Below are 288,358 nucleotides of genomic sequence, written 5' to 3'. Positions count from 1 at the left end.
GTGGCTGGAATACTGCTGAGTGCGGCGTTAAACCAAAAAAAACAACATTGCAAACAAAATACAAAAACAAGTAAGTAATTTAAAAAAAATAACAACAAAAAGAAAAAAAAAAATGAAGAAAAAGAAAAAAAAGAAACAAAGAAATGTTTTCTGCTAAATGTTCACCGTTAAAAATGTCTGCTAATGTTCACCTTCCAAACGTTTTCTGCTAATGTTCACCCTCCAAATGTCTGTTCATGTTCACCTTCCAATATTTGTCTACAAATGTCCATTTATCCTCCATCATTTCTGAATCGATTTTAATCGTTGGTAGTGTCACGCAGAAAATTCTTTGTGACTCTTTTCTACACGTAAAGAAAATAAATATAACAAATATCATTTCACGTGCATATCGAGTGGACATTAGTTCAGCCCGCTTTCTGAATGAGACTTCATTTAGTGTAGGTAGCCACTAGCGACTATTTTGGGACCTCTATAGTTTTGAAAGACTCAGTTAGCAGGAAATCTGTCGATTAGTTTCGCTCGTGAGGTTCGTTCGAGGCCGTTAGTCAGAGAACCAGCTTCACGAGCGAAACTAATCGACGGACTAGGGGCTTTCTCGAACTTAAAACGAAGTATATTTTGTCACGTACGGGAATATGTAGGTGAGGCGTAACATGTTCCATTAGATGTAATCGACTCTTATTGTAAACTATCCCACTAACTGAGTCTTTCAAAACTTGTTTAATTTAAAACAATCTCAAGTGGCTGTGTAACCTTGTTTTAAAAGTTTGGACCTAAAAGTCGACAATGTTTGCTCGTGGGGTTCGTTCTCGTCATAACGGCCTCGATCAAGCCCCACATACCGAATTATTCGCGTTTTTATAACATATGCTACATGTAGAAAAACACTATGAAAAAAGTCTGATTTTGGCCCCAAATCGACACAAAGCTATCTATATGTCCATTTGTCGACACGTACCACAGTAAACGCTGTATAATATACCCGCTAATAACGAACGGACTGTACATCGCACTGTTCTTTCGGTATACGTAGACCAAACCACTGTTATAACGAACCAACATTATTGGTCCCTTTGTGTTCGTTATACCCATAGTTTACTACATAAATAGTGACGCTTTCCTGAATGGAGGGGCGGTGGGGTAGCCTCGTCATGCCGAAGACCCGGGTTCAATTCCCCACATGGGTACATTGTGTGAATCCCATTTCTGGTGTCCCCCAATGATATTGCTGGAATATTGCTCAAAGTGGCGTAAAACTAAACTCACTCACTCACTCACTCACTCACTCACTCACTCACTCACTCCCTCACTCACTCACTCACTCACTCACTCACTCACTCACTCACTCACTCACTCACTCACTCACTCACTCACTCACTCACTCACTCACTCACTCACTCACTCACTCTTCTTCATCATCATTGTATAATATTTGTTAAAGTTTGTGAAGATCAGGAAATCCTACACGGAGGATGTTCATTGTATTCATTACCACTCTCATGCATCGAAGTCGGCCGGAAAAAGAGTTGTAGTCAGATCTTCCAACCATGTCTTGCTTTAAGATCGCAAATGCCCTAACAAAGTATCATATCATTGACTAATTAAAGTACTTTCGGTCCTTTCGGGAAGTACCCACAAGCAGGATTCTCTGGAAATCACTGAAATCACCACTTCGCCAGCTGCTGGAACAGATTTTGACTTCATATGAGGAGACGTGTTTCAACTGACCTAGAGGCATTAATACCATACTGCTGCGTAACCATGCATAGCTCATTAGTCAGACCGTTATCAACTCTCTCATTAGAGATGCCTACTCAATTTGTGATGTGATGTGGTAAGTAGTCTGTTGTCCACAATCAGGTCATGTATTTCATCAACATATACCTTAGAGGTGGCAGTTGAAAGATTTCATGGACTCTTCTTCGCGAATCCCCTCCTCTCTTAAGCTTCATTAACAAGAGGATATCTGAGCTATTTGATGGCTGCAGACCCTTATTGCTCTTTCTCCCTCTCTCTCTCTCTCTCTCTCTCTCTCTCTCTCTCTCTCTCTCTCTCTCTCTCTCTCTCTCTCTCTCTCTCTCTCTCTCTCTCTCTCTCTCTCTCTCTCTCTCTCTCTCTTTCTCTCTCTCTCTCTCTCTCTCTCTTTCTCTCTCTCTCATCTTACTCTAACTCATTCTCTCTCTGGTGAATCTCTCCTTAGCAAAACCCTCTCTCTCTGCACACTCATATCTCTCCCTTCTCTTTCTTACTCTCTCTATGTTTTCTTATCCTCTCTTAATCTCTCTCTCTCTCTCTCTCTCTCTGGCGCTCTCTCTCTCTCTCTTTCTCTTACTCTCTCTCATTCTCTCTCTCTGTCTCTCTCATCTTTCTCTAACTCTTTCTTATTCTTGCTGAATAGGTTGGAACAGCAACACCCCTCCCTCAAACAAAGATCTCACTCTTTCTCTCTCTCTTTCACTCTCTCTCTTTTCTTTTTTCTCTGTCTGTCTCCCTCCTTTTTCTCTTTCCCGTACTCTTTCTTTCTTTTAATTTATCACTTTCTTTCTCTCTCTCTCTGACTCTCCCTTACTCTCTCTCCTCTTCCCTTCTCTTAATCTTTCTCTTACCCTCTCTTTCTCTCTGTGTCTCTCTCATTTTCTCTAACTCTGTCTTATTCTGGCTGAAAAGGTTGGAATAGCAACACCCCAACCCCACCCCCATACATCTCTCTCTCTTTCTCTCCCCTCTGTCTTTCTTTCTTTCTTTGCCTGTCTCCCTCTCTTTTCTCTCTACCCAACTCTTTCTCTTCTTTCTCTTACTCTCTCCTTCTCTCTATCTCTCTAATCTTTCTCTTACTCTTTCATGATCTTTACTCAGTCTCTCTTTCTCTGTGTATCTCTCTTTCTCTCCGTTTTTTTCTCTTTCTCTCCCACACATATAAATCCATGAAGTCGTTCATCAGGTCTATCATTAACCCTAACATGTGTTTGTACATTACCATAACTTTTCAAGAAACGTCACTATATAAACTTGCCGTCCATAAAAAGTTTTCATGTTAACAACATGTTCCCCAATTTGTGAATGTCAACCAAAGACATCGTTATAATTGAAAACGGTCAAAATGTGCTTCATATTTTCTCTTCGATTCCTTTTTGATGCGTTTGCGCATTCCTGTCAGAAATAACCTTTATTGTTCACGAGCGTAGATGTGACATTTACACTGACAGACAACGGGTAATCAGTGTGTTAATGTTAAGGAAGAGACTTTTATGGATGTCAGCTTGTTTATTACCTGCGAAACGTTGTATGTCTCATGATAAAGAAGTTGACATCTATAAAGAAATCTCTTCCTTATGTCCATCACTTCTACATTCTATTCAAAACCCGCGTTAATGTTGTTTTTCATACATTCTCTCAAACTATCAAGTCTTTAAAAAGTACTGAGGGTGATGTATGATACTGCGTCTAGGATGTGTGAATCTGCGTCACCGATGTGTCATACCGTGTCACTGATCTGTGATGTTGCGTCACCGATGTGTGATACTGCGTCACTGATCTGTGATGCTGCGTCACGGATTGGTGATACTGCGTCACTGATCTGTGATGTTGCGTCACCGATGTGTGATACTGCGTCACGGATGTGTGATACTGCGTCACCGATGTGTGATACTGCGTCACCGATGTGTGATACTGCGTCACCGATGTGTGATACGGCATCACGGATGTGTGATACTGCATCACCGATGTGTGATACTTCGTCACCAATGTGTGATACTGCGTCATACTGCGTCACCGATGTGTGATACCGCGTCACCAATGTGTCATCACGGATGTGTGATACTTAGTCACCAATGTGATACTGCGTCTCCGATATGTGATACTGCGTCACCGATGTGTGATACCGCGTCACCAATGTGTGATGCTGCATCACGGATGTGTGATACTGCGTCACCGATGTGTGAATCTGCGTCACCAATGTCTGATACCACGTCACCAATGTGTGATACTGCGTCACCGATGTGTGATACCACGTCACCAATGTGTGATGCTGCACGGGGTAGGTGGGTCGTGATCCAAAGGTGTTTTACAGGTAGTTTTCATATGTACAGCATCATATTGACATTACACTGACTCTCAATCGCGCGCAGGGCGACATCAAGTTATATCTAGTGTGAGCGAGTTTGCCGGTTTTAGCAATATTCCAGCAATAACACGGCGGGGACTACCAGAAATGGGCTTTACACAGTGTACCCATGTTGGGAATCGAACCCGGGTCTTCGGCGTGACGACCGAACGCGTTAACCACTAGGCTACCTCCACAACCACTACAAGTACTATCTAAATCCATAGCCAATCAAATCACTGTCTCCCGCAGGCAGTTGAAGGTCGCCAAAACATCCAGTGATAGCCAATTCTTATCCCGCATGGTACTGCTGCCATCCCAACCAGGAAGTAGGCTGGACAGCCTTGTGTAACTGTCTTACTTTCTGAACAGTAAAGCTGCGACGTCTATCGTTGTTAATGTCGCTACGAATTCCAAAGACCAGAAAGAAAATAGGCTGCGAACATTATATGTGTAGTGGGCACCAATGGTGCAGTTGTTTGAAACGCCGCAGTTTGATGTGCTGAGTTGCCTCCCTTTGGTACCCAAGGAAACTTTGATAGTGGGTTCGAATCCCGATCACGTTACGTTTTTGGCTTGTTAGCAACACATCTGTGACTTTAACATTGTCGTATACCTGTGAAGATCCGGGGTAGAATAGGTCTTCAGCAATCCATGCTTGCCACAAAAGGCGACTATGCTTGTCGTTAGAGGCGACTAACGGGATCGGGTGGTCAGGCTCGCTGACTTGGTTGACACATGTCATCGTGTCCCAGTTGCGTAGATTGATGTTCATGCTGTTGATGACTGGATTGTCTGGTCCAGACTCGATTAGTTACAGACCGCCGCCATATAGCTGGAATATTACGGAGTGCGGCGTAAAACAACAAACAAACGAACGTCGAACTGTCCTGCCTCATCAGCTGACAACTGAAACACTGTTCAAAATGACCTCAAACTCACTCACTAACCCACCCAATCACTCACTCACTCACCTTAGGAGTGACTGTTACGTCTAATCGCTATTCAACGATTCATCAACGTAACATTGATTTAGTGTAATCTGTAATCTGTTACTTGTTGGATAATGGCTGGATGATGGATAAGGATGATGGATAAGGATGATGGACGATTTTATATCACACCCAGCAACATTGCATCTTCGTAACGGCTGGCTATAAACAATCTAGTCCTTACAAACCCGTAATGAAATACACTGACATGGCGCCGTCACGACATATTGACACGAAGGCCACAAAGTATGACTCTCCGATCCTTCCGGTCGGTGTTTACTCTTCTGTGTGGATTGGGGCCTGGAATGGTGGAATGAAGGAACAAACCGGATACAGCGGTTGGTGAAATGGTTGATGGCATGTCGTTGTAGCGGGGGCTCATAATGTTGATCACTGGGTGGGCGTGTGTTGTTGAATACGTTCTCTGTATCACATGACCATAATCAATGGTACATACATGAGAACATTGCAGTCTGTAAATAATCGAGTCTGGACCAGACAACCCAGTGATCAACTGCATGAGCATTGAACTACGCAGGAAGAGATGAAGAGATATAGGGAGAGAAAGTCAGAAAACAAAATCCCAAGATGAGTTTTGTTACCTTACATGTAAATTAAATGCATGTTGACATAGATACTGAATGAATGGATGACGTATGGATGATGTCTGGAGGATAATGGCTAAAAGATAACCGGATGATGTCCAAATGATGGATGACAGATGCTAATGCTGGTTGGATAGCTTCAAGTACTCATATAGATTAACCGGAAGGATGCGTACAAACTGGAAGATACATGAAACTTTATCGCATGTTGACATCACTGACGCATCTCCACCACTGCCGCTGTCGTCCTGTTTTCGCGCCGGTTGGCAGGTAGATGAATGTGTTGTAATTATCCTTGCCATAATGTGACGTTTGCCCCTCGGCTACAAGTATTCTTTCAGCTCGGTTTCTTCTGGTACCTTCTTTGATTTGCAAATGGACTGTTTCTTATTGTGCTTTATTTTGGGTCGTGACATTACGAAAGGGTATTGATTTGTGTGTTTTCTTGTGTCGTGTCATTGTTTTGCGACATTTGTACATGTCAGAAAACGTTTCAATGTGAAAGGACGTTTTACTCCATGCATGCGAAGAATCGATGTGCAGATATGCCAAAAACGTAGATGCATCACTAAAACGGGAAGCTAATGTTGTACACGCAATGAACTTTGAATATTCATACCGGAGAGAGAATGACGGACGATATTGAGAGGGGAGACGAGAGAGAGGACAGAGGAAAGAGATAAGCGAGGATACAAACGATAGAAAGAGATATCAAAGAGATAAAAGGGACAGGTTTGGTTTGGTTGTCGTTTTATGCAATTTTCCAGCTATATGGCGGCGGTCTGTGAATAATCAAATCTGGACTAGACAATCCTGGGATCAACATCATGAGCATCGATCTACTCAATTGGCATACAATGACATGTGTCAATCAGGTCAGCGTGCCTGACCACCCGATCCCGTTATTCGCCTCTTACGACAAGCATGGGTTATTGAAGACCAATGCTAACCCGGATCTTCACGGATAAAGGAGACGGGAGAGAGTGAACGAAGAGATAAGAGAGAGAGAGAAAGAGAGAGAGAGAGAGACAGGGAGAGAGAGAGAGAGAGAGAGAGAGAGATAGAAAAGGGAGACAGCTAAAGGGGAGAGTAGAGACAGAGGAAGAAAAGGAGATCACCCAATGAGAGACGAAGAGAGAATGGATACAAAGGCACAATAGAGAGGGAGAGAGCACACAGAAGCATTGAGATATATTCAATGTAAAAATACAAACTACCTCAGCTGCCCTGTACTAAGAAATATACGAGAAATGTACGAGCTATACACTGACATTCAGTGGGCGAAAGGCGAAAGGCGAAAACAATATTTACACATCCAAATAATCCGGACCAATTCTAAGAATAGGAAGAAGATCTTAACCTTAGCAAAGTATTGATTTCATTCGGTCACAGTTTCAGTTTGTTCTTTTGTAGAAAGCGTGTCTTATTCCGAGAGCTATCGTCTTAATTAGCACAGGAAGTACAAAGGCACAACTGAGTCATCCCCTTTGATCTTGCAGACAAGGTCTTGCTTTGTCAAGGAGGTTGTTGTTGTGGAAATATTTCACATCCGTCGTATTCTGAAATGTATCATTAATTAATAAAAGGACATTTCTTTCCAAAATCTTTGAAGATAATTCAGCGGGTGTGACAGCTGGATTGAGATCTCCTTGCAACTGCAATAAATGTTTGTGATGTATGACGGGGATTGGTATTAAAACACAAGCTATTGCTCATAGTTGCCATGGAATATTACGATTCCAGAGATGTTAGAGCTGATGGTTGAAGCGTTAACGATTGAGTGAAGAATGATGGTTATCTCGTGGAAGGATGAAGTGTTAAGTGGTGAAGAATGTCTTGTTGAAGGTTGAGGCTGTGTTTGGGTGAAGGGTGTCTTGTTGAAGGTTGAAGCTATGTTTGGGTGAAGGATGTGTTGTGGAAAGTTGAAGCATTGGATGGTGCATGATAAATGTCAGGTGGAAGATTGAGGCATTGGGTGATGATGGATGTGTAATTGTGGGTTGAAGCATTGGGTGTAATGTTGAATGATGGATCTCTGGTGGAAGGTTGATGTATTGAGTGATGAAGAATGTCTTGTTGAAGGTTGGAGCTATGTTTGGGTGAAGGATGTCTGGTGGAAGGTTGAAGCTATGTTTGGGTGGACGGTGTCTTGTGGGAGGGGGAAGCACCGGGTGGTGAATGATGGATGGTTGAAGATTTAAGCATTGGGTAATGATGGATGTGAAATGGAAGGTTGAAGTATTGGGTGATGATGGGTGTATAATGAAGGGTTGAAGCATTGGGTGATGATGGGTGTATAATGGAAGGTTGAAGCATTGGGTGATGATGGGTGTATAATGAAGGGTTGAAGCATTGGGTGGTGATGGGTGTATAATGAAGAGTTGAAGCATTGGGTGATGATGGGTGTATAATGAAGAGTTGAAGCATTGGGTGGTGATGGGTGTATAATAAAGAGTTGAAGCATTGGGTGATGATGGGTGTATAATGGAGAGTTGAAGTATTGGGTGATGATGGGTGTATAATGAAGGGTTGAAGCATTGGGTGATGATGGGTGTATAATGAAGAGTTGAAGCATTGGGTGATGATGGGTGTATAATGAAGAGTTGATGCATTGGGTGATGATGGGTGTATAATGAAAGGTTGAAGCATTGGGTGATGATGGGTGTATAATGGAGAGTTGAGCCAATGGGTGATGATGGGTGTATAATGAAGAGTTGAAGCATTGGGTGATGATGGGTGTATAATGAAGAGTTGAAGCATTGGGTGACGATGGGTGTATAATGAAGGGTTGAAGCATTGGGTGATGATGGGTGTATAATGAAGGGTTGAGGCATTGGGTGATGATGGGTGTATAATGAAGGGTTGAAGCATTGGGTGATGATGGGTGTATAATAAAGGATTGAAGCATTGGGTGATGATGGGTGTATAATGAAGGGTTGAAGCATTGGGTGATGATGGGTGTATAATGGAGAGTTGAGCCAATGGGTGATGATGGGTGTATAATGAAGAGTTGAAGCATTGGGTGATGATGGGTGTATAATGAAGGGTTGAAGCATTGGGTGATGATGGGTGTATAATGAAGGGTTGAAGCATTGGGTGATGATGGGTGTATAATAAAGGATTGAAGCATTGGGTGATGATGGGTGTATAATGAAGGGTTGAAGCATTGGGTGATGATGGGTTGTATAATGGAGAGTTGAGCCAGTGGGTGATGATGGGTGTATAATGAAGAGTTGAATCATTGGGTGATGATGGGTGTATAATGAAGAGTTGAAGCATTGGGTGATGATGGGTGTATAATGAAGAGTTGAAGCATTGGGTGATGATGGGTGTGTAATATGAAGGGTTGAAGCATTGGGTGATGATGGGTGTATAATGGAGAGTTGAGCCAATGGGTGACGATGGGTGTATAATGAAGAGTTGAAGCATTGGGTGATGATGGGTGTATAATGAAGAGTTAAAGCATTGGGTGATGATGGGTGTGTAATATGAAGGGTTGAAGCATTGGGTGATGATGGGTGTATAATGGAGAGTTGAGCCAATGGGTGACGATGGGTGTATAATGAAGAGTTGAAGCATTGGGTGATGATGGGTGTGTAATATGAAGGGTTGAATCATTGGGTGATGATGGGTGTATAATGAAGGGTTGAAGCATTGGGTGATGATGGGTGTATAATTGAGAGTTGAAGCATTGGGTGGTGACAGATATTCTAAGTTTGTCTCCTTATGTCATGCACTGTGGAAAAAAGATAAGCATAATCACACAATATTCACAAGCCTCCAACACGTTTCAGCTTTATATTCAGTGAGACAAGTAGGTGTCTGGGAGCGGATATATAGAGAATCTCACACAAGTGTCTTTTGATATCAGATATATCACCACGAGTTGATAAAGTTAAAAATAGCCGAGGTTTGCAGTGGAAAGTTTTACCTTTATCAACGAGTGTTGATATATTTGATATCAGAAGACACGAGGATGAGATTTTATTGACATGTATCATCAAAAATCACTCGTCATTAGTTTTCAGTGACAAATGTACATCACTGAACACGGTACTGCCATTAGACAGTGCAGGGATGTCATAACATTGTGACGTCATCATGTTCATGACGTCATTGCATTGTCAGGGCATTGTACAAATCCTACTGTCAAAAGGATATCTCCTAGGAGCTATCGTTTGATGTCACACAAGCAATATATCCTGTGGAACACAGTTTTGGATGATAAATATAAGTATATATATGCCAAGATTCAAAGTTCTGCTTTAGACTAATTTATGTTATGCCTAGCACAAAACAGATGGGCAGGCCGGTAACTCAAGCAATCATACAAATATTTATACAAGCCTTGAGTTTCCCGGAACGTCCATCCTCGTTAAGACAGTGTTCACTCAACCTGTTTACTGACTAACATCCCTGATGGTATCGTGCTACATCTGCAGGTCAGAACGTGTAGCTTGCATGGGCAATAAGACATCACCTGTTATCGCTGATTAGATCTGAAGCTTTGTTCAGATTTCTTTGTGAGACTTGAGGTTAGTTGAAGTGGTGTGTAACATCTAGCGTTCACGATTATTGCGCTATTGCAGCGACATGTGTGTCTATGTATGTTCGTGAGAGTTTTTGACTATGAAGGTATGTGTGTGTTCGTGTGTATGCGTGTATGTGTGTATGTGCATGAGTCTTTGTGTGTGAATATGTGTCTGTGGGTGTGTGCAAGAAAGCGCGCGAGAGAGAGACAGAGACAGAGAGAGAGAGACAGAGACAGGCATGAGTGTGTGTGCGTGTGTGCGTGTGTGTGTGCGCGTGTAGTAGTGTGTATGCGCATGCCGTTGGCTGGCTGCATGTACTAATCTAAACTAATGACAGATTAACAGATTATGGCTCCTGATACACCATACCCCTCAACCACCGAGGCAACCTGCCCTTCTTGTAATGACCTCCCCTTAATGTCGTGCACCAGGCAGGTGAACAACAAGTACCATGGCCTAGGCCCCTTAATCTACATCAAGAAATAAACATTAGGTGAAGCTCGAGATGCGAGTTAGAGAGGCAGAGACGTCAAATGGACGTACCCAGGGTAAGTGAGTGATAGAGTTTAGTTTTACGCCGCACACAATATTCCAGCTATATGGCGGCGGTCTGTAAATAATCGAGTCTGGACCCGACAATCCAGTGATCAACAGCATGAGCATCGATCTGCGCAATTGGGAACCGATGACATGTGTCAACCAAGTCAGCGAGCCTGACCACCCGATCCCATTAGTCACCTCTTACGACAAGCATAGTCGACTTTTGAGGCAAGCATGGGTTGCTGAAGACCTGTCCTACTCCGGATCTTCACGGGTCCCCAGGTAAGAAAAGAATTAATATTCACTCGATACACGAAGATGTCATCACCCACTCACCAACTCACACGTCTCACTGACTAAAGATGAGAGAGGCAAAACAGTGAACATATTTTGGCCTCCACACAGTGTTACAATTACTGTTTCTCCTGCAAAGAAGCATAACTGGAAATACGTTTTGAAAATATAGAGTTCAACAATAAACTACTTTCAAAACATTAAATGAAGAAGTGTCTATTTGTGTGTACATAAATTCGGGATTTGCTCAGTTTTCGAGTAGATAATCATTGAATGACTTATCAGGCTTTGTGTTGAACGAATCAGGAACAGATGGAATGCATGCCAAAAAGTGAAGACGTTTTAGTGTTTGATGAGACCTCGGGGTTTTGCTTAACAGTTGATAAATAGAGGTGATTATAGCGGTTGTTCATGTGAACTGAATATATACGTGACTAACTTCGAATAGATTTGTGTTTTTATAAGAAAACCACGTCACAAAAATGTTATTTAAAAAAAATCATACAGCCAACAAAAATGATTGGAAACAATTTATCAAACTCTTATATCAAATTTATAATCGACTTTGTCAAAGTGTTTTCCAGTTTAACAAAAATATCATTCCAAATTTGTTTCATGTTTTGAAATGAAATACCCAAGTTTCACTGATGGATTCTGTTAAAGATGGTGCATTGGATTGTGACTGACATAAACTAAGCTAACCAATCAGAAATGATATTTGCCCTCCAGACCTGGCATTGAGTCATAAACTGAAACAGTCCATGGCAGGCTATTGTGAAAGAATCCGGTAACGCAAGAAACGTGAAATTAAATTGAGACACTGCACCTTAGGATCTGCTCCCGTGCCAGCCTAATGGGACATTAACTTTTACACAATTTGGGATTGGCGTCACAGGCCGCCAACAGCCTGATGGCCGCTGTGTCTCCGCCGCTGAGTTTCCTACATCAGATGGACGGAATCGCCCAATCGAATGAGACTGCTGTCATCCTTTGGGTTTCATTCGGTTAGGTGAACTGGTAAATGGTATATTAACTGCAACAGCAAGTCTGACGATTGTTTTAAAGTCGATTACGTGAAATGTCAGAGACTATATATATATAATATATAAACTCCTTTTAGTTGACGAGTCTGGCTGAGAGACAGTCTGATGGTTAACGTGTTCGGTCGTTATTCTTAATGATAATAATAATTACAATAATGTATTTCTATAGCGCCTAAAACCCATCAGTAAGATGCTCATTAAAAACATAAAAACACCTAGTGGTTAAATAAAGCGTTCATTCACCACACCGAAGACCCGATTTCGATTCCGAACGTGGGTACAATGTGTGAAGGCCATTTCTTGTGTCCCCTGTCGTGGTACCGTTGGGATATTGCTAATAGCTGCGTACAAATTCACACAAGTAGACTATTATTGCAAATGGCCGTAATTCAGTGGGAAGAGTTACCTCCCTTTCGAATATCAGGATTCGCAAATTCGTCCTGAAGATGATTCTTGCTATTATAGCAACATACAATATATCGTGGGATTTGTGGTCATAGACAGTCTTGCTGCAGTTACTTCTGCCTTTCATCCCATTTAAAACAGGCATTACCATATAACAGAAGAACCTTTTCAAACATAAAACCTATACTCACTCATTTAATTAGAATTCCATTTATCTCCATCCAGGACGTGGTGTCCACTTAACAAATAATGTTTCCCCAAGAATCCATGATACTGGTTATGGGTGCGAACTCAGAATCATCATTATCATACATACCAATATAGGAAATAAATCTCTCATACATACCAATATCAGCAATATATCCGCGATAGATCTTTCTCTTATACACATCCGTCAATCCTGCATGACAGCTGTCACAGCAGGTTTAGTTGACTTGTCGTGAGACAGCTGGTCCTTGTTGAAATTCCGTGGAGATAAAACTTTTAGTTCGAATTCTTAAAGCTTAAATTAAATTAATTTCGAGCCACGCTATTCTGAGATCAGCCGTGCACTCCAGGGAGATTTCTTGTCAATTTTCAATTCGATGTTAAAATGTACTGACATTTGAAGAAAATGATAAATAGATAGGAATGATTCAATTTGCCACATAAAACAACATCAGTAGATCGACGTTTATTAGAACAAGGTGTTTGCTGTGTGCACGGTGACAAGACTAAAATATCACATTTCCAAAATCGTTACTTTAACGTTACTTCTTGATAAAGCAGGGCGTTTCATAAGGTCCCTTTCCGGCCAATGCGATATTCTAAATTATAACGATTAGTGAAACTTAGACATTTTTGTTGTTGTCACTTTTGGTTTGATTTGTAGAGAAACACTTACAGGAGTCAGCCCTCGACCTAAACCAATTGAGGTATCATTGGTCTGTCTGACCTTGTGAGTGGGTCAGACATTTGCTCTTGTTCAGTTTTCAGATAAACGTTTTCTGAAAATGTCCAAAATCTCAAGCAGATCCTCTATTGTCCCAGCGAAATAGTTCCCCGTTTTTCTGATTCTGTTGAGTGAGTGAGTTTAATTTTACACCTCACTCAGCAATATTCCAGCTATATGGCGGCGGTCTGTAAATAATCGAGTCTAGACCAGACAATCTAGTGATCAACAGCATGAGCATCGATCTGAGAACCGATGACATGTGTCAACCAAGTCAGCGAGCCTGACCACCCGATCCCGTTAGTCGCCTCTTACGACAAGCATGGGTTACTGAAGATCAATATTCTAACCTGGACCTTCACGGGTCCTGATTCTCTTGAACCCATAGGCCCTAAATGATTATATATGTGTCTTCGTTGGCTGGATGTTTAACGTGGCGGTCGCACTCAGCATTTGTCCAGCTACATGGCGGTCGTCCCTGAATAATCAAGTCTAGACCAGACAATCCAGTGATCAACATCATCTTCGCAATTGTGCGTATGATGACATGTTGTCAACCAAGTCTGCGCGCATCACCATCCCATTTGCCTCCTCTTCTGACAAGCATGGGCTGCAGATCACAATTTCTAACCCGGATCCTCATAGGTCCAAATTGACGGTGATAATACACTTATACACATATTATAACTGAAATCAAATTGTCCAAACTGGTGTCGTGATTAAAGCGTCAGTTTGGTCTTATACGCTAAATGGAAACCGGTCTTACCTGATAACAAGCTGTTAAGGATTAGTCATCTGATACAGAAAGCTGACATGGGATGACTCACGTCTAGTTTCTTTACATTCAGCCCTGCTGTGATAACTCCTCAATTATTCTATGAAGTATTTATGGATGCGAAGATATTCGCGACAACCCTTAATTGTAATTCCATTGAAGTTAGAGATGGGATTTAGTTGCAAGGTCTTCAGACCCGTGAAGATCCGGGGTAGAATAGGTCTTCAGCAACCCATTCTTGTCATAAAAGGCGACTATGCTTGTCGTAAAAGGCGACTAACGGGATCGGGTGGTTAGGCTTGCTGACTTGGTTGACACATGTCATCGGTTCCCAATTGCGCAGATCGATGCTCATGATGTTGATCACTGGATTGTCTGGTCCAGACTCGAGTATTTACAGACCGCCTCCATATAGCTGGAATATTGCTGAGTGCGGCGTAAAACTAAACTCACTCACTCACTCACTGCAAGGTCTTCAAGTACACGTTTATGGAAAGAACAGGGTATACAACAGCTCTGTCATGACGGTAATACAATATGACACATCTAGCAATACTGCTATTCTGAATTATTTCTTTTCCAAAATTGCGACTCGTGCTTTAATTACCTTCGTTGAACTCAAGATGTTAACGTATTATGGTCGCTCAGAAAGCCACGGAATTGACGTCAAACAAGAAACATAAGAATACCTTGAAATGATGATGGAATTAAGGTACATTTGAGTCTGAAGGCAGATTAAGTTTTAAATGTGATCCAGACAAATATACTAAGCATTTTTAGAATATCATTCTTTGCTATACGGCATGCTGCCCCTTATTGCATTTGACGTGCCTCATAGTGAGTGTGTGGGTATGGTTTTACGCCCTTTTAGCAAAAACACATTCGAGCAATATTACGACGTTGACTGCCAGAATATGTCATCACACACTAGTGATGAAATATTGTGTTACACACGTTCCTTTGAACTTTTCCGCGTACGACTGACTGACTGACTGAGTTGAGTTTTACGCCACTTTTAGCAATATTCCAGCAATATCACGGTGGGGGACACCAGAAATGGGCTTCACACATTGTGCACATGTGGGGAATCGAACTCGGGTCTTCGGCGTGACGAGCCAACGCTTTAACCACTAGGCTACCCCACCGCCCCTTTCCGTGTACGATGATAAAGATGATTGTAATAATTGTCGAGATGGCTATGATAAGGAAACTGAGGCCAGATTCAGTTTTAAATACGATCCAGATAACGACAGGGTGAAGAACATTTTTAGAATATCATTCCTTGCTGCATGACGTGCTGCTTCTGACTGCATTTGACGTGGCTCATAGTGAGTGAGCGAGTGATGATGGTCTTACGCCGCTTTTTGCCAAAACATGAATACCAGAATATGTCTTCACATTGTAGTCATGTTGGGAATCAAACCCGGGTCTTTGGCGTGACCACCATATACGTTAACATGACGGCTGCTCCATCTCTACTTGTCTTATAGAGAACACTGGAATTTGTATGTAGTTATGTTTCAAGGTCATTTAGTTTCTGGAGGTAAATATATGTGGAGATCTTGCAGAATCTGACTGTGGAAGTATCATCTTGGAACGAAATTCTAGGGGAAAATGTCAACTAGGATATTGCTTCCTGTGAGCGAATATCCAGGAAGATAGACATTTGCTGTAATATCCTGAAAGGCAAAGAAACGTCGTAATATGTTGCAATCTATAAGTCTGAATTGTATGCAGTAACGTGTCCGGAGAAGTTGAATGGATGATAAAGATACTTGCAGATGAGGATGATAATGTTGATGATATCGATGATGATGATGATGATGATGATGATGATGATGATGATGAAGGCGGATGCAATAATGATGGTAATGTTGTTGAAGATGATGAAGATGAAGGCAATGATTGTGTGACGACGACGAAATCGACAACGAAGACGACGACGATGGTGATGACGATGATGATAATGACACCTTACATGGATCAATGCAGGCTTGCGTCCAGTTCCTTTGATGGGCTGTCAATTTCAGGATCTGTACAATCCTGTCAATCAGTGTGTTATATTATCACCAGGAAACCAGAACCCCGTTGTGGCAAGGGCATTAAACCGGGAGGTCTCCACGAGAAACTGCTGATTATCCTGGCCGAGTTACCTTTCACATAATTATCCTTTTGTTGACAACCGTTATACACGTTTCAAAAATATCAGATGTAATTAACGTCTTTACTCGACACGTTAAAAATATGTGTATCGGACACAAGCTCATCAGTTTTATAGTTGTTCCGTTACTTAATGTGTTGAGAATAATGGCGCATGTTCACGATCACCAGGAATACATGAGGAGGTTACATGATAGCGCGACTAATCTCTTTAGTGATGTGTGACGTTGTTGATGTTGCTACAGGTTGATGGAGTCCACTGTTTTGCATTGAAAGAAAATCACATCAGCAGTTGATGAGGTTTCCCCTGTTGAGTTGATGTTTTCTCAACAGAACATAAAACGGACGTTGATGTAAAGGTTCAGGCAAGACTTGTTTTAGAATGTCATCAGATTTAACGAGCAATTGTGAATGCGTTGCATATTTTGTTCTATTGATACGATACTTTAATGTCTTCGTTATTAATGCTTGCGACTTCATGTAACTGAGATTGCTCTTTGAATATTTATATGTTCATTTTACAATGTCGAAAATACTGTATGCAGTCAATGTGAAAATGATTATCAGCATTTTAAAGAAAATGTGTCCATCTATTTAAAAATGTTTCGTCATTATTTATTTGTTTGTTTAAAGCTGTTCTCATAAATACTTAGCAATATTCTGCTATATGACTGCGGTATGTAATTTATAAATATCGAGTCCAGACCAGATAATCCAGTGATTATCATCAGGAGCAGTGATCTGCGTAATTGGGATACGAAGAGGTTTCAATCATGTTGTCTAACGCTACATTCAGCAATATCTCAGCTATATGGTGAGTGAGTGAGTGAGTGAGTTGAGTTTTACGCCGCACTCAGCAATTTTCAAGCTGTTTGGCGATGGTCTGTAAATAATCGAGTCTGGACCAGACAATCCAGTGATCAACGAGCCTGACCACCCGATCCCGTTAGTCGCCTCTTACGACAAGCATGGGTTACTGAAGGCCCATATTCTAACCTGGGGCTTCACGGGTATCCAGCTATATGGTGACAGGTTGTAAATTTTCCTGTCTGGATCACACAATCCAGTGACTCACATCGCATGCATAGATCAACTGGGATACTATGGCATGTGTCAACCAGGTCAGAGAATCAGTTAGCCACGTTTATGGCAAGCATGGATTGCATAAGATCAATACTATCCGGATCTCCACGGGTAGTATTCTTAAAAACACAAATGCATATGTGCTTTTTTTTGCTTTTTTTTTAAGAGTTGATTATTTAGTCACATTACACATGACGGTGACACGAAAATGATTGAGACTGCATCAGACAATCCAGTGATTAACAACAGAGTTGTCTTCAGTATTAACCCCTTCATCGACTTCCCCAAATCGTTCCCCGCTACACAGACACTCGCTTCAAAAGCCACTCCGACACATCCGAGCATTCTATCATTAGTATAGCGTGAAACTATACTCTAACTTGCGTACATTTCACGAGCAGATGCAGTTGTGTGAAATTTAAAGTAACTCGATTGACACCTGATAAAAACATCACTTTTCTCACTGGGATTTGATTTCTGTGTACATTTCAGAAACCCTCAGAGTAGAATCAACGCCTAATCATGCTTCCGATATCCCATTATCAGAAACCAAATACAGAACACTCTCAGCACGGTTATTACACGCTGATGGCTTCACTTACTTTTTGTTTCCACGTTGATGAAATATAATAGGTCTGTTGTGAATAATATTATAATTATGAAACATGCTGGTCGTTTTTGTGTGCACAATTACCATTATTATCGCATGACAGAATATGGAAATTTGCAAGTGATCCGTATGCTGTGAGTTGTGGAGCCTTAATTAAGTACAACACTCGTTGCACAGGTGGAATAAATGCAATAACTATCAATTCTGTGACGCGGAATTATCCTTCGCTCTAGTAGTTTTTGTTTGTCTTGTACGTTAAAAAGCTCTAGTATTTGCAGTGTTTACATCAGAGCCCCGAATGAATGTCTGTTGCAAGTTTATCATTTCGTTATATGTATTTTAAATATGGAACACTCGTGTATAATTATACATATACATTGTAACGGCCAAAACCACGCCTTTAACTCAACAGCTGCTTTGTTTTCTTTAGCGGTATGCATTTAACCTTTGAGTTTGGCGTAACCTGCCTTGAGCACGGACTTTTCGTTCAAACCTGGCAGCGCACATAACATTAACGAGACAAGTTTGAATATACCACCGCAAACGAACGGTAACGATTATTTATCACTAATTTTAATGTACGTATTTTCTTTGTTAAGACATCGTGGTTTAGAAATCACTGCTCTTCATCTGTAATTAAAACAAACTTTGTCATTGTGCAATCATTGGCTGAAATGTGAGCGTGCTTCCTCATCAAGTCATGGGACCAGATTCACGATGTTCACGTGATTCAATTGGAACAATAGCAGACAATGACAGAATGTGATGGTCAAGATGGTGCTAAGATAAAACTGTTAGCTCACCACCTGTTATACTAACGAATCCTGGGTGTAATATCCCATTTCGATTGGTACCATGTATTCCCATGTTTGCTTTTGAATAATTGTCTTGACGTTGCATGTGTTTCTGACAAATCTGGGTGCTGTAGGCTTTCCACAAACACCTGAAATCACCACTGTTTGGTAAGTTAGCATGGGTTTACTCCACTTTCAGCAATATTCCAGGTACATCACCAGACATTGGCCTTACACATTGTACCTTTGTGGCGAATCAAATCTGGATCTTCGGCATGATAATGAACCGCTTCAACCAGGGTGCTAACCCACCGCCCTAGTCAGTGTAAATAGTAATTATGATTAAGAAACATTTGCTTGCAGTAGGATCGGAATCGTGTAATGGATTCAATAAAGTTCCTGTCATTATGCAAATGATTTTTGTCAAACCCTGTGAAATATGAATGCACCTGATAAACGATAGTCATAGAGTAGCGTATGCATTAATTCTGTTGGCTTTCACAAATCGAACACGATTTGTCAATCACCCCACGGCTGCATCATTAGACGAACATTTCTTATACAAACCAGGTTAAGCGCTTACATGGAGTAATGCAGGCTTGCGTCCAGTTCCTTTGATGTGCTGTCAATTTCAGGATCTGTACATTCCTGTCAATCAGTGTGTTATATTATCACCAGAACCCCATTGTGGCAAGGGCATTAAACCGCACAAGAAATTGCTGATTATCCTAGCCGAGTTACCTTGCACATAATTACCCTTTTGTTAACAACCGTTATGCACGTTTCAAACTTGTCAGATGTAATTTACGTCTTTACTCTACACGTTAAAAATATGTGAATCGGACACAAGCTCATTAGTTTTATGGTTGTTCCGTTTCTTAATGTGTTGAGAATAATGGCGCATGTTCACGATAACCAGCGATATATGAGGAGGTTACATGATAGTGCGAGTAATCTCTTTAGTGAGGTTTCACTTTGTTGATGTTGCTTACAGGTTGATGGAGTCCACTGTTTTGTATTGAAAGAAAATCACATCAGCAGTTGATGAGGTTTTCCCCGTTCAGTTGATGTTACTTAAACAGAATATGAAACGAGTGTTGATGTAAAGGTCCCAGCAAGACATGTTTTAGACTGTCATCAGATTTAACGAGCTTTGCAGATATCGTTCTCCTTTTGTCTTCGTTACTGACGCATGAGACTTCAAGTAACTGAGATTGCTCTTAGAATATTCATCAGTTCATTATACAAAGGCGAACATTTTGTAGCTAGTCAGCATATTTTACAGCATTTTAAATTTTTTTTCGATCTATTGTTAGCTTGGTCACGGTAACATACTGTCTCCCCAATTTGTTTTGTTTTGTTTTGTGTTTAATGCTGCACGCAGCAATATTCCAACTATATGACTGCAACCACAAGATAAATGCATAAACTAGACACGCCAGTGATCACCAGCATGAGCATCGATTTGGTATACGAAGACGTACAACGTGGTCAGTGTGCCTGTACCACGCGATCCAGTTAGTCAACTCTTATGTCAAGCATGGGTTTCTAAAAACTAATACTAACCCGGATCCTCACGGCTAGAATTCCTAAGTAAGCATATGTGTTTTTGTTTGTTTTCTTTGTTATTTCTTTGCGTGTAACACAATGACATGGGAACTACATGACGGCGACCTGAAAATATTCGAGACGGCACGAGAGAATTCAGTGAATAAGAACACATCTTTTTTCAGTCAAGACCCTTTCCTTCACTCCCCTCCCCAAACCCGCCAACCCCCCACCCTCACACACAATGCCTTCACACACAGATATTAAAATCTATCTTGTGTACATTAGGCTTCGGATATCCCATTATCAGAAACCAAACACAGAACACTCTCAGCACGGTTATTACACGCTGATGGCTTCATTTACTTCTTATTTTGACGTTAATGAAATCTAATAAGTCTGCTGTGAACAATATTATAATTATGAAACATGCCGGTTGGCTTTTTGTGTGTGCATATTTATCATTAATATTGCAAGACAAAATATGGAAATTTGCAACTGGACCATCTGTTGTGTGTTGTGGCGCTTTAATCAAGTACAGTATTCGTTGCACATGTGGAGTAAATGCTAAATTAATAAATGTTATAACTTTCAATTATGTGAGGAGGAATAGTTTGAATTATTCTTGGCTTACGTTTTGTTTTAGTTTTGTAAGTTAAAAGGCTCTAACATGTTCAGTGTTGACATCAAAGCCCCGAATGGGAGTCAACTGCAATTTCATCATTTGGTTGTATGTGTTCTTAAAATTGAGGGGCGGTGGGGTAGCCTTGTGGTTAAAGCGTTCACTCATCACGCTGAAGTCCTGGGTTCTCCACGTGGGTGATATTGCTGGACTATTTCTAAAAGCGGCGTAAACCCAACTCACGCACTCACTGTAACGAAAACACGTGCAATGAACTGACGGATATATGGATCTCTACTTTTGATACAGGCAAATTGATGTATATCCAAATCGAAATGACCTAGGTTATATCAAACTGGACTTTGTGGTCCTTTGAGTTCTTTTCAAGAGTGGTTTGCTGACCATTCCAACTCTGATACCATGAAGCAGTTTAACAAGGCCCCACTCAAACCTAATTCCAGACAGATTAAAGTATTTAGACGACCAGGGTCTCGAGCCAGGCACGCAACACTGCGGATATTGTAACGTGAATTTCAGCTGATCATAGAGTTCACGTCCAAAACCCAACCTGAAGGTCCCCATTCAGAATATTCTGTCCGGAAATATATATTGACAATAACCAATTGAAACTCATTAATACGGACAATCCATTCCCCATGAGATCGTATGAATTATTGCGTGTCCGAATTGATAATCATGGGTTCGGATTAATGTAAGAGTGAAACCATGTGAGTCCGGACGGTTGTATTTACTGAAACATTCCAGATGAATGTACATTTTCGGTTTTTAAGGACTATGTCCTCTTCAGTTTTACGAGGTTTGGACTGAAATGTCCGATGAAAAGTTTTCAATAATCTTATTCAGGACATGTATACCTTGCAATAAAAACAAAAAGCCATATAATTCCCGAATCTAAACTTCGATTACCTTGTAACATTTGGAAATCCATGCAGATCCCGATGAGAATAGAACGTCATGATCAGCAAACAATTCTTGTCCTAAGAGGCAACTAACGGGATCGGCGGTCCCGATCACAGGCTTTGATTATGCAGATAATTACATTCCTTTTCGTTATAATACCGTTGTACTACTGTAAACATACACTCATGTGCCATATCAATGGCCGTCATGTAATTTTCTCTAACTGTAATGACAAGTAAATAAAGTTTGATTTCAAAATAATGCCTGAAGCCACTTACCTGATATTTACCGTATTTAGTAATACAGCCATTTACTGCAAGAACAGCCCTCAGTCGCTTAGGTAGCGTAGAATACAGTGATTTTATGTACTCTGGAGTAAGTGATGTCCAGATACCTTGAACGTGATCTATCAGATCCTGCTTGGTTTTTATTTCATGTAACTGTCTTTGTAGCCCGATTTTCAGAATTCTCCACACATTTTCAATGATATTACAGTCTAGGACCTGAGGAGGCCAATTCATTGTCTGAATGTCATTGTCACGTTTCCACAGAATTGTCTGTCTAGAAACATGGACAGGACAATTGTCCTCTTGAAATATATAGCCCCGATATGCTGGAACTTTGACTATTACTGGCCAAAGGTTGCTCTCCAGTGTATCTATATACTTTGTAGAGTTGATACGACCATCTACATCGACAAGGGTTCCAACACCTTCAAAACAAATGCATCGCCAGAACATAACACTGAGACGTGGGGCATTTTTATCCCTATACACACAACCGGGGTTTCCACTTTTCTTCATATATCCTCCTCCAACATAAACTTTCTGATCTTTTCCTACAACAACTTGATTTTCTAAAACATGTTTTGCTTGGACCAGAACATAAACACCCTATAACTATTGCTAAGATGAAATAAACTTTCATTTAAAATAACCAGCTACTGCTGGCAAGAATCACAGTGGCCATTTTGTGAACTTGAATATGGCACATGAGTGTATGTTGCAAATCACTGGATCTTTGGTGCAGCCATCATATATCAACATAGATATTCTACCTGTGAAGATCCAAGCTGGTATTGGTCTTCAGAAACCCATGTTTGTCGTAGGAGGCGATAGGTTGACCAGGCTGACTTGATTGATATATCTGTGTATCCCACAGGTCGATGCTCACGATGCCAATCACTTGATTATCTGGTCCATTATTTAGAGATTGCAGTCATTCAGATGGACTATTGCTGCGCACAGCGTTAGACAAGCAAAGAAACTTAGGAATAAAATATGTTCCCATGAGTGAGACACATTTTTCAAAATGCTGAAACGTATTTTCACATTAACTGCCTACGATATGTTCGGCTTTGTGTAATGAACCAATGAATATTCAAAGACCAATCTAAGTTAAATGAAGTATCATACATTAGTAACGAAGACATTCAAATACAGTACGACGACGAAACATGCAAAGCTTGTCACAATAACTCGTTAAATCTGATGACAGTCTAAAACATGTCTTGCTGGGACCTTTACATCAACACCCGTTTCATATTCTGTTTAAGAAACATCAACTGAACGGGGAAAACCTCATCAACTGCTGATGTGATTTTCTTTCAATACAAAACAGTGGACTCCATCAACCTGTAGCAACATCAACAACGTGAAACCTCACTAAAGAGATTACTCGCGCTATCATGTAACCTCCCCATATATCGCTGGTTATCGTGAACATGCGCCATTATTCTCAACACATTAAGTAATGGAACAACCATAAAACTAATGAGCTTGTGTCCGATTCACATATTTTTAACGTGTAGAGTAAAGACGTAAATTACATCTGACAAGTTTGAAACGTGCATAACGGTTGTTAACAAAAGGGTAATTATGTGCAAGGTAACCTGGCTAGGATAATCATTAGTTTCACGTGGAGACTTCCCGGTTTAATGTCCTTGCCACAACGGGGTTCTGGTTTCCTGGTGATAATATAACACACTGATTGACAGAAATATATAGATCCCGAAATTGACAGCACATCAAAGGAACTGGATGCAAGCCTGCATTGCTCCATGTGAGCTCTTTACCTGGTTTATATAAGAAATGTTCGTCTAATGATACAGCCGTGGGATGATTGACAAATCACTTCGTGTTCGATTAGTCAATGCCAAAAGAATAAATGCATACTCTACTCTACGACCGGTTTATGAGGTACATTCACATTCATAGGGTTCAACAAAATCATTTGCATAATAATTGGAATTTATTGAATCGGTCTAATATATCCGACTCTATCATAAGCATGTGTTTATTAATCACCATCACTATTACCAATAATGAGAACAATGGGGATCGTGATTGAAATGGTCGCTCATCACGCCAAAGACCCGGATTCGATATCCCACATGGGTACATTGTGTGAAGCCGATTCCTAGTGTCACCCGGTTAGACCTAGCTAGAATATTGCCAAAAGCGGAGTAAAACTATACTCACTCACTCACCAACCAAGAACCATATTAGGTGTTCCTGAAAAGATTAGCGCACCGTACCCACATGTGTCATCATCATCGTCGTCATCATCATCATAGTCGTCGTTGTCTTCTTGATATATTCTTCATCATCACACAAATATTGTCATCATGATCACCATCTTAAACAACATAATCATAGTCGTTACATTCACCTTCATCATTGTCATTAAAATCGTCATTAACATTCACATCTCTGTTGTCTTCGCCATCGATGCGCAATTGTCACTAGTATCAGCAGCAACAGCAGCACGACCACCACCACCAGCAGCAGCACTAACACTGTTTTTGTCGTCATTGTGAGTTTCCAGTCCACTGAAATCGTTGCATTTACATAAGTCTTTATCATCAATACAATGATTATTGCCAACTTCTTCGGACACGTTAGAGCATACATATCAGATTTATATATTACAGAATAGTTCTATCGCCCTGGATTTTCTCTCACAGGAAGTAATCTCGTAGTTGACATTTTCCCATGAAATCCTTTTCGAAGGGTAATCCTTCCACAGTCAGATTCTGGCAGATCTCCACATATTCCATTCCATTCCACATTCAAATTGATTCACAACTTGCCTACAGTGTGTGAAGACATATTCTTCTGTACCCAGTCATGATGTTCTATAAGCGGCGTAAAACTATAATCACACACGCACTATGAAGCACGTCAAATGTAATGAGGGGCGTCACGCCATGCAACAAAAATAGATGTTCTAAATATTCTCGCTATATTATCGATATCTGGATCGCATTAGAAGCTTAACCTGGCCTCAGTCTCATATGTCCCTTGAATTCCATCATCATTTCAAGTTATTTTCTTTTTCTTGTTTGACGTCAATTGCCAGCTACTGACAAAGCTAAATTAAAGACGAAGGCCGCATGCATGCCAATATCACGTTGTGGCCTTCTGTAGCGACCAAAATACTTTCACATCTTGATTTCAGCACATGTAATTCAAGCATGAGTCGCAGATTTGGAGACAACATATTTCGACAACAAGGTACATTTTCAAGCGGAATTGCAAAAATCGCCATATTGTATTACCGCCATAACAGAGATGTTGTATACTTCGTTCTTTCCATAAACGTGTACTTGAAGACCTTGCAACTAAATCCCATCACTAACTTCAATGGAATTACAATTAAGGGTTGTCGCGAATATCTTCGCATCCATTAGTACTGCATGAAATAATGGAGGAATTATCACAGAAGAGCCGAATGTACAGAAAATTGACATATGTCATCCTATATAAGCTTACTGTATTTGTTGACTAATCGTTAACAGCGTATTATCCGGGTACTCATTTTCTATTTAGGGTATTGAGCGTGGAGCATGGGGCCAGAGTGATCACTTTAATCACTGCATTGACACCAATGTGATTTGGAGTTGATAGCCACAATTCAAATTGTCCTCAAGGGATTTTTTTTTTAGTTTTAGGCCGAGTTCGAACGCAGGCTATGAGAGGTTTCATGAGGAGAATGAAGCTAAAGTGCAAAGCAGAATAACATTATCTATGCAAGCTGAACGAGCCCTACATGTCAAAACGAAATTCATATGTAAATATAAAGAATTACCGATCCATTCATCATTTAAACTGTTTGATGGAAAAATTCAACCAATTTTGTAGTACGGCTCTGAAATATGGGGCATTAACATAAACAAGCATTTTAAAAGGTACATTCAAAGTCCTGAAAGTTTTTGTTGCGTGTTGGCTACAGAAGTGCGAACAAGGTTATTTTAGCTGAATGTGGACGTTTTCCACTGTTTATTAACGCCCGTTGTCGGGTTATTTCATATTGGCTAAGATTGATGAGACAACCAATTTCACGATATTCAAAATGTAGTTATGAAATGCTTAAACACTAGATGATACCAGAGATACTAATTGAGTTTCCTTCGTTAGAACTATTCTTTTTAGTCATGGCTTTGGAAATGTATGGCTCGCTCAAAATGTATGTAATACACAATATTTCATCGAAGTATTCAAGCAGAGATGCAAAGACATTATCAACAAGACTGGTATAATAAAATAACGTCATCAAGCTGTGTCAACTTTTATTCAGAATATAAATATTGTATTAATACAGAAATTTACCTTTCAAAGTTTAAATCACCACAACTTAAGCGTACGCTTACTAAATTTAGATGTAACGCTCACAACTTCAAAGTCCAAGCGGCACGATTTGCCAAAAAATCAAATGTAATAGATATCCAATGTCCATTCTGCAATTTATTGCAAGAAGATGAGTACCATGTATTACTTATATGCCCGACATATTTAGAAATAAGAGAAACATATTTGCCTTATTTTTTCTACAACCAACCGTCGAGACATAAATTCTGTATGCTACTTCGCACTGAGAATATTGACTTGTTGTTTAAGGTAGCCCTTGTGTTGTACCACATACTTAGGTTGAGAGACCTAATTGTAAATGGGTGTTTATGGATTTATTGATGTTCCTATAACTCGCGTATTTACAGTCTGCGCATAAATGCACTGTTATTATTTTACACATGTACTATTGGCCTCAGGGCCACTTATACAAATAAATCTGTCTGTCTGTCTGTCTTATTTTTAGGATTCTCTAATAAGGCCAGGTAGACCATTGGTACTGAAAGCATGTCATGTCAACGATTGACGCAGTGTAAGTTGTTCTCTACATGTTAAATCCAAAGTGAAAAAAAAATGTTGAATGCCGTTTGAAAATGTTTGATCATACTCAAACACCAAACGTTATATTTTAGAAGTTCGCCTTGGCCCAAACGAGATCCTTATCATAGACTGTGATTTATTAACAAGCAAAGTTAAAGTGACGATATTGGAAAGATGATTTTCAGTTTGTAACTCTGTTGCGATAAACGTCGACCCACTGAAGTTGTGTTATGTGTCAAAATGAAACCATCCCTGTCAATTCAGGATTTTCGTCAAACGTCAGTCCATCGCAACACCGAATTGAAAATTTACAAGAAATCTGCCTTAGATTTCACTGCTGATCTCAAAATAGCGTGGCTCGAAATGAATTTGATTCATGCTTGAAAATTTCGAGCTAAACAGTTTGTTGGTTAATGCCAGTTTTTTTTAGCAAGGAACAGTTATATAACGACAAGTCAACATAACATAGTCTTATGGTGGCTGACGGATGTTTATGGGTAGAACCTCTATCGCTGATATATCGCTGGTTTATACGATAGTGACGATTTTGAGTTCGACCCCGTAGTCAGTTTCTTGAGTTCTTGGGGAAACATTATTTGGTGAGTACACCACGTCCTGGTTGGAAATAAAGGAAACTGGAATTAACGGGAGTGAGTTATGTTTCATGTTTGGAATGGTACTACTGTTATATGGAAATGCTTTTTTAATTGGGATAAGAGGTTGAGGTTACTTCAGCAAGACAGAGTATGACCACAAAACCCAGGAAAGAGTTTACGTTGCTAAATTAAAGCAGCATTATTTTTAGGACAAATTTGCGAATCCTGACCTTAAAGGGAGGAAACTTTTCAGTTTGAATCACGACCCCTTAGACTACTAGTCTACTTGTGTGAGTTGTTCCGCCGCTTTTAGTAATATTCCAATCATGCCATGACGGAGGACACTAACATGGGCTTCACACGCTGCATGTACCCATGATGGGAATCGGTCTTCGGTGTGATGAGTGAACGCTATATTTGACCACTAGATGTGTTACATCTTTTTAACTTTGTACACCGCTACTAAACACCTTACTGTTTGGTTTTAGGTGCTGTAGAAATACATCATTGGTTTTGTTATCATCGTTAAGAATAACGACTGAACGCATTAACCATTAGACTGTGTCTCAGCCAGACTCACCTACTAAAAGGAGCTTATATATTATATATATTTAGTCTCTGACATTTCAAGTAATCGACTTTGAAACAATAGTCAAACTTGCTGTTGCAGTTAAATTACCATTTGCCAGTTTACATAACCTAATGACACAAAAAGAAGAACACCATTCTCGTTCGATTGGGCGATTCCGTCCATCTGATGAAGGAAACTCAGCGCTGGAGACACAGCGGCCATCAGGCGGTTGGCGGCCTGTGACGCCAATCCCAAATTGTGTAAAAGTTAATGTCCCATTAGGCTGGCACGGGAGCAGATCCTATGGTGCAGTGTCCCAATTTAATTTCACGTTTCTCGCCTTACCGGATTCTTTCACAATAGCCTGCCATGGACTGTTCCCATTTATGAGTCAATGCCAGGTCTGGAGGGCAAATATCATTTCTGATTGGTTAGCTTAGTTTATGTCAGTCACAATCCAATGCACCATCTTTAACAGAATCCATCAGTGAAACTTGGGTGTTTCATTTCAGAAACATTAAACAAGTTTTAAATCATGCTGTTGTTAAATCTGGAAAACACATTGACAATTTCGATAATAAATCCGATAGAAAATCAGAAATTGTTTTCACTGTATTTTCGTTGTATGATTTTTAAATAACATGTTGCTTGTTTCCAAAACACAAATCTACTCTAAGGTAGCCGCGTGTATATTCAATTCACAGTGAGAACAATGGCTATAGTCAGTTCCCTTTACCAGCTGTCAAACAACGCCCCGAGGTTTCATCAAACACTGAAACGTCTAAACTTTTTGTTCCTTCCATCTCTTTCCAACTTGTTCAATACATCAATCATTCAATGATGATCTACTTGAAAACAGAGCAAAACCACATTGTATGCACAAACAAATAACCACTTGTTCATATAATGGTTTTAAAACGTATTATCAGTTGTGCACGTTTGCGCAAAAAACAGTAACTTGAGGCACAAAATGGTCACTGTTGACGCCAAAATATAGTCCCTCTTTAGAGGCCAAAATATAGTCCCTCTGTTGAGGCCAAAATATAGTCACTGTGGTGTGCTTTCTTTTATCTTGAGGCAAAACATAAAATGACGACGCGTCATTTTCTGTTCTTTATCGACAACATAATCCACTAACTCACTAATGATTTAGAAGTAAGTGAGCTGAGTGAGGCTGTTGGGTATGTGTGAGATGGCTAATTAAGTGGGCCATGTGAGTGGGTGGAATGATTGCATCGAGTGTAGGTTATTTCTCTTCTTTCCCAGGATACATCCGATTGTCGTCACTGCCTCTGTAGCTCGTATCTCGCATTTCATTTATTGTTTTTCTCTCGAAGTAGATAAAAGGGGGCCATGTTAAAATTTTAGGATGAATATCGTGGATATTCTACCGTGGTTTAATGATGGACAATATGTCAGTTATATGAAAGCGTGTCAGTTGTAACCTCCGAATTGTGCATGCCTTTCATAAAGCCTACCGTCCCCAGAACGTCTTGAGTGCTGATAACCCATTGACCATAACAATTAGTTGGTTTGTTTGTTGCTTAACGCTCAGCAATATATGGCAGCGGTCTGTAAATAATCGAGAGTGGAACAGACAATCCAGTGATCCAAGGGGAAACAAATCTGACACCAAGACGTTGTGTAAATACAAATGCTTTTTACACCCATGGGTAGATTTTTGTGAAACATCGGAATATTTTAGGGTATTCTGTAGAAAATAACTGCTAGCATAACACTCTTTGAAAACATGGTTTTGATTGAATTGGCATCATTAGTTCCATTTTTATCTTGTAAATTGTTATCACTAAGTCTATGCATGCTTTGAAATCATAACTGAATAATTGAGAATGTGGAGCACTGCAAGGGTCTGTTCAAGGACCAGTTTTGTTTGCCCTTTATACCAAACAGTTTGGGATTATTTTTAAGAAGCGCCTCCTCATCACGCTGATGGTACCATTTTTTACAAAATCGCTGGACTTGAGCGTATTTCAAATTGGACAAGATGGTTGTTTAAATTCACTTCATTACTTAACATGTTGTTTTGATTATCTCGTGGAACTTAAGCAGAAACAAAAGTTATGTCGTGAAATAGTTTAACATCAAATGACAGTAAAACATAAAAACGAATCCACCGAATTTGTGATTCGGCAAGATAATGATTATCAAAATGTGGAGTGTTTCTTTTTTGTCCATGTGAACACTTGACTTGACTTTGCATGCGTTTGTTTGTTTTTGTTATACTTGGAATGTAGGAACTGACAATTCATTTGGACATAAGTAGATGTTGTTGAGCGATGACTATATACATCTTTAAACCGTCTGGTATTAAGCTATCATTATGATGATAAATCAGACAAGCTATCATTATGAAAACCAACATTTTCTAATGATAAGGTCCTTCATATCAAAAGTTCATTTTCATGTTCTTGTGTTTATTCTTTTTTATTCTGATACTTTCATTATGAAAACCAGCACTTTCTTCAGATAAGGTTCTTCTGATACTTTCGACAGTGTATCACAGCATTTGTGTACAATGTCAGTAAGAATTAGGGGACATTGATTGTTCGTTACATTTATTATTTCCGGTTCAGTATTGCAACTGACATATTCTGAAAGATAACGCTTGTTCTGTGAGAATAACCTCCCTATCAAACTCCATAAGTGATATATTTGCGAGCTGTTTAGTTTTGTGGCACTTGGTGATCTTAATTTCCCGGGGTTTTTTCATCATATCCAGTGATTCAGAATCAACAGACACCTATGGGAATGAAAAGTTCCTGCAATGTTAGTACTGTCACGGGTGACAAGTACTTATGAGAATGATGTTAAGCGTATAGATAAAACACATTCAACGTGGAGCTGCACAATGAATTTAGCCTTATATACATTATTTATCTGTTTGTTAAAATGGAAAATTAGTTAGAACTTGTTTACCCAAATGCATTAAAAGGCATCCAAAAATACACTGCCAACCATTGACTTTCCTTTGCATGTCTTTGTGACACCGGTGGAAAAGGATACGCTCATCATCTTGCGAAAACCTGGTATCAATACTTTGTGCAATTGGCTGTCATGTAAATGAGGAAAGTGTGCGTCGTCTGTTTAGAGTAAAATTGATGTTTGAAAGCGGGATGTTCAATTTACAAGAGATATTGAGCGAGGAGAGAGAGAGAGAGAGAGAGAGAGAGAGAGAGAGAGATGGAGGGTAAGAGTATGCATATCTGTATATCTATGTACGTATCAACGTGTGTCCGTGTATGTGGACATGTTATTGGTAAATGTGGTGTGCCTTGTCGACTCTAAATATGGTTCAGTCAGTGTGTCTTGTTTGCACGACTTCTGTTATACACTCTTTCCTGTTATATAATCTCTGTACTTGCTTTGGTTTTTACCTTGCCTGACAGCAAGGTATGACAACATTGTTTCAATAGGGGTTGCAACCACTGATCTTCTGCTTTCTGTTCCACAACAGAGACGGGGTGTTGTCCCGAATATTTGCAACATTAACACAAGCGAATCATATCCATCAACACAATAGCTGGTATGCAGAATATTCACTTTTCTTGGCGATACTCCATTCTATTTATATAATTCAGGGGGCATGGAGTTTGCAACTACTTTGAATGAAAGAGTTTTGCAACGCAAGTCCTAATATGTTTCAACGCAATTCAGAATGTGTTTCAAAGTACAAACACATTATATTTCACGTCTACATTTTGACATATGTATATACTTCGTGCACGCTGGAATGAAAAGAACGTATTTCAAATTAGAGTTGCGAGCGTTGTCGTTTTGGAGTTTTTGTCTTCAAGGCATTTCTTATTTTCACATTCTGGTAAGAGTGAAATTAGATCATGACACACGTGTTTTTTAACACAGTGGAGGTCATTGGTGGACATCTGTACATTTCACTTGAGACGTTTCAAAACTGGATGCATATTTGCTGAGGAGTAATGGCCAAAGAAAGTGAAAGATGTATGCATACAGCAATGTGCAAAGAACAAGTCCCGTCGATCTCTATCGTTGTGCGAAAATATCTCCCATAGATCATGATCACATATGATCCCATCATTCGCGCTTTGTTCGCGCTTCGTACGCACTGTGTTCGCGCTTTGTATTCTCATTGATCGTGTACCGTCAAGATTAAAGGGATTACAGCAGATATGAAATTATACACTACTCTTCCATGTCAAGAAGGAATATAACGAAATGTTAAACTTGCAATATATGGACATACAATAAGGGCTTCGGTGCGAACACTGCGAATGCTAAAACCTTTTAACCTACGAAACAAAAACAAAACGTAAGCGAAGGAAAATTTACAATATTCCTCGCTACAGAATTGATAATTATTGCATTTATTCCACCTGTGCAACAAATGCTGTACTTGACAACACACAACATATGGTCCAGTTGCAAATTTCCATATTTTGTCTTGCAATATTAAAGCCAGCCGGCATGTTTCATAACTATAATATTATTCACAGCAGACATATTTTATTACATTACGGCAAAATAAAAAGTAAGTGAAGCAATCAGCGTGTAATAACCGTGCTGAGAGTGTCTTGCATTTGGTTTCTGATAATGGGATATCGGAAGCATGATCAGGCGTTGATTCTACTCTGAGTGTAGTTTGAAATGTACACAGAAATCAAATCCCAGTAACTTAAACACGACATTTAAGCGTAGCTCACCTCATATCATCCTCAATAATCTCCTATGGCTGAAATATTGCCGATGTGACGTTAAATATTAACTCACTCACTCACTCACTCAATAATCTCCAGGGTATATGTTCCGATAAATATCCACTTGTACTCTGGATACATGTTCGGCTCGGCCCCAACATTGCATCACCTCCCTTTGCTGGCTCCGCCTTCTTACAGTAGCCAATCAGAGAAGCCGTTACAACCTAGCTTGCCAGTGTCAACAAACATGGTGGCCGCAGCCGAGAAGATTTGATTGCTGTGCGACTCAGATTTAGGGAAAAAATCGTACAGATAAATTGAAAGGACTGAAACCTAAAAAAAAATATATGCAAGAACTCCTCCTACTTCTTAACATTACTATTTACCGAAGAAGAGGAAGCCTTGGTATTGGTACGCTCAACTTCCCAACGTAGATCAACGATTGGATAACAAGCCAGCAAAGGGAGGTAACTAGTACAATTATCGGGTACTAGTGGAGATTTATCGGAACGTATTGTTACGGATTAGAAATTACCGTGACAAAAGTCTTGAGTACCGTTTAAACCAGCAAAATAGAACACAGACAAGTCTATGATATTCAATAATATATTGAATAAACAATAAACAAGGTTACAAAGAATGACAGTACAGATTTCCAATACTATACAGTTGGGTCACAAATCTAAAATATTGAGTAACAAATCAAAATGTTAACTCACCAAAGTTCTGTTATTCCCAGTGTAAACAGATGCTCTGATTAAAGGTTGTTGACGAGGTTGTTGGAAGTTCAATGTAGACGAGTGGTAGGTCTCTTGAGTGGTGAAACGCCGATGTTAGCAGACAGATGAGCGTAATTACAAAGCAGTAGTCCCCCGTAGATCTCAACAACCACCGCTTATATACCTATTATACAGTTCTGGGGAACTCTAGCAGTAGCCAAGCCTCACTACGGCCATTTAGACCACACAACAACCTTATAGAAATCACTGGAATGAATCCCACAGTCTTACACCAGAGGCATAACAAAGAGGAGATAACTCTGGACGTAGGTGACCCTGAAGCCACCACTCTTTCGTTACAGATATGTCGGCTTCAGAATTACTAGAACAATACTCTTCGAAAGAACAACAAAAGTTACATTGAACTACGTGTTCGACGACTTTAAGGGAAAACTAAGTTTAGCTCGTTCAAAACGCAGTTCGTTATATTCATTTTCAATTAGGATATACAGCAAATTCCTGAGACCAAAACAGTTCGGTATAAGCCTGTTCGCTGCAAACGCATTTTCCTGTAGTTGATCAAATATCCATTACTCACGACGATGGAAACGTGACAAAATACTTGGACTCTCAACCTACGCAATAATCATGACCAAATATGAAACTATGTCACTGGAGGTTGTTTAGTTTCATAAGAAGAAGAAATTGAAACATTATACGATCTGAAAGGACACTGACACGTCTACGTCATCCCATGTCCATTTGGGGCACATGAGACCTTCCACCTCATCAGTCGACACAGAGAATGTCATTTGAGCAAAACTGCATTGCGAAGGGTTAGTATTTAATACGTCGTGTGTTAGTATGAAAGGAGCCCTGAAGATCTGGGTTAGGATTGATCTTCAGTAACCCATATGCATGCTTGTGATCAGGCTCGCTGACTTCGTTGACACATGTCAGCGTATCCCAGTTGCGAAGATCGATGCTCATGCTGTTGATCCCTGGATGGTCTGGTCGACTCTCGATTGTTCACAGACCGCCGCCATATAGTTGGGATATTGTTGAGTGTGGCATAAAACTAAACTCACTCACTCTCTTGAAAGATCATATTTCAGTTGTTATAATTATTAGTCATTCTTATATTAATGTGCATCAAGTTCAATAGCTCAGTAATATTCCACTTAACGCACGTGACATATTTGTGTTGCTTTTATTTATTTTAAGGTTGTGTTTGTGTCTTCGTCTGTCTGTCAGTTTATTTGCATGTGTGCAGTTTTTTATGTTACTACTACATGTGTCACAAGATCACTTGCAACGATATGAATGCCAAACTGTACTTTTGATCCACGCAAACTGATGTAAACAGAAATGACTTAAGTTAGATGAAACTGGACTTAGTGGTCGCTTTGAGTTCTTTACAAGAATAGTTTGCTGACCTTTCCAACTCAGATACTATGAAGCAGTTTCACAAGGCCCCAGTCAAACCGAATACCAGACAGGGTAATGTATTTAGACGACCACGGGTTCAAACCAGTGACGCACCATTCTGCGGATATTGTAACGTAACTTTCAGCTGATCATAGAAGTCACGTCCAAAACGCAACCTGAAGGTCCCCAGTCAGTATATTCTGTCCGTAAATATATATCAGCAATTAAAACTCATTAATACGGACAATCACTTCCCGATGAGATTGTCCAGATCAACACATGTCCGTATTAACGATCATGGGTTCAGATTCTTGTTAAGGTGAAACAATGTTAATCCTGACGGTTGTGTTTTTACTGAAAATTTCAAGATTAATACAAGTGTAGATTAATGACTACTGTTTGTGAAGCATTGTCTTCAGGTAGGGACCAAGAGTTCAGATGAAGAGGTTTCGCTAAGCTTATTCAAGACATGTCTAGCAATGTAAACAAAAAAAGTTATAAATCACTGGATTTGTGGATGTAGTCTGAATTATGTTCAGATCTCCGTCAGGTAATTGTAATGTAGATAATAAAGACAGCAACAGTCTAGCACTATCACTATTGGGCACTCCAGAAATTGTCTTCACACATTGTACCCGGGTGGGGAATCGAACACGGGTTTTCGGCTTTACAAGCGAACACTTTCATCACTTGGCTACCACACCACCTCTCAATGCAACAAAATGCCATATGTATAGATTTACTTCAGAATTCTACCCGTGAAGATCCAAGTCGCGATTGATCTTTAGCAACCCATGCTTATCGTAAGAGGCGATAGGTCAACCTGTCCGTCTTGATTGACTCTGTATCCCAATGACACATGTACAGATGGATGCTCACGATGCCTATCACTTGATTATCTGGTCCATTATTTACATACTGCAGTCATTCAGCGTGCAGGGTTAGACAAGCAAACAAACTTTGGAATAAAAAATGTTACCATGACGAAGGTAACCTGTAAACAGATTGACACGTTTTTATAACGCTCCAAAGTATTTTCACATTGACTGCCTACAATATGTTCGGCCTTGTTAAATGAACTTATAAATATTCAAAGAGCAATCTAAGTTAAATAAAGTTTCATGCATTAGTAACGAAGACATTCAAATATCGCATCAAGAGGAGGAAACATGCAAAGCTCGTCACAATAACTCGTTAAATCTGATGACTTTCTAAAACATGTCTTGCTTTGTCCAGTCCATAAACACTCATTTCATATTCTGTTTAAGAAACATCAACTCAACAGGGGAAACCTCATCAACTGCTGATGTGATTTTCTTTCAATACAAAACAGTGGACTCCATCAACCTGTAGCAACATACACAACGTCAAACATCACTAAAGAGATTAGTCGCGCTATCATGTAACCTCCTAATGTATTCCTGGTGATCGTGAACATGCGCCATTATTCTCAACACATTAAGTAACGGAACAACCATAAAACTGATGAGGTTGTGTCCGGTAATCATATTTTTAATGTGCCGAGTAAAGACGTAAATTACATCTGACATGTTTGAAATGTATATAACGGTTGTCAACAAAAGGGTAATTATGTGCAAGGTACCTCGGCCAGGATAATCAGCAGTTTCTCGTGGAGACTTCCCGGTTTAATGTCCTTGCCACAACGGGGTTCTGGTTTCCTGGTGATAATATAACACACTGACTGACAGAAATATATAGATCCCAAAATTGACAGCACATCAAAGGAACTGGATGCAAGCCTGCATTGACCCATGTGAGCTCTTTACCTGGTTTATATAAGAAATGTTCGACTAATGATGCAGCCGTGGGGTGATTGACAAATCACTTCTTGTTCGTGATCACTTGTGAAAGCCAAAAGAACTAATGCATACGGTACTCTATGACTGGTTTATCAGGTACATTCACATTTCATACGGTTTAACAAAATCATTTGCAGAATGATTGGAATTTTATTGAATCCGTTATATGTATCCGACTCTGTCATAAGCATGTGCTTATTAATCATCATCGCTATTACCAATGACGAGCACAGTGGGGGTCGTTATTGAAGCAGTCGCCCGTCATGCCAAAGACTCGGATTCGATTCCCCACATTGGTAAAGTTGTGGGGTCACCTTGTCTGACGAAGCTAGAATATTGCTAAAAGCGAAGCAAACCCATACTCACTCACTCACCAACCAAGAACCATATTAGGTGTTCCCGAAAAGATTAGCGCACCGTTCGCACATGTGTTATCATCACCATCATCGTCGTCGTCTTCTTGTCATCTTCGTCGTCATCACACAATTATTGTTATCATGATCATCATCTCAAACAATGTAATCATCGTCATTACATTATCCTTCATCATCGTTCTTAACATCATCATTACCATCCTGATCTTTGTTGTCTCATCACCATCATCTTCGTCGTCATTTTCGGTACATAGTAATCGTAGCAATATTAAGAATCCTTATCGTCAATACAATGATTATTGTCAACTTCTCCAGACACGGTACAGCATACACATCAGATCTTTGTTGTCTTCATCATCGACGCACAAGCATCATTAGTATGATCGTCGTCATCACTAACACTGTCTTCGTCGTCACTATGAGCTTTCGAACATACTCATCGTAGCACGTCAAATGTAACGAGGGGCGGCACGCCATGGAACAAAGAGCGGCATTCTAAATATTCTCGTTATATACTCATGCCAATAATGGTTGGCACCACCCCAACCCCCAACCCCAACCCCCACCCCCACCCACACTCACCCCACACCCCTCTCCAATTAAAACAATTGAAGGGGTGACAACGATTATTGGCATGAGTATGTTATCAATATCTGAATCATATCTCACATGTCCCTTTATTCCATCATCATTTCAAGTTATTCTCTTTTTCTTGTTTGACGTCAAATTGACAGCTACTGACAAAGCAAAAATAAAGAAAGGTGGCAGTTTTTTTTCACACGAGGACGTGCATGCCATTATCACGTTGTGGCCTTCTGTAGCGACCAAAATACTTGAACATTCTTGACATCAACACGATTTGCAAGTTTGGGAAAAAAATTTATTAAAAAACTTAAAAGGAGCATTTTCAAGCTAAATTGCAAGAATCGCCATATTGTATTACCGCAATAACAGAGATGTTGTATACTTCGTTTTTTCCATAAACGTGTACTTGAAGACCTTGCAACTAAATCCCATCTCTAACTTCAATGGAATTACAATTAGGGGTTGTCGCGAATATATTCACATCCATTAATACTGTATGAAATAATTGAGGAATTATCACAGAAGGGCTGAATGTACAGAAAGTTGACATATGTCATCCCATGTATTAGTTGACTAATCGTTAACAGCGTATTACCTGGATACTCATTTTCCTTTTGGGGTATTGAGCGTGGAGCATAGGACCAGATTGATATTAATCACTGCATTGACACGAAGGTGATTTGGAGTTACCACCTTGAAAGTCGCCAACACACATTGTCTTGAATTCGAACACAAACGATAAGAGGTGTCATGGTTTCATGTAAAGAGTGAATATAAAGTTCAAAAAACAGAACTGTTCACAACTTTATTTTAGTTATAGGATTTGTAGGGATATGTGATTTTCACAGTTTTGTAGACCCGTGAAGATCCACAAAGAATTGGTCTCATGTAACCCATGCTCGTCGTAAGAGGTGACTAATGGAATGGTGATGCTCGCTGACTTGGCTGACACATGTTATCGTAAGTGCGAAGATAATATAAGTTGTATGCTTCTCCCGATACGGTCTGTTGTATGCGTCTTTGTAGCAGTGTCACCCGAGTGAGAAGTATACAACGTGTACATCTTACCGCCATGTTAAATGTACAAACTATCATTTTATCTTATTCTGAAGCTGGATAATCTTGCTACCGACTATATATGACATCCAAACAAAATGGCGTGTGCCTCTCCACTAGGTTAGAATATCAGTGAAACATATTCTGACAAGCTTAAAATTGCAGTAAAAAAGGTTAATTATGTTTAATTTGAGTGTGCAAATGATGCAATGTATAAAATAGTTTAAATGAAAGTCGGTAAAATAAATGTGTACATAGTGAACTCAAAAACAACTAATTGAATGGTTTTCGAACTCCACGCACTGCCTGCGTCATATTATGACGTCATACGATTCTTAGCGATACTCTCGGCGGAGAGTTTGACGGTTACCGTGGCAGCGAGTAATATTTTTCCAGTTGTCACCCTACTAGGAGGAGTGACACGGAAATTTGTTAAAGCATCATTGACCAATGAAATTAAAAGATTTTACATATAGGTAAGATAATTAGAGAATAACCAACGACGTACGAGTGATTACGGGAAATATGCCCGAGTTGAAATAATGTTCACAGTGCCGAGCCTTGGCGAGTTAAACACCAGTTAAACAGACACAGTCATTTTGGGCCCATGGGTTCAAGAGAATAAAAAATCGAGCAAAATCTTTCGCGGCAATAAGAGCGGATACTTTTGAGATTTTGACATTTTCAGAAAACGTTTTTCCTTTAATAAGGCCAGACAGACCATTGACACTGAAAGCGGTTTACGTCAAAGATTGAGTTGGTAAGTTTTTCCCTACACGTTAAGCCCAAAATGTCATTTGAAAACCCAAAACTTCAAAGTTTCACCAAGCGTTAGAATAAGAATTTCTCCTTGGCCAAAACGAGATCCTAATCATACACAGGTGACTTATTAACAAGCAAAGTTAAAGTAATCATATTGGAAATATGATTTTCAGTTTTGTAACTGTGTACACAACAAACACCATACTGCGATAAACAACCATCCACTGAAGTTGTGTTATGTGGTAGATTAAACTCATCCCAATAATTTAGTATTTTCTTCAAACGTCAGTCCATCGCAGCATTGAATTGAAACTTTACAAGAAATCTGCCCTAGAGTGCGCGGCTGATCACAGAATAGCGTGGCTCAAAATGAATGTGATTTAAGCTTAAGAAATTCGAACTAAAACGTTTCCTTCTCAAAGGACTTGTTCTTCAACTCCTGGAACAGATAACTCACGACAAGTCAATGTAACCTGCTCTGATGATGATTGACGACTGTTTATGAGTGAAACCTCTATCGCGGCTATATTGCTGATGATAGTGTATGATAGTAACGAGACTGGGTGCGAACCCTTAACCAGTATCCTGGCTTATTGGAATGTGGACACCACGTCCCGGTTGGAAATACAGGAAAACTGGGATTAATTAGAGTGAGTTAGGCTTTATGTTGGGAATGGTAGAACATTTATATGACAATACGTTTTGTATATGGTATAAGAGGTTGAGGTTACTGCAGCAAGATAGATTATGACCACAAAACCGACGAAAGAGTTTATGGTGCTAAAAAACAGCAGCTGCATCTACAGGACAAGTTTGCGGATCCTGACATTCCAAAGGGAGGAAACTTTACATACTGTATCACGACCCCTTAGACTACTAATTGTATTTATATATTTTATGGCGATGTGTAGGCAGCATGACCTTAACTAAGACGTCACAGACTGCTCAAGTTTGATGAGGTCATAAAATGATTCAAAATGCATCTGGCTCACTGGTTACACATGTTATGTGTTTTTTGGGCGCTTATTCAGTGTAGTTCTGTAACGCACAATGTGATATAATATCAAGTCCGTACCAGACCGCCAAACTTTTCTAGCGGCAGAGCCTCGTTTTGAGATTTCCATGGTTTCCAGGTTTCTGTTTGGCAGTGCTCGTGTACGACAGAGCACGCTGCACGACATGTTTGCAAGGAATATAAGGAGCGTAGTGTTGCAATAGGCAAGACTTAGTGCTTAGATGTATCAAATAATACTGATTAATACTTATGTATCCAGTTAAATGAATTGGTCTCAAAATTCTGGACTGGTTATCGTACTAATTTGCCCAATAGGACGGAACCCAGTCAACAGGAAACGAGACTGTTTCTATTATCATCATTAAGAAAGACGACCGAACGTGTTGACCATCAGACTGTCTCTCAGACAGACTCGCCAACTGAAAGGAGCTTATATATATTATATATATATATATACACTAGATGCCCAAAGAAACGTTACCCCCTGCCTTAGTGACGGAGGTACCTATCTTCAGCTGGCGTTTTGATGCGTGGACGTCCACTTCTTGGTCTGTCTACTGTGACCCCAGAATGTCTGAAGCCCTGAATAAGTCTTATAACCGTGATACGATGGCATCCGAGGGCGTTGGCAGCAGCATTGCATGTCGACCCCATCTGCTCCATCCCAATGGCTCTTTCTCTCTCTTCAGCTGTTAATGGTGGCATATTTCTCGTACTTGTGTATCATATCATGCATTCTAGTCTCTCTTTATACCCTATAGAATAATTCCACATGTGAAATGGATGCAAATACTGCTTGAATATTGCTGCGTTTAGGCGATTGCTATTGCTATGTGTAAACAGAAAATGGAAAAATGTTGCTTTGCAAGCAAAAATGTTAACAAAGCTAATTTTAGATGTTCCGAAACACTTTTTCGCAATACCAAAGACACGTTTCACTTATTTTCACTAATGGAAATCAGCAGAAATTGTTTTAAAAGACTGTAATCACAGGAATGAATATTTTCGAATTTTACACACTCTACAACAGTTGTTTCTTCTTTTAACAGTTGAAAAATGATGACTTTAAATGGTTTATCTTTGTCTCAAAGTAGAATTTTATTTGAACGTTTCTTTTGGACGTCTAAATCACTGTTGTTTGTTTATTTCGACATGGACGAAAATATGAATTTAATTTTTCTGAAAAGGATGCATTTCACCTGAATATGAATGCATTTGAGAATTTCTTTTCGTGATTTGCATAAAGCCGTGTTCTTAAGCTTTCTTGTAAACTAATACCTTCTAACATATCTTTGATAGTTTTTCAGTAATTCATAAAGGTAGGAGGGTAACGTTTCTTTTGGCGTGTGTTGTATTCTCTCACATTTCACGTAATCGACTTTAAAACAGGTGTCAAACTAACTGTTGCAGTTAATATACCATTTATGAGTTCACCTAACCGAATTAGACCCAAAGAATGACTGAAGTCTCGTTCGATTGGACGATTCCGTCCATCTGACGAAGGAAACTCAGCGGCGGAGACACAGCGGCCATCAAACTGTTGGCGGCCTGTGACGCCAATCCCAAATTGTGTAAAAGTTAATGTCCCATTAGTCTGGCACTGGAGCAGATCCCAAGGTGCAGTGTCTCAATTTAATTTCACGTTTCTTCCGTTACCGGATTATTTCACAATAGCCTGCCATGGAGTGTTCCAGTTTATGAGTCAATGCTGGGTCTGGATCGCAAACATCATTTCTGAGTGGTTGGCTCAGTTTATGTCAGTCACAATCCAATGCACCATCTTTAACAGAATCCATCAGTGAAGATTGGGTGTTTCAGTTAAAAAACATTAAACAAATTTTAAATTATATTTTTGTTGAATCTGGAAAAGACTTTGACAAATTCGATTATAAATTTGATACAAAAGTCAGAAATTGTTTTCACTGTTATTCGCTGTATGATATTTTAATAACATGTTTGTGACACAAATCTATTCAAAGTTAGCCACGTATATATTCAGTCCACATTGGCTATAATCACCGCCATTCATCAGCTGTCAAACAATACTCCGAGATGTCTTCTTTGCGTCACTTTTGTTCCTTCCATCTGTTCTAAATTCCTTCAACACATGGTCCGATCAGTCATTCAATGATTATCTACTCGAAAACTGAGCAAAACCACATTGTATGTACACACAAATAACCGCTTCTTCATATAATTTTTGTAAAAATGTTTATTGTTGGACATTTTCAAAACGCATTTTCAGTTATGCTTGTTTGCGGGGAAAACAGTAATCTGAGACAAAAAATGGTCACTCTTTTGAGACCAAAACATGGTCACTGTGGTGTCCTTTCTATTACCTTGAGGCCAAATATGACGCAACAATGCGTCTTTTTCTGTTCTTTATTGACAGCATTATTCACTCACTAACTAATGATTATGAGTGAGTTTAGTTTTACGCCGCACTCAGCTATATTCCAGCTATATGGCGGCAGTCTGTAAATAATCGAGTGTGAACCAGACAATCCAGGGATCAACAGCATGAGCATAGATCTGTGGAACCGATGACAAGTGTCAACCAAGTCAGCGAGCCTAACCACCCGATCCCGTTAGTCGCCTCTTACGACAAGCATGGGTTGCTGAAGATCAGTATTTTAACCCGGACCTTCACGGGTCCTGAAACCGTAAGACTTTCATGAGGGAAATAGGTTGCGTAACTAACCTGTATTTTCCGTCTGTTTTAGATATCTCAGTCACATCATCCGATGACTGCCAAAGGTGCCTCATCCAGCTCGTTGTAGCGTAGTTTTGGTGGTACATGTGATTACTGGCTTCGAATCTGATCTTGATTCCATTCTCCAAATGGTGAAAAAATCTGACACCAAGAAGTTAAGTAAATACAAATGCTCTTTACACCCAGGGGTAGATTTTTGTGAAACATCGGAATATTTTAGGGTATACTGTAGAAAATAACTGTTCGCATAACACTCTTTTGAAGACATGGTTTTGGTGGAATTGGCATCACTGGTTCCACTCTTATCTTGTTGATCGTTATCAATATGCGTTTTTTGAAATCATAACTGAATAATTGAGAATGTGGTGGACTTCAAGGGTCTGTTCACGGACCAATTTTGTTTACCGTTCATACCAAAACATTTGGGGTTTATTTTTTAATCCTGTCAAGCGCCTCCTCATCACGCTGATGGTACCGTTTCACATCGCTTGACCTTACTTGAGCATATCTGAAATTGGCCAAGATGGTGGTGGTGGAATTGGGTTTAACGTCGTGCTTGAGAATATTTCGCTCATATGACGGCGTGCATGCGTGTGTATGTGTATGTGCGGCTGCTTGTACTAGCCCAGACTGAAGCTGGTTTTATAGTGCTAGCCCACTGAGATACCATGCCGCGGTGAAGCATGAATACCCCACTCAGACACATTATACTGACTCCGAGCCGACCAGTCCTTGTTGTACCCATTAATGCCGAGCGCCAGGCAGGGACCAACAAGTACCATATTTTAACGTCTTTTGGTATGACGCGGTCGGGGATGGTTGTTTACATTCACTTGATTGCTTGACCTGTTGGTTTCATTCTGATGTACCTTAATATAATCAGAAAGAAAGGTCATGCCGTGAAATATTTGTGTTCAACACCAAATCAAAGTAAAACATACAAACGAATCCACTGACTTTGTGAAACGGCAAGATAGTTGTTATCAAAATGTGGAGTGTGCCATTAGTTCCTTCCCGCAAATGTCCATTTCGTCTTACACCATACGTCCCAATGTTTTGTTCATTTGAACACTTGACTTGACTTTGCATGCGTTTGTTTATTCTTGTTATATTTGGCATGTCAGAACTGACAATTCATTTCGCCATGGACATATTTCAGGAGATGTTTCAGCGATGACCGAATGTAATGTAAAAAAATTAATCCGCCTGGTTTTAATCTATCGCTATGTTGTTAATGAATACGAAAATTGTTTTCATAAGGTTCTATGTATCAAAGGTTTATGTTCATGCTCATGTTTTTATTTGTATGTCTTTATGTACAATGCGATTTGTATTGACTTTATGTACAATGCGATTTGTATGTCTTTATGTACAATGTCTTTATGTACAATTTTGTATGTCTTTATGTACAATGCGATTTGTATTGTCTTTATGTACAATGTGATTTGTATGTCTTTATGTACAATGCGATTTGTATGTCTTTATGTACACTGCGATTTGTATGTCTTTATGTACAATGCAATTTGTATTGTCTTTATGTACAATGTGATTTGTACAATGCAATGTGTATTGTCTTTATGTACAATGCCATGGAGAATTAAAGGACATTGATGATTCGTTACATTTGCGAAATTGTTTTGAAAGCGTATGTTTGGTCATTTTTCATTTCCACTTCAGTATTGCATCTGAAATGTTCTGAAAGAGAACACTTGTCCTGTTACGACAATCTCTTTATCATAAGATATATATTTGCCAACTGTTTGGTTTTGTGACGTTCGATGGTTTTGATATGGTCCCTTCACACGCTTTTGTCATACCTTCCAGTGATTCAGAAACAACGAGCACAGATTGGAATCAACAGTTCCTGCAATATTACCAGAGATAAAAACTTGTTTTCAATATAACTTTCCTGATTTACTACGTATGCAACAGCATTGTAAGTATTTAGATACATGACTATTAATGGTTTTGAAAACCTGATAACCTTTCCAATCATTGAGCCCCAAAACAATCTCCTCATTCAGCGATTTCTCAGACTTAAACGATGTTATAGTTCGTGTCGAATTTCTGTGTAATTGTGCGTAATTAATTATAGCTGTGTCAGGTTTTGTAGTTGATTTGTTTTACATTCCCAAATCACTATTCTGACAGTGGTACAACGTCATTAAACATGTTCATAAATTCGTGTCCCCACACTGGGACTACATGTCTGAGTTAGAATTCTGAATCGTGACCTTTTGAAAGAAGCTCCGCTGTAATATTGAATAGTTTTCTTGCTGACAAAAAAAGATCAAATATTGTAATGATTTTGCATTAGTCGAAATTAGAAACAAGACATAATACAAGTCTCAGGCTACAAGTATTTACGAGATTTATGCTAAGGCTATGATTAAAAGACGTTCAATGTGAAACTGCGCCATGAATTCAATCAGTACAAATCATTCATCTGTTTGTTAAAATTAAATCTAGTATGAGCTTGTTTACCCCTAATTGCATTAAAATGCATCCGAGAATACATTGTCAACAACTAACTTGCCTTTGCATGCATTTGTGACACCGGTGCCACAGAATACGGTCATCTTTTTCTGAACACCTGGTATCATCACGTTTTGATGGGACGATTCCTAGTATGAGCTTGTTTACCCAATTGCATTAAAAGGCATCCCAGAATACATTGTCAACAACTAACTTGCCTTTGCATGCATTTGTGACACCGGAGCCAGAGAATACGGTCATCTTTTTCTGAACACCTTGTATCATCACGTTTTGATGGGACGATTCCTGACACTATATATGGTTTAGATTTCCAGATTACTCATGAATGAGGAACTGAGGGTTATTGTTTGAAATTGGATTAAGCAAATTGAATCGTGACACACGTGTTTGTTAACACAGTGAAGGCCATTAGTTGATATCAATATATGTCACTTGAGACTTTTCAAAATTGGGAGTATTTCTCATGAGGAGCCAAGACCCAAGAAAGCGAAAGATGTATGCATACAGAAATGTGAATAGAACAGGCCCCGCCGATCTCAATCGTTGCACAATAATATCGCGCATAGATCATGAGCAGAGGCATTTCATACTTCAAGCGCTAAGATGATTGTCCCATCATTTGCACTTTGTGTGGATTCTGTTGCGTTTTTCTTAGCGCTTTCTTTGTGCTCTGTTTGGATTGCATGTGTACTTTGTTTGGATTGTATGTTTGGATTGCATGTGTACTTTGTTTGGATTGCATGTGTTCTTTGTTTGGATTGCATGTGTACTTTGTTTGGATTGTATGTTTGGATTGCATGTGTACTTTGTTTGGGTTGCATGTGTACTTTGTTTAGATTGCATGTGTACTTTGTTTGGATTGTATGTTTGGATTGCATGTGTACTTTGTTTGGGTTGCATGTGTACTTTGTTGGGATTGCATGTGTACTTTGTTTGGATTGTATGTGTACTTTGTTTGGATTGTATGTGTACTTTGTTTGGATTGCATGTGTACTTTGTTTGGATTGTACGTGTACTTTGTTTGGATTGTATGTGTACTCTGTTCGGATTGTATCTGTACTTTGTGTGCACTTTGTTCAGTTTTTGGGAGGCTTTGTTACGCTTTCTTTGGGGCATGTTTGGCTTTGTTATGCCGCTTTGTTTGGGCTTTGTTGAGCTTTGTTTGGGCTTTGTTTGGCAATGTTATGCCGCTTTGTTTGGGTTTTGTTTGGCTATGTTATGTCGCTTTGTTTGGGCTTTGCTTGGCAATGTTGTGCCGCTTTGATTTGGCCTTGTTTCGGCAATGTTGTGTCGCTTTGTTTGGCAGTGTTATACTGCTTTTAGGGGCTTTCTTTGGCTATGTTAGGTCGCTTTGTCTGGGCTTTGTTTGGCTATGTTGCGCCGCTTTGTTTGGTGTTTGTTCTCGCTTTGTTCCAGACCTCGATTACCTTGAAACATTTAGAAATCCGCGCAGATCCGCACCAGGATGAGTAGTCGTCATACGCTACCAATGCCTGTCTTCAGACTAACGGGATCAGGCGGACCCGGTAGCAGACATTGGCTGATGCATATCATCTTATTCTATTTGTCTGGACCGATTATGTCGCTTTAATACTTAAAGAATACTGAAATTAAGAAATCACAGGATTGTCTGGTGCAGAGTCAATTATATTCCACTCGCCGTCGTGTAACTGAAACGTAGCTGAGTCAATTGTGAAACACAACAAGTGAGTGAGGGCCGCTATTTAGTAATATTGCAGCAATATCACGGCGGGGGACACCAGAAACGGGCTTTATACATTGACCCATATGTCCATTTTGTTCTGGAGTGTGCCCAGCTGATCACCAGGATTCAGAAAATTTGACGTTTCCAGTGTGGAGGATATCATCCTGAAATATGCTCCACGTGTTTTACCCCTGTTTGTTATCATTGCTGTGTGATGGAAGTCCATAAACACATGCTTATGATATAGTCGGAATGATACAGCAGACTCTGGTGGTAGACATTCCTCATCACCATGGCAACCTGTTCTGTAGCTTTTTCTGTAGATTCGCACTTTGAATTTTTTCAAATAGATACTGAATTCAATCTTCAAGTGGATTCGCCTGCTGGTTGTCTATCACGATCCTGGGCCCCGATCCACAAAGCGTTCGTAACATTACGACCTGTCGTACTTCTATAGTTTATCATAGGCTTACGAATGACGTAGCGCTACGAACGCTTTGTTGATCGGGACCCTGTGCTAGACGTGGACTGACTGACTGACTGACTGGGTTTAGTTTTACGCCGCTTTTAGCAATATTCCAGCAATATCACGGCGGGGGACACCAGAAATGGGCTTCACACATTGTGCCCCTGTGGTGAATCTAACCCGGGTCTTCGGCGTGACGAGCCAAGCTAGACGTGGAAGACAGCCTGTGTGTCCAGGTGTTGTGACTTAGTTGAAGGTGTGTCAGCGTGGTTTGTTTTATGGTTTTGTGCGTAGACCTCAGGTCACAAATCATGTGAAGTTAAGCAAAGCTGGGCGCGGAGAGTCCTTGGATGGGTGACCGTGTTCCTGAGAGTTTCTATGACTTCAGTCCTACCCCACAACGAAACACATGTGATACATGTGGTCTCACCTCAGGCAAGTGAGTATGTTCAAACTTGCCAATGTTCACCCAGCAGAAAATGGGTACCCGGTGGGATAAGTCATGTGACTATTAACCTTCTAATATCTCACATGCAGCTTGGTTTATCCTGGGTAATAATAATAATCATATTGTAGCGCTTTGAGCATGCAACTCCGTGGTGTGTAATTTAACGCATTGCAAATGCCGTTATTATTATTATTAGTAGTATCGTATGCATTTAACTACGTTTATGACGACCACGCTTATAACGAAGTCGGATATAACGACCCTTGTGTTTGTTTTTTCTGTTGGAGGGGTCCGATCATTTGTGTATTTAATCCCATTTTGAACAATTAAATTTATCCGAAAGATTTGGTATCTGTCGGAATATGGTTCTATCCTATTTTTGTTGTTGTTGTTGTTGTTGTTGTTGTTGTTGTTGTTGTTTTATGCAAATGTAATCAAAAGACATAAAGGCACAATGCCTAATACCAGTCACTAGCTTTTATCCTAACATTCTCACCATTAATTTTTTCTGTCATACTTTTGCAAATGTAATAAAAACATAAAGGCGCAGTCCTTAATACGAATCACTAGCTCTTATCCTAACATTCTCACCATTTCTGTCAATTCCTTTTGCAAATGTAATAAAAACATAAAGGCGCAATGCCTAATTCCAGTCACCAGCTCTTATCCTAACATTCTCACCATTTTGAACCCCCCAAAAAGTATTCGAAAGTCGGAAAAGGGTTCTGTCATGGTTTTTTTGGCAAATGTAATCAAAAGACATGACGGCGCAATGCTTACTACGACTCACTAATATCTCAGACATTTCAGACAATGGAATTTATATCACACATGACGGAATTTGCATAAATTAACTGAGATCTTTGGTCCTGTTGTGCTACAACGGTTTCACCTGAAGCCGTTGTTTCAGGAATGATTACAGATACACATATATGGAATGGACGAGTGGACGACACACGTCGATTGATTCCTTACAAGGCTCCAAATGGACGCTGTAACTAATGATGGTATCAGTTTCGTCAAAACTCATTGACGTTCATTTCCTTTTGCAAACCTTATTCGTGAATGGTGGACAGCGTACCGAACGTTGATGGTTCCAGATTAATTTGTGGCACATGTAGGTTTTTACAAGATTAAATGTTTATTTGTTTAACTGCTTGGCAAGATGGCTCATAGGACTGGATAAAAGATAACGTGCTTCTCGGGTACGTTGTTGTTTGTGGGGTTTGTATGTGTGTGTGTATGTGTGTGTGTGTGTGTGTGTGTGTGTGTGTGTTGTTTGTTTGTTTTTAAATTATTAAATTGTATTAATAACGCGTTTTATTTCATAAAGCGAATGTATGCTTTTCTCAAAAGTTAGTGATGTTAGAGGTCTTTGTTTAGAAATTGTCCAAAGGATTCTGTATTCAAATCACATGAGTGATTTGGTTGGTTGGTTGGTGTCTAACGCCGCACTCAACAATATTCCAGCAATATGGCGGCGGTCTGTAAATAATCCAGTCTGGACCAGACAATCCAGTGATCAACATCATGAGCATCGATCTACGCAATTAGGATACGATGACATGCGTCAACTAGTGGTGGTCCGATTAATTGCAATAATCGAAGACTAGGCAGTGACTAAACGACCAAGCAACCGATCATGTTTTCTCATAATCGAACACAAACAATTCTGGAACACTTGTTTGCATTAACAATATTTTTCACAAGGTTCGTTTTGTCTGTTACATTTCATAAACATTACAAGCTCGTTCCAAGTCAGGATTGAATTTATCTCAAAGACTCCAGGAAATTTATGTTCCTAACATACTAGTCATCATTTAAAGATGTTCAATTTGCACCTGCATTTTGTGGAATTTGCAAAAAGACTCATAAGAACTACATGTTTTTTCTTTGTTTTTTGTGCAGTAACAAACATAACCAGAACAATTTGATAAATGATGCTGACCAATTAATTTCGATGATTGATCGGTTGTAATGATCCAATCATCAATTATGAGATTTTATCCAATTCCCAACAATAATAAAATCACCATGTCTTACTTGAAAACGGAAGCATCATCACTCCTACGACAAAGTTTGACTGTATTACGCAAAATTTATCATCATCATCATCATCATCATCACTCCGATTGCAGTCTCTACTAGTAGGATCGGCTCGGAGTCAGTATACTGTGTCTGAGTGGGGTATTCATGCTTCACTGCGGCATGGTATCTCAGTGGGCTAGCACTATAAAACCAGCTTAAGTCTGGGCTAGTACACGCAGTCGCACATACACATACAAACGCATGCACGTCGTCATATGAGCGAAATATTCTCAAGCACGACTTGTTTTTTTTTTGTGCAGTAAGAAACATAACCAGAAAAATTTGATCAATGATGCTGAGCAATTATTTTCGATGATTGGTCGATTGTAATGAACCAATCATCAATTATGAGATTTTATCCAATTCCCAACACTAGTGTCAACCCAGTCAGCGAGTCTGACTACCTTATCCCAATAGTCGCCTCTTACGACAGGCAAGGGTTGCTGAAGACCAATCCTAACCCGGATCTTCACGGGTCACAGCCGTGAGAGAGATTGACGTCACTCTGAGTGGTTATGACGTAACCCTGAACGTAATGACGTGATGTTGTTGTCACGTGAGTCTTTAACCACGTGGGTGCTTTTTTACGATGGGATCAAAGGCAGCCTGTTGAGGAATTCCGGCCTGTGGACCGACTTTCAATTACTGTAGCCTTGACCTGTGCGCGACGACGACGATTAGTTTGACCGTTGGGATAAACAGCTGGCAGAAGTAGGAACTGATACCTTGATAAACCAGTTGTCTTACTATTTTACGTCTATTATATTTTCTGCCTGTTTCGTTTCCAGTTCTGTGTTGTACCAAGATGTGCTTACTGCGACGACCTCTCGAGAATGTTTTGTCGCCACAACGACAGCGGGTGATGAAAGTCCTCCACAAAGCACTATTTTCTTCAAAGTCTGTGTTAAACCCCTCGACTTATTCTTATCTTATTACATGTACTGATTACGGTCTGAAACGAGACACAAATGCTAAATGTTGCAAACTTATTTTCTTGAAGTACGAAATAGTTTTAATCGAATCCGCAAGTTTTTAAAGAAAAAACACAACATGCCGAGATATGGGATTGAAAAAAAGAGTGTTACTTACCTTAGAAACTAGATTATACACTTCGAATGTATTCAAACGATTTTTTTAATCCAATCACATTTTACAACGTTTCTTCCTTAAATGAACTATAAACTATACACATTCTGGAGACTTTAAATACACCATAACAGGCGCTGAACCCAATGAATTTGTCTGTATAAACGAACGTCTGGTATTACGATTCCTGGAACACAGCAATGTAAGTAAGCGAGGTGGGTACTTCAACGCCGCTCAGTTGTTACGTCATTCGGTGTTAAGATGAGGCCCGGAGTTGTGCCAGAGGCGTTTACAACTCACGACCACATGTACAAACCTAAACACATATGCGGGTTGAACCTGGGATCGAACCCGGAATTGTTAAGTTCTAGAGTGCACATGGGAGGTAAATATCCACAGCCAATTATTACGACTTTGCCACCGATAACCGCATATTGTAACGTAACGTATTAATTAAATACACAGTTTTTTATGTTTCTCCCACAAGAAGCCACCTGTATGACGGGTAGTACAGATTAACGAGGTTTCGGTTTATGCAGCATGATCAGAATCGTCCTTCAGCCGAGGAAATATATCTTTTAACGTTTTATCATTTTAACACTTGTCTTCTCGTCGCAGTAATCTGGAAGTTCTTTGTTTTGTGACGTGTATCATCGTGTATCATCGACATTAACAGGAGCTGCTATACGATACACTGAAAGACGAGCCGAACATTCTTTCAAAGAAACAACATCCCAAAATGGACTGTCACGAGTTTCTAAATATTTAATAGTGCAGCACGTTTTCCATGTAAGACACGTGCAGCACGCAGTTGTCCGAAATTGTCTTCATGCTGTCCGTGTACTAATGCACAAAACGCCACGTTTCCAATTTTAATTGGCCAATAGAGTTTAAGCGTGCAGTAAAACGGTGGGGTTAACGTCGTGCTTGAGAATATTTCGCTCATATGACGACGTGCATGCGTTTGTATGTGTATGTGCGACTGCGTGTACTAGCCCAGACTTAAGCTGGTTTTATAGTGCTAGCCCACTGAGATACCATGCCGCAGTGAAGCATGAATACCCCACTCAGACACAGTATACTGACTCCGAGCCGATCCTACTAGTAGAGACTGCAATCGGAGTGATGATGATGATGATGATGATGATGATTTTTGCGTAATACAGTCAAACTTTGTCGTAGGAGTGATGATGCTTCCGTTTTCAAGTAAGACATGGTGATTTTATTATTGTTGGGAATTGGATAAAATCTCATAATTGATGATTGGATCATAACAACCGTTCAATCATCGAAATTAATTGGTCAGCATCATTGATCAAATTGTTCTGATTATGTTTGTTACTGCACAAAAACCAAGAAAAAAACATGTAGTGCTTATGAGTCCTTTTGCAAATTCCACAAAATGCAGGTGCAAATTGAACATCTTTAAATGATGACTAGTATGTTAGGAACATAAATTTCCTGGAGTCTTTGAGATAAATTCAATCCTGACTTGGAACAAGCTTGTAATGTTTATGAAATGTAACAGACAAAACCAACCTTGTGAAAAATATTGTTAATGCAAACAAGTGTTCCAAATTGTTTGTGTTCGATTATGAGAAAACATGATCGATTGCTTGAAAAATATTGTTAATGCGACCAATCTTCGATTATTTCAATTAATCGGACCACCACTAGAATTTATACAGCATACATGGGGGGCAAACAAAAACAATGTATGATAAACAGGATGATTAAGAATGTGTAAAGAAGCATAGATATACACGAGACAAGCCGAGGCAAGATAAAAGCATCATGAATCGGATTACCAGTAAGGGCGGGACATGCAACAGTTCAAACATCATTGTGTCGAGGTTACAGCTGTCTCGAACGTCATTTTTTCGTTGTGTGGAACCTCGGATAACTCGAAGTATTTCCGTATACAGACTACCCATCAAAGTTTAGACTCACTTAAAGCACTCACTATATGTTATGTATACATACGGTTACATCGAAGATGAATTTCTTCACTAACTTTGGGGAACCAACTGCACACCTTATGCAGATGAATTGTACGAGGATCATGCATCAAACATCTGAAAAGCATGTGGAAATAACGTTTATGTGAACAGCTGCCTTTTGGTATTAAGGTTTTTGTAAGAATTCGCCCATTTTCACTAAATTTCATCATTTATTGAACCCATTTTACTAATCTTTTCAACGTTACGTATTTGTTTACAATACATCAGTTCATGTATAAACATTACCTTTAAAGACAATGGAATATTTTGAAAAGTTTAGAACAGTTGACTGAAGTAAGTGGCTCCACTTATACTAGTGAGTCTATACTTTTGATGGGTAGTATATCTTTTCAAATTCGACTTACCAGTGTTTTACTGTAGTTGATTTATCGTCCTTGTTTGACTGTCGTGTAAGAGGCGACTAAGGGTATCGAGTGGTCAGGCTCGCTGACTTGGTTGACACATGTCATCTGTTGCCAATTGCGTAGATCGATGCTCATGCTGTTGATCACTGGATTGTCTGGTCCAGACTCGATTATTTACATACTGTAGGAATATAGCTGGAATATTGCTGAGTGCGGCGTAAAACAAAGCTCACTTACACATTTGATGATCATGACACATTGTCACTATTTTTGCAGGAACGCTACAGCACTAATGTCGGGTTTCCGAAAACATGGAACTTAATAAAAAGTTTAAAACAAGCTCTGCACTACTGGAAGGATCCAGATGTTGATACATAAGAATCAATGTGCGCCATGAAATCGGCTTAGAAACTGCAACTCAGCAGAAAAAAACGAGTGAATTCTTTTCTCTTAATAAAAATACAAGACAGGATGTTTTATTCTGAAATATCTTTTGCACAAATACTATTATGCTTTCCCGAAATGTTATCTGATTTGCTGAGAGACAGATGCATTGTGCGAACGAAACACCACCCCCATCATATTACTCTTACGACTTTACATGTAACAGAAAAACACATTGGAATCAAAGACCAGTCGATTCGAAAAACCCATTAGAGCGTTGCTAGGCAACGTTATTTTAATGAATATCCAAAGTTCAGCTAGAAGGATTTTTCTTGGTTTAACATCCACAATTATTTTATGCAGTGCGTCTCCCCGAATCGTATGACATTTTGAGTTGTGTATCAATACATGGCATTTGAGATTATATGGGACGAATATTGAGAGCAGATATGAATAAGTAACTCAATAAGGAGAACCTATTCTTGTTTTCTGTACCTCAACATGTGTTTGTTTACAGATGAGGCACATGCTGCAATAATTCCGCTACAACACAGGAATGACTTCCATTGTAACCAACCTATCTTCATTGGGCGGTAACCACTTTAACGATTCCTGGTCATCGGTAGGTAACCAACTACCAAACACCCTCTTGACTCTGTAAGCCTTGGAAAAGCTCTTCTTCTTTCATGTGTAAGCACTGGAAACTCTCTTCTTTTGCAGAGGGTAACCACTGTGAACGATCTTCCTCTTTACTGGCTAACCACCGTAAACGATCTTCCTGTTTACTGGGTAACCAATGGAAACGATCTTCCTCTCTACTGGATAACCACTGTAAACGATCTTCCTCTTTATTGAGTAAACACTTGAAAAGCTCTTCCATTTTACGGGGTAAACACTGGAAACACCCATCCTCGTTATAGGCTAACCACCTCTGTTCCCGTACCTGAAACAAAACCCTTGGACCATCTTCCAACAGCACCACGCTCGTCAACCCACAGTGCGACTCATCTTTACTTTCTCAGTGCCAACAGTGTGAACGTTTTGCCATGAAAGCCAGATGCAGTGTAACCCTCAGTTTATTAACTTACCTTTAAACACTTTAGAAGGCTACGACTTCTTGTCAATCTCGTCTCTTTTTCAGTGATCATCATATCATGCTGCTTATACTTTCTTTTGCCTATGAGTGTAGGTGAAATTATCTCCACGACTACGGAGCGATGGGGGTACCCCAGTGGGTAAGGCGTTCACTAGTCACACGGAAGACCCCTCGATTCCTTATGTGGGTACAATGTGGGTATCCTATTTCTTGTGTTCCCCACCGTGATATTGCTGAAATATTGATAAAAGCTACGTAAACCAAACTTACTCACTCACTCATACACTTACTTACTTATCCCATCTATGAAGCCCATTTCTGGTGCCCCCGACGTGAAACGTCTGAAATATTGCTCAGGCAAGCGAGTCGAAATAATTTGGACATAACATGAAAGATGAGTAGCAAATTCAGTAAAAAACAAATGGCGCAATGATGACACTTATCCAATATCGTGATTCCTTATTTGCATTTACCTTCGACTGACTGACTGACTGAGTTTGGGTTTTACGCCGCTTTTAGCAATATTCCAGCAACATCACGGCGGGGGACACCAGAAATGGGCTTCACACATTGTACCCATGTGGGGATTCGAACCCGGGTCTTCGGCGTGACGAGCCAACGCTTTAACCACTAGGCTACCCCACGTGACTGTCTATATATATTTGCGCTTAACAATAACACCAGAAACATAACATCCCACTCTCTGGGATATTTCTTGAAAATAGAAACTAAATTTAAAAACAAATCAAAACTTGTTTTCTTCAGTAAGTAAATCAGAGAAAAATATCTCCTTCACTGTTTAAATCGATTTCAAATTACTTTTTAATATCCTTTTTTTTAGACAACAAAGAAACAGCAACTGTAAACAAGATTAGCTGATCGATAATGTTCAGGTTGTTACCCGACATTATAATTCTTTTTCTCATAAAACGAAAGTTCAGGAGATTTACATGACTATAACAAAAGTATTAAGTTAACTTCTGACAGAACTGAACTTCTATCAGAATAGCAAGCGCTTGTAAATTCCAAGTTGTTTTTGTTATAAGACATGATGTTTTCCATATATAGCCAAAGGCGGGTAAGCTTGTTTTGGCTGATGCAAAGTGCTCTTCCAAAATTGTTTATATTTTTTACTCATCTTTTGTTCCTTTGAACGTAGCTTTGAAACATGTTTTTCACCTGATACAAAAAGGTTTGTACTGCCTCAAGCATTGAATCGATTTGTTTTGAAAAACTGAAAGTTGAACGCGAAATCACTGTGTAAGTTAATTTATTTTCTTTACATCTAAAAAATCCTCCAAAGCAGCGATGTGGTGCCCTCGTTGGCCGTAGTAATGGTATTTTTATCTGACAAGAATGGAACTGCAGATGTGTGCTTTTAAGGATACCGGGTACAAAATATACTCACAGTAATTAAACGCGGAATCAGCCAAATACAAAAGATGTACATATACTTGTTAAAAGCTTATATTATAAAGCCAAATACATGTTCTTTAGTCGAAAATTACATAATATTTGGTCTCCCTAGTGCTTTATTATGACACCTTCATGAACTTAGTCGGAGGCGGTTGGATAGTCTAGTTGTTAAAGCGTCTGCTCGTCGCGCTGAAAACCCGGGTTCGATTCCCCACTTGGGTACAATGTGAAGTCCATTTCTGGTGTCACGCGCCGTGATGGAATATTACTAAATGCGGCATAAATAGAAAGTCACTCACTCACTCATTACCTAGTCAGCCCTCGCGACTTGAAGCATGTCATCTTATCCCAATAGAGGAAATAGATGCTCATGATGTCAATCACAGGTTTGTCATCCGAATTCGATTATTCTCGGACCATTGTCACGTCACGTAGCTCGAATATTGCCTAGAATGGCGTTTACCAAGACGCATCCTGCTGCTGTTGAAGATGAGGATGTTGAGGAGTTCATGGACGATTCCGGTGAAGCAATTGTCGCGCAATATGTCTTGAGACATGTGTAAATAGCGAACACATATGTTTATAGCGAGCACGCTTTTGTCGAACTGACGACATAACCAGCTGTTTTTGTCTTGACCACTTTTTGTATATTTTTAACGTAATGCGTATAAGGAACTACGGTTACAACGAACTAAACTCAGTGTTGCCTATGAGTTCATTTTAACCGTAGCTTACTGTATGTACAATTTGGACGATAATCAGACATACTCTAGTAACTCTAACACGTTCTGGCAAAGGTTGCCACTGTTGACATCAATACTCCCAATAACTGATTTGAAAGCATGACATTGCTTTTTGTTTTCCTGTATCTCTCACCATTTTCTAAAAAAAAAATTCACAAACCTTAAAACGACATCATATAAGATAAAACGTTTTCTGTTAAAATGAAACCATAAGAAAGATAAAATGTTTTTTTGTACAATGAAAGGGACTGTAGAGTTTCACTGTTGTAACAATATTATTCCTTTCAATTGTGTCAGGACGAAAACGATTGTGAACTCTCAACAGAGCTTTGTTATAAAACATAACATGATGAATATAGCCCAAGAAAGTTGATTTGTTATGTCTGACAACAAGCGCTTTTCGCGAAAACCGTTTTATTTTCGTTATGATGCGAAGTTTAAGAGATGTTTTTGAAACCATTTTCACATCTTGCTTTCGACTGCCTCGGGCATTGAATCGACACGTTTGTGTGCATGGTTTGTGTCTCCAGGAAAATATTGAGTGAGTGAGTGTGGGGTTTGGGATTAGGGAGGGACATTTAGCTGGAATATTGCCGAGTGCGTCGTTAAACAACAAACAAAACAAACCTGTTGTCATCCTACCACTGCGACATCTGTAATGCCACCAGAGTGTGCGAAGACTTGAACACGTATCGGACTATTCCTATCTGAAATTATGATAATCCGATACCCATAGTCAGTCTTACTTTTTACAATTCATCATTTCTGACTAAATATAATAATCTGTAGGTGTGTACATTGTATGTCTTGTGGCCTGGAGGCCGGATTGCACAATATACTCTGCATGTCTATCTGTCTCTCAAAGAACGGGGACGGTGGGGTAGCCTAGTGGTTATCGCGTTCTCGTTATGCCAAAGACACGAGTTCGATTACTTACAAGGGTATAATGTGTCCATGATAAAGGGACCTACGTAAATATTTCGAGCCATCCGAAGTCCGATACATCCGCGAGGTGATGTCTCTAAATATGCAGGAAGGAAGCCATTGCTTCGAGACAGTCATAAGTTCGTTTCATCAAAGTGCGACAAAGACAACATTTACAATTGACTTTTTAACCAATAATGGACTCCAGTTAGCTGTAATTAAAATTAATATGAGCAAACTGAGTCCTTCATATCATTCGATTTACTAATCCATCGATCAGTCGATTGTCTGGTTTGTTTGCAAGCCTACATTTCTCGACAACAGTAGTACAGCTGAGCGGCGTCAGGGAGGTTATCTCCCAAAACTTAGACTGCCAAATCTTAGACAGCCATAACTTAGACACTGTTGAAGGGATTAATTAAGACAACACCCATGGCTGAAATGGAACAGTCCTAATTAGTGTTCCCTGCTGCGTAAACGATCTTCCTGTTTACTGGGTAACCAATGGAAACGATCTTCCTCTCTACTGGATAACCACTGTAAACGATCTTCCTCTTTATTGAGTAAACACTTGAAAAGCTCTTCCTCTTTACGGGGTAAACACTGGAAACACCCATCCTCGTTATAGGCTAACCACCTCTGTTCCCGTACCTGGAAACAAAACCCTTGGACCATCTTCCAACAGCACCGCGCTCGTCAACCCACAGTGCGACTCATCGTTACTTTCTCAGTGCCAACAGTGTGAACGTTTTTGCCATGTAAGCCAGATGCAGTGTAACCCTCAGTTTATTATCTTACCTTTAAACGGTTTAGAAGACTACGACTTCTTGTCAATCTCGTCTCTCTTTCAGTGATCATCATATCATGCTGCTTATACTTTCTTTTGCCCATGAGTGTAGGTGAAATTCATCTCCACGACTACGGGCGATGGGGGTACCCCAGTGGGTAAGGCGTTCACTAGTCACACGGAAGACCCCTCGATTCCCCTGTATGTATTTTACAATGTGGGTATCCCATTTCTTGTGTTCCCAACAGTGGTATTGCTGAAATATTGATAAAAGTTACGTAAACCAAACTTACTCACTCACTCATACACTTGCTTACTTATCCATCTATGAAGCCCATTTCTGGTGCCCCGACGTGAGAGCGTTCTGAAATATTGCTCAGGCAAGCGAGAGTCGAAATAATTTGGACATAACATGAAAGATGAGTAGCAAATTCAGTAAAAACAAATGGCGCAATGATGACACTTATCAATATCGTGATTCCTTATTTGCATTTACCTTCGACTGACTGACTGACTGACTGAGTTTGGGTTTTTACGCCGCTTTTTAGCAATATTCCAGCAACTTTATCACGGCGGGGGACACCAGAAATGGGCTTCCCACACATATGTATGAGGGGATTCGAACCCGGGTCTTCGGCGTGACGAGCCAACGCTTTAACCACTAGGCTACCCTACGTGACTGTCTATATATATTTGCGCTTAACAATAACACCAGAAACATAACATCCCACTCTCCTGGGATATTTCTTGAAAATAGAAACTAAATTTAAAACAAATCAAAACTTGTTTTCTTCAGTAAAGTAAATCAGAGAAAAATATCTCCTTCACTGTTTAAATCGATTTCAAATTACTTTTTTAATATCCTTTTTTTTACAACAAAGAAACAGCAACTGTAAAACAAAGATTAGCTGATCGATAATGTTCAGGTTGTTACCCACATTATAATTCTTTTTTTCTCATAAAACGAAAGTTCAGGAGATTTACATGACTATAACAAAAGTATTAAGTTAACTTCAGACAGAACTGAACTTCTATCAGAATAGCAAGCGCTTGTAAATTCCAAGTTGTTTTGTTATAAGACATGATGTTTTCCATATATAGCCAAAGGCGAGGTAAAGCTGTTTTGGCTGATGCAAAGTGCTCTTCCAAAATTGTTTATATTTTTTTACTCATCTTTTTGTTCCTTTGAACGTAGCTTTGAAGCATGTTTTTCACCTGATACAAAAAGGTTTGTACTGCCTCAAGCATTGAATCGATTTGTTTTGAAAAAACTGAAAGTTGAACGCGAAATCACTGTGTAAGTTAATTTATTTTCTTTACATCTAAAAATCCTCCAAAGCAGCGATGTGGTGCCCTCGTTGGCCGTAGTAATGGTATTTTTATCTGACAAGAATGGAACTGCAGATGTGTGCTTTTAAGGATACCGGGTACAAAATATACTCACAGTAATTAAACGCGGAATCAGCCAAATACAAAAGATGTACATATACTTGTTAAAAAGCTTATTATTATAAAGCCAAATACATGTTCTTTAGTCGAAAATTACATAATATTTGGTCTCCCTAGTGCTTTATTATGACACCTTCATGAACTTAGTCGGAGGCGGTTGGATAGTCTAGTTGTTAAAGCGTCTGCTCGTCGCGCTGAAAACCCGGGTTCGATTCCCCACTTGGGTACAATGTGTGAAGTCCATTTCTGGTGTCACGCGCCGTGATGGAATATTACTAAATGCGGCATAAATAGAAAGTCACTCACTCACTCATTACCTAGTCAGCCCTCGCGACTTGAAGCATGTCATCTTATCCCAATAGAGGAAATAGATGCTCATGATGTCAATCACAGGTTTGTCATCCGAATTCGATTATTCTCGGACCATTGTCACGTCACGTAGCTCGAATATTGCCTAGAATGGCGTTTACCAAGACGCATCCTGCTGCTGTTGAAGATGAGGATGTTGAGGAGTTCATGGACGATTCCGGTGAAGCAATTGTCGCGCAATATGTCTTGAGACATGTGTAAATAGCGAACACATATGTTTATAGCGAGCACGCTTTTGTCGAACTGACGACATAACCAGCTGTTTTGTCTTGACCACTTTTTGTATATTTTAACGTAATGCGTATAAGGAACTACGGTTACAACGAGACTAAACTCAGTGTTGCCTATGAGTTCATTTTAACCGTAGCTTACTGTATGTACAATTTGGACGATAATCAGACATACTCTAGTAACTCTAACACGTTCTGGCAAAGGTTGCCACTGTTGACATCAATACTCCCAATAACTGATTTGAAAGCATGACATTGCTTTTTGTTTTCCTGTATCTCTCACCATTTTCTAAAAAAAATCACAAACCTTAAAACGACATCATATAAGATAAAACGTTTTCTGTTAAAATGAAACCATAAGAAAGATAAAATGTTTTTTGTACAATGAAAGGGACTGTAGAGTTTCACTGTTGTAACAATATTATTCCTTTCAATTGTGTCAGGACGAAAACGATTGTGAACTCTCAACAGAGCTTTGTTATAAAACATAACATGATGAATATAGCCCAAGAAAGTTGATTTGTTATGTCTGACAACAAGCGCTTTCGCGAAAACCGTTTTATTTTCGTTATGATGCGAAGTTTAAGAGATGTTTTGAAACCATTTTCACATCTTGCTTTCGACTGCCTCGGGCATTGAATCGACACGTTTGTGTGCATGGTTTGTGTCTCCAGGAAAAATATTGAGTGAGTGAGTGTGGGGTTTGGGATTAGGGAGGGACATTTAGCTGGAATATTGCCGAGTGCGTCGTTAAACAACAAACAAAACAAACCTGTTGTCATCCTACCACTGCGACATCTGTAATGCCACCAGAGTGTGCGAAGACTTGAACACGTATCGGACTATTCCTATCTGAAATTATGATAATCCGATACCCATAGTCAGTCTTACTTTTTACAATTCATCATTTCTGACTAAATATAATAATCTGTAGGTGTGTACATTGTATGTCTTGTGGCCTGGAGGCCGGATTGCACAATATACTCTGCATGTCTATCTGTCTCTCAAAGAACGGGGACGGTGGGGTAGCCTAGTGGTTATCGCGTTCTCGTTATGCCAAAGACACGAGTTCGATTACTTACAAGGGTATAATGTGTCCATGATAAAGGGACCTACGTAAATATTTCGAGCCATCCGAAGTCCGATACATCCGCGAGGTGATGTCTAAATATGCAGGAAGGAAGCCATTGCTTCGAGACAGTCATAAGTTCGTTTCATCAAAGTGCGACAAAGACAACATTTACAATTGACTTTTTAACCAATAATGGACTCAGTTAGCTGTAATTAAAATTAATATGAGCAAACTGAGTCCTTCATATCATTCGATTTACTAATCCATCGATCAGTCGATTGTCTGGTTTGTTTGCAAGCCTACATTTCTCGACAACAGTACAGCTGAGCGGCGTCAGGGAGGTTATCTCCCAAAACTTAGACTGCCAAATCTTAGACAGCCATAACTTAGACACTGTTGAAGGGGATTAATTAAGACAACACCCATGGCTGAAATGGAACAGTCCTAATTAGTGTTCCCTGCTGCGTACACCTAGCTTGTATTCAGAAGTAAATGACATGAACTGTACAAGCGGGATTACGTTTAAAGATGCACGATATGTTTTCATTTGAATATATCCTCACAAGATGAAAGGGGTCAACTCTTCTGATAACGTAAGTGGAGTACCTCTGAACTAAATAGAACAATTAAATCTGTAAAGTATGTGTAAATCTCATTGCATTGATGTCAGATATAAAAAGTGCTGCCCCAGATTAGGACAGTATGGCAATATGGCTAAGCTTCGAAAGGTAGAGTTTGTTACTTCACAGAAGGGTACACCTCAAGTTCTTCCTGACGGGTATCTTTAAAACAGAAACAAAGTGAAGAGGCAATTACATTATATAAAGCCCGTGTGAGGAGAGGCTGCAATCGGTTAGGAACGAGACGCCCATCCTTTTCCTGAACATCTTCTTTCATCACTGTTTTTTATGTTCATTAACATTCATTTCTTCTTTGCATGGTTTCAATTTTAAATATTGATTTGTAATTCAAGCTGGTGCCTTCACATTGAGATTGTTTTTTGTCAGTTGACCTTTGAAAGTCGTTCTTGAAACCTTTTTAGATTCTGAAAACAAAGTCCAGTTTTTCCACAAATGGCATCGATGTGTCTCGACACGCCATGTCCAGTACTGCAAAGTTGTGACGTATACGATATTCATATAGAACTGGCACCATGTTATCGAACGAAATATTCTAAACGGCGTTACTATAAGCTTATACCTACGTCTTTCAAAATGTTCCATGGAGATTAGAGTCTACATGTTGCCAGAAAAAAACAAAATATGGGTCTTTACTTTAACATTCATTTCTTCTTTGTATGTTTTCAATTATAAATATTGATTTGTAATTCCAGCTGGTACCTTCATATTGAGATTCTTTTTTGTCAGTTGACCTTTGAAAGTCGTTCTTGAAACCTTTTTTCAGATTCTGAAAAGAAAGTCCAGCTTCTCCACAAATATCATCGATGTGTCTCAACACGCCACGTCCAGTACTGCAAAGTTGTGACGTGTACGATACTCATATAGACCTGGCACCATGTTATGGAACGAAATATTGTAAACGGCGTTACTAAAAGCATCTACCTACGTCTTTCAAAATGTTCCATGGAGATTAGAGTCTACATGTTGCCAGAAAAGAAATAAAAATATGGGTCTTCACCTTACATCGGTGAAATTTCTAATTTCCAAACCGTCATCTTAAAATACTGTTAAAAAGTCTTGTCAAACTATACTCATTGAGACATTCAATAATTTATTGGGGCGTTTGGTTAGCACAGTTGATAGGGCGTTCGCTCATGAACCAGAATTCGATTCCAACACAACAGTACAATGTGAACTGGTTTAAACCGCAACAGTTTTCAGCAGAATTGTGTTTATTATCGTGTCAGGATCCGATTATTCCCAGTTCGAATCCCCTAGTTGCCTCGATTATGATCTATGTTTCACCTGCACCATCTTGTGTTTCGCCATTGTATTACAAGTTAAAACCTGTTGGAAATAACTATAATACTGTGGCGATATTGGGCATATTTACCAATCTAAATACTCCCTTGGTCTTTAACTCTTTGGATTGGTCAGCTTGGTAACTGAATAAAAGGTTCTGTGTACATCAAACAATTAAGCTATTTGTTTCTTTCCTCCAGCGGAATCATGTGTCACGCGAGCATCAACATCATCGTAAACATTTACGACTTCGCCTAACACGTAACAACAATGATTGGACAGAATGACACGTTTGGCCATGCCTATTTATTGCACGTAAACTCGTCATGTTATTGTCGATAACAGCTTTGGGAAACTGCACACCTGAGTTTCATCATTATAGCTCCCTTTTTACGCTACACTCACCAACCGTTCAAGCGGTTTGCTTTTTAAGTGTCAAGGATATATGTTAACTGTTCCCACTCCCTCGGGATAGGTGGAAAACGTAAGTGATCAAATCACACTTCGGTGACAACTTTGTATCACTATAGAATCACTCTATTGATTGATGCCTGATTTCATGCAGTGTTACAAATATATGCACCAACAGAATGCCATTGTGATGTAGCTTTGTATTCCCAAGTGTTTTGCAAATCAAATAAATGGTTTGGTTACAGGTGGTATTTTTTCAACACTTTTTGAGTTTTAAGTGATCCATTCATATACTTTTCCCTACTGTTAAAGTTTTTGTGCCCAGTGGAATATGTGTCGGCTAATCGATATTGATTAATTGGCATTGGACATTTGTATTTACTGTGTCCGTTATATCACATTTTATGAAAATGCTGAGATGTAGAGCATGGACGTCCGCGAATAGATACTGCCTCTGTCTTTGACTCATTCATACAATGTCCGATATTCTAATGTAATATGTGTAATTATTGCTTAAGTCATCATGAGGATATCGTTCAAGTCTATGTACCGAGCAACTCAAACATATAATTCATCAGCATAAAAAGACCCGTGAAGATCCAGCTTAGAATTGATCTTCAGCAACCCATGCTTGTCCACATGGCGACTAACAGGATCTGTGGTCAGGCCTGCTGACATGGTTGATGCATGTCATGGTATCCCAGTTGCGTAGATCAATGGTCATGACGTCACATTACTTCTGTGAGAATTATACAACTTCATGATAAAGTCGTCATTCTCTGTAAGATCTGAGTGTTTTCGTCAATATAGAACACATCGCGAATTTCTATGAGAATGTTATTACTTTATTATTAAATCTTCATACTTTATGAAATCTGTGTTTTTTCAACAATATAAAACAGACTTCGTAAAATCTACAAGACTTGATCATAAAATATCAATTCTGTGTGTTTTTTCACCAATGTAGAACACACCAATAACGTCTGTGAGATTTGCACAACTAAATTTGAAGTCTCGATTCTTTGTAAGCTGTCGGTGTGCTCTGTTCTGACTATAACATCAGGCCTCTGCGAGAACTGTAGAACGTGATTACAAAGTCGCCTTTGTTTATGAAATATATGTGTTTCACCAATCTAGAACACATCCAGAACCTCTGTGAAATTGTATAAATTGATTTTAAAGTCGCAATTCTTTGTAAGATATGGGTGTGTTCTGTTCTTACTAAGATACCCAACCTCTGTAGGAATTGCATAACTTGCCTTTAAAGTTGCCATTCTATTGAGATCGTTTCTTTTACAGTGTTTATATATCTATCAACCCATAAAGGCAAACCGCTGTTGTTATACAGTTAAGATATTTCTGTAGCAGGTGGCTCCTTTGAAACAAGCAGATCACGGACAATGATTCGTTAGCACTTCAGTGACACTTTACCATCGAGTACAGAGCCAGTGAATTAAGAGAAACCAATGAAGGAGATGTGATACCACACAAAAGATGCAAGGTAAATCAGTTTAACAATACAGACAGGATGGGGTGTCGTTGTGAAGTAGTATACGATCCCAGATGCTTGTCAGTTACAAAAAGGTTTATTTTCGGTTGATATGTTTTCACTGTGGGCGCTTTATAAAGCTTTTTATTTTGCTCTGAGAACCAAAACAACGATTTTAGAATATAGAAACTCTTCACTTATTGAATAGTTCACAATATCCGCAATTCGAAAGCACCCGAACATATGACGTGTATTATTTTCCACGCATAGAAACATGCGTATACAATTAATATTACAGATTGTTAATGGCATACGTGTCTAATAAGATTATGGAGTGTTTTTAAAACCGTGGTATTTGATATGGTCAAACAGAAGCTGTTGATGTTAACGCTTTGAATAGTTCAAAGTTTTTAAGCGATGATAAGCTATGACGCAAAACCAAAATGTCGTTGTCAATATATCTCTCCAAAATATTGTTTCAAGGGACTCAGCAGAGCAGAAAACATTGCAAGAGATGGGAGAGAAAGCGGAGGAAATGGAGTGAGTGAGTGAGGGGTAAAGAAAATGAGGGACGTAAGGAGTGAGAAAAAACCCTGCCTCCAACAGGTTCACGACATCAGTAACTGAACCGTCTGGTCCAGCTTAAAACTCTCTCTCTCTCTCTCTTTCCTTCTCTCTCTCTGTCTCTCTCTGTGTCTCTCTCTGTCTCTCTTTCTCTGTCTCTCTCTGTCTCTCTGTCTCTCTCTCTCTGTCTCTGTCTCTCTCTGTCTCTCTCTCTGTCTCTCTGTCTCTCTCTCTCTGTCTCTCTCTGTCTCTGTCTCTCTCTCTCTGTCTCTGTCTCTCTGTATCTGTCTCTCTCTGTGTCTATCTCTCTCTCTCTCTCTCTCTCTCTCTCTCTCTCTCTCACACACACACACACACACACACGTAAACTCACATATGATCACTTCTGAAAACATTTACAGATGGGTATCAGTCATATCATCAGGTGCTTGTGATGTCACCGGGTGCCAGTCACATCAGCAGAAGCCAGTCATATCATAGGATAACTCGAAGTATTTTTCTACATATCATTTCAAAATAAGGGTACACTGTGTGAAGCCTATTTCTGGTGTGCCCTGCCGTGATAATGCTGAAAGTGGCGTAAAACTAAACTCACTCACTAAGATTGATGGTCATGCCACATTGTCACTATTTTGCACGAACGGTATAGCACTAATGTCGGGATTCCGAAAACATGGAACTTAATAAAAAGTTAATAACAAGCTCTGCAGTACTGGAAGCATCCAGATGTTGATACATAAGAGTCAATGTGCGCCATGAAATTGGCTTAGAAACTGCAACTCAGCGGAAAAATTGTATCTGATTTTCTGAGAGACATATGTATTGTGTGAACAAAACACAACTCTCATAATATTACTCATACGTTTTTACATGAAACAAAAAAGACCCATTGATTCGAAATGCCCATATGAGCGTTGCCAGGCAACGTAATTTTAACGAATGCCCAACGTTCAGCCAGGAGGATTTTCTCGATCTAACATCCACAATTACTTTATATAGTCTGTCTCCTCGATTTGAATATCAATACATGGCATTTGAAATGATATGGGACGAATATTGAGAGCAGGTGTGAATAAGTAACACATTAAGGAGAACCCATTCTTGTTTTCTGTACCTCAACATGTGTTTGTTTACTGCCGAGGCGCACGCTGCAATATTTCCGCTACAATACGGGGATGAGTTCCTGTAGGTGGTTACCACATGCCCTCGGAAAGCATTGGAAAAGCTCTTCCTCTTTACCGGGTAAGCAACAAAAATTCTCTCCTTCTTTAGTAGGTAACCAGTGGAAACGTTCTTCCTCTTTACGGGGTAGTCAATGGGAAAGTTCTTCCTCAAAAAGAGGTAAACACTGGAAACACCCATCCTCGTTATAGGCTAACCACCTCTGTTCCCGTACCTGAAACAAAACCCTTGGACCATCTTGCAACGGCACCACGCTCACCAACCCACAGTGCGACTCACCGTCACTTTTTCACTGCCAACAGTGTGAACGTTTTGCCAGGTAAGCCTGATGCAATGTAACCCTCAGTTTATTAACTTACCTTTGGACACTTTTGAATATTACAATTTCTAGACAGTCAGTCCTATCTTGCTGCTTATACTTTCTTTTGCCCATGAGTGTAGCTGAAATTTTTTCCCACTTTCGGAGCGGTTGGGGTGTCCCAGCCGTTAAGGCATTCGCTCGTTATGCAAAAAACCCGGGTTCCATTCCTTACATTGGTACAATGTGTGAAGCCCATTTCTGCTGTCCCTTGACGTGAAATTTCTGAAATATTGCTTAATCATATTCACTCACTCACTCACTCACACATCTATGTAAACAGCCAAGCGAGGCGAAATGATTTGATCTCAATGTGAAAGATGGGAATCAAATTGAATCAAGCCCAAATGGCTCAATGACAACACTGTACCGATATTGTGATTCCTTATTTGCTTTTACATTCGACAGTGAGTGAGTGAGTGAGTGAGTGAGTTTAGTTTTACGCCGCACTCAGCAATATTCCAGCTATATGGCGGCGGTCTGTAAATAATCGAGTCTGGACCAGACAATCCAGTGATCAACAGCATGAGCATCGATCTGCGCAATTGGGAACCGATGACATGTGTCAACCACGTCAGCGAAACTGACCACCCGATCCCGTTAGTCGCCTCTTACGACAAGATAGTCGCCTTTTTATGGCAAGCACATGGGTTGCTGAAGACCTATTCTACCCCGGATCTTCACAGGTCTTACATTCGACAGACACGTGACTGTATGTATATATATATACACACACACACATATAAACTGAAAGGCAAAAGAAATGTCATAATATTGGAAATGACATTTAAGTATCAATGGAACATTTGAACCTATTTTTTAAAAATAATACGCCACTGAAATGCAGTACCGACTCTCATCAGAGAAGATAACCCCTCTCCATTGTCCCCCACGACAGTTTTGCCGCTGTTGTGTCCACTTGGATACGTTCCCGGCGGTGACGTTGGGTGAATATGGGTCTCCTGGCACGACATCGACAAAACAGGTTCCTGGCATGGAGACGTCGCCGAATGTTAGGTCACTGACTGGTCGCTGGTGGTTTCCTTTGGTCACCCAAGCTGTTTCTCTGGCACTTGCAAATAGGTCTTGCACGTGTTCATGGACGATATGACGGTCCTGGCGACGTGTTGTTACACGGGGTTGACCACTACGTGGGCGGTCATCAGTGCTGCTGGTGGCGTTGTATCGCACTCTAAGACGTTCTATCGTTCGTACGCTGCAACTGGAGTCATTAGCAATGACTCGAGCATGTTGACCAGCGTGCAGACGTCCAATAGCTTGTTGTGGTTGATCTCTCGTTAACCTAGTCATAGCTGCTGTGTTCAGAAAACAAGTGAACGATTGCCATTTAAGCCGGCAATTTATGCCTGAATGCATTTATGATGCACGTGCAACTCGAATTCAATGTTGTGTTTGTGGGAACTTTTCCCTCTCCAAAAAACAAAAACATTTCTAACTTCAATCTCAAACAATACTTTATTGGGCAATGCAGGCTATACGACCACGATTCATGTTTCCTCAAACTTGACTTCTGGTGTATATTTAAAAAAATAGGTTAAAATACTCCATTGATACTCAAATGTCATTTCTAATATTACGACGTTTCTTTTGCCTTTCAGTATATTTGGTCTTAACAATTAAACCAGACACATAAAATTCCCTCTCTTTGGGATTTTTATCAAAATTGACACTTACTTTAAAAACATACCAAACTTGTTTTCTTCAGTAATATATTTCAGAAAGAAATACACCCTTTGCTGTTTAAATCGGTTTCAATTTACTTTTAAATCCCCTTTCTCGGAATACAAAGAAACAGTAACTGTAAACTAGATTAGTTGATCGATAATGTTCAGGTTGTTACTCGACATTGTATTTTTTTTTCTCATAAAGGAAAAGTTCAGGAGATTTGCATGTCTATAACAATAGTATTAAGTTAACTTCTGACAGAACTGAACTCCTATTACAATGGCCAGCGCTTGTAAACTCCAAGCTTGGTTTTGTTATAAGACATAACATGGTGTAGCCACAGGCGAAAACCTTTTTAGGTTGATGCAGAGCGCTCTTCAAAAATTGCATATATATTTTTTCGTCATCGTTTGTTCCTTTAAAAGCAGCTTTGAAACCTTTTTTGTCACATTAGGTATAAAGATGTTTACTCCCTCAAGCACTGAATCGATTTATTTTGAAAAACAAGTGGAACTTAAACGCGAAATCAATGTGTAAGTTAATTAAATTTCTTTACTTCTAAAAATCCTCCAAGGCAGCGATGTGGCCTCTTTGTTGGTCGTAGTAATGGCATTGTTACCTGAAAAGAATAAAATACCAGATACAAAATATACTCAGAACAATTAAGCAGGAAATCAGTCAAATACAAAAGATGTATATATATTCGCTGATAAAAAGTGAAGGGGTATAAATGTGCTTTAATCTAAAATTGCATAATATTGGGTCCTTTTTCTCCTCAATGCTTTAACATGACAAGTTCAGTACCGAGGCAGGCTTCGCGACTCTGTGGATGCATGTCATCTTCCAACTGAGGAAATCGATGCTCATGATGTCAATCACTGGACTGAATATTTCCGGACCTTTCACATAGCTGGAATATTGCTGAGAATGGCGTTTACCAAGAAGTATCCTGCTGCTGTTGAAGATGGGGATGTTGAGGTATTTTCCGATGCAAATGTTGCACCTGGAATTTCTTAAAACAAACTATGTTTATATAAAGAACACACTTTTGTTGGACTGACGATATAATGAGCTGTTTTTGCTTTGAAAACTTGCTGTTGTTATGAGGGTGTGTTTTTGTTAATGATGTCACTTTAATTAACTTTAAGTTATTATGGGTCACAAAAGTTTAAAGCACTGAGAGTGATTTGAACTCGCATCTTTGACTTGGACGATGTAATTTAACCTGAGCAAGCTGAGGAGCTTCGCTCAGAGTTATCTCCTCTTTGTTTGCGGTCTGATTCTCAAAGTGCTGACAAGCTGGTCATAGTGTGATCTAAGTGGCCGTACTGATGCGTGGCTACTGCTTGAAAATTCGAGAACAGTGTAATAGGTGTATTAGGGGTTGCTGAGTTGTTCGACACGACTTTGAGGACTACTTCGGATTTACGCTCATCAGTCTGCTAACATCGACCACTGAAGTTAAACCTCATTTACATACTTTCCAGCAGTCAACCATCTTCAATCAGTACATCGGCAAAATCAAGACTGTAGCAACTATAGACATTCAGTTAATATTATAGATTGGAGACTCAATAGTATTGTATTAGAATTCTGTACTGTCAATATAATAATACACAAGACCAATACATCATTGAATATTATAGATTTGTCTGTGTGTTATTTTGCTGGTTTGAAGGAGACTCACAAACCTTTTGTCACGGCAATTTCGACACCGTAATGCTGTATATTACTTTTAGAACGCAATGCGTATAAGGAACTATGGTTTTATCGAACTAAAATCAGTGTTCCCTATGAGTTCGTTATAACTATAGTTTGCTGTATGTAAAGTTAGGACTTATGATCAGACGTAATCTCGTAACTCTCACAATGTATGGCCAAGGTTGTCACTGTTGACATCAATACTCTAAATAACAGAATTTTTCACATAATTATTTTGCCGATAATGTTCATCCTGAAACGATTTCATTAAAGATAAGACGTTTCCTGTTAAAATGAAATCACAGAAAAAGATAAAATGTTTTATGGTACAATGCAAGGGACTGTAGAGTTTCACTGTTGTAACAATATTATTCCTTTCAATTGTGTCAAGACGAAAACGATTGTTAACTCTCAACAGAACTTTGTTATATAACACAGCATGATGAATATAGCCCAAGAAAGTTGATTTGTTATGTCTGACAACAAGCGCTTTTCGCGAAAACTTTTTTTTCGTCATCATTCAAAGTTGTGTTTTTGAAACCTTTTTCACATTTTGCATTCGACTGCCTCAGGCATTGAATCGACACGTTTTCTCAAAGCATGGTATGGGTCTCCAGGAAACAATATGATAGGGTGTGTGAGTGAGTGAGTGAGTGGGTGAGTGAGTGAGTGGGTGTATTTGGATAACAGGCGTTCGGTTAGCACAGTTGATAAGGTGTTCGCTCATGAGCCAGATTTCGATTCCGACACAACAATACAACATGAGAATGGATTCAAACAAGTATTTGGCAGAGTTGTTCCGCTCATCGTGTCATGATCCGATTATGCCGGTTCGAATCCCCTCCATTATATGTTATGGTTCGCCTGCACCGCAGCCATCATCTCGAGTTTCACCAGTTTTTATTAAAGTTACATCTGTTATAAATAACATATATAATGGAAAGCAGCGACAGTGGGCATATTTATCAATCTAAATACTCCCTTGGTCTTTCACTCTTTGTGTTGGGTGGCGTGGTTACTGAATAAAAGGTTCTGTGTACTTTAAACAGTTAATCAATTTGTTTCTTTCCTCCGGCGGAATCATGTGTCACGCGAGCATCAACATCACCTTAAACATTTACGACTTCGCCTAACACGTAACAACAATGATTGGACTGAATGACACGTTTGGCCATGCCATTTTATTGCACGTAAGCTCGTCATGTTATTGTCGATAACAGCTTTGGGAAACTGCACACCTGAGTTTCATCATTGTAGCTCCCTTTTTCCGCTACACTCACCAACCATTCAAGCGATTTGCTTTTTAAGTGTCAAGGATATATGGTAACTTCTCATTCCCTCGGGGTAGGTGGAAAACGTAAGTGATCAAATCACACTTCGGTGACAACTTTGTATAATTATAAAACCACTCTATTGATTGATGCCTGATTTCATGCGGTGTTACAAAAAGATGCACCAACAGAATGCCATTGTGATGTAGCTCTGTATTCCCAAGTGTTTTGCAAATGACATAAATGGTTTGCTTACAGATGGTATTTTTTCAACACTTTTTGTGTTCACTGAGTTTTAAGTGATCCATTCATATACTTTTCCCTACTGTTTAACTTTTTGTGCCCAGTGGAATATGTGTCGGGTAATCGATATTGATTAATTGGCATTGGACATTTGTATTTTCTGTGTCCGTGATATCACATTTTATGAAAATTATGAGATGTAGAGCGAATAAATACTGCTTCTGTCTTTGACTAATTCATACAATTTCCGATATTCTAATGTAATATGTGTAATTATTGTTTAAGTCATCATGAGGATATCGTTCAAGTCTATGTACCGAGCAACTCAAACATATAATTCATCAGCATAAAAAGACCCGTGAAGATCCAGCTTAGAATTGATCTTCAGCAACCCATGCTTGTCCACATGGCGACTGGCGGGATCTGTGGTCAGGCCTGCTGAAATGGTTGATGCATGTCATTGTATCCCAGTCGCGTAGATCAATGGTCATAACGTCACATTACTTCTGTGAGAAGTATACAACTTCATGATAAAGTCGCCAGTCTCTGTGAGATCTGGGTGTTTTCGTCAATACAGAATACATACCGAACTTCTGTGAGAATTCCATTACTTTATTATAAAGTCGCCATTCTTTATGAAATCTGTGTTTTTCACCAATATAAAACTGACCCAGAGTCTTCGTAAAAATTACACGACTTGATTATAAAGTATCAATTCTTCATGAAAACTGTGTGGTGTTTTTTTACCAATGTAGAACACACCCAGAACGTTTGTGAGATTTAATTTGAAGTCTCCATTCTTTGTAAGCTGTCGGTGTGTTCTGTTCTGATTATTACATCAAGCCTCTGCGAGAACTGTAGAACGTGATTACAAAGTCGCCATTCTTATCAAATATATGTGTTTTCACCAATATAGACCACATGCAGAACCTCTGTGAAATTGTATAACTTGATTTTAAAGTTGCAATTCTTTGTAAGATATGGGTGTGTTCTGTTCTTACTAAGATACCCAACCTCTGTAAATTGCATAACTTTCCTTTAAGGTGCCATTCTATTGAGATCGTTTCTTTCACAGTGTATATATATGCATCAATCCATAAAGGCAAACCGCTGTTGTTATGTGGTGAGGATATTTCTGAAGCACTTGTCAGGATTCCTTTGAAACAAGCAGATCACGGACAATGATTCGTTAGCACTTCAGTGACACTTTACCATCGAGTACGGAGCCAGTGAATTAAGAGAAGCCAACGAAGGAGATGTGATACCACACAAAAGATGCAAGGTACATCAGTTTAACAATACAGACAGGATGGGGTGTCGTTGTGAAGTAGCATACGATCCCAGATGCTTGTCAGTTACAAAAAGGTTTATTTTCAGTTGATATGTTTTCACTGTAGGCGCTTTATAAAGCTTTTATTTTGCTCTGAGAACCAAAACAACGATTTTAGAATATAGAAACTCTTCACTTATTGAATAGTTCACAATGTCCGCAATTCGAAAGCACCCGAACAATTGACGTGTATTATTTTCCACGCATAGAAACATGCGTATACAATTAATATTACAGATTGTTAATGGCATACGTGTCTAATAAGATTATGGAGTGTTTTTAAAACCGTGGTATTTGATACGGTCAAACAGAAGCTGTTGATGTTAACGCTTTGAATTGTTCAAAGTTTTTAAGCAATGATAAGGTATGACGCAAAACCAAAATGTCGTTGTCAATGTATCTCTCCAAAATATTGTTTCAAGGGACTCAGCAGAGCAGAAAACATTGCAAGAGATGGGAGAGAAAGCGGAGGGAAATGGAGTGAGTGAGTGAGGGGTAAAGAAAATGAGGGACGTAAGGAGTGAGAAAAAACCCTGCCTCCAACAGGTTCATGACATCAGTAACTGAACCGTCTGGTCCAGCTTAAAACTCTCTCTCTCTCTCTCTCTCTCTCTCTCTCTCTGTCTCTCTCTCTGTCTCTCTCTCTCTGTCTCTCTCTCTCTCTCTCTCTCTGTCTCTCTCTCTCTCTCTCTCTCTCTCTCTCTGTCTCTCTCTCTCTATCTCTCTCTCTCTCTGTCTCTCTCTCTGTCTGTCTCTCTCTCTCTCTCTCTGTCTCTGTCTCTCTCTCTCTCTCTCTCTCTCTCTCTCACACACACACACACACACACACAGGTAAACTCACATATGATCACTTCTGAAAACATTTACAGATGGGTATCAGTCATATCATCAGGTGCTTGTGATGTCACCGGGTGCCAGTCACAACAGCGGAAGCCAGTCATATCATCGGATAACTCGAAGTATTTTTCTACATATCATTTCAAAATAAGGGTACACTGTGTGAAGCCTATTTCTGGTGTGCCCTGCCGTGATAATGCTGAAAGTGGCGTAAAACTAAACTCACTCACTAAGATTGATGGTCATGCCACATTGTCACTATTTTGCACGAACGGTATAGCACTAATGTCAGGATTCCGAAAACATGGAACTTCATAAAAGTTAATAACAAGCTCTGCACTACTGGAAGCATCCAGATGTTGATACATAAGAGTCAATGTGCGCCATGAAATTGGCTTAGAAACTGCAACTCAGCGGAAAAATTGTATCTGATTTTCTGATAGACACATGTATTGTGTGAACAAAACATAATATTACTCATACGTTTTACATTAAACAAAAAGACCCATTGGTCCAAGTCCAGTCGATTCGAAATGCCCATATGAGCGTTGCCAGGCAACGTAATTTTAACGAATGCCCAACGTTTAGCCATGAGGATTTTCTCGATCTTACATCCACAATTACTTTATATAGTCTGTCTCCTCGATTTGAATGACATTTTGATTTGTGTATCAATACATGGCATTTGAAATGATATGGGACGAATATTGAGAGCAGGTGTGAATAAGTAACTCATTGAGGAGAACCCATTCTTGTTTTCTGTACCTCAACATGTGTTTGTTTACTGCCGAGGCGCACGCCGCAATGTTTCCGCTACAATACGGGGATGAGTTCCACTAGGTGGTTACCACATGCCCTCGGAAAGCATTGGAAAAGCTCTTCTTCTTTCTTCGTAAGCATTGCAAAAGCTCTTCATCTTTACCGGGTAAGCAACGAAAATTCTCTCCTTCTTTAGTAGGTAACCTGTGGAAACGTTCTTCCTCTTTACGGGGTAGCCAATGGGAAAGTTCTTCCTCAAAAAGAGGTAAACACTGGAAACACCTATCCTCGTTATAGGCTAACCACCTCTGTTCCCGTACCTGAAACAAAACCCTTGGACCATCTTCTAACAGCACCACGCTCACCAACCCACAGTGCGACTCACCGTCACTTTTTCACTGCCAACAGTGTGAACGTTTTGCCAGGTAAGCCTGATGCAATGTAACCCTCAGTTTATTAACTTACCTTTGGACACTTTTGAATATTACAATTTCTAGACAGTCAGTCCTATCTTGCTGCTTATACTTTCTTTTGCCCATGAGTGTAGCTGAAATTTTTCCCACTTTCAGGGGCGGTTGGGGTGTCCAAGCCGTTAAGGCATTCGCTCGTTATGCCCCAAAACCCGGGTTCCATTCCTTACATGGGTACAATGTGTGAAGCCCATTTCTGCTGTCCCTTGACGTTAAATTTCTGAAATATTGCTAAATCATATTCACTCACTCACTCACTCACACATCTATGTAAATAGCCAAGCGAGGCGAAATGATTTGATCTCAATGTGAAAGATGGGAATCAAATTGAATCAAGCCCAAATGGCTCAATGACAACACTGTACCGATATTGTGATTCCTTATTTGCTTTTACATTCGACAGACACGTGACTGTATGTATATATATATATATATATATATATATATACACATGTATTTGGTCTTAACAATTAAACCAGACACATAAAATCCCTCTCTCTGGGATTTTAATCAAAATTGGCACTTACTTTAAAAACATACCAAACTTGTTTTCTTCAGTAAGATATTTCAGAAAGAAATACATCCTTTGCTGTTTAAATAGGTTTCAATTTACTTTTAATTCCCCTTTCTCAGAATACAAAGAAACAGTAACTGTAAACTAGATTATTTGATCGATAATGTTCAGGTTGTTACTCGACATTGTATTTTTTTTTCTCATAGAGGAAAAGTTCAGGAGATTTGCATGTCTATAACAATAGTATTAAGTTAACTTCTGACAGAACTGAACTCCTATTACAATGGCCAGCGCTTGTAAACTCCAAGCTTGGTTTTGTTATAAGACATAACATGGTGTAGCCACAGGCGAAAACCTATTTTTGGTTGATGCAGAGAGCTCTTCAAAAATTGCATATATATTTTTTCGTCATCGTTTGTTCCTTTAAAAGCAGCTTTGAAACCTTTTTTGTCACATTAGGTATAAAGATTTTTACTCCCTCAAGCACTGAATCGATTTATTTTGAAAAACAAATGGAACTTAAACGCGAAATGAATGTGTAAGTTAATTAAATTTCTTTACTTCTAAAAATCCTCCAAGGCAGCGATGTGGCCTCTTTGTTGGTCGTAGTAATGGCATTGCTACCTGAAAAGAATAAAATACCAGATACAAAATATACTCAGAACAATTAAGCAGGAAATCAGTCAAATACAAAAGATGTATATATATTCGCTGATAAAAGTGAAGGGGTATAACTGTGCTTTAATCTAAAATCGATGCTCATGATGTCAATCACTGGACTGAATATTTCCGGACCTTTCACATAGCTGGAATATTGCTGAGAATGGCGTTTACCAAGAAGTATCCTGCTGCTGTTGAAGATGGGGATGTTGAGGTATTTTCCGATGCAAATGTTGCACCTGGAATTTCTTAAAACAAACTATGTTTATATAAAGAACACACTTTTGTCGAACTGACGATATAATGAGCTGTTTTTGTTTTGAACACTTGCTGTTGTTATGAGGATGTGTTTTTGTTAATGATGTCACTTTAATTAACTTTTAGTTATTATGGGTCACAAAGGTTTATAGCACTGGGAGTGATTTGAACTCACATCTTTGATTTGGACGACGTAATTTAACCTGAGTAAGCTGAGGAGCTTCGCTCAGAGTTATCTCCTCTTTGCTTGCGGTCTGATTCTCAAAGTGCTGAGAAGCTGGTCATAGTGTGATCTAAGTGGTCGTACTGAGGCGTGGCTACTGCTTCAAAATTCGAGAACAGTGTACTAGGTTGCTCAGTTGTTCGACACGACTTTAGGGACTACTTCGGATTTACGCTCATCTGTCCGCTAACATCGACCACTCAAGTTTCACCTCATTTACATACTTTCCAGCAATCATCAATCATCAAGACTGTGGTAACTATAGACATTCAGTTAATATTTTAGATTTGTGACCCAATATTTCAGATTAGAGACTCAATAGTATTGTATTAGAATTCTGTACTGTCAATATATTATTGAATATTATAGATTTGTCACGGCAATTTCTAAACCATAATACTGCATATTAATTTTATAACGCAATGCGTATAACGAACTACAGTTTTATCGAACAAAATCAGTGTTCCCTATGAGTTCGTTATAACTATAGTTTGCTGTATGTAAAGTTTGTTGTACACTGTTGAAACAATATTATTCCTTTCAGTTCTGCCAGGACGAAAACGATTGTGAACTCTCAACAGAGCTTTGTTATAAAACATAGCATGATGCTTATAGCTCAAGAAAGATGATTTATTATGTCTGACAACAAGCGCTTTTCGCGAAAACTTTCATTTTCGTCATCAAGTTGTGTTTTTGAAACCTAGGGTGTGATATGGTATTTGAGTGAGTGAGTGGGTGAGTGGGTGGGTGTATTTGGATAACAGGCGTTCGGTTAGCACAGTTGATAAGGTGTTCGCTCATGAGCCAGATTTCGATTCCGACACAACAGTACAATATGAGAATAGATTAAAACACGAATTTAGCAGTGTTGTATCGCTCTTCAATGCCAGGATCCGATTACGCCCGGTTCGAATCCCCTCCAAGTAACATCTCTTATAAATAACATATATAATGGAAAGCAGCGACAGTGGGCATATTTACCAATCTAAATACTCCCTTGGTCTTTCACTCTTTGTGTTGGGTGGCGTGGTAACTGAATAAAAGGTTCTGTGTACTTTAAACAATTAATCAATTTGTTTCTTTCCTCCGGCGGAATCATGTGTCACGCGAGCATCAACATCACCGTTAACAGTTACGACTTCGCCTAACACGTAACAACAATGATTGGACTGAATGACACGTTTGGCCATGCCATTTTATTGCACGGAAACCCATCATGTTATTGTCGATTACAGCTTTGAGAAACTGCACACCTGAGTTTCATCATTAAAGCTCCCTTTTTCCGCTACACTCACCAACCGTTCAAGCGATTTGCTTTTTAAGTGTCACGGATATATGGTAACTGTTCCCATTCCCTCGGGGTAGGTGGAAAACGTAAGTGATCAAACCACAATTCGGTGACAACTTTGTATAATTATAAAGCCACTCTATTGATTCATGCCTGATTTCATGCGGTGTTACAAGAAGATGCACCAACAGAATGCCATTGTGATGTAGCTCTTTATTCCCAAGTGTTTTGCAAACCAAATAAATGGTTTGGTCATAGGTGTAAATTTTTCAACACTTTTTGTGTTCACTGAGTTTTAAGTGATCCATTCATATGCTTTCCCATACTGTTTAACTTTTTGTGCCCAGTGGAATACGTGTCGGATAATCGATATTGATTAATTGTCATTGGACATTTGTATTTACTGTGTCCGTGATATCACATTTTATGAAAATGCTGAGATGTAGAGCGAATAGATACTGCTTCTGTCTTTGACTAATTCATACAAGTCATCATGAGGATATCGTTCAAGTCTATGTAACAAGTAGCTCAAACATATAATTCATCAGCATAAAAAGACCTGTGAAGATCCAGCTTAGAATTGATCTTCAGCAACCCATGCTTGTCCACCTGGTGACTAACATGATCTGTGGTCAGGCCTGCTGACATGGTTGATGCATGTCATTGTATCCCAGTTGCGTAGATCAATGGTCATGACGTCACATTACTTCTGTGAGAATTATACAACTTTATGGTAAAGTCGTCATTCTCTGCGAGATCTTGGTGTTTTCATCAATATAAACTCATGTCCAAAAGAAACGATACCAAATATTTTTTTCAATATTTTTAAATTAATGATACTTTTTGGAGAAAAAACATATTTCTGTGTATCCCACGTACCTAACCAAACGTATTCAATCGAAAAACACGGTAACATTTATTCACTTAAGAAGCAATCGCACGAATACTCAAAATGATGCTAAGTCGTGTAGCACGAAATGCACGCGCAGATGAACTGTATAAAACCGCTGGTCCGACACGTTGTGTCCACAGCAGTAAAATGCACACAAAAGAAATGGCACATTTGACAACGATCGAGAGAGAATAAGCCGTTGGAATTGTCCGACAGGGAGCATCACACGCCGCTGTAGCGAGAACGTTTGGATGCGCGCGCATAATCGTTACCAGGTTAATGCGACGGTTGCGTCAAACAGGCCGAACAACAGACAGGCCAAGAAGCGGGAGACCCCGGGTGACCACGCCTATTTCAGACAACTACATCCGGTTACTTCACCTACATAACCGCTTCATTCCTGCGACGTTAACGGCGGCGACGAGACTGGGACACCGGATCAGTCGACAAACCGTCTACAGGAGACTGCAGGCACATGGTATCCGTGCACGTCGCCCCTACCGCGGAGTCTACCTGACATGTCAAAACAGAGTCAACCGATTGATATGGGCCAGGCGTGTTCGGCGGTGGCAATGTCGAAACTGGGCACGCGTCTTGTTTTCGGACGAAAGCCGGTTTCGCCTTTACAAGAACGATGGTCGGCAGCGAGTATACCGAAGAGTTCGTGGATGTTTGGCGCCGAACTGCATCCAGCAAGTCCATGCATTTGGAGGCGTAGGTGTAATGATGTTGGGAAGTATCTGTGGTGATGTGAAAACGAGGCTCGTCATTATTCGGGGGAACCTGAATGCACAGCGTTACCAGGATGAGGTTTTACGACCAGTCGTGCAGCCATTCGCCCAACAGCATCCAGGAGGAATCGTGTTCCAGCACGATAACGCTAGGCCTCATACGGCAAGATTGACCCAGAACTTCCTTGCCAACGCCAACATACAGGTTTTGCCATGGCCAGCGTGTTCACCGGATTTGAATCCCATTGAGCACATATGGGATCACCTCAATCGGAAAATCAGAAAACGCCCTGCGCCCCCAGCCAACCTCCAACAATTGGAACATTGTCTCCAGGATGAGTGGCAGCGAATCGCCCCTAACGTCATCCGACGTTTGACGTCATCAGCTCGGAGGCGTGTCATGGCATGTATCGCAGCTGCTGGTGGACATACCCTGTACTAAAGTAGTACCCGGTTTTCAGAGACTACCCTCACTAGCCTCCTCCACTGTGCTAAAATGAAATTTCAATTTTGGGCACCACACTTCGTTTAAAGCCCTGTGTTAATGATTGTATATATTTGGTTGCCATGACTTTTTGTACACATGCCGTAAAATCAATTATCTAATGAAAGATATCAATTTGAAATGTCCATGTTGTTTTGTTTTCATTTAGTGATCTTTGAAAAACGTGGTATCGTTTCTTTTGGACACTAGTTTAGAACACATCCTGAATTTCTATGAGAATTTTATTACTTTATTATAAAATCTCCATTTTTTATGAAATCTGTGTTTTTTCACCAATATGTGAGATTTGCATAACTTAATTTGAAGTCTCCTTTTTTTGTAAGCTGTCGGTGTGTTCTGTTCTGACTATAACATCAAGCCTCTGCGAGAACTGTAGAACGTGATTACAAAGTCGCCATACTTTATGAAATATATGTGTTTCACCAAACTATACCACATCCAGAACCACTGTGAAATTGTATAACTTGATTTTAAAGTCTTGTAAGATATGGGTGTGTTCTGTTCTTACTAAGATACCCAACCTCTGTAGGAATTGCATTACTTGCCTTTAAGGTGCCATTCTATTGAGATCGTTTCTTTCACAATCTTTATATATTCAACAACCCATAAAGGCAAACCGCTACTGTTATGTGGTAAAGATATTTCTGAAGCACTTGTCAGGTGGTTCCTTTGAAACAAGCAGATCACGGACAATGATTCGTTAACACTTCAGTGACACTTTACCATCGAGTGCAGAGCCAGTGAATTAAGAGAAGCCAATGAAGGAGATGTGATACCACACAAAGGATGCAGGGTACATCAGTTTAACAATACAAACAGGATTGGGTGTCGTTGTGAAGTAGCATACGAACCCAGATGCTTGTTAATGACATCCGTGTCTAATAAGATTATTGAGTGTTTTTTTTAAAACTGTGGTATTTGATACGGTCAAACAGAAGCTGTTGATGTCAACTTCTTGAAACGTTTTTAAGCAATGCTAAGGTATGACGCAAAACCAAAATGCCGTTGTCAATATACCTTTTCAAAATATTATTTGAAAGGGATTCAGCAGAGAAGAAAACATTGTAAGAGATGGGAGAGGAAGAAGGGGACATGGAGTGAGTGAGGGGGTGAGGGGGAAAGAGAATTAGGGTGAGAGAAAGGCGACAGCCTCCATCGGGAGGTCACGTTTGTTGACTTTTGATACAAGATATTCTACCATGTTCAGGACATCAATCACTGGAGTGTCTGGTCCAGATTCGATTGTTTCCCGCCGTCGTATAGTAGGAAAATTGCTTAGTGCGGCGCTTTAAACAGAAAAAAAACCCTCACTCACTCACCTATTGTGTGTATTTTTAATGAGACGACGTTACAAATTCTGACAAGAATCAATTAAGTATCTCTAAGAAAATGACAAATCCCGGTGACGGCACCAAATCTGTAATAGGTGTTCTCTAATAGGCAGCCCAGTGACAGGAGTTTCAATGTAGATGTTACCCTGTTCATGGTTTTATTGTGGACTTTGTGTTGTGGAATTTTAATGTGATGGAAAACTTCAAACCAGAGGAACAGTGTTCAATCTTCTTCAGCTCGATGGCATTTGTCACCTCTTTCAAGAAAATGTGACACAGGGCAGAAATGTGAATAATAATAATTTATTCTGTTAAATAGAAAACAAGGAAAAGAAACAAAATGATAACAAAACTGAACAAAATAGCTAAGAAACCTTTTCCTATATTAATTCCTCCATTCTACATGTGTCCTACTTCATTCATTCACTACTTACTCTCCCAACCCACACTACCTACCGGTACATGATAAATACCTTGAAATAATATACTATGTTATGATAACCAACTGCTACATGTTTCCTACCTCTAGTTTACCCCACCCGACTACCGAATAACACCACTACATCAATAGCAAGTCTTAGGGAAACCTACCGAGCCGGAGGGAATATCCCCCGTAAAGGCAGCGAACTTACATGCTCTGATCACCCATGCGCAAGACAATGATATCAGTTGCATCAGGCTTTTATATACGCCGTGAGCTACCCTCCGAAAGGTCACGACGAAGTGTTACTATTAGCTAAAACAACAGTAAACACCCTCACTGCGGCACTACACACCTTCACTGCGGCACTACACACCTTCCGCTTCACTACACACCTTCCGCTTCCGCAGCCACCATGGCGGACAGCCAAGCCATACGATAGATACCCAGCTATCTTACATGACCGGCGAAGGAAATTCCAAAGGAATTTTACTGCCAAACGTGAGTAATAAGCAGAATAAATGACTACAAGATAACGACGCCAGCAAAGTACTTACATAATAGGTGGAAATGTAATTATAAGCCACAGATTATCTAATGACCTATTTGTTTTAAATTAACGCAAAACGTGCATTGAAAACCACCCAACCTCCCGATAGATAAATATAAACGGGCCATAGAATTAACAAATTATTTTACACCACTCAACAACCCATGTATAATGTATAAATGATCCCATTGCCTACACATACATATCCCCAATCATCATACTCCTGTGAAGATTCTGTCCAGCTTAGAATGGATTTTCAACAATTCATTGGTGGGCATGACGATCGAAGGTCGTCAGACAGGATCACTTGGTTGATGCAAGTGATCGCATCCCAAATGTGTTGGGCAATCTCCGGATTAATAACGGTGAGTGAAGTATTAAACATCCAACAAACAAACAAAGCATAAATCAAACCCGGTTGACAAGAATATTGTAATGCGCTCTCTCCGACATGGTATCTCAGTGGGCTAGCACTATAAAACAGCCTTAGTCTGGGCTAGTACAAGCAGCCGCACATACACATACACACGCATGCACGCCGTCATATGAGCGAAATATTCTCAAGCACGACGTTAAACCCAATTTCACCTGACCTCACCTCTCTATCTTGAATTCAAAAGCTGCTGGAGGTAAAACGATAGGAGTTTGGTGTTTTTGAGAACCATTATGTCATTTGCTTCCATCGTAGTTTCCACGTCATTTACTGTGATCCTCACATAAACCACAACTTTCAATGGCCTCTTATCACATGCAGAGAAAAGAAAATATTGCCTGTTGTGGCGTAAAACAACATTGCTTCCGTTCGTGGTTTCGGTATATTCACGACGTTGATCCATCTCAGCTAAATATTCAGCCTTCCAGCGATCTTTCACGTGAAAACCCGAATCCCACAAACAGTGTAAAGAGTTCAATTGTCCTAGCGACGCAAAGCTGGGAGAGTTACATCAAAACTACATCAGCGATCGGCGGAGCAGAAATGCGAGCCCTACAGACAGTGAAAGGAGCCGAAATCTGTCATTTAAAAGCAGCACAAGTATCGACTATTAACCACGACTCGTTGCCCTTTGTAAGGGAGATACTCGCGAGAGTATGAAGCACACGAATCTAGTCATTAACTTGAAGTTATCTATGCTCACTTCATTCAATGGTATCCTTTCAGTGAGGAATGATAGCAAGCTCCGCGCATCGCCAAATTGGTGGAGATCTTCGGCTAAGGAGCCACGTGTCCATTGAGTTTATTCAGTTTGGGCGAGCGACGGTTTCTTGAGACGGTTCAAGAACGGGATATGACGGGAGGCAAAGGAGTAGAGTGGCTAAACTCACGTCTTGACGTTTATAATCGCGATGATATAGGGGATATGGAAGCCTTTATAGATTCGTTGTGTAAAGAAAGAAGTAGTCATTATTTGTCAGGACAAATCTTCAAACGTTGTGTTAGCGATTTGAGTGAGCGAGGTTAATGCCGCTTTGAACTAGATTCCAGATGAGGTGCAGATGCAAGGCTGAAGGGATACGATCTGGGGAGGGATGGTTGTGATAAGGAACTGAATCGGAACAGCATCGTATTTTTCCGCATTTAGATAAATACACGTACAATGAATTGAATTTTGCTTGACACACCACGGCTAAGAATAGCAATATTCCAGTTATATGGCAGCGGTCTGTTCGTAATCGAGTCTGGACCACAGAGTCCAGTGATCAACAGCATGAGCATTGATCTGCGCAACTGGGATACGATAGCATGTGTCAACCAAGTCAGCGAAACGGACCACCCGATCCCGTCAGTCACCTCCTACGACAAGCATGGGTTGCTGAAGACCAATTCTAACCCGGATCTTCACGGGTGTAAGTCATGATGTAAGGCACTATCCTACCCAGAGTTCCATGCGGCAAGCCAGCATAGACCCTCTGCCACAGGCCAGAAAAATGTGACGATTCGTCACATCTTGCAATGTCCATTCAATATTATGTACAGATTGTTTTACTATTTTATTTTTAACGAGTGTACACATCTAACTAATCATCTTTAATAGAATGGTTTAGTTTCACTGAAAAAATATCCAAAAACATGTAACACTATTTCGATTTGCGTAGCGATCCTTTGTTTACATAGGTTGTACGGCTCCACGTGCTGTCATCGTAGCTGATGGAGAGCAAACGATGCAGCCAGTTTGATATCTAAATAGGTTCTGTCATAGACCTTACTGTCGCAGTTGTGGAAGAATATATATGTAACAATGTAAAACGTTATGAAGAGAGCGCCGAAAAGCTTGCGTGAGTCCAGTCTCTTCTATTATGAATATGCGCGTTTGTTTACAAACAAGAGAAAAGTCCGGTCACGTGATATGCAAATTAGCCTGTGGCAGTGATGTTATGTTAGTCATCGCTGTGCCGGAGTGTGGATGTAAGGATTAAATAGTACAGTGTGTCTGTTTGTCTGTCTGTCACGTTTTGGGGACGTTTTTAATTGCTCGGTCAAATTAAATTTGCATGTCGTCGTCTTTCTCTATGGACTTGTTTTCTGATTAAGGTGAAATTTGAGAGGTATGGGTGAAGACAAACTTATCATCAGATATTCTCTAAGAACGAAGGACTTTCTTTTGAATTTTGCACAACGGCTTCTATCTAATGTTAGCCATACTAACATACCTACTCCTATAAACATTCCAGCGTTGTTTACAATAAAACACACAAATATTAATAGGTGTTATTTATGCAACACAATAAAACACACAAATATTAATAGGTGTAATTTATGTAAACGCCTTCCATAATTGATTTTGTAACGGTATTTCAATGTTTTCCGTAGTTTTCAAAATTGGCATTTCCAGTGAGCTGCAGTACCTAGCTCTCCGAAATTGATGGTCTTTTCGTGCGTAAAAACACCGTTTAAAGGCACAATGTCATACATTTCCGACAATATTTTGGCCTATATTATATATATTGGGGCATAAGCACTCACTTTGGCTTCCCAATTGATGCAATAAAAGACTTATTATCCCTTACGACCTGAAATCGATAACTGAAATTTCGAGGCGTACAGCCCCAAAACAGATAAGACTTGCCATATTTGGAATGTAAACTGCTCCGTACATCGAAAACTGTCGCACGCGGTGTTGTTGGTGTTTGTCGAACTGGCTTTCAGTCACAAGTAATGGTAGGATATTCGTAAACAGCGCTGTAAGGGACATAACTCCAAGGGATATGGGGTTCTGTTGAAATAATGATCGGCCGGTAGAGGGCGCGAGAGCAAATCTAATGCAACTTTAGATTAATCCATTCGAATTTTTCAATTTGACACTGTAATCTTGAAGTTAACTTTTCAGTTTTCATGGGTGGTGGTGGTGTGTGTGGGTGTGTGGGGGGCGTTTTGAATAAATTATGTGGTAGCTTCACTGAAGGCTGATAGATAGTATTATTGAGAGAAATGCACTATATATTTTTAGAGAAGTGTGGTGTGACATGGTGCCTTTAAAGTGTAATATACGAGTCCCGCTGCTCCGTGTAGACAAACACAAAGACACTTTACCTCTCTTGGTTTTCTTATGTCAGTATGGCTCCTGAGTCGTCCCTGGAGATGTTTCTAATGGAGTTGATGCTGCTGCAGGGAGAGGCGAGGGTTGAACGACCCTTGACAAGGATGAGATGTGTCAGCGATGTTTGGCTTACACAGACGCAAAAGACAGGCAACCATCTTCCAACGACGTCAGTTATTTCCCACGTGGCAAACAGGTCTTAAACTCTCAGCATTGTCATTCTAAGCGTCCCCGAGAGGGTTCCAGAAATGGTTTCTCTTATTCATTGCTTCCTGGAAGAGCGGATTGAAATGAGGATTGTGTGGTTTTTCACACAAAGAAGTACATATCACATTAATTCTGTAGAAATTTGTGTTCCTTGATCAACACTTACAGTTCTCTCAATGGGAGTAAAAAGTGAGTTAATGATTTTGGTTTTACGTTTATGCAATATTCCAGCAATATCACAGGACATCAGAATTGGGCGTGACACGTTGTACCTACGTGGGGAATTTAACCCGGGTTTTCTACAAGAGCAAACGCTCTAACCAGAAGGCTACATAATCGTCCCTTGGGCATTTGCATATTTTTATTGTTTAACGCCGTACTACAGTTATATGACGTAAAAAAGGCGAGTCTTATAATTCCCATTGCGAGGATCGATCTTCAGGAACCCATGCTTGTCGTAAGAGGCGACTCACGGGATCGGGTGGTCAGACTCGCTGTCTTGGTTGACACATGTAATCGATTCCAAAAGGCGTAGATCGATGCTCATGATGTTAATCACTTGATTGTCTGGTCCAGATTCGATTTTTTACAGACCGCCGCCACATAGCTGGAATATTGCAGAATGCGGCGTAAAACATGACTCACTCACTCACTCACTCAAATCATCGATATTGTGCCAATGTGTTCAAACCTGTGATGTTTGCTTCGTTCAAAGACCTAATATTTAAAATACTTTCAAATAGATTAATTTTATATTAAAAAACTTTACAATTCTTGTTATTTCTCTTGCTTATATACCTTATCGTCGAAAAGTCGAGTTTTAATTTTAGAGGTATTAAAACACATGCCACTGCACTCGGTAATCAATACTCCTAACAGCTCGTGATTCTATTTCAAGCCAATTCAAATATATTTAATTTTACAATATTCTACCGAGCAAGCATGCACAACCGTCATTCTGACAAAGTTGTTTTGATTCAGTTCTTATCTGTGATAGGTTCTGCCACACGGCTAAAATGCATTAATTTTTCAGCGTTACACAAAGATAATAAAATTCGGGTTCGTTGTCACTTGAGCTTCCATCCTCAAAGCGCATTGCATCAGACACACTCTCAGTGTGAATAATATTTAATCTAGTAATATTTATTTCAGCAAATATTATCGCTTTGCGTTTTATCACAATCCGTGACATTTAGCATGGTATACGTACACAACTGACCAAAAATAAGTTGTGCATCATCTGGAAGTTGTTGTCGGTGAGTTGGATATTTCAATACCGGTGCGTAAGTCACAAAACATTCAAAGTACATTAAAACTTTCCACTTTTTAATCGCAGAATATGTGTCTTTTTAATGTATGGCTAGATTTGTCTAAACTGCTAACGGCTGAAGGATGGTGTAAATCCAGCTTGGGTCCATGCAGGAAGCAAATGTACTGTAAGTCCCCATGGTCCCTAGTATGGTGATCTACTTTCATTTGTTGGCAATATACAACCTGTTTTACATTGTATTGCCATTTATAGTTAAAATCTTTTAGGTTTAATTACTAGATTTAAATTTATTTCTGTTATAATCTAGTTGTTTTACTGTCCTTTGCACACAGGTAAGTATAATATTTAACTTTATTTCTATTCATTTATAAATTTACAACTTTCGTAATCACGATATGGTTGAAATACTGCTGATGTGACATACTTAAAATATTAACTCACTCACTCATTTGCAATACCGTAGCGTCATACTACACCTGAAAACATCGAGTCGATTTCACATCACGCATGAACAGCACGTGAGGCACGTGGTCACTGACGCCAAGGCATGTACACCTACCGTCTGTCATGCTCATGCTCCTCGTGCAGGTCACAGATGACTGTTCTCCCGATTGCTGTTACGCCCTCGTTGTTACACTGTTTTTGATACAAACATATACATGGATTGTGAACCAACCTGTTACGACAATCTGTGAAAAGATCAAATTTAATAATTATGTTATTAGTTAATGCGTATTTGTAACTTCTGCAGAGTAATTGTTTGATAATATGTTCATCAATTTCATTAAATTGTCAAAACTTTTAGTCTTCTTTTGTGGCAGCGGATTGTTTACGACAATCACCAATGCAATTGAGCTGAGCGCATGTTTGCTCTCCTCCATCAACAGACAAAACGGCGCATCTTGGGTACAATATGTGTGACGTCAAAATGATTGGGTTGCAAGTGCACCTGGATACTGCAGACAAGAGCCCAAGAAACCGTTAGTGCTCCCCAGCTTTGGGTAGCACTTCCTGTAAAATAGCACTTCCGGTAAAATGGCGGGCAATACCAAAGTAACCAATACGCCATTAATGTCAATGAAATTTAGGAAAGAGTTCCTTCCTTCCTTTAGTTATTTTTGTGAGTTCTCTGGTAATTGTTGTGTTAGGTTTTGTTAATTATTTAAGTATATATTAATTTATAATATTATTTGGGATGGGGGAACGGGAGGAACTCTTACCGAAATGGAATACTACGTTGTCTTAATCTTTCCTGAATATACCTGTTTAAGTAAAATTACATTCCACAATATTTCCACAGACGACGCAGCGGAACGTTCATTGCTCTCATTAATACAAATGATACAAATGTGTTGTTTAAACTGTCATTATTGTTACAAAATTTCTTCCGCACAAAGACCAAACCGTCAGATTCTGCATAATATCGGAACGTTTACGTTCTCCGTATTTTCAAGGCACCTCTTGGTAGAACTGTTGAAAATCGGCCACATGTACGAATAGAATTTTCTCAGTCTGTCGTACGTAAATTAATACTCAGAATATAATTCTTCAAGGCGTGACGCGTGTGTCGCCCAACATGGACACACAAGACATCGGTCCACACGACATTCATCATCAGTTCACATTCGCCGTCATTTCATTAGTTGCTACGCTTTTCTCGAGAGTATGTAGATCTATCGGCTGGGGAAAAAAGAGTAAAATTACCAATTTCTACAGAACTGATTAAATCGTGTTTTTTTCTACACTGGCATGATTAATAAGTACTTTTTACAGAACTTCAGATCAAAACGTAATTTTCCGAAACTACTTGCAAACATGATGTTGTAACGAGTTTCTGGAAAGTAATTTCTTGTGAAACATGACTTTGATAATCTCAGATTTAATCATCTGTTTGAATGTTTTTCACTGAGGCTGATGTTGCAAAAGTAATTTCTCGAACACCTTTCACTTAACATCTTCATGGAGCAACCCGTGTTCAGTAACTTCATAGGTACAAAGGAAATTAATGACACTTCTCTGGAAATTGATGTGATTTGGTGCTGCTATTGTCATTGGCAAGTTGCCTAGTTTGTCCTACAATCAAAGCTGGGTTTGTCACGAGCAGGCACCTGACGAGTTTAATGTCTTCTCTACGTGTAACATTTTTGATTGCACACAATGGCCTCATGAGATAAAAAAAATTCCAGGCACGATTGACATTAATTTTCATGGTAATATTCACTAAGAACAGAGTTCATTGAGTGTCATATTTCCCATGAAAAAAAAGAAAAGAAAAAAATGCATTGTCGGGCAGCAAACAATGTCACAATTTCAGTTCTCACAAATTCAGTAACGAGTATGCCCATCGTAAGCAGAGAGCACAGCAGTGCATCGCCTATTTATAGTCTATCAAACGGGCACGGGTGAATTGTGGAATAGCTAGCAGTATTCCTGCATCTCATGAACGCTATCAAACGATTTGCTACACGGCATAGATTTCGTTTCACTTCATCCTGCATCTATTCTATAGAGGTAGATCCGGTGCGTTTGCAGGATCCGGTGCGTTTGCATGTAAAGGCAGTACTTGAACATTGACAAAAAGCCACTGCAAAACGTGAGAACGGGCATTATCCTGATGGTGACGGAGATGCCATGGTCAGAGGATTTGATCCCTTAACCTCATGCCTGTCAAACTGCCCTGAACAACAGCTAAATAGGTTCCCTGACGTCCACTTGTCCAAATCATCATCATCACGGAAATACGCCAAAAGCAATTTCTCTCCATGACACAGGTTTGCCCATAACGTCCCCAAGACGTCCGTAGACACGTGGACGTCCGTCATTTCAAACATATAGTTCCAGTATTTATTTGGATTTCCGATGTGCATACTTTCTTTATGTGGCGAGTATATAACAACGTGCACATCATACACTATTAATTACTTGTTATTATGACACCGGGTGTTATCGGAAAGAGGAGCTGGTGGGGAGGTTTGTTTTTGCGAACCTGGCGTGTCTCAATTTCCTGTAGGTTTTCATAATTTGTTTAGCTACAAACAGTCGATGAGATGTCGCCTCTACAAACCAACCATTTTGCTGTTTAATATAAGCATATCAAGTGGTTATTTCTCTTCAGTAAAGATCATGTGTAACGTTTAATTACTTCTACCATTCAGCTTTTGAGAAACGTGACGTCCATTCTATCACTGTTAAGATTCTTTAATGAAACACATACGCTTACAAAGGGACAGTGTTTCTTTCGCTCCTGTAACCTGCCGAATGTAATCATGTATCCCAACAACTTATGTTTTCCGAATTCATAAATGCACACAATATGCAAGAAGTGTTGATCTCTAAAAGAGCTTAAATCCACACATTTAGCCGGGGATTTTTTGGCATGGTTGATTTGAGTGGCATGTGTAAAAGCCAGGAATGAAACATCACGAATAACAACACTCTGTAGTCAGAAACAGTAATCCCCTGGTTCGTCATCGAGACACCCTCGTAACCATGTTGCTTTGTAACGGATTTGTTACGAATTCGCAGAAGAGACAGGAAAGTTTGAAAGTCTAACATGTTCAAATAATGGGGACGCAAGGCCTCATACAATGTCGGAACATAATAATTGAAGTGGCCGCGATAATGCTTTCAAGTCATAATGGTAAACGTTGTGATAAATTTGTCTGTTCCAATTGGAACTTGAGACTAAGCGCATCTGGAAATACTACAGGGGAAATCTTTACAACTAATCCTTGCCCATACGACGTGGAGATTGGACAACTTATCTATTTATTCAAAGCAGCACCGGGGTCTTCTTCTGCATGGGTCCGAAAACCATAGACTTATTTGCGTGGAATATGTGTCTCAAGTGATGTGTTTGATGTGCCACTAAATTTAATTGCATCAAATACTTATTGACGTCATTAGCGAACCATTAATGTAAAGGGGTTTTTGAGTACCATTGACCTCTTTTAACCAGACATGTCGTCTAATACGTACTAATGGCACAACATGGATGTCAGAAGCGATACCCTTTGTTAATGATGCCTTACCAAATTTTGGTGCCAAAGGAACTGCTGCTACAGGTGCCTCATGACAGATGCCAGGCAGGAGGAATATGAAAAAGTGCGTATTTTACAAAAACGGAATTTTATATGAATACCTCCATTTTGTAGCCACTGAAATTAAACACTGAGAGTATCCGTTGTTCTTTGTGGTGTAATGACAACTTTGGTCATCCTGTATAATTGCTGCCATTAACTGATGAGATATTAGAAACGCATTACCATTAGAGGTCGTATTTACCCATCAGTTAATGGAGGGTTTTTAACTCAGATACCATACCTCTCTATCTTACGATCTGAGCTTTGGAGGTTGCCGCAGGTGAACTTTCTGATCAACCAGTCAGCGTTGAGGTCTCTAAATGCTAAGCACAAGAGAATAAAATATTCAGAGACGCATATCTGGTTGCTTTATCTCGATAACGAATGTAATCAAGGAAATCCACAAGAGAAAAATGATGTTATCATGTCGTTTCTGAGCGCCATGTCTCTTTCAAACAAAAGGGCCTCTGTGGATGTGTTATTTGTGTTCTGTTGCGGTTGCCTTTGGTTGTTATCAACATTTCTGTATCGAGGAGATGCTGAGATGAAGACGAATGGTATTAGATTATAGCTCACGTCTGACTGGCTCAGAAACCAACACATCCAGTTTTTTATGGGTTGGGGTGTACCCCGTCGTTTTGGTGCCCAAGATGAGATATTACGCCATGTGATGCAAGCTTTAGATCACTGACCCATGCACATGCACGTATGTAAGATCCGACGACGGAGGGATGTGTTAATTGACATTTAACGATAGCATTGAGAATTATGAGTCCTGCCATATGGGGGGTTTATGATAAGAGGGGGTAAACCGAATGTTTGCTGAATGCATTAAACAGACAAAGGAGATAGAATTCCAGTGCACTTTGGTAATATATTGAGACAATAAGGTCGTTTGAGTATATGAACTTTAAAGTAACCTTATTGAAATGGTTTGCACTATGACAAATATGCAAGTGTCTCAAGTGATGGGTTTGATGTTCCACTGAAATTAAACTGCATCAAACATGTATTGACGTCATAAGCATATACCCCTGATGATGGCGCGTATCATATCAAAGTGAAATATCGGACATGCCGTCATGTTTCTGTCATTAGAAGTATTTTCTTCTGAAAACATTGTACTCCTGTAATCTTCATGTATATCTGCGAGGGAGTACTTATATTATTCAAATCAACATTTTGAATCTAACTTTGGGCACACAGAAAACTGTTGAGACTGCACCATGTCATGCGAAAATGTTTATCTTGCAATTCTGACAGTTTTCGCTCTTAAAACCATACCTGCCAACATCATGTTCAGGGCGGCTTTTTCGTTTGACGTTTCACTTGTCATTGGCGCGCTCCAACGCTCCAGATGTATCAAGTAGCATTATACTGTTCACAAGCCTAAAGTTTCCAAATATGTTTTTCACATTTACACTTCTTTAACTTCTGAAAAACAGGTCAGCCACCTCTACGAAGGCAGTATTTCCCCGTATACTTCGAGCTTGTTAGACAACTGATCTCAGCTCATTGTTTTGTTTGTACGAGGATTGTTTAGATAGTCAGCGTGTTGTTTTGTGTGAAAGCGTGTATAACCTCTACGCATTTTTAAAGGCACTATGTCACACCACACTTCTCTAAAAATATATAATGCAGTTCTTTCAATAATACTAGCTATCAGCCCTCAGGGAAGCTGCCTTATAATGTATTCCCCCCTTTTATTCTAAATACGTTTAGATTACAATAGTAATTTAAAAAGTTCGAATGAATTTATGCAACGTTGCATTAAATCGACTCTCGCGCCCTGTACAGGCCGAACATTATTTCAAGCGAATCCCATAGAGTTATGTCCCTTGGAGCACTCTTTACGAATATCCTACGCACAACTGTGATTGAAAAACCAGTTCGGCAAACACCGACAACACCGCGTGCGACAGTTTTCGATGTACGGAGCAAATGTTCACATTCCATATATGGCAAGAGTTTTCAGTTTGGAAGCTGTTTGCCTCGAAGTTTCAATTATCGATTTCAGGCAAGTCGTAAGGGACAATAAGTATTTTATTGCATCAATAGGAAGCTAAAGTGAGTTTCATTTTTACTGGGAAAGGGGTGGGTAGTATGTGGATTGGGTTGGGGAGGGGGTGACAACATTATAGGATATATAGGCCAAACTATTGTCGAAAAATGTGTGAAATTGTGCCTTTACCCTTAAATGCGTATCGAATAGTCTTTCAGTGTACCTTAATACTTATACACTCAGCTTATTGTTTAGTATATGTAGTACTGTTTAGTCTATGTAGTACTGTTTAGTCTATGTAGTACTGTTTAGTCTATGTAGTACAGTTTAGTCTATGTTTAGTCTATGTAGTACTGTTTAGTCTATGTACGTACTGTTTAGTCTATGTAGTACTGTTTAGTCTATGTAGTACTGTTTAGTCTATGTAGTACTGTTTAGTCTATGTACGTACTGTTTAGTCTATGTACGTACTGTTTGTTTAGTCTATGTACTGTACTGTTTAGTCAATGTTTAGTTTATGTATGTACTGTTGTTTGTAGTCTATGTACGTACTGTTTAGTTAATGTACGTACTGTTGAGTCTATGTACGTACTGTTTAGTTTATGTACGTATTGTTTAGTCTATGTACGTTCTGTTTAGTCAATGCATGTACAGTTTAGTCTGTGTACGTGGAGCGGTGGGGTAGTGGATAAAGAGTTCCCTCGTCACCCCGAAGACTCGGACTCGATTCCCCACATGGGTACATTGTGTGAAGCGTATTTCTGGTGTCCCCGCCGTGATACTGATGGAATATTGCTAAAAGCGACGTAAAACTAAACTCACTCACTCACTCTTTGTACCTACTGTTTCGTCTATGCACATATTGCTTAATCTATGTGGGTATTGTACATGTGTAGACTGTGAAGTTAGCGTTCAGCGTAAAAAACATTTGGTGTAACCTCCCCACGTTGTTTAACCTGTAATCCTCCTTTTTAAGCCTGTATGAATATTCTTTAGCTTTTGGGGGACCTGGTTACCCTGTAAACATATAGCTTAGTTTGGGTATTGTTTAGCATGTAAGCGTATTGTTTCGCCTTCACACGTACCGTTAAAATGTATTCATTAGCTTGTTGGCGTCATTATAAGCCATTCATGATCAATGACAAACCTATATATATGCTTTCAAAGATCGACCAATGTGTATCGGGTGGTCAAAATGACTGAAATTATGTTCATCGTACTCTGTCAGCGTGCATCGTTGTCAACTTCTCCAAAACCTTTTTATAAACAGTAATGATGAAAATTGAGTATTTCTGTCTCAAGACATTAATTTACAATCTATAAATTGTTAAGTATTCCCCGGCGATTGATTGGTTAAACAAGCAAGTAACTTTAATGTTTCCTAAATCAGAAATAGGTTAAGGCCACGCCCACTAGCGGACTATTGTTTTCTGATTGGCTGATGATAGAGTGGGCGGGGCTTCAGTTGTAATTTTGCACTGATTGATGACATTAATTTTGTATCGAATACAGTTTCGTTATGTGTCAACGATTAAGTAAGCGAGCCTGGAACCTGTTACTGCTGACTTATACCATTAAGAAAAAGTAGGGTTGCGCAATATAACCGGTTTACCGGTATTAACCGGTTCAGACATGAAAACGATACGTATTGCGATATGCTGATCGAAAACCGTTTTTGACATGCATTCGGAAAACTTCGTAACACTCGGAAACCTTGATGATTGTGGCAATTGCGGTGGTGGTGGGAATGATCGTGGTGAAAATTACATTTAAATATCATGTATATTCTTATTTTGTCATGATTAAAAGTTTTTATTAAAGCTTTAATCAAGCATAGTGATTTTGTTGTGTTTTTGCTTTACAAAAAGCGTTAACTCGATTATAAGTAGTTTAGTGTTAAAAAACCTTCTTGCAATATATTGCAATACATATCGCAATACATGCTTTCGCATCGCAATATATCGCAATATGTAATTTCTCTGCAATACCCACCCCTAAAAAAAGTAGGGGATATTCCATTTTGCGAGCATACCACTAGCCAATGCCAATGCATATGAGAAAAGTAATTTGTATTATTATAAATATCCATACAGACAAAAGATGTCCAAAGGAATGGAATAAATTGTCACATTTTCCCTTAATTTCTCTTCATCGTCCATTTCCTCCTTAGTTTCATCATTTGCATTTTATCAATCTTGTAAATCCGATATCCCCTACTTTTTTAAATGGTATATTATATTTATAAGAACCATATTTGTGAATTCTAGAATTTACATAGTGGGAGCAGTGGTGTATACCTCCATTAACGACCAATTGAGAACAATAATTCCTCACAAAATATACATAGTTTGGCCTAAGATTTTAAAACAAAACATTGCTCTGATGCAGAAAATTGTGTAATATGATGTTTGACAAGTCGCAGAGCCTTGTTGTACAAATCTTCAGACGCTCACAAACTCCAAATTACGTTCTTGTAATACAGACGTCGTTTTTTGTAAGGAGTTGAGAGTAGCCACAGGCAGTTGCCGTGTTTCGACTGACGACAACAATCCACTCAGAGTTCTGTCAGTTCATTCTTCGTCAGTTATAGGTTGGGAGCAGTTTTTACAACCCTTTTTCACGTTCCAAAAAGCATTTTCTGACGGCCTCCAGCGGGGGATCGATACGGTTAAAATACCATGTCAGTGAAATGCCACATTTTGTAAATGACCGCATCAAGCTCTGTGAAAAACAGAGCAAATTAGGGCTCCTAAATGACACAGTGGGGCCCTTGCTGGTTATATTTAACACGGGATCACCGTCGTCAGTGAAAATTACTAGGTTATTTCCTAGCCGCGAAAGAGATAGGGGCAGATATTTTTAGCTTAAATCGACAGTGCACGAGCTAAACGGTTCGAAAATGAACTATTGTTGAGAACTAAACGGTGGATTAGAATTCAAAATATCTAAAATGGGGCTTACCGTGACGGATTTAACTCCATTCTAACCCGAGGCATCACGTCTTCACGTAGTCAGGAGACTGTTCTTGAGCGCGAAAACTCAAGCACAATCTGGGCTGCCTGTAAAGGGGGCAAGGGCCCTAAGGGGATAATGAGTTAGACTCTACCAGGATCATCTATACCCACTTTGATGCATGCATGTAAAACACAATAATATACACCTGGAACTTAATTAAGCACCCCCTGATATATTTCATGATAGTAGAGCAACTGTTAACCATCGTTAAACATGAATGATATCTCTGTATTACAACACATCTCTAGTAGTCTAAAAAGGTGTTTCAGTTCCATTGCACTCGTCACAACGCATCCCTTGTGCACGTGAAGCATACAACCCACACTTTTCCCAAAATTCAGTTTCTCTGACATGCAATTTATGGGCATAAAAGCAGACAAATTTGCAACTGTCTCCATTAATGAATACTGAAATGGCGAGGAGAAGACTTTCTGAAGCACTAAGGTGGCAAATTGTCGGCATGCATGCAACAGGCATGTCCTTCAAAGCTATTGGACGACAGCTGGGCTACAGTCACTCGGTCATCAGCCGACTTGTCCGAAAACATCAGATGACAGATGTGAGAGATCGTCCAAGGCCTGGACAACCCAGGAAGAGAACGGCCTGTGATGATCGCAGCCTGGCACGTCTGGTAAGGCGAGAACCCTTTGCCACAAGTTCGGTTTTGAAGCGCCTGTGGTTGCCCTACAGACAATTATCCACCAAAACCGTCAGAAATCGCCTTAGGGCACTTGGTATGAGGTCCAGAAGAGTCATCAAACGTCCTGCTCTGTCTGATCTCCATAAGAGACGACGTCTGGAGTGGTGTATGGCATGTCGGCAGTGGAACCTGAGGACATGGAGGAGGGTCCACTGGTCAGATGAGAGCAGGTTCCTCCTCCACGTTACAGATGGTCGAATGAGAGTGTGGAGGCATAAAAACACTGCTTACGTGCCCAGGAATATCCACCCTACTGTTTCTTATGGTGGAGGATCGGTTATGATCTGGGGTTGTCTTTCACACGACTGTAAACTTCAAATGGTGACTGTCCGAGGAAAGCTTAATGGTCAGCAGTACATCCGGGATATTCTCCATCCAGTTGTCGTGCCTCACTTTGACAACCACCCGTTGGCTACTCACCATATATTCATGGACGACAACGCCAGGCTGCATCGTTCACGTGCTGTGTCCGCACATCTCCAGAATGAGGCTATCATGACATTACCTTGGCCAGCAATGAGCCCCGATTTGAATCCATTGGAGCACATCTGGGACTTTCTTGGACGCCGTGTGAGGTTGAGAGAACCCCCTCTCCAGCATCTTGCACAGCTGGAAGCTGCATTGCATGAAGAATGGCGGCAATTGCCACTTGATCGTATCAGAAGGTTTACCAGTAGCATGAGGAGGAGGATTCAAGCTGTCATCCAAGCACGTGGGGGATACAACCGATACTGATGCCAGACCCATCAGATGTTAACATGTGACATTCCTTGTGCATCATTTCTTGTAATAGTCAGCCATTGACAATGCTACGACCATACTTGTTCAGTGACTATTTTCATCAAAAAATCAATAGTGACCAAATCACATTGGTTACGCTATTAAAACAACACGTATTGGAATCATTGTCTTGTTTTTCATTTGCCAATAGCTCGTATGTTTCACAGTAGCTAAGGTTCCACTATCTTTGGAATAGTGAGAGAGTTACAGCAAGTTTTGTTTCTCATCATCCAGAAAATAGGGGGGGTGCTTAATTAAGTTCCAGGTGTATATATTAAAATGTGCTCAAAGTGCTACAATATAACACCGGTCCATGGATCAGTGGGTAGAAACTGACATTCTCAGCTCCGTGGGAGTACACATCCTTTGATACCTACGCGGCACAATGTCATGTCACTTGCTATAGGAGATACCCCCTGTAATATGTACCTCAGTTTGGGGTTGGACCTTGGGTAACTTTGGATCCGTGAAGATCCGAGTTAGATTTGAACTTCAGCAAATCTATGTTTGTTGTCAAAAGCGACTGACTTGACTGCCTTTGAAACTATTTTAAAATATTTGTTACTCTAAAGTTGTGCCAATTTTAAAGTATTGGGTGGAGATTTGGTGTCTGTCATATTTTAAGCAAATTGAATCAGTACATGTTCTTGCGTGTAAACGCTTATTGGGTGTTAAGTCCGCTACTTCCAATCACGTTATAACCGTCTATAAAAATTGTATAAACTATTGGTTAAAATTATTTAATATTCCTGGTTATGTTGTTGCAATTGTCAGTTAATGGAAAGTGTAACTGGACTTCAGGAATAAGATCCCTTTTGTATGAATATGGTTTTGGATACATTTGGGAAAGACAAAAAGTAGATTGTGCTGAAGTTTTTCTTTCAGAGTTTGTTTTCCGTCTGAAATGTTCATATGAACAAGAATGGCGTACATGTTTAGTTAATAGCTCTAAGTCTACCTCGTATATGTTGTACAAACAACTTTTTGAAGCAGAATTTTATCTTTCAGTAATTACAGTCCATAAGTTTCGACTGGCACTTGCTTAATTTCGCTGTAGCTCACATTCTTTAGCCATTTAGGAAGGCAGATATCTCAGTGTACCAAGGAATGAAAGAATATGTAACGTCTGTAACTGTGGTTATATTGAGACATAATATCATTTTTTATTGATCTGTACAGTTTTTGATAATCTACGTCAACGATACATTGCCAAGAAATATTTTGAATATCCTACTGTGACAAACTTTAAAATACTCGTGTCTTCTAACCAAACATCTGTTGTCAGAAATTTAGTCTGTTTTATTTACCATGCCTCGCAGCTTAGACATGCTATAGTAAAGTGAACTATTTCATACCTCTTGTACATCTCTCTAACACATATACATGTATTTAGCTATTGACGAGGGCGGTTATCTCAATGTACAAAGGAACGAGAGACTTTGTAAAGTCTGTAACTGTGGTTATATTGAGACAGAATATCATTGTTTATTGATCTGTGCTGTTTTTGATAATCTACGTCAATGATACACTGCCAAAAAATATTACGAATATCCTACTGTGACAAAATTTAATATATGCCTTCTAACCAAACATCTGTTGTAAGAAATTTAGCCAGTTTTATTTATCATGCCTTGCAGCCTGGACAGGTTATAGTAAAGTTAACTACCTTATACCTCTTGTACATCTCTGTAACACATACACATGTATATAGCCATTGATATCTTAAAATAAATGTACCAAGGAATGAAAGAATTTGTAAAGTCTGTAACTGTGGTCATATTGAGACAGAATATCATTTTTATTGATCTGTGCAGTTATTGACAATCTACGTCAACGATATATGGCCAAGAAATACTACGAATATCCTTATGTGACAGAATTTAATATGTCCATGTCTTCTAACCAAACATCTGTTGATAGAAACTTAGCCCGTTATATTTACCATGCCTCGCAACCGAGACACACTATAGTAAAGTAAACTCACAACCTCATACCTTATGTACATTCTCTGGAATACACATGTATGTACATACGTATATGTAATGGACCAATCAATGTTGTACCCTTGGCCGTTGGCGCACATCTCTACTGAAATAAAGAATCAAGACTGCCTGATGCAGACATCCAATGTTTGAAAATCGTAACAGATACTATTTGTGCAAAAGAATCCAGTTTCAATCACGGTATGAGTTATTAAGCTGGAACATAGTTTCTTATCCAAGCCTTCATAAATGTATTTTCACTCAAAACTGTGCAGGAATGACTGATGGTTGCAATCTTAATCAAATGCAACGAGAATCCGCCAGTATTTATTCACGCTAAAATCAAACTCTATACACTTTCTTTTGCTCCTCAGTATATTACAATGTCGTTAAATGACATATTTGACTGTATGTGTTTTCCAAATACACGATCCCTCGGAATGATCGTTCCGGCATATAAAATGGCTAATTACATTCTGCCTCAGAACATGGAGGGATTTACAGTACTCAGTGTTTTTAGTAAACATTACTTAGCAATTTTTAAGACTAAACTGTATTTAATCGACTGCATTGCATGTGAATAGTTTACTGAAACCACGGTAATATATTTTTGGCACGTGTACTCTAAGACTTGTATTTGTGGTATTTTCATACTGTATTCTATCGAAATCTAATGCCAAAATTAAAGGTATCAAAGATCTTTATTATGCATGGAGGCCACCGGCCCATATACATATAACATATTATACAATCAAAATATATCGGAAACATGATGTAAAACCATTAAGAGTTTAACAAAGTCTGTCTCTTTTTATAAGCAGTATATATGAATTTGCATAAATTTAATAATGCTTCATCCTCTATACCGAATTTACAAACAGGACATGTGCGTAGAGATACATCAATATTTAACCATCTTCCTTCGTTTATTTTTAATCGTTATAGGCCTGCTACGAATTTTATAAGAATATTACAATATTTGTTTTCATGTATAACACTTAAATATTTTTCAGGTTTTAGTAAACTCTTACATTCTCTATACAAATTGTAGCGTGAACTGTTGCCAAGAGTACAATGCCAAGATTGGTAAAACATATTTACACATACATCTTTAAAACATGACAAAAATGCCAAAATTAAAGGTATATTATCTTTAATGATTTGTATCTAATGCTTATGACCTCATTGACAGAGCCTAGGTTGGGTTAGCGTTAAGACCACTACAGCGCATACTTTCTTTCATACATTTATATATTTTTCATAAATTTTATGTCATCAAAGCAAATCCTTTGTCTTTGCAAGTCTCTGTGAAGCGTGTATTTTTATTCATAACAACACTTGTCTAACCTTGTCCATTAGCAAAACGCGTTCGCACGAACATTAAATCAAATAATCAAAGATGAAGGCAGTGGACTGCATCGGCATCGGCCTTTCTTATCTTGTAGGAGATCAAATGACATCCTTCCGAAGATGGTAAGATGTATTAAATGTGTGTTTAATGGTTAAGACACCGTGTTCAAGCTATTGCTTTATCTCAGAAACCTTTTATGCAATGCCGGTGTAAGCCAGGGATGTGGTTTAGGTCCGTTTGCCTTTTCCATATTAGCCGCTAAAATTGATTAAATGTTTTCCAGGTGTACACTACTTCCTGAAACGAGGATTCTTACAGTAAGAAAGGTACAAGGAAAACTAATGCTTTACAAGAATATTGTTGTTTGGAATATCAATTACCTGTTAATTTATTAACAAACGTTGTAGTTTTGAGAAATGGGGAAAAAGACATTTTTATGTAATCTTCTGTAATATGTTCCGAGGTGCAAATATCTATAGTATTACCCAGTACATGCCCTGCTTACTAAAATGTGAAAAACTGCATTTGTTCGCACGTTAATACATTTTAAAATGTAGACACTCCGTCTCCTATAAATCACAGTGTTCTGGCGTTGTGGTAGATGTAGTCTGCTTATATTTAGTCATACGCCCAGTTTATAATGTTGGCGTTCGTGTGTCACCGAAGCACCTAATCTCAGGAAAGGAAAACCATTGCTATTATCTTTCATGATAACATTCCAGTGATGTCAGCATGATGTTTGTACATGGTGATGAGTATCTAAGATCAATAAATGTTCTTTTCAAACATGGTAGGGAGTCATAAAACTTCATTTTTACCTCAGTCTTCATTAGGCGAATCTGTGTAATTAATTTCAGGACGAAATCGCTCAGCCACGGATTACATTTTATAATATTACCCTGAATGAGGGATGGTATGGCATCGATTTTTAAGGCACTATATACAATTATACAAACTTTCCTGGACATTTAGTTCAGAAGTTCGTAGATTTGTTAACAGAATTTGAAACGAGAAAATAGATTAGTAATGTCTTGTTAAGGCGATACAGAGAATGGATAGCATTCGTCACTCACGTATCAACTGACTTGTGACCTGAGCTCTTTGCAAAGGATCACTCACCTACTTCAACCGTAAGTTTAATGCATCAAATTTCGGCACAAGAATGTTTCACTGTACATACTTCCATACACAAAATCAAGTTCACTTCTACTGATGCTTTACAATGTTGGGTGAATGAGTGATTTGGGAATATCACGGCGGAGGACACTAGAAATGGGTTTCACGCACGCTGTCCACATGGGGATGAAACCCGTGTCTTCGTCGTGACGGACAAACCCTTTTAACCTCAAGGCTACCAACGGCCCGTTTTCAATATTAACATATTGCTGAAAAAGTCTTCTCTATTTTTTCCCCTTGGGTACACTAGGGTAAACGTTTGAAATTATATATGCCTGCACATGGTTTCTGGTGTATAGGGACTATGGTTATAAATATTGCTGAAAGGATGGTTTAGAATTTGTTTCGTCTCTTGTACAATATGAGTGTACCTGAGTGGCGAAACGATCCCGTGTCTTCGGCGTGGCGAGCAAATTCTTTAACCAGCAGGCTACGTGAGTGAGTGAGTGAGTGAGTGAGGGTCAATATCATACCATCACCACAAGACTATGAAAACTGCCTCTATGCAAACAGTATCGCGAGCGATATGCAACATATAAACTGGATCCAACATGTTGACATTTCCACATGCAGATCTGTCAAATGGTTTATGGAGACTTCTGCAGCACCTGACATAATGACAGTTGCACTGTGCGACTTGACACTTCCTTGCTGGCGAAGACTTCTAATTGTCAGCTCAATTTCCAATTACGACACTCAAGGAATGAGATATCTAGCCGTCATGTACATACGTGACATATCAGCATCGACACAACGGTCATGGATGTTGATCTGATCTTTATGGATGTTTTCGTTTTCATTTTGCTTGGCCATCTGGCTTCTCGGTGGTGTGTTCACGATTTTCAGTACTCATAAAACTAAAATCTGAAACCTACAATTTCTTGTTTATTGCACAGAGCGAAGTTTAGATGTAGATCCATACACCGTTATCAAGCTATGCGTGAAAACTGGAAAACTCTTAAACATATTGTGATGACGTGAACTACTACTACCACTACTACTACTACTACTACCGCTACTACTACTACTACTACCACTACTACTACTACTACTACTACTACTACTACTACCACTACTACTACAACTACTACTACTACTACAACTACTACTACTACTACTACACCACCACTACTCCTACTACTACTACTACTACTACCACCACTACTACTACTACTACTACTACCACAACTACTACTACTACTACTACTACTACCACTACCACTACTACTACTACTACTACCACCACTACTACTACTACTACTACCACTACCACTATTACTACTACCACCACTACTACTACTATTACTACTACCATCACTACTACTACAACTACTACTACTGCTATACTGCCACTACTACTACTACTACTAGCACCACCGCCACCCCGACTACTACTACTACTGCTAGCAGCCTGCTGGCACCTACTACTACTACTACTACTACTACTAGCACCACCACCACTCTGACCACTACTACTACTGCTACTGTTACCACTACTACCACTACTAACACCAACACTCCGACTACTTCTACTACTACTACTAACAGGATCGGGTGGGCAGGCTCGCTGACTTGGTTACCATATTTCATCGTATCCCACTTGCGTAGATCGATGCTCATGCTGTTAATCACTGGATTGTCTGCACCAGACTCGATTATTTACAGACCGCCGCCATATAGATGGAATGTTGCTTAATGCGGCGTAAAACTAACCTCACTCACTGTTACTGCTATAATTACTGCTACTAATTCTATTACTACTACTATTACTGCTACTACTACTGGTACTGCTACTATTCCTATTACGTCTAATGTTACTAGTACTACTATTTTCATTTCATCTACTATTATTCCTGTGCTACTGTTCTACTTTCATGTATGGATTGGAAACGATACGGATGTTCAACTTGATAGACAATACACACAGGGAGTGTCCCTACACAGATAGTCAAAATTAGCTTTTAGGTAAACAGCACAAACTATTCTAAGCTTGATTCAAAGTCACATGAAACACACTGTTAAAGCGACAGGCCCTTTGTTTCAGGAATATTATTTTGCATGCAGGTTCATAAAGTCTGTAAATGATCACCGTATACGTAAGCAATATCAATATCTCATCAATGTCACTTTCAGAACGAGATGTACATTTCATATGTACATTTCAGAAATGAGACGCGCCACCACAGACTGATTGACACCGCGGCACGTACATCCTTTGTACATTTCACAAATTACATAGTCTCCCTACTGTTGGTTTTACGATGTCACAGCATACTGGAGACCGATCAAACTCACATCAATGTCATTTTAGGAAGGAAGGGGATGCATTACATGTGTACATTTCAGTAATGAGACACACATCACTATAGAAATGACTGGCATTTCGGCACGTATTTCGCTTGTACATTTCATAAGTTACACCACCGTCGTGGTACTGATAGAGGCATCCATTTCACCAGGACAATAGCTTCGCGTGACGTTGTCTGTTGGCGTGCAGTTGAAGAGGTGGTGATTGAGAACGAAACGACGGATCTGCTAAACCGGTGTTGATTGCAATTCCGTTTGAAATGAGAAATTGTATTTGTATTTAGTTTTGGTTTTCAGTAAATAGGCCACGTTCACAAGTACAGTTCATAACAAACAATAGATACAAACAACACGATGTGTTTTTAAAGCTGTACATATCAAGGACATACTCTCACAATAATGGGCAACATATTGATAATGCTTCAATGATAGTTTTTGAACAATTAATTAAAGTCTTTGAATTTTCAGAATTGAGTATATACGTAACGTATCTTTTTGTGTCAATCTACATTTTTGGAAACAAATCTGTCGCAAAATCGTAATAGATATATGTCATTTCAACATAAAACGGATAATCCTAATGACATCATTATTACAAAATGTACAAATTCTCAAATTTCTTTGAATACAGTCTCTTCTGCCATTATTTTATTGTCTGTATTCCATCTATTTTAAACAGTTAAACGAGTCCAAGATCCTTTTCACGTAGTTTCAATGGATCTGGTTCAATGGATAAAAAAGACTTCAAAGATCCAAGAAATCGAAATTCGAGCGATCATTAACCATGTAAAACAATGTTTGCATATTGCAGTCTTTAATTTTTTTTATCAGAAAGTTCACAAAACATCATCAGTGAAACGAGTAAAATGACGTTGACAGTCGTTCCTGCAGCAAATATACCGCTCAACGTTTGGTAAAGATAAACGGACATCGATGTCATTCTGTTCAAATATACACTCAAAATGTCATTAGAATCAGTTTTGTGTGTCTTGAGAAAATAGTAGGGTTATCATTAGAGGTGTGACGATACGATACATATCGCGATATCTTGGAACGATACGATTCGATTCGATGAATATCACGATATGGTACCTTTAGTTATTTTCTTTAAAAAGACATATTTGATAGCAAGTAACAGTGTAACGTTTGACATAATCGTCAATTTCTAGTGGACATTAATAATTTTAAGCTCAGCCTTACATATAACGATACGAATAAAGTATCGAAAGTATCGTCAGATAAAGTATTGCGATGATCGATACTACAACATATCTCCACAGCTCTAGTTGTCATACTTGGAGTATTTACAGATGTTTCTGAAATCATTCTTTGGCTCCCTATTATCAAATTTCAGTTTAAAGCAATCAGTACTAAAGCTATATGGTGGCTGTCTGCTAATGATCCTGTGTGGACCAGGTAATCCCGTGATCAACATCGTGAGCATCGATCTACGCGAAGTGGGATTATTATTACATGATATTTATATAGCGCACATATCCAGGCAACTAGTGCTTGCTCAAGGCGCTGGTATTTTTCCCCTCGATCATTAGATGTCAGTCTCAACAGCACATCGTGTTCTCAATCTCAACTCCCTGGGGATCATACAACTCTTGCAGCCTCTAGGCGCACCGAGTTATTGTGGCTTTCCCATCCTTACGAGGTACCCATTCACAGCTGGGTGGACTGGGACACATTGTCACAGTACTTTGTCCAAGTATACTGCACGTTGCTGTACCCGCAACTGGGTGTTTGCACGTATTCATGTGGCCACCATCTGGTCATATACCAACGGATTCGTGGGTTCTTTTAAGTGCACACGGATGTGTACTGTACACTGGGGGTTGTGACAACACTGAAAGAGTCTGCACACAAAGTTGACTCCAAGGTTTTTACACCCGGCCTGGCACCTGCATCAATGAAATCAGTCATCCGGACCACTCGCCCCCTGAGCCGCCACTTAAACTCTGTTTAATGACTGTTTTGTGCATTGCATTGCAGAGTAGCTGGGCATATCTTGTGTTACATGGTTGGGGATATTTTAATTCTTTTTTTCCCTTTTTTGTAGTGATGGTCGTGGTGGGGGATTTCTGTGTGGCCATCATGACCAACAAAATAATCAGAATTGCACGAGTTTTGAGATGCATGAACCATGTGAGTTAACAAGGGCAGGGGGGAATCCTAGAGGTGAAAGCAATCGCTCATCACGCCGAAGTGATCCCCAACATGGCTACAATGTGTGAAGCCCAGGGCCCCGTTTCAAAGAGCTCTCGTAGCGCTACAACTGTTGTAAGTCAGTGTTACAGTGTAGGAGGTACGAATGCTATGAGAAAAGTTACGATATCTTAGGCTTACGAGAGCTTTGTGAAACGGAGCCCAGTTCTGGTGTCCCCCGCCGTGATTTTGCTGGAATATTGCTAAAAGCGGCGTCAGCCTCAGTTAACAGTGATGCTACTTCGGAATCATGGGAATATTTAACGGTGTTCGAACCACTAATGACCAGACACACGTTTGTAATGAAAAAATGACTTTCCCAGTTTGAGTCGTGTTGATTGTTTTTAAAAACAAAAAAACGATTTTTATATCCGACGTTCCGCCACTAACGATCCCCAAAGGATCCGGTGACTATTAAACGTTAACCTTGACCGAAGACATCACTCATAACCAACGTCCAGTAAATCATTCCTACCACGAGGCGCCTTGACCAGTCCAAAGCTTGGGGGTTATGGGATCGCATTGTCCAGAAAACCTAGAAGACTAACTCATCGCCAAGGTCCATTTGGGCATGTCATGTTTACAGGTCAAACAAAGCCGGTTGGTCAAGCGGCAGCCTTTCAAGGTGATCTGGGGCCATTATTAATTTCATCGGTCTCCAAATGTGAGAGCACATGTCAAAGCTTCACCCAACGTTATATCTCACGTGTAGAGAGTTGACCTCAATTGACCCCGGGCAATTAATTGATCGCCCCAGTGTTCAACACACAGACGTATTGCTCCGCGTCAAGAAACGATGTTTCTGAGGCGGTGCGTTTTGGCGAATCGATCTGCCAAGCTGGTTGTTCTGTTTGGGTTCGTGGAACGTTGAAATTTTGCTTTGTCGCAAAACAAACTTGCGTATTCTCTGGCGTGAGGAAACAATGTTTTTAAGACCAGCGAATCGATCGATCTGTCTGGCTGGTTGCAGCTGGTTGGTGGAACGTTGAAATTTGGTCTGTTGCGAAACAAACTTGCTTACTGTGGGCGTTAATAAACAATGTCTCTGAGACCAGCGTTTTGTCGAAGTAGTCCCTGAGGCTGGTTCAACCTGGCGTTTATGGTTCTTCGTTAGTTGCAAGTGTTTCTGTTGTGGAAAATCATATTGTTAAAATATTTTGAAGACATATTTTATTTGAATGGGAAATTTCTTGTAAAAAAGTATTTGTCATGACAGAAATGTCATTTTCACTTTAGTTTGGTTGTAATGTGTGGGGAAGTGGGGAACGTGTTTGCTTATCCCGCCAAAGTGGAAAGTTCTATTCCTGGCAAAGATTCAAGGCATGAAACATTTCTAATGTCCCTGGCCTTGTTATTGCTGGAAAATCTGGCAAAACGTTTTGGAGATTCCTAGAGGAAGGGAACCCGATGTGATATTGCTAAGACGACGTAAAACAATGCCCACTCACTCACACGATAAATCCTGATCAAACTCCTCACATTTGGGAATGTTTATTTCATTTCTGTATCAAAACAATAAAGTTTGTACTTATACTGCCCTAACTTCCAAACACAAGGTGTATACTCAAAACGCTAACAATGTTACCCTGGTCAGTGGATAAATGTACAGTACAACCCAAGCTGTCTGTGTAACCATCTCATCCTACCGGGTACCCATTCACTGCTAAATGAACAGGACAGTCTTAAACAAATTCACATGCCTAAGGTAAGACCACAAGTGCTTTGTTGTGTGACAGGCCTGGAAACTCTCAGGAGTCAAGTTGATAAACATGGTCATCGATTTTAGAACGCCCCGCGATCAAAGCTGCCGAACTTCAACTAATTTGTGACCCGTGCTCTTGCATATGCTTGGGGTGGTGGGGTAACCTAGTGGTTAAAGCGTTCGCTCATCACGCCGAAAGACCCGGGTTCGATTCCCCACATGGACACAATGTGTGAAGCTCATTTCTGGGGTCCCCGCCGTGATATTGCAGGAATACTGAGCGCACCTGTTGTTCCAGACATAGATACAATGTCGACGCCCATCTTTGGCGAGATTGCTGGAGGGGTGTTTCTATCAGTCTGCAAACACATAAACTGTTCAAATTATTTTCCAAAGATGCATTCCCTCTTACTCGAGGGTTAGCCAAGATGTTAAAGCCCAAATTCCGGGCTCGATCCCCTTAAGAGTAAACTGATTAAAGACCATTCCTGATGTTTCGGACTATTGCTAAAATCTTCGCAAAACTACACACAGTCATTTATGTCAACCAAGGACAAAATCTGTAATTTATTTCTAAGAATGTCTATTTTATGGTGATAGGTGGGCGAATTGTCAGCTTGAAGTGGATTTTTATCTAGTGGCATGGAGTCTGTTCATATAAGAAATTAAACGTGTCGGTAGTAGCTTTAATTTCCAATTTCTTTTATTATCCGTTTCACTTCAATAATGCGAGTGGAAATTTATATGACTGCATTGGTCGTTCACCGATTGTACATAGATTGTATTGTCACGTGATACAAAATGACGTCAAATACGGCCTGTCGCAAATAGCAAAAGTAGCACTTTGCAAAATGTTAATTCTTCAAACGTCTTTGTATGATATTTCAACATTTGGAACACGCAGTTTTCTACATATAGCATTAATTCGTGTTTTAACGGACATGTAATTGTAACTCTCATACAATAACATACACATGTTAGGAACGGTGTTCAAGAGAACCTTTTGCGAAAACATTATTAGAAACAGAGCCATGTTACGGATAGCCAAAACGCAGCATCTGTGTTCATCTTCGATTTACGTCGCCTGTTCCGTGTGTGGGTCTTGAATCTCGTATCCATGACCCAGCGCCATTTGCGTTGACAGCGCTTTATATGCAGGATTTCATAACATGCATAGATATCCCTCTCTTTACCGTATTCGCCATAAATGAGATTGACCCAATTCTTTTGGATCACGATTTACGATGTTGTGGCAGCATCTCTACGCATCCTAGGACAACAGTGTGTGCATAGTGTCGTATCTCCTAGCACTGATTGAACTTGATGTGCTGCCTTTAAAAGAAGAACGATAAGGTGTCAGGTGTCAGATGTACTTATAGTATACACGTTCCACTCCTGTGATATTTAGACGGCGTCTCGAAGTGAGTGAGTTGGGTTTTACGCCGCTTTTAGCAATATTCCACCAATATCTCGGCGGGGGACACCAGAAATGGGCTTCACACGTTATACCTATGTGGGGAATCGAACCCGGGTCTTTAACCACTAGGCTACCCCACCGCCCCTCAGTGTTTCAGAACAACTGTGACTTTTATTTGCTCGTGTATATTAATGTCTGATGCGATTCCTTAAATCGAGTGACTTATGGTGAATAAATTGCCTTGCCTCTGCATGTGATGGTAGCGACTGACTGACTGACTGAGTTTGGTTTTTACGCCGCTTTTAGCAATATTCCAGCAACATCACGGCGGGGACACCAGAATGGGCTTCACACATTGTACCCATGTGGGGATTCGAACCCGGGTCTTCGGCGTGACGAGCCAACGCTTTAACCACTAGGCTACCCATCGCCCCCGTGTTGGTAACGATGATGATGATGATGATGATGATGATGATGATGATGATGATGATATCGATGATGAAGATGATAATGAAAATGATGATGAAGATGAAAGCAGAAATTTCTAATGATTTTGAATGGGTTTTTTTCTTATTCATAAAAAAACCCGTTTAATGTAATTTTTACCAAAACATGCAGGCATTATCCAAAGGTAATAGGCTGAAAACAATCACCGAAATACTGAAAAAGTAATGTGTAAAGCACGTCTGCGATACAACAGTATCCAATAAACATGTTTTGTTTGTTTCGTTCATAGCCATCAAACATGGAAGTATACTTGTTTGACCGACAATAGTGCGTGAGAGGAGGTGAAATGGTTTGACGTCTCAATCAAAAAAAGTTCACTTATATAACATCGGCCATGAAGAGGCACGTGCACCTAACTTAGAAAACAAAAAACATATACAACAAAAATATATAGAAATACACAATGCCATTTAAAAAATATATAGGGTCCCTTTGAACTAATACCTTCAGAGATCAAAGTTTGCCTCGTGTCGTGACCACGCATCCTTAGAAGTAGATTTATCTAAGTTTGTTGGAACAAATGAGCCTTTGTTTACAAGTGAAGATCATTCTCAGAAACTTGTATGAACCTTTTACTGTAATAACACGTAACACCAGAGAGATACGAAGTTAAACACACTTGATCAATTTGAACTCTGGTTTATCCAAGAAGCAAGCACTGATTCACCGGCGTTCGGAATCAATGGACACGATTCATCTTTTGTAATGTACCGACAAGTCTATGGAAATAGACGACAAAGGGGAGAACTGGTTCATATTGGTGTGCGGTCTAGTCGGGACAATGAAGCTCTTTGCATACATTAACAATGAATTGCATAATTAGCGAACGTTTATATTGTTCCAGGACACACGACGTCCTAATGAATGTTTCAAGGTCGTTTGAATGTCAGAGTCTTTTAACTGTTCGCTCTTCATGCTCGTCGCTTCGCTATATTTCGTCTCATAATTCACAATTGTTTACTATCGTAAGATTGTGAAATTAAACAAACGAAATGTGTTTTAAAGGGTTTGACTGAGTGAGATTTGTTTTACGCCGCATTTAGGAAAATTCCAGCAATATCACGACGGGGGACACCAGAAATGGGCTTCACACATTGTACCCATGTGGGGAATCGAACCCGAGTCTTCGGCGTGTTGAACGCTTTAATCACTAGGCTACCCCACCGAACCCTTATAGGCTTTTAGAAGGGCCATGTATTGAAACATATGTACTAAAGGTCGCTTTTTGTGTACATATTATGGTCCAAAATCGATGAACTACATTTCTTCCAGTATAATTCTATTATAGGGGTCTTAGCAACCGTGTTAGATAAATAGCTTATGTGCTAGACTTGCTAAAAATGTACCTAAAGGGTTCGTATATCCTACGAGAACTTACAAAGATATTACGAGAAGAACGTACTGATTGAAGCAGGTGTGTGTTTGAGTGTTCCAGAATTGTTTTTAAAAATATTTCGGCTTAACTTTGAAACCTTGAATTAGTTAGGTTATGACGTTATCGGATTATGTGACTGTCAAATATAGAAATCAACTGTTCTTATACAGTTGGAATAGTAAGAGCTGGGGTTAAATAGACAAGAATTTAATCTGTATAAGATATTCACATCACTGACACAACTTGGGGACGCATATTTTGACAAAAATCATATTGATGAGGTTATGTGCGAGTATATTGCTAAACAATGATGTCATTGTATGATATTGTTTGCGTTAACACGTTGACTGCCTATCACGAGTATACCCGTGGTGTCAGTCCTTTGTTACCGCCAGGAGACATTTGTTTATTGTGCCTATTTTGCCAACTTGTGAAATTTGGTTTAAAATACCACTGATGTAACTACGAGATAAGTCGTAGTGGCAAAACTAGAGTATACTCGTGATATGCAGTCGACGTGTTGAGATTCAGTAAACGTTCGTGGTATTATATTTCAACAAATTTTAGTTTTCAGGATTGTATACTAGTGGTGGTCCGATTAATTGAAATAATCGAAGATTGGTCGCAATGACTAAACGACCAAGCAATCGATCATGTTTTCTAATAATCAAACACAAACAATTCTGGAACACTTGTTTGCATTAACAATATTTTTCACAAGGTTGGTTTTGTCTGTTACATTTCATAAACATTACAAGCTCGTTCCAAGTCAGGATTGAATATATCTTAAAGAGTCCAGGAAATGTATGTTCCTAACATACTAGTCATCCTTTAAAGATGTTCAATTTGCACATGCATTTTGTGGAATTTGCAAAAAGACTCATAAGAACTACATGTTTTTTCTTTGTTTTTTTGTGCAGTAACAAACATAACCAGAAAAATTTGATCAATGATGCTGACCAATTAATTTAGATGATTGATCGGTTGTAATGAACCAATCATCAATTATGAGATTTTATCCAATTCCCAAAACCAATGTATAATTTACATAGCGTTCTGACGTAAGCGACGGGATCGGGTTTTGAGGCTCTCTGACTTAGTCGATGCATGTCATCGTACCAACATCGTTTCAATGCTCATGATGTCAATCTCTAGCTTGATTATTTCGTCATAGCTGGAAATGTGAGACACAACTGACCGTAAAACATTCCGTAATAATACAATCACGTTCATAGTGTGATCATTGTTGATATCCAGCAAGCGTGTCTCCTTGTAAACACAATGAGTTTCTCAGAGAGGAACACTGAAATGCTTGCTGGTAATTTTCGGGGTGTTCCAACCAAAACCTGGAATCAGTTGATGTCTGTAAACTAGAAGATTGATGAGTGAGTGAGTGAGTGAGTTTAGTTTTACATCGCTGTTAGCAATATTTCTGCTGCATCACGGCTTCACACATTGTACCCATGTAGGGAAACGAACCCGGGTCTTCGGCGTGACGAGCGAACGCTTTAACAACTAGGCTACCCCACTGCCCCATACGAGTGATGACGAGGGACACCAGTAATGGGCTTGACACATTGTACCCATGTGGGGAATCGAACCCGGATCTTCGGCGTGGCGAGCGAACGCTTTAACCACTTGGCCACCCAACCGCCCCAGACGATTGATTGCGAGGTACACTATTGACCGTCTTTTCGGACATATTGTTGGTATTTGGATATAATTAAAAAGGCATTTGGCATAATACGCTTTTTGTTAGTTGTTTAACGCCGTACTCAGCAATAGAGCCGCTAAATGGCAGCTGTCTGTAAATAATCGAGTCTGGACCAGACAACCTAGTGATTGACATCATGAGCATGGGAAACAATGACATGCATCAAGCAGTGTATGAAATAAGGCCCGTCCGACCGCCCGAGACGGGCTAGATTTCTGAAGGACGGTCTAAATGTACAGCTAGCCAGCCTGATGGTCTGGTAAAACTTTTAGATGTTCCATAAATTCACCATATTTGGTCTGGTTAAATCCATTTTTGGCTGGTAACATTTTGAAGTTACCAGCCCTGATGTCTGGCTGGATTTTTGGCTTATCTCATACACTGCATCAAGCAAGTCAGCGGGCCTGACCACCCGATCCCGTTAGTCGCCCCTTACAGGAGTTGGTTGCTGAAGACCAATTAGAACCCGGATGTTCACGACCCGTAAAGGTCCGAGTTAGAATATTGATCTTCAGTAACCCATTATTGTGGTAAGAGGCGACTAACGGGATCGGGTGGTCAGGCTCGTTGACTGGGTTGACACATGTCATCGGTTCCCAATTGCGCAGATCGATACTCGTGCTGTTGATCACAGGATTGTCTGGTCCAGACTCGATTATTTACAGACCGCCGCCATATAGCTCGAATATTGCAGAGTGCGGCGTAAAACTAAACTCACTCACTCACTCCCGGATCTTCACGGATGCAAGCTACATATATGATGCTACATATATGACAAAGAGACCTGATGCGATGATTGATTTTCCACTGTATTTTAATTATCCGTGTGAACAGAAGCGTGGAACATAAACTCTCATTGATGAAATGACGAGAAATATTAGACGCTGGGGACATGCCCTTACTTTTAACGGGTCTTCGTTGTTAATTGCAATAAGCATTTTCCCTTCGCGGTTTACCGTCCTACAGTGTGTCAGTATACTCGAAACCACACATGCTGATAATCAAAAAAGGTTGTTCTGAACAAATAGCTTCTGTCCGTGCTACAGGCGATGCTCCCATCCCTCCGTTATGCTGTCCTTGAAGTTTGTTGTGTAAGAAGCATAGTTACTCATTGCCTCCTGAACTTGGATTTCGTATTGTGATCCCAACGTCATGTGATCATATTGTTGTGACGACGGGATATTGAATTTTTCACTTTACTTTCGTAAGAGGCGACTAACGGGATCGGGTGGTCAGGCTTGCTGACTTGGTTGACAGATGTCATCAGTTCCCAATTGCTCAGATCGATACTGTTGATCACTGGATTGTCTGGTCCAGACTCGATTATTTACAGACCGCCGCCATATAGCTTGACTATTGCTGAGTGCGGCGTAAAACTAAACTCACTCACTTTCCACTTTACTTATTTACAAATAGGTCAAGCCATATACTACTTTGGTTAAACACCATTGTTCTGATAGTCCCATACAAAAGGAGGTTTCTTTTCATCTTTTATGCATTGTTATGGGTTGAAATACCAGCAGAAACAAGTTAAAAATCCAAAGTTTCAAATATATTCCTTTTTTATGAAATATTTATTTTGATTAATCTTACATTACTGAGCGCTTGTTGTTCAGTTGAAATATACAGTAACACGATCTCATTGTTATCTATTCAATACTTTATTTACATTGTTAAACGAGTCGTTGTTTTGTTCTCTCGAAAGAGCGTCTGTTTCTGACTTCGAAACTGAGAATGGGTTTTGATAGTTTTTGGAAGGGGCCAGGCTGAATAATACATGTGAGTAAAAGAAAATGGGAACGTAGCTGATAATGCCGTCTATATGTTGCAGTTCAGCATTTTAAATTCTCCTCTAGATTAATCACTCGTCGAAGAATCATCACTTCGTAAACTATAGATGAATAGCAAGATGTCACAGTGATTCAGAATATACGGAGCCTCAGTATGCCAAGATTCCAATATCACTGGTTTCAATCATATGCTGATCCTTTGTACGATCCTGTACAGGAAACAAATCTATGCACGTGGGTTTTGTACTACCTAACCTTAACCCTAAACACAAACATAACATAGCATAGCATAGCATAGCATAGCATAGCATAGCATAGCATAGCATAGCATAACACAAAAATAAACTCAACACAAACAACACAAAAATAACACAAACACAAACATACCACAAACACAAATAATATACAAACCACGTTAACATTAGCATTAACTTTACCATTGCCCAACCTTATCCCACATCCTTACCCGAACCCTAGACCTTCCCCAACCTTATCCCACATCCTTACCCGAACCCTAGACATTCCCCAACCTTATCCCACACCCTTACCCGAACCCTAGACCTTCCCCAACCTTATCCCACACCCTTACCCGAACCCTAGACCTTCCCCAAACAATGAACCAAAGACTGTAACCCTAATCCCAAACTCTTAAACTAGTTATTTATTTTTATTATTGGATACTTATATAGCGCACATATCCACGCACTAGTGCATGCTCAAGGCGCTGGTACTTTTCCCCTCGACCATTGGATGTCAGTCTCAACGGCACATCTTAATATCAATCTCAACTCCCTGGGGAGCATACAAGTCTTGCAGCCACTAGGCGCACTAGGCGTACGAGGTACCCATTCACAGCTGGGTGGACTAGTCAACTGTCATCATTTATGTCTTTATTAATATGAATGAGTTGCATTTGGACATTGCTGCTGGGGATGAGAGCTCCGGAGGCCTTTGTTTGGTTTACATTTGGTTTTTGATATCCATATTTGAATCAAGATGTTGACGGCAATAAATCACATTTAGGACAAATATGGAAATTGACAGTTAACCGCGGCTGCACCAAACCCTGGAGCAGATTGTATGAACTTGGATTTAATTTTGAAAATATTTACCAATTATTAATATAACCACAAAATGCCACTGACCAAACTGAGATGCGCAATATGATGGCGGAAGAGAAAGAACCTGTAATCAAAGAAAGGCCGATGTTTATAACTGTATTTAGTTTCAGTGGGATCAGGATATCATTTCGGTAGAAATGTCGATGGTATCAAAGAGGAAAACAGTTTTTGCCTAAATACCTTTTAGTATTCCCACTCATGTTTGTTTCAGCAGTTAATATCGGCAAGAAATATAACATAAGCTCAGTAGGGCAAGTTTTACAGGGAATAAAGAAAGGCTCAAATCTCTTGCTGAATGATGCCACTGTTCAAGAACTTGCCATGTATAATGCAATAGTTGTCTCACGAGACAAGCTGAGGTTTGTGCGGATCTGCATGTTTGTAGACTTCAATGGAATTCCATCAGTATCTGTTTAAAGGCTTCAAGGCAGCCATTATGCTTTTTCACTGATGCAGTTGCATGTATATGAGGCATTTGTGATGTGTACAAAAGCGTTGACACCTTTGGTTGTTGTTGTTGACGTCGCTGTTGTTGTTGTCGTCGTTGGTGACTGAGTTTGGTTTTACGCCGCTTATGGCAATATTAACGCAATATCATCCGTGGGAGACCAGAAATGGGCTTCACATATTGTATCCACGTAGGGAATCGAACCCGGGTCTTCGGCGTGACGAGCCAACGCTTTAACCACTAGGCGACCCACCGCCTCGCAGCAGAGAGGAAATGTAACTCTGGTTTGAATATACCATCAAACCCACACTTACATGCATATACAGTTTATAGTGAGTGAGTAGAGTTTTACGCCGCGTTTAGAAATATTCCAGCAGTATCACAGCGGGGGACACCAGAGATGGGCTTCACACATTTGTACACTGAAGGGAATTGAACCCGGCCTTCGGCGTGACGAGCGAACGCTTTAACCACTAGGCTACACCACTATCTATCTGAGTTGCGTGTCCATGTCGGCAGTTAAGGTATCTCGGTGATGTAGAACTAGAAAACTATAAGAGTGGACGAGTACAGTCTGACTGACTGACTGAGTTCTGTTTTATGCCGCTTTTAGCAATATTTCAGCAATATCACGGCGGGGGACACCAGAAATGGGCTTCACTCATTGTACCCATGTGGGGATTCGAACCCTGGTCTTCGGAGTGACGAGCCAACGCTTTAACCACTACACTACCCCACCGCCCCAGACGCACATGTACACGCACACACGTGCGGGCGTGCTTGTACGGCGTTACTTGTAAAGACCCGGGTTAGAATTGGTCTTCAGTAAGCCATGCTTGTTGTAAGAGACGACTAAAGGGATCAGATGGTCAGGCTCGTTGTTTTGGTTAATGTAATAGTGTCCAAGTCGCGCAGATTGATGCTCATGACGTCGATCACTGGGTTGTCAGGTGGAAACGTAAAATGTGAATATCATTTAATTATTTAAGATACATGCTTGTGGTAAGAGGCGACTAACGGGATCGCTGGAACGCACGCTTACTTGGTGTTACAGGTAATTTTATCCCAAAGGTGTAGATTGATGCTCATGACTTCCATCACTGGATTGAGCAGACATGACTCGATTATTTCCAACTCCGGTCGGGGAGGTGGGGTAGCCTAGTGGTTAAAGCGTTCGCTTGTCACACCGAAAACCCGGGTTCGATTCCCCACATGGGTACAATGTGTGAAGCCCATTTCTGTTGTCCCCGTCGTGATGTTGCTGGAATATTGCTAAAAGCGGTGTTAAACGAAAGTCACTCGCTCACCCACTCCAACTCAGGTAAATATATAATTGATGTGGCGTTAAAAACAAAAACGAACGACATGAAATGAATAATCTTCCACTCACGATTATATTCATATTACGGACTAGGGACTGGGCTTACAATAATTAACGTAATAGTGGGATAATCTTGAACCCCATGTTAAGCCACTCACCTTATCCGATCTATTCAGGTGTTTGGTAGCATGTCATTAGGGATATAAACCTAATGTGTTCGGAGCGCTGATGTAGTCCCATAGAAATCTAAACACCTCATATTTCCGTTAATAAACGAGTGCTCTGAGGAGGGGTTTCCATGTATAAATAATACATATCTCATCTACGATGGGTCTGCATCGAATTCCAAACAAATGTACAATTAGCTGTAGTCTGTCCTAATGAACTGGATCGTTCCAGAACGGTAATCTCTATGAACTTTTACTTTAGCGGGCCGCCATATAGTTGGGATATTGCTGACTGCGGCGTAAAAATAAACTCACTTATAAAGTCACTCACTCATTCACTCTCTCACTCACTCACTTAGTCGGGTTCACATAGGTCAGGAAGTTCGATAAAAGGGGCCAGAGGTTGTGATGTTTGACCTATTTTACTCAGGTTTAAGATAATTATTTTCACTCTTGCCTTCTGAAATATACAGTATAGTTACAAAATGCATTTTGTAAAAGAATTGACGAAATAACTACCCACAGAAATATATTTATTTTCGTTGCAGTCTGTTATTGGCAAATTTGGACTCAACTAACTCATTGTTAGGAAATCATCAGCTCCAGATGGAGAGATAGATTGTAGAAATAGTAAATACTTGGCGAAGAAATGTATTTCTCTCATGAATAACAGCATATAAAACATTTTGGGACGAAGCGATTGGGTAGCTCAGTGGTAAAAGATTCCCTACACTGGCTCCATTCGTGAAAACAATTATTGGTTTCCTTCTCTCAACAACTCCTCACACCACGCCACACACTGAGCAGACATGCGCTACACAACACACCATCACACGCATACACACACACACGCACACAATCACACAGCACAATAACAAACACTACACACAGACACATACACGCCACGCCACGCCACACACAGCATATACACGCACACCACACCAGCACACACAGCATATACACGCTACACCACACACACACAGCATATACACGCTACACCACACACAATACCCACACACACCATCACACAGCATACCACACAAACAGCACATACACGCCACGCCAAGCCCTATACCCCCGACACAATACACACACACGCACATGCACACACAAGCATACACACACACATTACTGCTACTGTTGTTAATAGTATCAATCGAAAAAGGCTTGAATATATTTTCAAATGAACACCATTCCATCAATGTCATGACGTATTTAAAACCAGGGTCCGTATTCGCATTAACCTGGTGACGCATTAATGTCATGATTTGCAGGAGGAAGACTGTTGGTGAATAATGCGTTGAATAAAAACCGCACAAACCCCAAAACAAAACACTTTCTCACACGGATCGAATTGTTTAAACTTCTACAAAACTACAGTCCAGCATGATGGCTGACACGAAAAGCATTAAACGCGAGATGGTAAGCATTCATTACTAGCGTAACACGCGCGAACAATAAGATCTGTCACGTGGCTGAAATGGATCCCAAGTTCTAACAGACCAGAGATATATTCCATCGTGTTCTAAGCTCACTCGCTTTTATGATACGTTGGACTTACTAGCTCTCTCCATAAATCTAACTCGTTGTGGTACATTCTTTCTACCGGCCCAAAGAGAATAGACGGCCATGTGACCTTTCGCAATGCCAAGATGGCGTGCTCGCTGGGACTTCACCAGTGCAATTAGTGAAGGATCTTTGTGTGAGTACTTCACTCCACGGTTTTAACTTTGAAAGGCTTTGACTTACATTAAGATGTTTCGGATCTACTCAACCTTTGTTATGACGTCAGAACGCACTTGAGTGGTATTCGCAAGCGAACCAGTTAGTGTCTTCTGAAACAGTCAGTACGTGCATTGGGAAGATGATTAACATTGCTGTCTGTGAGACACGGTGCATTACAACGGTTAAAATTGATCTTACTCGAGTATACAACGTTGGCTAACAACCATAGGTTTTATCGAAGAATCCTTGAAAGGACATTATTGCTTTGTCGCAATGCTGCGACGTTGGTGAAGGTAAAACATATTATCCAAAAGCGACAATGCAACACGCGGTCTAATTGTCGTATTGCCTCACTGTACTAAAGCGCTTTTACCCGTGAAGGTCCGGGTTAGAATATTGATCTTCAGTAACCCATGCTTGTCGTAAGAGGCCACTAACGTGATCGGGTGGTCAGGCTCGCTGACTGGATTGACACATGTCATCGGTTCTCAATTGCGCAGATCGATGCTCATCACTGGATTGTCTGGTCCAGAATCGATTATTTACAGACCGCCGCCATATAGCCGGAATATTGCTGAGTGCGGCGTAAAACTAAATTCACTCACTCACTCACTCACTAAAGCGCTTTTACATTTGGTTTGTTTTGGTGACATTTTGAAGTTCACAATATCCCTCATATTATTCCGTAGGGCTGGGTTGATTTCGCCGTACATTCGTAGATTCAAAGACTGTTGTATCGGACGTTGATGTGTCGAGTGAGTGAGTGAGTTTAGTTCTACACCGCTTTTAGCAATATTTCAGCAATATCACGGCCGGGACACCTGAAATGGGCTTCACACATTTTATCCATGTGGGGAATCGAACCCGGGTCTTCGGCGTGACGAGCGAACGCTTTAACCACTAGGTTACCCCACCGCCAGTTGATGTGTCGAAGCTACGGCTGGCTCGAAGGATAATGCTGCGTATTCCATACCACATATACCGTTATTTTGAGGAGATGTTGAACCGCGGATAACTCGAAGCATACTTAGGTCCCTTCAACTTCGACCTCATGGAGTTCCTCTGTATCTTATATACTACTCAAAGAATCCAAGGAACACCTAGGTTTTTATTATAAAGAAAACGATACGATGATACGGTGGTTAAGGACAATTCATTGCAGGAACAAAGTCCCCTCGCCGCCTCACGTATGGCAATACCCCCTGGATCCACCCAAAAGCTCTCCCCCTGTCAGCAATGCTTAGACGGAGACGTTGAGGCATGGTTTTCAACATGTGATTGAACTGTGTTCCAGGCGCTGCTTATAAGGGACATTTGTGCATGCTGATCAGGGAGATTTGCACTACCACGTGCATGGGCAGGTTTGGGTGTATTCGGGAGAATAAGACATATGGAAGCCTCACCTTGCAACTCACAAATGCGTGAAAATGTCTAATTTCCAACTTCAAACCCTTCAAAATTCTATCGGTTTATCGTCCTAACATAATGTGACCTTTAAACCATTACCAGTTGTCGATCAAATGACATACTTATTTTGCACCGAATCTCTGTAAATTTTCCAGCATATTAACTAAAAGCTTCTGATCCAACATTACCACTGTTCCTTGGATTCCTTTGAGTAGTATATATTAACAATCATTTATAAATAATAATAATAATAATGATCATACTATACGACTGGTTCGATATAAAATATGGTGAAATCAATATTCAACGCTGTCACGGTTGGCTTCAGCAAGACATGTTGCCTCTATCAGTGTTCAGTATCTGTCTTTTGTCTGTGCGAGGTCAATCTGGACCAGACAATCCGGTGATCAGCACCATGAGCATCGATCTACTCAAGAGGGATCCCTCAGTCTTGCCGAAATGCCGTTTCCAAATTTCACATCCATTTACATTTTTTTCTGAGAAGAAGCCCATCATTTTCATTTATTGTTTTCTCTTTAAACGTGTGATAACATCTGCTTATATATTTTAGGGCAAAGAATCTTTGATAGAAATGTGGACGTAACTACAGTCACTAACTTCATTCATATCTTCCTCATGAATCCGGAGAATGGTTTCTCAAGTGTATTGCGTGGGATATTTGACGTGGCTGAATTCTGTTCTTTTCTGACATACAAAACATACAAGTCAAACATACAAGTCAAACATACAAGTCAAACATACAAGTCATCCCTCGGAGGTTTCCAGGACATTGTTGGCTTCTGTTTAAACAATGATCAAAGATAATGTCTCGGCAACACGATTTCCGTTATCGTACTACCGTCATAGTCTGTCTGTTGACTTTCCAATAACAATAAAACAGTCTGCCTTTCATCTTTAAAATGGATGCATACCGATGCACGTTGACCAATAAAATTATGTTTCGATTCGTTTCAATTGAACGTCTACAAAAGCTTCGTATTAGATTTTTGCTCATTTAACAAATTACGACTACCATAAAAATACGTGAAATGTACGCTCTGTTTACCGCCTTTGTTTCGAGAACATCACAAAGAGTCCCAGAGGTTTTAAGTGGCTCGACGTTCCCGACAACGGCTTTGCACTTGGTACTATCGGAAACCTCTTCATGCGAGACGATCAAAGGTTATTAAACATTGAAAAGACTCACGAAGTCTTTAAGGCCCTGTGACGCATCTGTAAAGAATAAAAAATGACAAAGCATTGTTTATTTTTGCAAAGTGGGACGATGATGCTGGCCATTTGTTGACGGCGAAGCTTGAACCGTCGTCGATTGAGGCCGCCTACAGCGGAATTGGGTTGATGACATGGCTGAGGCGATTGGGTTGATTTGCTGGGATGTCAGATCTTGGGGAGAGAGTTCGCGATTTCTCTATCGGGGATATTTAGACAGATTTAGCAGCAAGGACGATGTCGTGACCCCTTTGCTGAATGGAGTCGTGCCGATCGATCTTGAAAGGTAAGGCTCTATATACTCATGCATTGTAGTGATGAATATGTGGGAACCCTAAACCTAGCCGTTAATGATAACAATGATAGTAATCATATCATAAGCGACATGAAGGAGTGACTGTTCTCCTTTAATAACCTTCGGTTTGTTTGATACTTTGATTCCCAGGTCCATCCATGGTACGACCCAGAGCATTTCCAGGGCGTCATAGAAAATCTTGCTTTAAAACTTCTTAATACAGCCTTAGAAAATTTACTGCCAACAAACCTGATCTTATCCTTTTGATAAAGAATGTATTTAATTTTGACAGCAACGTTATTTTCAAGATTCGGGAAACATGTTAAGTATGCGAACTCGCTTTTGAAATATGTCGCTTGCATCCCATGTACACTGTCGTCAGGCTCCCCATTTTTCTCGGTACTCTTGGTTTGGTACCTCCTGATCTCTTGGCGCAGATCAGGAGAGTGCCCGGGTTCTCCACCGGAAGACGCCCTTCTGAGTCTACATATTCTCCGGAAAGTTCTTGGTGGGTTCGACTAGGCAGCGTTTCCTGGGAGTCGCTGTTTGGGCTGCGTGTAGAAGGGCAAGAGCCTGAACTGACGATGAGTCTTACCAGACTGACAGTGCCAGGTTCACCCGAACCCTCTCTGCTACGTTTTATATTAATCTGTAAAACGTAATAATAACACAAAATTCACACTTTGCTAAGGATCAAATCATTGATTCAACAGAAAACTATGATGTGGGGTCTAATTTGGTTTCAATATCTAAGCTTATTGTAAGCATGGGTCCTAGGTTTCAGTATGTCACTGCTATTCACAGGTATTGTGTACTTGTCAATGACTCGTTCCATGATTTGCAAAATGGTTGATTGGTTCCATAAAAAAACATTTTAATGGTTACTCATGTATCAAGTGCACAAGGTTAGATTAAAGTGGATGTTTGCCTGAAGAGGGGTTACCATGCCATTATTTAGTATATAATCGATATGTTTAAAGAGTCTTCAATATAATTATAATATATTTTAGCAAGACACTCTTCTCAGCAACTAAAACAGATGAATATTTTTAATAGGATGAATGATCAACTTCTTATTGTGCAATAGCGTCGTTTCGGTACAGTTAATTGTACCTTTTCAAGCATGAGGACAATGTACGATATAAGTAGGTACACCGGAACGTCGCTATTGATCATTAAAGAAGTTGATCACCCATAAAGACTTGTCATTCCTATTACTTACAACTTCTAGAATGCCTCTCAAACAGTTCAGGTTTTTAATGACTTATTTTTTGTGAGTATGCGGAGGTTGCACCTAAACACACACATCTCCCACTTCTTCGCGAAACCGTCCATTTGTCAGACATGACCCGCAGTTTGGTCCACATCTGTAATTTAATCTGTGTTATAATGTTTGTGCGCATTTGAGAATTTGAGCATATCTTTGTGAGAGCTGGGTGATAGCATGTGTGTCTGAAATGGTAATTTTTTCGAAAAGAACATTGAATTAAGTACTGATGTATGCGACATTTGAGTTTACAAAACTGACATAAAATGAAAAAATTTAAACATAAAAGAAGATTCATTCAAGGTTAAATTAAGTCAGGGTTTTTATGTGGTTTTGAATTTACTCTGGTAATGTCCAGTCATGATATTTACCATTCATGGACTGTATGTGGGCAGCACGCGGTAATCTGAACTTTATCATCGAGTGAACCTAAATATGGATATTTGCCATAGCATGTAAGCGTTATATCTGATTCGTATGTAGGTGTTTCTGTGTCAGATGATGGACATAAAGGACATGTTTGTCACTATTACACAATGTAAGTACACTCCGGTCAAGGGAGTGTTTGAAACGTAATTTGAAAATGTCGTGTACCAAATATAACGTGTTAGTCATGATGTTATGTATGTGTAAGATGATGAACACGAGCGTTGTCACTTTCAAAACAGCTTCATCTGAAGTGAGAGAGAGAAGGAGAGAGAGGGTAGGGGAAGAAATAGAGTACATGTGTGAGAGAGAGAGAGAACGAAAGAGAAGAGTGTGAGAGAGTATGGGTGTCAGACAGAAGGGGTGAGAGAAGGTAGCTGGGTGTGTGAGAGAGAGAGGTGAGGTGAGGTGAATTTGGGTTTAACGTCGTGCTTGAGAATATCTCCCTCATATGACGACGTGCATGCTTGTGTATGTGTATGTGCGGCTGCTTGTACTAGCCCAGACTGAAGCTGGTTTTATAGTGCTAGCCCCACTCAGACACATTATATTGACTCCGAGTCGACCAGTCCTTGATGTACCCTTTATGCCGAGCGCCAGGCAGGGAACAACAAGTACCATATTTTAACGTCTTTTGGCATGACGCGGTCGGCGACCGAACCGGCGACCTTCCGCTCTCCGGGCGGACGCTGTAACGACTACACCGCGGAAGCGGTCGGGTGAGAGAGACAACAAGAGACGGAGAAAGAGTAAGAGGATGAGAGACAGAAAAGAGCGGGAGGGTTGGGGGAGAGTGAGTGAGTTTAGTTTTACGCCGCACTCAGCAATATTCCAGCTATATGGCGCCGGTCTGTAAATAATCGAGTCTGGACCAGACAATCCTGTGATCAACAGCATGAGCATCGATCTACACAATTGGGAACCGATGACATGTGTCAACCAAGTCAGTTAGTCGCCTCTTACGACAAGCATGGGTGACTGAAGATAATAATAATAATAATAATAATGGATATTTTTAGCGCGCCATTTTCCACCCACTGATACATGCTCAAGGCGCTACATAAAAGCATACATACAATGCATACAGAGGATAAAATAGCAAAATAAATATACATTGAAATTGATGACAGAAAGATTGATTTTAGGGATACGCTTTGGAAAAAAAGAAAGTCTTCAACTTAGTTTTGAAAGTTTCCAATGTGCAAAGGTAAGGCTCTATATACTCATGCATTGTAGTGATGAATATGTGGAACCCTAAACCTAGCCGTTAATGATAACAATGATAGTAATCATATCATAAGCGACATGAAGGACTGACTGTTTCCTTTAATAACCTTCGGTTTGTTTGATACTTTGATTCCCAGGTCCATCCATGGTACGACCCAGAGCATTTCAAGGGCGTCATAGAAAATCTTGCTTTGAAACTTCTTAATACAGCCTTAGAAAATATACTGCCAACAAACCTGATCTTATCCTTTTGATAAAGCCAATGAATGTATTTAATTTTGACAGCAACGTTATTTTCAAGATTCGGGAAACATGTTAAGTATGCGAAGCTCGCTGTTGAAATATGTCGCCTGCATCCCATGTACACTGTCGTCAGGCTCCCCATTTTTCTCGGTACTCTTGGTTTGGTACCTCCTGATCTCTTGGCGCAGATCAGGAGAGTGCCCGGGTTCTCCACCGGAAGACGCCCTTCTGAGTCTACATATTCTCCGGAAAGTTCTTGGTGGGTTCGACTAGGCAGCGTTTCCTGGGAGTCGCTGTTTGGGCTGCGTGTAGAAGGGCAAGAGCCTGAACTGACGATGAGTCTTACCAGACTGACAGTGCCAGGTTCACCTCGAACCCTCTCTGCTACGTTTTATATTAATCTGTAAAACGTAATAATAACACAAAATTCACACTTTGCTAAGGATCAAATCCATTGATTCAACAGAAAACTATGATGTGGGGTCTAATTTGGTTTCAATATCTAAGCTTATTGTAAGCATGGGTCCTAGGTTTCAGTATGTCACTGCATCTTGTGGATTCCATACCCAAGCTATTCACAGGTATTGTGTACTTTGTCAATGACTCGTTCCATGATTTGCAAAATGGTTGATTGGTTCCATAAAAAAACATTTTAATGGTTACTCATGTATCAAGTGCACAAGGTTAGATTAAAGTGGATGTTTGCCTGAAGAGGGGTTACCATGCCATTATTTAGTATATAATCGATATGTTTAAAGAGTCTTCAATATAATTATAATATATTTTAGCAAGACACTCTTCTCAGCAACTAAAACAGATGAATATTTTTAATAGGATGAATGATCAACTTCTTATTGTGCAATAGCGTCGTTTCGGTACAGTTAATTATACCTTTTCAAGCATGAGGACAATGTACGATATAAGTAGGTACACCGGAACGTCGCTATTGATCATTAAAGAAGTTGATCACCCATAAAGACTTGTCATTCCTATTACTTACAACTTCTAGAATGCCTCTCAAACAGTTCAGGTTTTTAATGACTTATTTTTGTGAGTATGCGGAGGTTGCACCTAAACCACACATCTCCCACTTCTTCAAGAAAAACCGTCCATTTGTCAGACATGACACGCAGTTTAGTCCACATCTGTAATTTAATCTGTGTTATAATGTTTGTGCGCATTTGAGAATTTGAGCATATCTTTGTGAGAGCTGGGTGATAGCATGTGTGTCTGAAATGGTAATTTTTTCGAAAAGAACATTGATTTAAGTACTGATGTATGCGACATTTGAGTTTACAAAACTGACATAAAATGAACAAATTTAAACAATAAAGAATATTCATTCAAGGTTAAATTAAGTCAGGGTTTTGATGTGGTTTTGAATTTACTCTTGTAAAGTCCAGTCATGAGATTTACCATTCATGGACTGTATGTGGGCAGCACGCTGTAATCTGAACTGTATCATCGAGTGAACCTAAATATGGATATTTGCCATAGCATGTAAGTGTTATATCTGATTCGTATGTAGGTGTTTCTGTGTCAGATGATGGACATAAAGGACATGTTTGTCACTATTACACAATGTAAGTACACTCCGGTCACGGGAGTGTTTGAAGCGTAATTTGAAAATGTCGTGTACCAAATATAACGTGTTAGTCATGATGTTATGTATGTGTAAGATGATGAACACGAGCGTTGTCACTTTCAAAATAGCGTCATCTGAAGTGAGAGAGAGAAGGAGAGAGAGGGTAGGGAAAGAGATAGAGTACATGTGTGAGAGAGAGAGAGAACGAAAGAGAAGAGTGTGAGAGAGTATGTGTGTCAGACAGAGAAGGGGTGAGAGAAGGTAGCTGTGTGGGTGAGACAGAGAGGTGAGGTGAGGTGAATTTGGGTTTAACGTCGTGCTTGAGAATATCTCCCTCATATCATGATGTGTATGATTGTGTATGTGTATGTGCGGCTGCTTGTACTAGCCCAGACTGAAGCTGGGTTTATAGTGCTAGCCCCACTCAGACACATTATACTGACTCCGAGTCGACCAGTCCTTGATGTACCCTTTATGCCGAGCGCCAGGCAGGGAACAACAAGTACCATATTTTAACGTCTTTTGGCATGACGCGGTCGGCGACCGAACCGGCGACCTTCCGCTCTCCGGGCGGACGCTGTAACGACTACACCACGGAAGCGGTCTGGTGAGAGAGACAACAAGAGAGGGAGAAAGAGTAAGAGGATGAGAGACAGAAAAGAGCGGGAGGGTTGGGGGAGAGGGAGTGAGTTTAGTTTTACGCCGCACTCAGCAATATTCCAGCTATATGGCGCCGGTCTGTAAATAATCGAGTCTGGACCAGACAATCCTGTGATCAACAGCATGAGCATCGATCTACGCAATTGGGAACCGATGACATGTGTCAACCAAGTCAGCGAGCCTGAGAGAGAGATATTGCTATGTGAGATCGGAGAGAAAGGAAGGGAGAGTAGTTGGGAGAGAGAGAGGGAGAGTGTAAGATATATATATAAAGAGAGTGTGTGTGTGTTATGCGGGAAGAGCGAGGACGGAAGAGAGAGCAGATAAATCTATATCTATACGTGTATGTGTTGGTGTGTGGTACGGATGAGGAAGTAGGTTAAGGAAGCTTAATCAGACTCTATCAAGTTGTCCCAGTAACACCAAAGAGCCAGCTGGAATTACATGTAAGATTATCGATCCCCAGCAACCTATGTTTGCCTCCCCAAGGGTATCCCAGATACAGATATAGATCCCCAGCATCCACGTATACTGTGGTGTCCTTCCCTTAACGAACCAATTTCCCCTTTCTTCATAAAAAGTCGAAAAGGATATTCGAACAAGGGGACTAATTCTGCCAATTGCTTGGGCGTTGTACTTCGTGTTTTGAACTGTACCAGCTGTTTACTAATCTGTCAACTGTACTGTGGCCTAGGGCTTCCAATTACGAAACAGTTTTTCATAAAGCGTAAACAAGGCACGAATCAGTTGGATTTTACAAGAATCAGATCAGATTTTACTTTTTTTCTTTCACACGTACAACCTCTAGCGCAACGGTGTAGCCTAGTGGTTAAAGCGTTCGCTCGTCACGTAGAAGACTCAGGTTCGATTTTTGGTGTCCACTGTCGTGATATTGCTGGAATATTGCTAAATGTGGCGTAAAACTAAACTCCATAACTCACTCGCACTAAAGGTACTCAAATTGATAAGAAATATGAACGAGTGTGGAGGATATTAAGGGGTAAACAATTACAGAAATTTTCTTAAACACGAGCTGAAATTGCTGTGGAACGTATTTTATATATTTTCAGAGCTTTTATTTTTCGTCAATTTACCACCTGGTGTTTATTCAGTTTATGAACGGTGGGGTGTCAGCTGTTTCCTTTGGAAATATCCATTGCAATGTTTGTCTAAGTTGTTGTAACTCGCGTTATCGTATTTTGAGACAAGCGTGTTCGGCTGAATTCTGAAAGGAATTTACGAGACATCGATAATTTGTCCAGGAGCGTGTACTCAATATGTTCATATTGGGGTGGTCTAGTGGTTGAAGCGTTTGCTTATGACGGTCCACACGTGGGTTCGATTCCCCACATACATGTCGGTCCACTGTAAGAGACATTTTACATGTGACCAGTGAAGATCCGGGGTAGAATAGGTCTTCAGCAACCCATGCTTGCCACAAAAGGCGACTATGCTTGTCGAAAGGGGCGACTAACGGGATCGGGTGGTCAGGCTCGCTGACTTGGTTGACACATGTCATCGGTTCCCAATTGCGCAGATCGATGCTCATGCTGTTGATCACTGGATTGTCTGGTCCAAATCACGTGCATGTCTTTCACCAGTCAGTCACATACCGTGAGTCACGTGCATGTCTTTCACTAGTCTCTCACATACCATGAATAACGTGCATGTCTTTCACGAGTCACTCACATACCGTGAGTCACGTGCATGTCTTTCACCAGTCTCCCACATACCGTGAAGCACGTGCATCTTACATCAATCCTGGACCATCCGTGAAGCACGTGCATGTCGTCCATTGATATCCAGCGTGGACGTGCATTGGGTGCTCGCCTGACATCAATAGCTCACACCTGCGACCCATCCGACTCATTGCATTTGCAAACTGCATCATGCATTTCGATGTAACAGTAAAAAAAGTGGGGAAAATATATCACCACCTGAAGTGTCCCTGGGGAGGTGGTTATTACACCCAGATGATTGACAGTTCAGACAACATTAAACAACTGGATTTCACAGATGCTATTTAGTCAATAATAAGTAAACATTGCCATTATTAGGCTCCGGTAAACATACACGTGTATGCATATTTATCAGACAAGCATCTCCACTAAAAAAGGTTGCATTTACACACATACCTTGTGATTTACAATAACTCGATATGGGTTTTCTGTCGTTCTCACTACTGATGTTGTTAAGCTATTCCACTTCAAAGACTCGCGAACGCGAAGTGAATAATGTCTTGTGACTTTGGATGGAGATTATCTATAATTTATAGGTAATCGATACTGCTCTTGTTCCCGGCATATCGCCAATCGCGGCTTGCAAATCTGGCTGCGAAATGACAAGTCTGTGTGCTGTATGATACTGACAATATATGGCGCTCAAAGAGGTTAGATTCTATTTCCTTTGAAAAATGTCTTTTCGCAACTCATTACTTAACTCCATTTGGTATCAGATTGTGTTTGTATTAAACCACTTTTGAAAATATGATTCGCGACTTCCAAAAATAATGATAGCATACGTGAGATTCGAAGTTTACATTACTAAAATAATTAAGATTCTATTACGATCACATAATTTGTCCATACCACATTCTTCCAAGCCCTCATTAAAGTTAATAGACTCAAACCATATGCAATATGTTGTCGTTTTATGATCCAACATACAATGGGAAATCCGACTGCAGGTAGAATTGGTTTGATAAAAGGCACTCCATTAGTCATGCTACCCATTGAATAAACACATTCCATGAAAATTGTTCATACATATGAACCATTAGTACCTCTGTATGTAATGGAATGACCAACATGAAACGACGACAAAAAGAACTTTTAACAAGCAGATTTTTTATATATTTATAACAAGTGTAAACATATAAAAGATTTCGTCAGTACTTCTGATTTTATATCAAAGAAACTCTTGATTTTTCTCTTATTTTACAATTTACACCATACAGGCAGTCAGTTTCACAACCCAGATCTCTGGTGGATACAGATATCCAGCAGCAACCAGAAACTCCAGAGACGTTTCCCGTTAGTCCCAGAGTCTGACGAGTGTGTTCTCCTTTTCACGATACACCCGTTGCCTGGGGTGGACACCCGTGAAGGTCCGGGTTAGAATGTGCCTTCAGTAACCCATGCTTGTCGTAAGGGGCGACTAACGGGATCGGGTGGTCAGGCTCCCTGATTTGGTTCACATATTTCATCGGTTCCCAATTGCGCAGATCGATGCTCATTCTGTTGATCATTTGATTGTCTGGTCCAGACCCGATTATTTACAGACCGCCTCCATATAGCTGGAATATTGCTGAGTGTGGCGTAAAACTGAACTTACTCACTCACTCACTTGGGGTGGACAGCAGCTCCAAAACCTAGCTGTGCCATCTTTGCTGACGTCTCGATCCTCTGGATTAGCTCGATGAACCTGAAGATGTTGGGGTGGTTGTGAGGCAGGGTCTTGTTGATTAAGAAATGGAAGCCTTCAGATTGTTGTTTGTTCGAGGTCCTAGATTCTAGTGGGTGAATCCACTACTTCTCCTCTGGTCTGTGGTAGAGCCGGTATCGTATGCCAACGGCCCTTTTCAGGGCCACCCATCCCGCTCGAAAGAAAACCTGAGTGACAAAGCTTGAACCACACACTTCTCCAGGCCTCCATCGTTTCCCACGCACGCCATCGTCCTCACCACTCTCCCTCCCTCCCTCCCCGTCCGCTCACCATCTTGAATTGTGTCTACGCTCGCGAGATCCCGCGAGATCCAACCGGATGGGCCGCCATCTTGAACAGGGTGTCCATCTTGGCCCGGAGGTGACGTCATCGGGGTGCGCACGCATACCGGAACCGGACGTGACGTCATTGCGATGCGCGCGCATGCACCGGAACCGGAACCCAAGTTATCTCCCCTTACCGGAATGGACGCCATCTTGGATCGCACGACCGGAAGTGCCGCCATCTTGGATCGCGTGACTGGAAGTGCCGCCATCTTGAAAATCCCGCCATGGTGACACTGTTGACTACTCTTGACATCTTCTTCAGAATACACGTCCAAACACGTGCATATTGAAATACACAGAGTAGCATGGAAAGATTGAAGATCCGGGCAAGAATTGGTCTTCAGTAGCCCGTGCTTGTAGTACGAGGCAACTGACGGGAACGGTAGTCAGGCTCGCTGACTTGGTTGACACACTTTATCGTATCCCAAATACCTACATCGATGCTCATTCTGTTGATCACTGGATGGTCTGGTCCAGACTCGATTATTTACAGACCGCCGCCATATAACTGGAATATTCCTGAGTGCGACGTTAAACAATAAACAATAATACGCCAAACAGTCCAGTTCTTATCCGGCAAGTTGTAGGATAACAAGTTTTAATCCTTAAAATAGAATGTAGAATTCCCTAAAGTCATCGATCAGTCAAGGAGACGCGTTAATATTTATTGTGAGGTCAAGTGTGTTATACATATACATACAATTATTCAAACAATAAGCTTATATACACATTTCGATGGAGAATTAGCATCTCAAACGGTAGAGCTTCTATGCATAACAATTACAATATGTCTTTTTTCAACCTAACATCATAATTATAACCATTGGGGAACCACACATGTCTCAATTATACCTCAGCTGTCGCCATATAAATCACATATAAATAATATAATGATAACTATCATGATCATGAATTCATAAGCGCCTGTTCCCAAAAGGTATTTGCTCAACGGCGCTGAAGAAGAAAGTATGAAAGACTATCAGAGGGATATTGTGAACAGATTGGTTTTTAGGGCTTTTTTGAAAGAGTCTTTACAGTTGATTTCTCTGATAGCGATTGGGAAGCTGTTCCAGAGTGTGGGGCTGTAGATGAGAAGACTCTTGTCACCCATATGTTGGTGGTTGGCTGGGAGAGAAGGGAGGAGTTGCTGGAACAAAGAGATTTACTGGGAGTATGGAGAGTTACAAGATTTAAGATACTAGTATTTGGGAAAGTCATTATCATAAATGCAGCTGTGTGTCAAAAGGAGAAGCTTGAAATTGATTCTGGATGATAAAGGGAGTGGGTAAAGTTGCTCGAGAATAGGAACGATGCCGTCAAATCGTCGAACACGGGCAATAACTTGAATTCTTTGAAGTTTGGAAAGTAGATTTCCAGGAATCTTAAAGTAGAGAGAGTTGCAGTAGTCGAGTTCGGAGAATACAAGACTTGTCATGAGAAGCTGAGTGGTGTTATAGTCCAAAAGGTGATGGATGTTGCTGATGTTGACTGACTGACTGAGTTTGGTTTTACGCCGCTTTTAGCAATATTCCAGCAATATCACGGCGGGGGACACCAGAAATGGGCTTCACACATAGTACCCATGTAGGGAATCAAACCCGGGTCTTCGGCGTGACGAGCGAACGCTTGAACCACTAGGCTACCACACCGCCCTTTGCTGATGTTGAAGTTATGGAAGTAGCAGGACATGGAAAGGTCACTGATGTATTGCTGAGGTAACATGGTTTCCTCGAAGATGTCGCTTACATTTTTAGCTGACACTGCTGATGTGATAACGTGTGGAGCACAGTGGTGTAGTGGTTAGCATGCTGGCCTCTCACGCCAAAGGCCGGGGTTCGAATCTCGGTGGAGACACCAAAATTTGTGACCTGGGTCTCATGCTGTGTTGTGTCCCTGGGCAAGGCACTTGGTCCACACTGCACTCAGTCCACCCAGCTGTTCAAATGGGTACCTGAGAAGCGGATGTACGAACCTACAGTTTGTTCAGCTTGACCTGATCAAGTGAATACTAATGCATTGCGTGACCGTGTCACAACTGGTTGGGTATATTATTGTGAAGGGGTGCACTTTTGTCAGTTCATTGTCAACAGCCGAGACAAGGTCGCCGTTTGACATCTCAGTGTCGAGAAATCGTCAGCAATGACCTAACTTTCTTTAAAAAGGAAGCTAGAGATGGTTTAATGTTTCCGATTCGGGCTTTTAGGCATTAATAACCTTCTCTGCTCCCCTTTTTTAATGAAGTTAACTTGACCTGCCGTTTGTGCCTTTTGACCTCCCGGGTCATCCATATGTAGATTAGCTCAGGTCAAGCTGTATACGGTCGCGCGAAGCGCTTAGTAGCTGCTTTAACAGTACAATTCCGTCAGGGTAATAATGTAACACCGGAGAACAGCATCGTGCTGGATTCTAGGCGCAGAAATTAGCATTATTATTATTATTATGTTTTACAGATGAAAGATGAAAAATGCAGCAGAGAGGGTTCGGGTGATCCTGGCACAGTCAGGCTGGTAAGGCTCATCATCAGCTCAGGGCCCTTGCCCCCTCTACACGCAGCCCAGACAGCGAATGCGACTTCTCCCAGGAAACACTACCTAGTCGAACCCACCAAGAACTTTCCGGAAAATATGAAGGCTCCCCAACACTGCAGCCTTCTGCATTACCCAGAGTGTCAGAAGGGCTGTGCTCTCGGTGGAGAACCCGGGCATTCTCCTGATCTGCGCCAAGAGATCAGGAGGTACCAAACCAAGGGCACCGAGAACAATGGGGAGTCTGACGACAGTGTACTTGGGATGCAAGCGAGACATTTCAAAGGCGAGGTCCGCATATTCATCATGCTTTTCCAGAACCTTGCCAATCACATTGGTGTCAAAAGGGACAGAAAATTCAATGCTATAAATAAATTCATTGGCTTTATCAAAAAGGACAAGCCCAGGTTTGTTGGCTGGAATTCTTCTGAGGCTGTATATGGGCCTATTCCAGAGAAGTTTGAAAGCATCATTTTCCATGACGCCCTGGACATGTTCAGGGTCGTACCATGGATGGACCTCGGAGTCAAAGCCACAGGCATGTTGGAGATAGTAGTAAAAGCAACGAGCCATGCCATCATGTCGTTTAAGATATGCTTTTGTGCCAAGGAAGGGCATCCACTGAAAAGATGTTGGACAATCTCCGTGAATTCATTATTATTATTATTATTGTAAGGGAAAGAGTCTGTGGCAGTTTCAGGAGTTGCTGTCTTTGCCATTGAACCAAATATTTATTAGTTCCCTATCAGAATATTATTGAAAGTACATCTCATGTGTCCATTTATAAGTGCAGTCTTGGCACAACTAACCATGATAACGTATCTAATTCACTTACATGTTCAATAACGACTGAGATATTATGAGTGAGTGAGTGAATGAGTCAGTTTAGCTTCACGCCGCTTTTAGCAATATTCCAGCAATATCACGGCGGGGGACACCAGAAATGGGCTTTACACATTATACCTACCCATGTGGGGAATCGAACCCAGGTCTTCGGCGTGACGAGCGAACGCTTAAACCACTAGGCTACCCCCCAGATATTGTGCATTGCAATGTTCATCCAAATACACTATATCCATGATATGGCCACTTTCTATTCATAAATAATGGACCGCCTCCGTGGTGTAGTGGTTAGAGCGTCCGCCCGGAGAGCGGAAGGTCGCGGGTTCGATCCCCAACCGCGTCATACCAAAAGACGTTAAAATATGGTACTTGTTGGTCCCTGCCTGGCGCTCGGCATTAATGGGTACAACAAGGACTGGTCGGCTCGGAGTAATGTGTCTGAGTGGGGTATTCATGCTTCACTGCGGCGTGGTGTCTCAGTGGGCTAGCACTATAAAACCAGCTTCAGTCTGGGCTAGTACAAGCAGCCGCACATACACATACACACGCATGCACGTCGTCACATGGGCGACATTTTCTCAAGCACGACGTTAAACCCAATTTCACCTCACCTCACCTCATAAATAATGCATTTCAGTCATTACATTTACTGTCAGAATTCATAGAGTTGTATAAAACAACTTACTTTGAAATGGAGCATTCCCAAAGTCAATGATCGGTCAAGGAGATGTTTCAATATTTATTGTAAGGTCAAGTGTGTTGACAGGAAAACAGTGACCTCTTTTTATAATTGAAACATCTCTGATCAATATCGGAATTATTTTGCTACTGGCCAGGACATATAATCAGTCTTTTAATTACGACTTTGCTTGGTTGACTTAGATCCGGTGTTTTTGCTGATAGTAACTGATTGACAAGCTGAAATGAGTCTTTGGATGGGTAGTCACGTGACCGTGATAGGATAATTAGATCAGCTTCGTTAGGTTTTGTTTTACAGTTATGGTCTGGATGTCTATACAGTAATTGGTTGGCTGGTTGGTTTGTTTGTGGTTTTACGCCGCACTCAGCAATATTCCAGCTGTATGGCGGCGGTCTGTAAATAATGGAGTCTGGTCCAGGCAATCCAATGATCCACAGCATGAGCATCGATCTACGTAATGGCGATGCAATGACACGTGTCAACCAAGTCAGCGAGCCTGACCATCCGATCCCGTTAGTCGCCTCTTACGACAAGCATGGGTTGCAGTAAACCAATCCTAACCCGGGGCTACACGGGTTTCCTGGTGCATGGAACAATAGATTGAGTTTTAAGTGGTCAATTTCAATGACATATGGTTTATGTAAATTATCTTTGCTAAGTGCGTTACATTAGCTTGAGCCATGGCATGAAGGATTACTAAAGTGATATTTCAAGTGTAGAATATATACAAAACATATACTTACTAAATACAAATATAGACCCGTGAAGATCCGGGGTAGAATAGGTCTTCAACAACCCATGCTTGCCACAAAAGCCGACTATGCTTGTCGTAAGAGGCGACTAACGGGATCGGGTGGTCAGGCTCGCTGACTTGGTTGACACATGTCATCGGTTCCCAATTGCGCGGATCGATGCTCATGCTGTTGATCACTGGGTTGTCTGGTCCAGACTCGATTATTTACATACCACCGCCATATAGCTGGAATATTGCTGAGTGCGGCGTAAAACTAAACTCACTCACTCACTCCAAATACAAATATAAGGTATTTAGTCATACATTGTACACTGTCACACAGCTACCAATCGTGGTACCGTCTGAACCCGTTGTGTGAATGAGTGAGTTGAGATTTACGCCGCTTTTAGCATTATTCCAGTATTATCGCGGCGGGGGACACCAGGAATGGGTTTCACACAATATACCCATGTGGGGAATCGAACCAAGGTCTTTGGCGTAACGAGCGAACGCTGTAAACACTAGACTACCCCACCGTCCTTATCCCGTTGTGAATCCGGATTAGTCCAGTTCCCTGGGAACCTGTAAGAGACTTGTTTGATTCACGTCATGGAACCTAAGGCACGAGTACTGCTCCTTATATCGCCCTCCGGGTTGGCTGGCAACCATCAGCTCACAAATGAGCACATAAGGAGTGAGTATGGTTTTACGCCGCATTTACCACCATTCCAGAAAATCACCGCTGGTGCCACCAGAAATCAGGGGCGGCGGGGTAGTCTAGTAGTCAAAGGCATTCGCTCGTCACGCCGAAGACCCGGGTTCGATTCCCCACAATGTAAAGTCTATTTCTGGTTTTCCCCGCCGTGATATTGCTGGAATATTGCTAAAAGCGGCTTAAAACCAAAACTCACTCACTCACCATAAATGATGTTCACACACAGTACCCATTGGGGAATCGAACCCGGACATTCCTCGTGAGAAGCGAAGACTTTAAACCCTTGGTTGTCCCTCCACCCCGCGCCCAGAACAACATTCATTAAAAACTACTTACCATAAAAGAGGTCACTGACCATTATCACATTGAACGTTCACACGAACTAATTGAATCGTGAACAGCAGACACACCCTGATACAGACGGCCATAAATCAGCTCCCATTGTTCATTCTCAATCGCCATATTCCGTTATCATCAATTACCTTCCACAGCTGTAGCGTAGTGATACCGCGTGACCTGCTTCCCGGCAGATCACTCCGCATAAATAGTCCGTCAAACATCATGGCCGATTGCAGGTATAACCTTTTTTATGATTAATAGAAATTAGATATGAAGAGAAAATAAGCGATTTATATCGAGCAACGTTACAACCACTGTTGTTGTGTTTTGTGACATTCAAGGGGCGTAACTAAACAAGTGCATCAAGTTCAAAAATGGATGCCTGTTGATACCAGCCGAGAAGGTGAGCCGTTTGTCCATTTTTGGTCCATTAAAGTGGCTAATAATGTAGATACGGACATTTATAAGAGTGTGTTCTTTACCTTATTTGAGTGGTACATCTATCTGTCTATCTATCTATCTATCTATCTATCTATCTATCTATCTATCTATCTATCTATCTATCTATCTATCTTACTATCTATCTATCTATCTGTCTGTCTGTCTGTCTGTCTGTCTGTCTATCATCTATTCTATAACTACACTAAAACTACAAAATAATCTACATCTATCTATCTGTTCAATCTATCTATCTATCTATCTATCTATCTATCTATCTCATCTATCTATCTATCTATCTATCATATATCTATCTATCTATCTGTCACTATCTATAACTACACTAAACCTACACTATATCTTTTCAATAATCTATCTATCTATCTGTCACTATTCTATAACTACACTAAAACTACACTATATCTTTTCAATAATCTATCTATCTATCTATCTGTCACTATTCTATAACTACACTAAAACTACACTATATCTTTTCAATAATCTATCTATCTATCTATCTATCTATCACTATTCTATAACTACACTAAAACTACACTATATCTTTTCAATAATCTATCTATCTATCTATCTATCAATCTATTCTATAACTACACTAAAACTACACTAAATCTTTTCAGTAACTACCCTACAACCTTTAACTACACAATAACTACATTTTACCTACACTCATACCTACACCATGCGTACACAATAACTACTCTTAAACTAAACTATAACTACGCCTTAAGTGCACTTTAATTACACTTTAACCAAACTATAACTACCCCACAAGTACACTTTAACTACACCTAAACTAAACTATAAGTACATTATAAGTACACTATGGTCAAACTTAAACTAAACTGTAACTTTGGGTACATTGTAAATACATAAAGTATACTATGAGTACCCTTCGACAACACTAGATCTCGAAGTAATGACACCGTCACTACACTGCAGCTGCAATACCACTAAAAAATGAAGTGGAGTCCATAACAGCACATCATTTTCTGACTCTGTTTTAATGGAACACTTATGGCCCCGATTTCTCGAAACAAACTTAAGTCCAAGTTTTCACTTAAGTTAGAGTTTTTTCTCAAATTTGAGAAAACACAGGGAAATGTGTTTTGCAGAAATAAATGAAATTGATATTAACCTAAATTTAGTAGGCAATCAGAGTTTGGTAGATAGGTTACCTGAGTTTGGTAGATAGGTTACCTGAGTTTGGTAGATAGGTTACCTGTGTTACCTGAGTTTGGTAGATAGGTTACCTGTGTTACCTGAGTTTGGTAGATAGGTTACCTGAGTTTGGTAGATAGGTTACCTGTGTTAGCTGAGTTTGGTAGATAGGTTACCTGTGTTACCTGAGTTTGGTAGATAGGTTACCTGAGTTTGGTAGATAGGTTACCTGAGTTTGGCAGACAGGTTTACCTGAGTTTGGTAGATAGGTTACCTGTGTTACCGGAGTTTCGTAGATAGGTTACCTGTGTTACCTGAGTTTGGTAGATAGGTTACCTGAGTTTGGTAGATAGGTTACCTGAGTTTGGTAGATAGGTTACCTGAGTTTGGTAGACAGGTTACCTGAGTTTGGTAGATAGGTTACCTGAGTTTGGTAGATAGGTTACCTGAGTTTGTCTTGCTTTTTGGTCTTAGAAATGCAACTGGGTTAGAAACTCGGCTGTTTCAAATTGTCAAACTCAGTTTGAAATTTGAGTAAAACTTCAGTTTCTTTCGAGTAATAGGATCCAGCCCTGTAACTCAGGGCCTGATCACGACACAGGAGGCCAGAAATGGACGTTCGTTTCGTGGTAATTATAATCATTTTCAGAAACGGATATTTTACTCCAAATTATTTTTTCATTTACGTAAATGAGAAATCCAGTAAAGGCAAACTGACACGAAAATTACGTAATTTCCACTTCTAAAATGAATTAAAAAATATCCTGATTGAGAAACCTTCAATTTAAACCAGTTTAAGATCACAATGAGCAACGATTCCACAGACAATGGGTGGACAGATCATTTACGGTTTCATCAACTTAGATTTACATATATAGTGCTTCAGATTGGCCGGATTGGATTTCATATTACCTCGTGTTCGTACGATCGAAGTGGACATGATCGTAACGTATGTAGGCTGGTCGGATCTTGGCAAAACTGCAGCATTTCTCAGCGCATCTCTCACAGTGACACAATCTTCCAAGGTGATGATACTGAGTACCGTTCGGATTCCTGGGGTATTACAGCGACCAGTCGTGACACAGTAGCGTATTCTTGCAATGTTACAGTGTTACGGCGTGACACAAGAGCGTATTCTTACAATGTTATAGTGTTACGTTAAGACGCAGTAGCATATTCTAGCAATGTTCTAGTGTTACTTCGAGATACAATAGCGTATTCTTGCAATTTCAGTGTTACGTTAAGACACAATAGCGTATTCTTGCTATGTTTAGTGTTACGTCGAGAGACAATAGCGTATTCTTGTAATGGTACAGTGTTACGACGAGGCTCAATAGCGTATTCTTGCAAATTTATAGTGTTACGTCGAGACACAATAGTGTATTCGTGCGATGTTATAGTATTACGTAACGACACATCATCGTATTCTTGTTACGACACAACAGCATATTATTGTGCTCTTATGGTTGTCTCTTATGACACAACATTGCATTCTTGCAATGTTATAGTGTTACGTCGAGACACAATACCTTATTCTTGCAATGTTATAGTATTACGTTGAGACACATCATTGCATTCTTGCCACGACACAACAGCGTATCATTGCGACCTTATGTTTTTCTGTTGCCTCACAACATTGTATTCTTGCGTTGTTGGGGGGCTGTGGGGTAGTGTAGTGGTTAAAGCGTTGGTTCGTCACGCCGAAGACCCGGGTTCGAATCCCCACATGGGTAATGAGTGAAACCCATATCTGGTGTCCACCGCCGTGATATTGCTGGAATATTGCTAAAAGCGACGTAAAACCAAACTCAGTCAGTCAGTCAGTCTTGCGTTGTTATAGCCTTGTGCCGTGACGCAGCATTATATTCTTGCGATCTCATAGTGTTTCGGACAGCCTGTAAATAATGGACTCTTGACCAGACAAACCAGTGGTCAATATTATGAGCATTATCCCTTTACCTGAGTGAGCGAGACAGGTTTAACGCCGGTTGATCAACATTTCAGTACAAGTGTTCGCTTGGTATGAGAGGAAAGGTCAAAGCGTTTCTGGTCAATATCTTTGGTAGTTACAACAAAAAAAGAGCTCTGATGACAAACAGATTCAAAATAACATTTGCATTATTTCATCTTCCTGTTTTACGTCGAAATAGTACCACCGTGTTACAGCAATGTTCATTCGCGATTCACAACATTCCTCTTGCGTTGTATAAGCCATTGGCACTTAATCTCGTCTTACTGGGTATCTTGTGCAACATTCCATATGAACCATTCAATACACCCTGTCTCGTCTGTCTAACAGGATGTTCAAATTGTCGTAAAATATCTTTATGTGCTGGAGAAAAAAATCTATGCGATAAATAAATCATATATTGAATGTAATCCTACCTTTTCAAAATGTGTTGATCGATAAGATATAAAAACGTCGGCGAAGTAAAATCATATTATTTTCCATACAAAACATCGATTAAGTTTTCTTGTGGATATTTTGATGCGAGACTCGTATGGGTTCCTCTTCTGTTTGGACCCAGCGGCGTGGAATGATATCACGTCGCCATGGTAATGCGGGTTTAAAACACAAAATAAAGAACAAACAATACAATATCTGATGTGTAGTATGGCAGCCGCAGGATGTGAAAGAACTAACTGCATTTTGTAATTTCCACGGATTCCAAATGAATGTTTACTGCCTAAGAGAAATATATGCTCAAATAACGAGGGTGAAAAATGACCAGGCGAAATATGAGAAACTGCGAACCCCATTAACTTCTTTTCTTAAAATGTCAGTGCCAAGACAAAATGTCAAGGTAGTAATGTTAATATGTCAACTTATTATCTAAATTTAACATATCAGTTGTGATTTCAGGATAAGGATATTGAAACTTCAAAATACTAGCCAAAAATTTCAACATATATTCTTGAAATTTCTCCGCCATGCAACTGAAATATTGCTGTCTACGGCGTTAAATATAAATAAATAAATAAATAAATAAATAAATAAATAACAGCTTATTTGTTTATATATTTTATAATGTACATGATTTGTTCGATCATTAGATACGGGTTAGAATTGGTCTTCAGCAACCCATGCTTGTCGTAAGAGGCGACTAACGGGATCGTATGGTCAGGTTCGCTGACTTGGTTGACACGCATCATCGTATCCCAGTTGCGTAGATCGATGTTCATTATGTTGATCACTGGATTGTCTGGTCCAGACTCGACCTTACAGACCGCCGCCATATAGATCAAATATCTATATCAATAAATCAATTGTCATAACGTTAACTTGAAATTTCAAGGTTGCATTCGGACATTTGCAGTTGGTAACTTCAATTTTCAACTTAGCACTCAGTATTTGCACATTCTTCTGTAAAATACGTCAGAATGGAGAAATCATACCGCCATATTATCATCTCACAGAAAACAGAGAATGAAAATGAAAAGTTTTTCAAATGTAATTTGAGAGAATCAATTTAGATTTAAACGTGAGATTTTTGTCTTGTTGGGTTTAAACTGCTTTGAACTCGAGTTTTCTCTTGCTTAGTGCGTCTGTTTATTGTGTGTAATAGATGTAAAGAGACATGATATTGGACACGTGAAGATCCGGATTAGAATTGGTCTTCAGCAACCCATGCTTATCGAAAGAGGCGAGTAATGGGATCGGGTGGTCAGGCTCGCTGACTTGGTTGACACATGTCATCATATCCCAATTGCGTAGATCGATGATCATGTTGTTGATCACTGGATTGTCTGGTCCAGACTCGACCAAAATATTGCTTGTAATTCATACATAGAGACATGAGTTGAAATAGTTTTTACATTCACACACAACAACGCGTGTTGCACAGTGTATAGTATATTCCTGTTTTCTGGATGAGAATAGGCAACGCAACAAATCAACCCTTTTGTGAAACCGATTGTATTTGATGTTCATTTATCGGAAATGTCGCTGGTTGTTGAACTCGACACGGTATGGGAGATTCCCGTTGGATCGAATAACTCCGCAATCATTTCAACCAATTTCAGTTATGACACAGACGCGTCTGGGCATAGTTTATATATCATCTTGTCACGTGATATTTACCACTGCCAATTATGTCTATTGTGGTAAACCAGACAACATCGTTGTCACGGTGACCTTGCAAAGGACATAGGGTCAAGGTCAAAATGCTTTACCCTGACGTTACGTCCATCCAAAACGAACTATCTTTACACCAAAGATCAACACGTCATATTTGGGTCTACATTTTAGTAAATTGAGGCGTTTGACAATAAACGATATCAGTGATGAAACGTATTGAAATGCTTTGAGATGCGAGTATTTACAAATTGAGATATTGTACCATCAGTGCGAAGTTGCTTAAAACGTTGGTAAATTATGTACAGAAAACTACGTCGATGTCAAACAGACGTATATCGAACTAACGGATGTAACGATTTTGGCAGAGGGGTACACAAAGTCCGTGATCAAGACTACCAGTTTTCCGACTGCCATTTTTGTGGAAACCTCAGTGGTTGAGAGGGTTAGATTCCTGACTAAGTGTGCTGCCGATGAGGTGACTGTGAAAGTGTGTGTTCGAATCCCTGATGGGACTCACCCGAACAAAAGTTCTAGAATTTGTACTTTACTGAGAAAGTGTAATCCCAAATATTACATGTGTTTATTTTAGTAGAAGTGCTACAACTACCTTCGGTTATATCAACTAAACTAGTGGTCCCTTTGAATTCGTCAAAACCCGTTTTTATTGCATTTCGATGACTGAGGGAGGACCTTTGATGGTTCATTTCTCTGTGCAGAGTTACCCGCCTTTGCAGATATACGATCCGATTGTTTCAAGATTTTTATGCCTACATTTTCCCCATTTGGTATCCTTGCACATTAGATCCGTGTCAAAGGTTACAGTGAAATCGTTGCTTGGTGCATTCTTGTGCGTTCCAGGATCTGGGTTCAATTCCCTACAAGGATCCAATATGTGGAGACCATGTTTGTTGTCTTGTCTTTAAATTGCAAAAATAGTTTAAGGACGGCGTAAAATCATACTCACTCATACACATAACACAGGCTGTGAAAGTGAAAAATGATGCAATAGTTCAAATCTACGTCAAACCAAGCCACATATCACAGAATTCGACCTTCAGTTAACGTACATAACTGCGATATTTACCTTTCTAAATGTCAAATATCACGACAGCCAGTGGAAGAATTCGAAAATTACAAGGGATTACTTTTTAGCGCGGCGGGGTACAATAAGTACGCAATTCCGTCCAACATACTCCGTAATGGCCGCCTAAGACGACAAGGAAAACAATGCCGTGAGTGATCTTCCGCTGTAATGTAGGTGCTCTCTCCATAACACAGCCAAATCACACTCCTACACACAGACGCTTTTGAAAAAAACTAATCATCGCTACATGCAATATTGGCGACAAGAAGCGAGTAATGAAACGACGAAGCACATCTCGCCACCGCCTTTGATGTCACGTGACTAAAGAAAGGGAGATAACTCGAAAACTTTAACTACGATTATTAGCCCTATCGAGTTTGCCTTCGGGCGATACGGATTTGGGTTCAAACATTTAAACATTATAACATCAAACTGGTAGTCTTGTGGTGAAGAGGAAATTGAAAACAACCAGGCTCGTGATGAGTAATATTCTCGTCCACAGTTGATGACTGCAACAGCAACAACGGCAAAGTAGTCGTGAAGCAAAACCCAGGTAACCATTGTCATCCCGTGCTGTAGCTTCAAAGCATCACGTGATACTCTGCATTTTTAATAAAGTACCTACTTTGTGTAAACAGTATTTTAATAGACTTTGATGGAAATTGCACACAGTCTTGGGAGGATAAAGGGATTTCATCAGGGAACGTTAGTCAAACGCAGAGAGACAAAACCTTTTGAATAATTAATATCGCCCCAGTTCGATTGTAATGTTGGGGTTTGAATATATTGGCTCTTTGCTTTTCTCAAGGGTATGTTGTCATTTTTTTTAAATGGACGATTGCCATAACGAAGCCACCGAAGGGCTGAATGAATTCCATCAATTTGCAGAGTCATTTGCCTTTATTATTCTTTTAAATTCTATTAAGGACACATTGACCAAAGTTGAGGTTCACAAGAGGCTTTCACAATGTACAAATGCTTAGGGGATCACCATATGATATTCTGGGAATGGGAGTCGGCAGGAGGAGCGTGGTCTAAGAATGTGTTTCGGATACTTATATGGGAGAAGTTTGTAATAACATATGTTCCGAGATACGTATTTTTACAAATTAACCTTGCAACAATGTATATTATTGTGGTGGATAATTTCCTATTCAGCATAATTGCATAATTATATATTTTTGAACGACAAAGTCTCAAAACATTCACCAACGGGGACTATCCATTAAGTGCGCTGCAGTGAAGAGATGATGATTATGACGATTGTCATGACGACAGCGACGACGCTGAAGATGACCGGAAGTGAAGAGATGATTATTATTACGATGACGATTGTGATGACGACGACGACGATGATGACGACAACGATGACGACGACGAAGATGCCAGGAAATGAAGAGTTGAGGGCGATGATTACGATGACGATTCTGACGACGACAGCTACGGCGAACGGCGATGATGATGTGCTGACGTGGAGGGATGGTGATGATGTTGATGATCATCATCATTTTTATTACAGGATATTTATATAGCGCAAGTATTCAAGGCGCTGGTATGTTTCCCTGGTATTTTTCATTGGACGTCAGTCTCAACGGCAACATCATGTTATCAATCTCAACTCCCTGGGGATGATGCAACTCTTGCAGCCACGAGGCGCGCCGAGTTATTGTGGCTTTGCCGTGATGATGATGATGATGATGATGATGATGATAAAAAATGATGATGACAACGACGATTGTGATGACGACGACGACGATGACGCTGAAAGAACAATCAAAATATCCATAAAAAGCATCCACACCAACTCTCAGCTCCCCGAGAGTTATCCATGCATGACAACAGCTCGTTCCTCCAAGTGCATTGCTCTTTTCCAACAATGCTACATGAATGTGGACCATTTAATTTACTACCGAACCGCCCGTCCGTCCCCAGGGACGCTTCTCTGCCAGTTGTACTATCTAACCGATACATGATAGCACTCGCAATCATAATTCTAACAATCAGTCACGTTGTGTTCCCCTGGAAAATAGGGGGATGTCACTAACAGAGGGAATGAAATATGTATGTCCTGTGGGTTTATCTGTTGTTCGTGTTCTCCGCTCGATATGACACATATCATTTATTTATTACTCAGCCTGAAGACGTCAGGCGAGTTTTTTCGCCTACTTGTTCTTGAGCGTCATATTCGTGGTTCAATCATTCTTTCGTAGCGGTTGGGTAGCCTAGTAGTTAAAGCGTTGGCTCGTCACTCCGAAAACCCGGGTTCGAATCCCCACATGGGTACAATGTGTGAAGCCCATTTCTGGTGTTCCCCGCTGTGATGCTGCTGGAATATTGCTAAAAGCGGCGTAAAACCAAACTCAGTCAGTCAGTCAGTCTTTCGTAGCCTTTAAGACCAGATCATGGGGCGGTGGGGTAGCCTAATGGTTAGAGCGTTCGCTCGTCACGCTGAAGAGCCTGGCTCGATTCCCCACATGGGTACAATGTGTGAAGCCCATTTGTGGTGTCCACCTCCGTGATATTGCTGGAATATTGCTTAAAGCGGCGTAAAATTAAACTCACTCAATCACTCACCTATTCGTGGTTTAATTATTCTTTCGTAGCCTTTAAGGCCAGATCATGGTGCAGTGGGGTAGCCTAGCGGTAAAAGTGTTCGCTCGTAACGCGGAAGACCCGGATCGAATGCGCACAATGTGTTAAGCCTATTTCTGATGTCCCCCGCCATGATATTGCTAGAATATTGCGAAATGCGGCGTTTTTTAAAAAACATACACTTTATTAGCCCTAATTAACTGTGCCGGTTTCCATTTGTCATTTGCCAATCACACGTCAACGCCATTGTTTAGCCTGCATCTTGATAGAATATTGCTAAAAACGGCGTAAAACCGTGTTCACTAAGTCACTCGCTCAAAATTATATATATTCAGAGACCAAGCGTTAGTCTAGTATAGTAGTGTCATGTATTTTCCATTGCTGAAGTGTGATATAAGCGTGGGTTGTAAAAGACAGATGCGCGCAAGTAAATATTTTATGATTGGAGCACCTGGAGATGTAGAAGTGCGCTTAGGGTGCAGCTGAAAGGTGATGATGGTTAATGGTTCATTAAAGACAGACGCCATTATCTAATGAGCAGGAAGATGAGGTGTGAGGCTAAATGGGAATAATTTGATGTACACGATTATTGCACGTCCATAGTGTTGTGCGAGTACTTGTACGTGTCTGTTTGTGTATGTTTGTGAGAGCCTGGGTTTTTTTGGTGCTTGCTTCTCGTTGTTCTTTGTGTGTTTGTGTCTATGTGTGTGTCTAAGCTTCTGTGCGTGGTTGTCTTTGTTGTGTAATTAAATGTGTGCGTGCGCGTTTACGTGTGTGTAAGCGGCGTGTGTGCGTACTTCTTTAGTGTGAGTGTAAGTTCGTCACGCCGAAGACCCGGATTCGATTCCCCCATGGGTACAATATGTGAAGTCCATTTCTTGTGTCCCCGCCGTGATGTTGCTGGAATATTGTTAAAAGCTCCGTAAAACTAAACTCACTCACTCTCAACAAGTAAAAGTCACAAGCAGAAGATTAATGTGGATTATGTATTAACGTCAAGTTAAAATGTTTATACAGCGTTACCATTTTAATGAAAACAAATATTATCCATCGGCCATTTGTTAAATCTTCTCACTGTCAACTGATTCATTCGCCAGCAACTTCAGACGACATTGCGTAACCGCTGTTATATAACTAAAAAACATTGACGTTTCAGAAGAAAACGAGGCTATATTTTCCCAGTATTGAGATCTTCCTCCGCCTACGCTCTACCGTTATGAAACGGAGTGTGCGTGATAACGGTTAAATAATTTAACCATAAAATAGCGATATAAGTAAACGTTAAAAGCAGGAATTGTTCGCGGATACAGTTCAAGGAAGATTATAGGTTGATCAAAATCTTACTTCACTGCCTCCAATGCTGAATGAATGTTGATCCTGTAATTTCATCGATATATCGACAGCATCGAATTGTCTCGTTGCGTTTGACATATATATCGAGCTATGTGTTTTGACCTTTGGCTAAATGAGGCAAGGAGACAAAGCAGGTATTGATCAATACGATCGATTGGACAAAACAACAACAACTGGCTGAACTGAAGGGTTCGGGGAAACGTTACAACAGCTCACAAGAGAGTGGGAGATCGCTCGTTACAGCGGTGGAACATTTGGACTCGGTTCAAAGCTTCATTGAGCATTAAGAGCCTTGCAATGTTTGGTGTTTCAACTTTGAGTACAGTGTAAAGAACGCCTTGATTTCAGAAGCGTTGTTGTTGAACATGCGGTAAATTGGCTTTGATGCAGTGTTTGTATGCACTGACCCCTTTCATTCAAACGGGAACAGACCAGGTGTGAAGAACTGCTGTCTAACGGGATCCACGAAGACACGATTCACGTGAGTACATTGTTCTACGTTCAATTCCTTTATCAACGTGTTTGAAATATATTTCAAAGGATTTGTTTTCCGTGACGCATTAATATTGATAATGTATGGTTTCTTTGTATGTAGACAAATAGTACGGTGTTGAGCTTGAATGTGTTGTGTGTTGAATAGTGGACGTTTATATGACATTAAAATAATTCATAAACATGCTTAAATCTGATGTGTGTTTAACAAATCACAAATCGTTTCAAATGTGCCGGAAATATACATAATAGAGTGTGTTAATCTCGCTTTCAGTCCTCGCAGGTAAATGGTATCGCCAATGAACTACAGTGCCAAGAGACATATTAAATTGTCACTTTGTTGGCTTTCTGTGGTATCCTTAAAGTATTGTTTCTATAAAGTGTTCTAATAAACCGGAACAAAAAATATCATATTCAACACCGTCGACCAGTTTGTAGTGTACCGAATGGATTCATAATTTATCGCTATTTACATTCTACAGTTTACCCAGATAGAAACATTTTTGACATGTTTGTGTCGAACTACGCACAACGCGACATCATATCGCGGCCTGTGACTTTGGAGTTTTACCTCCAGAGATATCTTTTATCCATAGTAGAATATTGAATGTCAATCTGTATTGCCTAGCAGTACCAAATTCCATTAGTCCCTCAGCAACACCTCACAGGCGTTTGTGTGTTTATTTCAGTATTGTTTTACACAACACTGAACTCGTGCTTTAGCCTGAGAATATTCGAAACTGGACCCGACAAATGTGAGGACTTTTAATGGCATTTAGAAGGGATACACATAAGGAAGAGAGATTTCTGATGTCAACTTGTTTATATTGAGGAACGCAACGTTTCGGAATATATCGTTACTTCATCAGCTGAATGAATGGTATGAGACAGATAGCATAAGGGGGCGCGGTGGGCGAGCCGGCAAAGGCAGCAGGCTAGTGATCCAGCGAGGTTGAGGTGTCGGGATCGAGCCGGGTGTAAAAACCCTTGAGTCATCTTTGTGTGCAGACTCTTTCAGTGTTGTCACAACCCCTAGTGTATAGTACACAACCCTGTGCACTTAGAAGAACCCACGAATCCGTTGGTAAATGACCATATGATGGCCACATGAATACGTGCTAACACCTAGTTGCGGGTACAGCAACGTGCAGTCAACTTGGACAAAGTGCGTTGATGTGTGATTGGCAAAGGACAAATATTAATGGGCGCCAACACTTAACAGTAAATTAGCGCCAATCAGCTGTTTAGTGTTGGTATCCATTCAGCGCTAATAACTGGGGACACCAGAAATGGGAATCGAACTCGGGTCTCAGTCATGACCAGCGAACACTTTAACCACTAGGCTAACCCACCGCCCCTTTATTTAAGGAATGAAATGATAGGTGGTTTATCTATTATCCGGCTTTTGGACGTGTCTGGGGTTCGTTTATGTTGGTGTAATGTGGCGGAATGTAAAACGTTCTAAGGGGTTTCATGTAGTTGGTTCTATGACGCGTTTATGAAGGTGGTGAAGTTGCAGACGTCTCTTTGACATGGCTATGTTGGCTGTACTCAAGCGCGTTTCTGAAAACGGCTCTAAGGCGCGTCGATGTTGGCGACTCTAAGGAGCTCCTTTGCAGGGCGGCTGTGAGGCACTTTTCTGTATACAGCTTTAAGGCGCTCGTTTGTAGGCGGCTGTGAGGCACGTTTCTGTATACAGCTCTAAGGCGCTCGAAGGAGCTCGTTTGTAGGCGGCTGTGAGGCACGTTTCTGTATACAGCTCTAAGTTGTTCTTTCTTCACTTTATTTCTTTTTTTGCACTGGTACAGTTACATCACTTATACACAACACTATTCAAATATATAGCACAATGAAAACAATCATAATATGTGAGATCGGATAGGTTATGTAAATACGTTGTGGCATGATGACAAGAAAGTCGTGACCTTGCTGTATTTGCATAAAGGAGTTCAAAATTCAATTCAAATTCAGAATTAGATAGGCACTGTAATCACATCATTACAGAAATGGACATAATAAGCGGATCAAACCCGTTTTTGTGCACAATATCTTGACATATCAATGAATAACTCAGCACAATTTCAAGACATTACGTCAATGTTTGCAATCCATTCAGACCCTTGACTTCAGTATCTAGTGTGACCACCATGAGCGGCATTAACTGCAGCACAGCGTCTATGCATGGAGTGCACCAATCGATTTATGAAGGCCATTGGCACCTGGAACCACACTCTGAGAAAGGCCTGGCGCAATAAATCGGCTGTGTTCGGCCTTGGTATGACATTATTCAGTCTCTCCTGAATTTCATCCCAAGGATGTTCAATTGGGTTTAAATCAGGACTAAGGGCTGGCCAATGCACAATGTTGACACCGTTCTGCTGTAGGAAGTCCCGTGTAGCTCTGGCAGTATGGGCCGGGGGGTTATCCTGCTGGAAAATGTTGTTCCGGTGACGTGCGAAATGTGGTATGACGTGGGGTATGAGAGCTTGGTCGATGTAGCGCACCGCTGTGATGCCGCCTCCTCTCCCTGGACCAAGGTTCTGGAACACCACAGGACCCACTCTCTGGTTCAGGCCTATTCCACCCCATACCATGATGCTTGCACCTCCCCATGAGTTTCTTTCCATAACACATTGGTCTGAGTAACGCTGGCCACGTCGTCGCCATATTCTTGTTCTGCCATCTGCAGCTGATACGCAGTACCGACTCTCATCTGTGAACAGAACAGTTCTCCATTGCCTGTATCGCCAGTTTTGGTGTTGTAGGGCAAACTGTAGACGTTCACGCCGATGACGAGGGGTGAGGATAGGTCCACGGTAAGGTCTACGGTAATGGATGTTCGCGCTGTTAAGACGTCGGTGTACTGTATCAGTACTGATTGATCTTCCCTGTGTTCCCACTGTCTGGCGTGCTGTTTCGGATGCCTGCATGAAGGGATTCTGTACATGCTGTCGCACAACATGGCGGTCTTGTCGTCTTGTGGTGGCCCTTGGTCTGCCAGTACGGGGGCGATCATTTGTGGTGTTGGTGGCCCGGAAACGTTGCTGCAGCCTGTAGATGGTCCGAACGTTGACCTGCACGGTTTTGTGCAGTGTGGCCAGCTTCAAGTCTTCCTAGCACTTGGTTCCTCTGAGCTGTCGTGAGTCGCGGCATCCTGCTGACGTTGTAATGTGAATGTTTCAACCAGGTTTACGGGGTGCATTTTATAGGGCTGGTCCTTGTGAACAGCACGTGCAGCATGAGTTGCATGAAAAACATGGAGAACATCGTACCATCTCCGAGATCAGGTTGCGTTTTTGAGACCATTTCCTGAGTTCAATTCTGAGTTGGGGAAGGAATGTCTTGCTCAGGTAAAGTTGGAGATATTGTCAAAAATATACAATCAAAACATTAAATGAGTTTACAGTTATCCGTTTCTGCGAAGGAAAATTCCAAACTGACGTTTCTCTTGCTGCTTAGTATATATTCCTTTGTTATGATAAATATCAAGTTCAGAACATCATTGCGTTTTTCATGAAAGTCTAGGAGGAATGTTCTCGGATCCAGGTTTATAATAGTGACTGTTTTGTTTTCAATTCAATTTAAAATGTATTGCCACAACCTATTTACATATCTGCATTCAAACATAAAATGAACAATGGTTTCTTTTTCAGTATTGCAAAAAGTACATTGTGGTGATTCTATTATATAATAATTGTATAGATCTATATTAGTTGTGAGAATTCTGTGGACAATACAATATTGAAACCATATTTCCTTAGTGTTATGAAAAGCTCTAAATGGTATAAAATGATAGGCAGTCCATAAGTCAGGTGGAAAATTGCGATGAAGGTCTAGATCTTTTTCCCATTTACATTGATATCCTAAACTTAGAATAGAGTTAGCCTTGTTTACTAGCATTGTGTAGAAAATATTGGGGCCTTTCTTATTTTCATGGAGTATTTTTACATTCGGGGGAAATAAAGGGTAAATTGCTTTGCTCTGTCAATATTGTAGCTTCTTGCTTTGAATATTGTTTTATTGAAAATAATATTCCCGCATATTCTAAGAAAGTTGTCTCTACTCTATACATCTCTTTAAACTCAGTGAAAAACAGAAAGGATTCATCATCTTTTAACACGTCATTTACAAATTTTACATTTGCTTTTAAGTAGTGTTCATATAATATAGTGAGTGAGTGAGTGAGTGAGTTTAGTTTTACGCCGCACTCAGCAATATTCCAGCTATATGGCGGCGGTAAGTAAATATCGAGTCTGGACCAGACAATCCAGTGATCAACAGCATGAGCATCGATCTGCGCAATTGGGAACCGATGACATGTGTCAGCCATGTCAGCGAGCCTGACCACCCGATCCCGTTAGTCGCCTCTTACGACGAGCATGGGTTACTGAAGATCAATATTCTAACCCGGACCTTCACGGGTTTCATATAATATAGATTTGTTTCCAATTCATTGTATATTGTTATTTGCCCAAATATGCTGTTTGCAAAAGTAAGATTTCTTATAAGGGTATCCTTCTTGTAAATCAGCCGAAGCTTCCAGAAAATCTTTCAAGAAAAGGTTTCTAAGTTTTGTGATGACGTGTTGAAACAGATAATTTGAGCCCATTTCTATTGGGTTTATCTTTTAATTGAGACGCTCTTATCAGGGAAGTTGTGAGGAGCATTTCTGTAACTAGTTCTGATGCGTTTTTATGTAGCCCGAATTGAGGTGCTCTTATCGAGGACGTTGTGAAGAGCATTTCTGTAACTAGTTCTGAGGCGTTCTTATGTTGCCCGTATTGAGGCGTTCTGTTCAAGGTAGTTGTGAGGAGCGTTTCTGTAACTAGCTCTAAGGCGCTCTTATGTTGCCCGTATTGAGGCGTTCTGTTCAAGGTAGTTGTGAGGAGCGTTTCTGTAACTAGCTCTAAGCCGCTCTTATGTTGCCCGTATTGAGGCACTCTTTTCGAAGTAGTTGTGAGGCACGTTTCTGTAACTAGCTCTAAGGCCTTCCCTTGTCGGCGGATGTGAGGCGCATTTATGTAACCGGCTCTAAGGCAGATCTTATGTAGCCGGATTTAAGGCACTCTTTTCAGAGTAGTTGTAGTTGTGAGGCTTTTCTGTGTAGGCGACTCCAGGGCGTACCTCGCTAGACCGCCTTACGGCAACTTGTGTCTTTGAAAATAAGTGATACAACCAAATACCCTTTGATGGAGTATGGCTTTCGCATAGTTAACGAATCAACGGAATATTACGTGGATATTACGAGTGAACTGAACCACCATATCTCACCCTGTACACACTATGTTGAGGCTAAAGCGGAAAGTGATGAAAAAGGACTTTGAAGGTCTTTGTGTGTCAATATTAACTTAAAAATACAAACAGATGCCAGAGACTTCGTGCAATAAATGTATCAATACAAAATGGAATCACTGATGAATAGGACAACGGTTCTACATAAACTTATTAATTAAATATCCATTCATATTTTCTGTTTGATAACCCGAGACTTCCAAGTTTGCTTTAAAACAACATTCTTTAACACTTCGGAACTGGAATTCTGGGTAGCTTTGATCTCGTCACTCCCGTTGAAATCGTATAGGAAAAGATCTGTGAGTTGACGATCGGTTTTCATGCGCTCATTATCTGTAAAGGGAAGAACATTGAGGGTTGATTAGTGACCGTTGATACTTGAGGGTCGACAGGCCTGGCCGAAGCTGTTTACCCATGTCATTTCGTTGTCTGGCGTTCGGGAAGTCGACAGTATCACCAACCTTTGCTGTATGTGGTTTGTGATGACGGCCAGCGGCGATGGAGCGAGAGACGTCGTCGTGGTCTGCTCAGCGATCCCCCGATCACGTCGATCGATGGCGGCTGTAAGTACTCCTCATCATCACCATGCTGAATCGCGACCGAGTAAGAAGCTTTGAGCGCGTCTCTCCTTCGCACAGGTGTCAACATGGTAACGGTGTTAAGTGTCTCTCGTCAAGGTAGAGGATTTTCTGCCATCATTTGACCGATTTGATATCATTTATTACCTTATGTTGCATTTTGAAGGCGGGGCCGTGAGGAGGCACGGATGCCTGGATATAAGCGCCATTTATTACTATTATGAAATATTAAATAACTGGGCCTTGTTAAAGTCTGGTCATGGAGTAAATGTTGCTCCCTTGCTGCCTGTGTGTAGGTATCGCGAAGTGACGAAATAGAGAGAGAGAGAGAGAGAGAGAGAGAGAGAGAGAGAGAGAGAGAGAGAGAGAGAGAGAGAGAGAGAGAGAGAGAGAGAGAGAGAGAGAGAGAGATGAAATTGGCTTCACGCCTCGCACCATTGTGGGAACCGAACCCAAATCTTTAGCGGGAGCTTTAACCACTAGGCTACCCTACCGCCCCACTGGCTAAACAGTGCTGGCCCACTAAAATACAACGTTGCCATGTTTACAAAGGATGCCTCACTCAAACAAACAAAGGTACATTGATTCCGCAGGGAACTGACCTTGTTTTGTCAGCTCAATGCCGAGAGTCAGGCAAGGAAACAACAAGTACCGTCTATCAACATCTTTCGGTTTGACTCGGCCGAGAATCAAACCACCAACATTGAATCCGGTCTCCAGACAGATGCTCTGCCCACGACCAAAGACACGGTGTTCATTCAGTAACTGACTTGTTAACGAAAATCTGTTGTGACTCGTCTATGTCATCTAACCCGATGGAGACGGTTGTTGTTCATTTTCTCAATGACGGGTTTGTCTGGTCCAGACTCGAACATTTCTAAGTGGTACTAATAGAGTACATCATTCCACGAAGTCAAAACAGTGAGTGAGTGTGTTTGGTTTTACGCCGCTTTTGGTAATATTTCAGCAATATCACGGCGAGAGACACCAGAAATGGGCTTCACACATTGTACCCACCTGAGGAATTGAACCTAGGTCTTCGGCGTGACGAGCGAACGCTTTAACCACTAAGCTATCCCACAGCCTACACGAAAACAGTGAATGCAGTATTTCTTTATCGTCAAGTCATCGTTTCCAACTGCGTAGATCGATGCTCATGCTGTTGATCACTGATTGTCTGGTCCAGACTCGATTGTTTACAGACTGCCGCCATATAGCTGGAATATTGCTGAGTGTGGCGTAAAACAACAAACAAACAAACAAACTTTATCGTGATCAATATCAAATATCCAACACTACCCAAAGGGCAAACGCTACATTGATGATTGGGTGGCACTCTAGAACGCGTCGCCCGTGTATCGGATGGCCATCCTCGGTGACCTTGCTGGAAGCATGTCATCGTACCGAGCATGGCGCGTGCTCTCATTATCAATCATTAGTTTGTACAGTAAAATATGTATTGACGGTGTCATAAAGCTCGAGTATTATGTAACCCGTGAAGATCCGGGTTAGAATTGATCTTCAGTAACCCATGCTTGTTGGCGACAAGAGGCGACTAACGGGATCGGGTGGTCAGACTCGGTGACGTGGTTGACTTGGTTGACACATGTTATCGCATCCCAAATGCGTAGACCCCGCCTCGATATTACTTGAAACTCACTCACTCACCAAATGCGTAGACCCCGCCTCGATATTACTGGAAACTCACTCACTCACTCACCAAATGCGTAGACCCCGCCGTGATATTACTGGAAACTCACTCACTCACTCACCAAACCAAACCAAACTCACTCACTCACCAAATGCGTAGATGGATGCTCATGCTGTTGATCACTGGATTGTCTGGTCCAGAGTTGATTATTTACAGACCGCCGCCATATCACTGGAATAGTGCGGCATCACGCGAGTATTATGTGGCGTAAAACTACATTCATTTACATTTAATCTCCCCGAAACTAAAAGCCTCTGCGTTTGCTCATTACCTGATTCCGATGTATATAATGGCTTCTGTCTCATAGCGTTTGGACAAACTCATCACTACGCTGTTGGTTGATTTGTGATGCCATCTATTTTCTATTTCCCAACCATTAACTCCGGCAATGAATAAACGCAAGTCGTAAATCCACGACTCAGCCTGGAAGTGACCTTTCGGTATCATTTATTCGATTGTTCATTAACAACGAGCTTTCACTTCAACAAATCACACGATTAACTAACCCCGCCCCTAACATCTTGAACCTTTTAACTCGTATAACTTTTTAAAAGGGCCGGATGACACGAGCTTTAATGAATTTTATTACAGAGCCAACCACTGTAATAACCTTGAAATAAACAAATTAAAGTGTCAATCACTACTGATCCCGGTTCGTTTTTGGTGAAGATTGCACTTTTTTATTTCAGTTAATGAAAGAGAAATTAATCATTTGTTTTATTTAAGCAACATTTTATAATAGCATTGCATACTCCGGAATGACTATTTTCATTTAATAGCTAAACCGTAATTCCTAATCATTACTTTTTCTCAAATTTGAACATCGATCGAGATAAAGAAGGACAAGATTGGAATAGAGAAGCTATTAGCATTACACCATGCCAGATTGAGAGAGCGGATATTACAAAATCTGAACTTCATTTAGTGACGGATTGAGAATAAGGCCTTTACGAGCTGAGCATGTAAATTGCCTTGTCTAACCGTGAGGACACAGAAATGATTAGAAAACACATATCTCATGTCGCGGGTTTAACAAAAAGTTGGCTTCATTTTGACAAATCTGGAACTATTACGAGCGTGGATTGCTCGCGAAGGCTGCTCTGAGGCGCTCAAAAGAGCTCTCGTGAAAACACAACGCATGTAGCGTTCTGGTTGCTATTGGCAACCAACGGTTTGAAAGCGCATGAATATACAGAAGCATAAGGTCTTGCCCAGCACGGGTTTTCACATTCCTGATGATAGATCTCTCCGTGGATACAGGTAGGAAGGAAAACATTTTTTTTTTCGGATTACTTGTTGTTTTTGACGTTCATATGTTACATTACGTTTAGGAGTATTATACATATCTTTGATTTATATTTTCTGCGATTGTTTGTGTGTTTGTTGATTGTGTAATGGTTTTGAACTTCGCCTTGCGTTTGGCATCATGTTTCTTCTGTAGAATGTTACATGGTTTATTCATGTGGGTCATCGTACTTAAGACAGACACAGTACATTTACAAACACAAGGTACCTTATGAGGATCAGTGCTTTCGGAATGACAGCTTTATGTATTTGAATCAATCACCAGACATTCAGTCCAGTTTCCGTTTTATCGGGGAACTAGTTTTTAAGCTATTCTGTGCTGGATGATGATGATGATTATTATTATTTTGTGATGTAGTTGATGATAATGGTGATAATGATGTTGATGATGAGGAGGGTAGGTGATGACGATGATGATGGTTATGATGTTGATGACAATGATGGTTATGATGATGATGACGTTGACGACCACGATGTACTTCATGATAATGGTGACATTGATATTGAGGAGAGTACGGGATGATGATGATAATGATGATAATGATAATAATGATGTAGTTCATGATAATGGTTATAATAATGATGTTGAGGAGGAGATTAGGTAATGATGATGATGATAATGAAGAGGATGACGTTGACGACGATGATGTATAATAATGGTGACAATGATGTTGAGGAGGGTAGATGATGATTATGATGTAGTTCATGATAATGGTTATAATAATGATGTTGAGGAGGAGGGTATGCAATTATAGTGATGATGATAATGATGATGACGTCGACGACGATGATGTACTTAATGATAATGGTGACAATGATTGTGTAGAGAGTATTATTATATGATACTTATATAGCGCACATATCCAGGCAACTAGTGCTTGCTCAAGGCGCTAATATTTTTTTCCCTCGATCATTGGATGTCAATCTCAATGGCACATCGTATTATCAATCTCAACTCCCTGGGGAGTATACAACTCTTGCAGCCACTAGTAGGTGGTGGTAGTGTGCGAAATAGTCTCCAAATTTTGTTAGCCAGTCGGGTCTGAAGGTTACTAGCCCACAAAATAATCCACAAGCCCGAAATCTGAATGTAGACACGGGTTTCATCATAAAGCTGCTGATATGATGAGCATTTGTATCAGGCCATAATCTGGCAGGATTTGAAAGTGTGTTGTAGTCACTCGAAGAGAGAGATATAGTTACAAAATGACCCCATGAAAAGTCACTAGCCAGCCTGGCCAGTGACTGAGGAGATTTACTGGCCCGACTGGATTTTTACTGGCCACGGGCTAGCTGGCCGTCATGGGCGACCAACACGACATGTATATGAAGTTATTAAAAAGCTTAAAACGTGCGCGCGTATGTATGTGCGTCTGCGTCTGTGTGTGCGCGCGTGCGTCTGCATGCGTTAGTAAGATACAGTCGAACCCCAATGTCTCGAACTCGGTTGAGACGAACTCTCGGTTGTGTCGAACGCATCTATCGGTCCCTGCCGCTGTCCTTATATTTATCATTATTTTTACCCTGATGTCTCGATCTAGATGTGTCGAATGTGTTACAAATGATCTTAAGTCCTTAATGTCCCTCCAACAGACGCTAGTTCCAGATAATAACGGTTGTTTAAGAAACAGCGACATCAGTTCTATGACTCCATTTTCTTGTAATCTAACAAGAGACATTTTTTTCACAAAAACTCAATTACCTCGTACACATGTATTTGTTTGAAAAAGCTGGGCGTTGTTTTAACAAGAGGTCGGCTCATTATTGTGGTAATGTAGAACAAATGAGACTGTGATATTTATTTTGCCAGACTCCCGTCCAACCAACACGATCGATGCGTTTGTCCACAGTTTCTGCAGCCTGCGACATGTTTGATCAGCCTATGGCAAAACCAGTGCTACGTTACAAGCACGAATTTTGGATGAATGACACGAATACTTAACGTGATGCTTATAAATCTACATCCTATATTGATCTCTAGACGTGATGGAGGTGTACAGCAACCGCCAGTCGATAGATATTTCCGCCGATTCTGTTTAAAATATCTGATGTACGGAAGCCCGTTCCGAATTCCTTTCTGTGGCATCAATAACGGTTATATTCCTCCGCGGATGTTGGCCGAACGGAGCCAGCGAAGGAAAACAACACCGAATAGAAATGAATTGGATCAATCGTTAATAATTTCAATTGCACCAACCCTGACAATGTCCTATTCATAACAAACATAAAAACACGCCCGTGAAAATATCCGAAATATCTATATTAATATTTATCTGTTTAGGGTCAATTTTTTCATCACTTCATTACTTCACTAACTTGATATTGCTTTCTCGTTTCCAAATTGTGTAGTCTTGACGAGACCTATTTATCGCAGTAAAAGAGTTGCTACTTTAATGAGTGAGTGAGTGAGTTTAGTTTTACGCCGCTTTTAGCAATATTTCAGCAAAATCACACCGGAGGACTTCAGAAATGGGCTTTACACATAGTACCCGTGTGAGGTACAATAATAATTCATGAATTTCTTTAGCGCATCATTACCAACCCTATACTCTGTGCGCTTCAGGAAAAGTCTGGGAGTAGAGAACAGTCTTTAATTGTGACATGAAAGATTCAAGTGAAGAGGCAGATTTAAGGTTTTCGGGTAGAGAGCTCCATTGTTCTGCAGCTACATGTTTGAATGTTCTCTTGCCAAAGGTTGAGGTCTGAATTTTTGGAATGGCGAAAAGTTTTTGCTTTCGTGATCTCAGGTATCATTTGCAATTATAAAATCTAGCCTGTTTACAAATATAATTGACATCACTAACACGACAAACATATTAAAATCACAATATTAATTTCAATTTAATTGATAACACTTTATTAGTTTTATTATTCTTTTCAGACTTATGTCGATGATTTAAATTCATTAACAAGCCATACAACGCTAGAGCGTTTCTATTTAATTCGTTTCTATTCTGATGTTCTGAGCGCTTCAAAAACAAACATGCACTTAATCGGAACAAGATCGGAAGAGGTTTGTGCTACCCTACACGACTAGTTGCTTCCGTGAAACTCTCGTAAAATTGTTAGTTTCTAATTTAAAATTCTACTCCACAGAGAGTTCTATCGCGAGGGGAGCACCATGAAGTTGAAACCAGTCCCAATGAAGGATCTCAACGAGATGTGATTTACAATTTCATATTACTCAAATTGCTTCGTAAACAACCTCTGCTAACAGGGGATTAAAGGGATGTTCCTAATGGCCAGGAATACCAAATGTTAAATCACACAAAAATAATAATAAAAAATAAATTAATTCGACACCAAATATGGCGACCATCTAATGCGAGTGTCGAATATTAGCGCCTTGAGCAAGCACTAGTTGCCTGGATATGTGCGCTATATAAGTATCATATAATAATAATAATAATAATAATAATAATAATAATAATATTCTACAACGTAACCATATTCCATAGAATAGCCTCGTTCCAGGTTGTACGATTCTCAGTATAATTATCCGCCCATCTTGCGACGTACATGTATCTCATAAGTTAATATGCCAATCTGAATATGCATTGTATATTTTTATTAATAGACATATCATGATTTCGCCCACGAGGGAGAGAAAATAAGTCATTACCGCTAAAAATGGGAATTACGGAGCCTAATACCCGTAATTATCCGCATTGAGGGCGTGGTTGGACACAGTAATGATACGGCTGGCCGGAGAATACGGTATTAGTGGGTGGTGATAACTGGGAATGTGTCGCCCCCAAATGTCCTTGTGTTATAATTCCAAACAGATGTATTAATTTTTCATTAAATCATCAGCACAGCAGTGTTTCAAAGAAAATCCTGATCTATGATAATGTGTGTGCTTTGTCAGTTCCTGGCATACATTGATGCAGTCCCATTAGCTCTGAGTCATTATGGACCATTTCGTGATTGACGGAGCAGGGTGTATATTTCATGTAATGTATTTCACAGCTGTAGTGATTGATCTCAGACTTGGTCTGTAAGCGTGTTGTAATTATGTATTAAGGGTGTATATTTCTCTAATTCTAGTTAAGGACTGAGACACTGTAATGAAAATACTTAAGGGTAATGTGAATATTGTTTCCGCACTCATGAGAAGGAGTGAGTGAGTGAGTATGGTTTTACGCCGCTTTTAGCAATATTCCATCAATATCACTGCGTGCGACACCGGAAAATGGGCTTCACACATTGTACCCATGTGGGGAATCGAACCCGGGTCTTCAGCGTGACGAGCAAATGCTTTAACCACTAGGCTACCTCACCGCCCCGAGGAGGGAGACAGAGAGGGAGGAGCGGAGAGAGGTGGGGGAGGGACGGAGAGCGGGGAGGGAGAATTTTAGATTTGTTTGTTTGTTTGTTGTTGAACGCCGCTCTCAGCAATATTACAGCAATACGGCGGCGGTCTGTATATAATCGAGACTAGACCAGACAATCTAGTGATCAACATCATGCAGGACGCCGCTTTTAGCAATATTCAAGCAATAATCACTAGATTACACCACTGCCCTGGTTCCGTTTGTTGTATGAGGATATCAATAATGCTGCCAGATATTCGTGAACATATTACGCATGCCCTGTTTTACTGTTATAAACCTCCGATGACGTCACCCGATAGTTCTTTATCTGTTCATCTCCTTCGAGCAAGTACTTGGATCCAATCAAACTGAAAGCCGAGAGAATCTTTGAATATGCATGGGGAGGTCTTACTTTCCCAGAAGACCTGTGTTAAAGATTTACGTTTAACTACATCAATACCACTGTTGATTTAAAACTGGTTAAAAGACACGATTTCCATGATGAGAATTTACGAAAGCAAAATGATACCACTTTAAATTAAATTATAAATTACGAAATCATTTTTTCAATTAGTTGTTTATTTTTTTCGAGAATGTAAAATCTGTTTTCATTTCGATTAAATTTTCGTGTTAGCATATTGATGACCATTCGACGAGCCCATTCTAAACAGGGTGTATGTATGACACAAGTACTCGATATTTGATTAAAGTGTTAAAAATGTCATTTTATGCGTTGAATAACGATGCCCAATTCGTTCTTGTCCAGGGAAATTACAACCCGTGAAGGTACGGGTTAGAATATTGATCTTCAGTAACCCATGCTTGTCGTGAGAGGTCACTTACGGGATCGGGTGGTCAGGCTCGCTGACTTGGTTGACACATGTCATCGCTTCCCAATTGCGCAGATCGATGCTCATGCTGTTGATCACTGGATTGTCTGGTCCAGACTCGATTATTTACAGACCGCCGCCACATAGCTGGAATATTGCTGAGTGCGGCGAAAACCTAAACTCACTCATTCACTCTCCCAGCGAAATTACAATTTCGTGGGATGCGTCGTAATTTAATTGTTAGGGTCAGTTTGCTTCTGGGTGACAAAATGACATATTCCATGTCAGGTTTTGCTATTGTCAGCGAGACCTTATTGGGGTTTTTCCACCCTCTATAACTTAGACAACTATCATGGATTACAACCCAGGAGCTGCTCGGTTTGAAAATTCCCCTCAAGGTATCCTCCCAATACTTCCACATCGAAAAAGTTGAACAGCTTATAACAACATTTCTGGTTGACTGCACACACACACACACACACACACACACACACACACACACGCACGCACGCGCACACACACACACACACACACACTGTAGAAGAACACAGCTGTGATAGGACCGTTACGGTGGTGACATTATATACCGTGACAGTGCCACTGCCGTAACATGCAGTATTTAACTTTTTTCACATGACAGGGACATCCATAAGTAAATCCTTTGCCTATTCCATATTCTTTAAACATTCTGAAATATCTAACTGACAAATTTCATTAAATTATCTTTTAAAGTAAACATATAAAATGGCTATTATTAAAAAAGTCACTACCGTTATTGTGTCACTACCATAACAATTATTGCCAATGTCCATACCATTACATTATCAATTTCCTTATTTAATTAGAATTGATTTATGTGTTTATGCCTGGATTTGGTTAGGGCAAGTATTATATGACCCCACGTAAAGGTCAGAGCATTGGATTGTATTGAACATCACGTTGACGTATCGTATTATATCAATACCAATGAATGGCTCGGTTGTTTTTGGTGTGCTTGTTGTTTAACAACTCCCTCAGTAATATGACTGCGATCTGTGAATAATCAGGTCATTGAAATGTCTACTATACCATGTTTGGAACGACCTGACCAGAACTTCCATTAAACTCTTCGTATTTTTTCTGTGTTTCCCATCTCCCGTCTGAATTTGCAGCCTGACGCGAATTAATTATAACCTTTCTTATGTCAGTTGTCCCCTCCACTGAGATAATGTCTACCTTGATGTGAAAAAATGTCCTCAAACTTGCACACACTTAAAAAAAACCTCCAGTTCAGCTTAATTTTTCTTCATCTACATTGATTTTAAAAATGTTTCCGAAGCATTACGACTCGATCCATATCATAAATCACTATAAAGATTGTAACCAAGTGATCTAACTTATAAAATTGCATGAAATATGTTACAAAAATAGTGAAAACATTTTTTCATTGTCATGTGTTTTTTACGCCTGTGAGTTTTCTTGCTGGTTGTGGCCGGAGAGGAGACAAGCATCAAACATACGAATGAACTAAAAGAATCTCGTGTCCATACATGATTGAAAAAATGTTTTACGTTATAAAATTTTCACTCACTCACGAATTTCCGAATGTGGTGTACATGCACTCAGCGTCTTATGAGAGTAACAGCGTAGCATCGAGCCACTCACTCACTCACTCACTCAGAACAGAGATTGCATTTCACCACCATCACGTTTAAGAGCGTTCTACGATCGGTGAAAATTAGGGTTACACAAGGAGATTGTTAGGGTCACTCACTCACTCACTGTGTGTGTGAAGAAGAGAGAAAAATGAGAAAAGAGAATGAGAGAGGAGAGTATATAAGAAGAAGATCGAGAGCGGACAGAAAAGAGAGTAGTGTGTGTGAGAGAAAGATAGTGAGAAGGGGAGGGGGGTATTACGCAGAGACAGATTCGTAGATACCAAATGAAGCCTCCAGCATACATTAGGCAACGTTATATTCTGCCCCCCGTAACATCAATCTCACGAATTGCGTCCACGTATCACGTTCTGTTTACGGACCCGGAAACTCCCTTATCCGTGTTCCAGAGAGACAGAATTAGCACTATATGACTCTTAAATCAGAAAGAGGGCGCCATAGCTATTGTTGCATCGCGTGACCAGGTCTGGGAGGTATTATTCAATTTTCTCATGAACCATGCTAGATGCGGTCTTAAAAAACCGAACAAAGAAAGTTCATACCACAACAAAACTGCATCTGAGACAGCTATTACAGGGTGAACTCCATCGGCGGTGTCGTGGTGTAAAGTCCTGCAGCGACGAATGTCTCGAGCAACGTCTAAGTTTGGCATTCATCGGAAGTCTCTGTTAGCATTGTGTGGCTACGTGTTGGAGTTCTGTAAGAATTGTGTAACATAATCAGTCTTTAAGGGCGACAAGGATTCCTGAAACTCCGTTAGACCTTGAGAGTTATGTAAGATCATGGAATACCGTTAGTCCATAAATGTTATGTAAGATCAATGAAATACCTTTAGGGCATAAATGTTATATAAGATACTTGAAATACCTTCAGTCCATAAGAGTTATGTAAGATACTTGAAATATCTTCAGTTCATACGAGTTATATAAGATACTTGAAATACCTTCAGTTCATACGAGTTACGTAAGATTCTTGAAATACCTTCAGTCCATAAGAGTTATATAAGATACTTGGAATACATTAAGAGATATGTAAGATACTTGAAATACCTTCAGTCCATAAGAGAGAAATACCTTCAGTCCATAAGAGTTATGTAAGATACTTGAAATACCTTCAGTCCATAAGAGTTATATAAGATACTTGAAATACCTTCAGTCCATAAGAGTTATATAAGATACTTGAAATACCTTCAGTCCATAAGAGTTATATAAGATACTTGAAATAAATTATTGAAATACCTTCAGTCCATAAAAGTTATATAAGATACTTGAAATACCTTCAGTCCATAAGAGTTATATAAGATACTTGAAATACCTTCAGTCCATAAGAGTTATATAATAAGTTACTTGAAATACCTTCAGTCCATAAGAGTTATATAAGATACTTGAAATACCTTCAGTCCATAAGAGTTATGTAAGATACTTGAAATACCTTCAGTCCATAAGAGTTATGTAAGATACTTGAAATACCTTCAGTCCATAAGAGTTATGTAAGATACTTGTCCAAAAGATACTTGAAATACCTACTTGAAAAGATACTTGAAATACCTTCAGTCCATAAGAGTTATGTAAGATACTTGAAAAACCTTCAGTCCATAAGAGTTATATAAGATACTTGAAATACCTTCAGTCCATAAGAGTTATGTAAGATACTTGAAATACCTTCAGTCCATAAGAGTTATGTAAGAAACTTGAAATACCTTCAGTCCATAAGAGTTATGTAAGATACTTGAAATGCATTCTGTCCCCAGCAGTTCTACTAGATAGTTGAATTACCGCTAGTCTTTAAGTGTTACGTGTGAATATTGAAATATTCAGTTTTGCATACGATTCTTGAAACTTTGTTAGTTCTTAAGAGTTACATAAGATTATCGCTAGCACTTCAGACAGATAGTTTCCGCGCTGTACATCTTAAAAACATAAGATTTAGTACACTAAGAATATCATACAGATTTAGTACACTAGGAATATCATACAGATTTAGTACACTAGGAATATCATACAGCGCCACTTATATTAAGTTATAAAACATATACTAGCAGATTTTTACACATATCATACATATTTTACACATATTTACTTTATCCATATACAGTATGTTTTCTGTGCTGTAGTATTAGAAAGGTATTTGGCAGTAAGATAAGACTCGTCTTTGAAGAGGACGCATAACATTTCGTTGTTTGACAATCTTGAAAAGTTGACATTTCGGCCGTAACATTTGTAAAAAGAGCTGTTCTAAAATCACCTTATAAAGTACACTGCAGTAAAACATGTTCTTCGTCTTCAAACAAGTCATCACAGTTAAAACAAACCCTGCCCTCATATAACTGTTTGTATCTGCCCGTTTCTATTCTTAAGGAGCAATACCACGTCTAAATTTTGCGAAGGCATAACGGTAATTCCATGGCTTAAAGCGCTGACATAATTTTCAAATCTTTCAGATCTGTAAGTACGTAGCTTACTTCTGCTAGTAGTATGTTTAGCTTTAAATTAACTTTCTTGTCATTGTTTAACATATATATGTTGTTCAATAATGTATTTTGCATATTTGTACAGATAAATTTAGTATTTACACGAGTGGTTATATTTAAAATATGCTGCATATTTAGGTGTTAAATTGTTAACGGTAATTTCATTTTTTACGATTTGCAGTTAACCTTTCCGATAGTAAGAACACATGTTTATTCAAATGATCAGACATATTTCTAACCACCACTGTCTAACTAAACATCGCCATTGCCGGACAGCAGGAGGGATCCACCCAGTGCCCCCTTGATAGCAATGCACATTTACCCACTAATAGCTCTGTGATGCACTGTAACTGATTACAGGCCATACGGAGAGCGGAAGGTCGCGGGTTCGATCCTCGGCCGCGTCCTACCAAAAGACGTTAAATAGTGGTACTTGTTGGTCCCTGCCTGGCGCTCGGCATTTATGGTTACAACAAGGACTGGTCGGCTCGGAGTCAGTATAATGTGTCTGAGTGGGGTATTCATGCTTAACTGTGGCATGGTATCTCAGTGAGCTAGCACTATAAAACCCGCTTCAGTCTGGGCTAGTACAAGCACCTGCACATGTATACACTTACACACGCATGCACGTCGTCATATGAGCGAAGTATTCTCAAGTACGACGTTAAACCCCATGTCAGCTCAACTCAACTCAACAGGCCATACCATAGTGTGCTAACTTAGAGTAACTTAGAGTAACTTTACGCAATAATCAATAACTTTTAGCAATAATCCAGCAATATCACGGAGGGGGACACACCAGAAATGGGCTTCACACATTGTACCCATGTAGGAATCGAACCCGGTTTTCGGCGTGACAAGTCCTCAGTAGTTACGTAGGATATTGTAAGTCCTTAGTAGTTACGTGGGACATTGTAAGTCCTTAGTAGTTACGTGGACATTGTAAGTCCTTAGTAGTTACGTAGGACATTGTAAGTCCTTAGTAGTTACGTAGGACATTGTAAGTCCTTAGTAGTTACGTAGGATATTGTAAGTCAGCGAGCCTGACCAGTCGATCCCGTAAGTCCTTAGTACGACAAGGATATTGTAAGTCCTTTTTACGGCAAGCATAGTTACGAAGGACCTATTCTACCCCTTAGTAGTTACGTAGGATAAGTCCTTAGTAGTTACGTAGGACATTGTAAGTCCTTAGTAGTTACGTAGGACATTGTAAGTCCTTAGTACGTTACGTGGGATATTGTAAGTCCTTAGTAGTTACGTAGGATATTGTAAGTCCTTAGTAGTTACGTGGACATTGTAAGTCCTTAGTTTACGTAACGTTGTAAGTCCTTAGTAGTTACGTGGACATTGTAAGTCCTTAGTAGTTACGTGGACATTGTAAGTCCTTAGTAGTTACGTAGGACGTTGTAAGTCCTTAGTAGTTACGTAGGACATTGTAAGTCCTTAGTAGTTACGTTGGACATTGTAAGTCCTTAGTAGTTACGTAGGACATTGTAAGTCCTTAGTAGTTACGTAGGACATTGTAAGTCCTTAGTAGTTACGTAGGACATTGTAAGTCCTTAGTAGTTACGTAGGACATTGTAAGTCCTTAGTAGTTACGTTGACATTGTAAGTCCTTAGTAGTTACGTAGGACATTGTAAGTCCTTAGTAGTTACGTAGGACATTGTAAGTCCTTAGTAGTTACGTTGGACATTGTAAGTCCTTAGTAGTTACGTTGGACATTGTCCTTAGTAGTTCCGTTGGACATTGTAAGTCCTTAGTAGTTACGTTGACATTGTAAGTCCTTAGTAGTTACGTAGGACATTGTAAGTCCTTAGTAGTTACGTAGGACATTGTAAGTCCTTAGTAGTTACGTTGGACATTGTAAGTCCTTAGTAGTTACGTTGGACATTGTAAGTCCTTAGTAGTTACGTTGACATTGTAAGTCCTTAGTAGTTACGTAGGACATTGTAAGTCCTTAGTAGTTACGTAGGACATTGTAAGTCCTTAGTAGTAACGTAGGACATTGTTAGTCCTTAGTGAGTGAGTGAGTTTAGTTTTACGCCGCACTCAGCAATATTCCAGTTATATGGCGGCGGTCTGAAAAGAATCGAGTCTGGACCTGACAATCCAGTGATCAATAGCATGAGCATCGATCTGCGCAATAAGGAACCGATGACATGTGTCAACCAAGTCAGCGAGCCTGACCAGTCGATCCCGTTAGTCGCCTCTTACGACAAGCATAGTCGCCTTTTGCGGCAAGCATGAGTTGCTGAAGACCTATTCTACCCCGGATCTTCACGGGTGTAAGTCCTTAGTAGTTACGTAGACATTGTAAGTCCTTAGTAGTTACGTGGACATTGTAAGTCCTTAGTAGTTACGTGGACATTGTAAGTCCTTAGGAGTTACGTGGACATTGTAAGTTCTTAGTAGTTACGTAGGACATTGTAAGTTCTTAGTAGTTACGTAGGACATTGTAAGTCCTTAGCAGTTACGTTAGACATTGTAAGACCTTAGTAGTTACGTAGGACATTGTAAGTCCTTAGTAGTTACGTTAGACTTTGTAAGTCCTTAGTTACGTTGGACTTACGTAGGACATTGTAAGACCTTAGTAGTTACGTTACACTTTGTATGACCTTAGTTGTTACGTAGGATGTTGTAAGTCGTTAGTAGTTACGCAGGACATTCTAAGTCCTTAGTAGTTACGTAGGACATTATAAGTCCTTAGGAGCTGAAGACAAACGTATCACATATATGGTCGCACGTAAACGAAGATGTCGTAAATGCATAGATGAGTCATCAGTCTCGGACAACCTCATAAGTCTTCGAGTGCCTTATTTTTTTCGGAGTGCCGCCAGCATCTGAAAATCGCTTGAGGCGTCCTTTTTCTCTGTCTAGACCGTGTCAAATGTCAGTTGAATAATCATTAGTCTACGGGAGAAATGTTTGTCATGCAATGGCTGGTGCCACCGATGTGATCAATCAATCCGCAACTTGGTTATCGAGATCCGCAGAGATCCGCAAAATATGGAAATGCAGTCAGAATTCCAACAAGTGCGACCATGTGTCCGACAAATTCGATGATTCACTCAATTTTTGGTCCCGCATGCGGTTTCTTAACGTACTCCATTGAGTGAAATTATGTCTGAACAGTAAATTGCAAAGTATAATACATCGATTATTACCTTTTAGCCGAATCGCAAGTATCATGTTTTGGGTATAACAATGTTTATTTATGTGATGTATCAACGATGCGGAAACAGTCTGTGAGTTTATGGAATCGCATGGAATTCCTGGGAGAATCGTAAGCATTTCTTTGCATTAGCATTACGTGAAATGCAACCTAATCTTTCAAAACGTTTCCCTGTTTATTCTGATGACACTTAACTTGCCCTTGCGTGTGTTTGGGATGTGCTGAATCCGGGATGTTATACTCTCACCTTCATTATGAATAATATTATTATCGATAAGAGAAAGTAAGATACGGTGATATAACTCTTTATTGTCCGTGAGGGAATATGTCTTACGTCTGAGTGAGCATAAATACATGTATATCAAATAAATACATATAAACATCATCATAATAACCCACAAATGTACTGAAGCATGAGTGTGGAGAACATTAACGGTTATTCAACAAATAAATTGATAGTGGTACAAAAGACATTTGATAACGCGTGGATTTGCACGTCGGTACATTATACCAACGACAAGAAGGTAAAACATTCTTTAAAAACATGACAGGAATCAGTAATAACTTGTGTAGCTAAATCTATAGCCTTCCCCATCAAGTGCATCACATCTCTTATAGAAACAGTTAGCAACTTGTTGTGTAACATTATTTAGTTTGTTGTTATTATTGAGAGAAAGAGAGTTTCCTGGGGAAATGAAGGCGAGACTGACACTGTGAATGCGATCGTTATTTTGAGAGAAATTTGATTTATTGTCTATAATAGTTCCAAGAGACTTATAAGTACTAACTACTTCGACGGCATCCTCATTGATAGGATTACCTGCTGGTCTGTTTCTGCGAAAATCAGTGATAAGTTCCTTTGTTTTTGACTCATTAAGTTCCAAAATGTTTTCACTACACCACTTAACAAAAGCATGTATTTCTTCTTTGTATGTGTGACCCGTGAAGGTCCGGGTTCGAATGAATCTTCAGTAACCCATGCTTGTCGTAAGCGGCGACTAACGGGATCGGGTGGTCGGTTCCCAATTGCGCAGATGGATGCTCATGCTGTTGATCACTGGATTGTCTGGTCCAGACTCGATTCTTTACAGGACGCCGCCATATAGCTGGAATATTGCTGAGAGCGGCGTAAAACTAAACTCACTCACTCTTTGTATGTGTACTCATTGTCAAAGAGTAGACTGCTGATGGCTGTATCATCGGCTAACTTGAATCTAGAACAGTGGAGAACTTACACAGTCATTACTATACAAAGTGAAAAGTATTGGAGACAATACACATCCCTGTGGAGCACCGGTATTAGTAGATACAATCTGAGGATGAGTACTTTTCAGTTTGACATATTGGGATCTGTTGGATAGAAATGAGGCTATTCATTTAACTGGAGAGGGACATATGTCTAAATCAGTCAATTTCTTTATCAAAAGATGCGGCTGAATGGTGTTGAAGGCTGAGGAGAAGTCTACAAACAAAACTCTTACAATAGCATCACCCACGCCTCGTCGAGCTCTATACGCGAATTGCAAAGGATCTAAACGAGTATTGAAATGATTTAGGAGCAAACACAGCTCAATACGTTCAAAACACGTCATTGCAATCCAAGTTAAAGCAACTGGTCTAAAGTCATTGTTAACTGTAGGCTTGTTCTTCTTTGGTACAGGTATCATTTTGGATAATTTCCATGATCTAGGTATGATATGGGTGTCCAACGTGAACTGATAAATTTTACAAAAAATCGATGATAATTGTTCTCTACATTCTCTCAACAACACACCACTCAAGCAATTCCCGTGGTTTTCCTTGATTTATTATCGAAAATCTTAACAATACTTCTTCTTCCAATATACGTGGCTTGTAATCATCACCATGCATATTGTTCAAGGGTGATCCTTTAATCCTTTATAGTAATCTGTGTTGTCAAATCTGGTATAGAATCCAGTTAGTTGATTTACAAATCTAACAATTCAATTCAGCAAAAATACCAGTTGAAAGCAGGGAAGAGGCTTCCGGGGATCCTGCCACAACCAGGCTGGCTACGCTCGTCATCAGCTCCGGGACTTTGTTCCCTTTACACGCAGACCAGGGGCGGTGGGGAGCCCTTGTGGTTAAAGCGTTCGCTCGTCACGTTGATGACCTGGGTTCGATTCCCCACATGGGTACAAAGTGTGAAACCCTTTTTGGCGTCCCTCGCCGTGACATTGCTGGAATATTGCTAAAAGCGGCGTAAAACCATACTTACTCACTCACTACACGCAGAGCAAAACAAAACTGCATAGTCGAAGCCTTTAAGACCTTTTCGGAAAATATGTAGACTCCCCAACACTGCATAGCATAGGGTGGCAGAAGGGCTGGTTCCTGGAAACAAGCCCGGTCACTCTCCCAGTGTCAGTCAGTATATTGGGAGGTACCAAATCTAAAGCCTCTAGGTGAGTGAGTGAGTGAGTTTAGTTTTACGCCGCACTCAGTAATAGTCCACCTATATGCCGGCAGTCTGTAAATAATCGAGTCTGTGTGAAGCCCATTGAAATTGCTGGAATTGTACAAAGAAATTCGTATAAACCATACTTACTCACTCACTCACTCCAGGTCACTAACCCAATAATACTCAAGGAATGGCCGGTTGGCTCGAAACTGGATAACTTTTGTTTAGTTCAGGTGAAGTCTGACATTGTGATGATTGGGGTTACACCTGACGAAGTGATGATAGGGTTATGCCTGACAAAGTGATGATAGGGTTTACACCTGACGAAGTGATGATAGGGTTTACACCTGACAAAGTGATGATAGGGTTTCAACCTGACGAAGTGATGATAGGGTTTACACCTGACGAAGTGATGATAGGGGTTTACACCTGACGAAGTGATTATAGGGTGATAGGGTTTACACCTGACGAAGTGATGATAGGGTTTACACCTGACAAAGTGATGATAGGGTTTACACCTGACGAAGTGATGATTGGGGTTTACACCTGACGAAGTGATTATAGGGTGATAGGGTTTACACCTGACGAAGTGATGATAGGGTTTACACCTGACAAAGTGATGATAGGGTTTACACCTGACAAAGTGATGATAGGGTTTAAACCTGACAAAGTGATGATAGGGTTTACACCTGACGAAGTGATGATTGGGGTTTACACCTGACGAAGTGATTATAGGGTGATAGGGTTTACACCTGACGAAGTGATGATAGGGTTTACACCTGACAAAGTGATGATAGGGTTTACGGCTGACGAAGTGATGATTGGGGTTAAGCCTGACAAAGTGATGATAGGGTTTACACCTGACGAAGTCATGATTGTGGTTAAGCCTGACAAAGTGATGATAGGGTTTAAACCTGACAAAGGGATGATAGCGTTTACACCTGACAAAGTGATGATAGGGTTTACACCTGACGAAGTGATGATAGGGTTTACACCTGACAAAGTGATGATTGTGGTTATGCCTGACAAAATGATGATAGGGTTTAAACCTGACAAAGTGATGATAGGGTTTAAACCTGACAAAGTGATGATAGGGTTTACACCTGACGAAGTGATGATAGGGTTTACACCTGACGAAGTGATTATAGGGTATAGGTTTACACCTGACGAAGTGATGATAGGGTTTTACACCTGACAAAGTGATGATAGGGTTTAAACCTGACAAAGTGATGATAGGGTTTAAACCTGACGTGAATAGGGTTTACACCTGACGATGATTGGGGTTTACACCTGACGAAGTGATTATAGGGTGATAGGGTTTACACCTGACAAGTGATGAGTGATGATGATAGGGTTTACGGCTGACGAAGTGATGATTGGGGTTAAATACTGACAAAGTGATGATAGGGTTTACACCTGACGAAGTCATGATAGGGTTTAAACCTGACAAAGTGATGATAGGGTTTACACCTGACAAAGTGATGATAGGGTTTAAACCTGACAAAGTGATGATAGGGTTTACACCTGACGAAGTCATGATAGGGTTTACACCTGACGAAGTGATGATAGGGTTTACACCTGACAAAGTGATGATAGGGTTTAAACCTGACGAAGTGATGATAGGGTTTAAACCTGATACAGTAATGATAGCGATGAAGAATGACAAAGGGATGAATGGAAGAAAGTGATGATTGGGTGATGTCTAGCACAGTGATGATGTGGATGAAGCTAAGGAATGGGGCCCGTAACAACAACTTGATATAAACAGTCGCGTATCTGTGTTTGACTCTAGCTGATGAGATCTTTAGAGGCTTGTGGGGAGCAGTTCGCCTTCGTTGATAGTTTGATTCTTAAGACGGAAAACGACTTCTGTAAGCTACTATATAGTGGTGTTTGAGGTTTCTCAGCGCTAAATACTGGTTCTTCAATATATGTTCTATCAATAGTATTAATGTATTGATATTAACTACAGTACGGTTCAATAAAACTTTAAATCATTCAAATTCTGTTGTCTCTGATATTCTTACCCGGTGCCGAGAAAGCCCCAATTAAAATCACTGAAACAAATATATGGCTGGTAAAGCCCCACTGTATTCTACTTAGATAAGAAATGTCGCTTTCCCGGTCCATGAGAGCTGGCAGAAACACCGAACCACGGAAATTGTGTGACAACATATCTTCTGAATTTGGGCAATGTGTTATAACATTCACTGTGGGTACCAGAACAATGATATCTCGTCACTTACATTGCCTCCAAACAGGGTGAAGTAAACAATCGTCCTGACATTTGCGAGGAAGGAGCGGCGCCAATCTCTTTAAATGGTTGCTCAATATATATACATTGAGCATCGGGATTACCGACTCGACTCCAACCGAACCCCAACTCTGAGGAAATCGGGCAACTGAGATTCATCGGAGCAAATGGTAATTTTGAATGTCAAAGGTCGATCTATACCACTGCTTTATAGAAACACATGCATAATTTTCCTTTTACACTATTGAAATAGATTACCAGTCGATGGAAATGTCGATTTCTTTCAACTTGATTCATTCTGTGTACATTGTAATCGCAGCCGGGAAGACATGTTGCGGCCTCCGTTGTTCATAATACATGTTCGGGGCTGGTGCACGGTTAAGCATCTCCCGCAGAGATATTACTTGACTAATTTTCTGTGTTAGCTAATGGCGGTCGATAATTATCGCTGATACCATGCATACATGCTTTGAACTGCTCTTTCTGTAAAAGATATGGTGTCCCCCGAGATCAGGCGAGTTTCTCCGCCTTCAGCCAATGCTCCAGACGTCAACAAGGCGAATAGACTCGACTGCAGCTCTTTAGACCGTATGTTTGGGAATTGCCATAAAGGGAATTAGTTAATGTACACACGGTTTGAACTAAGCGGAGTATTTGTTCTGTGCGTTTCAAGGACAGCTAAAAGAGCATACTCGACTGCGGATTGCGCTTTCTCTAAGGGAACAAAAAGCGGTGAAAATTTTGGGAAGCGATCTTTGTGTCGAATGACGTTGATTAAAGATATAAGGGATATGGCCGTCTTAATGGAGATTGTTCCAAGCCCATCGTACTTTCTGTTGTTTGAATAAGATTTTTTTTTTACTTTACAAATTGATGTCATGAGATATCAACTCAGGTCTCTGTCAATGATGAGTGATGAGGGAAAGAGTTTAAGGAGGCGGGTTGTGGATATTTATTTTAGTACTTCGGTCAGTCATCTGTGTGTTGCAATATTTTGTTGTGTAGGATTAAGTGCAGAAAGATCAAAATGAGTTCACGTTTCATGCGAATGTGACGTTGGGGATGGTCTGGTCCGTCATCAAAGTCAGGTTAGTGCTGTGGTTTGTTGGTTTGTTGAAAAATCTACCTCCTGCTCGATGTGGTGAATATCGAAGTGGTGCAGATCTCAGACGTGTACGGCTTTGGTGAAACGCTAAAGTGAGTGGGTGAATTTAGGTTTACGCCCCACTCAACAATATTCCAGCTATAAGGTGGCGGTCGGTAAATAATCGAGTCTGTATCACACAATCCAGTGATCAACATCATGAGCATCGATCCATGTAATTGGATACGATGACATGTCAACCATGTCAGTAAGCCTGACCAACCGATCCTGTTCGTCGCCTCTTACGATCAAGATTCTAACCCGGACCTTAACGGGTTTCATATAATATAGATTTGTTTCCAATTTATTGTATATTGTTATTTGCCCAAATATGTTGTTTGCAAAAGTCAGATTTCTTATAAGGGTATCGTTCTTGTAAGTCAGCCCAAGCTGAACATCTTTACAGAAAAGGTCAAATGCACACGAACAGACGTAGGAGTAGACACAGGTGCACACGTACAGACACACATACACACGAATATAAACACGCCAACAAACACAGATGCATGCATTTACATGTACTACACACAAACTACACACACGCTGTTTACACACATTCACAAACATATGCGCGCACACTTACACACTCTCTCACAAACACACACAATATAACCCCCCTGTGAATTCACAATGCCATTTAGAAAGTGGTCAAATGTAACATATATTATATTTGGGATAACACTTTCTCAGCAAACTACAGATTCTAATACTTGTGTTAGGTTGAGTCCTATCCAGGATTCGAACCCACAATCTCAGGGTGAAGCACCTAAACTGGTTTCGTCCGTATTAAAGGGCGTGACAATTTTGTTGCCATTACGTCATTGGCTATGCTGGAGAATATTGATTGTCAAATAAATTACTTCTAGGCACACATCACATATCACATATCATATTAATATTATTATGAGAATGTGTTTTATGGGTTGTTATTTTACAAATGTCGTTGCTCGAAATAAACTTAATGCACTTAGTGGAATAAGCCTGAAGAAAATTGTCGGTATTAATACACGCATGCTGTCAAGCCAAATTAGCGTTTCTTTATTGCCCTTCTAATCATTGTTCAAGGGCAAAATTCATCCGCTTCTTTGACACGTTATTGTCGTTAGTCTGTGGGAGGCTGGTTGAGTCTCGACAAATTTGAAACGATGGCTTCATATATTGTAGCCATGTGATACCTTCACACATTGTAGCCATGTGATACCTTCATATATTGGAGCCATGTGATACCTTCATATATTGTAGCCATGTGATACCTTCACATATTGTAGACATGTGATACCTTCATATATTGTAGACATGTGATACCTTCACACATTGTAGCCATGTGATGCCTTCACATACTGTAGCCATGTGATACCTTCATATACTGTAGCCATGTGATACCTTCACATACTGTAACCATGTGATACCTTCATATACTGTAGCCGTGTGATACCTTCACATACTGTAACCATGTGATACCTTCACATACTGTAGCCATGTGATACCTTCACACATTGTAGCCATGTGATGCCTTCACGTACTGTAGCCATGTGATACCTTCACACATTGTAGCCATGTGATACCTTCACATACTGTAGCCATGTGATACCTTCATATATTGTAGCCATGTGATACCTTCACATACTGTAACCATGTGATACCTTCACACATTGTAGCCATGTGATACCTTCACATACTGTAGCCATGTGATACCTTCACACATTGTAGCCATGTGATACCTTCATATACTGTAGCCATGTGATACCTTCACATACTGTAACCATGTGATACCTTCACATACTGTAGCCATGTGATACCTTCACACATTGTAGCCATGTGATACCTTCACATACTGTAGCCATGTGATACCTTCATATACTGTAGCCATGTGATACCTTCACATACTGTAGCCATGTGATACCTTCACACATTGTATCCATGTGATACCTTCACATACTGTAACCATGTGATACCTTCACATACTGTAGCCATGTGATACCTTCACACATTGTAGCCATGTGATACCTTCACATACTGTAGCCATGTGATACCTTCATATACTGTAGCCATGTGATACCTTCACATACTGTAGCCATGTGATACCTTCACACATTGTATCCATGTGATACCTTCACATACTGTAGCCATGTGATACCTTCACACATTGTATCCATGTGATACCTTCACATACTGTAGCCATGTGATACCTTCATATATTGTAGCCATGTGATACCTTCACATACTGTAACCATGTGATACCTTCACATACTGTAGCCATGTGATACCTTCACATATTGTAGCCATGTGATACCTTCACATATTGTAGCCATGTGATGCCTTTACATATTGTAGCCATGTGATACCTTCACATACTGTAGCCATGTGATACCTTCATATACTGTAGCCATGTGATACCTTCACATATTGTAGCCATGTGATACATTCACATATTGTAGCCATGCGATACCTTCATATATTGTAGCCATGTGATACCTTCATATATTGTAGCCATGTGATACCTTCACACATTGTAGCCATGTGATACCTTCACACGTTGTAGCTATGTGATACTTTCACATATTGTTACCACTCACTAACTCAGGCACGCACGCACGTACGCACGCACTCACGCACTCACTCACTCACTCACTTTACATGAAATCCTTATCAGTTATTTTCTGGTCTGCCAGTATACGTGATGATTGGGTTTTACAACAACATCGCTGTGATCACATTTTGTTGTTGACAGAAAGACAAACCCTCTCAATCCATGATCCTCTCCCGACATTGTCACGCTTCACGTCACACCCGTCAATCAACGACGTGAAATGTACAAGCACGTGAATCACGTGCCAATGTTGACATTCCATAATGAAGTTAATGCAACTCTCTTGCTGGGCTGATCACGTTTATCTTAACCAATTATACACATCTGTAATCTCCTAACACTGTTTGAGCTGGGGGAATGATTCGTGTCTGTACTTACGTCTGTAAGTAAGCATTGATAACGTAGTGTGAAGAGTTTATGTGTACCGTATAACATCTTGTAAACAGATAGCAACGATATCATGTGCAGCCACTCACAAATGATTGAGTGAGTGAGGATGATTTTACGTCGGTTGTTATTGGGCAATATTAAAGCAATATCAAGCTGATAACACCGGGAATTGGCTTCACACATTGGTCCCTTTTGGGAATCGAACCTTGGTCTTCGGTAACAACAAGGCTATACGTATGGGAAAATGTTCATCAGCTGGATTTAAGACCTCTTGGAACAGAATTGAAATCTCACCAAGGCGTTTGGCTTTCTGTGGGAAGAAATCCCGAAGTAGCCCACAAGCGGAGTGTTAAGGTTCATTATTCTGGCTATAACCCCCAAACGGTTCGCTGTACAGAGTTGCCTCCCTTAGGCGTACCAGTAATCTACAATTTGAGCCTGGGCATGCTTAAGGGTTTCACCAAAGCCGTACATGTCTAAGATATGCATCATTTCGATATTCCCCCATCGAGCAGGAGGTAGATTTTTCATTCGTTGGAGCAAGACAGTCCAGAGGCCCAGATAAGCTGCGTGTCCGGGTAAATACGCATAGAAAATTTCCAATTACGCATTGAAAAATAATTGTTGCGTACCAATTACGCATTTAAAATGTTAGATACGCAAAAAGTTTAAAACAAATGCGTACGGAATATATTTATAAAAATCGCTTGCGTAATGAAAAAGACATCGATTGCTATCAAGTTGTACTGTTAGTATAGGACTAGTGTTGTACTGTCAGTATGGGATGAGTGAGTTTTTATGAAATCATTTCCATTATATTTAAGTTGGTTTTGATTAGGTATGACATAAGGCAGAACATACCTGCTTAGTAAACTTACTCAATGACATAATACTTAGGTGAGTAAAATGACTGAAATACGTGAAATATGTGAAATACGCACATATTTTAAAGCGGTGGGTAACAGAAAATGAAATACCCACTCAAAATTCATAATACCCACTCCAAAAAAATACAGTGGGTACAGTACCCACATGAGCTAAATCTTATCTGGAGCTCTGAAGACACACTTTAGCTCGACTTTTAGTCTTTTTCATGTATAATGTTGACCAGTATTTGTGGACCTGATACAACTAAAATGTTTACTTGCTCCACAATTATTCTATATACGGGCTCATTTATTCAGAATAGTTTCCAGTTTCATTGAAAGAGAGTCGCGTTTCGTTCAATCTGTAGTTTCCCATCTATTTTCCGGGTCATGTTCAGTTCCCCATTATTGGTATATTTTTAATGGATATTTAGAAGGACAGTAGGTAGAAACTTCTTCGTCATCTTCCACTGCGCAACAAACTTCGTCGTTATTTCAAAGCAGAGTGTATTTTATAATATACAGTTACCCGTAAAAGGTACATTGAGTGAGTGAGTGAGTTTAGTTTTAGGCCGCTTTTAGCAATATTCCAGTACTATCATGGCGGGAGCACCAGAAATGGGCTTCACACATGATTGTACCCATGTTGGGAAACGAACCCGGGACTTGGACGTGACGAGCGAACGCTTGAACCACTAGGCTACCCCACCGTCCCCGAGCAAGGTCCAACCTGGTGTGACACACATACTGCGTGAATAACGTTCTTCATGTACAACGACAAACGGGATCGGGTGGTCAGACTCGCTGACTTGGTTGACACATGTCATCGTATCCCAACTGCGTAGATTGATGCTTATGCTGTTGATCACTGGATTGTCTGGTCCAGACTCGATTAATTACAAACCGCGCCACATAACAGGAATATTGGTGAGTGCGGCGTAAAACTAAACTCACTCACTCACTCGTGACATTGTCTTGACCAGTGGTCATAAAGACACCGATTAATAACTTTTGTTTTTGTTTGTTGACTACTCCACACCGCTAGTGACCATGGTTTGTGTATACTCGGGTCTGGAACGGACAATCAAGTGATTGATAGTATGAACAACTAACGGGTCTGAAGAGTCAATCATTTTCGGATCCTTATAACACAAAATATACGTTGATGATTGTACATGAGATCCACATTCGTTCCAGGAATCACATTCGACACGATATGGCTGAGATATTGCCGATGTGACGTTAAAAATAACTCACTCACTCCAGGAATCACGATGGGCGGTGGGGTAGCCTAGTGTGAAGACCCGGGTTCGATTCCCCACATGGTTACAACGTGTGAAGCCCATGTCTGGTGTCCCCCGCCCTGATATTGCTGGAATATTGCTAAAAGCGGCGTAAAACTAAACTAACTCACTCCAGGAATCACGAACGCGTGGATTCGGTGGTCAGGCTTGTGGGTTCTTTGATGCATGTCATCGTGTCCCCATGAAATAGATCGATGTTCAAGATGTCAATCACCGGTCTGCCTGGTCCATACTCGATTCTTTACAGACCGCTGCCATATGGCTTGACCATAACTGGTAATAAATAGATAAACACATAAATAGGAGGGGTGTTTGAAAATTATATCACGAGCGTATTTTCCAAGTTATACGGTACTTGAATAAACAGAGCCGGAGTTTGTATTTCAATCATCGCCGCTTGGATTGTGCGCCAGGAGGCAGCGGCACGCCAAGCGATTGCCGTCGTGAAATTAGAAGCCTCCATCAGTACTATGAAGGCACTGTAACTTATGAAATGTACAAGCGAAATACGTGCCGAAATGCCAGTCATTCCCATAGTAATGTGTGTCCCATTACGGAAATGTACATTCTGTTTGTATAACGTACACGAAGAAGCTTTTCCAACACCGTCAGCTGTTTGTCGCCCGGGACACGCATGTTGAAGATGTTTTTACCAAATGCCGTGGCTTCTAACGATAAAAGCTAAGAGATGGCGCTTTGATGTCAAAGGTCATTTCGTCCGCACGTGTTTATTTACACGTCGCTGACATATAACTGGATTATAGTGCTTATTGTAGCGTAAAACATCTTATCATTCAATCTTCGACTTCAAGGAAATATTTCATATTTGCTAACGAAACATGCATAACTGACCGCATTGGTGGTTGGATTTTTTTTACGTATTTTTATAAGTATATGATCTGGTTCAAAATCTTGTAAAACATGCAAAATGCGCTTCGCAATATCCAGTTCGCCCAACAAAGTCAATGAGTGAGTTTGGTTTTACGCTGCTTTTAGCAATATTCCAGCAATATCAAGGCGGGGGTCGGGTCTTCAGCGTGACGAGCGAACGCTTTAACCACAGCACTCCACAAAGCAATAATCCAGAAAATCAAAGAAATCTGGAATTCTGTTTACGAATATCAGTGTCGATTCACATTACATATATCGTGTCATTTGAAATAGTGCAACCAATGTGTTCACCAGTTCTTAATCAGTCAGATTGTGTTTATTGAACCATAAGCAATATCATACTTTTTTGCATTCATTTAAGTAAATTGTAGAATAATTTGATGAAAAGAGCGAAGCCAGCGGCTTCCCATCCTATATAATAATGTTTTTCTGCATCGTTGCAACTATCGCGAAATTGGGAATAGCAATTAAATATTTACTGACATCACGTGTAATAATTTTAGCGTTTTTCTATGAATTGAATATGGTGGGATAGCCTAGTGATCAAAGCGTTCGCTCGTCATGCCGAAGACCCGGGTTCGATTCCCCACATGGGTACAATGTCTGAAGCCCATTCCTGGTGTCACCCGCCGTGATATTGCTGGAATATTGCTAAAAGCGGCGTAAAACCGAACTCACTCACTATACACTGAATATGCATGAGTGTGTGACAGTTATACGTTGGCTGCGTTGTAGTGGGTTTGATGGTATGTTCAGGCTCGGCCGTGTTTTCTGTCTGCTGCTCCTGTAAACGAGGGGCGGTTGTGTAGTCTAGTGATTGAAGTGTTCGCTCGTCCAGGGTTCGATTCCCCACATGGGTACAATCTGCGAAGCCCATTTCTCGAGCCCCCCGCCGTGACTTTGATGGAATATCGCTAAAGGCGGCGTAAAACTAAACTCACTCACTCACTCCGATTGTGATTTTCATTTGTCGCACACAAAACTACGGTCGTCCAGAAATTATTTCTTTTTTAAAAAATCTCTTTCTGAAACATTCCGCAATCTCAACCCCGACATTGTGTACACGATTCTAAATCCCACAAAAATTGCAACTCGACTCGCTTCCGAACAAAATGTCTGTTAATATGTTAGCTTATATTTCCTACAATATAACTTTTTACGTTCTTTCTAGGCCGTAATAGTGGGCAGTTCATCAGTGCGGACACAAAACCTTCACCGTCCTGTTTCCATCCCGAAACTTAAGCCCATTTCTGGTGTCCCCCGCCGTGATATTGCTGGAATATTGCTAAAAGCGGCGTAAAACTAAACTCACTCACCATACACTGAATATGCATGAGTGTGTGACAGTTATACGTTGGCTGCGCTGTAGTGGGTTTGATGGTATGTTCAGGCTCGGCCGTGTTTTCTGTCTGCTGCTCCTGTAAACGAGGGGCGGTTGTGTAGTCTAGTGATTGAAGTGTTCGCTCGTCCAGGGTTCGATTCCCCATTGATGGGTACAATGTGCGAAGCCCATTTGTCGAGCCCCCGCCGCCGTGACTCCTTTGATGGAATATCGCTAAAGGCGGCGTAAAACTAAACTCACTCACTCACTCCGATTGTGATTTTCATTTGTCGCACACAAAACTACGGTCGTCCAGAAATTATTTCTTTTTTAAAAAATCTCTTTCTGAAACATTCCGCAATCTCAACCCCGACATTGTGTACACGATTCTAAATCCCACAAAAATTGCAACTCGACTCGCTTCCGAACAAAATGTCTGTTAATATGTTAGCTTATATTTCCTACAATATAACTTTTTACGTTCTTTCTAGGCCGTAATAGTGGGCAGTTCATCAGTGCGGACACAAAACCTTCACCGTCCTGTTTCCATCCCGAAACTAAATCAAACTGTCTTTTGTCGTTATAGGCCATGTAAAAGCATATTCTTGCTTCTGATCACTTTTAAAAAAAAAAAAAATGGATCGAGCGGGCGGATTTTATTTTTACAATTTCATTCTATTTTATTTTTACATTTCATTCTATTTTATATGTAAAACCCCTTGATTTGTGTGTAAATTTAGACCCTTTCTCCGATAGAAAATATAAACTTAGAAGTGTGAAAATTTCATGCACATTTTGAGGGTCAAAGTTGCGTTTTCTGTACTGTAAAAAAATAAAATCTAAGGGTCAGGTCGATTTTTTTGGTAACGAGAAAGAGATTGTCCTTTGAATATATAGTGCGTACCGTCAGAAAGCCCTATTGGGAAGCCCGTATCTGTGCATAGCGACAAGTCAATATCATAAGTGTTCATACGGAACAGCGGAGAAATGAACTTACGGCTGCTAAAGTGTACCATTTCCTCGATCAGAGAGAGTCTTTCGGTTAACGGGCCAGAGTATATAGGAATGTTATGTTTAGGTTGTAGATAAACATGCTTGAGAGGGTCCTAGGGGAGTTGCATGCACGCCCCGGGACAAGTATTTCGTAACCCGAGACGCCAGAGAGCGTGCTGCACGTGCGAATGGTTCAGAGAACAAATTTCACGTATATTGCATGGGGACCTTGTGAAGAGTTTTCGCAACATCGGGCTGGAGACATATGTACCCAAGAGCTGATGGGTTTGTATCTCGGCGCCATTTCTAAACAAAACAAAACAAAACAACAGCAATTTGTCCTAAAATGAATCCATATTCAAGGGCCATTTCATTTTTTCTAAACTTTCTTGTAATTTTCAAGATAATGACTTGAAATTTCTACTTATTTTTTTTTAAAGTAAACAAAAACCCAAAAACAAACGGTTCCCAAAAAGCTTCCGAAAAAAAACTCATGCTGTTGATCACTGGATTTTCTGGTCCAGACTCAATTATTTACAGACCGCTGCCACATAGCTAGAGTATTGCTGGGTGCGGCGTAAAACTAAATTCACTCACTGATTGACCGTCACCTGTCATGTATTGTACGTGCATGGATGGAGCCACTGAGTGTGCTCTGGCGGGTGATTTGAATTCCTTTTTGCATGAGGGTTACTCCAGCAGTATTACGTCGGGGGACACCAAAAATGGTCTTTACGAGATAGCCTCTAAAAATATATGTAATTCTCATAGTAACAAATCTTTAAATTGAAAAGGAGCCCCCAAAGGAATGGGTGATTCAGAACCTGATGAAATCTAGACTTGCTTCATTTAGGGATTTAGCAGTGCAGGGAGTTCTTGGCAGAAAGGAGTGAGTGAGTGAGTGAGTATGGTTTTACGCCGCTTTTCTTGGCAGAAAGGAAAATGATGTAGTTCAGTTACTGTGTTTTGTTTGATTGTTTGTTGATTAACGCCACACTCAGCAATATTCCAGCTATATGACGGTGGTCTGGACCAGACAATCCGGTGATCAACAGCATGAGCATCGATCTACGCAACTGGGATACGATGACATGTGTCAACCAAGTCAGCGAGCCTGACCACCCGATTCCGTTAGTCGCCTCTTACGACAAGAATGGGTGATTGAAGATCAATTCTAAATCGGATCTTCACGGGTCGATCAATTTAGAACCTGATGAAATCTTGACTTGCTCTATTTAGGGGTTGAGCATTGCAGGGAGGGCACGACAGTGGGGAAAATAATGGGGTTCAGGGACGTCTCTCTTGTTATGCAAGTAGAGGGCGCGGTGGGCGAACTGGCTAAAGCGCCAGGCTAGTGATCCAGCGAGCTTGAGGTGACGGGATCGAGCCCACCTGTGACCGGGTGTAAAAACCTTGGAGTCCACTTTGTGTGCAGCCTCTTTCAGTGTTGTCACAACCCCCAGTGTACAGTACACAACCCTGTGCACTTAAAAGAACCCACGAATCCGTTGGTATATGACCAGATGGTGGCCACATGAATACGTGCAAACACCCAGTTGCGGGTACAGCAACGTGCAGTAAACTTGGACAAAGTACTGTGACTATGTGTCCCAGTCCACCCAGCTGTGAATGGGTACCTCGTAAGGATGGGAAAGCCACAATAACTCAGTGCGCCTAGTGGCTGCAAGAGTTGTATGATCCCCAGGGAGTTGAGATTGACAATACGATGTGCTGTTGAGATTGACATCCTGTGAACGAGGGCAATACAAAGCGCCTTTGAGCAGCTGAGCTGGATATCGGCGCTATACAAATGTTAGTATGTATGTATCGTTATATGCGTCTGTTCGGTATAAGTGTGTTCGACATAAACGTAGGTACCCTCTATGTATTTGTAACAGCTTAGCTCATCTTTCTGATCTTTCTGATCTGGCCTTAACAAGTATTCACAATGCGATTTACTTGCCGCGTAATCCTGAGTCACATTCACATTAAAACTGAAAATAAACGCAAGCGAAAAGTGCATTTACTGGGACGCAGAAAATGCATGTTTATATGAGTGCATATTCTTGTTTCAGAATTTAATACCACTTCAAAGTTAATTTCCGTACATTTTCAATGCCCAATGCATCAGTTGCGCTTAGTGGAATGTTTCGCGCTGAAACACTTACACTTTTCCTTGATGGGTTCACGTGACTGCGCATGCGTAACTTAAAGTGAACTTAAGTGTGTGCTTCAAAGCATTGAAAAACAACAAAATTTGCAACAACAAAAAATATTTCGCGAGGAAAGTTCGATCAAGTGCAAACAATTATGAGTAAAACATAGACGAAAAATCCTTATTTGATAAAATAGGACAATTCAATATGAGACTCTTTTCAATGTTTGTGGACGCATGCAATTGAAGTTTTTTATTCTCCAGGATCTCAGAAATTATTCCCCCCAAAAAATCCTTCTGAACTATTTATACACGGGTCTGTCATAAATGGATGAGCAAATTATTGTCAGCAATAGATTCTGAGAAAGACAATACCACGTTCTGTATGCTAAAGGCGGGTCAATCTGTACTTCATAAATACATCATGATGCTTGGAGCGTCTTCATTGAGAGCGGGCGGTCGGCTGTTCGATCCTCAGCCGTGCCATACCAAATGACACAAACGATTGTTACCCAACCCGTGAAGATCCGGGTTAGAATTGGTCTACAGCAGCCCATGCTTGTCGTAAGAGGCGACTAACGGGATCGGGAGGTCAGACTCGCTGACTTGGTTGACACATGTCATCGTATCCCAGTTGCGTAGACCGATGCTCATGCTGTTGATCACTGGATTGCCTGGTCCAGACTCGATCATATACACACCTCCACCATAAACTGGGATATTGCTGAGTGCGTCGTAAAACTGAACTCACTCACACACTTTTCAGATTTACGGTCGTAATTGACTGTTTATTTGTATTGGTTCAGTTCCAACGTTCATTTGTTGAGGGGGTAGCCTAGTGGTTAAAGCATTCTCCAGTCACGCTGAGAACCCGGGTTCGATTCCCCACATTGGTACAATGTGTGAAGCCAATTTCTGGTGTCCCCCGCCGTGATATTGCTGGAATATTGCTAAAAGCGGCGTAAAATCAAACTCACTCACTCACTAAAAGCGGCATATAACTACACTCACTCAGTTGTGGAATGTTTTAAGTGACGTTTCTGACATAAACCAGTTTCTAGAAACAACCCCCAAGTTTAAATCCTATCTATTGTTTTATGGGATTAAGGATAATCTCATTACGAGCGGATATTACAACTCATTTTACCATAAACTACGCATGTTAGTGGCTTAGTTACAATTGAAATAAATCTGTTTTGTCTCTTAATGTAAAGATGCAGGCAGTTAGGTGAAACAGTCCAAAGATTTTCAATTTACAGCGCCGCTTGTTACAGATTTGATTTTAAACCCATTTCAACTAAAACACGGGGTCTTAAATTCGGCATCTTGGAAGAGTAACGAAGTTTGCTCAGCTCTGCGTGCAGGATAATTAAATATAGTTTGGTCCTCAACTGGAATAGTTTGAGTTAGTTGGGGACTGTTTCAGGCATTAATCTCACATTCAAACCAATGAACACAAATATTTAGGTCCTGGAGTGAGTGAGTTAAGTCACATCGGGAATTTTAGGTCCTGCAACGACAAATACACGTGACTGAGTGAGCGAGCGAGTTGAATGAATGAGCGAGGGAGTGGATAAGTTAATGACTCAGAGAGTGATTGAGAAAATGTGTAACTGAGCGACTGAACGATTGCACGAGCGAATGAGTTGATATGTGCCTATGGTGAGTATTTGAGTGAGCGAGTGGTTGAGGAAATGTGTAGGTGAGTCTTTCAATAAATAGGCGAGGGGTTGAGTGAGTAGGTGAATAACTGAATGAAGAAGTGAGTGGCTGCATGATTGCATAAGCAAGAGAGTGATTGAATGAGAGGCTGAGCGAGTGAATGAGATGACGAGTGAGTGAGTGAGTTTAGTTTTAGACCGGACTCAATATTCCAGCTATATGGCGGCGATCTGTAAATAATCGAGTCCGGACCAGACAATCCAGTGATCAACAACATGAGCATCGATCTGCGCAATTGGGAACCGTTGACATGTGTCAACCAAGGCAGCGAGCCTGACCACCCGATCCCGTTAGTCGCCTCTTACGACAAGCATGGGTTACTGAAGATCAATTCTAACCCGGGCCTTTACGAGTTAGATGACGAGTGAATGAGCTGCCAAGAGTCCATTGTGATTGAGTGAATGAGTGATAGAGAAAATGAGTAGGTGAGTGATTGAATAAATAATTTAGGGGTTGAGTGAGTAGGTGAATCACTGAATGAGTGAGTGAGTGGATGCATGATTGCAAGCGAGTGATTGAATGAGAGGCTGAGCGAGTGAATGAACTGGTGAGTGTGTGAGTTGTTAAGCGCCCATGGTGAGTGATTGAGTGAGCGAGTGATGAAGAAAATATGTGGGTGAGTGAGTGATTGAATGAGTGAGTAGGCGGGAGAAGAATTGAATGAGTGAACGACTGAGCGAGTGAATGACCTGGCATGTGAGTGAGTTGTTAAGTGCCTATACTTTCAAGTGAGTGCCTATGTTTTCAAGAAGTACTTCCAGGCACTTAAAACGTGTCGATTATAGTTGAGGAAAATACTCCAAAGCAACACGACCTTAAACATTTACACTAAAGCGTACCTCATGAGCAATATACAGACATACCCATAAACACTATCACGACAAATCTGGATTCGAACCACGCTTGTGGGAGCACTGACCACTGTACCAGACGTACCCTCCTTTACCAAGACCCTTGAAGGTCTGGGTTAGAATACTGGCCTTCAGTAACCCATGCTTGTCGTAAGAGGCGACTAACGGGATCGGGTGGTCAGGCTCGCTGACTTGGTTGACACATGTCATCGGTTCCCAATTGTGCAGATCGATGCTCATGTTGTTGATCACTGGATTGTCTGGTCCAGACACGATTATTTCCAGACCGCCTCCATATAGCTGGAATATTGCGGTGTAAAGCTAAACTCACTCACTCACTCCTTTACCAAGAACCTAGCTAATCCAACCACCGTTCACACCGTGAACCTCGTCACCACCCACACAGGGACTACGAAATTACTTTCTACGAATAGAACAAACAATCAACCTATTACCCATGACACCGAGTATTATGAAATTCCAAAGCGCCCTCTGGTGCTCTCTCGCAAAGGAAGCAATCCTTTGAACTGAGACAGTTTTCAGTAACTTCCGGCAAAGCGCGCTTCAATCCTATTAAGGATTTCGTCAGAACATCTTTAGCCTTAAGGAGTCGTTCCTATCATTGTATTGACTAAATTCGAAAGTGAACGATGCTTTGGCTTCCGTCGCTGTAGATGATGTTTGTAGATGCAGCAATGAATATTGAATTATGATCCAATATGGGTTTTTTCTATCCCGAAGGCTTAAAAAACTACTGTAACGCTTACTCAAGAATTTTTACGTGATGCGCGTAAGGCGTTTCCTTTGAAATATTTAACTGTATTTCTTTTGACGCAAAATAATAATTAGGTTGGAAATTTAATTAAATACATCAAAACGACGAATTTTTGTTAAGGATTCATGTTTATTTCTAGTAAAACAAAAACGACTTTAATTTGTTTAGAAATCTGGAGAGAAAGAAGCAAGCGAAATTGGGTCTTCTGTAAGGTTAGGTGAATGCGTCTTACGTCTGACAGTGACTGGGTTCGTTGTGTGTCGTCGTCATGCGACGCATTGAGACTTTGATTGTGCGTTGTTCACAGGAAAACCAGGTCCAGACTCGATTATCTACAAGCTGTAGTGGTATAGCTGTAAAATCCATTCATTCACAAAAATACAAAGGAGAATTACAAATTAAATCAAAAGCGTTTCTATGTATATTTGTATTTTAAATGTAATATATACTTAATCTTGTGACGTCTCCACGTCGTAAAATGAACTCGAAAAAAACCGCGTTCCCTTAAGAGGCTGAAAGGTAGCGCAGTGGTTAGAGCGTTTGCGCGTCACGTCGATGACTGAGGTTCAATTCCCAAATGGGTACAGTGCGCGAAACACATCGCCTTGATATTACTCGAATAGATAATCAATTCCGACTATCCGTGAAGACTATGGGACTATGCTCGACGCAAGTGCTTGTCGTTAGAGTGGACTGTGGTTGTCGTAAGAGGGGACTATGCTTGTCGTAAGTGGGATCTATATTAACTATGTTTGTCGTAAGATGGATCTATATTTGTCGTAACTATGACTGTGTCTTGTCGCAAGAGGGGACCATGCTTGTCGTAAGAGGGGACCATGCTTGTCGTAAGAGGGGACCATGCTTGTCGTAAGAGGGGACTGTGCTTGTCGTAAGAGGGGACCATGCTTGTCGTAAGAGGGGACCATGCTTGTCGTAAGAGGGGACCATGCTAGTCGTAAGAGGGGACTATGCTTGTCGTAAGAGGGACCATGCTTGTCGTAAGAGGGGATCATGCTTAGTCGTAAGAGGGGACTGTGCTTGTCGTAAGAGGGGACCATGCTTGTCGTAAGAGGGGACCATGCTTGTCGTAAGAGGGGACCATGCTTGTCGTAGTCTAGTCGTAAGAGGGGACTATGCTTGTCGTAAGAGGGGACTGTGCTTAAGAGGGGACCATGCTTGTCGTAAGAGGGACTATGCTTGTCGTAAGAGGGGACTATGCTTAAGATCGTAAAGGGGACCATGCTTGTCGTAAGAGGGGACCATGCTTGTCGTAAGAGGGGACTATGCTTGTCGTAAGAGGGGACCATGCTTGTCGTAAGAGGGACCATGCTTGTCGTAAGAGGGACCATGCTTGTCGTAAGAGGGGACCATGCTTGTCGTAAGAGGGGACCATGCTTGTCGTAAGAGGGACCATGCTTGTCGTAAGAGGGGACCATGCTTGTCGTAAGAGGGGACCATGCTTGTCGTAAGAGGGGACCATGCTTGTCGTAAGAGGGGACTATGCTTGTCGTAAGACGGGACTATGTTTTCGTAAGAGGCTACTAACTGGATCGGTTGGTCAGCTGGCTGACTGCACGTCATCGTGTTGTATTTCGGTAGGCTGGTGCTCACGATGTCCACCACTGGATTTTCTGGTCCACATCTTTATTTACTAATCGCCATGATTTAGTTAGAATATTTCTGAGTCCGGCGTTCAATTACAAACAGTTCCATAACACTTCACATTCAAGCTTAATGTATATACCTGTAGAGATTTCCCGAACGGTTGGCGTCACAAAGCTTGAGTGTTTCAAATGACAACGCTCGCTGTTCAGAATGCACAGAGATTTATTTAAGAAACACGATAGATTCTACTGCATGCTATCAAGTTCACCAGACAATGCAATAACTACGAAACCTCGGCATCGTGTAATGAATACTATCACTTCCTCGGGTCCAATTAGAAGGCCAGCTTGCTGTGGGATAACACGTTTTAAATAATCTTCCTTCAAGACTGACTTAAATGTAATTTCAGTCGAGTCTATCCCATCAACAATTTGTCAGTGGCTCGCGGCTCATTTTCAGTATATTTCTTAATGTCAGTTCGAAAGTATTAAGTATTCGAAAGACACATTAATTTGCCGAGTAAAGATAAACAAAGTGGGTTTTGAATGGCATAATTTGAACTTTTGATGTTCATGTGTGCCCTTTTGAACAGGTTTAATATTTTTGACATATTTTGTATTCTGAATACATGAGAGATGGTGATGGACAATTTGATGTTTTGGCTGTCAGATGTATATTTCAGCATTGTGTACGAGGCTGAGACAGAGCATACCGTTACACACAGACGTTCAGGATAAAAAATAACACAAAATAATGTTTTCCGAGTTTGCTTTTATATTACTGAAATTTTGAAAGAAAATTGAATTATATCTGTGTAGTTAACCAGCACTCATTGCTGCAACAGGTTTTTTAAAGAAGTAATATGTGCCTGAATTAATTTGTAATTTAGCGAAGGAAAGGGTAAGAAATGAATTTGCATAAACATGACCTCTACCAAATTTAGAATTTAGATTTGTGCCGAAAAATCAAGTTGATTGACCTTCCAAGAATTTAGGTCTGAAATACCCGTAGCCGTTGTGTAGTTTTCATATTTTTAAAAACCTTTAAATCAAGTTATATTTCTTTAAATGATATCAAGTCGAAACATTCACTGATGTGATTCACTCAAAACATTTCATTTGAAAATCAAATATTAGATAAAATTAACCCACATGTAAAATTTGTGTTGCACTTCAGTTTAAATCAAGTTCAATTGAAAATTAACTTAAAACACTTTTTTGTTCGGCTTAATCTATATTGAGAGCAAAATCCTTTCTGGAACTGTTCGTTACTTGCTAGGTCGATTCCATGTCTTCGAGTATTTTGCTGCTGATGCAAGACTGAACCCTTTCTGAAGATTTCGCTTACGAACCCGCGTCTCTCACCAGCACATCGTCTCCCCGCTCCCACTCACCCCACACGCTAAACCCGATTCTAAACCCACACCCCACCCACACATGCCGCCACTTGATTCCGACTCAATCAACCCACCTCTACCCCACCCGGATAAACCGACTCCATGGCCCCGTTTCACAACGGTCTCGTAAGCCTAGGATCTCGTAACTTTCTGTGTATCACCCTACCTCCTATATTGTAACATTGACTTAGGATAGTCGTAGCGCTAAGAGAGCTTTGGGAAATGGGGCCCAGGCAACCAACCGATACCAACCGCCTGAACCCAGTTCCAGCAAAACTATAATGCCCAATTCCAACAAACCCACCCAACAGTTTTAGCCCAACCTCGGTAAACCCATTCCAACGCTCATTGCCAACAAAAGCCGTCTCAAACCAACCCAACCCACCACCAACCCCCTAAACCTGCCTCTTGAACCCATTCCGACATCCCGTTCCATACACCCCTACCGATTTCCGACTCCAACCAACAAAACTCACCCCTACCCAATTTTAAACCACCCAACCCACTAACCCACCAGTGTGTATCCTAAGAGCCATATAACGAGGGCTAACTGTTCCCGACAGCGTTGATCATACCACCAGTCTCAAACCCACGTAGCCAGGCCCCCAACGTCGATGCCGCAATGGTTCCCCGCACCTTCATCCAATCACGTTGCGGCACATTTCACGTCGTTGTCATCGCCATCTCGACAAGAAACTGACATGTAATTGATTACCTCGGCATCAAATTAATTAAAGTACATAACAAAATTCACACAAAGGTCGATTTAAATTTCTCGTTTCATGTGAAAATGCTCGGTTTAATTTCTGTCTATTTTCGGGTCCGCGCGAGGCTGGTGGGTGCAAAATGTTCGCTTTGGTCAAACCCATTACACAAATATTATCTCAACAATAGCGAGGTGACACCATCGTATTCGTCTTTCCATCCCCTACAGGGGCGTGATGAATTGCGAAGCGGAGGCAAATTGCCTCGTTTTAAGTCATTTTTGCTGCTGCACTGTTAATCATTGAGCCCGGTACTGTCATTAATTCTTCATTTCGGCGCAGTCTCACTTCCGGCAACAATCACTCCTCGTGAAGAAAAAGCCTTTGATGTGAGGAATTCCATGTTTTATCTTAGCAAAGATTACATCGATATGTATACCGTAGGGACGGTTTCTAATAACTTAAGACCTGTTCTAACTTGCTGCTATAGTGAGTTTAGTTTAACGCCACTTTGAAAACAATTTCATTTATATCACGCATATATATTCGTTCAAAGCGAAGAAGTGTTTTTTAAATGTACCACTTTGGAACTTACGAACAGTTGTACGATTCTGTGAAACCAACGTCGTAAGCAGAGCAAATCTCGGATTCTAACTCATGCTCAGCGCATCCTACCATTGCTAGGGGACGCAATTCTTGACAAGAAATTAACGCTGAGACCAACAGGTCACTCGTTTCCCTAAATCAGCATGAGATATCCAATGTCATATGTCTAGAGTTTAAAGAGAGATTTGTATTGTGTTGTAATTGGCATTGCGTTCACGTGTATCGTTTCTTCAAATTATATAGGCAAGGAAGGGCAATGTATATTTACTAGCATGTTTATATTTAGTTTTATTTTTGCTTGAAGTAGATGAGGTGTGGCTGGAGACATTGTCCCTCTCAACTAAACTGTCGATGTAACTGTCATGTGTTCAACGCCGTCATATTGCTGGAATATTGCTAAAAGCGGCGTAAAATCATATTCACTCGCTCATTCTCATCTTTCTCTCATTTCTCTGAACTCGTGCCCCAATTAATTCTCTATGTCTCTCTCCTACATTGTTTCAAATCTCTCTGTCATCTCTCATTATCACGACTCTCTCTATCTCCCTCCATCTCTTCTCTCTGTCTCATCCACCCGTGAAGGTGCGGGTTAGAATATTGATCTTCAGTAACCCATGCTTGTCGTAAGAGGCGACTAACGAGGCGACTAACGGGATCATCGCTTCCCAATTGGTGGTCAGTTGCTCATGCTGTTGACATGGTTGACTGACAGACTCGTCATTTTCAGACCGCCAATTGCGTATTGATGCGGCGTAAAACTAAACTCATGCTGTCTGTCTCATCACTTTCACCTATTCTTTCTTAGCTTCTCTTCTGTCTTCTTCCCCTTCCCCCTCCCTTCTCCGTCTCTTTTGTAGACGTCTCTCATTTGTCTATCAATGTCCCTCTCCCAAAAAAGTAACACTTCCCCTCTCTCTCTCTTTCTCTCTATCTCAGATGGTTCTCGTCTGTGTATGAACTATTTCTTCTGTCCGTCTGTCTGTCTGTATGTATGTGTTTACATGTACGTGTATATACGTATAGAAAGACGGAGAGAGAAAGAAAAGTGTATACATGTATATAATGTATGTATGTGTGTATATTCTTCCAACAACATTTACCTTTGTCCTTCAAAAGTTTATCTTCAAAGACACACCAGACTAAATGCCCCTAATTACCCCCTCCCAAGCAATTTTAAAGATTTGAAATTTATGCTCCAATTTCAACGCCTGGGTCGGTTCCACTGATCCCATCCAGAAAATGTGTTGTCTTTTAAACAAAATCTACGGTAAATTACCTCTGGTTTTGTAATAGGATTTAATGGGACGAACAGAATCGACACTTCTACTTAAAAGTCCCACTTTGTATGGGGCAAAAACCACTAGCCATGTAATGAAACTAGATTCCGTAGTCCAAATCAAGTTTTTTTAATCTTTGAAGTCCCATACGGTTCGTTCGTAATCATCCTGTACCAATCCCAATTTAAAGTTCCCTTTGGATTTATGACTGTCGAAATCAAATCCAATGGAATTTGTTATCGCGAAAAGCTGCGAAGGAATTTCTATTGCTTTGAAGACAGTTTGAAACCAATTGTAAGATATGGGAGCACGTGTACTGCTTCTTGTTTACAAACCTGAAGCACAGATTGCAAAGCGAGTTTCAAAGAAGATAGTTTAAAGTCGAAATAAATCCGCTCTCCGCCAGCATTGACTTCCGGCTCATTGTACAACTACCATAAACTAGAGGTGCTGTTGCACATCATTTAATGGGCAGCCTCAGACCTCCGTGATTCCCTTGTCAGTCTCCAATTTGCCTCCGATTAACCATCCTGTTTTTATGAGGAAGCAAAGCAGTGATTTAAACACTGGGTGTGTGTAATGGTTAAATTACTTATTTGGTTTGATTGACACTAATCACTGATAGAGACGTACTTAACAGAGCCCTGGCTGTTGTTTTACTGTAAGGAATGTACGTTATTTTTTCTGTTATTTTATATGAAACATTTGATTTATTTTTCGTGGTTTTACTTTTTGGGGGCTTGGTTTTTTACTTGCCCTTCTTCTGATGTATGGTTTTAACACTTTGCGATTGTAAAGCTTAAATTAGTTTTTCGTTTGATTGACACTAATCGCTCATGAAGACGTCCTCAACTGAGCTGTAACTGTTTTACAGTTATAAATGGACATTATTTTATCTGGAACATCTGAATTATTTTTTTGGGTTGTAGTTGTTGTTTTTCTTTTTGGCTCTTTAGTTATTTTTTTCTTCGGATGTGGTATGTTTGCTTGGGTTAGTTCAAGGTTGTCCTTTGTGTTCTGTTGCTTTGATGGATATGTAGACTTAGTCTCTTTGAACATATTTTACTGAAAAAAGTTCATAGTAAAAAAAATGCTTTTCTTCATTGCTGATGACTTGGTATGCTTTGTGGTATCTTGGAGTTCTGGACAGACTAATGGATATGCTCTGGTAACAGTTCTGGGCTGTGCTCTGTTGACAGGTCTAAATTATAGTCTGTTGATGCCTTACGACCCGTGAAGGTCCGGGTTAGAATGTACCTTCAGCAACCCATTCCAAACCGAAACATGAGTCTCATTAATCTATTCAGACAATAACCAACTTTTCAGCCGATCCGAATTTTCTCGTGTGAAAGTGAAAATAGACATCACAAACAACTATGGTTACACCGAATTCCTATTCCTTATCTCATAAAAAATAGTATTTGCAACTGAATTTTAATTTCAAACTTTAATAACATCGTATTTCTATATTTTATGGCGAGATGTAAGCAGCATGACCTTAACTAAGACGTCACAGACTGCCCCAGGTTGATGAGGTCGTAAAATGATTCACAATGCATCTGGCTCACTGGTTACACCTGTTATGTGTTTTTTAGCGCTTTTTCATTGTTGTTCTGTAACGCACATTATGATTGATATAATATCAAGTCCGTACCAGACCGCCAAACATTTCTAGCGGCAGTGCCTCGTTTTGAGATTTCCACGATTTCCAGGTTTCTGTTTGTCAGTGCTCGCTGTACGACAGAGCACGCTGCACGACGTGTTTGCAAGGTATAATAAGGAGCGTAGTGTTGCAATATACAAGTACTTAGATGTATCAAATAATACTGATAAATATTTATGTATCCAGTTGAATGAGTTGGTCTAAAAAATTCTGGACTGGTTATTGTACTAAGTTGCGCAATAGGACGGAACCCAGTCAAACCTCGTATCCCAATGCTCATACTGTTGATCAATGGATTGTCTGGTCCAGACTCGATTATATACAGACCGCCGCCATCCATATAGCTTGAAAATTGCTGAGTGCGGCGTCAAATCCACAAAGTAAACAAAGAAACAATGTAATCTTATCTCTCAAAGAACATTCTGATATACTTTCAAACAAAACCCCACCATACCCCCACCCCCCACACACCCGGCCCATCGTCCGCCCACTTTGTTCACAGTCACCCGAATTTTAGCAAAATCTCCTCTTCAAAAAAACTATTTTTATTCTTATTTTCCAGGTAGTGTTTCACTCACAAAAGAAGTCGGATACAGATATCGATCAAGATCGTCCATCTGAACAGGTAGGATCTCTAATTGGCTGAACAGGACATAACCAGAAATTTCCTTTTAAGCGTCCATTTTCAGCAACCTTCTAAGTTCGTCGTCAAGTGCGTAATCCCCAAACGATGCTTATATTACAGTGCTACGTTTAGAGTCGCCTGTTTGCCGTTTTGTAGATTTTTTACAGCGTTCGTCACTTTTAGTCACCGTGTGCCAAAAGGAAATTCCATTAGGTCAAGTATTTTTTTGCCTCAAGCTTCCGGGTAAGATTCGGTGGATTCGTCCAAAGTTCAATAATTTTATGGTGTTCTTTTTACCACTCCTTATAGTCGGAAACCCGTAAGTCCCAACCACGAAAACTGCATTTCCACAGCACGATTCAGTCATCCGGACAAATTCAAAGTAGGCAGTATTTAATGGAGTACGGGGTTTCATTTTACCCCTTGGTGGTCTGGCCTTCAGGTCGATTCGCGCAGGAAGTTGCTCACGCGAAATCTCGTGATATCCCGTGACGCGCGAAAGGGTTAAGTAGTGTGGTGAATAACTGCAAAATAGTCATATTTGTTGTGGGGTTTTTAAGTGAAGATTTTGTGTAAGTGTTCCATAAGTAAAGGTTTTGAGTTAGTGTTAAATTCATTCAAGGTTCTGTACAAGTGCTCGGTTAAGTCAAGGTTTTGTATAAGGGTTTGGTTGAGGTAAAGTTTTGTGTAACTGCTCGGAATCGTCAAAGTTTTGTGTAAGTGTTCTGGTTAGTCAAAGTTTTGTGTAAAAGTTCAGGTTAGTCAAGGTTTTGTGTAAGTGTTCAGGTTAGTCAAGGTTTTGTGTAAGTGTTCAGGTTAGTCAAGGTTTTGTGTAAGGGTTTGGGTTAGTCAAGGTTTTGTGCAAATGTTCGGGTTAGTCAAGGTTTTGTGCAAATATTTAGGTTAGTCAAGGTTTTTGTGTAAGGGTTTGGGTAAGTCACGTTTTGTTTAAATGTCCGGGTTAGTCAAAGTTTTGTGTAAGTGTTCGGCTTAGTCAAGGTGTTTACACATGGACTCCGTGATTGAGTTTTGTTCTCAGGTGAAGAGGCTGTGTATAAATGCTGGGCTACGTTTTGTGTAAGTTGCGTTTAAGTCAAGATTTTGTGTAAATGCTTAGTTTTAGTGTTTGATTCGTCCAGTTCACATTTCTGTGGGGTTTAACTGACAAACAAGTAAATGTAAAGTTACATTATGCCATTCATCCGCCGTTTTGTGTTTGTTTCACCGACAAACAAACAAACAACAAACAAACTCTTCATTCTCTAGAAACCTCTAACGGAGGTACATGAGATAAACGTATATACATTTACAAAATATACAAGACAGCAGCTTACATGATAGCAAGATATAAGATAACAATAAAATTTCATTGTTTAAATGCATTACATATATGATTCAGTAATTTAGAAAGACCTTTAAAGGTCACATGCAACGTAAAACACAACTTTGCAGATTCTGATACCTTTCGGTATGGACTTACAGATACAAATCATCAAAAATGCAAACTCAACTTATAAAGTTGAAAAATAACGCGATGAAAAAAACCCCGCGAAATCAGAGTTCAAACGATTCACTAAATTCACCCCAGCGCTTGGGGTGAAAAGTGGTTTCAACAGCTGTGCTGCGCTGTACTGGGCTGCGCTCATAGCGCATGCGCAGAGAAATAGGTTCGCGCAGTTTGGAAGCGGGATGTCCGGATTGTATATAAGGTCGTGAGCAGGAGTAGTCTGATCAAAACAAATAGTAAATAATCTACTCATTACATAAAAAAAAACCTTGTTAGGATCTGGATCTACTCAGCTATGTGTCAACCAGTGAAGTGTTCGACATTTCAAGACGGAAAACCTTCGCCGGCGGTGGATACTCGGTGAAGGCTTTGATGTGAGCTATTTTCCTAATGTTTTCTTGATATTTCACAGGCGCGAGCTTTTTATATGTTATGACAGTAGATTACCGATTTAACTGTTTATATATTTTCATTTGTCTATTTTACCACACGTTCTTCTTACCGAGTCACTTTCTCAGTTCGATAGATAAAAGAAATGTCATTATTTAGCGTTGACAGAATTTCTAACTATGATATAGATATGTCGTTGCCACAGACAAAACTCAGTGTCTGTTTTATTGACACCTATGTGTCTGCCTGCCTGTCTGCTAATGACAATATTCAATACACAACTTCGATCACTGACCACATGCAATTTGAACTTAACACCTATCAGGCTATACACCATAAACAAAACGCATTGATTTATGGCCCGAGTTCGGTTTCTGTCACATTATGTAATTACACAGACAGGCAGGTTTGATATTTGTACACATGATATGTTATGATGTCTGTTGATTGCAAAATGTTATACACAAAAAATGAGCATGTATTTACAAAACCCAACATCTCTATATATACACACACAATGAGCCAATGAGACTCCTCGTTACACTTGAGTGCACACCTACCCGCTCTGACTGGGTTCGGTATCCCGGGTGCCTCGTTTCGACAGAAGTAAACCCAGGTACAACATATTGCACTCTTGACTTGCGATTGTATGCTTATTACTTTGTTTATATGGGTTTTTTCATAATCAGCAATGTATATTATATGTCATGAATAAGTGATAACTGTGTTTTAATTATGTTTGATTTTTTGGTTGCATGTGACCTTGAAGGTCGCTTATGCTGGTAGTAGACAAGAGTTTCCTAAACATGGACAAATTTGGAAATTCTAGGTATTTAGTGTTCAGAGACTGACGTCGCAGTCGGAGAAAAGCTTCACATCTAAACAAGTAGTGAAACTCGTCTGCAACAGCGTTTGATACACAAAGTGGACACGGAAACAGTATTTGACAAGTTAGACGAACAATGCACCAGAATAAACATCGTGTGATTCATCACGAAACCGTCGGAAGGGAAGATGGAGTGCTCTGTGCTGAGTAGTCAAGATCTAGACTGCCTGGTCATGTTTGTCTAGACAGAGTCATTAGTGCTGCTTCGAAAAAAAATAAGACATTTTAAGTAATTTGCGACATCATCGTTGATATGCAACGTTTTATGTTGTTTTTTTATGATATTGTTAAAATACATTCTGGGATGTAGATCGATCTGAGTGCAAAGCTTCTTTGAAGAAAAGACACTTGACAACACAACCCTCTTAAAAGCATGTTTACTGAATAAAATGACACGAAATAACCATTATTAGCTGCGGGGAAAACGAGAGCCACTGGCACGTGACTGTTTAGTGATGCCAATGCTGATTACGGGTGTGTTTCGGCCTCTCAAATATGATATTGTTTGGAAACGCATGCTCTTGTAACTAAGACCAACGACTTTTTCTTTCACGCTGAGAATCATAAGCACTGGCGGTTCTCCTTGCTGACAAGTCAAGAGCACTAATCGGCGTTTTCTGAAAGAAACTGTCGCCTGGGGAGATCGTTTCTATGTGTTAACTCACTCACAAATAGTCCCACCTATTACACTTTATTTACAATTCTCTCAAACAAACGGAAGATTACATTGACTACTAAAAGCTACCACGGATACACGTTCAAACTCAAGCCGTCTCAGGTCTCAGCTTAATTTGCTAATATCAATCTTCCGGCTAATAGTATCCTCGAAGGACGGCGCACCGGAAGACGGCGCGCGTTTACGCTACCATGCTCGCGTCTGATTCTGCGTCCTATCTGCGTGGACAGATGCTGAGTTTTCCAGATAGACTCGGTCAAGCGATAAATGAAAAGCACAAGTCTATCAGTCAGAGATTGAGGACGTGAAAACACTCGTTGTCGCGATGGGGATTTCTATCATGGGTTCCACTCACCACTTAAAGCACAGTATTGTTGGGAGTAAAAGGTTCAACCCTGACCTTCTAAGGTTCGATTTAGTGGCGGCGGTACCAACGTAAAACGTTAATTACATATTCTTATTTTTTTTTTTTTTACTGAATACGTACGTCATACCAACTGATTTATTTAACACTATATTCAACAGAGTTTATTCATAAAATTTGTGGAAAAATCTTTCAAGATCGTAATTTACAAGAAAATGTTTTCTTACCTATTGTATTATTGTTTGTTTGTTTTTTAACGACGCTGGTGCCATTCTTAATAATAATAATAATTATAATTCAGTTTTACGCCGCACTATTCCAGTATTCCAATATTCTGTAAATAATCGAGTCTAGACAAGACAGTCCAGTGATCAACAGCATGAACATAAATCTACACACTCCGATACGATTAAATGTGTCAATCAAGTCGGCGACCCTGACCACCGGATCCCGTTTGTCGCCTCTTACGACAAGCATGGGTTTCTGAAGATCAATTCTAACTCGGATCTTCACGGGTACGAACTTATTTTATAAACGACGATAGACAAGATGAGATAAGGCATGACAATGTTAATACACACAGCACTCAACAGCTTATCAAAGTCGTCGACGTTGTTTCTGTTGACGCGGAATTACGACGAACTTAAGAAATCGTGTCTGGCGAAAAACATGCAGTGGTTGATATCATAAGCACCAAACCACCACGTCAGGCTACGATGGGACGCATCGCTACCTTTGGTCTCTCTGGGACTAATTATAACGTGTGAATAAGTAGATATTACGCTAAGGAATAAAAGAACACGCGAGAAAGTATACCCTGGCCTTAAGTGAGTATGGTTTTACGCCGCTTTTAGCAATATTCCAGCAATAATCACGGCGGGGCTTCACACGTTTCACCCAGACGACCTTTACCAGCCCATGTTTGTCGTAAGTTGCGACTAACGGGACCGGGTGGTCAGGCTCGGTGTCTTAACTGACACATGTCATCGCATCCGTAGATCGATGTCAATTATTGGATTGTCTAGTCAAGACTCGATTATTATTATTACTATGATAGCTATAATATTCCTGATTGCGGCGTTAAACAGCAAGCATAGTTTAATTTTGAATACTGCAGGGCAAAGTTCAAACATCTGCTTCGTACATGAACGTAGTTTGCAATCACGAAACCAAATTTTGCAGGTATATTTTATTATTAATAATAATGATATATGGGTATTTATAGCGCTATAGTCCATCGCATCAACATGCATGCTCAAAGCGCGTTGTTTCACTCCATCATTGGAAGTAAATCTCAACGGCACATCGTATTTTATCAATCTCAACTCCCCGGGGACCTTGCAACTCACGCAGCCACTAGGCGCACCAAATTAATGTGGCTTTCCCATCCTTACGAGGTACCCATTCCCTGCTGGGTGGACTGGGACACATAGTCACAGTACTTTGTCCAAGTTTACTGCACGTTCCTGTACCCGCAACTGGGTGTTTCCACGTATTCATGTGGCCACCATCTGGTCATATACCAACGGATTCGTGGGTTCTTTTAAGTGCACAGGGTTGTGTACTGTACACTGGGGGTTGTGACAACACTGAAAGAGTCTGCACACAAAGTTGACCCCAAGGTTTAACACACCCGGTCACAGGTGGGCTCGAACCCGGAACCTTAAACTCGCTGGAACCTTAAACTCGCTGGCGCCTTAGACAGCTCGCCCACCACGCCCCATGTTTTAACTTTGGAAAACAGTAAACCCAAATTTTACAAGCACACATCTATAGAAATAAGTATATCCAAATATATAGCGCCAGGATGTGTGTTGAAATTTCCCTATACATCATCTCCTGTTTTCCAGCATCCGTGGTGAAAGAATAAAATTAGGAGGAAGTCGTCTTGTTATTCTTTAATAGCACCTCAAAATAACACGGCACGCGGGTGTTAACACAATGTATCACAATGTAACACAATGAAGCTACACATTGACCTTCATCCTGGCCACCAGCATTCGTGTGGTCCAAAGCGCCCGAAGGCAGACACAAATCCAGTAGCCCCTTACAAAAGTGAGTTAAGGGTCAACCAATCACAAATCTCCTTTATACGTAGGCTTTGATTGGTGGGTTAGTGGTAGAACTGTGTTAGTCCCTTTCATTAAGGGGACACGGTTTGGTCGTGTCGAAGACAACAACCCGTGTGAAAGGATTGACGATAAGAATTGGTTCTGACGCTGGTACGCAACGATGGGACGGAGCCATCAAGGCACGGTTCCCCATGAGGAGGGTCCCTGGCAGTGAGGATAAGGTCATAAGTCGTCTACGTATTCGACATTATCTTACAATGGCCAAAACAAGACTGGGTCCATTCTCATATTGTAAACACACTTTAGCCGGTTCGCGACACTGTTCAGTTATTGATACTGTTCTGAGTAAAGTTTTACGCCGTTTTAGGCACATTCCGGCATTATCACGGCAGGGGACCCGAAAAATGGTCATCAGACATTTACCATTTGTAGAATCGAACCCGGGCCTTGGAACCGGACGAGCGAACGATTGAACCACTAGGCTATTCAACGCCCCTTTTCTGTTCTGGAAACAGATGTTAGACGATTTTGTAATTTCTCCTGATTGATTCCAAAAGAACTTTAACCGAATTTCTCGATAATATTTCTGCAGCAAAGATCTGAAAACGTCTGCGAAACATTCTGCTCGGATTGGATATTAAACTGACCCGTGAAGATCCGGGTTAGAATTGATCTTCAGTAACCCATGCTTGTCGTAAGAGGCGACTAACGGGATCGGGTGGTCAGGCTTGCTGACTTGGTTGACACATGTGATCGTATCCCAGTTGCGTAGATCGATGCTAATGCTGTTGATCACTGGATTGTCTGGTCAGACCCGATTATTTACAAACCTCCGCCATAAAGCTGGAATATTGCTGAATCCGGCGTAAAACTAAACTCACTCACTATATTTTGAATTAAGTTTGCAGTGTTTCGGCGTTCAAACCTTTTTTTCCTTCAAATTTGCAAGTGTAGCTTGCTTTTGAAACATTTTAAATTAATTTGCTGCATCGAAGCAGCATGTTTTACCGTTCAGAACTTCAGAAAAACGCTGATGTAATAAACAACTGGTTAACATTGATATGCCATGTTTATTTATGTGGTTAAAACTGACTTCAGAAAGCCTAATTCCCATCACACCTAAAGTTGAACAGATCATGTTTCTGTAATAAAATATATATTTTTTTACATTTTTGTATTTATGTTCCCAACCCGTCCCTTGGTGACACGTTTTGCACAAGTTATGAATACTAAGATCGTTTGTTGCTTCAGTATGTACACAGTTCAAGTATTATCAGCACTATTTATGATAATTTCTTCTCTATAGAGTCCTATTAATAATGCGATCTCAAAAACGAATACAAAAAGGGAATTATCCTCGAGTTTACACAGTGTTATTTTCCTGACAAATAAAGTACTGTGCCAAAAATAATGAACTTGTGTGGGTTCATGTCTCACAAGAAGATATGCTTGTCGTAAGAGGCGACTAACGGGATCGGGTGGTCAGGCTCGCTGACTTGGTTGTCACATGTCATCGGTTCCCAGTTGCGTAGATCGGTGCTTAAGCTGTTGATCACTGGATTGTCTGTTCCAGATTCGATTAATTACCACCCACCTAATCTCCGCAATCCTCTGATGTATGAGGTGAGGTGAGGTGAAATTGGGTTTAACGTCGTGCTTGAGAATATTTCGCTCATATGACGACGTGCATGCGTGTGTATGTGTATGCGCGGCTGCTTGTACTAGCCCAGACTTAAGTTGGTTTTATAGTGCTAGCTCACTGAGATACCATGCCGCAGTGAAGCATGAATACCCCACTCAGACACATTATACTGACTCCGAGCCGACCAGTCCTTGTTGTACCCATTAATGCCGAGCGCCAGGCAGGGACCGACAAGTACCATATTTTAACGTCTTTTGGTATGACGCGGTCGGGGATCGAACCCGCGACCTTCCGCTCTCCGGGCGGACACTCTAACCACTACACCACGGAGGCGGTCCTGATGTATGACCCTCTGTACACAAGATTGCACACCACCATAGAGGCCCAGTATTCAATAGTTCGACGCAAAACAGCAAACAAAAACAAACAAAACAAACAAACAAACAACAACAACAACACACAAACAACAGAGCATAATATAACTAACCACAATTGTATAAAATGTCAGCGTTTAGCGCTCATGGCTGATTGGAAGCAACCAAATCCCCAGTCCAAATATTCATGCATAATTTGTGAAATTATCAGTTCCAATGAAAAATCAACAGACTTGTCTCTGTTTAAATATTCATGGTTTCGGGTTTTTTTGTACCAAGACCTTTATCATGCAAATGGAGTGATATTTATACCATGCTGCTTTCACAGTGATCCATATAGACCTGCTCGGAGCCTGAGTGTGCAGCAAATGTCGACCGTTTGGATTTCGGTTTTCGCAATGTATGTTTGCAAATTATGATACGTCTTCCCACAAGTGACAGTATCTTATCAAGAGAAATTTCATATACACATGTATACTTTAAATGAATCCTAAAGTACTGTCTGAAATAGAAAAAACCCTGTTTTTTCACATTTATATCTACAATTTAGGTAGTTAATATGTGAAAGTGTGAAATATCTGTTAAACTAAGTTCGACCTAACTACAGTCTCAGTGGGAGGGAGATGGGAAACGTAAAAGAAGGATTTTACTGAGGAGAGCACGGGGGCTTGGAACGCTAAAAACTGCCATCAAGGTATATACTGTCATTGACGGGGTCTTAGTACTATATATAGCGTTTTTAGCGTTACAAGCCCCTGTGGAGGAGAGATTAGTGCAGAAATGAGCAATGCGGGTTTTTTTTCTAAGTCCAATGCGACTTATTTAGAACAGACCATGGCTTTATCCAAATTAGTGTGCGATGAAATTGTATTACAAAGGGCATTTTTTAAATGATCATTTTGAAATTAAACTTAGCTTCATTATAAACGATAGCAGACGTATAAAATAACATCTTTAATACTGAAACTATTAAGGATGTAGCTACCATGGCGTCTCACAATCACTATCAAAAGAAACAGGTAGGAGGGGTCGTCTCAAAAGCAAAAGCAGGACGGGTGTCGCAGACGGTGGTTGGGGTCGGGCTGGGGAACTGAGATATCAGCTCAGATAAGATAATCAATAGAGACATATTCAATACACATTAAAAAGCATAAAATATCTTTGAGTTGACCCCTTGTGCCTGTGGGCAGCACGTGCATTTCATGCCAAGTGAGTCAACGGGCCGTCGTCATACCTGGCTGAGCGACCTTATTGCAATCTATAGTCTGATCTATTGTTTCCAGCAGCTATTCGTATTTTTGCTAAGTTTTGCCCGATTTTACGAATAAACATGCTTTTCTGGATACCCTAGTATTACCCACGAGGTCAACGTATGGGTCAACGTATGGGTAGTTGCATACTAATCTCGTACGTCACACGAGTGTCGTATCGGGTGGACCTGTGTCGTAACGACTTGACCTGGGATTCTAACGATTTGATTGGTTAACCGATGACCTCTCAATTAGAACACATTCTGACGTAACTATTTTTTCATCCCAACAAACACGCCAATTCATTCATTCTACAACTTAAATGCATTGTGAGAATGTAAACATTGCGACCGTTGCCGTATCGCTGTTTAATTGTGAGTCGAACTGAGACATTATATCGTCGAAAAACATAAACGCAATGTTTCCACCAGTGATGTTAGCCGAATGAAGCAACTGGAAACCAAGAAACGAGGTGCTACGGAGTAGTTTACTGTAGGAGGCTGTACGAGGCGATGACAACTGACATGCATCGTGACGTCGGTTACCAAGGCAGTGACGTCATTACAGTGTGACGTCATGCAAATATTGTACTACAGTACAAAACTCTTCCGCAACCTCTATATGAAACCGGTTTCGGTTTGAGACCAAAAATAACAAAAATACGCAATTTTGTCAAGTTAATGCATGTAAGACGTGGGTAGTAAATAAAATACCACACTCGGTCTCATTACATACGAATTATGCGAAACTCGTGACCTCCCTATGTTATCTGGCCTCGCTTTCGCTCGGTAAGATACCATAGGAAGGACACTCGTTTCGTATAATTCGTATGTAATGAGACCTCGTGTAGTATTCTCTATTTACGCATCCCTCTGAACGCCCAGTTAGGCCGATGTGGGTTATTTCAACATATGCTATTTGCAATTGTGTAAATTTTAGGGATACAGAGTAACAGTCTAAAAACAGGTTTTTTTCTATTTCCGACAGTACTTTAGTCACTTTCAGTCACTCGGTTCCATTCGGCCACTCTCGGTCATTCTTAGTCACTCTCGCTCACTTTTAGTTACTGGGGCGGTGGGGTAGCCTAGTGGATAAAGTGCCCGCTCCTCACGCCCAAATCCCTGGTTCGATTCCACACATGGTTACAACGTGTGAAGCCCATTTCTGGTGTCCCCCGCCGTGATATTGCTGGAATATTGCTAAAAGCGGCGTTAAACTAAACTACTCACTCCCTTTTATGTACTTTTCAGTTACTTCAGTCTTCCATTCAGTTTTAGTCGCTCAGTCACTCTTAGTCACTCTTAGTCACCCTCAGTCACCCTCCGTCACTCTTAGTTACATTCAGTAAATCTTAGTCACTCCCAGTCACTATAAGTCACTTAGTGCATATACTGAACATGAAATTGAAATGCGGCCTTTGTAACAAGAAATTTTATCGATACCTTGAAGCAATCTTGGATATCTGTCTCGCAAAAGACAGATACCTAATTATCCCAAACTATTGATAGCCACATCGCGCACCCTATATTATCTTTGAACTAATTTAATTGATTTATAGGCAAGCACTTTAATCCCCACCCAATCTCTTCACGCCATCCTCAACGTGTCATTTATGTAATGCGTATTCAACATAGATATATTAAATCTAATGTTTAGGATGTGAGTAAAATAATTTGCCAATCAATAAGATCAATCAAACATCTAAATTTAGGAATTTATCAAATATCGTCCCTAGCGTATGCATCAAATTAAATTATCAAATCTCCAATTTGTGTATTGGAATCGAATCGTCTACTTGTAGTCAAACACTGGAGGCACACATCTAAAGCGAGGATTCGTATGAAACACCAAAAGTGAATTGATAAACTATCTGAATTAAGATCAGAATTAAGATCTGAATCAGATTTCTGGACCCATGTAATGTCATAACAACCAGCCTGACGAATTAAGGCTTCTAATTCGCAGGCGTGATCCTCCCGTGGGTCTTAAGACAGAAAGGTTAAGGAACATTTTGAACCGAAACACATTTCATTCCCAAAATATAAACAGATAGAAATAGAATGGAACGTTTTATTCACTTAAATACCCCACAACGCCCTTTGAAACAACTTTACCAGCCAGTGGTCACGCTTCAAGAAATTTGTTAAAATTAAGTACTTCTTCTTAAGCGAAGATGCAGCGTTTTTGAAATGATGGGCGCTATTTTATGGTCATATCCCACAGGCAAACTTGTGTATAAAATACAGACCTGTTTAAAAAAAACGGAAATAGTCTCTGAACCAAAGTATGTCCCGAAGGGTTATTTCTGCTGATAACGAAAATCTTAAATGCACCATGTATATTTAGGAGCTTTGCCAATTCACATCTGTCACAAGGTGGGTGGCTGAGTGGGATGAGTGGGTTAGATCGCTGGCTGTGTGTACAGGCGATGTTGTGCTCCACTCTGAGAGTGGGTTCGATGAATCAATACATAGCAGCGAGTTAATGAAGTTTTGCGCCGCTTTTAACACTATTCCAGCAATATATCACGGCGGTTGACACTAGAAATGGGTTTCCCACATTGTACCAATGTGTTGAATCGAACCTGGGTCTTCAGAGTTAGGAGGGGCCGCTTAACCATTAGGCTACCAAGCCGCCAATACTGACTGACTGACTGAGTTTGGTTTTACGCCGCTTTTAGCAATATTCCAGCAACATCACGGCGGGGGACACCATAAATGGGCTTCACACATTGTACCCATGTGGGGATTCGAACCCGGGTCTTCGGCGTGACGAGCCAACGCTTTAACCACTAGGCTACCCCACCGCCCCCGCCAATAAATGGTAACTGCTTTGATCGGCATTCTAGACGCTGCTGAGTAAATAACGAGGTACTTTATTGATAACAATCTTTCGTTTATTGCGTTGAGCTATGTTCGTGAAATCTGGCCCCGTGTCAAGCTGCAAGTGACGTTTAGGACCCGTAGTCGCTGTGTGTTTGGGGGCGGTGGGGTAGCCTATTGGTTAAAGCGTTCGCTCGTCACGCTGAAGACCCGGGTTCGATTCCCCACATGGGTACAATGTGTGAAGCCCATTTCTGGTGTCCTCCGCCGTGATTTTGCGGGAATATTGCTAACAGCGGCGTAAAAGTAAACTCTCTCACTCCCTTGGTTAGGTAGCGAAGTAGTGAACGCGTTTGCCCGTCACGCCGAAGGCCTGGTTTCGATTATGCATATCGGTACAATGTTCCCTGAAGTCTGTTTTGGTGTAGGATTGCTTGGATATTGTTTAATGGGACGTAAAAGTAATATTCACCTATAAACTTCAACAAAAGAGGACAAGGGGAAGGATAGCTTCTATCACTGCATTTTCACACGAGCATCGTCTTCATAAAAAAGTTCCAGTTCTCAAACTGCACAAAGATTTTAATATAATATATTAAGCTACACGTTACTTTGAGAAGAAAACTTTTACGTTTCTTGCATTTGTTATTGGGAAATCCTTAACCCATCCTGAGTGGCATTCTGTTGGTTGGGCTGTCCTTCATGACATAAATCTGCCAAAATAATATCACACTGTAGACATAAACAGTTGAAAACTACGAAAAAGTGTTTACATATGTTCTGTTTACAGCATTAGCCGCCCACTTTGTTTACTGTAGATTTTAGTTCGCAACAAAGGAGCGATAACCCTGTTTGATATTTTTGTCTAAATGGCACTTTGAACAAGCAATACGCTGCATTGTTTTAACACGGTATAATTGAATATCGTTTTTCATGACATAAACTGCAGATTAGGTTCCGCTGTGTGAGTGGTGCTAGTAACTGCGAGCACTCAGCTGCCTTAATGACATGCTGGTGCTTGGAGCGAACAAATGTTGCCAAGTGCACGCGGACGCGTCGTTGCTAGCGTCGTCTTCAGTTGCATCAATGTACCGAGGTTGCATCTACCAAGATTGAAAGCTACTGTTACTTACTACTACTACGACTACTACTACTACTACTACTACTACTACTACTACTACTACTACTATTTTTGCTCATTTCACTACTACTACACTGCTATTGATGCTGCTACTTCTACTATTACTACTACTACTATTACGGTTGCTGTTGCTGACGTTAGTATTGCTGCTCTTGCTGCTGATGGTTGCTGTTGCTGATGTTACTATTGCTGCTCTTGTTGCTGATGTTACTAATGCTGCTCTTGTTGCTGATGTTATTGTATTGCTGCTCTTGTTGCTCTTGATGTTGTTGCTGCTACTAATTGCTGCTGATGTTACTAATGCTGCTCTTGTTGCTGATGTTACTATTGCTGCTCTTGTTGCTGATGTTACTAATGCTGCTCTTGTTGCTGATGTTAGTATTGCTGCTCTTGTTGCTGATGTTACTATTGCTGCTCTTGTTGCTGATGTTAGTATTGCTGCTATTGTTGCTGATGTTACTAATTGCTGCTATTGTTGCTGATGTTAGTATTGCTGCTGATGTTGACATTGCCGTTGTTGTTGCTGATGTTAGTATTGCTGCTATTGTTGCTGATGTTACTAATGCTGCTCTTGTTGCTGATGTTACTATTGCTGCTCTTGTTGCTGATGTTAGTATTGCTGCTATTGTTGCTGATGTTACTATTGCTGCTCTTGTTGCTGATGTTAGTATTGCTGCTATTGTTGCTGATTTTAGTATTGCTGCTCTTGTTCTGATGTTACTATTGCTGCTCTTGTTGCTGATGTTAGCTGCTTTGTTGCTGATGTTACTTGCTGCTATTGTTGCTGATGTTACTATTTACTGCTGCTTGTTGCTGATGTTACTATTGCTGCTCTTGTTGCTGATGTTACTATTGCTGCTATTGTTGCTGATGTTACTATTGCTGCTCTTGTTGCTGATGTTAGTATTGCTGCTATTGTTGCTGATGTTACTATTGCTGCTCTTGTTGCTGATGTTACTATTGCTGCTCTTGTTGCTGATGTTACTATTGCTGCTATTGTTGCTGATGTTACTATTGCTGCTATTGTTGCTGATGTTACTAATTCTGCTCTTGTTGCTGATGTTACTATTGCTGCTATTGTTGCTGATGTTACTAGTGCTGCTATTGTTGCTGATGATACTAATGCTGCTCTTGTTGCTGATGTTAGCATTGCTGCTCTTGTTGCTGATGTTACTTCTGCTATTGTTGCTGATACTACTAATACTACCACTGTTTCTGCTTGTGTTACTTCTGTCGGTTGTCTGGGGTCGGGGGTCGGGGCTGGTGGGTAGTGAAGAGAAGTGTGCTGACTGAAAATCTATTTCTTCATATCCTGTGTCAATTTATCTTTCTTCTTTGTGACTGTTCCTCGTCAAAATGAATGCTGAATGCAGCAATATATTACCCAGGGAGTTTTCAGACAAATATTGTACCTCATGGCCTCGTGTTTAAGTAGAGACGGCGGATAGGCTGTCGCTGTTGAATGTAGAATATTGACAGAGATATATGTCCCTATATATAGGGAAGATCGGAAAATAACCGTTTTTATAGAAGACTTATGCGTGTGTCAAACTGTCATGCCGTGTATGCCTGAAAGTAAACATGCATTCCAGAACTGGCTATGCTATTTTCTTTGTGTACTGGGTAACAGAACTCTTCGTAGGGACTAAAAAGTTATTAGGATCTATATATCAAAGAATGTTTGTATGTCGCAGAGAAGATTCTGTCAGCTGGAGTTGCTGTCGTAGGCGTAGGCGTGGTTGTTGTCGTAGATAGTGTTGTGGTGGTCAAAGATGGAGGGTGAATGAAGTTTTATGTCGCCTTCAGGATTTGTATAGTTATACAACACCTATTCCTGTGCAAGTCATTGTACTAATCCGGACTTGAGCTGGCATTAAAGTGCCAGGTGAGTGAGTGAGTGAGTGAGTGAGTGAGTGAGTTGGGTTTTACGCTGCTTTATATTCCAGCTGCCTTTTATTCCATCATGGGGTGTGCACCAGAAACGGGCTCCACGCATGAAATGTGGAATCGAACCCGAGTCTTCGGCGTGATTAGAGAACGCATTAACAAGTCGGCTTCCCAACCGCCCACTTTAGCTGTGATAACGCCCTACAGCTTACGAGGATACCCTTAATTGAAATGAACCTGAGCCGATTAGACACTTAGTCTCTGAAATAATTTATAATTTTGATAGTAACAAATAAATCCATTTAAATTGCAAAGCGTTTAAGGGGACCTAATGAGATGGGAGATTCGGAAGAGATAAGTTCAGTGGTGAATGCGTGCGCTCGTCACGCCGAAACCTGGGTTCGTTTCCAACGTGGGCGGTGTGGTAGTCCTAATGGTTAAAGCGTCTGCTGGTCGCGCTGAAGTGTGTTTAATTCCCAAGATGGGTACAATGTGTCAAGCCCATTTCTGGTGTTCCCCGCCGTGATACTGCTGGAATAATACTAAAAGCGGCGTAAAACCATACTCACTCGTTTCCAACGGCCGCAAAAATATTAAATTGGAAATTACGCACATAAGTAACGTCCCTGTCATGTTAAGACAGAGGAAACGAAATGGGATTTAAACATTGTACCAATGTGGGGAATCGAACCTGGTTCTGCAGCTACCCCACCTGTCCGATTATTGCTCCAAGCCATTTTTACTCCAAATACATGACGGTTTTTATTTTTGCTCAATCATTTGTATTATGAAACATGTGCAAATACTTGTGGGCGTAGGCTGATCATCTGACATTAAACAGATTTTAACATGCTTGAACAAAACGGACGAGCCGTAATGTATAAAAATCTGTAAAAATTCCATTCTAATTACCAGACCTCAGACTTCAGTCGGTGCGTGACAAGATACCATTAGCGACCCACTAAGACGGAGTTATCTTTTCTTTACGAGCCCGAACCATGAATAAATATTTTATCCATATTTCGTTTCATCGCCCGGTCGATGATCATATTTACCTTTGTCTTCATTGCACATCCGGTCGGTCGACCGTTTCAGAAGACGCATATTGTTTTCCTGACAACCATAAACACATCAACGCGACATATTTATTTTAAAAGCACTTTACAATGGACGCGGCCGGCCAATGTTAGTCACCCAGGTGTATCAGAAGTTGATTGCGTTTGAACGACCTGATCAGGCTTGCGAACGCAGATTCAGTTGAATTTTTCGGAAAATGTTACATGCTCTAACGCTCGGACAATAATATATAAAGGTTGTTGTTGGGAAAGTACAAGCAGCAAAGTAAAGATGTCGGATTTGACAAGGCGAACATTGCAGGTTTGTTAATTAGCTGAAATAATTCTGTCGGTGCTATTTTGAAGTTCTGGAGTGTGGTGAGCAGTTATTAAAACAGGAAATCATTTCATCAAGAGCGTCACCTCCCCGTGAAGGTATCATTAGAGAAAATTTGTGTGCAAGGGTCGAGATTACAAATATAGTGTCTAGTGTGCGTCGTTGTGAGCATGTTTCGTTTGTCTGTTGTTTTACGCCGCACTCAGCAATATTCCAGCTATATGGCGGCGGTCTGTAAAATAATCGAGTCTGGACCAGGCAATCCAGTGATCAACAGCATGAGCATCGATCTACGCAATTGGGAAATACGATGACATGTGTCAGCCATGTCAGTGATTTTACTGACTGACTGACTGAGCATGGTTTTACGCCGCTTTTAGCAATATTCCAGCAACATCACGGCGGGGGATACCAGAAATGGGCTTCACACATTGTACCCATGTGGGGATTCAAACCCGGGTCTTCGGCGTGACGAGCCAACGCTTTAACCACTAGGCTACCCCACCGCCCCTCAGTGATTTTAACCACCCGATCCCGTTAGTCGCCTTTAACGACAAGGATAGGTCCCTGGAGACCAATTCTAACCCGGATCTTCAACGATGGAACCCGATAAGCTGTATTGGTAGGTAAAAGATGTTCAAATCGATGCAAAATCAACCCGGATCTCCCCTCGACCGTATATATGTACGGTCTCCTAACAGGCTTCCGGATTCTTGGGGTTTCGGTCTAAGGAGGTTCACTGTACGCAAATGCAATAAAGTTGAATCCTATCGACAATATGTCGCGGTGAGTATTTCTCGAACCTGGTAGTATTTAGTAATACCAACATACTCGATTACCCAGCCTATTGTTATGTCTCCGTTGAGACATCGAGTCTGTTATACAGGAGGCACGAAGATTAATTATAAGTTTTACTTTTTATTAGAGACAATTAAAGTTTTGAAGTTCTCATGAAAACAGGTTGTTCTCGTCCACTCCCAGATGAGAAACATCAAGCGTAAACAAATATTGCTCAACCTTTTAATGGGAAATCACACTTGGCATTCTATTTAAGTACAAACTGGGCATATTATGAATATAACATAATGTGAATCATGAAATATGAAGACTTGTTGATGCTTCGGAAGATGAGCAACACAAAACGCAATTAAATCTAGAGTTTTTGTTAACGAAGAAATATAAGGACATGATCAATGTGTATATATATAGATTCCAAGACATCTCGGATTACAATTGCGATGTTGGTGCAATCTGAGACTGTACCTTGCCCTTTCCAGAGCTATAAATAAGACTCTGTCTTGCAGCTGAGGGTGGGTGGAGGCTCGATGTGACGCAATTCATAGGTGTTTGTCGTTGATGTGAAACCCACGATATGACGCGGCAGAGAAGGAACCTTGCACTATTTTCGGCTGCGTTATGTATTTTAGGAAGCTGTTTGTTGTTTGTTTGTTGTTTGTTGGTTGTTGGTGAGTTTAGATTTACTCCACACTCAGCAATATTCCAGCTATATGCCGGCGGTCTGTAAATAATCGAATCTGGACTAGACAATCCAGTGATCAACAGCATGAGCATCGATCTGGGCAATTGGGAACCGAAGACATGTGTCAACCAAGTCAACGAGCCTGACCACCCGATCCCGTTAGTCGCCTCTTACGACAAACAGGGGTTACTGAAGATCAATATTCTAACCCGGACATTCACGGGTCCTGCGGCTTGTAAATATAAGATCGAAGACCGATTGCTATTATGATTGCTTTACGATCAACGTCGAACGTCGTCGAGGTGGGTGACACGGAAGCAACCAATTGAAAGTCAGTTGGTCTGATACGTCGATCCATCAATGAAATGAACGATCAACATATAGCATGGCGGACTCGCACTCTTGTAGATAGTCGCTTTGTCTGTGTCACTACTCACTAATTTTGATATCGAACCTACAAGTCTATTATTTGTCCAGATTACCATCCTCGGTATTGAAGGCTATTTTAATCTCCACGCTTCTTTAAGTCTGACTTTTTTACCCCAAACCATACTTACCCTGAGATTAGTATACTGGGATTATTGTATATCCATAGTTTTGTCAGTCCTTCCTGGATTCCGCGATTCCGCGGTTGCAGAATAAATCTCGGATATTACCTTTTGAAGCAGCAAAACGTATGATCCACGGAATCGCATTTTCATGCAGAATACCTGCAGAATTTGCCATTTTTCTGCCGCGGAATTTACTTATTTTAAAAGTTGAATCAAGATTGCCTATCAACCGAAACGAAAAGTAGGGGTAAATGTGAAAAGTATGATTGGTTACAAGAAAAAACGAACTGAGACATTTGTTATAACGATATTTTCAAAATATTCACGAATAAAGATGATTTATTCATAAGGTTATATTTTCTTCAGCACCTTACAATGATATTATTTAATTTGACACTGCAATTATGTTCACAAAATCGATCTTTTTGAAGATTGAAATTGCATTATTTTTTTGTGTTTTCAAGTTTTTAACTGCAGATTGTGTTTGCAGAATTTTGAAAAATGGGATTCAGAATTTATTACAAAATTCGTCGCAGAATCAGGAGGGACTGTCTGGTAATCAACTGTTCAATAGTGTTTAATAACACTAATACTGATAACAGCACATGGGGTGCAAGTTTTGCTGTCGGTCGCTCTTCAAAGTGTATTTTCTCTCTCTCTCTGCCCCTCTCTCTCTCTTTCTCCCTCTCTCTCTCTCTCTCTCTCTCTCCTCTCTCTCTCCCTCTCTCACTCTCTCTCTCTCTCTCTCACTCTCTCCTCTCTCTCTCCCTCTCTGCCTCTCTCTCCCTCTCTCAGACTTACATATTTGAGAGAGCTTTCGTTGTTCATCCGTCAGTCCGCATTAACGAGGTTCCGCTCTGTTCAGGGACAGCTGATCTGTCGACTGCCCGCCATCCGGCACGTGCCAGAGGCCCCACGTAATCATCTCACTGTAATTATGAACAAGTTCGAAGAAAAGACTCAACGGAAATGAATTTCACCTAAGAATGCGTTCATTTCCTGTGTCCAAATTAACAAGATTTACCGAACTGTAAACATTGGCTGAAGCGGAGGACCAGTCTCTTCTGTCTAATCACAATACGATTCTTTGGAAAACATTTAAATATTTCCAAAACCGATCTGTTCACAATTCAAATCTACCCCCTTCATCGTAGCATCACCGTAGCATCAGCTAACGGTATTTGGTTGAGCTTGATCATCTGGTGCAAAACCACCATTATCATCAAAGACCGTAAATTGCTGAGCGCGTTCACTGTTCCATTTGCTTTGAAGTTTAAGGCCCTTTTTTAGATAAGTTAACCTAGGTTATGTAACGCTAATCGCAAGAAATAAAAAAACGGTTCTTTCATGTTTTGCCTTTTCTACTGTCTACCCTGTCAGTCTCTTTATATCCCAACGCTTCAACGAACGATCTTTTCGTGACGATATAAAACTCTCTAAACAAATTCATGTTGCCAGAGACTGTTGCAAACAACTTGATTAGGGCCCTATCCAGCTTTAGCGCAAGTAAATATCCTTCATCAAAACAGCCATATAAAAAGTATGGCTTCTATTTGATTTATTAATATAAGGAAGCTTCACAGACTCGTGAAAATATTAATCCGATGATTAACTCGACCTAACGATTATCGATTATGATTAAGGAATTAAATTTTTATATTTTTAAATTGTGTCTTTTTTGCTCCTTATTTAGCACACTGAAAAGTCCATTCAGAAATCAGGGGTTTTCGTTAACAGCGGGTCAACTTGAATAGATCAATATGAAGTTTGAAAGGAATGTCAGCTTGTGCGAGACTCTCATTAAAGATCCCTGGTGGTTCAAAGTGAGTGAGTAATTTTGGTTCAACGGCATATTGCCCTTAACATTAAAGACCAGGCGGTGGTGTAGTGGTTAGAGCGTCCGCCCGGAGAGCGGAAGGTCGCGGGTTCGATCCCCGACCGCGTCATACCAAAAGACGTTAAAATATGGTACTTGTTGGTCCCTGTCTGGCGCTCGGCATTAATGGGTACAACAAGGACTGGTCGTCTCGGAGTCAGTATAATGTGTCTGAGTGGGGTATTCATGCTTCACCGCGGCATGGTATCTCAGTGGGCTAGCACTATAAAACCAGCTGAAGTCTGGGCTAGTACAAGCAGCCGCATGCACGTCGTCATATGAGCGAAATATTCTCAAGCACGACGTAGTTAAACCCAATTTCACCTCACCTCACCTTGACATTAAAGCTTATACATTGTTGTGTTTATGTTTGTTGATGTTTATTATCGCTACTCTCAACAATATCACAGCTGTAAGACACCGGTCTAGTTACACATCCAGCCGTTGACATCATGAGCATTGAATTAACCAATTTAAATGTAATATCATAAATGATGTTTACGACCTTGGTGAAACCCACGATCATGGGTATATATGGTGCTGACAAACATTGAATAATAGTCATTTAATTTTATTCGAAATTCATTACATTGTATTTCACGACCTGTTAAGATCCGGGTTAGAATGACTTCAGGAACCCATGCTTGTCGTAAGAGGCGACTAACGGGATCGGGTGGTCAGGCTCGCTGACTTGGTTGACACATGTCATCGGTTCCCAATGGCGTAGATCGATGCTCATACTATTGATCACTGGTCCAGACGTGATTATTTACAGACCGCCGCCATATAGCTGGAATACTGCCAAGTGCGGCGCTGAACAACAAACAAGACAAACGAAACACGCTCACAATGTGCGGAGTAAAAATAAACTCACTCATGCTCTCGCTATTACAGTTAACAACGGTGTGTGTTGCCAAAGGAAGGTAGATTAATTGATGCTTGGGGCGAGCAGATACGCCTACAGCGGATAAGACCAAGCTGATTCATCCTGTTACATGGGAAATCAAATAAGGAACTCTTTCTTTGACTTTTTACTTCACGAACCTAAACACAAAGGCGGTAAGCACCAAGATGCAAACACATCTAAACAAGAACATGTTTTTGACTTCAAAGAAGCATCGCGACACACACAGCACATTGTTGGGTATTTAGACCTTACAGATAGAGTACACGTTTAATTGGATAAGATTGCCGGATGTTGAATATGCTTTGTGAGGATATATCTATCACACCGACCGACCCCGATCGAGCGTATTAAACTGGGCGCTGTGTGCGTGTGAAGAGGGAGAAACGCGAACATTTTGCCGCCGCTGTCGTCGACTCGTGTCGCCTCAGAGGAACAGCGGTCACGCCAATATGATGTTAGTGTCGTTTATGGGGAAAGACGAACCTAACCTCTGACTAAATCAGAGTTATATTGACATTTTGACAGATATATCCAATCGTGTTATATCATACTTGCTATCATACCATCATGCCTCGAGTGTCCCGTGAACATCCGGGTTAGAATTGGTCTTCAACAAACCCCTGCTTGCATTGCGATTAACGGGATCGGGTGGTCCGACTGGCTGACTTAGTTGACACATGTTATATTATCCCAGTTATGTAGATCGATGCTCATGTTGTTCATCACTGGATTGTGTGGTCCAGGCTCTATTATTTACAGACCGACATCATATAGCTAGAATATTTCTGAGTGTGGAGTTAAGCAACATCCGAACCAAACCATGCCCCGAGTGTATGCAGCTTCGGAAGCCACGAACACGAAATATGAATGGTTGATGGTAGGGCCTGACTCAAATAAACTTTATGATATTATTTCATTTTGATAACTGGACAATGGACATATACTGACGCAGTTGATCGTACAGATGATACGTTAAGCATAGATTCGAACTGGAGGTACCATGCATGGTTATGTCCTTTTGTTAAATTGTGTTAGTAAAGGGTGGGGTTTCCTTCATCATTAAGCGAGGGGCGGCGGGGAAGGCTAAAGGTTAAAACGTTTGCTCGTTACACCGAAGACCTCGGTTCGATTTCACACGTGGGTACAATGTATGAGGTCCATTTTTGGCGTTCCCAATCTTGACATTGCGGGACTATTGCCACAAGCGGCGTAAAAACATACTCATTCATCATTTAAGCTGTCACCTGAAACCGAAATAGCCTTCAAACAACACTCACTAACTCTGATGGGGTTCACATTTCGCGTTTACTTGTATTCACATAATGCACTACCTGTCATAATAAGGGGCATGCTCTAGTCGTTTTTCTTGGTAAAAACTGCCAGGGATAATCTGTTGGATGATTTTTCCGAACGAAATGCTAAGCATGCACTTTGATATCCCCAAAACGTTTATATTTTTGTTCAGTATATAACGAACTGAGAACAAAGTTATTACGATAAGAAACCCCTGCTTTCAACACCCGCATTTACATTTTAATGTGTTTGTATCTCATGTCATTTTGTGTGAATTGTATCAAAAAAGGGTCATAACCTGCTTTTAGCAACGATTAAATTTTAAAAGGAATTTCAACTTTTTTGGAGAAGAAAAATAAGAAAATATAATTAATTCAATTTAAAATTCCCCAAAGCTTTCTTATCTAAGGTTACACTTCCGTGTGCAGAACTGCAGTGTTTGCGCTGCGAAAACACAGACGCGATAACGTCAATCTGGTGACAGATTCCAGCCAAGAAGAATGGTTTCAGCGATTGTGCGTGGAATTTCTAACTAATTTGCCATTCCAGTCTCCAGAGACCTGCAGTTAAAATATGTCATGCGATAAACCAGGAGATGTGATAATTTGTATGACACTTTATACATGGTTGTTTAAGAAGGTTTGTTTGTGTGAACAAGAATATTTCGTGCTCCGTTTTCGTTCCGTGATTTGTTGTATTGCTTCGTGTCAATTATGTTAACTCTTTGCATATGCTATCAATAATTCATATGCATATTTATCATCCCTGGGCCGTAATCCGTGTTTGAAAGGGCGATCCGTTGTATACGCAAGGGAGGTAAACGTTATTTTGTTAACGTGCAGGTTAATGGTTATACAAAGCCATTTAAAGAGAGGTCAACTGTAATATATGTCATGTTTGCATTTCTCAGTAAAGTACAGATTCTATTACTGTTGTTGGGTTGAGTCCCATCCGGGATTCATAGCCACACTCTCAGAGTCACGCACCAAATCGGGAGCACGCATTGTCAGCCATCTAACCCACTCAGCCAACGGGATTCCACAAAAATGACCACGGAATTTGTGTACCCCTCTGTCATGGTTTAAAACTGTGAAATCAATTTCAGTGTCTTCAGCTACCAAAGCATGTCGAAGTGCGATTATCGGGATCGGGTGGTCCGGCTGGCTGACTTGGCTGACACGTGTTATCGGATCGCAATTCAGTAGATCGCTGCTCGTTGAGTCGGTCACGGGATTGTCTGGTCCAGATTCGGTTATTTATAGACCGCTGTATAGCTGGAACAATACTGATTGCGGCTTTAGTCATCAAACAAACTAAATAACATCCCCTGAGCAATAACTCCCCGTGACAGGCAGTCATTAAAACGAAGTCCATATTTGCCGTTTTCTCCGACGTCCGCGCTTTCTTTCCAATATGGCGGTCACATCACACCGAGGCATACACAGCACTAGATGCCCAACGATTGCTGGATTCTTTGCTGACGCTTAACGAGAGCAGGTTCTATTTGTGTTGTATGTAAAGACAGTTATGTTTACGGTGAATGCTAAAACTAACTTGTTTGTCTCTAACTTCATTTTACCGTGTAGAACAGGAGCTGTCACTCGATACAAGAACTGTTGAAGGATGAATACCGCTAGCGTCTCATTAACTACAGGTTGTGGGCTCCGCTGCGCTTATCGTTGCATCTCGGAAAGGAAATTAGTTTTGTCATTTCGAAAAAATATGTTTGCGTTAGAGATGGAAAGCTTTCGGGAGAATGGACATTTGGGATTACTTGCGAAGCCGTTAATACAAAAGACATGTGATGTGATGTTTCAAGGTATATGTACTCTTTTGAAAAAAAAAACACTACAATGTTTTTTGTTCCGAATTTACATGTATCTATCTGAGGTGAGATGAAATGACGTTTAACTTTTGCGCTCAGAAACAGTACAGTTGTATGTGCAGTTTGGCTGCGTGCACTGCTCCGTTTGCGTTGATATTTCAGAGCGTGTGGCGATCATATTTCATTTCATATTGCGATGATATTTCAGTTCGCATGGCAATCATACTTTAGTTCGTGTGGCAATAATGCTTAATCCGTGTTTGGGTCATATTTTATTTCATACAGCTGTCATATTTCAGTTCCTATTTCATTTTTGACTAGCGACGTCGACCATACTTTAGATCGTGTTGTGATCATATTTCAATTGGCGTTTCCACCAAAGTTTCCTTAATGAAGTGGCGGTATTCGTCTTTCTCATAGTCAACGATGCACAGAATATCGCTCACTCATGGGTTATTTTTACTGGTAGGGTAGCCTAGTGGTTAAAGCGTTCACTCGTCACGCCGAAGACCAGGGTTCGATTCCCTGCATGGGTACAATGTGTGAAGCCGACTTTTGGTGTCTCCTGCCGTGATATTGCTGGAATATTGCTAGAATATTGCTGGAATATTGCTAAAAGCGGCGTAAAACTGAACCCACTCACTGGCCTCCAAACGAAGCTGTGGTAACAAATGGATCTGGGGTATTTATCAAATTCAATATACATATTCTTCCCTGTCTGGTCGAGGATGTTCATGAATAGGTTTTGAATGGTAAAATAACTCTATTCTTCTGTACATAACTATATATACTCATGCCAATAATGGTTGTGACCACCTCCCAACCAACCCCTTCTCCAATTAAAAATATTGAAGGGGTTGACAACCATTATTGGCATGAGTATATGTACCACCCGGTTAAATGACACGAAATATAATTTCCTTGAAGTATGAACTGTATATCAATTAAGAATATCAAATCTAATAAAATATGGTCTTTGATAATCTGATTATTGTTTACTGGAGTGCATTTATTATCTTATTTTAATAACAATTCATTTGAACGAAAATATCACAATAAAGGAATACGTACATCATTATCGGACAAAGGGTTTTCGTTCTGGACAAGGGAGCGGATGGGTTAGTGGTTAAAGCGTTCGCTCGTCACGCCGTCGATCCATGTTCGAGTCCGCATATTGGTGGTTTTGGTGTCCCCAGCGGTAACAGCTGCAAACTTGCTGAAAGTGGCGTAAAACAAAAGTCACTCATTCAAGATGTGTAATTGCGACGTGTCGTAAAAGCGGTACAATTGACATTTCACGACATGTACCGTCAAGGTAAGGTTTTACGCTGAGACGGCATTTCACTGTGACGTCAAGTCGTGTTGAGGAGATGAAAAACGTCCTCTTTGAGAACACGGCCCATCTTTATAAGAAACCTCCCAAATTTGAGCAACGGTTTGAAAAGTTTACTTCTCAACACTTGAATTATTTTGTTTTAAAAACAGTCAAATAAATCAAAATGCTGTGTGAAAAATACCCATGTTTTAACGATTCAGAAAGAGTGTTCATTTTGATAACGTTGACACTGGCATATTTTAATCAAACTGTTTAGGAGTTTTTTGGCATTGGATGAAAAAGCCTACCTAAAAGAATCGTATTTTTCCAAAAGTCAGAAACATCTTGATCAATGTTATCCACAAGACTAAGAGGTTGTTGACATATAGATAAGGTTCATTATATTTTTAGAAACTGCTTTTATAACTTTGGTAAGAAAAATGGACAGGGCCATCTAAAACTGTTGACATTTCCGTGATTGGACGAAGGTCCTTATCGTCAATCTTTTGAAGGGTAGATGATTTTTAGCTGAATGTCCACTGACCAGTGTTGAAGAGGAATCACGGGGTAAGGATTGCCTGTTTGTCTTACGCATCCCAATACTCTATGGAATGAGTCAGCAAGTAATTGGTTCCTGTTCACCCAAGGGACGCCACTCTTAAAGGAGAACACAACCTAACTTTGATATGTTGTAAAGGATATTTTAAAAGTCACCTTCCGTGATTAAAATTGAACGAAAGTTTGTAAAATAGGAATGAAAACACAAAAAAACGTACTCGTATTTCCGCCTTTTACGGAAACACCCGACAGTTAATGAGCAGAGGGGGTATCACGTGACCTGACGTCATAAGTGCCTGTTGCTGATGGCTTCCTCTTTGATTTTACCTCACAACTTAACAGTGTCCGTGGATGCTGAAGCAGTAAAAGATGTTCCTGATGTCATTTCTGAAATGGATGTCAGACCGTATCAATACGATCCGATTTTACATCTTGCAAGACAATCTTCCAGTGAAGATGGAGAAGAATAATCAAGCGAAACGGAGGCACCGCTTGAGTTCAAAATAAATTTTAAAATATACCATATCATTTAACAAGAATACTATTTGACAGCAAAGTGTGATACAGTTCCAACCAGCAAACCCACCCCTATAAGTATATGACCAGTCCCAAAGAATTATATTTTTTGCAATGTGATTGCAGTTCCGTTTGTGACAAATGGGGGACTGTAGGGTGTCTAGGATTTAAAACACAATAATTATGCTTCAGACGGGGGAAAATAGAAATTATCTGCTACAAAAATTACACTAGATTTATTTTGTTGAAACAAAATTAGGATCCTAGTTCTCATTAATAACGTAGCAAGTCTCCACACAAAATCACAGCCTGGTCGAACAGAGATAATATTCGCGACGCAGGTAAGTTATTCCCCGAAAACTGGTGAATTATAAAATACTTGTCAGGACAATGTATGTTTCCCCAGTGTTTGGTTATGGAAATAGTTATGGTACTCGGCCACGACACACACTACTGACAAATAGCGAGTCTGATGCCGACGTGCCTAATTGGACAAAATGGAAAACAATGAAAGCAACAAGTACTTCATGATTTGCCGTTGTATTCGGCAATGTTTCGGGTAGTCTGCAGTATTTAGGGCTCCAAACCAAAAAGAACGTCATAGCGAAACATTTTCAAGCTCATGTGAAATCTCTTACTGATCTCATGGGTACCAGTGGAACGGCCCCAGCTACAAAATGCCGCAGCAAATTTGGTCATTCATTCTAATTTGGTCAAATTTATTTAAAATGATTAAATATATGCCGTAAATGCATACTAGTAGTATTTGTCAACTTTGATATTATGTTCTTCATATAAAAGTTATTAAGAAATAATATTTCTGATAGATGTTCCATCAGTAAACTCATAACTATGTATATACTTATATATGAAGAACATAATATCAAAGTTGACAAAACGATGCAGTTATGGACTATAGTTAATTATTTTAATTAAATTGGGGCATTTTAACTACCCCCCTAATTAATTTAATTAAAACTTGGGGCATTTTTGCTGGGGCAATTTGCCGCGGCAATTCGACTCAGCAATCGTACTTGATTTAATTTATGTTCAAAATACCACTGACAGTAAGCTGTCTCCTGGAGTATAAGTCTCGTGGGTAATTCTTCCTTCTTCAGCCTAGCTTTGGGACGGAAGTATGCCCCATGTGTGCTTATCCCTTTCATATACGTCCGACTCGGAATGATCGGACCACTTCTCCTGCCTAAGTCTGTCTCTTTACTTGGAAAACGGAAGAAATGGTGGCTTTCCATTGTTCGATGATTCCATCCCCAGGCAACAGAATACACCATCGTACCATTTAAAAGAACGACAGAAACAACACGATTTGTACTACTGTAGCGCTTGGTCTTTGGCAATATGGCGGACTCCAGGCACATTTGACGTCACGAGCGGAAAGGTCACGTGGGTTCCAGCGAAATATGCATAATGGCCGAAGCTGAGATTACAGAAACTGTTTTCGCGATTAAAGCATAATTATACATAATTTTTAATTGAAAATTTGGGAATATGTTTCTGATGACTTTATCTTTCGCCCAGCAAATTATTGCAATTCACTCGTATTCTCCTTTAACAGCTCAATTGTTGCGCCTTGACAACTGGGAATGGGCTTCACACATAGTGGGGGTATTGAACCCGGGTCAGTAGCGTGACGCCCAAACCCTTTAAACACCTAGGTTATCCGCCGCACCAATACTTTTAATGAAAGGTTGTGCCAGTTTGCAGAATATAGTAGCTGCGAAACTGTTGATGTGTCGTGACGCAATACTCACTCACTCACACATTCTCAATTCTTCCCCACTGACTTGGTTGACACATGTCATCGTTTCCCAATTGCGCAGATCGATTCTCATGCTGTTGATCACTGAATTGTCTGGTCCAGATTCGATTATTTACAGACCGCCGTATAGCTGGAATACTGCTGAGTGCGACGTAAAACTAAACTCACTCACTCACTCACTCAATTCTCCCCGATGTTTTAGGCGCGTCAGCGAAACACCTTAAACCCGCATCACTTAAGCATCACTTAAGCATCACTTCTTCTCCCACATAATGATGACTTTATGACTGAACTACCGGTCACAGTTCCGGTTAAATAACAACAAAAACCTCACTCATCCTACTTTCAGTATACCTGCGCATGCGCAAGATGAAACTCCATCAGAAGAAAATCGTGGAACATCGCAGAAACGTGTTTGTGTGCAATGCACGACGCAATCTTCCTCCCCTACAACTATGTCTTCGTTGACCTCTGATCTTGGTATTTCGCTTGAAGCCAAGAGGTTGAGTCTGAGAGACTTGAAGCCGTACAACTCCTTTACTAACGGCGGACCTTCAGACACGAGAGGGTGTTTTCGAGTGTCTTAGTATAGCTTGTGTTATTAAGGAGTCCTCCCAAAGGTCAGTTCCCTTTAGGAGGAACCTGTTCAAAGGGACCCTGATGTACTCATTCCTCTCCGTATGGAATCTATATTGGGTGATTTGTCTGTCGTTTCACGAACTAGACCTGTATGTCGTTTGCTGTCGTGTCGTCGTTGAACAATGTGGCGGTGTTAATATTGAACATATTGGTGATGTGATTACAGAGGACGAAGAATTGTCGGAGAGATGTGAAAAAGTACGTTATAAAAAGATCCAGGGCTGCAAATTGGCAAATATATTGTATTGCAATATACCCGTATTCCGATACGTATTGCGATATTTTGGGAGCTTTAGTGTTTGACAGTGAGTGGCATTGATTGCACACGTAGAGCCTATTTTCTACACACTAAGGCCCTAAATAAATGTTATGGTTTTGATAACAGAAATTTCGATTTTGTTTTGAGCGATTGTATATTCCTTTTTATAAAATTTATTGCATATAAAGTATGCTGTTTTGTCAATTAATTACAATGGAAAACTTCAGTTTGAATGAAAGTATATGTGGATTTTAGCCACAGAAATAATCGAAACTTCATATATTTTATTACCCAATGTACCGGTTCTGAAAAGCCCCAATTGCAATACGTATCGTTTCAGAGGCATCTTGCTATATACCGGTATACCGGTAATATCGTGCATCCCTAATGATAACCCCTTTACAGGCGAGGATGGTAAATGTTTACTCGTTCTAATTAGAGTGAGTGAGTTTGGTTTTACTCCGCTTTTAGCTATATTCCAGCATTATCACGGCAAGGGACACCAGAACTGGCTTCACACACAATGTATACATGTGGGGAATCGAACACGGGCCTTCGGCGTGACGAGCGAACGCTAGTACCACTAGGCTACCCCACCGCCCCCGTCCTAATTAGAATTTCTAGTTAAGTCATTACCATAAATACTCGTTCCCTTTATCAAGTGGTCGGGAGATTCGAGTGGTCGTATTTCGCAATTCGTTGTGCAGAGTTGCCTCCCTTTGGCACGCAAGATATTGATGATTGCGGTTCGAAATCTGGTTCGGAATGATTGTGTTTTTGTGTTTGTGAGCACTTACCTGTTGATTTCTTCGAAGTTGCTAACGTCTAGCGCCTGTTTGCTTTTCTTGGTTGACATAAAGCAACAGGCTTGAATTCTTTAAACATTGGGGTGTCAGGGTAGCCTTGTCGTAAATGCAGTCGCTCGTCACACCGAAGTCCCGGGTTCGATTCCCCACATGAGTACAATGTGTGAAGGGCGGTGGGGTAGCCTAGTGGTTAAAGCATCACGCTGAAGACCCGAGTTCGACTTCCCACACGGGTAAGTCCATTTCTGGTGTCATTTTCAATGATATTGCTGCAATGTTGCTAAAAGCAGCGTAAAACTAAACTCACTCACTCACAATATGTAAAGCCCATTTTTCGTCAACCACGCCGGATATTACTGATTATTGCTAAAGCGGCGTAAAACCATACTCACTCACTCGTTCAGGATGTGTAATTGCGACGTGACGCAAAAGCGTTAAAGTTGACAAAAGACGACATCTTACGTCCAGCTAACAACGCCATAAAACCATACTCACGCATTAAACATACCTTTGACTATTTCAACACGTGCACTCAATTTATCCATTACGTTTCAAAGTGCTCCTTAGCAAACTTTGTGTAGTATATAACGGCGCTCTTACGATGGGTGTGAAATTGTATTATGAACCGCATGTAGAATACATTAACTCGAATGAAACCTAACCAGTTTTAAATCATATTTATGAAATCAGATTTTCACATCGACAGCCACGAAGTTTCAAAATACAGTAAATGCAGTTTTATAACAGTTTCTTCGTGCTGAAAACGAGTTCCATGCCTCCAAGACATGTTTGGTAAATGCCATTTTGCCCACAGAAAGGGGAAGCCATATTGTATCATGTTCACACTGATGCGACATACTGAAGTTTGATCACTAATGGAGGAAATGTTGTGATTTAAATTACAAAGAATCAGGAAGAAGAAGCATTTTTAAATTGTAATTTTTCTCGATTATTAAAAACAGTTTTCGGAAAAATTCTTACAGGGAATGGTCTTGTAATTCTGCTCCTTGATTCTCGTTTGATCATTCAGCTGGTTCTATCTCATAACATTCCGTAACAGGAATCGCTCTAATACAGCATTGTCCACGATAAGGGCAGGCAGATTCGATAGTACGGCCCGAAACCTGCATATTCATTCTTCATAGGAATCAAATAGTTTCTTGGTGACTGGAAAACGCTGTTTGAATAATACAGCTCAACCCAAATCGTTGCAATGTATGCTGAAAGAGGGCTGGTAATCACTATAGAGGGGCCCTGAATTAGCAATGCCGTACAAGCGCGATGAAACAGTAGATTTGCTTGGTAAATGAATTTGGTACGCGCCGTTTCGGCATTTATCAAATCTTCCGAATGGTGGTTTTAAAGTCAGCGTGTAATTTTATTGGATTTATTTCTAGTAAATTGTAGTTACAGGTTGCGTAAAGTAGAAAAGGAGAATTTGTGGCGACTTCGGGAATATATTTCTCAATAAATTGTACATTCCGCGGCTTTCAGCAAAGATCAGAAAGAATTCCTAACTTTGATTTGGCCTCGAGGTGTGTATAGAGCTATCAATTAATCAATATATTCTCTCAGATAGGAAATCACTACCCTTACTGAAAATAATTTAAACGGCATTTGAGAACATTTATGCAAATTGGTGATGATTTTGGTTAATAATTATGCTACTGTTTTCATTTTTTAGAATATGTCTCCCCAAAAGCCAGGTTATGACAACTTTATGAAATTACGAAAAAGAACACAAAATTCATAAAATATACAGAATGTTGCAGTGAATGCATGAAGTGCGTCACGGACTCCATTATGTGGGTAAAGTGACTTCCCGAAGTAAGGATTGTCCGTGGTTCGAGAGTCTTCTCGAATCAAGGAATGTTCATGGTTCGAGCGTCTACTCGAATCGAGGAATGTTCAGGGTTCGAGTCTCCTCCTGAAGCGAGGCATGTTCATGGTACTAGCGTCTTTACGAAGCGAGGAATGTGAATGTTCGATGTTGCGGTAAAGTTATACCTAATTACCTTAAAAGACGATGCTTATTATATGGTGGTTACTACTTTGCCGGGCGCGCGCAATTTGGTGATTAAAATGGTTGGGATCCATTCCACAAATCTTTCTTAGTGCTAAAATGATCTTTACACGCTGTTCTTTAGGCAAAATCTCACGATAGTCAACGACCGCTGAAAACTTTGGAAACAGGGCCCGCCTCGAAATGAATATGTATACAAAGTTGTTCTGCTTTGATTTTTATTTCTCAAGGAATGCAGCATAGAGAATAAATCAAGATTAAAATTGAACATTGTTGCCTGTTGTTTAGATATATTAAAGTGTTTTCGGAGGTATTGGCGAGAGCGTTACATTAATATTGGAATGTTGGCTAATATTTTGGCGCCAGAAATCTGTGCAAGGCTGCATACCACATTAACTCCATGCGTCTGTTGAGAGAAATTTTGTATAATTGTGATTATTGGTTTATACTGGCTGGAGGTGATGTAATCATTACAGACCTCCTCCTCCTCCGCCTCATCATCATCATCATCATCATCATCATTGTCGCCATTTTAATGATCACCATCGCCACCAGAATCGTAATCATTAAAGTGCCGCCGCCATATAGCTGGTTTATTGCTGTATGCAGCGTTAAACAACAAACATAATCATCACAGCCATCATCATCATCATCATCGCCATGTTAATGATCATCATCACCGTCGTCGTCATCAACATAGTTCTTGTCATCGTCGTCGTCGTCATCATCATCATCATCATCATCATCATCACCATGTTATTGATCATCATCACCGTCGTCGTCATCAACATAGTTCTTGTCCTCGTCCTCGTCATCATCATCATCATCATCATCATCACCATGCTAATGATCATCATCACCGTCATCGTCATCATCATCATCGCCACTATTTTAATTATCATCATCGCTGGCACAATCGTCATCATCATTATCATCAGCATAATATCATCATTGTCACACCACCACTTCGTAAACTTTGTACATGCGAGCCTTCTTATGTAAGGGAGATAAACACTTTTCGTTAAACCCGTAACAAATCCTAACTGACTGGTTGACTGCACTCCGTCTAACCCCGGGTTTCCTTCAACACATTATCGTGGTGTTACCACAGGCGTCCATTAGCCCCCAACAATGCGCAGTAAACAGTTTCAGATGAAGAACCTCACCACCATCATCCGCTGGACGCTGAAATTGACGCTCAAAGGACAACTGATTCCTTTCGCATAAGATCTATTTCCGAACGGACGGAATTTGAGTTTTCAACTAATCCACCCACATGCCGCTTTGCCCGATTAGACAATATGGCCGCGCGATCGCTAAATGAAGGTTTGCGTCATGAAAAGATTTACCTGGTCGTTTGATCTTTGTAATGAGCACTGGCCACATTGTGAGCAATCCCGCAAAGTAATTGTATTATAATTAACGTGGCGTTTGACGTGGTTGTATCCTGGGAGATATTAATGAATTGGCGGATATCTTTCGTTCCGAGACTGTCTGGTTCTGTCTCTATGCGCTGTCAGTGTGTTTTAAACTGTGCGCCCCGCGAAGCAGTGGCTAAGAGGCATTACCGTTTCACGTTGTGCTCAACGCAAATTAAGTCTGCATTTAATCTGCACAAGATTAATGACCTTTCCGTTAGTTAGTTGGTTAGTTGTGTCATGTGGCTATGGGGAATCAGATTATAATGCTTTACTGAAACAGTACGCAACGCATTGAATAACTATACTGGTGATATGTCTGGTATTGTCCGTTATCAGTTATCTGGAATTATTTCTCTCAACTCTCCATCTCTCTCCATCTCTTTCTCCCTCTCCCTTTTACCCCCTCTCCTCTCTCTATATCGCTCCCCATCTCTCTACGTCTCTCCTCTACGATCTCCACCTCTCTCTCCCCCTTCCCTCTCTCTCCCTCTTTCTCTCTCTTTCTCCCTCTCTCTTGATCTCCGCTCTCTCTCTCCCTCTCCCCCTCCCCTTATCGCCGCCTCTCTCCCCCTTCCTCTCTCTATCCTCCCTCTCTCTCGCCCCTGTCTCTCCCCTCTCTCTTGATCTCCGCTCTCTCTCTCCCTCTCCCCTCCCTTATCGCCGCCTCTCTCCCCTTCCTCTCTCTATCCTCCCTCTCTCTCGCCCCTGTCTCTCCCTCTCTTGATCTCCGCTCTCTCTCCCCTCCCTCTATCGCGGCCTCTCTCTCCTCCCCTCCCTCTCCCTCGCCCCCTCTCTCCCTCTCTCTTGATCTCCGCTCTCTCTCTCCCTCTCTCTTGATCTCCGCACTCTCTCTCCCTCTCCCTCCCTCTCTCCCCCATCCTTCTCTCTCGCCCCTTTCTCGCCCCTCTCTCTTGATCTCCGCTCTCTCTCTCCTTCTCCCCCTCCTCTATCGCCGCCTCTCTCGCCCCCTCTCTTGATCTCCCCCCCGTCTCTCTCTCTCTCTCTCTCCTCTCTCTCTCCTCCTCGCTCTCTCTCTCCTCTCCCCTCCCTCTATCGCCGCCTCTCTCGCCTCCTCTCTTGATCTCCCTGTCTCTCTCTGTCTGTCTCCTCCTCTCTCTCTCTCTCACCCCTCCCTCTATCGCCGCCTCTCTCGCCCCTCTCTTGATCTCCCCTCTCTCTCTCTCTCTCTCTCTCTCTCTCTCTCTCTCTCTCTCTCTCCTCCTCTCCTCCCTCTATCGCCGCCTCTCTCCCCTTCCTCTCTCTCCCTCCCTCTCTATCGCCCCCTCTCTCCCCTCTCTTGATCTCCGCTCTCTCCCTCCCCCTCCCTCTATCGCCGCCTCTTTCTCCCCTCCCTGTCTCTCGCCCCTCTCTCTCTCTCTCTCTTGATCTCCGCTCTCTCCCTCTCCCCTCCCTCTATCGCCGCCTCTCTCGCCCCTCTCTTGATCTCCCCTGTCTCTCTCTCTCTCTCTCTCTCTCTCTCTCTCTCTCTCTCTCTCTCTCTCTCCCTCTCTTTCTCCCCCCTCCCCGTCTCCCTCTCTCTCTCTCACACACCCTGTTCTACGACGTCATAGTACTCCGTGGATTTATAAGTGCACATAACATTAATCGAACACGTCATCTCGCCTGAAGATAAAAACGTCGGATAACCGTTAACCAACAGGATATCGTTCATTGAAAATGTTGCCGATCCGATGAACCATTGCCAGTAGAATTAACTGAAGAGTTATTGACGTTCTAATGTCTTTAACATCTTCAAAACGACGAGGGAACGGCAGCTTTCATGATATTAACGAGGCAAGAGGGAAATATTAATTAGGTTTGGGTTACTTTCTTAATTACCGTCCGGTTGTGCAATTCATTTGAAGACATTTACCAAACATACCAAGTTTTATGTCAAAGTAAAGAGCCCCTCGTTTTTGTGTATAAGATGTGTACGGTATTCAACGTACGTTCACTGAGAAGGTGAAATCTGTTTTCAAAAGGCATTTAATTATTTTTGAAAAATATGATCTCTTATCCAAACTTGAAATATTCCATCACTCTTTTTGTGTGTCTTCTTTGGAAGTTGACACTGTTTGGTTTAAAATTGTGAGATTTGAATTTCAAGATGTTTCTTCAAAGAAACATTCCGATTGTTCCTTTGATAAATGCATGCAAGTGTTGTGGTCTTTGAATAATTTACTCTGACAATTCTTCAAATTCTTTGGTTCCATTTCTTTGACCCAGTGATGCTGGGTTTATTACTGTAGTTCTAATACTTCCGACGCTCCCAGGTCTATTTTTCACATCTAATATAAAATGTGTTGTGAAATGAATATTTAACATTAATGTTGCCATTGTTGGCTCATGCTTAGTACTTCGGGGAATACTTGAAACAGAAAGTCGGAATCGGGTAACAATCTGAATGTGGGAATATTAAAACTATTTATTTATTTTTAACGCTGCTCTGAGCTATATCATAGCAGTATGAGTGAGTATGGTTTTACGCCGGTTTTAGCAATATTCCAGCAATAACACGGCGGGGGACACCAGAAATGGGCTTCACACATTGTACCCATGTGGGGAATCGAAACCGGGTCTTCGGCGTGACGAGCGAACGCTTTAACCACTAGGCTACCCCACCGCCCTGCAGTAATATGGAGATAAATCAGATTTAATAAAACGTATCAATATCTCTCAAACTAAAAAATAAATAACTTGTATTGGCTTATGAGTCATGACTAGTGCAGGTAATTACAATTGAACATTATGAGGTAGACGTTATGTCGTCACTATGGAATTAGTTGACCAGGAAACAGTTTACGTAATGTTCGCTTACTTCACAAGTTTACAAAGTATGAAAACTGCTTTAAGCGGCGTCCAGCTCTGGTCACTCTACACGTTATTTAATTCTTTATATACTCACATAGGGTAAATCGCCCAGTTTACACACGTGAACGAGTTGAATCTTTAGGGAAATATGAAAGTATTAGTGATGTTGATGATGGTGGTAATACTAATGATAACGTGATGATGATACTGGTGATGTGATGATGATAATTATTACGATGATGATACTGGTGATGTGATGACGATACTTACGATGATGATAATGGTGATGTGATGACGATATTATTACGATGGTGATAATGGTGATGCGATGATGATATTATTACGATGATGATAATGGTGATGTGATGACGATAATTATTACGATGATGATAATGGTGATGTGATGATGATAATTATTACGATGATGATACTGGTGATGTAATGACGATATTATTACGATGATGATAATGGTGATGTGATGACGATAATTATTACGATGATGATAATGGTGATGTGATGATGATACTTATTACGATGATGATAAAGGTGATGTGATGATGATAATTATTACGATGATGATAATGGTGATGTGATGACGATAATTATTACGATGATGATAAAGGTGATGTGATGATGATGGTGAAGATGATGATGACAACAACAGCATTAACTAATTTTTCAAACATATTTAAAACTCTGAGCACATCAAACTCACTCCCCCTGGTAGACCCAGCCAACTAAACACGCAGGTGTCAAAGCTAATCACCACTGACAATGGGGAGCCGCATCCAGTATTGAATTGATTTTTCTCACATTTTCTCATTTCTCCGGGATTTTACAACGGATATTGCTACAAATGTGTGTTATTGGATGCGACAGATGCCATAACGTCTCATGGCTTCCCAATCTTCTCGCCAACACAAACATTTGCAAAATTGCTTGTTTCCAGATATTGTAGGAACTCCGTTCAGTGTTACCCTGTTGTGGAGTTCGACAAGAAAGAGACATAATGGGGAAGCGAGGTGGAAAAAACGCCGCAAAATGATGCGACATATTTTGAATTATCGATTGTATTGCTGAATTTATGGAATGCATTGTGACTATACATTTAACGTCATACAAACATTTGTATTACGATGTCTGAAATTTGGATATTTGTGGTTTCGCTCAAAACAGAATTTTACCGTCCTGCTTGTAAGAACATGCTTTTTGTTGGTTGTCGACTTTAATTTCAGAAACTTTAAAACATTTGTGTTTCGTAAGGTTAAGTATTTCTGTTTGTTTGTTTGTTGTTTAAAGCCACACTCAGCCAAATGCAAGCAATATGGTGGCAGTCAATAATCGAGTCTGTATCCACACAATCCAGTGATCAACGACATGAGCAGCGATCTACGCAATTGGGATACGATGACACGTGTCAACCAAGTCAACTAACCTGATCACCCGATCCCGTTAGTCGCCGGCATTTCGGTCCCGTGGGGTACCGGTTTAGACAGGTTTCGCTGTAATTCCCCCGTTGTGATATTGCTGAATGCGGCGTGAAACTAAAGTCATGAAATTACTAATTCGCGAATGTACTCTTGTGAAACAATGTGTGTACACATACCACTTCTGCAAATCTTTATACATTAGGATATGTAATGGTTTCCATGGTAACCTATCAAAAGCAACGTGTTTCACGTGCCACTGTTACATGTCGAGAAACTCTTTATTCATCACAAACAGATCCCCTTTCAGAATTCGGTTTGAGAATTTTCTTTAATTCCGCAATGCCATGACTTCGTTAATCTCGCAACCTGCGTTATTCTCGTGACCTGAGTATTTCTCATGAGGTGCATTATTCTCGTGACCTGTGTAATTGTCATGAGGTGCGTTATTCTCGTCACATGTGTAATTGTCATGAGGTGCGTTATTCTCGTGACCTGTGTAATTCTCATGAGGTGCGTTATTCTCGTGACCTGTGTAATTCTCATGAGGTGCGTTATTCTCGTGACCTGAGTACTTCTCACGAGGTGCGTTATTCTCGTGACCTGTGTAATTCTCACGAGGTACGTTATTCTCGTGACCTGAGTACTTCTCACGAGGTGCGTTATTCTCGTGACCTGAGTACTTCTCGTGAGCTGCGTTATTCTCGTGACCTGTGTAATGCGTGAAACAAGGGACTGTTCAGAGCTGCGTTGTTAACGTAACCTTCGTAACGCCCGGTACCTTCGTAAATCCCCATGACCAAGGTAAATCATGTGATATTCTTAATTCTCGTGATTTACGTAATACTCGTAACGAACAATTCTCGTTATCTGCGTAATTCGAGGAACCTGCGTAAGTCCCAAGAATGCATCATCCTTATGTAGGAACAGTACGATCATTACGATTGAGTAGTACCAACATGACAAAAGAGGATTATTACGCTCAAACCCTTATAATGTAATGGTGCAGTTACAGCTGACACAGGCCTAGTGTCATTAGATCACAGCAAATATGCGATTACGACATGGAAATACTGATTTTACTGCTGAAAAATATTTCGATATTAAAACCGACGCAGTCATTTTGAAATTTTTACAGAGACCTTTTGAGATTATAACATGTGAGTGAGTGATTGAGTTTAGTTTTAAGAGAGAGAGAGAGAGAGAGAGAGAGAGAGAGAGAGAGAGAGAGAGAGAGAGAGAGAGAGAGAGAGAGAGAGAGAGAGAGAGAGAAAGAGAGAGCGAGAACACAACAGAACAGAGATCGCATTTCACAACCATCACGTTTAAGCACGCTTTACGATCGGTGAACATTATTTTATCCTGTTTTCCATGACAAAGTAACACAAGAAGATTGTTAGGGCCTATATTCTGATTTCCATACATATAGGTCAGACTTAGAATCGTCTGTCAACACAAATGCTGGGTAAATCTCTCACCATCTGCCTTTATCACCTCAGGCAAATTTCTGTTGCTTGAGTGTTTGTTTTTCACTTCTAGTGAAAAGGTTTGTTTCTTCTAAGATACTCTTTTCAGATTTCACTTTATCAAATAAAAAGGATACAAGAGCTTTTGATTGCCATTGACATATGTCAGAAGTACTTTGTTTGTGGAACGTTGTTGGAAGAAGAGGCTGATTTTTTTTAAAACAAGAAACTTCAACAACTTCTTTTCAAAACAAATCAATTGTTTCTGGAAATGTTACGTATGTCTTGCGTCCTATTTAGTGGCGGAAAAAAAGTTATTTTGCTTAAAACAGAGTTGAGTAAAAATAAAAAAAATTCTGAAACTTTAAAGAGCATCAGCGTCTATGCGCCAAGGGGTCAAACATGGCCAGGAACAAACATGGGCAGGCGGTTTTGTGTTCAGCAAAACGCAATATATGTATTCTCTTTTCTACACCATTAAACACTTATGTATCGCCATGTCAATAAGGCAGCCATTTTCGGTTGACGCATCTTTACTATGGGCTCGACGTTTACGTGTGATGTCAAACTGCCACATTAACACCCCAGATAATTAAGTTAAGGAACAAGCGTTTGTTAGCATCCAGGAACGACGTCTCGCGAACCCCTCAATTGTGCTTCAACGTCAGGTAACGTGCATACTGTTCAAACATGGCTCCGGCAGTCGTGCAAGCGTCTGCATGCGGTTTTGACGACGCCTGCGTTACCCAACATCGTCACTGTTTGGTGAAAGTGTAAAGATACGGGGTGACGTTACAACTCCGGTGTGAGCAAAACGGACAATTGGTATTGGGTAGACTGCCGGGACAGCATCGTCCACGACCATGTTCTACTCTTATTACAAATACAGAGACGTGACGTCTACACGCTGCAGTATAATGACCACCCACTTGTTGCACGTGTTGCAGAAATTTTTAAAGGCACCATAATATTGTTGAACTACCATAACTGGTTGTTTCGTCACACCTCTCCCCATAAAAATGTCTGGTGTGAGAGGAAACGCAAGAAAAAAACTTGCGGTAACGTTCCGTCTGTTATGCCTATTTTGGGTTGACATTTGAAAAAACACAAACACAACCTTCTGAAATTCCTCTTCTCTCATTATTCCGAGTCGGCGCTGGAATGAGCCGGTATTCAGATTACAGTGGAGTTAAAATTGGATGTATTGAAAATGATCCTTCTAAAACACCACAACATGATCAATAGGCACATAATCACCGTTACTTTTCCTGATGAGTATATTTACAAAGCAATCTGAATACATACGATCCTACAAATATGTCTAAAGCACACATGGATGTGTCTCGATCTTCGGGCACCTGATCACTAATGGAACTATTCATAAATTCAAAATCAATAAACCTGACTTCGTCAAACAAATGCTGGGTGACAAGTTTACACCCTGAGTATTAGACAGTGGCTATAAATGCACACACAAGTCTGCTAGCTTTTCTTCCTGACGACAGGATTTATAGGTATTACCTTGTATCGAAATGAAGTAAGCATGCTATCTTGAAATCAATGTAAGGATCTCTCGGTGTGAGCTTCGGAAATGATAGTGGACGCAGTTAATTCTTTAAGTCCTGGTTCATTATTTCTGGATGCCGCCATGTTGGCGAGAAACGTCGCCCGCCGCCACCAAGCCGTTAAAACTGTCCTGGTGGCATTTGTTTGCATGCTGAAAGTTGACAAGATCTGACTCATCGTCAAACACACCATCGGGATGTTTGTACCCCTGGGGACGAGATGATCTGTCTGTTTACGTCTTATCTGAGTAGGTTCAAGACAAGTGCGATGTTTACAAGTAGTTTTCGTGTGACCGAAACCAAAATAAAACCTAAGCCTTACACAGATGGATGGTTCACGCGAATGACATAGTGTATATAATGTCTCAATAAAACCAGAAAAAGAGTTTTGATTATGATTCTAAGCATTATTATTGCCGCAGTGTGTGTCATTGGACAGAAATCAGTTGCTACCAATTTCCTTGACTAACAGCCGATCCCAAATATAGTCATGTTGAGGATTGAATAAAACATCGTATACAATGTATACAAAGTCATCGTATCCCAATTGCGTAGATCGATGCTATAATTGTGATCACTGGATTGTCTGGTCCAAACTCGATTATCTACAAACCGCCGCCATACAGCTAGAAAATTGATGAGTGCATCGTTGAACAAAAAAGTCTCCTAATTGGAAACAAAGGACACAACATCACAGAAGATACATTGAAATGGCCTGACAGACATCCATTGATTGACCATTAGCGCCCTTGTCCAGGCAAACATATCGGACATCTATTTGCCTTTTCATCTGAGAATGTGATCTCTGTTTCAGGTTAATTTGAAATCTCACTTTCGACCTTTGATATATACATTTTATAATTATCTCCATCAGGAAGATGGATTCAGGTCTGAGAAGGGTGAATAAGGTAAACAAAGTACGATTACAGGTAGATACGTGGTTGCTTGTCTCAACCAGGACTGACAATTTAATGTCTTGCAGTGAGTGAGTGAGTGAGTGCGTTGCAGTGAGTGCGTGAGTGAGTGAGTGAGTGAGTGAGTGAGTTGGTGGGTGGGTGGGTGAGTGAGTGAGTGAGTGAGTTAGTGAGTGAGTGTTTAGCGTCACATCGGCAATACTTGATCCATATCGTGACGAGAACTGTTTATATATTAAAGATGAGTACATCTAAAACATAAAAACCTGTCGTCGATGGAGAGTAAAACTGGTCGTGTATCACAGATATTAAGTAAATAGTAGTATATTGCTATTGAATAGAACAATAGCAAATAGAGACGGGCTGTACATTCCACAACAAGTGAAAGTAGACCGCAACCATGGACCATGGGGACTTGCATGTACGTTGGATTTACAGCATTCCATCAGGTATTGACAAATTTTGAGCAAGTTAGCCATCCATAAAAAGAACAAAGATTTAACGATTAAACAGAATAAATAATACTTGTATGAAATTTGGGTGATCGAGGAATGAGAGAGATCCGCGGTTGATGTAGTCGTTATTTGGACGTTGATGATGGTGTGGTCGGGATGTTTGTTGGGTCGTTCTGGCGCTTTCACTGGGTTTACCCAATCAAATGCATTGTTCAAGATACCAAATCCGTTAAAGATGTGTTTCCTTGTAACATTGTCCTGAAAGACAAATTTCTTCTTCACCCACGGAAGAGATCTAGATAACTAAAACGATATTCTGTCGTTTTAGTCGGGCGACGGGGTAACCTAGTGGTTCAAACATTCGTCCGTCACGCGGAAGACCCGGGTTTCATTTCCCCCTTATGTACAAGCCCATTTCTAATACCCCCCAACAACATAATACTGGAATATTGCTAAAACGGCGTAAAAACCATACTCACTTTAAAGAGGGACACGATAGCCTAATCGTCTGAGAAACCACCGCAAAGTCTGTGATCGAGGGTTCGATTCCCGATTTGGTACGATCATAGTTAATATTCGAGTTTGTTCAGCACCATATCCGCTGATGGGGTTCACTAATGTGTCAAATGAGACATTCCAATCATATAGGATTCCTCCCGCATCAATCGGACCGCCCTTCATATTAATTAGAATACCATTCAAAACTGCATTAACTACAAAAAACTCAAACTCATCCCCAGGACCGCCTCGTCCTCCACCGCCTGTTTGTCACCCTCACCCCACAGGATTTTAATGGTCAACGCCAAACAAAGAGCCCCGGAGTCCCACGAAGAGGCCCAGAGTCTATAACAGCTGTCCAAATTAATCCAGCCATAATTTCGGTGAAGATGTTGTCTGGGCGCAGCTGGCTGCTACGTCTATTAAGTATATTGTATAATGATGAGTGCCAGACCGGAATCCGACTTGTATCACAGACCCATCATCCTCCTTCAGCAGCATCATCTGTGAAACATGTATCGATCTCACGAAGTCATTCAAATACTTAAGAGCGCAAATCGGTTCTAACTTTATTGACGATCAATAGGCAAGTTTTTAAACGTTTTGTTGAGAATGGATACCAAATGAATTATGGCTGTGAGGTGTCGTCTTTGTAGCAGGAGTTTCATGTACTTGAGACGGGAGAATATGTTTCAAATGGTTCGAGTCAACACAAGTCAATCAGTTTTCAAAACGCGCACGAAATTGTACGAAAAATCAATGGCGTTCTTTCATCTTTCATGATAGATATGTTTTCAACATCGTCACCGCCATTACATGAGATAGTGGCATGTTCATTAAATATTTAGATGACAAGCAATAGCATTAAAACGACGAGTGTATAATGTCACGAATGCAATGCCTGTGGCATCGAATACATAAAACGTGTGGACACATGACAAAGTAATTCCAAACAGAAAGGTCACAGAGAAACAAATGTTTATTACCCCTGGGATTTACAAACACGATTTACAGGTCGTGATGATGATTAGTGTAGCTGTCGAATGTATAGCAGTTTGCGATCCTTAAAACACATTGGGAAGCCAGCCTTTTATTCAAACCATCCATATTTGTCCGAATGGACTGACAGTTGTCATTTATGCATGTCTGCATTATCGTGAACTCACGTTTCAGTTGAAATATATATGAACTTCCAATTGACTGAACTATTTGGTGTGATTTGGCAGACTATGGTTTCAAATATTTACGACAGCATGTGTGACAGGGAACGAGTAGTGGTCGACCTCCGTTACACGGACATATAAAAATTGTTGCAAAAATGACCTCCCGTGTGAGCTTGCATAATTCACAAAATGTTCTGGGTTTTTTTTCCAGATGGTTTCCACCAAATACTTTTTGTCAAAGTCCGTTACAAGTGAAGAGTTGTTCACTCAGTGACTGAACTGATACATGTAATTGTCTAATTTACGATAAAGAACGGTTTGGGGCGAGTTGCAAAACGATGTTTCTAAAACAAACCCGAACTCTTGGCTGTGCTAAACAGCAAAATCTCTGCATCTGTCATCGTTGTTTTTTCAAACCATCAGATATGTTTTTAGGTTTTTTAATAATAAGCACAATCACCTATCTATGATCTGTTCAATCACCTATCTATGATGACTTGATTGACCCGTTAAGGTCCGGGTTAGAATGAACCTTCAGTAACCCATGCTTGTAAGAGGCGACTAACGGGATCGGGTGGTCAGGCTCGCTGACTTGGTTGACACATGTCATCGGTTCCCAATTGCGCAGATCGATGCTCATGCTGTTTATCACTGGATTGTCTGGTCCAGACTCGATTCTTTACAGACCGCCGACATATAGCTGGAATATTGCTGAGTGCGGCGTAAAACTAAACTCACTCACTCACTCAGATTTAATTGTGTAAAGACCGCCGTCATATTCTTGAAGTATTGTTGCCAGGCGTTTCATTTTTTGCATCTTCGCGAACACCCGGTGTCAACACTGATTTCTTAACTTTTCTCATCAATATATTTTCGCTATTTTGCCTCACATTCAGTGGAAACCATTTCTAAATAAGTTTGAGACTGATGACTTGCTACCGTTGACGTTTGAGAATGAGATGAGAATGTATGCATGTTATTGGTTGTGGGAATTCTTACTTACAACTGGGACAAACATGAACACAAGTGACAAGTAAAAGGTTTTATCGTCAGTGTTTTGACCACCCTCGTTACTAGTAAATGCTTTATTTTTGTCACAGCCATCGACTCTTGGGTCCATACAACGAGTCATAAAAAGCAGCAATGGTTGGTTTGTCGGTAACAGCTATCACCGTCTCCTCAGCTCTGTCGTCAATGAGAGGATGGCTGAATCAATTACAACAACAAATATCGCCGGTTGACTGGCAATTTACTTAAATGGGACTCCTCCGGAAGTGACATCCTTAGACACCGGAAGTGACGGTGTTGAAGAAGGAAGTGATGCGGTTGTATTCTAAAGTTGATCTCAAATGGAACCCGGCATGACTAGGGATCATTCAATTACTGGCAACAAGCATTCTCACTCGAACAATCGACGATGTCGTGCGATACGTGTCGTCTCAGTCGGAGTGTACAGAAGAACCAGACGGTGCTTTCCTGCCATGTGTCTCTCAGTATCATTCTACTGAGGTGGATGATGAAGTCCGATCTGGCAGGCCTCTCACCTGAAGGCTCTTTTGGTTCTTGTGTTGCTCCAATACACCTGCCGTCAATAGTTTGTGCGGCGTAAAACACTATTTAAAACATTCCATTACAACCTGTACACATGCTGAATAGTCTCCTGATGCCATGGTGCTCATGGATGCGTGATTGTTTGTCGTTTATTCCAGCAACCACACGTCAGTCTTTAAATAATCGAGTTTGGTCCAGACATTCAAGTGATTGACATCATGAGCATCGATAACTGTAAATTGGTTTGCATCAATCTTGTCTGTCTAATCACCCTCTAGTTTGCTTCTTATGGCAAGCATGGGTTGCCGAAGATGACAATGGTTCCACAGGTCGCTCCTTAATATCTACATTGCAGTAGAGTGGTCTGTAAAGATAAGCATGAGTTGCTCAAGACCAGTTCCACCCTGGATCACGGGGTAAGAAGATGTCTTGACACGATTGCACATGGACGGATTTTGAAAAAAAGTACAAATTATGTGTTAATTTTGAATTATTCTGTTGAGTTCAAATGCAGAGATTCTGATGCTTACACATAACGACATACATGTGAGGAATGTTTTCATTTACAACGCAGAGGAGGCCAGTTGAGTGTCTCGCCTTCAGAAACACCACGAGAATGCTCGTGCTATATGCATATTCAAATGCGTCCGTAAAATAAACAAATGACCTCTTCAAAATATAGATTCAATAACTGCCTGGATTTTTCGTAGCATACATTTCCGTAGATCATACATCCTTATCATAGTTACCTGCCCTGAATTCATTCACATTGAATAAACAGAGTTATTTCCCTTCTATTCAAAGAATCACCAGAGTTACCTCCAATGAATGTCCGAATCGTAACAAAGTGACGTCACCGGATTCCCAGGAGCACTAGCAGAGTTACCTCCCCTTATCTTACAAAGCATAAGGAGAGTTACCTACCTGAAGTAAGTTCCCGAAGCATGAGCCCAGTTGCTATGGAGGCCTACCCAAATGGCCTACGAATATGTCACGTTGGATTGTTCATTGAACGACTGCTTGGATGAAAGTGTTTGATTACAGTCAGTTTCTCACAGACGGCACCCTGTCCGTGGCCCCTGCCTATTGCTTAATCATCAGATCGGGAACAGCCAGACAAACATGGTAGACAACACCCCGCACACATAATTGGATGGGGCAAGTCTGCGTTATGAAGCAGAACTCGCTAGACAATTATAACTCCGGTATAACCGGCGTGAGTATGGGCGGCTGGCGGGGACCAGCCTACGCTTGTTTGTCCGCTATTAGTCCTAAGACCTTGAGCACATGGACGGTATTTTGGTCATGTTAAACTTCCCTGTGCGCCTGGAGATAGCGTACTCCCCATAATCCGAATCCCCAAATTTATGTGCTTAAGAATGAAGTCTTGTCTGTCTTTCTGATTAGAAGTTGATTAACAGACATTCTTAAGCCTTTGGCCTGACTGGGCATCTGTTTGTGTTATTTTGAATATGTCTACTGGTGTTTTTTTCCACATTGACAACCGCCTAATAGCTAAATTGCGTCAAGAGTGTTATTTCATTGATTGATTGATTGATTAAATAATTGATACATTAATTGATTGATCGATGGATGGATGGTGGGATGGATGGATGGATGGATGGATGGGTGGATGGATGGATGGATGGATGGATGGATGGATGAGTGGGTTTTGATGGATGAATGGATGGGTTGATGGATGGATGAGAGTGAGTTAGTGAGTGTGGTTAATAAAAGTTTTACGACGATTTTAGCAATATTCCAGCAACACCACACAGGGGAAATGGGTCGTCGTCGCGACGAGCAAACGCAGCAACCACCTGAAGACCAGTAATCACACTAAAGACCCAGGATCGATTCTCCAGACGGGTACAATGTGTGAAACCCATTTCTGGTATGACGCTAGCATATTGCTAAATGCGCCGTAAAAACGTATTCACTCAGATACTGAATAATCTGCCCAGACACAATGTATTTTTTGCGATCGGGTCTTGTTTTGGGTAACTGTTTTGCAAACTCCAGTCAAATATCTGTGGGGAAGCAAGGGAGGAAAAATTGTAACCAATTCGGAATCGAACCTTACCTGTTGACAACCTAACCATAACCTTGGCGTCCTTATTACGTTGTGTTTTACAGGGATCAGCTAGAAAATCGATTTAAGATTCTACAAGTGTTGACCGAACTTTAAAACTATTTCATTCCTCTTGAAAACTGTGCATTGACAATTTCGGTGTAAAGAATCATCTCTACAATCGGCAGTTGCATGTTGTCAGATTTTGAAATGAAATAATTGAAAATAGTTACTTTTTCACAAAAGGTGTTTAGAAGTCGTGAGAATTTCCATTTAAGCCTGAGTATGATGTGTTGGTTTAGGAGAAGTAATCTGCTTGGTCTATAATGAACCAGATCAGAAGTGGGTTGCTGTCCACGGCATTAGTGCATACGCTTGTCTCGCGGGCACGAACAAGTACCACAAAGCCGACCCTCTCACACTGCGTGATCCCGCGAGATCTCGCGACAGTTGGTCTCTGAAACGCCTACCAACGCGAAATGGTCATATGATACTGCCGAACTGTATTCCGTTTATGAAAATAATTTTCAATTGGCCACGCAGCGCAGCTCGGTGTGCAAGTAACCCGCCATTCCATGCCGCCATGGCACACGCTAGATGTGCATGATGAACAATATTAACTTTGATTAGAAACAATGGCGGCCAAACTGACGACGAAGAGGCCAATGCTCTAGACATCGACATTTGACTTTCCATACTCTTCGTCACGCTACTTCCAAATAAGGGATAACTGGGAGCCTGGATGCATTGAGATTGGTTTGCGATTGCTGTGATACGAGGATAGTTTCACGCTATGAATATATTTTACGCTGGCATATTATTCTGTGGCCTGTAACTGTCACCCCAAATCCCCGGATGTCTCGCTGATTTCTTGTTCGTGCCAAATAGGTCACATCTGGTTAACCCGGATGTAAATAGACTCCCTTATCGATGATATAGTTGGACAGCACCAAAAAACGAATTATGGGTAATCCTGTTCTAACATGGTTGAAATAATCACTTGTCCGATTTGGTGTCGCACTCTGCCCTAGATAGATATCTGTTGATTGGTTGGTTGTTTGGCTGGTTGTTTGGATGTGTGGTTGGTTGAATGGTTGGTTGGTTGGTTGTATGGCTGGTTAGTTGTTTGGGTGCTTGTCTTTTTTGTTTGTTTCGTAGGGTGGTTGTTTGGGTGCTTGTTTGGTTGGTTGGTTGGGGTTAGGTTGGGTTGACTGGTTGGCTGGTTGGTTGGTTGGATGGATGGTCGGTTGGTTGTTTGGGTGCTTGTCTTTTTCGTTTGGTTGGTTGTTCGTTTGGGTGTTTGTTTGATTGGCTGGGCTTGAATCGGTTAGTTGGTTGCTTGGTAGGTTGGTTGGATGGTTGGTTGTGTGGCTGGTTGATAGTAGTTGTGCATTTTGTTTGTTGGTGGATTGGTGGTTATTCGTTTGGATGGTTGGTTATTTCGTTGTTCGGTTGGCTGGTTGGTTGGTTGGATGGTTGGTTATTTGGTTGTTCAGTTGGCTGGTTGGCTGGTTGGCTGGTTGGTTGGCTGGTTGGTTATTTAGTTGTACTTCAACACCACAGTCAACATTTCTGCGGTATGAAGGAAGCCTGTAAGCCACCGATTCTGGACAATCCAGTGCTTGATATCATGAGCAACGATCTGTGTCATCAGCAAACTATTACATGCAACCAACCAATCACAAAGCCTGACTGCCCGGTTCAGATTACGTCGTTACTCATGCTATCAACCACTGGGTTTCTAAGTCTAGGGGCGGTGGGGTAGCCTAGTTGTTAAAGCGTTGGCTCGTCACGCCGAAGACCCGGGTTCGATTCCCCACATGGGTACAATGTGTGAAGCCCATTTCTGGTGTCCCCGCCGTGATGTTGCTGGAATATTGCTAAAAGCGGCGTAAAACCAAACTCAGTCAGTCAGTCAGTTCTAGGTCTAAGTCTCGAATGGATATATTGAAAGTCGACGTGACTTTACAACTGGAATATCCACTTGGTCATTCGAGTTTAGTAAATGGTGAACACACTGAATGCCCTAGGGTGTGGTGTAATATCTGTGATTATGTTTCGAGCTGAGGAAACTACAGAGCTCAGAATCTTAATATTTCAAAGGAGAATGTATCGGTTTCAGAGAGATCTCCCAAGTCATCTCATTCAGAGGCTTTGTCCACACAAATATTGATATTACCATTTTTAATAAAGGTGCCATTATCTCTTCAAACTGTCTTCTGACTCTGTCAGATGTTTACGATATGAGGATTAGCTTCTCAGAGGACTGATGTCATTACGGAGTCTCATGTTATACGAACATAAAATTGCTTTCAAAGAGCAAAAACATAATTAAGTGAAGATTATTAACTCGATGTACTTTTCTTATACTCCATGATGAATTCTATACAAGAGGAGTTCGAACGATATTAATCCTGAGAGAACTGTTACAGGTAAATTCATCCGAAGTGATATATTCACGTAATAATTAGTCAATGTACAGTGTTATTATGAAAACGATTTTGTCATTTGACTACAGTTAACCTGGTTGATGGGTATTGCAACACAGGAGCAGATTTCCAAATAAGTCTCATCCACTGGATCCGCTCAGGTTTTGGAAACAGCGAGAAAGAGTTAAATTGTGTTTGCATCAGAAATTAAACGTTTCGAATTTCCTTCAAATTTGTTGGAAGCTATTGGATGACTTTTCAATATTCCCCTGGGCTTAAGTGAGATCATGCTGAAGTAACTTTGTGTGTATGCCTAACTTGTGCGCGCGTGCGCGTGTATGTGTGTGTGTGTGATAATTGTGTGTACGTGCGGTTCAGTGTCTGGTATGTGTGTGGTTCTCTATTCCATGTTTTCAATGTTTGTGTGTGTGTGTGCGTATGTGCATCCGTAAGTGTGTGTGACGTAGCTGTGAGTAGGTGTGACCGTTACTAAGAGTGTATGTGACCGTTACTAAGAGTGTATGTGACCGTTACTAAGAGTGTATGTGACCGTTACTGAGATTCTGTCTTTCTGGATGTCCGAAACGCTGATGGAATCAGATATTGCTAAAAATAGCATTTCACTGCATCATCCCAGCAAATTGCCTACATTATTCTCGCTTTGTTGTGCACCAGTCAGTATCAGACGGGAGGGATTCAAAGTACAAAGCCATGAAAATAACAAATTTCTACTTCACGAGCCGTTCTATTTCGATATTCCTCGAGTTTAGAGGAGCCATGGAGGAAAGCAACATCACCCATTACACTTTATTTCGTTTCGCTGGGAATCCGTCTTTTACTTTGCCCTGCTTAACTTTATATCAATCTGAAGTAGTGTCATCGCTTGTTCCTTTTCACATCAAGCGAAGTGGGATGGCTTTCTCGGAGGCAATTTGCAGTCTAATCACTAAGCTTTGCCAGGACACAATTAAGCTCGGAAAATGGCATATTGCCATAGTTACAATAAATTGAACCCTACCAATTTGCAGTATTTTGGAATTATAGGCAATAGCTTGTGGTTGTCACTTTTAAGCAGGCAAATGGCGGAGTTGTATAGTCCCGCAGCAAAGGAGAACAGGCCCGCAGAAAAAAATAACTAAATCAGACTCGCAGCTACGAAAGCCGGACCGCAGAGATGGTAATAAAAGCAAACCATACCGATACGATGTCCCCATAAGCAGTCTAACACTGCTCATTAAAGGATACAAAATAGGGTTATTGCAAGTTAGTTCACGGGGAGCTACATTATAATGAGGCCGACTAATTGATGTCAAATCGCCTGGCGGCGAAAGGTTATGTCTTTTTCAGCCCCTTCTGGCGATACCACTGACGCACATCTCAGTAGTCGAAGGATGGTTAGCAGAATGTTTGCTTCATTCTAACCAGAAAATACCTTCTGAAAGAGATACGGACATTTTATTCCTTTTTTTTTTGCGTCATGACCTCTTTACGTTTCTTTACGCCTATTTAAGTTTTAGATTTTTTAACTCTTTAAAGTTTAAGTTGATTTTAGGCGGTAGCTTTGGCAATAACATCAAATTCGAGTTTAAAGTGTGACATGGCGTTTGACGATTAAATATACGAAACCAACATGTGGCAGGTGCAAGGTGCGGAGGAACCGTGTGTTTATGTTTAAATTAAAGTAAACACACCTGAAGCAAGACTTGTTTAACACGAGTGTTTGTTTTGTGAAACCGAGACATACTCATTTCAATCATTTGGTTGTGAAAATATGTCCCCACCAGACAGTCATCTTTTGAATGGTATAAGTTTGTATATATATATATACTCATAGAAACGAATAAAGGAACACATGAAAGAACAAGTGTTCCTTTACTCTTTTCGAGAATTCCACTCACAGTGTAATCCAAAAACCTGGAAAAGAATAAAGGAACACTTGTACTTTCATGTGTTTATTCGTTTCTATGAGCATATTAGTTGAAAACTAAATATTGACCTTTACACAATCAATGATAATAATTTGAGAATATTTCCTCTACCTGCCGAACAATATTGGTTAAGGATATTTACCAGTAGCGGTGTTGGGGAGTATGAAACCTCATAAAAAATGGTTAAACATTATTTCAAGTGTTACACTTGGCTTTCGATAAAAGCTATGCATGTTTCATGTATTCTGATTGATTTTCATTAATTATCGATCAGATATTACTATACTTTCAAGTGGAATGTACCCAGTTGTACAGAAACTACTCATCTCAAAATAAAAGCCTCAAATTAGCGATGTTGTCCAAAAAGCGAACATGCACGTTGTACAACACTGTTATATTTTTTTCAAAATTCACTTGATTGAAAACAATTTAAACATAACAAAAATCTGAACAATTATTCATGTTGGTTGGTATCTTAGACACTTTATAAACTTTCTTTATTTTCGGCACAAATTTAAACTTTACGTTTAAAATACGGTAGGGGTCATATAGGTGCAAATCCATCTCTTGCGCTATTCTTCGCGGAACTAATTCATTTTTGCATAAAAAGCCAAGTTACACATTACGTTTTTACAAACTTTTAGTAGAACGTTCAACTTTCAAATCCGTAAAAAAAATGAGAGTAGTTTTTTTACATTTTATATTCAGAGCGTCAAATGACGATATATTTGTTATGGCTATAACGAGAATAAATACGAAATGGTTGAAGTGGTTTGTTATTGTAGACATTTGGGTTAAGAGGATAGTCTGATTAGTGCACTTTGATAAAAAATCGGACACCGCTTTACCGCCATGGTTATCTGCATGCACAGAATGTGGCGCCTATTTATAGCTCGTACACCGACTCTCCTTCATCAAATGTGTACATATTAATCGTCCCTCTGAAACCACTTCATCAATGTATGCATGCATGTTTACTAAAATAAGGATCCCCATATTCGTTCAACAAGCCATAAATCAATGTTCAAAATGGCCGCTATCACGTGACCTACAGTGCCAAGGCAATTTTCATTTGAATAAACGAAGGTAATTATACACACTACTGGCACATACATGTATATATATACATATACCTGTATTTCGCAATGCATCATATCAAGTTAAGCAGCATATGCGTCAGAAATAATGGCTAATTGTATTTAATATCAATATATCATATCAAGTTTTACAAATTCATAACGCATTAAATAAATATAACAGTTGCGTGTGTGAAAGAAGTAATAGATCATATCGCGTGTAACAAAATGTTAGTGGTTTAAATATGTTATTGCATGAGTGTATTAAACAAGGAATATATCATATCAACTTCATGTTTAGTTATAATGCAGTAATAATATCGATACGGTTAACTAAATATGAAATATATCATATCAAGCTTAACAAAGCGATTATGCATTAAACATGATAGATACGCGTGTTTACTGCACAATACATCATATCAAGTTTAACAAACTAATAATGTACTGAATATAATACATGCGTGTATAAAAATCCTGAATATGTCATATCAAGATTAACGACGGAGTGTGTGAGTTTAGTTTTACGCCGAACTCAGCAATATTCCAGCCATATGGCGACGGTATGTAAAAAATCGAGTCTAGACCAGACAATCCAGTGATCAACAACATGAGCATCGAACTACGCAATTGGGATACGATGACATGTGTCAACCAAGTCAGCGAGCCTGACCACCCGATCCCGTTAGTCGCCTCTTACGACAAGCATGAGTTACTGAAGATTAATTCTTACCGGGTCTTCACGGGTCAAGAGTAACGAAATACTTCAGGGAAGTCCTCACAATTGTCCATTCAAACCTTTCTCTGGGCATTTTCAAGTATTATGTGCAGAGTTGCGTCCTTTGGACACTCCGGAAGGCTTTGATGGTGGGTTGGAATCCCTATTGTTTGTTTTTGGATTCAGGGCAGGATATGTCGCGAACACCTGGTGTCATCACGGGTGTTCTGCTATCTATTCATGTAAATTATGCATTCATGTATTCTTGCCTTTACACCTAACAGAATTTATTTGTCGGGATAGTCAAGAGTGGTTATTCTTTTTTTCTCTGGACCGCCTCCGTGGTGTAGTGGTTAGAGTGTCCCCCCGGAGAGCGGAAGGTCGCGGGTTCGATCCCCGACCGCGCCATACCAAAAGACGTTAAAATATGGTACTTGTTGGTCCCTGCCTGGCGCTCGGCATTAATGGGTACAACAAGGACTGGTCGGCTCGGAGTCAGTATAATGTGTCTGAGTGGGGTATTCATGCTTCACTGCGGCATGGTATCTCAGTGGGCTAGCACTATAAAACCAGCTTCAGTCTGGGCCAGTACAAGCAGCCGCACATACACATACACACGCACGCACGTCGTCATATGAGCGAAATATTCTCAAGCACGACGTTAAACCCAATTTCACCTCACCTCACCTCACCTTTTTTCTCTGATGTGCTATATATATTTACACATGGAACTTAATTAAGCACATCCTAACATATTTTATGTTACTGACTTATCGAATATTCAATCTTGAATTGTTACGATGACTATTATTTGAACTGTATTCCCAACTTTAATCGGTTTTGCTAAGTCAATCGTCAAAACAACATCCCAATATGCAGTTAAAGCACACTACCCACGATTGTCTAAAAAAACAACCTATTAACTCAATGCGGTTAACTGTATAAAAAGCCAAAACTTTTTAATGATTTTATCAGTATATGTTATGTACAGTGGCAAGAAGGAGACTACCAGAAGCAAGAAGATGGCAAATTATTGGAATGCACGACACCGGGATGTTATGAAGGGCTATTGGGCGACAGTTTGACATTCACTACACCGTCATAAGTCAACGTGTTCAAAAACACCGTCAAACCAACAAGGTTAAGGACTGACGAAGGCCACGTCAACCCCGAAAGACGTCTCAAGTTGAGGATCGGGATTTAGCAAGCCTTGTGAGACGTCAGCCTTTCACTACAAATGGCGTCCTGAAGCACCTATGGCTCCCCAACAGACGTCTGTGCATTAAGTCTATAAGAAACCGCATAAAGGCACATGGGATGAGTCCAGCCTTGACCAATCTTCACAAGAGAGCTCATTTGGAAGGTGCATTGGAAGGTGCCTTGGTCGGATGAGAGTCACTTTTTATTGAGTGAGTCTGGAGGACCAAGAACAGTGCCGATGAGCCTAAGAATGTCAGAGCATCAATTCCTTACGGTGGTGGATCTGTCATGGTCTGGGGTTGTCTCTCCCATGATTGTAAACTGGACTTGGCAACTGTTCGTGGAAATCTCAGTGGCGACCACGACATCCGGGATATTCTGGATCCTGTTCTTGTGCCACATTTTGACAACCACCCATTAGCTACTCGCTCTGTATTTATGGATGACAACGCCCGACCACATCGTTCCCGACTTGTGACAGTGTTTTTCCAACAACACTGTAACCAAACTTCCATGGCCTGCCTTGAGCCCGGATCTGAACCCATTGGAGCCTGCCTGGGGCATTCTTGTACCTCGAGTGCAAGCACTGGGTCCGCCTGTGCAAGACCTGGCATGTTTGGACGCAGCTTTGCGCCGGGAGTGGCGGCAGCTGCCGCTGGAGCGAATCCGGAGACTCACTACAAGCATGAGGAGGAGGGTCAGAGCAGTTATCCGTGCACAAGGTGGATATGCACGTTATTAACATTTTTCAAGTGATTTGTTGTCTGAAGATGACAGAGAACATTTTCAGACTGAGAGACACTCACCTCTCCCATGTGTGAACTCTGCAGCCCCATTGTTGTACATAGGGATACATTTTGTTGACAAAACATTGTTGATGTTTTCGTGTCATTTTGTAAATTAAAATATTGCACATTTTCAAGATTTGTTGGTATTGTTTAGTCCAAATTGTTATCTTTCAGGAAACAATGGCGTTTAAGCTTTCCAGTATACATACTAATGTATCTCACCAAATTGATAAACGTCGGTGACGTGTCGGATTTTCCTACTTTCAAGCCTTCAGGCCGTGAGGGGGGAGTGTTGTGGGATGGTGGTGGTGGTTTAGCCTAATGGTTAAAACGTCCGTTCGTCACGTTCAAGACCGGGTTCGATTCCCCACATAGGTACAAAGTGTGAAGCCCATTTCTGGTGTCCACCGCCGTGCTATTGTTCGAATGTTGGTAAAAGCGGCGTAAAACCTCACTCACTCACGCACCCACCCTCACTCACCCACAGGCAGTGATATAACTGGTCGAAAAGGAACTCACCATCCCTTCGAGCTACCTCCGTACCATGTTATATACTGAGAGAAACAAATAAAGGAACACGGGGAAATCAAGCGTTCCTTTATTATTTTCCAGTTTCCATCTCCAGTTTAGATTGTTTTTCCCTCATGTATGCAACTGAAGTGATATTTGTCGATCGAAAATTAAATTAAATATTACGCATAAACAGAAAGTACGTCCCGGTAGTTAATTTATTTTTAGTATTCACAAGATGTAGCAATTACTTAAATGTTCAGTCTCTACTCCGAACTTGTCCCAAGCTGATTGCAATTATCTCTTTACATTCTGAAACATGGCGGGTTGTTAACCGGATAATAAAAATAAACGTTACGATGAAGTTATTGAGCTAAAGTCTCGTGAAAGATTCGAGGCCTATGTTTGACGGTTGTCAGAAAATGAATATCGACCTTGCCTGTCAGCCCGCTTGCTATATATTCGGTGTACATGTTTAACCTTTATCAGCGTTTATTTGCAAAGGTGGGCGATGTTTAGGTTTAATTACCGACGTATTGACGAAGGTGACACGTCAGCGTTTCTCGTTTCAGTATTCATGAAGCGGGTATTTGTCTCGTGTTGAAATAATTGCCACTATAACATTGCTAGTTGTATGTATGCAGACAGAATTGAATCAAAATATTTATTCTTGGATAAGGAAGTGATGCGGGTGACTATGGGATGATGACGCACGTTTAATATTAATATATTTTAATTTAATTTTTAATTTTAATTTAATTTTAATATTTAGTTAATTTAATTTAATTTAATTTAATTTAAACAAGGGAATTATCCAACCATTTAAATAATTTTAATACAGTAAGTAAAGTGAAAACGAATTAACTTACGATATGCAGTTGCTTCTGTGCATTTGTCAAGTTAAGCTGTCTGTTATTCCTACACTATCTCCAAAATCAGTGATGAGGAACCTTTTTCGTGTGTGTACATTGTACACGTGTTCGTACACTGTACAGGTGGTCTCCACCGTTTCAGTTAAGCGGTCTAGTTTTACGAACTCATCTCAGCAATATGTCTCGCTAAATGCTCAATTTCCGCAATGCGATTCACTTGCGTTAATGGCTTTGTTTCGCAACATAGACATTCGACGTTTCTTAGAACTACAATCACTTCCTGGATTTCCGTTCCACAAATCGAACGTAGCGATACGACAGACCTAAGTCTGTATTTTAGTATATGTTACGATCACTTTAGCGCCACGACTTCTTTGTGAAAAGGACCTAGGCTCCATTTTACGAAACAGTCGTAGCATTAAGACTGACACATGAATCTGCCTTAAATCATCGATCTTACAACAGTCGTAGCGTCACGATCACTTCGTAAAACGGAGTGCGAGAAGTGATCGTATCTCTACGAAAGGTCGTAAGTCCAAGTTAAAGCATAGAACGGACTTCAGGTCAATATAACACGTCTTATGTCATATCGGCTTTGTCAAATAAATCCTATTGGCGACTGTGCATTGCTCCATTTAAAGTAATCGAATTACGTCAAAGAGGATTACACACCACGAGAGCGGGATTACGACATGATTTCTGCGTCCTTCGCTCTTTACACACTTCCTCAATGCCAAACGTGTGGGTGTTTCCTAGAACTTGGAATTAAAAGACCACGTAAAGTTAAGATCGGCATGAATCAAGTACATCCTGTTATCTGAAACGCTAGGAAATGGATGTTTTATCATTATTCTTGAGATTCAGAGAAGTATTGCTATCAAACTGACAGTGCACAAGAAGGGAATGGGTGATTCTTTTGAAAAGAATGCTTATTCATTCAACAGATACCTACAAATACATTCTTACAAAAGAGTCACTGTATGCTTTTACAAAGACTTAACACCTTCCGTAGAGTTACGATCACTCCCTTTACTCCGTTTCACAATCGATCGTAGCGCTACGACAGACGTAAGTCTGTGTTTTAGTATGGTTACGATTACTTTAGCGCCACGCCTTCTTCGTGAAACGGACCTTTGCTCCATTTTACGAAGCAATCGTAGCATTACGACTGTCGTAAGTCTGGCGCTAAACTAAGGAAGTTACGACAGTCGTAGCGTTACGATCGCTTTGTAAACGGAGTCCGGGAGGTGTTATATTTATATCATATTAATTCAGCATGGTATTTGTTTTATCACATCAATAATAACAATATTTTTGCGGAAATGCCAGAAAAGTAAAGGGTTATAGTCGAAGTCTTTACAAAGAGTGAAGCATGCAGGAAATGATTGACATTATATTCATGAGATACAGACACGTACGTAAATTGATTCTAGTTATTGCTCCATGTACGCAGTCGTCTAAACATAAGTTTCAAGTTAGAGAACAATATACATGCATTTACATACTTTTCTGCTTCATAACATAGCCAATGACGTAACTTTGAAAAACGTTTTTTTCAGTGTGTTCTGTTATTAAAATAGTTAAAGTGAGTACAGATAATTTTTCATCATTATTTTATTTTATTGAAACGAGTAGATACTCTAAGTGAAAAATTCGTTATCACCGCTATTTCTATCGTCATCTGTGGCAACGACTTCATCAGCATCGCCTCCGTCATCATGTAAAAGTCGTGTGAGTTCCGTGGCATAATAGGTCCCATCTAACTCTCTAACTTCCGTGGGGCGGTAGGGTAGCCTGGTTGTTAAATCGTTCGCTCGTCACACCGAAGGCCCGGGTTCGATTCCCCACATGTCTACAATATGTGAAGCCAATTTCTGGTGTCCCCCACCATGATATTGCTGGAATATTGCTAAAATCGGCGTAAAACTAAACTCATTCATTCTAACTCACATTGTATCAAGCTGCTTATGCGTATCGAGTGGTTAAATGTGACCTTGTCAATGAGGTCATCCAGAGGCCTTAGGTCGATGTTCTTGATGTCACCCACTGGATTGTCTGGTCCAGCGTCCCATATTTACTGACCGCCATGATATAACCTGAAGATCAGAGCTGTTACGTAAAACAACATTCATTTATTCACAAGACCAATTTCTGTGCTTCTATGGAACAAACTGACACCACAGGACGTAAAGTATTTTCTCTTCACGATGATAATTTGGGTTTGATTCCCAATTTTTTTGTATTGAGACATGGATTTCATTTAGGAAACCCCGGTGCTCTCACTCCAAACCCTATTGCCATAATTTGGTCGTGAGACGCGTAAACCAACGCCCACTCGCCCTCTTCATCTTTGTGACATTTATCGTAACTGTTCATTTCTTCCTGAGACGTGAAACCAATTGCCTTCATTTTTGTAGTTTTCCGTTGCTATTCAGGATAATCTCACAATAACATCCCCGCGAACCTCTGCAGGGCAGCACGGAACCTGACATTCTGTTCAGAAATCGGATTAAATGCCACACCAATATAATCTGGAACACATCTAACAGCGTTCGTTTAAGTGTTTTGTGTCCAATGTGCCACAGCTTACTGACACAAATATCAAAATAACACAATGGATGTATTAAGAGCACGGGAATCGTCGTGCGGAGTTGCCTCCCTTACTGTAACCAGAACCTTGTGGTCGTAGGTATTTCTTTCCCCTCGCGTTTCAAGCAGACATGCTCTCATGATTTTTAAATGATCTTGCGTTAACAAATATTGTTTCCTCAATTTTATGTCTGTGATTTGTATATTTTTTAAAGAACGTCGTGCAATGCATAGTCGTGTTTAAAAATGTTCGACATGTGAAGATCCGGTTAGACTTTGTCTTCATCAACCCATGCTTGTCGTGGGAGGAGATCTACGAGATCAGGTCATCGTTTCCTGAGTGACCAATGCTCGTTATGTCAATCACAGGATTGGCTGGTCCAGACTTTATTATTTACAAACCACCGCCATGGATAACCTGAATGACCAGTGGAGCGTAAAACAACAAGCAACAACAAAACAACAGAAACTATCACTTGAAGTGTAACAAAGATTCTCACTCCTGAAATATAATAGTTGTCGCACGGATGCCTCCTTGGTGAAAATTCTTTCCTTGAACAAGTCTTAGCAACGACCTAGAGTTATCGCCCCTTAGCTACGCAATTAAAAGATAGGGGTGCTGAAGAGAGCTGTCAGCGTTCTCACTGATTTGAGAAAGTGTGCGGTGGTCCACTGATTAACTGACCGCAGTCGATCCGTCTCTGACCACGGCTTCCTAAACTGCCCACAGGGTTTAGCCGGACAATAGTACTTCTGTTGACGTGAATCGCGTTTGGCGGATAGTGTTCATGCATTCCTCGGGCCGGAGATTTTCATGACAATGTCGTTTAAGACACTACAATCTGCAGTGATTGCCAATAGTGTGTTCGAATCCCAAATTTGTTTTCGCACCATATCCCATTACACGCATCAGAAATAGTTACAAAATTCCTTTTCGTTTAAATCCAGTTTCGCGCTCGAAAAGATAAAAAAATCGAATCGGCGAAAAAAATCCGGAATCAAAGCAAAAGCAATCGAAGTGCAGCAATTATCAACATTCTTATGTTGTAAGGCAACTATCGGCAAATATCGGCCTCCCTTAATACTTCCTGGCTGGATAGCAGCGTTAACAGATTTGACTTGACGAATGTGTGCCGGGCCTTTTTGCATTCGTCTACCTTCGATGTTCAATATTATCGGAATTTTTATAGGCTTGTCGCTTCCATCAGGACACGGTGTTCGAGGTCAACACACGCCAATCCATAATTGAAGCCATTCCTTACAGGTGCTGAAACAACGACATCTTGATATGCTCTGTGTCGATTGACATGATGGGTGCGTTCGGGCGATAATATAATGCTGGCGGGAACATTGATTAATGTGACCGCAAGAATTGAATTGATCATTGTATTTTATCCGGGTAATTCCTGCCATCGTCAGCTCCTTAAGGGTATAATGTGTTATAGTTGACTTTTAGGGTGGAATGAGGTTTGCGTGCGTGCGGCTTTGGTTTGTGTTTTTCGTGCGTTTCTGCGCACATATTTTTGCGTCGTTCGTTTTTCCGTGCGTGTGTCAAACACTTATGTCTCTGAATATGGAAGGATGATTTCTTAGAATAGCATGTACAATGTCAGAAAAAGTGCTAAAAGCGGGTTAAAACACATTTTCCTTTTTGTAATGAATATTTAGACTGATTAAAGATTAAACAATATTTTCGGGCATTTTCTCAAATTTGGAAATGGCAGTGGGCGTTGCTTTTACTAAATATTATTGAAACTATGGACATGAAGGAGGAAAATTATTGATATTGTGCCACTAATAAATAAAAACAAACGAAAACTGGGCACACTTTGAACCACTTTCCATGATGCCACTTGTCAAAGGTCTCTATAAGGATATACATGTATTTGATGCTTTACATGTCACGGTATTTTTCCGACCCTCATGTACCTGTCAGTTATGTTATCACTTTGCTATCAGTTTTGTCATCATTATTATCATCAGTTATTCCTTCAGTTTTTTCATATGATATGTCATCAGTTTTTCAGTCGTGTCATCAGTAGTGTTGGAATTGGTTAAAATCTCATAATTGATGATTGGTTCATTACCGCCGATCAATCATCGAAAATAATTGGTTAGCGTCATTTATGAAATTTGTTAATGCACAAAAATATAAGGAAAAAATCATGTTATTTGTGGGGTGTTTTTGGCAAAATTTCACATCTTTAAAGGATGACTAGTATGTTAGGAACATAAATTTCTTGGTGTTTTTAAGATGAATTCAATCACGACTTGGAACAAGCTTGTAGTGCTTATGAAATGTAATAGATAAAACCAACCAAGTGAAAAATATTGTTAATGCAAACAAGTGTTCCAGAATTGTTTGTGTTCGATTATGAGAAAACATGATCGATTGCTTGGTCGTTCATTCACTACGACCAATCTTCGATTATTTCAATAAATGGGACCACCACTAGTCATCAGTTATGTCATTGTTGTTTGTCCAGTTATCTGGTTATGATAGTTTTATCATTTCATATTACATCAAATACTTTAGCAGAATTGCATCATTTTGTCATCAGTTATGTCATCATTTTGTCATCAGTTATGTCATCATTTGTTCAGTCCTGTCATCAGTTGTTTTATATCCTAGTTATTACATCAGTTATTTCAGCACTATGTCATCAGTTCCATCATCAGTTCTGACATTGAATATTCCATCAATTTTGTCATCAGTTCTGACATTAAGTATTTCATCAATTTTGTCATCACTTCTGACATTAAGTATTCCATCATTTTTTTGTCATCAGCTCTGACATTAACTATTCCATCAAATTTGTCATCAGTTCTGACATTAAGTATTCCATCAAATTTGTCATCGGTTCTGTTATCAGTTCTGAGATTAAGTATTCCATCAATTTATCATTAGTTCTGACATTAAGTAGTCCATCAATTTTTCATCAGTTCTGTCGTGAATTCTGACATTAAGTATTCCATCAAATTTGTCATCAGTTTTGACTGAATCAGCATGCCTGACCACACAATCCCGTCAGTTGCATCTTGTGACAGTCATTGATCGCTGACGACCGACTATACACCGGATTTGCACGGTGGACTTGAGCATCTGTAGATCGCAGTTTGGAATGGTTCTATTGCAAGTCGTGGTTTTAACAAGAGTCAGTCTTAAAAAAGACTATCTAAAATACCAACATGCGCCATCTGTCTGAAACAAAATTGCTTTTTCCAATTGTTTTCCTTTTTTTCGGTAAAACAACTACTTGAGAGTGTTCTTCATCCTGCCGATAACTTGGAGATTCCGCTGAAGAAGGTGCCCTTTGGTCATATGTTGTTTAAACGATGCTGCCATTGAGATAAGTCGAGGATTGTAGAGATCAATGAGTGGACTATCAAAACAAAAATAGATTCCACTGTTTGCAAGTGTGTTAATAATGACAATGCTGCTGCTGCTACTAATGATGATGACGACGACTACGAAGATGATGATGATAATGATGATGAGGAGGAGGAGGACGAGGAGGAGGAGGTTGGTGATAATGATGGTGATGATGGTGATGATGATGAGGAGGAGGATGATGATGAAGAGGAGGAGGAGGAAGAGGAGGATGAGGAGGAGGAGGAAGAGGACGAGGACAATGATAAGGAAGAGGAGGAGGAGGACGAGGACAATGATAAGGAGGAGGAGGAGGACAATGATAAGGAGGAAGAGGAGGAGGACGACGAGGACAATGATAAGGAGGAGGAGGACGAGGACGAGGACAATGATAAGGAGGAGGATGAGGAGGAGGACGAGGACAATGATAAGGAGGAGGAGGAGGCGGTTAAAGCTACTAATGCAATGACTGCAAGCCACATGCATGCTAATTTGCACAAATCTTCGCCTTTGTAGTGAGAAGTATCCCTATCCCTCAAGATTTGCGTCTATTCACCGGTTAACAATTTTCTGCAAGGTGCCAGTAAGTCCGTGGCTGCTGTCTTAATGACATACTCTTCCAACAATTACGCCCCGTCAGGAACGACATAGACGTCGTTGTGTTCAATGGTCTCACTGCGTTTGTTCTTAACTTTCAACTACAAGTCATGCCACGCTACCTGACGAGCACAGAGGTAATCAATACCCGTTCTAATTACAAGCCAGTGTTCATTGGTAATTATGAAGTGGGTTCGTGTCTCAAGGCTTCGCTTCATGACAACTTGTAAGAGTGTAAGAATATTTGCCGCTTTTATGGTTTTGCTGAAACCATGTCTAGACGCGGAATGGCAAATCGTTTTGTTAATCAAAATTATAATAACGTTTCAGCTATATTTGGATTCTTTAGACGGTGACGCTTTAATGAGGTTTAAACTTACGAAATCGAAAGGTGAAAAAAAACACCCCAAAACATATGGTAAATCAAATTTCATTGGCCTAACCCGCTGGTCTACCTCACCGCTTAACACATTGAAGGTTTGTTAAGGTTTGTAAAGATTTGTGAAGGTGTGTGAAGGTGCGTGTAGGTGTGTGATGGTGTTGAGACAATTGAGGAAGACGTCGGACAATAGTAGAGGACTGAAGACAATAGTAGGAGACGTCAGACAAAAGTGTAGGACAGAAGACAATAGTAGGAGACGTCAGACAGTAGTAGACAATAATAGTAGACAGCAGACAATAGTCAGACAAAAGACAGTAGAAGACGTCAGACAATAGTCTCAGATAATAGTACATAACAGAGACAATAGTAAAGGACAGACAATAGTAAAGACGTCACGTCAGACAGACAGATGTCAGACAATAGTAGAAGACGTAGAAGTCGTCATACAATAGTAGAAAACGTCAGACCTGAGTAGAAGAATTGTAGCAATGGTAGCCGGCATCAGACAATAGTAGAAGACGTCATACAATAATAGAAGACGTCAGACCTGAGTAGAAGACTTATAGCAATTTTAGCAGACGCCAGACAATAGCAGAAGACGTTATGCAATTGCAGAAGACGTCAGACAATAATAAAAGGCGCCAGACCAGAGTGGAAGACTTCTAGCAATGGTAGCAGACGTCAGACAGTAATAGAAGACGTAAGACCTGAGTAGAAGACTTCTAGCAATGGCAGCAGACGTCAGACATTAGTAGAAGACGCCAACAGATGTCGAGTGTGCCAGACAATAGCAGAATACAACCGCTTAACACATTGAAGGTTTGTTAAGGTTTGTAAAGATTTGTGAAGGTGTGTGGAGGTGCGTGTAGGTGTGTGATGGTGTTGAGACAATTGAGGAAGACGTCGGACAATAGTAGAGGACTGAAGACAATAGTAGGAGACGTCAGACAAAAGTGTAGGACAGAAGACAATAGTAGGAGACGTCAGACAATAGTAGATGACCTCAGATAATAGTACATGACAGCAGACAATAGTAAAGGACAAAAGACAATAGTAGAAGACGTCAGACAATAGTAGGAGACGTCAGACAATAGTAGACGACCTCAGATAATAGTACATAACAGCAGACAATAGTAAAGGACAAAAGACAATAGTAGAAGACGTCAGATAATAGTAGAAGACGTCAGACAATAGTATCAGATGTCAGACAATATTAGAAGTCGTCATACAATAGTAGAAGTCGTCATACAATAGTAGAAGACGTCTGACCTGAGTAGAAGAATTGTAGCAATGGTAGCCGGCATCAGACAATAGTAGAAGACGTCATACAATAATAGAAGACGTCAGACCTGAGTAGAAGACTTATAGCAATTTTAGCAGACGTCAGACAATAGCAGAAGACGTTATGCAATAGCAGAAGACGTCAGACAATAATAAAAGACGCCAGACCAGAGTGGAAGACTTCTAGCAATGGTAGCAGACGTCAGACAGTAATAGAAGACGTCAGACCTGAGTAGAAGACTTCTAGCAATGGCAGTAGACGTCAGACATTAGTAGAAGACGCCAACAGATGTCGAGTGTGCCAGACAATAGCAGAATACAACACACATTTGTGGAAAATGAATGCAGGTGCTGATGAATTAGTTATTAATGTATTGGAGAAACCCATATAAGTCATTGTGACATGGATGACAGGTATACTATTCCAAATTGTTCCCGACAATTGACAGACACTTCCAAGGCTGTATATTCCCGTATGCATTCGTATGTAGTTTTAAGGTGTGATGTTTTCCAGCTTTGTACGGATCAATCCGGTCTTAATGCAATTATTCATGGTGACACTGTATCATGAGCTTGATATTCAATATTCCATGCAGCTTAAACCAGAATATAAACACAGCTGGGATCTACCGTTTCAACTTAGTAGTCGTTCTAATCTTGTGAACATCGGTATTTATTATTCACATGGTGTGTGACATATGTTAAGATGAGCAAGGTTGATTTCAATTCTTCGTCCTCCTTTGATGGGAACCTGTTTTGTGTATCAGTCCAGAGCGTGTGTTGCTCAAATACATGAATACCTTCCATCAGCGGTAAAACAAGATATTCGTGATAAGGCCATGTTTAATACTTGTTAATATAGCAGTGCTTTAGACTTATTAGTTAGGCGTATACTGTCTGTTTTAGAAAAAGCCTTCTTTTAGTCATGCTATGAAAGTCATGTTAAACGCTTGTTTTCAGGGCTTTAGACGTATTATAAATGCGTTGCTTTAGACTTGTTAGCAAGGCCACCTTTAGAATGGTTAATTAGTCATGATTTAGACTAATTATGAAGGCCATGTTAGAGACATGTCATTATGGCCTTATTTTAGACTTGTCAGTGAGACCATGTTTCAGGCTTGTTCATGAAGCCATGTTTTAGATTTATCATTAAGGTCTTGTTTTAGACTTATCATTAAGGCCTTGTTTTAGACTTATCATTAAGGCCTTGTTTTAGACTTATCATTAAGGCCTTGTTTTAGACTTATCATTAAGGCCTTGTTTTAGACTTATCATTAAGGCCTTGTTTTAGACTTATCATTAAGGCCTTGTTTTAGACTTATTATTAAGGCCTTGTTTTAGACTTATCATTAAGGCCTTGTTTTAGACTTATCATTAAGGCCTTGTTTTAGACTTATCATTAAGGCCTTGTTTTAGACTTATTATTAAGGCCTTGTTTAGACTTATTATTAAGGCCTTGTTTTAGACTTATTATTAGGCCTTGTTTTAGACTTATCATTAAGGCCTTGTTTTAGACTTATTATTAAGGCCTTTTCAGATTTTATTATTACCTTGTTTTAGACTTATTATTAAGGCCTTGTTTTAGACTTATCATTAAGGCCTTGTTTTAGACTTATTATTAAGGCCTTGTTTTAGACTTATTATTAAGGCCTTGTTTTAGACTTAAGGCCTTGTTTTAGACTTATCATTAAGGCCTTTATTATTTTAAGGCTTGTTTTAGACTTATTAAGGCCTTGTTTTTATTATTAAGAGACTTATTATTAAGGCCTTGTTTAGATCTTAAGGCCTTGATTTTAGACTTATTAAAGGCCTTGTTTTAGACTTATCATTAAGGCCTTGTTTTAGGCTTATCATTAAGGCCTTGTTTTAGACTTATCTTAAGGCCTTGATTTAGACTTCTATTAGTAAGGCCTTGTTTAGACTTATTATTAAGGCCTTGTTTTAGACTTATCATTAAGGCCTTGTTTTAGAACTTATTATTAAGGCCTTGATTTAGACTTATTATTAAGGCCTTGTTTAGACTTATTATTAAGGCCTTGTTTTAGACTTATTATTAAGGCCTTGTTTTAGACTTATTATTAAGGCCTTGATTTAGACTTATTATTAAGGCCTTGTTTAGACTTATTATTAAGGCCTTGTTTTAGACTTATTATTAAGGCCTTGTTTAGACTTATTATTAAGGCCTTGTTTTAGACTTATCATTAAGGCCTTGTTTTAGGCTTTTTTAGACTTATCATTAAGGCCTTGATTTAGACTTCTATTAGTAAGGCCTTGTTTAGACTTATTATTAAGGCCTTGTTTTAAACTTATCATTAAGGCCTTGTTTTAAACTTATCATTAAGGCCTTGATTTAGACTTATCATTAAGGCCTTGTTTAGACTTCTTATTATTAAGGCCTTGTTTTAGACTTATTATTAAGGCCTTGTTTTAGGCTTATCATTAAGGCCTTGTTTTAGGCTTCTATCATTAAGGCCTTGTTTTAGGGCTTATCATTAAGGCCTTGTTTTAGGCTTATCATTAAGGCCTTGATTTAGACTTATTATTAAGGCCTTGTTTAGACTTATTATTAAGGCCTTGTTTAGACTTATTATTAAGGCCTTGTTTTAGACTTATTATTAAGGCCTTGTTTTAGACTTATTATTAAGGCCTTGTTTTAGACTTATTATTAAGGCCTTGTTTTAGACTTATTATTAAGGCCTTGTTTTAGACTTATTATTAAGGCCTTGTTTTAGACTTATTATTAAGGCCTTGTTTTAGACTTATTATTAAGGCCTTGTTTTAGACTTATTATTAAGGCCTTGTTTTAGACTTATTATTAAGGCCTTGTTTTAGACTTATCATTAAGGCCTTGTTTTAGACTTATTATTAAGGCCTTGTTTAGACTTATTATTAAGGCCTTGTTTTAGACTTATTATTAAGGCCTTTTTTAGACTTATTATTAAGGCCTTGTTTTAGACTTATTATTATAGCCATATTGTGGCCTTCTTTGACGTCATGTTGTAGAATCGTTATCAGGTCCATGTATTATATATGCTACATAGTTCTTCACACTTTCTGTCGACGTGAATATTTGCCATGGAAACAATAATTCCAGGGGACAACCACCAGTAGCCAAGCAGCCTAGTATGTCCATATACCTGATGTCTTTACGTTTAGCAATTAGCACACATGCAGGAGGCACCAAACCCACCAATACCCGGTAGTTAGAAAGTAATAAAGTAGAATAGATAGAATATCAGTCTTGCAGTTATAGTCTGTTTGCAGTGAAAACGTACCGATGAATTTCACTCTAAGCAAAAACGTAAATCGATTAAAGCGAAATTAAGATTGCGAATCTTCATAATTTTACCTTGCCAATTGAAGATTCAAATCTCAGAATTTTATTCACTTAGGATAAAAGTTGTTTAACAAACGATCATAGTTTCAAATCGCTATTATTGATTTGTATTACAGGGGTTATGCACATCAGATGAAACACCGAGAACAAGTAGGGCTGGTCTAAGTTAACGCTCATCACGTACCGCACGTGCATTTGTTTCACTGTTTCACCTACTGCGCTTACCCCTTTGTAATGCAAACCAATAATAGCGATTTGGTGCAACGTTTCCATACTGATTCTTGTATCGTTGTCATACCTGCTTGACACCGATACAAGAATCTGTATAGAAACGTCGCACCACCTGAATAAAGAAGTTGTTCATCCATAAGGTTTGTCCTTATCTAGATTATTCTACTAAAACAGGGCGAAGGTGATTTGAATCAAACAAGCATAGGATTGGGGAAGCCACAAAACATTGTGTGAGTGACACATTCAATAAGCTAGCAGACGAACGGGAATGTTTGTCACTGTTCTTACGCCTTCAATTGCCAGACATTTTTGCAATCTTGTGGGCGGGTCAACGCCTTTTAAAAATGCATTTTCGATTTTGTGTCATATTTGGCAAAATGGCAACAATACACAGACTAAGTTCTTAAGGATATTTAGGCGTCAGATCAATCAAACACAACAATGTCATCGTTGGAGGTCGAATTTCATTCGTTTGTCCGCTGTGATTGGAGATAATCTTGGGGGCAAAAACACACCTTGCGTGATTCCTGCATAAGCCTATTATGCGTTTTCACAGTGTGTTAGTTCCACGAAAGAGTGGAAACTCATTCTCCGCAGGATTAAAGCTACCCAAAACAAAGCCCTTTTCTAAACTCAGCATTTTATAGGTATCCTTAAATGCTTTTGAAGAACATTAAAGTTAAAAGATCGGGGTTTAAACGAAACCATTCCATCCCGATAAGCTCTGTTAAACCAACATTATTGACTCAGAACGTGTGAAAATCTTGTTGTTGTTTTTACAACATGTGTTTTCTTGGCCTGTTGTGCCAATAACGTTTACTTAATTCAAGTTGGGGATTACAGTTAATGATACGAAAAAGGTGAGGTGAGGTTTAAATGTGGTGTTATGTGGACATCAAGACAAGGATGGCCAGGACAGGCACCATGAACATACACGTAAATGCAGTGTGTGTATATGTGTGTGCGAGAGAGAGAGAGGGAGAGAGAGAGAGATAGAGGGGGGTAGAGAGAGCGAGAGAGAGGGTGCGAGAGAGAGCGAGGGAGAGAGAGAGGAAGAGAGAGCGAGAGAGAGAGAGGGAGAGAGCTAGCGAGAGAGAGAGAGCGAGAGAGAGAGGGAGAGAGAGAGGGAGCGAGAGAGCTAGAGAGAGAGAGGGGGGTAGGGGAGGAGTAAGTAATACACATTATTCTTTTACAAACAGCCATCAATCCCTAACATTATTTAGTTTAGATACCCACGACACTACGTTTGCAACAAACGTGCTTAGAACGACCTGTTCTTTTGAGTTCATTGTATAGATAGTGAGTTTATGGTGTATGTGTGCAAGATAGAGTGCAGTGTGTGTGTGTGTGTTGTTTGTTTTTAAAAAAATAAATTGTTTTGTGTGTGTCTGTGTGTGTGCGCGCGCGCGAGAAATTGAGAGATGCAAGTATTTCTGTGATTTGTTCTCGTGTGAGAGAGAGCGACAGGGTCAGAGAGAGAGATCGCGTTTGTGGTGTGTTTGTGTGCGGTATGTGTGTGTGAGAGAGCCTTTGTGTTTGTGAGAGAGAAAGAGAGAGAGAAAGAGAGAGGGAGGAGAGAGAGAGGAGGGAGAGAAAGGATGTGTGTGTGGCGTGTGTTTGGTTGTGTACGTGTGTGCGAGAGAGTGAGTGGTGTGTTCTTGTGTGTGGGAGAGAGAGAAAATGAATGATGTGTGTTTCTGCGGTGTGTGTTCGGGCGACCTTAAAACACCCTGGTTAGAATTGGTCCCACATACTTCTCGTAAGAAGCGACTAACGGGATCTGTCGGTCCGGCTTGCTGCCCTGGTTGACACATGTCATCGTATCCCAGTTGGGTAGATCGATGATCATGTTGTCAATCACTGGATAGTCTGGGTCAGACTACATTATTCACAGACCGCCGCCAAATGCTTGGAATATTGCTGAGTGCGGCGAGAAACAAAAGACTAAAAAATGACGGCGGGGGACACCAGAAATGGGCTTCACACATTGTACCCATGTGGGGATTCGAACCCGGGTCCTCGGCGTGACGAGCCAACGCTTTAACCACTAGGCTACCCCACCGCCCCTACCAACTGGTATAAGCGTTTGATCGTGAAGTCGCTTTACACAAGGCTGCAATGTGCGAAGTCATATTCAGGAGTACCTTGTCGTGACTTTGCTGGACCAATGCAAGATGTGGCAATATCGTGCTGGCTCTTGTTTAAACAAATTGACAACATCTGCTCAAGCACAGAGCATTGACAGGCAGAGTGTCCGACAACAGGAGTGTTAAGTGAGTGGCCTTTACCATTTCGCTGAAGCTCACAACAACAAACTATCTTATTAATTGAGGATTAAAACCACGACCAGCGGTTCCTGACAGGACCAAGGGACATAACTCTACTGTGCTAAATAGTTCTAAAATCGCTGTTTTATTGTTTGTAAATTAGAGAATCACAAGCGATAAACAACACATCCACACACTCAATAACAACTGTAACAACTGACAAACAGCGATATCTATTTTAGAATAGAGCGTGAAATCCGAGCTTCCTTAATGGTCGTTGTCGAGACGCGGCTTCTTAAAATAACACATTCATTCAAAGAATAATAACTTGTTTTTGTTTGTCGTTTCTGAATTACTACTGTATTCCAAAACAGGATTTGAGTTACATCTACACTTTTGTGTGTAGGTAAAAGTTATGTTTTTCAGAATTAATCTTCACAAATATGTTTATCAAGGTCAACGATACTGTATCAGTTACGGGCTCCAGGATTCTTTATAGGACTATTCTGTTTCCGTATACACTATATCCATTCAGTCAAGGTGAAATGGGAAAGACTGTGTGTAGGGGAAAGTATGTGTATATGTGTGTAGGCGAAAGTGTGTGTGTATGTGTGTAGGGGAAAGTAAGTGTGTGTGTAGGAAAAGTAAGTTATGTGTAGGGAAAAGTAAATGTGTGTGTGGGGGGGAGTAAGTGTGTGTGTAGGGGAAAGGGTGTGTGTGTAGTGGAAAGTAAGTGTGTGGGGGAAAGTAAATGTGTGTATAGTGGAAAGTAAGTGTGTGTAGGGGAAAGTGTGTGTATAGTGGAAAGTAAGTGTGTGTGTAGGGGAAAGGGTGTGTGTGTAGGGTGAAAGGATGGGTTTAGTAGAAAGGGTGTGTGGGGAAGAAAGTACCTGTCTGTAGAAGAAAGGGTGCGTGTAGCGGAAATGCTGTGTATAGGGGAAAGAGAATTTATAGGTTTAAGGGGTCTACGTTGACAGTGGATTTTTGTCATGCGTTAATGTACCGATAATAATTACCGTCTTCTAAAGATTTCGGGATGTCGTCCTACACTGTACAGTGTACACTGATTTTATTTCACCTCACCACGTGATGAAGACTCCCTCCCTCAATGCCTCCTCAAGGACAGCAATACACGTTCAGTATCGATTTGAAGCCGATGTTTTCTGACAAAACGAAGCGTGTTGATAACAAAGACCACTTATCCGATGACACTGTGTACTTGAACTTTTGCATTTGGACATGTACATTTCATACCAGACATTCCAAAGGTCACTTGGTTTTCTTTAACAGTGAATATATCTTTGATCCCGTGCTGTGTTTATATGACATAATGGGACTATATATACCCTGCCCGTGCTCGGGATTAAGGGGAAACAAATCTCGGTTCTGTGGGAGTGTAATATGTCTGAGTGGGGTATCTTTGTTGAACAACGGCTGTATGTTACAGAAGACAAACAATATATAATATCGGCTGTAGACTGGACGCACACACGCATCCACACGTGCATGCACTTCGTTAAATTATCTTGACCACCACGACAATCACCATTCACGCAGGAGCGTAGCTACCATTACAAAAAAAAGCCCGGGTTTACACATGATATTTGCTCACAAGGTTGGACAAGCCCTTGATACTAACTACATGTAAAGCTTTGCAACATATTGGGCTTACATGAGAAAACTGGCTTGCTACGCTTGTCACCTCAAATTATATGACCACAAAGACAAATGAACCACACACACGTGCATGCACGTGATAAAATAATCGTGAATATCACAACCATCTTCAGTGCGACCCGTCATCTGACCACAATTAATAATGAAACACACACACCTGTACGCACTTCGTTAAACCTTCACCACCGCTATAATCCCCATGCACCTCAAGTTATATAACCGCAATAACAAATGCAGCACACACTCGTGCATGACGTTCATGCACGCGCACGTAGCACATGGTTAACGACAATCATCATTCATCCACGTTATATGATCACACTGACAAATACAGAACACACACGTGCATGCACCTTTTTAGATAATATTGACTACCACAATAATCTGAATTCGCCTCACGTTATATAACAAAAATAACAAATAAAGCACACACACGTACATGCACGTCATACACGTGCACGTATCACATCGTTAATTAATCTTGGACAAAATAAGCAAATATACGTTCGTGTAAATGCAGATCAGTCTCTCTTGACGCCATTGTACTTTACAATACAAAAACACGAATGTCATCAAAACCGTTGATTTGGCCACTTTTGTATACCTTTGTACATATACTCGTCGCAGAAAAACAACATGTCTGCAACTGTTACCGTAATGGAAGACTTTGGTCAAAGTCCCAGGGGTGTTTCGACGCTTTATAACACGCTTCTTCACCAAAACATTAATTGTTTGCCTTTGAAACGAACCAGTGAATCTCGAAATTACATTTCCGCTGTCCGAGTTGTTTCAGCGTCAGGTAATCCCCTCAGGGAGTTGAGCGAATCAGCCATGGTGTCGTGATACCAGTTCCGCTAACGATCAATGTTTAGGACTATAAAAACCCGCTACGGTCAACTCGGCCATAACGCCCCGACGCCTACCCACAAAGGACAGATTTCGATTGCTTGTTAAGCATTGATAACGGGATCCGTTGACTAGCAATACCGGCTTTAATATCTCGGCACCGCGAGCTGTCACAAGTCCCACTATAGATCAAACAAACTACACCTTCAGTCCACCACCAACCCACTCTCGAACATTGCGAACGCGAGTTAGCAAGTTTTCCAGGAAATCAAACCAGCGTTTAATACTATAGACCCACCTCCACCGCTTCTGTGATTTGTTACAGTTGGAAGCGAGGACCCCCGCGGAAACATGTCTAACTGAACGCCGTTCCTCATGCTCTGTCCTCTGTTGCAGGTGCTTCGAGCCAGCAAGTGCTCTCGTCCACTCTCATACTCCAGCGAGCGGTGTGCGGAGCGCATTGGCTATCTGGAAACGACGCTCGCCGTTAAAGAGTCTCCGTCGAGTCCATTCTTGCCGCGGCAGTGCTGTAGAGTTGTCGCACCAACTGGAGGCACAGCGTCTGATATGAGAGCGGATATCGGAAAGGAGATTTGAGGGCTCTCATCTCTGGCTTCGTGTGTTTTTCTTAGTAGAAAGTGTTGCCTCTTTCCGGACTTGTACAGCCTGGCACGAGTCTTAAGTACTTCACGTTACCTTTGGAGACATATGTGACTGTTTGTCATCATCCTGTGGATATTTTCGTCGCCTCCCGCAGGCAAACTATTAGTTTTGTGATATACTGTGCTAGGTGTTTCTGCTTGGATTAACGTTCAACACCTGTGAATCAAGGTAATTTTGATATCATTTCATCATATGAATATTCAGTAAACATTTCGTCTCCAGACTGACTTGAATGTGCGTTGAGTTGTCAGGTTGCATGTCAAATAGGCGAACATCGAACGAATCTGCTAACGATCCAAGACTTCGGTAAACGGTACGGGAGTTTAACGTTTCACGACGTTCAAGACACAGATTAAAGAATACCACCCTTGAATTATTACACATTTCCTTGACAGACATTCAGTCAGGAGCCTGCCATTAATTAACCAGTGAGAGAGTACGGTCACAAAGCCTTATGTTCAAGTAAACTTGGATATTTACAGCTTGGGCTTCGAGTGTGTTCTGTTGCAAACAATGTGAAGGGAAGCAAGTTTGCTTCGTGATAACATCGACGTCGATGTGGTGGAGTATTTCACGTTGCTGGATAATGGTCTTCGTTGTGGTCAGAAATAGCACTGTCAGTGGTCAAGATCAAGATTAAGCACTTGCAAAACCTTCATAAAACCTTCATAAAACGTTAAGAAGACTGTGTGTGTATAACGATTTCATAGGAAGGGCCAAGCGATGGACTTCACATGTAAGTATATTGTGTTTTTTTTAATTTTGTAGGCTCCGATGATAATATATTGAGACTAAATGGCCTGGACCTGAATTGTTAGTGTTATATGTGTTGTAAATGCAGTGGAATCCATTAATATTCGACTAGCTGCCTGATTGTCTTATTTGTCCCTCATCTCCACAATCTCACCCATCCCCGACTGAAGTGAACGCAGCCCCCCTCGCATGAATCTGGAACAAGAGACATAAAGCTGTTTTTTGTTTATTGAAATACTCATGCATATTGTGTAGTGGCCCCAACATAAACACACAAGCATGCATGCTTTCACAAACACAGACAGGCACATACAGAGAGAGAGAGACAGACAACACACATAACTCTCACACACACGTGCACGTGTTCACACACACAGGCAACACACAGAGACAGAAAGACACACGCAGACCGCACACACAGAGATAAGCCCGTATATTACCAATGAAGGTGACATTACATTGTCTCATCAAATGTACCATTCCTTCTGTGACTTATGAAGTCATAAAGCGGAATAAAGCTGGCGAATTGGTAAAATGTCATGCGCAGACTTCTGGATGTATATATAATATGTATAGAAAGAAATATACCTATAGGTATATATATGTATATATATGATATATCTATATCTATATCTCTAGGGGGCGGTGGGGTAGTCTAGTGGTTAAAGCGTTGGCTCGGTACGCCGAAGGTCCGGGTTCGATTCCCCACATGGGTACAATGTGTGAAGCCCATTTCTGGTGTCCCCCGCCGTGATATTGCTGAAATATTGCTAAAAGCGGCGAAAAACCAAACTCACTCACTCTATATCTCTATCTATATCTCTATTGAACGATCGATCGATAGATAGATAGATAGATAAACATACAGAAAAGTATATATATATATATATATATATATATATATATATAATATATATATAAAGAAAGTGATGAGAATACCGCGCGTACAGTAGTACATATATATAAGAAGAAGTTTCTGAAATAATCACACGACACGGATCTTCTCCAACATGTTTTCATATATATATATACTTTTCTGTATGTTTATTTATCTATCTATCTATCTATCTATCTATCTATCTATCTATCTATCTATCTATAGATAGAGAGAAATAGAGAGAGAGACAGAGAGAGACACAGGGAAAGAGAGAGAGAGAAAGAGTATATTCCATTAAATATGCAGGTGCAGATGAACATATGATTAAGATAAACAAGCTGACGTAGGTAAATTCAGATGTATAGACTTAGATGTAGGGTAACTTAGATATGTGGGTAAAGGTATTCATATCGAGGCAGATAGATATACAGACAAACATATACACGAAGGTAGATATATACTCATATATATATATAGATAGGATTAGATAGATAGACGTATACATATATACTAGTATATATATATATACAGGTAGAAAAACATATAGACGAAGCAGATATGGAGACAATTAGACATATGGACAAAGGTCGACATAAGAAGATACATATACACGTAGATCATGATATAAGTAGGTATATCTAGAGATGTTGACCGACAGATAAGTAGATGGATACATGCACGCAATTATGTTTGTAGACGTGCAGATAGACTGACGGACGGACGGACGGACAGCTGCATACACAGGTGGATGGAGTATGCGACAAGTAACGGATTGATAGACGGATAAATGATTTGTTGAAAAATTGAAAATTTGCAGAGAGCATCACGTAGACCTCAACCTGTTACTCGATTCACATTGCTTAGGTCTGACTCATGCTTAGTTGTGTTCTATCTGCGTGAAATACGGTCGAAAATATCACGATATATTTCATCCCTTGACATTACAAATTCCTATTATTGTGCCGCAATTCCCAGACATAACAGAGTCACGTGACCGCGCGACAGCAGCATCATCAACATTTAACGTCTGTCGCCACTTTCACAAACCATATTGTTGTTTCATTGTAGATTAACGTCAACGCCCCAACGTCAACGTCACCGCAGAAGGTTATTGCCTCGTTCTGGTCTCGTGACGTCGCAACCTTGCCCAGCTCAACCGGGTACTTGCGTACAGCATCGGGCGAAGCGAAAACCGGTCAAACTTGCAAGGGTGGCCACACTGTTTTCAGACTGACGTTTTTGTGGAATATTCTCTTTGGCAGTTTTTCATGTTTAGTCGGAGTTGAAGTTGCGTTTACACATTTAAAAACCAAATGAGTGTCCGCCGAGTGTGTTTTTCAGAGGAACAAGTTAAACTATTATGAAATAGATACAGAGATATTATTCATGTGGATGTACGATATTGGAGACAACGTGTGACTTCCCGGAGTTTTGGGTCACTGGAACTGTTCCACAGATCCCGTGAATTGAAACATAAGATGACTTCTGTTCGTGAATGAGGACGAAGGATTTCCCAGGACATCAATATACTGAGTATTAATACTGATTTGATACTGTGAGTACTGACGGAAAACATCCCTCTGAAGGAGATTAATAACTATTTCGGCGTGTCTGACTTACCCACATTTCCGCGGGACCAAATATTGACCACAGGTTTGTTGAACTAATTTCTCAGCCAGAGCTTAGGATCTGGTAACGGCGAAGTGAGCCGCTTGTAGAATTAGCCCTCTGTTCGCCTTTAGTCGACGCCATCATGATATGATAAAAGTGATGATTGACAATATATCGGCAGATTCCAAGATGGCGACAACTGACATGTCTACCACGTTGAATTCAACATGGCATTCAACACCCCCACCAATGATGAAGAAATACCTATTTCTACCAATGATGTTCCCGGGGCAATACTCGGTTCCGATAAATGGCTACATCTCGCCGATTCTCGTATTCTTGACAATAATTAACAACACCTTAGTGTGCGTTGTCCTCTTGAAGCGACATATGCGATCTCCCACCAACGTGCTTCTTGCAGCAATGGCGATCTCTGACATGTTGACAGGTGTGTTTCCAGTTCCAATCTTTATCTACTTTTTTGGGACAGAACGTTTTCGAGAAATTGTACCGTACGAATGGTGCTTCGCATATAAATACTTATCGGAATATATACCCATCATTTTCCACACTGCATCAATCTGGCTCACGATGGCTCTTGCCATACAAAGGTATATCTACGTATGTCATTCGTTCCGAGCAAGAACGTGGTGTACGATACCAAACGTGATCCGAGGGACAGTTGTTATATATTTCATCGCCATACTTAGTCAGCTTTGTAGGTTCTTCGAAGAGGAGATAACTCCGATTGCGCTTCCTTCCGAACTCCACCCAAACCAGACTGTGATTGGCTGCGAATTTGGCCACCGGAAGTGGGTTGCCGGGAAATTAGATATATATTATAACATCTATTTTGGATTTCGGGTGATTTTCATCCATTTAGTTCCGTGTATTTCCCTCGTCGTTATGAACGCGTTGTTGATTTACGCCATGCGTTGTGCGCAACGTCGGCGTATGCAATTATTACGCCAGAACAAAAAAAGCGAGTCAAAAAAGTTGAAAGATAGTAATTGCACGACGTTGATGCTTGTAGCTGTCGTTGGGCTGTTCCTTCTTGTGGAATTCCCCCTCGGTATACTTATGATTATCATGATCGTGGAAAATACGTTCCACTTTTCAATCATCGAGAGGGAGACGATGAACATCCTGTCCCTCATGTCCAACTTCTTCATCCTCCTTAGTTATCCCCTGAACTTCTTTATTTACTGCGGAATGAGCAAGCAGTTCAGGGAGACATTTAAACGCCTGTTCACTGGAGGCCAAGTTCAGCTGGACCGAGACTACTCCCAGTACATGACCTTGCCGACGGAAAATGGTAAAACGGCCGTTACTGGTGACGAAACCGCACTTTAATTGAAAGTGGCCTAATTTACGGTTATTACTGAAAGAAATTGTCGATGTAGTTCCGGAGTGAATGGAAGGCTGCAGGCCGACGCCCCTGATTGGCGTGACGTTCACAAAGACGACGACGTGTGTTTTCACGGAATAATCGCCAGAACATCAAAGGGCTTTCTGTTTGTTATGGAAATATTTTTTTTTGAAACTGGAATGACCTGTGTCCCCCTTGCCAACTGACCAGGAACACAATGGACCATGTTTTACAGAGGGATACCGCCGTACCTGCTTGTTTTTTCCTAACGCTACGAGTGTTGACAGAGGCATTGGTATGACTGCACTAATATGGACAAATCTAAGTTTTGTACGCTTTTTCTTTGCACATCACCCCGTGACATGCTTCAAAGGTGACATATATATTGTAGCGCGTGTTTGATTCTTTTTCCTGCTCTGTTGCCATGACTACAAATTTCATAACATCACCCGGAAACATATTCATTGTGCCAATCAGAAGACATACATGAACCTTAGCTTCTGTAGTCGTCAAGTGTAGACTAGTTAAGCAGTGGAAAATAGCAGGCTGATTTATCTCCCTTTGGTACAGCCTTGACCCCTCTGTACCTGAAAGCGAGGCCAGTATGGCGCCTATTTATCAGCCTGATATTAAACTGTTTTGATAGTCTCCTCGTTGTATATTCTCATGAAATCACCACACAGTAACCACAGACTTATCTTTCATGATCAGTATTATTTGATAGTTATGAAAGTGTTTCATATGAAAGCATATTATATATCTACAGACAGGTGTCTTTCTGGCCAGAGTGTATACACATATATTAAATATATTATATATCTATATCTATACATATGTGTGCCCGTCTACTTTTCCTGCTGCATGTCGTCCTGCGAATAAACTATTTAAACGTTGTATTTATTATTTTAAATGCTCCATCAATCAGTTTGGCTCAGGGCGGTGTGGTAGCCTAGTGGATAAAGCGTTCGTTCGACACGCCGGAGACCCGGGTTCGATTCCCCGCATGGGTACAATGTGTGAAGCCCATTTCTGGTGTCTCCCGCCGTGATATTGCTGGAATATTGCTAAAAGCGGCGTAAAACTATACTCACTCACTCACTTGGGCTCATGAAAAGCCATGTGACTTCCAACTGTAAACTGACGCCAATGCCAGATTCCAAGAGTGGAATTCCACAGTGTCCAAGACTCAGGTGCCTAGGGTTCCAGGAATATTTGCAGATATTGCTAGCTTTAGATTTAGATTCGTTTCGATTGTAAAGTATAGATTTTCCCGCGTTTTGCATTTATTATTAATTTATAATAAGATTTTGGAATGTATTATGTTTCCAGATAATGAAAATATTGAAAATTTCAAGTTGTGCGGCGTTGCCTATTTAAGCGGTAGGATGTTTCTAATTTAGTGATGGCGTCCATCGTTGAAATTAATTTTATAATATGAGTGGTATTTCTACGTTAACATCGTTAACAGACAGCTGTTGTTCTGAACTAATATTTTAGACATCCAATGATATGGATTTGTTGTCACATGACTGTGTACAGTTGTCAGAAGCTTGAGTTGTTATACTGACGGCAGAAATTAAGGGAACAGAAGAATATTATGGCTGAAAGTGTTCATCCCCATGAACAAATCTCATGACACCAACATGAGAAAGATATTTTTTAAAAGCGTATGACCCATTATTCAATGATATGTCACAACCCTGCAAGGTCGATGTGCAATTTCAATACGCCTCGTGTGGCGTTGAAGAGTTCCTGATAATATGTATTGCTAAATTTTATAGTGAAAATTCGGATTGTCATGACAATAAAGCTTAGGTATCTGCACCGATACAATTTTAATAGAGCAAAGCAAATAGAATGCCTGGACTTGCTTCATTCAATGCTTTAGCATTACAGTAAGGGATGGGTAGAATAGAATAGATATGACCTATGGGGTGTAAAACAGACAGGTTTGTGATGTAAAGCAAATTTCCATATGTTCAATTGTCAAAGACTATCAGTATATTAATCCAGTGAGCAAGACGGCTCAGTCGCCTGTGGCTGCAATTCGATGAGAGTTGTCTCCCTTGTCGGTTCGAATCTTAGATTCGGTCTGAATATGTTTCTAGTTTGTTTTTTTAAGCCATATACATGTTTAACCCAATTCGAAAAAACCATCTACGTACTTCATCACACAGAAAGTAACTATAGCATTGTAAATTTAATTCGGTTTGAAGCCCAACTCACTAACTCACTACTATTAATTAACCAAACAAAACCATGATATTTTTTCTTCATATCTTTTGCAATGTTCAAATAAAAACATAAAACAAATTATTCACATAAAAATTAAATAAAACAATCGATCATCAAACTTAAAATTGCCGACGGATCAAAGAATCCTTACAACGAACATGAAATATAATACCCTCAGCGAAAGTTGTGAAACTGCATGTTTTTTTTGTCAAAGAATATTATTTTACATTTTCCGGTAGATGGAAAATGTCATGTGTGAAATTTTGTCTTTGAGGTAAAACAGTAGCAATGACAAAACAGCTTCTCGGTTTTCATTGTAATGATGTCTTTCACGCAGGATATGGAAACACTCCGTTACTCGTTTATGCTTTTTATGCTTTTATGCTTTGAGAGTAGGAAATTTATTCTCGTGTATACACTTAGCACCAAATAGATGTTTGGTATTCGATATTCTGCAGATATGTCTGCGGAAGCCCAAATACATTTAACATTGTGAAGTATTTTATCCAGAACGTGAAACCTGTACTGTCGATCTGATCCAGAACCCAATTGGAAGACAAGCATAGGTACTGTCGATCTGATCCAGAACCCAGTTGGAAGACAAGCATAGGTACTGTCGATCTGATCCAGAACCCAGTTGGAAGATAAGCATAGGTACTGTCGATCTGATCCAGAACCCAGTTGGAAGATAAGCATAGGTACTGTCGATCTGATCCAGAACCCAGTTGGAAGACAAGCATAGGTACTGTCGATCTGATCCAGAACCCAGTTGGAAGATAAGCATAGGTACTGTCGATCTGATCCAGAACCCAGTTGGAAGATAAGCATAGGTACTGTCGATCTGATTCAGAACCCAGTTGGAAGATAAGCATAGGTACTGTCGATCTGATCCAGAACCCAGTTGGAAGATAAGCATAGGTACTGTCGATCTGATCCAGAACCCAGTTGGAAGATAAGCATAGGTACTGTCGATCTGATCCAGAACCCAGTTGGAAGACAAGCATAGGTACTGTCGATCTGATCCAGAACCCAGTTGGAAGATAAGCATAGGTACTGTCGATCTGATCCAGAACCCAGTTGGAAGACAAGCATAGGTACTGTCGATCTGATCCAGAACCCAGTTGGAAGATAAGCATAGGTACTGTCGATCTGATCCAGAACCCAGTTGGAAGACAAGCATAGGTACTGTCGATCTGATCCAGAACCCAGTTGGAAGATAAGCATAGGTACTGTCGATCTGATCCAGAACCCAGTTGGAAGATAAGCATAGGTACTGGCGATCTGATCCAGAACCCAGTTGGAAGACAAGCATAGGTACTGTCGATCTGATCCAGAACCCAGTTGGAAGATAAGCATAGGTACTGTCGATCTGATCCAGAACCCAGTTGGAAGACAAGCATAGGTACTGTCGATCTGATCCAGAACCCAGTTGGAAGACAAGCATAGGTACTGTCGATCTGATCCAGAACCCAGTTGGAAGATAAGCATAGGTACTGTCGATCTGATCCAGAACCCAGTTGGAAGACAAGCATAGGTACTGTCGATCTGATCCAGAACCCAGTTGGAAGATAAGCATAGGTACTGTCGATCTGATCCAGAACCCAGTTGGAAGACAAGCATAGGTACTGTCGATCTGATCCAGAACCCAGTTGGAAGACAAGCATAGGTACTGTCGATCTGATCCAGAACCCAGTTGGAAGACAAGCATAGGTACTGTCGATCTGATCCAGAACCAAGTTGGAAGATAAGCATAGGTACTGTCGATCTGATCCAGAACCCAGTTGGAAGACAAGCATAGGCACTGTCGATCTGATCCAGAACCCAGTTGGAAGATAAGCATAGGTACTGTCGATCTGATCCAGAACCCAGTTGGAAGACAAGCATAAGTACTGGCGATCCTGTATAGAAAATGAAATCGAGATCTCTGTTGAAAAACGAATTCAAAGGGGGGGTGGGTTCCCCATACGGATACAATAGTGCTGTCCGAATCAACAAATTTTGAAAAAATGTCCAAGTTAAGAAAAAGTCTTAATCCAAAAGATGCCCCCCAAAAATGATAGAATTCAGGAGCTGAGGCAATCTTGACTGGCATAAATATTCTAGACTTATAATTGGATGTGTAGTCCCTATAGCTAATTAATTAGGATCCTCTTATTAATTTGATCACTTTTTAATTGGAACCTCTTATTAATTTAATCTCTGGAGTCTCTGTGAGACTGGGTGTATTACTCACCGGAATCGAAACTCTGTTTTAATGCCACTAATCCTAGCAGTTGATTAATGTTATATTTTATTTCTTTCCCCGTGTGTCGTATTATGTTTCATCATGTAAACACGGCAGTATTTGCCCTTTGTAACTGGCAACACGCGAAGACACGCCGTAACAGAACGCTGTGAGTGTTTTGTTCTTTTATTGGCTTTAAAGGGTGAGCCTCGTAAGGTACAGCTTGACAAAATACTTATCAGAAAAATGCGTGTAGTTTGATGCCTCCGTTTAATTCCCGGTTTCAGGTGAAAAGGGTCAATCGGGTAATTTTCATTGAAAATCGTTTCATTCTATTCCATGTAAGAGGCTTTGAAAATAAAGGTCAGTGCTTTTGCAAATGAAGAATCACCGACCAACAGGCTGATAGAAACGAGCTGTGATTTGCATAAGCTTAAATCGATGCGAATGACGAAGTAATTATCCCCTTATGCGCCTTATAACGGGGCGTGGTCTGTTTCAGTATATCGCGTCCGGGAGACGTAAGTCGACGCGATACATTTCGGAACTGTCAACGAGTAGGCTCTGACGAATTGCTTTCGCGATTCTATTACCCGATGACATTTAGAAACTCGTGGTGCTTATAGAGCTGTGTGCGCGATGTTTCAATCTTGTGTGGAAGAATCCGATCTCTTAATCTGTCAAAAAGGTTGGAGATATGTGTTCTCAATTGCACAATTAACAAACCGTTATCAGGAATGAAAACCAAGCGATCTTGCGTCACGGCTATAATTAGAACTGAACTGACGAAGTGAAATAGCCATGGCTGAAGATCTTCCCGTGAAACCTGACCGAGGAATCGTTACATTTAGGACGAAGAAACCGGAAAACAAGACATTTGCTAATGGTAAATTCTGATGCAAGATAGCTCTTCCCGTAAAGAATTTCACAAATCCGGTTCACCATTTACGAAAAGAAACTAATCCCTGTCATTTTAGTTTTTATGGTTTGAAATATTTGACAGATCCATTGGTGTATGGTGTGACGGCGAAACGAGTTCACGTGAGCGATATGAACAGTTCATGGCGAAATACTTTAGATTAAAATATTTTTGGATTAAGGAGAAGCCATTTCGACTTTCGTGGATGGAGTGTAAGGGATATGGAAAAGACAACCAATCCCCAAACTGTTGCATATTTGTCACATTGTGGGTAATCATTATGAATGTTTGTTTCGACGTGTAGCTAAAAAACTTTTGGTCGTATTTGATATTTATAAAATCGATTGAGACCCTACTTATGCTGAAACATGTAAAACAAAATGAAGATCCTTTATATAATGCTGATCTGAAACCAAATCACACACACACAATGTTTTCTAGTTTTCTCATGTTTGAAATTATCTAAAGTTAGGGAAAATGTTTTCCAGAATTCAGAATCAAAATTTGATTTAATTTAATTTTTTTCAATATTTGCATAGAAACGAGTTATGATGGGTATATTTGACATTCTTCATTTGAAAATCAAGTTTGCCTGTTTGGTCGCAAACGTTTCAAACATGCAATGGGTCATATGGTTCAAATTTATTTTTTCTTAACAAATTATTTATTTTACAAAACGTTGCAGGAATGAGTGACGATCAAATGGACAAAATTAAACATACCAGTTTTATTTTCAACTACAAAAGATAACAATTCTATGCCTTTGTTGCTCCCTGTCTCCCGCTCTCTCTCTCTCTCTCAAAAACACACATGCACGCACTCGCAATCGCACGTACGCACGCACGCACACTAAAAGTAAATAATGTTGAGTCTAAACCAAATCGCATACACACACATACACACACATACACACACATGAACACACATGAACACACGCGCTCGTACGCACGCACGCATGTACACACTGACAATCAAATATTTATTCCCTATCTGGAGACTGGCTTGTATCAGATATCACTGTCGCTCAGTACTTGTAAGGAATGGTCAGGAAGCCTCAGTACTGAAGTCTCCCTGCGGTGCTGTGAGGCAGTCTTTGAGTGGCTGAGCATCAGTTGCAATGATGTACATTGTTGATGGACAGTGCACTTTCATTAACTCGCAGTCCTTAAGCTCGACGTACGATGGAGCGAGTAGTGCTGCTGACATCCCGCCTGGTGTCATTAACGGAATGAATTGTATGGTAGCTCCGAGTTGCTAAATAGTATTCAACGGGCAACGAGATACAATCTCTCTCTCTCTCTCTCTCTCTCTCTCTCTCTCTCTCTCTCTCTCTCTCTCTCTCTCTCTCTCTCTCTCTCTTCGAAAGCTGCTGGAGGTAAAACTGATAGGAGTTTGGTGTTTGCCTTCAGGTATCCGTAGACAGATCTCGATCCCGGAATGAATGCAGATTCGTCGAGGAGAGAGGTATACGTAGTTTCGTGTTGAAGTGTTGATTCTTCACCGGCCCGGGTCCGATTCCCCTAAAGGTTCGGTGGGGTAGCCTAGTGGTTAAAGCGTTGTCGCGTCACGCCGATGCTCCGGTTTCGATTCCCCACATGGACACAATGTATGGAGCCCATTTCTGGTGTCCCCGCCGTGATATTGCTGGAATATTGCTAAAAGCGGCGTAAAACTAAACTCACTCACTCACTCATATGTTGACCCCCGCATATCCGGACTGCATATATCCAGCAAACCTACTCAACCGGACGACAAGCTCGTAAAGAAATACACAGTTTAAGACATGATGGTTTTACCGAAATCCGGCTTCCAGATCCGGATACCAACACAGCAAAAGATATTTTTAATATATTTGAAATTATTGATTGTTTCCCTGTTGATGATAATATTTCTCTTTAGATAATAACAAAGCTGGTTTTAAATGTGAAAAATCTTAACTTTAATGACTTAACTGATTATTGATGTCAAACGTTTGGTAGTTTGTGAAATAATAATGCATTTGTGAACACTTAAATAATGCACATTCTGTCGCATTATATTACCTCCGAATCAATGTGATATATGAGTGGCGACTTTTTGTCTTAAAATTATCTCAACCCATGCACGTTTTAATCATCCATTTTGTCATGACATGTGTGATTTGTTAAGGTATGGCAGAGGTAGCGTCGTTGCTATGGTGACGGAAGGCTACTCAGTTATCGTCTTGGCATTAAATATAGAGAGACAGATCTGGTTTTAACAGCATGCCCCAGCTTTGCTATCCTTAAATGAGTTTGTAAAACGATATTTTGATGAACATAGCGATATCACTGATCAGAATTATCTGGCCTTTGATGACGGTCCTCACGGATGAGCCCTGTGGATGTAATATGCAAACGTATTCTCATTACAAAAACGTTTTAATATTTTCAGTTGATCGACTAGACAGTTGGTTTAATTGTAACATGGCTGAACATACTTTCAGTCATATCATTTGGTGTGGGTGACAGATGATCGGCGTTAATGGGTGAGTGGTTATGGTGTTCGTAGGTTTTAGCAATACTCCAACAATATCATGGCGGGGGCTACCAGGAATGGTCTTCACACATTGTACTCATGTACGGGGTCCTCAGCGTGACGATCTAGCTCTTTAACCACTAGGTCACCGCGCCATCCTCCATCGATAACTGATCAAGTGAGGCGTGATGGGTTTTCACAAAGCGTTCAATATTACTATTATGATCGAACCATTGACCACTGATCGAACCTGTGACCGAACCACTGATCAGTGATCGAACCATTAATCAGTGATCGAACCACTGACCAGTGATCGAACCTGTGACCGAACCACTGACCAGTGATCGAACCTGTGATAGATCCATTGACCATTGATCGAACCTGTGACCGAACCACTGACCAATGATCGAACCTGTGACCGAACCACTGACCAATGATCGAACCTGTGACCGAACCATTGACCAGTGATCGAACCTGTGACCGAACCATTGACCAGTGATCGAACCTGTGACCGAACCATTGATCACTGATCGAACCATTGACCTGTGATCGAACCATTGAACAGTGATCGAACCATTGACCTGGGATCGAACCATTGTACAGTGATCGAACCATTGACTCGTGATCAAACCAGTGATCAGTGATCGAATCATTGACCTGTGATCGAACCCTTGACCTGTGATCGAACCATTGACCTGTGATCGAACCATTGAACAGTGATCGAACCATTGACTCGTGATCGAACCCTTGACCTGTGATCAAACCAGTGATCAGTGATCGAACCATTGAACAGTGATCGAACTATTGACTTGTGATCGAACCATTGACCTATGATCGAACCATTGACCACTGATCGAACCAGTGACCGAACCACTGTCCAGTCATCGAACCTGTGATCAAACCATTGACCTGTGATCAAACCATTGACCTGTGACCGATATCATTGACCTGTGATCGAACCATTGACATGTGATCGAACATATTGACCTGTCATCGAACCATTGACCACTGATCGAACATGTGATCGAACCATTGACCACTGATCGAACCAGTGATCGAAGTATTGACAGTGATCGAACCATTGACCACTGATCGAACCAGTGATCGTAGTATTGACAGTGATCGAACCATTGATCAGTGATCGAACTTTGAATGAGTAATCGAACCACTAGTCACGATGCCAGGACTTGAGCTGATGAACCCGATGTAGTAATGGTGCGAGTTTTCTCACTGGGCTCGGTGCATTTTCTTGTCCTAAGATTCGCCTAATCAACGACAGTCATGAATTGATTATTAACCGGGTTCAACTCATGCATTGTTCTTACCGTGTACATCCGGGTCATAATTGATCTTCACAAATCCGTGCTTGTCTTAACAGGCGACTAACGGGATTG

The 288,358-nt window shown here is 40.5% G+C and overlaps 2 protein-coding genes and 1 long non-coding RNA gene across 3 annotated transcripts; 2 read left to right on the top strand and 1 right to left on the bottom strand.

Moving 5' to 3' along the window:
- Nucleotides 1–26,407: 26,407 nt before the first annotated feature.
- LOC124280253 lies at nucleotides 26,408–33,286 on the bottom strand. The gene is made up of 3 exons (XR_006899629.1): nucleotides 33,146–33,286; nucleotides 26,880–26,882; nucleotides 26,408–26,419 (listed from the first exon to the last, which is right to left on the bottom strand). It is a non-coding gene; the product is annotated as an uncharacterized LOC124280253 (long non-coding RNA).
- A 117,709-nt stretch (nucleotides 33,287–150,995) lies between these two features.
- Nucleotides 150,996–279,983, top strand: LOC124280255 (sex peptide receptor-like). Its single transcript, XM_046716149.1, has 4 exons — nucleotides 150,996–151,254; nucleotides 200,084–200,146; nucleotides 274,214–275,216; nucleotides 277,179–279,983. The coding sequence occupies exon 4, from the start codon at nucleotides 277,869–277,871 to the stop codon at nucleotides 279,072–279,074; it is 1,206 nt and encodes a 401-aa protein (XP_046572105.1). The 5' UTR covers nucleotides 150,996–151,254; nucleotides 200,084–200,146; nucleotides 274,214–275,216; nucleotides 277,179–277,868; the 3' UTR covers nucleotides 279,075–279,983.
- Nucleotides 255,584–274,414, top strand: LOC124280254 (nucleolin-like). The gene is made up of 4 exons (XM_046716148.1): nucleotides 255,584–255,767; nucleotides 256,941–256,954; nucleotides 263,431–263,646; nucleotides 274,214–274,414. Exons 1-4 carry the CDS (start codon nucleotides 255,584–255,586, stop codon nucleotides 274,412–274,414), a joined length of 615 nt encoding a protein of 204 aa, XP_046572104.1.
- Nucleotides 279,984–288,358: the final 8,375 nt, after the last annotated feature.

The sequence above is a fragment of the Haliotis rubra genome, unplaced genomic scaffold (genome assembly GCF_003918875.1).
Source record: "Haliotis rubra isolate DU_JTF1 unplaced genomic scaffold, ASM391887v1 Scf263, whole genome shotgun sequence".
NCBI classification, from domain to species: Eukaryota; Metazoa; Mollusca; class Gastropoda; order Lepetellida; family Haliotidae; genus Haliotis; species Haliotis rubra.
This window is presented reverse-complemented; position numbering and strand designations above follow the sequence as displayed.

Bases quoted from the DNA above. Each gene is read 5' to 3' on its own strand.
- LOC124280254 (XM_046716148.1), top strand. From the start codon at position 255,584: ATGGCCTGCCTTGAGCCCGGATCTGAACCCATTGGAGCCTGCCTGGGG. The intron at 263,647-274,213 runs GTTAAAGCTACT...CCTCTGTTGCAG, and splicing joins ATAAGGAGGAGGAGGAGGCG to GTGCTTCGAGCCAGCAAGTG.
- LOC124280255 (XM_046716149.1), top strand. From the start codon at position 277,869: ATGATAAAAGTGATGATTGACAATATATCGGCAGATTCCAAGATGGCG.